At 39.1% G+C, this 225,194-nt stretch overlaps 2 protein-coding genes across 3 annotated transcripts; one reads left to right on the plus strand and one right to left on the minus strand.

The window, feature by feature from the left end:
* Positions 1-984: 984 nt before the first annotated feature.
* On the plus strand, positions 985-134,394 carry BANK1 (B cell scaffold protein with ankyrin repeats 1). Its single transcript, XM_058024285.1, has 17 exons — positions 985-997; positions 19,438-19,836; positions 27,333-27,398; positions 38,473-38,621; positions 39,695-39,833; positions 42,381-42,523; positions 48,806-48,926; positions 57,854-58,050; positions 110,026-110,125; positions 111,616-111,906; positions 114,694-114,981; positions 124,648-124,720; positions 125,787-125,976; positions 127,579-127,642; positions 129,109-129,179; positions 132,103-132,152; positions 134,040-134,394. The coding sequence occupies exons 1-17, from the start codon at positions 985-987 to the stop codon at positions 134,293-134,295; spliced, it is 2,610 nt and encodes an 869-aa protein (XP_057880268.1). The 3' UTR covers positions 134,296-134,394.
* Positions 134,395-166,540: 32,146 nt separating this feature from the next.
* Positions 166,541-190,582, minus strand: SLC39A8 (solute carrier family 39 member 8). Of its 2 annotated transcripts, XR_009114459.1 has the most exons (9): positions 190,374-190,582; positions 183,451-183,619; positions 179,269-179,438; positions 178,726-178,848; positions 177,505-177,672; positions 171,017-171,224; positions 170,325-170,509; positions 168,868-169,012; positions 167,564-167,646 (listed from the first exon to the last, which is right to left on the minus strand). XR_009114459.1 is itself a non-coding variant. In XM_058024429.1 (8 exons), exons 1-8 carry the CDS (start codon positions 190,557-190,559, stop codon positions 167,500-167,502), a joined length of 1,356 nt encoding a protein of 451 aa, XP_057880412.1. In that variant the 5' UTR covers positions 190,560-190,582; the 3' UTR covers positions 166,541-167,499. The 2 variants fall into 2 exon arrangements, 1 of the variants encoding a protein (XP_057880412.1); XM_058024429.1 differs by lacking the exon at positions 168,868-169,012 and having other exon boundaries at positions 166,541-167,646.
* Positions 190,583-225,194: the final 34,612 nt, after the last annotated feature.

Below are 225,194 nucleotides of genomic sequence, written 5' to 3' on the forward strand. Positions count from 1 at the left end.
GAGAAGGTGAACATGGGAGTTTGGGTGGGCAAGAGGCACACATTTGTGCACAAAGTGGTTTGAAAAGGTTTGCTTCCTTTGAAAACTTATTTCAGAAGGTTCTTTCAGTTTTTCTGTAATCCTGTTTTATGGGGAAACTCCAACTCCTTGTGGTGGGTCTGGCCTTTATTTTCAACTTTGAAGATGCCACCTTGATTGATATGTCCTAAATTTGGTAGCCAGTGCAGCAGTGAGCTGCAGTGTCTCTCATGGGCTGCTTGTTTTGACCTTTTTTCAGGTTTTGTTTTACTCTGCACCATTCCAAAAAATAAATACATGGCACAATATCATGGAGGGGCTAATCATACCACACCAGAACACTTGATTGCTGGTGGACACCTCCCAGGTGCCTTCCATCCCCGAGCGGCTTTTCTCCACCGGATGAGTGCGAGAGAAAACCAAACCCCAGCAGTCTGGCACAGCCAGAAAGACTCGACTCCCACCTCGTTTTCTGCCCACACCCCGAGCACTTCGACAGCAGAGGGCTCTTACCCCGGCTCCCAAGCGATGCCGGCTGAGGGTGTGTGTGGGTTCAGGGGAGGATATGGGTGGGGCCCGGGGGCAGCGGAGCCCCGCGGCCGCAGCAGCCGCGGAGGGGCCCGAGCTTCCGTCCCGGCGCCGGCGGCCGGGACAGAAACTTCGGGCCGGGACAGAAACTTCGGGCCGGGACAGCGCCCTCGGGCCGGGGCTTTGGTGGCCGGGACAGCGCCCTCGGGCCGGGACAGAACCCTCGGGCCGGGACAGCGCCCTCGGGCCGGGACAGCGCCCTCGGGCCGGGACAGCGCCCTAGGACTGGGACAGCGCCCTAGGACTGGGACAGCGCCCTCGGGCCGGGACAGCGCTCTCGGGCCGGGACAGATCCCTCGGGCCGGGACAGCGCCCTCGGGCCGGGACAGAACCCTCGGGGCGCGGCTTTGGTGGCCGGACAGCGCAGGCAGCGGAGCCATGAGCCCGGCAGGTCGGTGCGGGGCGGGTTGTGAGGGCGGGGAGGTCCCACAGGGTGTTGTGTCCCGGTGCGGTGCTGCGGATGGAGACCTTGCCCTTGAGAGTAGCCCTCAAGTGCAAGCTCTTGTCTTGTCTCTCTGGTGCATCTCTCATGGTGTCACAGTACCGACGTAGCTTTGCTGAAGAGGAGGAGATGTAGCGCCAAGAAGTTGGGAAATTAAAGAATAAAAGTTGTATGAGCAATGTTAATTCGATATATGTGTACCTCCTCTGAATTGGCTAGCCATGTGTTGTGTCATTAATTAAAATTGATCATCCTCTTGCAGTGTCTCAGCTCTCCATATGGGATCCAGCCTGGAGTGTTCAGCAAAACCGTGCTAGACTTTGCACTGGAATATTAATTCCTTGTTTATGCTTTTATTGGTGTTTATTGCAATATCTGGGTGCCTCGAAACTGTTAGTGTGTATTTTGTTACTTCCTTGGTAGTGTTGGAACACATTATCCTATTGACTGGTGGAAAAATGTGATGAAAAGTTAAAATTACTTCTGAAGTCCTCATGTAAATCAGAGGCAGCCCTTAATCTGAACCAGAAACCTGTGACTCCATGTCCCTGTGTCCCAGTCATGTGCCCTTATTCACAGAAATACCGTCTATTTATGGCTCCCATTTCCTTCATGTGTCTTTGCAAGGCTCAGCAACACGTAAATCAAGCCAGTGACTGCCAAGCTGGGCACTCAATAAAAAGGAAATGAAAGACATGTAGCAGGATACCAGAGGTTTGACTGACTTGCTTGCAGGGAGCTCAGGCTTATTTTCTTATTTTTGTGACTCTTTTATTAGATGGGACAATATTTTATCCTCATTTTCTGAATGAGGAATCAAGAAAGAGAAGTCTGAGAGCCTGAGTCTGCAAAGGTGACTCAATGCTTTGTTTTTCTGTTCTGGTTCATCGTTTTAAATTACTGCTTCCAATGTCAAGACAGGTTTTTTACCAAGTACTTTATATTTTGGATCATTTTATAACATCCGACTAACTGCATTAGTTATTAGTTATTAAATGCAGCTTTGTAATGACATTAGCTTTGCAAGCCATCTTTACCTGCTACTCTCATTATACAGATAAAAACGCCAGGGAAGAAAGGCAGAATGATTTTTCCAGCTGTTTTATAAGAAGTTAGTTGTAGATAAAATATCAGAGCTCAGTACTGTTTTGCTTTCTACCTAAGGCTGGTGGTGAAATGGGTATGGTTATTGTACTGGTTGTTTTCTGTCTAGATCCAACATCCAGTACTGCAAGATTCTTTAAAGAAGAAAGCTGCATATATGAGCAAAACTACACTTAATAGCCTTTCCAAATTTGCATATGCTATCCCAATTATTAGGCAAACTGATGTTTGAGGATGTGAGCAGTCAGCAGGGCAGAATTCTGATAATGACAGAAGTAGGCTCAGTGATCAGTCTGTATCAATGACAGGATACCACTGTGCATGACCTGGGGGCATGTAGTTTGGAGTCTGGATCTTGGTGAATAAAGGCAGTCAAATCCTGACTATGCATGTGAAATAGCTGGAGTAATTGCTGAGTAAATATGTAAAAACACCAAAGAGGGATGGCTGCTTTCCCAGCTGCTACTTGCAGCCAGTTCCACACATTGGCAGGGGAACAAGTAACAGTAGGCTCAGCCAGCAGAGAATGCACTGGCCTTCCACTCTGGCATCATTTGTCTCTGTCACTTTTTCAGGTATTGCTCTGCCTAAGCCTCATCCACCTATGACCTCCACACACAAACCTCTCTCCTGCAGGTTTGGCAAAGATTCAAACCTTTCTTTTACAGAAAGAGGTCTGTTGTCCATAATGGTGCATAGAAGCCTGTTTTCTCCTGATGGAACAGCATCTGTGAGGTACTGAGGTTGCTTCAGGTGGATTGCCCAAGGCATAGTCAAGCTCAAATCTAAAAGCTGTTTGGGATGCTTGGTAGGACAGACAGGCTTGTTACTTGTCAGGACTCTGTAAAATACCCTAACCTAGATGAATTTTATGCAAATTCCATTAAAGCTGCTGTAGCTGGTAGAGAGAAAACATCTGTAATGCATGATCTTTGATGATATCTGCCTTCCTTTGAGACAGGAGGCACTGACAGGATAACTTCATTGCTATGCCATGTTGGAGTCATCACTCCTCTCCACACTCAGGAATGTAATTATCTTCATTGAGGTCTTTTCTTGGGTGTCCTTTACTTACACACTGGACATTTTTTTCTCTTCAGCTGTTTCTGGGTCAATGTTTATGTAAGTGGTGTTCTGGGAGGGAATCTAGACAAGTAATACTTGATTTTTGTTTTTCTCAAGAATTAGGGAGTGCTTAAATTTTTAGTAGTAAATGATTTTCAGCTCCTTCACTTTTAGGGAAAAACAAGAGTTCTCAGACAATGATTTGATTCAAAATCCAGGAGATCTAGAGGTGGAGTTTTGAAGCAATTCAGTAATAGCATCATAATATTAATGTTAATATTCAATATTATTTATTAATTATTAATTAATGTTCATTATTAAGTAATATTAATATTATTAATAATGTATTTGTAATTTGAGTATATCAAAGAAGCCAGAACTGAAGTACCTCAAAGCAATAATTTGCCTTTGGAAGTGTTGGGATGCTAATTCAGATTCAAAAGTTTATCCTTACAAGCCTTGTTCCTTATGCTGATCCTCTCCCATTCTGTTGCAAGCAGCAGTTACTGAAGTTTGCATAGAAGCAATCGATCACCCACATTTGAAAAACTGTAGCACTGATACCACTGGTGTTGTGATAAAGGTGAAAGAAAGCACCAATTTCAGTTTCTTAAAAGAAGAACATTTGTGCCCAGGAACTCAAAAACCACAGTGTGACTCTTTCCCTGTCTGTGTATCTCTTGAAGCTGGTCTTTGAGGATTTGATTAGTTTATATACTCCTTTATTTGCTGGTAGTTAATAAAGAATGTTTTATATCCTCTAACAAGTTTGAGCACCCCAATGTAAACAGCAGCAATAGTTTCTGATTTAATTACGTCCCCCAGGGAGGTCCAGTGATTTCTGACTATTGTTAAAGAAATAAAGTTGTCCTGGCCTTTTTTATAAATCAAAGTCAGACTACAGCAATGTGAACTGTGATTAAAAAGAGCCCTATGTTTTATTAAATGTAAACAAAAATAATAATTTCAGAATGATATTGAAAATATTTTTTTGAAACCACTGTGAAGGAAGACAGGGAGGGAGTCATGAATACCAAGATTTAAACTGGAATCTATTTCATGTAATGATATTGATGTTCACTTAGTGTTTATTGGCTCCCTGCATTGTAAAAAAGCAAGGCTTTGTATGAAGCCACAGTGGATAATTTATCACAGGCCTGACAGTTAAAGCAAACTGGTTTTACCATCCCCATCATTACTTTGTGTTTCAACATTTCTGTGAGCTTTTGTGTACGTAAGCTTTCTGTGAGCTTTTGTGTGTTAGGTAAGAAGAGTTCCACACTTGTTTGACACTGAGGCTGTTCAAGCAGCGGTACAGCTGAGTTTGGAAAGCACACATTTACATTTGGACCACATGCTTAACAGATGGAAAGGACTTGAAACTTTACACAGGTGTTTATAAATAACTGCAGTCTGTGGCTAAGGCTCACTGCTGTTGCTTCTGTGTAAGAAATAAAGAATTCACGTAAGACCATGAAACTGCAATGCAGTGCCTTCCTCAAGTTTCATAGTTTTTTCTCTGTACCTACTGGTAAACTCACTTCAAGTGAGTTATGTAATCTTGCAGGTTTTCACAGCTGAAAAAAATGTATGACTGAAAACAAATGTATGGCTGTGTCTAGTCTTTCTGCTGGAGAGTACCACAACTTCTGTCCAGGCCTGCATCCTTGAGTTTCCTTTCTGGAGAAACCAACATGAGAAAGGAGTCTTTCTTGGTTGTCAGAGTTTTGCCCTGACACCAAGTTAAGGTGAATCTGAATGGAGCAGCTGGATCTAAGAGCTGACATCTGGTCCTAGATCCCCTACTCTAGAGATGCATAAAAGACTTTCCTTGCAAGAAATAATGTCCGACTAAAAGATAAACAACCCCCTGTCCCCAAACCTGACTGAGACCCTGTAACATACAGTTCAGTTTATGTCTAGATGTGCTTTATCCTCCACATTTCTCAGCACTGGGGACATGCATGTGTTGTGCCTCTCAAACAAAGCAAGGTATTTTCATGTAAAAATGTAATGAAGTATATTTTGTAATGTAATGAGGAATATTTGCACTCACTATTTATTGTTATACGTGCTTCCAATTAAAAAGAAAATACAAAACCCAAACCCAAAAAGAAATATTAAATTTTTTAGTTGTTCTCTCTACAGGGCAATTGTTAAATCATAAAGAATAAATAATTCAAGTTTGTTTACTGTAGTCAGTATAAAGTGGTGTTTGCCTGTTTGTTTTTAATATTAGAGGAACAATTGTAATAGCAAGTATTATTTATTTTCAAGTGGAAAATATAAAAAATTCTAGAAGCTTTGGGAAAAACAGAACAATGAATAGAATGACATTTATGAATTAAACTTTTAAGAAATAAGGTAATATATGCTAAACATATAATGTACTTTTCTGTTTTTCATAATTTTCATTTATTTGTGAAACATTTACAGTTTAAATAGATGAAAGAAAAAATTATAGTATGCCTGGAATGAATCGAACATGGACAATTTTTAGTCATTTGAAGATTGAAAAGAAAAGCCTTAATTTAGGCAGTGCGGTGTCCTCTGTAAAAATGAAAGGCTAAATACAGTACAGGCTTCAAAGGAGTTTATTGCTAATATGCTAGTGAGCATTAAATGAAAACAAGCAGTACTTTAATCAGAAGCCACAAGTGTGGTGTTCCTCTGCTTTATTAAAATTTGTGATTGAAAAGACGTGAGCACTTGCTTTTTGTTAAATTATAATATGCATGGCCACAGAAATAAATTGCTTAAATGAACAAAACCATATTAACAGCAGAAACCAGATATCTTCTGAGTTTGATTAGGTTGCCTTTAAAAATATGAAATACTGTGGGAAACTAGTAAATATGCAGTATTCAGTATAAAGCCCTTCAAGAAAAAATTATTTTCCTAAGGTAATTTATTAGTAAAATTCTTTTGCAATGTTTGCAGCAGCATTCCTTTAGTTCAGTTGTGATTGTGTGCTGCTGGCCAGGATTGTGTGCTTGGGCTGGTGTATAAAAACTCCCAAGAAGGTGGCCAGTGTATCTCACCTTGTACAAGCCTATAACAACTTGTTCCCATTGTAAACTCGGTTTAGAGAGGCATTTTAAGAGGGAAACAAAAAGTCCTCTGAAAAATGACTATTTTATCATTATTTTTGAACTGCCTTTTGTCTGAGAGAATTAAAATAAACAATTCATGTGAGTTATAGTCTCCATTCAAGTTTACTTCAAACTGAGGGAGGGTGAGAGCCCACCTGCAGCAGGGGCTGGAGAGGAGGCTGAGTGAGCCCTTCCAGGAGTTGGTTAGAAAGGCATCTCAGATGTATAAAAGATATGAAAGAAGGAATGAAGGAAAGGTAAAGGTACCAGCAAGGATAATGGCACAGTTTTTACAATCCCTGACGGGATAAAGTGCAGGGACCCCAGGACCAAAGGGATGGACACAGGAACTTCTCTGTCTAATATGAATTTCATGCCAAAGGGGGAACAATTTTTCAAATGTTCTTTTGGCAAGTGGGAAAGACAAACAGGTGTGTTTTATTCAACCACTATTGGTGAATGTGTGTGCTTTATTTTCATAGCTGCCTTTGCCCATTCCCTTCAAACACATTGTACAGGATTGGTAAAGGCCAGGAAGAATGAGATATAAACAGTAAGTTGGCTTGTGTCCACTGAGTTGTTTTGTAGGCAAACAGTTTGTGGTAATTGGGTGACTGAGCCTCATCCCCAATGGGCTGCAGCTGTGAGCAGCAGGTGAGCAGCACTGACAGCAATGAGCCATCACCAAAGGGAACAGAGGGCACACAGGTGCAATGCATGGACAATGAGGGTATAAAAGGCTGGGCTGAAGAGCAAGAAGGGTGGGGTAGGTGCTTGCGGCTTTCTTGAGTAATGTTACTCTGTATGGGCAGACGCTTGAGATCTTCTGATGGGGTATGGTGTTATTCTGTGTGGGTGAATACTTAAAGCCTTCTAAAATTGTATGGTGATACTCTGTGTATTGTGGCCATCTCAACTGTGATGTATGCTGTGACACTGTTTTTTACTTTTTCTTTGTGTAAAAATGTTTATTGCTTTTGGGTTTTTTTAACCCAGTTTAAGACTCTGTACTGACTGGGTGCAGCAAAACTGAACGGCTGCCATGAGCCAGATGAGTTTTTTGGCTTGCTCAGATTCTGCTGCTGAAGAAATTACTCTGTGAGAAGAGGATGAAGGGAGGGAAGCTGTGGGAGAGTCTGCTTTGTATCCCTGACTAGCTAGCCTGGTAATGATGTAGTGTGGGGTGCTGCAGGCTGCTCCTCACTAAGAGCTGAAGGGGCAGAACATCAGGGGTTGCTGGAGTTCACACAGGTTACTCGAGATCATTTGTCCTGACTTGAGGTCACTGGAGTCCCTGGTAGGGAACACTTGAGGTCATTTGGGCTGACTTTGACAGGAAGCCTCTTAGCACAGATGCTGCTGTTGGTCTTTGCTGTTTGTAGCATTCAACCAGGACAGCAGAGACCACAGTCAGGACAGCTGGACATGTGTGGACCTATCATACTCAGGTCAAGGTCTCTAATTCTCTGGAGGTTTGTACTTCTCAGCTGGAAGAAAAGGATGGCAGGCTTCAGTTCTCAGTAGCCATAGCAAGGAGCTCTAGTGATTCATGGACTAATATGAACTGTCATTGTCTACTTTATTCCCTTTATTTACTTGCCATTCCTGGTGCAGGGACCAGATGTGAAAAAGTCGGGAGGGGCTGTTTCAAGTGTTCCTGGTTGTTAGGAAGGGTTAAGTTAATGATAACTAGTGTTTGTAAAAAGGCAAATTGAGAAAGAAGAAGAGGAGGGATTGACAGGAAAGCTAATGCCTTTATAAACAATTTGATGGGTGAAGGTGTGTGTTACTGTCTTTGAAATGGGTCTTAATGTCTCCACTGACTTTGGGCTGCAGGTTGATTGCTGAGCCCAGGCAGCTTGGCTGCTCGAACAGACAGGGGTCTGCACAAGCCAGAGTTTCTGAACACTGAGGTAGAGTAGTAGGTTCAAGGCAAGGCCTTCAAGTAAGCCAGATAGACTTCCAACATCTTTATGAGACTCTAAATGATTCTAGCTCTGTCCAGAAAGTAAACTCTGGCAGCTTAATCTTACTTGAAGTACCTAAAGGTACTTTGCATTTCAAATTCATCTGAATCTTTTAAACAGTATTTTTTTAAGGTAGGCTTATATTATGAGAAAACTTTATAAAGATTTAATCAAATAATAGAAGTAGTCTTGCTTGGAAAGGATGTTCTGCAGTATCTGGAAAATCTAATAAAAATGCACAAAACTCAATATACCTTTTTTCCTCCACCCTCCTGAGATGTCTGTTTGTAGATATTTCACTGAGTCTCTGGTTGCTGTAGACTTCCTACCTCTAAACATGGAATGCTAATTCCCCAGCCTAGTGTGTCTCAGAATAACTCTATTTAATCAACAAAGCCTTGTTGCTGTGCACTATCAAAGGAAATTTTGCCAGTGTTTTAAATCAGAACTTTAAGGTTCTTATACATGCTTTCTAGTTTTGCAACATAGTAATCTTATTGAAACTTTGAAATGTGTTTCTCTCCCATATCAATTCCATTCCTTGTTCAAGACTAGCTATTTCAGAGGAGGCCAAATCTAATTTGGCCTCGAATGAAATAGTCTGTAATGATTGAATTGGGGGAAAATGTATTTTCAGTGGAAGTTTAGGCCAGATCCTACATTTAGCAGGTTGAAAGCAGAAGAATTTTATGCTTAAAGGGTACATTCAGGATAGTTTCATTTTAATTTTCTGCTAGTGTTCTTGCCAAGCTATTGTCAGCTGGTTTTCTAAGAGTTTAAAAACAGTTATGTTTCATTGGCAAGCTTACAGCCTGTATTTCAACACAGATACTTATAGAATTCATTGAAATGGCAAGCCATGTTTCTGTATCTTAGCTTGTAAATATGTAATGTATGCCATAGTTTTTGTACTCCCACATGCTGTTAAGTCCATGCTCATTTTGAATGGCATGTATAATAATAAGTAGCATTCATTTTGAACACAGCCATGCCTTAAATAATACAGTTAAAAGGCAGAGCTATCCTTTCAAACTGTGACACTCATTCATTGGCTGTAACATTTTGGAGACTTCTGTGAAAAGTTAGTCCTTTTTATCAGAAATCAAGGGCTGAACATTAACCTAAAATACTTAAAATATTACGAAAGTCAATTACACTATTTTATTTCTCACCACAATTATGCCACAGATGAGCATTGTAACATTTGAATTTCCAGGTATACATGCTCTCCACTAAACAATCTGTTTTGCTTAATAAGTGAAAAAGTTTTCACTTTTGTGTAACAAAAAACCAATCCAGTACTGGATAAATGATAGTTCAGGATCTAAGTCTTTATCAAAGTAGTAGAATTCTTTAGAGGAGTGTTTCCAAATGTAAGTTCCTCTGCTTTTATAGGTATTTATTTCTTACTGAAAGATCAGAAGGATGAGAGGAGGTGTAAGCACTGTCATTTTTTGAAATTGACTTTTGAGCGTGTTGTTTTGTTTGTGGATATTTCTCTTCTTGGTATATTGCTAAAATCTGGATCACTGAATTTTGATATCATAATGAGAATTTAATTTAAGAAATGTTTCATTTTTTTGTGGTCCTGATTAGCCAGGCTGGGTACCTGCAAGGGCATTAAACACTACAGGAGGGTATAGCTCTCCAGTCTGTCCCACCTATAGAGTCAGTAGAAGTTGCTGTGCTCAGGTGTCTCCTGAGACACCTGCTTTGGCACAAGTGTGCCCAAGAGAGTGGGAGCTCACCTTCATGCTCATGTTTGGTGTGCTCTAGCGCTGAGTGGGTGTGGGCAGGGAGCACTCCAAGAACTTTGTTTCCTAATGCTGCAAGGCTACTTCCACATTGGTAAGTGATGTTCCCTGCTAAACAGGATGTGCAGAGCACAGCAGTGAGGCCTGAGAGCTGTGCAAGGTACATTGTAGAGAGGTTGTTTTAGACTTGCTCTGGTCTGATCCTATGGCCTTTGCAGGCAGTGCACGTGAGGGGTGATTCGGAACATTTGAGATGTTTGTGCCGTTACCACGTTAATCTGCAGTAAATGGAAAGTGGAACAGGCACAATAAGCTCCAGAGGAGGAAAATGGAAACTGCACATTGTTTTTCATACCTTTACCAAATATGCAAGTGGTTATTGCTGAGCAGCTGGCACTTGGTAGTGTGTTAAACTGTGGGATCCTGAGGAGTCTTATATTAGACACTAATGAAATACAAGTACAATGACCATGGTGATAGACCTATGATGGCATCTGCCTGTTTAATTTTTATATGTTTCTTTTTTCTGAATACTCAAGAGGAAAGTCAAAATGTTGTTATACAGATTTTGTTGAACAACAAGGGACTTGATGATGTGAAAGGCAGGAAGCTTCATAATTCTTTGGTCCTGGCCTGGCTACCTCAAGCTTCTGAGTTTTACTGTATTTGAACTACACAGGTTCTCTGACTATAGTGGGATAAGGTTTATCTTGGTGTCAAAACCAGTTCAGGACAGATTTGTTTTCACTTTCTTTTCTGTACTTTTTGAACTAGAAATGGATGATAATGTGCTTGAAATGGTGGAAGCACCAGTGAGATACTTTTCTTCCAGTGTACCCAATTGTGTAGACCTACTTTTCCTGTTTCTACCCCACAGTGAGACTATACTGCAATGTAGGGTGGGTATGTATGTATTGTATAGTAAATCTGTTTGTAAGAACCTCAACATATAGAATGGGTTTATTTCCAGGAAACATCTTTGTGGTCTAAAGCAGTAGTAGTTATACAAAAATATTTCTGCAAGGTCTCTCACTGGAGGAGGACCCAAAATTGTTACCCAGGTAACTCTCCAATTTGTTCTTATTTTAGGACCAGTAATAATAATTTTGAGAATTTGTTTTGCAAGGTGGGGGGGGAAGGTAATTGTTTGTGTTAAACCTATACTGAGGATGTGTTCTTCTTGGAAAAATGTCTTTTGAATCTCATGAAATCTGCAGCATGCATTTGGGCATCACATTCAGTTTTGCAGATACATGGTTAAATTTGTGAAGGCAGGTTGGCATTTGTTTAACTAAGCTGCTTGCTTTACCCAATGGACAGAAATACAAGTAGTTTCTTATATGGCTGGTCTGTAGAATCTGTCTTAAGGCAGTGGAGAGGAAGCAAGGATGGGTGTAATATAGAGAAGTCAGCCTTCAAGTGAATTTGTTCCTGAGTTTTTTATTTAGCTTGGTTTTTAACTCATTGTTAGCTCTGTCATTTCTCATTTTTTGAAGGTGCATGTTTATGTAATTATTTTCTACTTCATTTACTTCCTTCTGTGTGCAACATTAGCATGAATGCTGTTAAAAAGTTCAAAACAAATAAGAAGTGGTTGTCCACCACTGATGGGATATTTGTCTTGGGTTGTTCTGTTGTTAGTGTTTGGGTGTTTTTAGTGACTGTCATTTATTTGTCAGAAAAGGAGGAAAGAAAAGAGCTCAAACTGGAGGACAACTATTTTTACAGCCTCAAAACTCAGACATGTTATACATCAAACAAAAACTGCTTATCACATTTACTTAAATTTCTGGATGAATGCTCAAGTAAATGAGTTGCATTAAAATATGGATTTATGATTGGATTGCAAAAGCAGGAAAAGATCAAACCATCTAATTTGTGGGATCTCAAAAGCCCTCCCTCAGTACTCTGACTTGTTTATAAAAACATGTTTATAAAACCATAGTTATACTATAAGGGAAATCTTCAAGTGGTGGTTACATCTGGTAGTGCAAACTTGATACAGCTTCCTTAGGTTTTCCTGTGACTTTAAAGACTTGTTCAGGTTTTTATGTGACCTTAAGGACTTGTTCCATGGCAATCATAAAAGAGTAGCATATTACTCCAGCTCTTCGTGCTGCCATTATGGTATATTTCTTTTCATTATTTGTTCATGTCTAAATCATTTTTGAATTACCTGATTGTTTTGTGCTAAAATCTACTGAAGGTGCAATTTGCTCTCCAAGAAGTGACTGTAATGACAGGAGATTTTACCTCTTTGCAATTTTGATAGAGGAGCAGGTCTACCTTGAATTAGAGAAATGGTTTCTGTCCTCCATATCCCATGTTTGTGTTTAGCCTTGTTCATTAGAAGCAAGAGCCTGTGTCCATCAGTAGATATTCAGCTGAAAGGATCCATAGGACAGATCAGAGAGAAAGGCCTAAACCAGGAAATAAGGCCATATTGCTTGATGACAAACAGCTTTTTGGGCATAAAATTAGCTTTGTCATGTTTGAGAGTCAGGAATCTTTCTGGTCTACCTGTGCCAGGTTGGTGCTGTGGAAGGACACCCCAGGAATTTTTTTGGTTCTGTTTTCCCATTGTTACCATAGGGAAGATAAATGGTTTTCTTTACAGGGAAAACCAACTAGGTCAAGGGAAAACTGATGCCATTTCTACAAACATTTTTTCTCTCTGTAGAACCTAATTTTGCCCACTCCAGACCTCGCTAAGCTTAGTAAGAAGGATGAAGTCATGAGGCTTGATTTCATAGAGATAGAGCAAGTATTTGTTTTCACATACAATTTAGCAATTACCAACAGAAGGTACATAAAGGATGAAAATGTTCTTGTTACATGCTAGTTAAATAGGCATTTGAGAGTAGAAGTGCAGCCACTGTTGGCTGATACAGTGAGGGCAACAATGTCCTTTGTTTTAGGATAATTGCTTTAATTGAAACAGGTGTACTGCAGCACTGCAGCAATTTTGCTACTTTGTGATCTCACTCTAAAGTTTACAAGTGGCTCTTATAATTTTCATTTCCTTTACTGGAACACCTCAGAGAAGCAACATGAACTGCTTTGAAAATGTTTTCCATTATCTGCAAGTAGTTCTAAAGTGCTTTCTGCTGTCCTTCCTGCAATGAATGCTTTTTGGCTTCCTTCAGGGGATTTGCCTTGCAGAATTCCAGAAACCAAGGGCTGGAGTTGCATTTTGAGACACATTTACTGGATGTGTGTGAGGTGTGCTGACTGGGAAAATCAATGCCTTCTGGATGAGTGAGGGGCAGTTTGTTATGCTAAGGCCACTCATTAGTGCTGAATTAAATGTTCTCATTCTATTTCCAAAGGTTAGATTCCAGGAGTTGTTTGAAGTGCTAGTGAAACTTTTTCCACTTTTTATCATACCACTGTTAGTGATCAGGGAAAGCAGTGTGAAGAGATGAATGGTTGAATCTTTGTCAAAAGATTGCAAAGGGGCCAAGAGACTAAAAATCTTTAGATTCTAAAGTCTTATTTGAACTAGTATGTATGCTTGTCATTCTCATCCCACATACAGCCCAGATAGAAATGAATCTTCTTGAGATTACTCAGATTTTCAAAACTTCTCTTCTAAAGAGGGGAGTCTGGGTTATTTTATGCTTCCTGATATTTCTCATGCTCCATTTTTTTTTCATTGTGTCATGACCCTCATGACTACATCCATAGTTTCATCCTACGGGGTGATGTAGGTGAGTGCAGTCAACTTGTAAAATCTTGAATAGCTCTATCCTGGCACTGCTTGCCTGGAAAAAAAATGCTGCTTCTTTTTGTGCGAGTTCTTATCATGAAAAGATGCTCACGATAATCTTTGAGAGTGTAGTCTGCTATTCACAAAAGAATTAAAGATGCAATGGATGTCATTCCATATCACTTATGTTGTCCAGATTTTTCATCAATATATTATGAGAAAGTGAGCAAGAGCTTCAGTGTCTTTCCACTTCTCCTTTGAGATATTTAACTGCTGTACTTATTTTAACAAATTTTTGCTGATGGATAGTAGTTCATTGCATACTGACAGAGTTCATACATTTCTTTCCTTTTAAGAGTCATATTGTTAAAAAATCAAACAACTTTCCATTCCCCAAGTGATGATGTCTGTGACAGGAAGAAATAAAAGGGACAAACTTTATGCATTGTCTAGCAGTTTATCCTGTCCTTTCTCAACCTAAGGGTGGAGAACAACTTGAGCGGGTGTTTTCTTCACACAGGTATCAAAGGCTGATGGGATTGAGGTGAGGATTGTGAACAGATTTGCATTACGTTTTTGTTGGGGCTGACTGTGGCAGGCTTGATATGTGGTTATAGGAGTTCATGGGCAGCTGAGTGAATAGCAGGGAATTCCATTGTTTGGTTCCAGTACCTAACTGGAAAAGGCTCTGGACAACCCTGAGAAATATGGTGATCCATCTTTCCATTAAAACTTGGATAAAAGCTGATGTTCAAACCTGCCATTTTTTCATCAAAATGTCTTAAGGTAGTGGGACTGTAGAGCCAATTTTTATATCCTATCCTAATTATAATCAGCCTTATTTAAATCAAACTCTGTTAGTGCTGAATTATGGAAACAACTGTAGTAAAATTGAGGTCAAAGATATCTAGAAGTAAAGCATTTCACCTACAAACCTTTACAAACTCCTACAAACCTAAAAGGCCTTTAAAAAGATAGGGAATGAATTGACACCTGTGCAGTGTCATTCTCAAAGATGAGCATTAACAAGTGCTTCTTGATTATTTCTAAACACACAGAAATGATCTTTTACAGACTGCAAGATACATAAACTGAGATATCTGTTAAAGAGCAGCTACTAGACCCCAATTTTCCATTTGTTTCTTTTGCCTTCCTGGTGTGTTTGGTGCATTGCAGAGTCCTTGAGGTTTCCTTTAACTCTCTAATATATTTGTGCTTTCTTCACTTGACTATATCTTATAATTCTTGCCACAAAAGACATGTTCTTTTGCCCTATATAACAAGTTATTGATTCCTTCTTGGTCACAGAAATCTCACAGTGTCTAGCAGGTTTTCTCAAAGAGCCCTTCAGATGACATGAAGGTGCTTTCTTGGGCAACCATGCACCAGTAACTAGAGAAGAGTTTTGCTTGTCAGAAGAACCCCTTTCAGGTTATGGATGACTGCAAAAATTGTCTTACTGTTTCTCATTGCTGAACTAATAATAAGTTTTATTTCTACTTTTGAGTCAGTTTGCAAGTAGGAGCAGATGAAGCACAACTTAATTTTGTCCGGATATGGTAGTTTCTATTACATTAACTTTCAAGGGAACAAAATAATTCTCTACTTAGATTATATTTCAAGTGCAGTAAATTCAAAGAATTATTCATTAAGCGATGAAAATAATGAAGGGGAAAAAACTGTGGCTGAAAAGTTGAGCATTGTTACTGTATATTCAGTAGTGGGGAGTGTTGCAGTAAAGCCAAACTTGATTGGTTTTTTGTTTCAGGAAAAATAATGCTGTTCCAAAGGCAGAGTTTGGGTGGGCTTTAATTTTCAAGTAAGGTACCTGCATATGCATCTGAGTAGAATCTATGAAGGTGAAAACAGTATCAGAGGAAAAAGCTACTAGTACATAGAGTGGATTTTTGATAGGGGACATTGTAGCTATTTGTAGGGTCAACTTTGACTCCGCATTTCTATTCAGGCAAGCATTTCAAAATATAATATTTCACCTTTTAATACAATTTGGGGCAAATAAGATGCAAGCCTTACATTCCTGCTTAATAATGAAGTTAACTCTTAATACAGGAGGGAGATCGATGTTGGAAAAAAAATTTGCAAGCTTATAATTCAAACCATACCCATGTTTGGTTTCCCAGAGGTGACTTAATAGCACTTGCTGCTTGCTTCAATAAACATTGCACCAAACTGCAGTATGAAAAACCTTGCTCAACAGCATGGCTCTTTCCTCTGTATATAGATAGAAAAGACAAATTAAATAGGGGGAGCATATTGCATTAGAGCTTTATGAGATGTGTGCTGCAGAGCTTTTATTCTATCATGTGTAGTGTTAGATATATTTCACTCTCCCTTTCTTATACAAATAAAGCTTTCTTTCTCATATATAAAAATCAATATAGTTGAGAAGAAATGCAGTTGAACCTTCAATAAACATCATAAAACCCCTTTCTCATTCCTGCTTAGCCAAGATCAAAGCTGCAGACTGCAGATATTCCATATGGAAGTGGAATTAGTTTATCTTCTTTTATCCTTTCGATGCATGTTTCTCACTTTCATCTTTAGAATTTTTTGAGTTCCTTTTTCAAGCCTTGTACTTTCCATTTGCACAGGGATGAATGAATGTGAATGAAATTCATTGTTTATGAGCTCATGTGCATGCCCAAGGTTATTTTTTTTCTTCTCATGCACTGTATGAAGGATCCCTTACCTTGTATGCGGTTCTGGTTTTCTCAGTATTTTGCAAGGTGGAAGGATTCACAAAAGTGCAGGACAAAAAATAGGGAGAGTTCTACAATGTCCCAGTTGTGGTGGGAAGAGTATTAATCCTAGTTTACAAACTGTAACAAAGGCAAGGCTAAGAGTTACTTCATGGGAATCTGAAGACCTTAGGGGATGAATTTCTGAGAGCAGAAGAAGAGATGCTCTTTTAGGATTGCAGAAATATGAAATTATATTATGGCTGGAAGTTAGAACCAAGTAAATTCAAAGTTTAAAGAATGAATTCTTAAATTTTCCTTATGGTGTAAGTATTGTCTTTATATCCACATTTTTAAGGAACTGCTACAATGCTTTTAGTTAATAGGGACTGTATGTAAATAGAAGGTATTGGAATAAGATTCCAATATTACCAGGTAGATTGTACCTGGGCTGGTCTGACCCTTGGTGCTGGGCCAAAGGCGGCAACTGTGGTGTTTCACCTCAGACACTTTTGGCTGGCTGGGTGTTGCAGCTGGGCACTGAAACAAACCCAGGCTTGTAGAAACTCAGTTTACCTCAGGTGGAAGGGCTTCAGGCTAGGGTGAGGAGGAAAAGGAGACGGATTCTGTCGGAGGGTTTACATCCAGAGTTTTATTCCATGGTCACAGACATCTGAATCTTGGTAACCGCTCCAACAGAATACTGAGCACATGGTCCTGGCTCATTTTAAGCCCAGGGACAGGTGAGGCACCAACCAGGTGGGAGGGGCAGGGTCTCAGGGGATGAGGGACACCTAGACAAGCCAATGACCCCAGGCCTGAAGGGCATCCTTTGAACTTGACCAACCACACGATGGCCTTGCTGGAATGTTAAGACTGATTGACAGCGAGGTGAGGGGGAAGGGGAAAAGGGGTATTTCCACACCTGGGAAGGGACGAAGATATCTAAAACAGGAAATTGCAACACACTGCAACAAGAAGGTATTTGCTTGTTTCATTTTCTGTGATATGAAACTGTGTGGTCAGACTGGAAGAGCTTTACAGCACTGTTAATACAGTTTCTTCTTTTGAAAGTGTGCAGCAATTCATAGCTTTTTGTTTCTACTTCGTGCATGTCTGAGTATTATGGAAGGTCAGATGAGATTCTGAAAACAACATTTTGGCAAGTAATTTTTTTTTTATCCCAGCATCATAAACCAAACTATTTTGCTCTGAGTTAAGTGAGAAATACCCTGCTTCTTTTCCTTATTATTAACATTCATAATTTCATCAGAAAGAGGTATTTTTCAGCTTGTTTTTACTGTGGGAAATCCAGTATTCATCTGTCAAAATACATTTTAACAAATATTACCCTGTTTTAGTGTGCTGGTAAGAGTTGGTTAACTTGAAATATCACCTGCTACAATGTTGAGCATGACCCTTTATGGTTTCCTGTGACAGAAAACTTTGTGGAAGGGTGAGTTTTCACAAATCTTAAAAAGATGGCAACAGTCCTTCAAGCAGTTTGTAGACATAGAATGAACTCAAGAGACTCAATTATAGAATCCCTTCTCTACAAGTTTCAATCAGCTTTTGCTAAGTAAGTTTTGTTTCAAATATCTCCAGAGGAAAGAATGGATGAACAAATTGTCAAAATAATAATAGAAATAATTTATTCTAAAAGAAAAGGAGGACAAATAATTTAAGCATTAATCCTGGACTGGAGATATTCGTTCAGTTTATCCTTTTATAAGTGGGCTGATGTGGGAACCTTGACAAGTTTTTTTATTTTCCTTAGCTACATCTGTACTGTTCTTCCAACAGTGCATCCCACTGCCCACGTTCTTTGTGTGCCCCAGAAACATTTTAGCTCTGTGTACCCTCTGTTTCCATATCTCCTGATCCTCACAGTGCAGCAGCTTAGGCACTCAAAGGAGCTGTGGTGCACTGCAGGCAAGTGTCAGTCAGGCTGCCTGACCCTGACCAGCAGGCAGACACTCTGAGGCACAGTGAAGCGAAGTGCAGAAGCTGTATCTATTCCTCAGCCTCAAATTGTTGCTCCATTGGGGGCTGTGATTGTCAACTACACTGGGGCTATTAAGCTCTCCTGGCTTAATGTGTATTATTATTGTGTTACTCATCAAATCGCAGTTTTTGATGATTTCACACGACCATCAAATGACTGAGGCTGGATGGGACATTTGGGAGCTCTCCTGTACACCTTGAGCCAGGACCATATCCAGGCACCTTTTGAGTAGCTCCAAGGAGACAGATTGCACACCCTCTCCAGGCAGCCTGTGCCAGTTCTCACACGAAGAAAAGCCATTTCCTGATGCTTAGAGCAGCCTCCTGTGTTTCAGCTTGTGCCTGTTGCCTCTGTCTCAAACTGTCACCCTACTAACTCTGCGGAAGGGTATTAGTTACCATGTTTTATATCTTAAAGGGAAAGAACTGAAAAAATACAGTTCTAGGTTTATTTTTGTCAGGTCTCAAGTAATTTTTGTAGAATAAGGACAGTAAAGAAAGATCATGAGTTTCCATCCTGACACCATGCTGACAAAATATCCTAAACATACCAATGAATTTTCTAATGAAGTTGGATCATGTTCATGTGTTCAAATACGTATTTTTTTACTTCTGTCATTAAAAGCTGTGTTCCATTTTTAATACTACTGCCTATTTGTCAAGGCTTTAGGAGGGAGCAGAATATGTCAATGTGCTCTGCTCCCTATACTGCAGTTTCAGTACTTATTCTGAAATATTAGTTATTCTAAACATAATATCCTGAGTTATTTTTCCTGTATTTCTGTGGGCAATCCTTCTGCCTTGGCCTTAGAAATAAGGAGATGTTGTAATTTCAAGGTGATGAGCTGATTTCTGCTAAAGATAATTTCTTTAGCACCTTAAGGTTTTATGGAGCGGGGGGGAGGATGGGGACGATGACAGTCCATCTGTCTTCTGATGTTTATAATGTATTTAAACCTCATTTGAAAATATTTTTAAATTTTTTTTCTCTTTAGAAAATACAAAGGATATCCTCGTGATATATGAGCAAGAAGCAGAAGAGTGGGCTCTGTATTTAAAATCTCTTTTTGGACTCATAGTGGACAAAGAAGGAATCTTACTCTATGATCTAGAAAATTCATCTTTCAAGCACCAAGAGCTACTCTGTTTACTGTCTTATAAATGTAAACTCCTGATACTCTCATGTGGACTTCTTAACTGCCTGAATCAAAGGACAAGTTATTTTCTGGAACAAGTTCTAAAACCTCTGGATAATGTGGTAATTCTGCTTTGTGGAGTGGAGAATTCAGAGATTCTTTATGAGATACTGACCTTAGCTGGTGGCAGCAAAGAGATTTCTACTGATCAGAAGCCTGAGGAATACATTTCTGTTGTTAAAGAAATTCTTCAACCAGGTAATATACTACTACTTGTTTGTAATCCTTAGGTGTCTTACCTCCTCTCAGCTCTTGCTATTTAGCAAAGATTTTGTCTGCCAAGCAGAATGTTGTGCTTCTTTTGCATGCAAGGTGCTATTTTATTGGCATGGGAGCTTGTGCTTGACAGACATCCTGCAGCTCAGGTTTTTCTCAGAGCTTAACCTAGTTCTGGATGTCCATGAACAACCAAGAATATTCTTTTGAGCACTGGGGTAGAGAGACCCCAGCTGAATGAATGACCTAGCTGGATGTCCCTGCTGCCTTGTGCTTAAGTAGGTGAGGTTAAGTATGCTATAGGGCTTTAAAACTGTCCCAAATGTCTGCACACAGTCTCCCTGTATGAGATGGGTGTTTTCAAAAATACATTTTAGACTCCTTCTCCCCAACCATCTTCAATATTGAATAACCTTTTCCTCAGTACATATCTCAGACTTGACTATTTGGGCTCATTTGGTTGTCTGTTTTGGTTTCAGAAGGCAGTGTTTGCAATTTCTGTCTGCATCCTATATGTAGCTTCAGACTGAAGCTTCTTGGCCATTTTTTAATGGGATGAAAACTGTGGGTCTGTACTCTGTGTGTATGTGTGTATATATAAGAAGTAACTGTGCTTTAGATGCTATCAGTTGACACATGCACAGGAAATTGCAAACCTTTCTGCAGCAATAAAGAGTTTCCTAGAAGACACAGGAGAGTTCTTTGGTTAGGTCAATGCATTCACAAGAATACTTATTACCTGTGCCCTTGGGACTTAAGTGTAATGCCAGATGTTTAGTTGGTGTTCAGATGATCACTTTGACAGTGACCAAAATCTGTGACTTCAGAGATTAGGAGAAAGCTGAATTAATGAATGGTAGTTGAAGGCCTCAGTCTCAGTGTGTACATCTTTACTGGGGATGCATGGACTGTGGCTGGGATCAGACCAGTTCAGTGGACTGAGCTAGATCCAGGGCTGGAGGTGGTGGTGATGCCTGGTGCTTCAGAGCTAAGCTGCCCTCCACTCTCTTAGCTTAGAATTGCTCTGGCCCTGGTTTTTCTGTGCACTCGTGTACCCTGGCCATCAGCCAGGCCAGCTTAGATCAGTGCTTGATGGGAGACCTCTGCTCTGCTCTCTGTTGCACAGTGAAAGTGTTCCAAGTAAGAGATTTGCTTTCATCTGAGTGATTTAAGCTCTGAGGAAAGAAGATGCCCATGGTGTGTCATTATTTACCTTTGCTTAAAGGTAATGGTGTCTGTGTATAGGATACTCTTTTGTAGAATCCTATTAAGCTCTTAGCCTTTGTGATACCTGTGACAGGGATTTGACAGACTGCACATCTGGGAAAGAAGATTTTTTCCCTTTTATTTAAAATTATTTGCTGAGGGGTTGTTGAGTATATACAAGGATTATTTTTCCCTTGGAGCACTTTTTTTTTGCCTTTCATTGGGACCAGAAACACAAGATTTCCCATTTCTCTTCATGTGGATCATTGTCTTCAATCCCTTTTGTTTTCAGTGCTCATCCCTAGGCCCTTATATTCTTGACCCTTTTAGAGGTAGTAATGAAAACACTTTTGTGTATATTCTTTGTGGCTTTCAGATCCTTTTTTTCCCACTAAACTCTTCATTACTCTTAACTTATTCTCCCAAGCATTTGTAGCTTCTTGTCTCCTCAGTATTGACAAGAGCTATCGCTCTGAAAGTGACATTGAGCCTGAGAACTCAATAATGTGCTTTAATTACAATGGCCATACCACATGCCTTGCACTGCAACTAAATCCTGTTAATCCCTTAGGACAGTGGGCCATCGTGATCCTAGGACTAATGGATGCCAGGGTTGAGGAGTGGCCTCTAGGCAGCTAGAACAGCTGAAGGTGGATGCTAAATCAGGTTGTTATCTCACAGTTTGACACTCTCCTGGAGAGCATAGTAGTCACCAGCATTCCACTACAGATTTCTGTACTTGGGAAAGCTAATGGGCAAGATAAGCTCTTAGCTGTCTCTTCTCTCCTAGGTGCTCTTCTCTTTGCACTCTCCCTACAGCCTGAGATGGAAGAAGTGCAAAATAAGTCTCATTTTATATGCCCCCACAATTATTTCACCTGCCAGATGGTGCTGGTTTCATCTTCTTGGAGCAGACAGGGCTTTGTCTGTTAAAACTTCCTTCTGGCTCTAAAGTAGTATATGTGCCAAATATACTAGGCAAAAATCAAAACTATTTAAAAAGTTGAGTAAAACTAAATGGAACAGAAGATACAGGGGGTTTTGTACTCAGCAGAGAGCTTGTTTGTAATGTGGTTCAAATACAAAATCTGAATGGTTTGTCATTCCTGTTTGAACATCTTGGAAGAGTAAAGGGAGAGTTAAGATATGGAGAGTGACCTTTCTGACATATATTTCCAGCATGCTGACAGACTTTATTATATTTGTCTTCTGCATGAAGAGGATCACAAATATTTTTATTGTTGTCAAACAATTCTTTTTACAGGATTTGTTTCACTGTTTGAAAATGCCACATTCAGATTGACTTGGTTTTGAATTTTGTAGATCCTGTAACTATTGCCATAAAAAGATAACCCCCAGAGAGGGAGGAGAACACTTAAAGTTTGATTTTTCTATGTTAACATCTAAGATGGTCCAGTGAGACTCTAGAATTGACTTTTCTTTATCAGCTTTTCCCAATATTGTTGAAAGTAGAATTAGGCAATATATTTTGCTTGTGTCTGTCTTTTCCTTCTTCTGTGTGTTTCTGCTACTTGTCCTTGGTCTGCTGAACTGTGTACCCTTTTTTAGATTAAATTGACATATTTTCAGTGTATTAATTCAGTGTCCTGGTTACTAAACGTAGCTGGGGTTTTTGTTTAATCCTGAATGACTTCAAATTCAGGCAAGCATGTGTTTATCTCAAGGATCTATTGATAGATATTTACATCTATAGGTAGTTAACTTAAATCCTTAAATGTCCTCAATTTCTCCTGAAGTTGCCATCAATAATAATGATGCAAAAAGAGAACAGGTCTTACTAAAACAAACAATTCTCTGTGACACTGTTTCCAAAATGCATTGACACTTTTATTAAACTTTTGGTGAGGCTTCTTGGTACAGCTCAGGGGTCATAAGTATCCATTAGTCTGCTGGTGGTTTTATTAGGTTTTGTTTTTAAAGTTCCACAAAAGCAGCTCTTGTCACTTCCACTTACAGATTTTTCCCCTATCAGTGGTATCCCTTTTTTCTTTTAATGCCAAAATATGGACAAGAATTTACTTCTACAAAATTTGATAGTTGAGAACAGCACATCAAATCTCTATGTATCCATTCATTAGTTGCTATTTTATTAAAAAGTGAGCAGTACATAAAGTAATATAACCCAACTAGAAAATGACACCCAGGGTCTTTGACAGCCCAGGAAAGATTCTCAGAACAAATTTGGAACTTTTACCTGAGGTGGCATTATGCCACTAATTTCTGATTGTTTACCTAAAAGATATTCCATGTATCTGCAAGCAATTTTAATGACCAAGAAGAGTAATGTTAATAAAACTACTTTTGCAACTAGTAGTATGGTAAATGTGCACAAATGAGATACTAGCATAGGGGGCTTTTCTCTCACAAGTAAATGTGGGAAAAGCAGGCTCAGAGTTAAAATAGGGCTTAACTCATGCAGCTATTCAGACCACTTCAGGTACTGAGGGGCTAATTTCCATTGTGCAGACCAAAGAAAAGAGGAAGAAATAATCATATTTTTATCATAACTTTTATGGTATCTGTTTCCTGTTTCATTTCTAGTGCAGTGGCATCGATTTTATTGTGATTTGATGTAACATTGAATACTGAAGTAATGTTTCACATTTTGACTCCACTGCTTTGCTTGTTCTCCTGTAAAATCCTCTTCACATTGGTACTCAAATACAAGTAATGAATGCCAATGGGTTTCCTTAGGCTATGAGTAAGATTTGTGCTCATTTGTGATGACCTAAACACCTGATTCAAGTGGGAACTTTACCATTGGCTTCAGTGGGAAAGTGCTTCACCTAAATTTTGATGCTGACTTGGAGTCTATGAGAAAATTAAGCTAAAGTGCTTAAGCTAAAAAACCCTGAAGTTGAACAAGAAAATGACTAGAATTTTTGGTCTTGTTTGTTTGTGAATACTAAATGCTACTAAGTGCTCTGTGTGTGTGTGACCTAAGTCTTGGTTGTGAAGATTTCTCTCCTGAACACACAAGACTGAATAAATAGAGAAAAGTTGGTGGGTGGTTCTGGCCTTGTTCACTGCCAGGAGAGGTTTCAATAAATGAGACCACATGGTTGTGCTTATATTTACTCCTTCCCCAACATATTTATGTTCAGACAGTGCATACCACTGTTGGAGTTTTAAGGTAGTGATGTTGTCTGCTTATTGTAGACCACCTCAAATGCCAATTACCTTTTTTTAATTAAAATTAAAATAGTCTGTGTGACTGTATCATAAGCACAAGAGCACAAGGGACATTTGTTAGTTGGTGTGTGCTGCAGTATAGCTCTCATTTCCATTTTGCCCTGACAATGAGTCTTTGAACTGCTCTGCAGGGACTGCTAAGATTACCAGAGTATTACATCTTCCTGAGATGCTTTGCTTCTCCATTCCACTCAGGAGGGATGCCAGTGCAGTGATGGGGGTTGGTAATGACTGCCAACAAAAAAACTGGTTTGTGTCACCAACTTCCTTCATCTGACGTGAAATCCTGGCTATTTCAAAGCAGAAGACAAACTCAAGTGATTGTCTGGAGGCGGCAACCCTGGATAAGATGTTGAGACAGTTATCCCCTGTCACTTAAACTGTTTGACTTCTTTCCTATTTCTTCTTTTTTTCTGCAAAATTCTGAGAAGACTTTACTTGTTAGGGTTTGTTGGTTAAATTACAACATGAGCTGCTAAGAAACCTATGTAGCTAGTCATGGTACCCTTGGATTCTGAAGTATGTGTCATGTATGTGATGGTTTTTCCTCTTATTTTTGCCAACAATTGGATGAAAAGTTATGATGCCCAGAAAAGTGAGTGCACTGACATCCTGAAGTTTTTTAGCGTGTCTTTTTAGGTTTTTTTAACATTTTTAGCAGCATTTAGGACACTCATTAAAATTTAACTTAATAATAAAAGTCAGATGACTAGAACATAAGCATTATTGCAACAGCATGTACTAAACATACTGCAATTTTCCTTGTTTATTTAGTTTGTAAATTTAAAAAAAAATTAATGACTTTATCATTTTTAGTCTGCTCTTTCAAGGTTTGAAATGGACATCAACCAAATTTGTATCGTTTATGGCCCAGTTATCAGTCAGTATTTAATTACAGTTGTGAGACTGTTTCTCAAGCTGACAAATAATTTAAGACTCCCTACAAGTATGTTTGCAGGTAATGCTGTAAAATGGCTGTGTGAATCTGTAGACTTATATGTCATTCATGTAATGTATCATTTAGTCTGACTGAGTATTGCACTGTGCTTACCAGTCACAATTGCTGAAAAGTTGTCATTGAAAGGCATCTGGAGAAGACCTCTGTAAAGGTACTCCTTGTATATTTTTTTGCACACAACTGTTGTTATAGCAAAATTGGTACTTGTAATTTCACAATAATGTTGCTTGTGTTAGATTAGTGCCATCTTCTTGGAAATGGGATAAAATAAGGGGTCCAAACTAAAATTGTCACTTATCCCTGAAAAAAATGCAGTATGACACCTATTTAAGTTTATAGTAGAAAAACAGAAACAGATTTTACTTTTGGGAGGGTCTCTGTGCACTTACTTAAAAGGCTGTGAGTCCAGAACTTGGTCCTGAAACAGGTTAATACAGTATCTTATGGGGCACAGACTGAGAGAGTTGGGCCTTGAGAAGAGACAACTGAGAAGGGCCTCCTTGATGTTTATCAGTACCTGAAGGGAGAGTGCCAAGGGGGATAGAGGCAGGCTTAGTGATGCCAAGCAATAGGATGAGAAAGAATGAGCGGAAACTGATGTTCCACCTAAATGTGAGAAAGAACAACTTCTCTACATGGGTGACTGAACACTGGAACAGATTGCCAGAGAAGTTGAGGAGTCTCCCTCACTGGAGATGTTCAAGAGCTGTCTGGATGCAATTCTTTGCCATGTGTTTCAGGATGACCCTGCTTGAGCAGGCAGGTTTGGACCAGGTGAGCCACAATGGTCCCTTCCAACCTGACCGATCCAGTGATTCTGTGCTGGATGCTGTCTGACCTCTTTTGTCATGGCATTGATGCACCCTTAGCACATTTGCTGCTGACACTAAGCTGTGTGGTGCAGTTGACGTACTGGAGGGGAAGGGATGCCATTTGGAGGACCTTGACAGGACCTTTTTGTGGGCTTGAAGTGAGCCCACACAAACCTTGTGAAGGCCAACAAGGCCAAGAGCAAGGTCTTGCATGTGTCAGGGCAATCCCAGCCACAAACACAGTCTGGGTGAAAAATGGGTTGAATGAAGCCTGGAGGGCTTACAGGAGTTGGTTGCTGAGATCAATATGTGCACTCACAGCCCAGAAAGCCAGCTGCATCCTGGGCTGCATCCAAAGCAGTATGGGCAGCAGGGTGAGGGAGGGGATTCTGCCCCTCTGCTGTGGTGAGACCCCACCTGCAGTGCTGCATCAGCTCTGGATTGAACACTTATGACCAATGTGGACCTGCTTGAGCAAGTCCAGAGGAGGCCATGAAGATGCTCAGAGTGCTGGAGCACCTCTCCTGCAGGCATGCTAGGAGAGCTGGGGCTGCTCAGCCCAGAGCATAGAAGGTTCTGGGGATAGGACAAGGGGGGGAATGGCTTTGAACTGGAGGAGGGTAGGCCTAAGCTTGATGTTAGGAAGAAATTCCTTACAATGTGAATGGTGAGGCACTGGAATGGATTGCTCAGAGAACCTGTGGATGCACCATCCCTGGAAGTGTTTGAGGCCAGATTGGATGCGGTTTGTGCAATCTGATCTCTTGGAAGGTGTTGCTGCCCATGGCTAAGGAGTTGGAGCTAAATGTTCTTGCGGGGCCTTTCCAACCCAACCCACTCTGCGACTGTGGTACTGTCTGTAACCAGATCTATTGTTTTATCAAACGGAGCACTGCCTTGTCTTTCAAACTGCAATGTCTGTATCCATTTAATGCACATGATTCTATTTTTATCTTATACCCAACTCCTCTCGCATTCTTTGCTATATTAACTTCTAGGGAAATGTCTTCCTCAAGAACACTTTTCTCACCAGCTCTGGTAAATTGAAAAAGAAAAATCAGTCAAAGGGATATTTACTGAAAAAGCATAAATACAGATCTCTCTAGAAAAAGAAATGTAAGAATAAATCCAGGGGCTAGTTCCTCTGTACTAGCCCTTGGATTTGTTCTAAGATTTCTTTTTCCATCTGCAGAATAATAGCTTTATCTTACATTTAAAATACATATAGATTTTAATTTTTAAAAAAATTGGAAATCAGTGTGATGATATCTATCCTTCCTTTTTCCTAGATAAACCATGGGATGAAAATCCTGGAGATTCTGTGTCTTACATCTATGAAGCAGTTCTTGCAGATGGTGAGTTGAATTCTCCTTGCCTTTCAGAGTATAAAGCCAGTACTTTTCAGAAAATTAAATTTGTTTTCTTACATCTTGTTAGACATGAAAGGCAATCATCCCTACCACAGTATGCAGTTGTGTAAAGGAATGTGCCTTGTTCTCAGACATCCACCGCAATATCAATGCCCACACAATCTTGTGGATTGTGAAAAGGGGAGGAGATACAACAGGGTTGGGTTTTTTTACTGTGATTTCAGTGTAGAAAAAAAAGACATGGAGAGCTTTCTTTTTTCCTGGCATGAGGAGTTTTGCTTGTAAGAAAGAGTTGATTTAAAATTTAATTTATGTCAGTCCTACTCACATCACATTTGCAGCATCATTCAACAGGGGCTGGGAGAAGATCTGCATCACAGCTTCAGCCCCTGTTGACATTTGCCATTTTAGTTTACTTGTAGCTGTGAAAGTTTATAAAGAGTTTTAGTAGGAATTACAGATTAATGAAAGCAAGGTAAGATTTTGCCAAAGAGCTATATAGCATGTTTCCTGTCCTCAGTTCTTACTTGGAGAGTTTTATTTCTGGGTTGACACTGATGCAAAGCAATTGGCTTAATAGCACCAGCATGCTTACCAATGCAAAGGGACAAGTAAGTTATTCTAGAATTCCTGGCATAGCAGTTCTGTGCTGCTGGACTCTGAGGTTAGTGGCTCTCTTTCCTATTCAACCCCCTTCCGTATTCTGATAAGGGTCTCTTTGTGAGTCTCTTGGCATCTTGGGTGTAATGGTGTGATCTCAAGCAGAAAGCTGCAGTAAAGGTGTGCTGGTTTATCCCTTGAGACCTATTGCCAAGGTTTCTGTGGAGGTCTCTTTTGGCTTTGGATTGAATGTGCCATGGGTCAGTGCACTCAAGTGTCTTGGTATGAAGAGGGCTTTCTGGCTCATCACCCAAGTGTGAAATATGTTGACCCCACCATTCCTCTGATTCATCACTGTTATGTTAAAAAAAATGAAACAGTAAAATAGGGAATGGTTAGAGAAAACAGAATCCCAGGAAAAGAAAGGACTGAGGAGATGAGTCCTCTGAGCTACTTCTGTTTTCTTATGGCTGCTTGAAGAGCAGCTTTAAGTCCAAGTTTGCTGTCAACTGAATGGTTGATATTGAAATAAAGTGATTTGGGCACTTTCCAGCAAAGAAAGTTGTGCATTAAAAGCAAAAGCTTCACTTGAAATCTTTGCAGAAGTTCCCTGAACAGTGGATCTCAGTCAGCTTTTGGTAGTCATCCTGAAAGCACTGATTGTCTGCAGCCTTTGCTGGTTAATGATGTCTAGTTATTGCTAAGAGGACCAAAGGGATGGTCCATTGTTGTGATAAGTGAAAGAGACAGTTAGAAATGAGGGATTCCCAGTAATAGCATCCTGTATGTGAGGTTATGGCTGACTCCCAGACAAGTATAAGAAAATGCATGGCAACATTCCGTCTGTAGGGATGCAACAGGGAACAGTTACCTGATACCACTGCAGAGCTTTGGAGGGAAAAGTAGCCCAAGAAGTGGAACGATTGGAATTTCTGACATTCAGTGCATCAGTCAAAGCCAAGAAAGATAAGATGGTAGCTGCAAATTAGCCAGTGTTTGTGCCTTCCAGAATGCAGGATAAACAGACAGGGTTTGACTTTGGAAGAATTGTGAAATGTTTCCAGGGACTGTCTCTTCTCTATGCTTCTGCCTAATAACAAAGTGTATGCAGTGCTAAATTGAATGAAACACACAAAACAGAAGTGTGAGCAGAAATTATAAGCCAAGAAAGAGTTTTTGCCAGAACCCTATAAATTCCCAAAAGAATGGTGCTTTGAGTGAGATCTGAAGTGGATCGTGGCTTGCTGAAAGCTGAAGTTTGTTTTGTAGAAACAAGCATCATACAAAAGAAAGGATAACCTGAAAGAAGGTGGAATTTTAGCTTGAACTGGAATGAAAGTTGAACAGAAGTATAAATCTAAATGAGGGATCTGAAGCAACAGGGATGGAAAGAACAGTGAGTAGATGACAGGACATATTAAAAACAAGATCACAAAAAAAATACTCCTATATTCATTAAAACCAAGATAGACAGGGAATGAGCAAGGCGCTAACAATCAGTAAGAAGTGATTGACTAAAGTGAATTGTGCAAGGCTTTGAGGATCAAGGTCAGACAGTACATTGGAAAATGGAAAAACAATATGATCACTGAAATCCTTTGGGGAAATATGAGCTACAAGCAGATGTGAAAACAATTTGATTTGCTGCTGAGTGAGGGAAAAGATCCAGTTGTGGAATACTAATGACCATAATGTGAATATACGAGGACTCGGTCCTGTCAGTGATAACAGAATAAATCAGCTCTTCAGCCACTCACAAATATTTTTGTGTTTTCTTTATTTTTGGTTTCTGTATAAGAAAAGAGCACTTGTTATAATTACTACAGAGACGTATTTTGAGACTATCCCTTGTGGTTCCTCAGGAAATTTTCTGTTCCCCAAAGAATCATTATTTATCATTTGTATTAAGGTAGAAAAATGAAGCAATTGTACTAGGATCTGGGTGTACAGCCTTGTCACCACAACATAAAATATGAATGCATTATTGTGGAACTACAAAATAGAGCTAAACTCAGATTTAGGTACCCATTAGGTGATGTTCATCTTCTGAAAAGACTCCTCCCCTTCTGTGAAACAGCTTTGTCGTCTTTAACATTTACCACTAAAGCTTTTATCCTAGGACTAATTAACTGTAGCAATTAGAGATGGGCAAGTGAAACACAAAAGGTAATTTTAAAGGGTGATAGCTGTCTGCCTATTAAGTTTAACAGCAGACATGTTTTGGTCCTGCTCAGAGTTCTCATCAAGGTAAGATGTATGTGCATACATTTGTGTCTGTATCCTTTACCAAACTAAGCTGACAACAGGCCAGCATTTTTTAACAAAACAAATGGCATCCCTTCTGCAGATAAAGAGCTCTAAGAGTACCTCTGCTATGCTATTCTTCTACTATGTTATCTAAAATCCTATTTTAATAAAATGTGTCTGTTCTGTTGGATTAAAGGACATTGTCTTAAAAAATGAAGACCTCAGATTACCTTCCAATTCATAGCTCTAACAAAAGGGAAATAATCAGGAGTTAGACATTTGAAAACCATGCTTGTTTTCTAAAAATATCACTCTTGTGTTCCTAGGAAAGTGGTGTACCTTTTAGTCCACTTTAAGGGTCAATAGCTATTTCAAACTAAAGATGAGAGTAAATTTCCAAGCAGCCTGTCCTCAGTGAGTCAGTCCTGCTGACAACTCTTTTTTCCCTTCTTTAGTACCAAACATGTCTGGAGTGAGTCTTTCTGCTGACAGCAGCTGTGGCAGCATGGCACAGGAGACATGTGGTCTCTTAGACAAATCCCATGTAATTTAGAGCTGTACAGATCAAGAACAGTATCATAAATTTAATCCAGACATTGGTAAGAGCCCTGTGCAGGTATTGAAGCTCTGCTGTCATTCTGACACTAAGACACCCTCTTTGGTAAATTACCTGCTGCAGTCCAAGCTAGCTTCTGTTACCAGATTGATTTAAGGGATGCTGTAACATGGAGTATATTGTTTTGTGTCAGTATACATTCTGATATTATTAACGACATGTCTGAGCAGGGTGAAGGCTGAGAATGCCTTCTACCAGTGCCTCTCCCTCCAGCCTCTCCCACTGCAGTTGTGAAAGGACTTTAGTTATGTTAAACTTCATTACTTTCCATCCACGTTCTTTTTTGAGGATTTTAAAGCATAGTCTTCATAAAGAGAAGAGCTTCAAACATGGTCAAAAGAAAGTTTGACTAATCAGTCCTTGAGAGTGATACCTGTAAAAACTTAAACCCCTTTTCAGGTTGAATGTTGTGCCTCCCTGAAGTATGTTTTGGTTCTCAGACCCTCCTCTTTGTACACAACAAATCCTTTTATATGTGTATATTTCTAAAGGTAGCAGTGTGCCACTTCTGTGTCCAAGCACAGAGTGCAGTTTGAGCCAGTTATGGAAGAATTGAATTGGAGTTTAGAGGTAAAGTTGGCAGCTGCAGCTGGCCCCTTTGCACTAGTAAGTAATTTGCAGGAGGATTTTATCAGACTAACTAGTTTTGGAGGTTTTACAACCCTGGATGTCTCTGCTATCAGTCCTTTTGTCTTCAGTGGTACTTTAAGTCAGTAGCAGGAGGATAGCCTGTCTCAGTTGCAGCAGTACATCTCATTTTGGGCAATGTTTAGTGCTGTATAATCCTTCACTGAAACAGAGGTGAGAGGTGTGTGTGTGCTGATAGCACAGAGAAATGGAACAAAAGCACCCAAGTGTTCTTATTGTGGTAGAACTCTAGTAATTCTGAAGTGGATGGAAAGAGAGGGACAGACTTCAGTTTACTTCTCTGTGGAGAAGTATGCAGACCCCAGAAACTGGAAATTAAAGGCTTGAGCTCCATCAACAGCTCTGCTCAGCACCCAAATGACCTCAGGCAGGTAGTTATTTCCAAACTAATCAGCATGCCTAATAAAAACTTTTTGGGACAGTCTTGCTATGTGTCAAACTCATCAGAGTAGTCATGTTCCTAGTGCTGCTGGTGAAGCTGAAAGTCATGGATTTCATTGCAGAAAACATAATAGAAGGAATTGATATGCAGTAAAAGAAAAAGTCAGACCCAAGGAGCATCTAAATATATCCATCCTAGCTAAAGCACTGACAAAATCAAACATGTCTTCCAAATCACAGGCCAGTTAGAACCAGTTAATTTTTGTAACTTTAGATTGCTTCTGAATACAGAGTCGCAATCATATGAAAGTATATACGAAAAGAAATGTCTACATTTTCATGCAAGTTATTTCTTAAAGATTATTGATAAACTTATGCCAAATTTCCTTTTGCAGTTTGGGGAATTATTTGAAGGCAGAATCTTTTGTTTTTACTATCAGATCCCAGAAGGCTACGCATAATAAGACGTTCATATTCTGTTTAGATGCATTCATGATGACTCCATTAGGCTACAGTTCTATCAGAGTGATAAATTGTTGTGTACAAAAACATACCTGATGATAAAATATTAGATGAACATGTACCTCCAAAGCAAATCAGTCTTTGCCTGCATGTGTATAGTAACTCAGATGTGGGGGTTTTCAGGGATTGCTGTTATGGGAGAGAAATAGATGTTAATGAAAACTACAGCACCATTGGTTGCTAAGATGACATAAACACCAACTTTATATATAATGTTCAGAAAAGGAAAAACTGTTCTTGATAGCTTTTAAAGGAGCTGTCAGTTTGATACTTATTTGCAAGAAAAGTTGTACACCATAGATACAGTAATAGAAATATTTTGGAGATGTGGGCAAAATAGGCCAACTTACAGAAAGCTACTGTTTTTGACAGAAGAACTCAGCCATGCAGGAGAAACTGGGCCTGAGAATGCATTTGAGTAAAACAAAAATAACTGTCAGTGAATTTGCAAAAGATAGTACTCTCAACATAGAAGCATTATTTATGTTCACTAATATTTATATTCACTAAGTTTGTTCACTAATAAATGTTTATCATGGTTTGGAATCTATTCATCACAGAAAACAAATGAAAGAAATTAAGAATGAGGTCAGATGTTTTTGTGTTGAAGTATGTATTAATAATTTTCTGTGATTTTTGGAAACCTTTTCATTCCTAAGCCTTCTCTCACCATTGTAAAAGAAAACTTCAGCAGAGCAGAAAAGGGGACTTGCTTTGAAATAATATCTTAGAGAGTGTTTATGGTAAAAATGAGTAAATCCCACATTTATGCAAGGAACACAGTCCCACTGAAAGAAGCCCAGCATGGTGTATGTTTTCTGCCTCCCTGTTTCTCACAGCCTTTCTCAGGTAATGTATACAACAATTTGTGCAGGTAGAGGCTCCCTTTGAATCCCACTCTGCTAAGCTCATACAGCATTTACAGATATCCACATTTTAACAGGCTTTTCTTTCATAAATGTCTATGATAAACTTGTGGCAAATTGCAAGAAGAATATGATGTGCATATGTCTTTTTTTCCTGTTTTTTTCCCCCACATTACAGATGGTTACTTCATTTTTTTCTGTATGGTTCTTCTTTAATCCATATTTCTGCTGGGCACTCACAGAACCATTTGCCTTCAGGCTTCTGAATTGCAGGGAAGTCACTTATACGTGGGAACCTTTTCAGTTATACCTCACAGAACCCAGTGGCACAACCTCTGCCTTTACCTCGTGTTGTGCTGGAGAGTGCACCTACCATACTACACAGGATGTGTCCTGCATCTAAAGCATCTGCTGTAATCCTCTTTTAAGTCTTTGACACTGGAACATGCTGACTTTTCTTTCAGGTGGCAAGGTGGCCACAAGTGCTAGATGAACTTCCCATTCCTTGTCATCTGCCTAACTTGATTTACCCACATTTCTCATTCTCTTGTATGATGTGTGATCTAGGGCTAATTGAAGACCTCTTTTGTATTGCAGTTTCAAGTTCCTCAGCTGGCATTGCTTTTGCAAAACTTGATGAAGAGCTAAAATTTGTGAAGTTAGCAGGCATTTTGCTTTTGTAAAACCGGCCTAATTTTGTCGGAGAGATTCATTTCATGGGTAGCCTTAGAAAGCACATAAATCTTTCATAAGTTTGTTTTCTGCTATTTTTAATGCCCTAAATCTGTCACATACATTGTTGACTCAAAACATGTAGCAACTATCCAGTAATCAAAGACAGAGAACGCTTGTAATTCTCATGTAGGCTGCAGTAAGGATAACTAAAGAGTGTATTTGAAAGGTTAGAACTTGTGGGTGAGGGAGAAGGTAGATGTGGTAGGAGAGTTGCTTAGAAGCTGTGGTAAAACATTAGTTGTTGAATATGCAGGAGACTTGAGATGCATTATGAGTATTTCTTCTCAGTTTATGTATGTAAAGGAATACTATTTGAAAGTCATTCATGAATCTAGTTCAAAATGTTCAATTGAAAGTAATAATGTGTTTCAAAGGATCTTATGTAAGAGATACCAAGTTGATGTATTGAAGTTACATGAATTAGGAAAGAACACTGAAGTGAAATTGAGAACATCTGTGCTGTCCCCAATTAAGTTACAGTAAATGTGTGTTATATTTTAGTATTTAAAGTTAATGTACATGTAAGATCAGTCCTTTCAATGTGGCCATCAGCAGCAGATATTTGTCAAAAGTAAGCAAACAAAAGTAATCTGATGAAAATTAAGGATTACCCTCTATAATTGATAATTCCCAGTAGTTCTGCCCTGTTTACTCAAGGGAAGATTGTAATCAATTTTTCCTTTCTTTTTAGCTTTTGGCTCATAGTGTTGTCTGTGCATCATTGGATATAGTTAATTTCTTATACTTTGATCCTACAAGAAAGGATCTGGTTTTATTTATCAATTATTTTAATTGTTACTGCTACATTTTAGAAACCTCACTAATAGGTCACCATTATATAAAACATTGAAAGAACGCGTTCACCAAGCAACAAATACCCTTTAACAAATCCTCTCTCTTACATAGTCCAGCATAATATTGATGAGCCTTCTATTTTTAAGATCATCTTCGCCCTCAGTTATAAATTCTGAATTTTTCTGAAAGCCTCAGAAATTAGTGAAGCTCCTTAGCCATTGCTTTCAGGCTAAAAACAGGAGCGTAATGAGGGAAAATAATGAAGATGTCCAGAATTTAAATGTTCAAAAACTTGAACATCTGGCAACACCTTCTGCCTGCATAAAACAAATATTGTCTGTCATTGCTCCGTTTGTCTTACTATAGTCTCATTATTGTTGTATTAATACCTTTATGAGCTGCTTTGTTTCAGTTAATGCCAACAAGCCAAGGCTTGCATCATCTCTGGTCTATTGCTTCTTCAGCATTGACAAACAACTTTTCATGTGGTTGTTTCATGTTCCACATATTGGGACAGATTGTGTGCAACTGCTTGTAGGAATTTGAGGGCTGGAGATGGTGGTTCCAAACTTTGGTGCTTGTATTGCAGTGATAGAGATCCCTGTGGTTCTTGGACTATTGTGTGTGGTTCATTGACTGTCAGGTGGACCTTACATGTAGTGGAAGAGGTCTTGCTTGACGGTTTTTAGCCAATAAATTGATAGCCACTTTCAAGTCAGCAAGAGAATCCTAATCCTCTTTAATATCCAAGTCTTTGATGTAAGAGCCACATTTATTAGTTGTCTATTATTGGGATAGCTGTGCTATCACAGTAGTGACTGGGTTGAGGTTCTAATATTGCATTTAGATTTTGCTAGGCATAATAAAAATATTAAAATGCAATCATTAACAGGAGAAAGAATGTTATAATGTTATCCTAATTTAAACCAACTTATTAGCAATAGGATTAATGTTCTCAGTAAATGAATTATTGGCATCAAAAGGTGAAAGTGACTGCTATTATCTTTGATAAGTAGAGTGCAGACTTTAGAAATAAAATTGTCATGAACTTTACATAGATTAGAATGCATCTATGTGATCCTTGAACAATCACTGGCAGATGGCTGACATCTGAGAATCCAGTGCCTTCCAGACTTGTTATTCATTCCTTTCATTTTGTCAATCTGATTGTGGAATGTTTCTTGTCTCTGTGAGACTCCTTTGCCTAAACTGGCAGAAAAAATTCAGAAGCGGCATGTACCTCATATGAGTTATCTTCTGAAGTGGATTCTGTGTATGTAAGATTTATGAGTAACTTAAAATGTGAATACATTCCCAAAATATGTGCTGTGGGCGTACATAATCACAGGATCATCATCAAAGGAAGGTTTGGGTTGGACAGGACCTTAAAGACCATCTAGTTCCAATCCTATGGCCATAAACCTTGACACCTTTTACCAGACCAGGTTGCTCAAAGCCCATCCAACCTGGCCTTGAACAATGCCTGGTGTGGGGCATCCACAACTGTAAGGCATTTCTTCCTAATACATCTACTCTAAGCCCACCCTCTTTGAGTTTGATGCTATTCCCCCTTGTTCTCCTACATGCCGTTGTAATAAGTCCCTCTCCATGTTTTTGTAGGCCCTGTTTAGGTACTGTAAGGCTGCTGCAAAATATCATAACTGTTTTCCTCAACAAGAGTTCAGGGCTTCATTTTTCTAAAGGGCACTGCTAAATTAAGTCTAGTTTTCACAGTGATAATCAGAAATTACTGCACTTGTATTCTAAGCTGGATTAGTTAAACTTCATTGAAATGTGTGTGGGTTCTCATTCAGAAACAGAATAGCCTTTGTTCAGTGTAGCCTATTTAATTTTTAAAGTAAATTGAAGTAAATGGAATTAATGCTATTTAGTAAAGTACATCTACATGTAGGTTCAGTGTAATTTTAACAATTTATGCTGAATTCATAGCTTAATTCAGAATTATTTTGCCTTAAAGGCATGAGAATATAAGCAGGAGTAGGATGGGCAGTTTTTACTAGCTAGTGATGGTCATTGAACCTGCTTAACTTAGATTAGATGTTGAAGGAAACTTCAGCTCCTTAAAGGAACTATGGACATTTGACTTCCCTCCTTCCCTCCCTCCTTCCTTCAACAATTAAAGCATATCCCTGGATAAAAATATTCTACAATAGGATGCCATGGCATAGTGCATGTAGCAGATGCATTTATTATAGAGGTACTTTGTTAAATCTAAGCCTTAAGGAAGGCAGTATTGGTAAGGCAAGGAAACATTCTATATCGGATGAACTGGTGCATATGGGGGAAGTAAATGCAAGCGAGAATTGAGAAAGTTAACTGTAGATTGCCAGTACTGTCACTGTCTGGAAAGATGTCTGTGCCACTTGGGAGCACTGTATGGTTTGTGTACCTCAGTCACTTGGGCACCTTTTCAAAGAAGTGCAAAATGGCTGTGGTACTTCATTGAGCAAAGCCAAATTGCTATTGTTCTGCATTCTGCCCATCACTAATTTATTTTAATATTCTGTATCCATTTAAGAGGAAAATAACTACCTCAAAAGTTCTTTGTATCCTTAAATGTAACTGTGTGTGAGTGTTTGATAATTTACAGTAATACAAGACAGTGTGGATGTCTCTCAGGATATTGTCTCACAAGCCAGTCTAGATTTTTTAACTCTGGACTGCATGCAATTATATCAATAACCTAATGAGATGACTGCAGTATACTGACTAATCCTCTATGATGAAGAGCTGCTGCAGGCCTTTGAGATGGGTGGCAGGATTGTTTCACACAGGGTAATAGAGTGTCTGGAAAGGAGGAGTAATGATACAGCTGAGACATAGTAGGTAAAGGATACCTTTGCTGAAACCCAGGCTTAGTCAGAGCTCTGCAGATGTGGTTAGTTGGCAGTTCTTTTTCATGATTAAAATTCTGCGATGTGGTGAAGGATTCACTATATTCACTAAAGGCTCTTGGGCCTTTTCTGATACAGCCAAACAGAAAAGAAACTGATTGTAAGCTACCTTTATAACTGGCATAGCATTTCCAAATACAGATTATCCTATGTAAAAAATATATGGCTTCCACCCATCGTTTTTTCTATTAAGGCAGGCAAAGGCCATGGATTCTCTGCCAAAGAAATCTGTGCCTACTGTCATAGTACCATGTTTCAGGTATCACTGCCCTCATGTAAATGATTCCTCTAGGCAAGTGGATTGATGTTGTAAACATATAGCATGTGCTTATTTACATATAAAGAAAAGGTGGTAAAAATCCTGTTTTATTCTAGTGTATGAGCATTCTGAGATGACAGAACTGGGTGATCTCCTGACTTTGCTGTTCACTACTATTTGTGAATAGACTATCAGTCTAAAGGCTATGTCCCTTTTTGTTTTAGGAAGGCAAAGCATATGTGCAGAGCCTGTTCATGTAAATTAAGGCTTCAGGATCAAAACTTCAGAGGCATGTTCTTTATCAAAGGAGCACATCTCATTACATTTACATTAAGGGAATTTTGCCAGGCTTCATGTGCTGTCCTTAATGTGACTCCAAGTCCCATATGAGTAACACATTGGAAACCACATCACTGCCATGTTTTGTTGGTTTAGGATTATTAACAACATTCTTGTTTCACATTCTTTATTTCAGATCACCAGACTATCTCTGATATTAACTTGTCAGATGCCAGGGGAGCATCAGAAGAAACAGACCTCACTTTTAAAACAGAGGTACTTTCTGAAACATCAGAAAGTGATGAGCAGTCAATATTGGTGCTTCCGAGAAGAATATCATGTGAGGTAAGGCTTCTGGATGCTACAGTCTTTGGGATAACAGTCACTGTTCTTCCCCTTCTCCTGCTGCAATCTCATTCATACTGTATCTGCTATTTTTCCAAAATTGTCAAGGGACCAAAATGAGAGTGCACCTAGATTGCAGTGGGATTTATGTTGCCTTTGTGTTGCATCCATGCTGCAGTCAAAAGATTTGGAAGTAAAGTCATTTGAAGACAGTTCTATTACAGTTATTTTGCAGCTTGAGTTGAAATATTACTGTCATGTGGGCCTTATACTTCAGAGGGAGCAAGTAATCAGGCACTTCTTGAGAGATGTGGGATTTGTCCTGGCAAGAATCCAGGATGGGTGTATGTATACATGCATATGTGCCCATACCATGAATTACACAGGGCTTGTGTCAGCACATACATAGTTTGAGTTAAATTAAATCAGAAATATTTATATGTCTGTGTGTCTGCATGCATATGCAGTGGACATAAATGTTCATATGTGCTTTTAATCAGAGTAGCTGTGAGGAACATGTGACAGCATAAACAGAGGAAGTAAAAAATCCAGCACTGCATTCCTTCATGTGAATGGACTTGGACTTGGCCAAGTATGGAGGTTGCAGTGTATGTAGAATGTCACAAATTTTGTGTCTCACATCACCTGCTCCTTCTATCTAATGTCACCTTACTGGAAGATGTTAAGTGGGTCTAAAGTATTTTAGATTCATCCTTTGTTTTTAAGATGGATATAATTCTTCTAGACTATAGAGGGGCCTTAGAAAATGTAACAATTCACCTACATATGCATTTAAAATACTGTTTTAAAATATTCTCATGTAAGCTGAATTTAAAATCCTACATTAAATTTAAATCCTACGTTCTTGTGTCTTTCATGTAAGAAAGGAAACACAAAAGGAAATGTCTTGAAATACTAACGGAAGCAGTGAGATACCATCATATTTTGGTAGTACGAATTTTTTGTATGAAGCTGTTGGTGAAGCAAAGTTCTTTTAATACACTTTCAATATAATGTTACACTTCCAATATCATTTTCTGTAGGACTAATGGGAACGTGTTTTAATTTTGTAGAACCCTGGTGAAATATTCATTCTGTTGAAAGAGGAAATAGATGAAGAAACTCTAGAAGTGGAATTCATAACAGATAATCAACAAATTAGAATGCAGACAGCCTCTTGGAACAAGAAGGTCAAATATGTGAAAGCCCTAGGTAAGAAAAATATTCTTTACCTTTAACAAAAACTAAAAAGTTTCAAATCCCTTCACTTTTTCTAATAAGTAGTTTTCTTTTCTGCTATTTAGTGGGTGTTTCCTGTAAATGAGTTTTGCACACATAACTTTTAATAATGCAGAGAAGCAAGGCTGTGATTTATGGGAACCTAGGTTCTATTAGGTTGGTTTTCTGTGGTTAAATGACAGGTGGCAGTCTTAAAATGTCATTGATTAGTTACAGATTAACATTCTCCAAAATTACTGCCATAAAATGCAAACCTAATATTCTTTTCTTATTACTCTGTTACTAAATGTGTCATTTTATATTTAATGCAGTAAATCTGGTGGTTCTCCTCTCCATAATTCTTAGTGATGCAGGAAATAGTTTCTTTTCTCTGTTCACATTCATGTAATTTCTCTGTATCACTCATCTTGGCTAGTTCCTAATGGTTTTTTTATTGCTCCATCCATAACTAGTTGATAACAGTTTCAACTATTTAACAGTTTCTTTTAGAAGATCACTGCAGATTTAAGGGGCACACTTATCCCCATTCTTGATGGGAGTTAAGAATTAAAACATTTCTCACCTATGTATTCTGAGTATAGTTTGCTATTGGGCTACATGCTGTGAATTGCCAGAGGAACTTACATAATATTTTGTTATAAAATTACTGCAATATAACCTTAGATAGGAGGAAATACTACAATAATAAGCTACAATTTTTCCACTGTGGCTTCTTGGAACCATATTTTGGTAATTCTGTGACCTGATGATTTCTGTGACTGAGCCCTGGTGAGACTGCACCAGTTGAGTGCTGTGTCCAGTTCTGGGCCCCACACTTTGAGAAAGACACTGAAGTGCTGGATTGTGTCCAGAGAAGGACAATGGAGCTGGGGAAGTGTCTAAAGATTAACTTGCACGAGCAGTGGCTGAAGGAGCTGGTGTTGTTCAGCCTGGAGAAAAGACTGATGACTCTCTAAAACCTACCTGAATGGAATCTGTGCCAGCTGGGATTTGACCTCTTCTCCCAGGCAGTCAGTGACAGGGCAAGAGGACATGGCCTGAAGCTGTGCCAGAGGAGGTTCAGGTTGGAGTCAGGAGGAATTTCTTCACAGAAACATTTGTTAAACATCGAAACAGGCTGCCCAAGGAGCTGGAGGAGTCACATCCCTGGGGATATTTGAGAAATGACAGCATTTGGCACATGTGCCATGGTCTTGTTGACAGGTTGGTGGTCCATCAGAAGTTTCACTCAATTACCTTGCAGGTGTTTTCCAACCTAATTGATTCTGAGATTTTCATCCTGAATGCTGTCCTGAGATGATGGCCACATAGGGGCTCAGAGTTCTTTATCATTGTGATGGTGCAGAGAGTTTGTTTTCAGAAACCTGACTGGAAAGTATGTAACAAACAGGGAACTTCCATCTGCAGCTGGATTTCAGAGAACAGAAGCTGCCATCTTCTTGCATGTATCTCAAAAAAGTCTTCCAAAAAATTTTTTTTTGTGAGGATACTGTTGATCACAAGAAGATTTCTGTAGTAGTTGAAGAAATAAAATGAGAAAAGTTAATGAAATATGAAGAAATTGTCAGAGAGCTGTAGCCGAGTTTAATTATGTTTCATATATCATTTGTGTTTGATGTTTAATCTGTTTTAAAACCTGGAAAAGTGGAAATTTGGAAATATCCTGGTTTAGGTCCATCTAATCTGATGTTATATGAGATATGCTGTGTTTTGTTGGTTTTGTTTTGTTTTTTTTTTAAAGCCCACATTTGGGCAGTTTCCATTTAAGTGATTTAATGTGATGCACTATTAGTCTAGCTTCTCTGGCCCTATTCCTCTTCTCCATTTTCAGAATTGCCCTTTTTTTCACTGTTTTGTGGGCAGAGTTAGTGTTTTAAGAAGACTGTGCTAGTATGGTCCAGCAGAATGCCTGGCACAACAAGTAATGGGTTGGGAAATGTGCTCATAAAGTAGGCTTGTGCTGCACACACAGAGCAAATCATGCCTAAGTAACTGACTACAAGTGCCTCTCTCCTTGGCTTTTGCAAGGTAAACAACTGGAATGGATTAATTATACTGCAATTTCTGCAGCCTAGCTCAAATACAATTTTGAGAACCTTGACTGCAATTAAGGAAAAATGTTTCATAAGATGAATAGCAATTGCTCTATTTGTGATAAATGCACTTTTCCTTAACATGTAGGCATAAGGGAGCTGATTATAGGTCATCAGTCTTTCAAAGGGCAGTTGGAAATTTTAAGCATTCTGTTTTCATCTCCTTTCTAATGTGAAGCAATATAATGGCTTTGCTTTATACAGATTTAAAGATAGGTATTTTCTTTTGTCAGCTTTCTGATGTTAGACTGCAAGACTTGAATAAAAAAACTGACTACACTGAATCACCTGTGAAATGCAAATCCAGACAGTTCATCAACTCTATGTTTTTCTGTGATATTCTCTGGTTTTTTACTCATTCCCTGAGATTTCTGGTCTGGGACTGTAAAATGTTTTCAGCTGCTGTTCTGATTTGTTCTTTTATAAGATTTTCCTGCTGGTCCTGTATATGTAAATGTCTACTGTGGGGGAGTCATTAAGAGGACAGCACAGATTGAATACTATACTGCACTAGAGGAAATTGAACCCATTTTGAAGAAAGTGGCTGACCCAATAGCTTTCACTTGTCAGGTAAGTTGACTTCTCAAATTTTAATTAAAGAAAAATAGACTGTAAGTGACTTAATGAACTAAGATATAGTATGCAATCATTTGATTGCACAGTCATTTGTAATGGCTCAGTAACAGGCTCAGGATTAAGAAGCCTCTGAGATGTCAGGTTGTAAGCAAGTCAGGCAAGAGAAAACAAATTTTACATGCTCTTTTTTTGTTTAGAGAGTGATGCAAACATCCTTTGTGCTGTATATGCCCAATGAGCAACACGCTGCACTGCAAAGGTTAAAAATAAGAATAAATATTAGTAAAGTCCCTTTCCATTTAAAGTGTTATTTTTTGTAAGTTCTGAAACCAATAGAAGCAAGTAATCTTAAACCACATTTGGACGGCTATTATTCATTCACCATCAAACCAAATTTTTCTGACAGCTTGTATGGGAAGCAGTAGGTTGCTGTTCGGGTACAGTCCATTTACAGCTGCTGAATTCTCATTTATGTGTTTTGCTGGTTGCCATGCAGATTCTTTGCATATATTCAGAAAAAATCAGGTTTTGATCTGTGTTTCAGATCAGCACAGCAGACTGCAGTGCTCTGCAGCATGTTCTTTCCCAGTGGCACATAAGAAATAACAGGAAAAGAAAGCATATATTAAGGAAGCACAGAATCTCAAGTGTCATTTGTTGAATGGTGGGTAGCCCAAGCAGACCTTGCACGATGTCTATATTATAATTGCAAAGCTAGAACAAAAATAATAGATTGTTTTTCCACTGCAGACAATCTCATTTTCCTGTGACAAATATACCTTATCCACCACCTAAGGCATTACACTCATAACAAAAGGATTAATAAAATATGATGTATTGCATTATTAGTGTTCTATTAAGGATAAGGCTAGGCTCCTTCCAAGTGCAAGTTACTTCTGTTCTATAAAAACAGGATGTTGCATAAGAAAAATAGTGCAACTCAAAGAACAAATGTGTTTGTAAATTCTTTATGGTATCCATCATTTTTTTAGCCTGTGTTTTGAAGTATGTCTAAGTAAGCCTCTAACGGGTTTCATTTAAACCTGTATGCATAAGGAGTATGCCATAATGATTTAAAATTTATCATTAACATGGTAACCTAGAAACCTGCAACACACAAGATATTTCCACAGTTATCTGTGTTATTCAGGAGTTTGACCCTTTGTTTAACCAGCATGACTGATATTTATTAAAGTACATGCAATTCAAATCATATTCAAATGCAAAAATAATTCTGTGCAGAGCAGTAGTGTACACTGGGAGATACAGTGGTAGAGTTATGAAGTATGTTTAACATTTCCTCACCTTTACTCCTCTGAATAATAAGCAAGGGTTTAAATGAGCTGACAATGCTATATGCTGTTATTTTTATTGTTTTAGTAACTGAAAAACTAATGTTGAAAGAATGTTTTGAATTGAGTAAGCTCTACAGTCAACACAATGTCATGTGTTGTGACATGTCAACACAATGTCTGTGGCAAAGTATTCTGATGGTAATTCCTCTGTAAGTACTCCTATGTGTCTCATTTAATGGTACCTGCTGGACCTCAGAGTGCAGTACAGTAACTACCTAGGTAGCTAAAATTTTTCTGCAAACTTCTAAAATGAGCTCCTGATTTAATGTCAACAAGCTACATCATAACGATGCAATTTACAGAGCATAATTTAACTTAATCTTTAAAATATGTTCACAAAAGGAAAACAAAACAGACTTGGTACTAATTAGAATTCCCATCAAGTAGCAGCAGTAGTAGTAACTTCTGTTTAACCAGGATAATTAAAACCTTTGAGACTATCAACTTGTTTGAAAAAGTATCCTGGGGCAGCAGTCATTTATCTATGCAAAGTAACAATCAAACACAATGGAAAACAAATCTGATATAAAATAGCAAAGCTTACAGCAATTATTGATCAAAGCAATATGACCCTGTGATCCAAGGGGAAGTTCAAGATTTTCACAAATACTTGCAATCTGAGAAGTATCTCTATTAAAATTCTGTGGTGAAAGCAAATGGCTGCATTAGTTCAACAGCTATTGGGTTACAGCTATCCATTCCTTTTAGTGATGGTCAGATGAATTTGTGGATCTTAGTGGGAGACTATGAAAATATGGTACTTCTGCATTTTTGGATCTGGTTTTTGCAAGAAATTAAAGATTTATGTTAGCTAAGGTTTAGATTAAACATAATCTAAGATTTTTACAAATCATGGTTTTGGATAAAATTCTTTGCTACATCTGATTGTCATTTTGAGTTCCAATTTTTTTCTGAATTTAAAAAGCATTTACCAACATCAGCCAGACATTTTAAACAACCAAATAAGTATTTAAAATGTAATTGAATAAATAATAAAATTAGTTTCTTTGCATGAGTTTTGAAAGAAAAAAAACTGAAATGTTAAAGTAGGAAAAGTTGGGATCCTAATAACTAAATCATAATGCTGAATTGATTTGCTATTTGAGAATGTAGGAGGGTCAAAGTTGGCTAAAGATCATGATTTTTGGTTCTCTCACTTTCACAATTCTGCATTCAAGAAACTCTCTTATGGAGTTTGTTCTTACAGTAACCTAATGTACAGAGTGATATTAAGGTTTTTATAATTCATAATTAAACTTTTTTGTGTTTCATGTTTTACTTTACATCAGCTAATCATTTCAGCATTCTGCTGGATTTATATGCTGTATTGATTTTTCTCTCAGACTTTCTACCAAATGGAAATATTGATTCAATTATTTAGTGTTGGGGTTTTCTGGCATAGATTTATTTGGTTTCAAAATTAAAAAAAAAAAAATTAAGCTCAGGTCATATCCTGATTACTCAAGTTGGTAAGTTCATGTTAGCTTGAGTGACTTAGAATATCTGGAGAGATTGAGGAAGTCTTTATGACAAGCTTTGGTTGAATAATATTCCTGTGGTTGAGAGATACTTGGTATCTTAAATGATGTTTTTATCATAGTCATAAGCAGGATTCCAGTTACAGTTGGAAAACAAGAATGAAAATAAACTACAGCCTCCTCTGTGAAAACTTGTAAATATCTATATGATTTATGTGGTGATATACTGCATGCATCTCTACCTGATCCCCAAAGATACTTCATTTGAAATCCTATTTAATATTTCAGTCTTCTCAGCTTACATCAACAGCTGTTATTTTGAAGTGTTTCTTTCTTTTCCTCTAGGTATGAAAGCTTTTCATATTCTATCACTGGCTAAAATTGTCAGAAATGCCTGACTGTTTTTAAACCTAGCCCGTTCTCATTGGCAGAAGCAATCCAGATATGGAAGTGCACATAAAGTAGTGTCTGATATGTAAGAACTAATGAAGAACTTCATCTTCATGTAAATGTAACCTTGTCAGTACTGCCTAAGCCAGTGGAATATGCTGATTTACTGGCTGTGGATGCTGTGTTTCAGTGGCACACATTTTCAGGTTAGCAGTTATTAAAGAGAGTAGGTAATCTCATTCACAAAAGTAGCAAAATATGTTCTTGGTGGTCTCCTTTGTCAAGGATGCTTTTGGAATCCCAGATGTGATGGTCAGCACTTGGGGCTTTTCGGATCACAGCTGTGTCCTGTTGCTCTGGAAAAGGGTGAGGGGATAGAGGCAGTGCCTACAGCTGGAGAGGGTGGTGCTGTGACAAGCAGGGAGGCTTGTGGAAGGATTTCCAGTACTGGAGCAGAGAAATGTGCTGTGCTTCAGAGAGTGTGGAAAGAATTGTCTACAAACTCACTAGCTTAGTTCTGGGGGGCTGCAAGGGCATAGAGGGAAACTAGCACTATTGTGTATTTTTCTCTAGTGTTGTAAATCTTTATTTGGACAAAAGGTGGGCTTTCTCAAACTCCTGAGTGGCTCAGAGTTCTTTTGCAGAGTGACTAACTTCAAGTTCAACTTTAAATACAGTTCTGCTTCTGTTGGCTTTGGTGAAGCTTCCCCAGGCACTTCAGGTTTGTGATGTTGTTGAGATTTCTTGGGAAGATTTCTTGGGCCTATAGAGATCTGTGTAGGGTATGTCAAAATACATAAACACAGCAGACTTGGAGTCTGTGAGTGCTCTGGGGCAGGAATGGGCAGTAAAATAAAAGTCTCTAAACTGAATTGTTTCTTGAGGAGATGCCCTTTATGATATGGAGCTGGATAGGGCAGAGTGGCCCTATTCCTACTTCTATTTTCCTGTTGTTTTAGCTGTTATCTTCATCTAAATGCTGGAACTGGCCCTTCTGTATGTGAGATAAAAGACATAGCTGCCTTTTTTTTTCTAAAATTAACTAATCTTTTTTTCCTGTTGTATCTTTGCTATAGAGGAGCACAATGAAGCTCACCATTACAGTTTAGTTAAGAGCATAGCCATGATTTAAGAGCATAGCTTGTTAAATCATTGCTTAAGCCCTCAGATTTTACATCCCAAGAATAAGAGGAAAAACAAAAAGTTGAGATGGAAAACTTGAAGCAATTCTCACTGATAACTTTGTATAATAAGTGCATTGTTCCTGACTTGTAATTCATAGAAATTGATAGGCTGGTCATTAGAGGAAAGGCCTGTTCATGTATGAGAAATTTTAAAATGCTAAAAATATTACTTCAAACTTAGTTTGTCTAGAAGCCCACTTAAATTCTTATTCTCTGCATAGTGGGGTATCTACTACACAGTTGCTTCAGCGAGTACCAATGGTTTTGAGCCTCTTTATTCATGACACAGGATCTGCCATATACACTCATCTGAGCAATTCCTGTGTTGTTACTTGGTTTTGTCCTACTCTAGATGGAACTCTGTTAAGGCAATGTAATGATTATGTATTGAAGACGTATTTGGAATGAGAGAGAATAGTATGGGTTCCTAATTGAATTTTTATATTTTTCCTCTTAATAGCATGTAAATGTAGTGTTGTTATTCATGTTAATAATTTGTATGTTTTATAGATATTTTGGGAGGTCTTGCATATGCTTTCTGAATTTGCACAGTAAGTCTTGTGCTCAGGATAAATTTTTATTCTTTTTTCCTAGGTGGAGTCTTTCCTTAATGCTTATTCCTTTCCTTATTGAACATTATTATATGTATTCACTATTATTGAATAAAAAATACTGAGTAATGCAGTGTGACATCACAGAAAGGGAGTGAATTATGAGGAGAAGAAATGCAGTGGTTTTTACGTATCTTAATATTGGAAGGGCCAGGGTTAATCATGGGAACAATAAACAATCATATTGTCAGTTTCCTGCATAAATGTCTTTCTAATTCTTGGTAGAGTTGGATGAAAATTATATCCTGCCTCTGCATTCCACATTCTCTGATCACGCCATACTTACTTTTCTCATTCCCTTTTAACAGCCCTGGGAATTAAACTTCATGGCTCATCAGTACACCCCCCTGTCATTTTCTCCTCAGCATGTCAGTCACAGACTTTCTTTTCAAATCCATATGCTAAGCATGTCTGAAGATGTTCCATTTTAGTCATCCCAGAATCATCTTGACCAGAGACAGTCTGGTTGTGGGAAGGCAAGCTTTAACACAGGGCTACTGACCCTGAGCAGAGTAAAGCAACTCTCCCTGAGCTGTTCTCTGCTGTGGCTGAGCTCCTTTTGGTGCCCAGTGCAGCACAGACTGGGGTACACAGCTGTAGTGCTTGGTGTAAAATGTCCTTACTCTTCAAATCTCTGTCGTCAGGCTGCTCTTGTCAGGCCAGGCAAAGAAATATTTAATTCTGGCTGCCTTGAAAGTTGTTAGGCATAGATCTTGACTTTCTGCCCAGAAAGAGGCGCTCAAAAATCTCCCAGCAGTCCATGCAGATTTCCCTTGTCTAAAGACTGTGTGTTTAGTAGGAAGCTGATCTATCTGGTTGATATCAGTTTCTTGTTCTGGCAACAATGTTTTGTTTTGGCTGATGAAACTGAAGCTGTTTCCTACCTAGACAAGTCCACAATTTTAATGTCTAAGTTTTGGGTAGCAGAGAGTTACTATAATCTTTAAACTGACCTTGAATTCCCGCTGTAGTACAGCATAGATCTTCCTGTCCTTACACTTCATCCAGGAGGCTTTAAATCGTGTCTGAACTTCATATGTTATAATGCATGTTTATGTACAGTGGGATCATGTTGTCATAATTTTTGTATTAAAATATCTCTTCTATAGTTTTCCAAAACTGTGCTTCTCTTACTGAAAGATTTTGCCATAATACTGTTTTGAGTAATTTGATTCACCAGCATTCTGAGGATAAAGTTAAAAATACATATGCAACAAATGCACAAGTTTTTATCTGTTTTTTTCTTTCTTTTAAACAGGCATTGAAATTTTCTTCTGTAGAGAAGGTAGACAATGTTCTGACTTCATTACTGAGAAACAAAATATCTACTTATGAATTCAGCCTACTCCAAAGTGAAGAAGAGCACCATCACCAAGCTAGTGAGTCACTTGTTCTATGTACTGATTTATATTATTGATGCTATGGTTGTTACATATAAATGTTAATAAGACAATCCTTAAGTATTGAAATCCTCTAGGGAAATGGAAGAATCCACAATAAAGACAACATAAGCAGAAAAAAAGGGAGAAATAATTTTGTAAATCATTACTTTGTGGCTCAGTACTTTGTATTTATACTTCTGTGGATTGTTGATCAGCTTTGGATTAACTGCACATTGACAGCTTTGCAGGTGAGCAAATTCATACTTACAGAGAAAATGGTCAGTAAGAGTCATGTGGAGATGCCTGTATATGGTACAGTTTATTTACTAATTGCTCTTCTGCAATGCAGTTTAAACTGCACTTTTTCCAGTTAGAGAAAACTTTCAGATTTCCCCTATATCTGAAAAGAATAGATGGCTTTTGATCTTACCACAGCACTAAACTTCTTCAGTCACTTTTAGTACCTATGCACTTAGTGGTTTTCATTACTTCTGGCAAAAAGATAATTTTGTTATTTTTAATTGTTAAAATAAGGTATCCAAGTGAGCTTAAAATAGGGTTTCTCTGTAAAGTAGATACATTATATAGACAATTCAGTTATGCATCAACAGAAGCTGCTGTTAGTACCAAATGGAGGGCCCTGGTTGAGTTCATTAGCCACTTATTAGGGATTCAAACTTGTTTACAATAAACCAAGAGTGTGTTTATTTAGCTTGTGTTTTGAAAGCATCATTATGATGTTATTTCAAATTAAAATGTATTAAACCTCAGCATTTTTAGGAAACTTCTGGGGAAAAAAAGTACTCAAGAAAATGTTTTCTTTCTAAAATACTTGAGAAAGATATGTTCAGGACACTGCTTGACTTCTGTTTTGTGTAGCTAGACTTGGGTTTTGAGAGAGAAAAGAGCTCTGTACAATCAGTGAACCTGCCACTTCTCATAACCAAACTCAAACAAGTTTTGTAGGTAGCACTATGGGGATTGCCATCATGTTTCCTTTCCTTTTCTTTGTTGATGCAATTCACTCCTGTGTATTAAATAAACATGATTCAACTTGTAATGTAAAAATGCGCTTAAACATCAAAATTAGTGGGAGCAAGTAAATGAGATGCCTGTCCTTGACATTTTCCTGTGCAAGACTGCAGGATAGGGGTGGATAACACAGACTCAAGAGTCTTTCCTTAAGTGACTAACAACTATTAGATCTGGTGGTGTGTTTGAATATTGAGAATAATGCTAACCAACCTCCTATGGCCCAAAAAGCCAGTGTGTTTCAAGAGCTAGTTGACTGCTTGAGGCAATAGTGACCTTAAAATGAACTGGTTTGATGCATGGCCCAAAAAGAAGGTGCAAAGTTGGATGCCCAGATTCTTCATGGAAAAATAGATGTGTTTGCAGTGCTGGAAGCACTCAGAATGTGGGAGGCTTAGACTCTCATCACTTTTCTGCCTGAAAGGTTTATGAACCTGTGTCTTTGACTCCCATAAAAGCATCCCAGACAGCCACTATACATGTCCAGTAGTGGATGAGAGGGGTGCAAGTTTTCAGCATGAAGTATAGGGAAGAGAAATTGTATTGTTCTACACGGGTGCTTTATTCAAACATTCTTGCACATCAGGGTGCAGCTGATAAATTGCTGCTCTTGGAAGATCTCAATATGACCTCAAAATGAACCAAGAATGAAGAACTTATGATTAATTTATTGGATAACTAATGAATCGCATGGTTTGACTTCTCACAAATTGTGATCTCTGTGATTAAAAACTTGGGAGTCTGAAAGTAAATCCAAGAGGCATACAATGTAATGAAATAAAAATGCAGTATGATACTTTCCTGTACAGACAGTGGTTTAGATCAAAATATGAGATGCAAGTTTGCTTACATAATTTTTAAGCTGCCAGTCCCATCTCCAAAATGGCTTTTCAACACTTTTTTAGTATGACAATGCAATATTTGTGAGCAGCCAATGTCTAGGCTTGTAGTGTCAAGATAGGTGGCAAAGGTGCAAGAGGTTAACTCTGAAACAGATGAGCAAGCTAAGTGCAGACTGGATAGAAACCACTGGAAAATGTTGTGTTTAACACACAGCTTTAACTGGAGACAGAGCCAAGACTTGTCTGGGATTTTTAGTGATGGTGTCACCTCTTGTGAAAGAATGTAACTAAAGGTGGAAATACTGTGAAATATTGTACGTTCCATACTGAATTGATTTCAGGTATATTGTGTGCACATTCCTTTATATTCTGGTAATAGAATCCAGTCAAAGCATACCAACAAATTCCCACTCAAATTTCAAAATATTTATTGAGAAATATGTTTCTTTTTGGAAAGCCCTGATTCTCAGAATCCTCAGATTTGGGAATTTTTGTTGCATTGTTTCCTGTCCAAGAAGTAACAATTTACTTGAGGAAAACCTGCTTCATTTTCCACTATTAATTATTTTTCCCTTTTTACAAGTTATCTATTGCTATTTCTCTAATTAAACTCAACTACTGGTGCTTATGAAAAATCTTTAACTTGCTTTATAGTAAACAGTGCTTTTTTTGTCACCTTAAACTGCTAGCAACATAGCAAATTCTGTCCTGATTTCTGTAATTATTTTTTCCAAGTTGAAACATCTATCCCAAAAGAAGAAATAGAGTCTGGGTTTTTAGCTTCTGGCAGAATAATGGGATGAGAGGGAAGGTACTGATATTGGCACTGTAGAAGTCATCTTAGGTGCTATTTAAATTGCTAAGAAAAACAACCGTGTCCTGTTTCAATAATTTGAGAAATAAAAGAAGGATGTCTTACAAGATGTGCAGAAATATCACTGTAGGCTGCTCTGTTTCCTTACTTCAATTTTATGAAAATTCCCACAGGCTAAGACAATGCTATGATAGAGTAATATTAGATTTTATGCTCTGTTTTATAGCTGAGGTTTTGCAGAATTCTCTGCAGAGAAGAGAAAGGACTATAACAGGACAAAACATACAAAAAATCCCCCAGCAATTCACTCTTAACCTTGTGTATTTCAAAAGGAAGTTTAATTAAAAGCAAGCACTGGCCTCAATGTAAGTTGAAAGTTGAAGAAGCCACCTCAAAGCACTTAATATTGTGACACTTGAGGACTTTCCCTTTAGCCTTTCCTTCCAGCTTGTGATCATCTGCTAACTAGGTCTTAGTGTAGGTGCCAAACAGCCACAGCTTTTCTCTGTTAACGTTCTCCATTAAAGCACTGATGATGAATAAAAGCTACTTTACCCCCACTACACCCTTACTGCTTTTGCTCAGTTCTGTATAGTTAGCTGAAATGAGTTGTTCCAGTTTCATCGCAAACAAAATCTCCAGCAATTTTCACCAATTCAGTGTGACAAACTTGCAAGTTCAAGAATGGTATTTTCTACCTGAAGCACATGGGCTTTCAAATAATTACAGCCTCTTCCTACTGTGTATAATGCAAAACTTTATTTGAAGTGGTTAAACATGGTATGATGGAATTTTCTTTACAGCAGAACATCTAGTTTGTCTTAAGAGCTCAGCTCAATTTTGAGAATTGGCAGTTTCAGAACAGTTATAATTTAAAAATAAACTCAAATACGTCTTGTAGTGGGCTTTTATTATCTGTCATTTTGACAGTGGTACCTATAGCTGTCAGTGATTTCTTCTGTAGAATCTGGTGGAAGGAGAGTTCTTCACATTTCCTACTGACTTGGGAGGGATTCAAACAATTAGTGATGTCTCCTTTCACAATGAGGGCAAAAAACAAAGACTAGAAAGCTTCAATCATCTCTTTTGAGGTCATTAACCTTACTGTATTTCATAATCATAAATGGATTTGGGGGAGGAATTTCTGAGAGGCCAAGTACAAGGACATCTTTTTCCCTTCACTGCAAAGCTATTAGGGTTATGTTATTATTACATAATAATGGGAGGCAAAGCTATTAGGTTATGTTATTATTAGCTAATTACTATTAGTAGAGAGTGGCTACTGGTACCACAGCATGCAGAAATGGTCACTGAAATGTTGCTGAGGTTGCTGGAAGAACAGGCACCATCTCCACTCTCAGTATGGCATTTACCAAGACAACGATTATACTGAGCCAGCCTCAAGTAGCTCAGGGCTTTGAGGGAGGGCTTCTCAGCAAGACTGGGAAAGTTTGGCCCTTGAAGATTGCATCCTACTTTGTGTAAGTGCAGCATGCTGCCAACTGAGTATATACAGGTTTCAATACTCTGCCTGAAAATCAGAGTATTGAAACCTGTCTGAAGTTAGTGAAGCTCAGTCGTCTGTGGCTGCTCACAATGACTTGTTGTTTTGTGTCACAACTCAATGCCACCAGGCTTCAGGTTCAGGAGCAGAAGAGACTAAAACTGTCCATTTGAACCACTCATTTCCTTTTGGAGTCTTATGTAGATCTCACTATACCACCAATGTTGCTTTTAAAGTTTTCCTGCCTTTGCAATTTATTTTCTAAGCAGTCAGAGTATCTCTTCTTCATGCTGTACACTTGGCTTGGAGATGATATCTAGCTTTCCTTCCATTATTTAGCGTTTTAAATACATGCTCAGCATTATGTCATTTACACTCAGTGGTGATAATTACAGACACATAAAGAGTAAACAACTTTATCCAATGTCACATTAGGAGTGTTGCTGTAAAGTAGGGCCAAGGAAAACTTAAGGCTCAGTGCTAAGTGAATGAACCCTGAATGTAATCCTATTAAAAAATTGATTACAAAAATCTGAAATGAAATTGCAAACAAGGCTCTCTGTATGGCATATCTCATCCCATCCAGGTTAAGAACTGGTTAAGCTGAATCCTACAACCAATTTAGAGAAAAGCAATTGCAAAACAAACAAGGAGCAATATAAAAAAAAAGTTTGTCTTAGGAAATTGGTTTATAAATTTCTTTCTTTTTACCATCCTCCATGACTGACTAAGGTATTTCATTGGTTAATGATGTAGTTTCCTGGAATGTTCCAAGTATGTAAGTGTAGGAGTCCTGCCTGAATATCAAACTCAACTAGGGAGGAGTTGAGTGGTGACCAGGCAAAACAGCTCAAGTGCAAGGAGCTGAAGGAGTTTTGCAATACCTCTGTTCTGTGTTACTTTAAGAGTGCAGCAATGCATTCTAGGCAGTTATATACCTGCCTAGAGCAGGCTTATGAATGTCACCTCCTCCTCTCTTTCTATTGATGAAGAAATCATACCATCCAGACCATTGGTAATATAGACTTGATTGCCTTTCAGATTTGTAACCAGTTGGGTTTTTTTAATTTCATTACTATCAGTGGAAATTCATTCAGACCATGTTATTAATACTGTGTTAAGGCTCTTTTTATTGACTATATTTGACCTTCTGGTGTTGTCTAATAGGGTGCAAACTATTGAGTACCTATTGCATTGCTGGACATCGAAAAAAACAAATAGCAGAACCCACAAGTACTAAGAAGAGCAGTTTGAGCATTTGTGGAAGCTCTTTTTTAAATATTAGCTCAGATTTGAACACTTTTTTTAAGAGAATCTTATTTTTTCTTACATTTAGAGAAATCTAGACAAAAATAACAAGTCAAATGCATATACTCTGGGCTAAAACTGATAGTTCTTCAAATGACTGAATCAAACCTAGTTTGTGGAACGTCAATTAAAATGTTGAGCAATATTGAGTAAAGAAGTTGTGTAGCATGTACTTGTCTCAAAAACCTTAGCTGTTACGCAGTTTTACAATTGTCTATTGTAGCCCAAAGGATTTTAAAGCACACTGCAAATACAAGGGAGTATAAACTACAACACATACGCTTGTTGATGGAAGTTCAACCTGCCAAGGCTTCTAAAACAAGTGGCTTGATTTACACAGTTGCTGTGTATTTACAGTTTCTCGATTATATTTTTCTTTGCCTGGTGGAAATAAAAGTCAGGCAACACTAAATTTGTTTTTAAATCAGTTTGGAGTTGTTAATGGTACTTTTGATTAAACTGTAGCCCACTCAAATATCACCAAAAATAATATTGGAATGGGAGAGTGTTGGAATATTTTGTCCAAAATGCAGTCAAAATTGTCCTAACCTTTTTTTTTTCTCAGTTAGTACTTAGCTATGCCTATTCTAACAACTGCTCTTGTTCATTTTATTGAATATTGGAGTGAGATTTTACTCTCTCCCATATTATGATTCTACTGGAACAAAAAGGCTGGGCAGGGGATGTACAAAAATGAGCCAAATTTCACTATGCAGAAGAATGTAAAAATTAGAAAGTTTGTTAAAGACTGGCAGCTAAGAGATTTCCATAAGTCATAACTTCTTCCAGCACACTATGGGCTGAAAATGTGCTGGCTAACCTGTAGACAACTGATGACAGGGTTATAAAATAAAACTCAATAAAGATAGAAAAAAACTGTGTCAACTCCCAAGCTGTAGTCCTGGATGGGAGACATATGGAAATAGACTGTCTGGAGTTGAAGGGAAGTTACTGCAAAAACAGGCAGGTTGAAGACAAAGAAATTACCAGGACTAACTGGCATTCTTTAAGAGCTCTGAAGAAATTTTAAAGTAGAATATCTGGGTTTCTAACAGTGCAATATTTCAGTTTTAGTACTAGGACGTGTGACCAACCAGGAGCTGATGCCCAAACCCAGCTTTTCAGGCAACCCTGTGACTTAGAAGCAGGTTAATGTATCATTTCTACTGGACAAACTAATGAAAGTGTTAATTTAAAAAGTCTTCTGTAATGTGAAGCCTGACCTAATGAATTTCTTGTAGGTTTTTTTTTGAGTCAGTAAACCTGGTTAAGTCAGTAACTGACTGGGTATGGTTGGATAACTGACCAAATTCAGGAGACAGGCAATTGGGAAAAAATCTGTTTTTGCTAGCAATGCAAAGTGTTCGGTGTAGCAAGGAAAAAGGCTAATGTGGGCAGGGAATTCGACATTTAGTCCCATTTAGACATTTACTGCATTTATGCAGTAAAATGTCAGATGATATTCATTACAGGTAAAACCAAAGTAGTGCAAGTGAAGAAAAGCAGTCCTATGGTATCATCCAAATTTAGAGGATTCCTCAGACTATTAGCGCTGAGGAATAAGACCACGCAGTTCCATGAGAACATCACCTTGTTGCTAGGCAGCAGATCAAAAAGCTAATGAAGTACTAGGAATTATTAGAAAAGGAATAGAGAACAAAACAGGACATAATTATGGCAATGCATGAATTTTATGGCGCATCCCAAAGTTGAGTTTCATGTGCAGCTCTTCTGTCATCTCAAAATAGTTACAGAAAAGCTGGAAAAGGTTGAGGGGAGAGCAGTGTGTTTGGTGGAGTTGGTTCTCTACAGGGCCCAATTAACTAGACTGGAGCCCTTCAAAAAAGAAATTATGAGAATAAGTAAATCATTGGAATTGCATAGAGGGCAGACAGTGATGGAGAATAAGATGACTAAGGGACTGGCAGTTGAGCCCTAGCAGGAGCCAGGCTCAAAGCAAACTACAGGGAGTGATGCCTTGTGAAGGCTAACTCAGAACAGAGACTAGATGGAGCAAAATAATAAAGTGTGTATTTATTAAGAGACCTCAATAGGTCCACCTTGGGCAGCACAACCCAAAATGACCACAAAATGGATGACTGGTCACGGGGTCTCACACTTCTGTAAGTTCTGGTCCACTTGCGTATTGGAGCTAATTGTACAGCTTTAGCCCATGAAGTCCCATCCTTCTTGTTTTCTCTCTTCAGTCCACCATTGTTTATGCCTGAAATTTAGATCATTTGTCCTTGGTCCCCTGCTAGAGAAGGAATTGTTTTGTCTACCTATCCTGTGAAGAGAGCTTACTATCCCCTAATGTGAAGCCTAGACTTACTCACTAAAGCAGATCAGAATCTGAAAAATATAAAAGCTACAACCTGAGGTATGAAGACCATTCCTTCATGCACTGGGTAGGAAAGACCCTCAGGGTGCAAAAAGTTGATAATGCCTGGGACAGGCTGGGTGCATGCTTGGAGAAGAGATACACTGCATGCTGACTTATGCATGCTTTTAATTAAAGTTCCTTTTGAAATACACAAGGTTAAGAGTGAATTGCTGGGGGGGTTTTGTATGTTTTGTCCTGTCATAGTCTTTTCTGTTCTCTGCAGAGAATTCTGCAAAATCTCAGCTATAAAACAGAGCATAAAATCTAATATTACTCTATCATAGCATTGTCTTAGCTTGTGGGAATTTTCATAAAGTGGGTACACAGCCAACCACAATTAATCAGGAAGTAGAGTATGAATGTAGAGAGAAGTATTTTCTATGCTTGAGCTCTTTTTCTTTGTTGTTACTTGTTTGGTGGTTGTTGTTGTATGTAACTTGTATTCATTCATAGAGTTAAAATACAGGAAGATGCTGAAATGATAAATGGAATGTCCCAGCTCTCCAATGTAAAAGTGGTTTTGATAGAAATTAATATAGGGTTATTTCTGATAAATCCTAAAATCTTTTATCTAATTCATCTTTAAATTCTCTGATTTTTCATTACAAGGATAAGCAAACTTTTCCAGGTGTCTGGTAGTCCTTTGATTTTTCAGAAATTATTTTTAATATCAAAACATAGCATCAAAAACCTGTAAAAATGTCCCCCTCAAAAATATTCTACCTGCCAAAGGCATGTCTTGACTGTTGAACTGTCTGCCCTTTGCAAGAAAGCTTATTTCTCAGTAGAACAGAAGTGCTTTAAAATCCCCCTGTCAGGATAAAAATGAGATTTCTCAGTTACACCAGAGGCTCCTTTATTGATATGTGTATAGGCACTGTAAAACTGCTAATTTGAGAAAATAATTCTTTGGCTGTTAGTTCAATACCAGGAGCTTGAAAACTGTGATTCCACAGCACTAATATTCAAAAGACATTTATAGAAAAAGGTGTTCTATAAAAGCAGAACTTTGTTTCTTGAGACTTTGTTTCCATTATACAGATAGCCCTTTGGAAGAATTTCCTACCCTGCTTCACTGTGCCGCCAGATTTGGCTTGAAGAAACTTGCAGCATTTCTACTCAGTTGTCCTGAGGCCACACGGGCTTGCAAAATTACCAATAAATATGGAGATGATCCAGAGAGTATTGCAACGAAGCATGGGCACAAGGAATTAAGAAAATTAATCCAAGAATTGTCAGTAAGTCCATGTGCTTTCCATATGTCATCTACAACCAGGGGGCTAAGATGTTGTACTACTGAGATCCCATAGCCTTCTTGTAAAGACTAATATGTTGTAGTCCTTCTGTCTGAAAATATTGTTGTACTCTTGTCTGAGAAAGAGGGGTCGAAATGGGGTACAGCCACTTTCTTTGTGCACTGATGGTGAAGATCAGAGGTTTTTCACTGCTCAAGTCTTAGGCATGTAATGGGAAGGAGAACAGTGAGCCAGAAGTACCTTATGTCTTATGTGGCCTGGTTAGATTGGTGCTTTCAGCACCCAAATAATGGTTATATTGTAAGTAGTCTAGACCAGCTGTCTATAGTAGGAACTAAAGACTTCTTTAAAGGTCACTTTAAAAGGGACTTTGAACTCTCTTAGCACTGCTGTTCTTCACCATTCAAAAATGAGTTGCTTCCCTGCCATGGTTGTTCGTGCCACTGTGACCGAAGGGTAAATTTTATCACCTTTAGATGGTGTCAATATTTCTTCAGCTGGGTATGCAGGAGGGGTTTGGGGCAATAGTTGCTCTTCCATGTGAAAGGTAATAGTGAAATGGGGGTCTTTCCATAGTTCTACCATGCAAATTATTGCAAATGAAACCTAACAGAATTGCAGTAAAAAAGCAATGTACTGTAGTGACATTTGAGAGCTTTAACCTACTTCAACTCTTTTTGCGCTAACTGCAAAATGTACAGATATGATAATTCTGCAGTTTTTGATACTGCAATTGAGCTCAAATTTAACTGAAGAAAATGTGTTCCTCTCTACCATCCAGCATAAAGCTGTACATAAAACCGTGCTGTCTTCCTGGATCACCATGTTAGTAATTTCACATTTAACAATTCTAGCTGCTGTAGGTGCCCCACAGTCATCCTTGCACTGGTCAGTCTGACGTGTAAGGTCAGGCTTTTCAGTTCTTGGCGTTTACCAGTTTGGCTTGAAGAGAATGGAACTGTATTCCCTAACCTCCTTACCTGTGTATTTGGCTAGGTGCTGTTTTTGTATGGTCAGATACTCCCAGTAAAGTTGTGTGTAAAGGATTGGTAAGAACAGGCAGAATATGAATAAGGTGATACTTAATTCTTGGTGAAATACCTTGATTTCTTTTCTAAGATGATCATATGAGCTGAAGGGTTGAAACATGGATGAAAAACAATTTTGGAAACATGGTATCCTTTGATAATTTTTCATGTTTAATGATAATGAATAATTCCATAGGACTTTTTTTTTTACACTAGTGTTGTAGAAATTCAAATTCTGATGTGTCTTTGTTGTGCATTCCACATGGAACTGGAAGTTTCAGAAAATGGGTAATTTTGGTTTTATCCTAATACACTCATACTCTGGTTTGGGGCTTCTTCAAGAGAAGACAAGCATGCATGGTACAGGCAGACTAAGGTGATACACAGAGAGTACATGGCAATTCTACAGTCTTTTCACTTTTTAATAGACCTTGTCAGTGATGGAAGGCAATGCTTGTGAGGGTGGTTTATTTCACTATGAAAAGCATGTGCATACCTCTGATTAGCTTTTCTTTATTAATAAGATTATTAATTGTCCTAGTAAATCTAAGTATAAATTTGTCAGTCTAAAACATGTATTTAAAATGGCAATTAATCTCTAAAATGTAATTTTTCTTTCAAACACTTCTCTGATGGTACATGCCTGCTATTGTTTGCGCATGAACAGTTAAAAACAACTGTTCTCTGCTTTCCCAAGGATGAAAACTTATGCCAGTATTGAAGTAAAAACTACTCTTTGGACACTGTAAAAGTGTGTAGACTGGATAGGACATTCAGTTGTACTACCTGTTTTCAGTTGATTCAAATGGCTTTGCTTACTAATGCAACACAAGTAAAAATCTGAGTGTGCTTCAAGTCTGCCAAATGTGTAATATGAAACCATAGAAACATTAGCTCCAACCACTGGAAGAAAAATGGCTTATTTGTGTCCACTGTAATAGTGCACTTAAGCAAAAACACTTACTGTACCTCTGTAATTGATGGGAATATGGAAAAGAAATATTTGCATGGCTCTGAGCCAAGAAGAATTTAGTTTAACCATGTTGCTGGAACTTCCCATTACAGCTGTAATGTTGACATTACTTATTATTAAAATACAAGTACTTTTGCATTTGGCATACCTCTCAATGTTTCAAAAGTGTTACTTGTGTTTGGTTATTCCTTTAAGGAATAGCCCCAAAATATAAATAGTAAATCATTGCTTCTGTCTTAAAGAGCAGAAGGTTTCCAGAAAAATGAGTGCATTAAAACATACATTTGATTTTTCCAAAATCCTGCAAAGTGTCTTTCATTTGTTGGAGAAAAACCAACAAAACCCAAAAGTGTGATTTTGAGCTGGAGAATTCTTAGGGGAGTAAGAATTCCCTGAGATGATTAGAGAGAGCGCATCAAAAGATGAAGTGGCAACAACTCAGCTACTATTTCTACCTTCAAGCCCAGCAGGCTGTACAGCCCTTTGTGGTGTCTGCTGAGCAGATCAGTGCTCAGGGCTTTTATTTGCTACTGCTTTGCTGCTAGGGCCCTCCAGCTTCCCTGTCAGCAGGCTTAATAGAAAGGTGCTCAGGGCTGTGTTGGCAAAGGTGAGCCATGGGAGCTGGCTTTCACAGGAGCCATCTGAATGGCGTAAGTGCCCTGTCTCTGTTTTAAAGGAAAACCTCTTTCTGCAGCTGGACACTGACAGTGTCGATGTGGGGAGTGTTACAGCCACAGAAAACAGATCTGGAGTGCCTGGTGGCTGTGCTGGGAGCTGATCTCCTGATGTGTCAGAGCAAAGCACAAGGGAAGGATTCCACATCATAGGGCATGCTCCTCAGCTGGATGAACACACCCAGAAGAGATTCTTCTGCTTTTAGTACCAGTGTTAAGTGCAGTGCAGGGTCATTAAATGCTAAAACCTCACACCCATTGTGATCATGTATATATCTGTGCTTCCACCATGGTAGCATCTGCCTTCTGTGTCAGAATTTCTGCATTTCAGATGCTCCTTGAAAATGTCTGCTCTGGTGAGGGAACACTACAATACTTGAATGATTTGCATTAAAGGTGCTAAATTGTTGAAACTGTGCTTGAAAGAGTCTTCAGTGAGGATTATAATGAAACTCAGTTTCAAATGTGCCAGCAGTTTATTAAGCAAATTGGGGGTTTTTTGCATTTTAGCACAATGGGCATTCATTACTAATTTCTACATGTTTCATTATAGTTCAGATAAAGTAATTCCCTCTTCTGTAGCATAAAAGAGGGACACACTTAACACTCTGCAATAACATGCTGACTTGTCAGTCTTTTGATTTTTATTCCTCTATACCTTCAAGTATTTGAATGTTTTCCACAATTGCCTATAGGCTGAATTGCTTGAATCAAGTGTGTCTATTTAAAACTACTAAGAGACATTTGGTAGGAATTCTGGCAGGAGTCCTTGTATTTGAGCCTTTGAGGCTTGGTTGATCCAGCTGATAGCTCAAATGCCAGTAGGAAATGCTTTCCATTAGCCACAGGTCAAAACATATCTGCAGTCAGCTGTTCCAGTACCTGTGACAGGTATTTGTAAAGTGACAGTAGGTCTCTGGCACATCAGGGCTTTATTTCAGATGTTTGCCTTCTGCATATGCTCTGTCTCTGAAAGCTGCTTTGACATGAGCTTGTTCTTCTTGCCACCAGCTGTGGCTTTCTAAATCTGTGTAAAAAAATCTACCTCCAGATTATAAAAAAAATCACTGAAATTATGTTCTTATCCAGCACACAAAGTAAGACTTTAAAAATAATGCTAGGAAATTGTCTCTCATATAGGTGAGTACGGAGGGGAGTATGTTCAGTTTGTGACCTGACCATTTAAAATTGGAGGTCAGACTGGTAGCCAGTTTAGGCGTTAGTGCTTTGGCATAGGAGTAATTCTTTGTTCCAGCACTTTGGGTTTCTAATTTCTTCTTTCTTTTAATGTGAGCTGTGTAGCTGAATGTGTCATAGCCAGGAAGATTACTGTGTACCACTGTGGTATACATCACAAAAAAACCCACAATTCAGAAAGTGTTTTATTGGTTGGTTAATGCAAATACTTTCTGATTGCTGGCTTCAGCCTTTAAAGCGGATTCCTAGGGGTGGCATAAAGGTTGTTTAAATATAAAAATTGAAGGGTTGTTTTTTATTGTCACCACACATTTGAGACAGCACAAATTAATTTTTATTTTTAAAATACCTTCTGACATTTCATAATTGGTTACCAGAAGCCAAAGACAGAAAAGGGAGGTCAATTGACCTTTTTATCACCTGCCCTGTCACCAGGTCTGTAACAATTTGCAGCAGAGCAGGAGACTGATAGAAGAATTTTCTTCCTCTGCCACTAGAAAAACTCTGTCTGGATTTCTTGTTTAACCTAATTTTCTGTCTGCCTGCTTGAAGCACCCCTTAGGCAGCTATTGAAAATATAATAGGTATTTAATTCTGTACCTATTGGTGGAAATTCCTTCAGAATGGCATAGATTGAGATTGCCCTGCATGGCTGTTCAGAAGAAGCTTGTTTTCTTTCCAGAAGGGAGAATTACAGCAATTCTAACTCATCTGAGCTACATCCTGCAAAGCCTAGACCCTGAGTTACTGGGTTCACTGCTCTTAGAAGTTCCCTCAGTAGCAGAGAGAAGCACAGTCTTACAGCTGGTCATAATTTTCACTCAGAGCCTATTCTATAGAAGATATATGGTTTGGATAGCAGGGGAGGGAGGAAAGACATTTTTCTTCCTGAAATGCAAAGCTGTATTTTTATAAATCATAGTAGGCTTAAAGGATGGGCAGAAATGTAGTTTGAGAAGTAACTCATCATTGTACACCTCTCCCCTTTCATCTCTTACTTTGAAGTGCATGGTTGAACCAGATTATAGAATCTCCTGAAGTATCTTCAGCTTGATGAAATAGAAAGCAGTCTACGGAAATAGGGTGTTTTGGAAATTGAGGGTACTTTTCATCTCAGTTGTTTTATGTGAAAAGAATCTTACTTGGCTTTGTAGCTACTATTGCCAAATGACAGGAAATCTTTAGACTGCAGGAATCCCTTCACCAAGGATTCTTGTAATTTGCTGGGGTGTTCTAGAAGCTCTTCAGAAATCAGCACTTTCTGAACACAGAAGTATTATTCTTCCATTTATTTTTAGCTTTGTATTTCTGTAAAAGGCTATGTAATGTGGCAGAGCTCCTCACCAAGAAACAGATTTTTACAAATGTTTGCAATATCTTCCTCAGCTATTAATTTTCTGCCTGGGAAGGATCATATGTAAAAAGATAAAGAATCTTAGATGAATCTGATTGCTGTCAATAGTTCTTTAATTACTTTAAATGCTATTCCAGTATTGCATGGGGCTGTAGCTCATTGCTATCAAATATCTGGTAGACTATGTGACAAAGAGGATTAGTCTGGCATCTGAAATTCCTTCTAATCCACCAGTGAGTCCTTGGTGCAGCCTGCTGGATTTAATTCTTGCCACAATATTTTAGTGCACAGAGATGTCAATTGCATGCATTCTTTGGTACACTGGAAATTACCTAGCTGAAATAAATAAGTGACTGTATTCTTTGATAGTCTTCAGTGAGTGAATATTCACAAATCAAATTCTTCAAGAGAGGCTTGCTATTATCCAGTCTTGGTGTGTTATGTTTAAGATTTGGTTTGGGTAATTTGTTTTGTTCATGTGTTCTCAGAGGGATGTGCTCCCTGTAATAAAAACTTGCTAGCATATAGTCTTTTGAGGTCAGGCAATTTAGTGAAGAGATAAGATACAGACTGAGCACAGAAAATTTTGGCTTCAAGAAGGAAAGACTAGATTTTTAATTTTGAAAAACCAGCCATTACACTACTACATACATTTTAAAAGTTTCTGTATTGACTTTTATTCAGGCTAGAATCTTGCACCTTAACTGTGATTACATCTCCTGTCAAGAGGTATGCAATTGAGTGCAGCCTTCTTGCAGAAAGAATGATAAGTGGAATTGCAGATTTGGAAACCTTACTCTTATATAAGATGCCTATTGAAATTTGTGTGTAATTTAGAATGAATGAGAATGTTTTTTCCAAAGAATTGTCTGGTATTTTGTCCCATCTTCTGATATTCCATAACTATAGCAGTGACACAGTGGAAGTCAGTTATTTGCAATTCACTGTTAGTAAAAGCTTTTACAGTTTTTAATGGGAACTTGAATACTAATGGAATTTCACACAAAATGCTTGTGAATTAGAAGTAGGAAAAATGCAAAAGGATTCCTTGATGATACCTCAGTTATTAAAGGTGTTTAGGATTGTAACAGTTAAAATGGATTTTCACAGGTGTTTCTGACTGTTTGTTGGTGTGATATGATACATGGCTAGAGGGAACCATTTGGGAAGGTGGGATGGGGAGTGTCCCATTTTTCAGAAGTACTCTGTAGGCTGAAAAGAACCCTTCTTATAATCTACCTGGATTATTATTCTTTGAATTTGCTTGAACATCTAAAAAACATTTGGCTAAGCTGTTTATGTTAATGAAAAATGCAAATGCAATACTTTATAAGAAAGAGAGAAAAGAAGTCACCATGTTATGTTGCTGTAGAAATCAGTGGCATGCCTATATCAAATCTGGCCTCTATGTCTACAAACACCTATGGATGTGAATAAATTGAAGTAGATAAAGACTGCACTAGATTGAGGATTTGTTAGCAAATGAGCTGTTTCTGCCTAACCTGTGTCATGGAAAGTGACCCAATTGGACATGAAATACTGTTGTGTATACAGGATCATTTTTCTATTCAGCTTCTTTAGAAACTGCTGAAGCTAGAAATATAGGAAGCTTGTAAGAGGTTAGAGACTTTTGTGGAGGTGGAGAACTTTCAGTCTCTGTGTAGGGTGTTTTCATCCTGAGGGCGTGAGTTCTCTATCCAAATTACAAACGAGTTGCATGAAGTTAAGCAAGGAATTTTCCCAAGGAGAGAATACCCCACAGTTTTCTGTTTTAACAGATGTTCCTTTCACCTTTCAATTAACCTTCCTGCACTGGTGATATCACTAAGTGTATTATTAGGTAGGGAGATCTTCTTCCTTAAATACAAACATCTCAGAAGCCCTTACAATGCAAAGAAAAAAAATTAAGTTGTATAAAATTATCTGCTAGCCCATTTACTGCAGAAGGAAGGATTGCTGAGGCATTTCAATGAAAAGTGTAGAAGTAAGTTTTAGGTCTTGCCTCTGCCAGTTGCAGCAATTTGAAGGTATATTTGCGGCTCTCATGAAGCAGGTTTATCTTTACATAGCATGTGCTGCCAGCCTGATTATCTGGAATATGCCCTTTGGCTGCCTCCCAGTGATCCATGAGGAATCAAACATTGTCATATCTTACAAGTTGCTGAGAACAAAGAAAGGTAGTGTATCAGCAGTGCCTTTCTCCAGCCCCTCAGAAGGAAAAAACCACCAGAATTTAGAAGAAATACAAATAAAAAAAGACCACCACAGAGAAAAAAACTGTAATAAGGCTCTTTGAATTTCGTGGGGGAAAATGAAGGAAGAGTAGGAGAGGTAAGGAGCTGTTAAAATTGTTGTGGTAATTATAATCTGCAAGCCAAAACCACCTACATTTTGAGTGACATTGCGAGGTCTGAGGGAAGTGTTTTGATCTCAGAGCCCTAAGAAAAACTAGGTGGAGAAGCAAGAATTAATGAGTAAAGTTAGGTAAGAGGCTTGCTGAGTCCATAGCAATCTGAAGTTTCAGTGCTCTGCACAGAACTAATCGTGAGTTACCCGGCTTTGCTTCAGCTGTAATTTATTGCTTAATTAGAAAAATTGTCTTTGGGCTCTACATCAATAGGATGACCATTAGGGAAAGGCATTTCTCAAAGCTACCAAGCCCTTTATATGGAAACTACCTAAGAAAATCCATTTCTGCTCTGCATAGTGTTAGTTCCTTTTAACACAGCCCTCCAAGGTCTCAATTTATAATTCTGTCTGAGGACCCTGTGCAGAAGGAACACTCTTTATTTTGCCTTTGATTTTTCCTGTCCCCTTATGTCTTACAATAAATTATTTAGTGTTTCATTGCCAGAACTATAGGGTGTCTAGTAATAATAGTTATTTCTTCTGTTTGATGAGAGCTTAAAAATGTTTTCTGAGTTTCCACACCCTACCAAACTCAAAAGAACCTGCAGCAGTTGTTGACATAAAGACGTCTCCTTTTGTGGGGAAAAAGCCAATGTAACTGCTAATAGATTGCTTTATAATACATGTTAAATAACCATCACAAGCACTGCAGTTGAAATTTATGGTGTGTATGTAGCAGACATGTGCAGACCTCCTCAACCCCACGAGCCCCATGCCAGAATCTTCATCTTCACGTGTTGGAGTTTTGGGAGCTGTTCTTGGGCAGTTGTTAAAGGCTCCCCAAAGCTCTCACTGTGTATGTGAGGCACATAACTGGATCTTAGCACTCTCTGATGATGCCAACCTTCAGAGCCATGTTGGTGTGATTTTACTTGCTCTTGAGATTTCTGATTATTTTGCTGCTCCTATGTAGCCTTGGGATGTGACTCGGAAGCCAATATTTTGAAATATTAAAGAACTGCTTAGGACCTGCAGTTAGGCACCGGTGGCCTTCTGAATTCCAGCTGAGTTCATCTGCTGTTAATAAATACAACTTTCTAAGAAGCCCAAGAATAAAAGGAGGCAGAGATGGCTCCTGCCATACGGAAGAGACTAGCAAGTCCTCCTTGGGCTACAGAGGAAAAAAGAAATGAGGTTCTGTGTCACCATGAAAATAATAGAGTAAGTCTGACTCCTAATTGCATCATTCAATCAAGCCTTCAAAGATCCTTTTTAATTAGATGTAATTTAAAAAATTTTGCCAGTTGGTAGTCTGTACTGTCTTACATAAATGGGTCAAAGGATTGGACAAAAGTTTCCATGGAGACTATATATGACTGCAAGGTGCTTTCCAAATTAATTAAAGTCTTGTGTTGCAAGGAAGAAGGTTAAAAGGTAACAAAATCTACTACAGGTATATAGATCTGCAGTTGTCTGGCCACTGGGGCACTTGTCATCACTGACAACTCAATCAGTTAAGTTTTAACTGTCAATCTAGTGAATAATATAGCATTCTTTCCTCTCTTCATAACAGTTAAACAGGACAGACCCAGGTGCAAGGCTGAGTTAATCATGCACATACAGAACAAGAAAAAAATCTTCTTCTGGAAAATCCAGAACACATAACTTCAGAATTTTGAAAGTAGTTATAACAAGTGAGAACTATTAATATATTTTTCTAGATTATTAATTAAAAGACTAGAGTTTTTATTTTTAACTTTTTTTCTTTTGTGCATATTAAATGCACCTGTGTAATGCAGAGAGAAAGATGATATTTCCTACTAGGTTTTTAGTAAATAAAACAACAAAGAAGCAGGTTTGCATATACAGTACATCTGAATTGCATTGTGTTCATAACAATTCAGTCAACACTGAAGTGTTGATTGGATACTGCTTATTTGTTTAGATAATAACTGTAGATTAATCCACACATTTTTCTGATTGCAGGAAGTTTTGTGCTAGATTGGTGCACAGATTGCTGTAATGGTCCTATCAGTGTTATTGCTTCTATTGGAACTCCACCACGCTCATAACATGACAGTATAGAGGATAGAAATGTAGTTTAGAATAGCCCCTGTGTGAGTAAATATTTCCATGGTTATTGATGTATTCAATTTTTGATCTCAGCATTGAGAGGAAATATATATGAACATACCTAAATTGGTGTCAACAGTGTGATTTAACAAAGTTATTCTAGCCTTTGGCTCATAAAATTTGCAATTATGTTTTTAGCAAAACATTTTGTAATTCTAAAGATGGTTCTTCATTTTATCCTTTGAATGTTGCTTTAGATGTAATATTCACATATCAGTGTAGCTTAAATGTAAAAGTACATGATGATCTTTTCTAGAGCTCAGATAAATGAAACTTTATGCATTAGAATGTGGTATTATCAATTAAAACTGGAATTATCTCACATTACACAGATCTGTCAGTATTTGTCATCCAGTAGATCAATGGTTAATTGCTGAACTGTATACTAAATTTTTATCCCAGCTCCTGTCTTTAAGAACTTCGTGCTCAGAGTATACTAATTTTTTTAAGATTAAAGTTGGAAGTTTTTTTGGTAAATATGCAAATTAGAGAGATTAGAGACCCTCTGTTCCTATCACCTTTAACGGTCTGCAGAAATGACTGGAAATCTAAGTTCAGAAATCCCAATAAAATTGTTGCCCCTGACCCATTCAGATCATATTTTATGTCTGGGTACAGAAGAAGAAGAATTCTTTGGATCACGGACTTAACGTGTGTTATTCCACAATTTTGCTGTCTGCAGCTGCTGAGAGGAATGAATGGCAGAGCAGTGCCTTTCCGTGTATTTACAAGCCTCTGAGTCTGGATCTGCCTCACTGTTACTCCCATCTCAGCTATTCTGAAACAGGGCAGAGCCATGAGGATCTAACATACCTGCCTCAATAAAATGTCATATTCTATTTGAGCTTTTTAATCTATTTCACATTATAATCACACTTTTTTATATGCTGTGAATTAGGAATGAGGTGCAGTTTCATTGTAGGTTTTTCCCATTAGCTCTAGGATAGTGTTTATTTTAGCATCATCCATAAAAACTTTATTCTATCCAAAAATACCCCTAATACCATCAACACTCAAAATAATAATAGTGATGTGCATCTTTTGAATAGCGTTTGCAGGAACACAAAATTCTGTGTCTCTTTTGTGATGGTGGATCCTCTTTTCCCTTTTCCATCTGTACATGATGATTAGACATTATGGCTGAGTGAGGTTGGTTAGTTTGAGATGGAAGAGGTCTAAATGTTGTCCAGGAAAAGTCTTTATGTTCTGGGAGAATCCTTTAATAGATATAATTCTGGTTAGCGTAATATTTTGTTGAGAACCCAATTATGTGAAAAAATTAAATTTTTCCTCAGAGTGGCTCCTAAAGACACATTTTAATTTTTGCCAGTCTCTTTCTTCTGTCTTTTTACAATTACTTTAACTTCATGCGCTGGAAGTTGGTAAAAAAATTGTTAATGTGTCAGGCATCTTTAACCCAGGTTCTGTTTCAGATTAGTCTTAGACTGTGCTTTGCACTCTGGTAGACTTATTCAGTCTTTCAGACTGCTCAGCAAATGGAGTATTAGACCTCTGAACTATCACAGGTTTAATCAATGCCACTAGGACTTTGGAATGGAGAAAATTTCCTACAGAGAAGTTCTTCGGTCCTTCAGAACAAAAAAGCTTATTTCCCTAACCCTTTTATATGAAAAGGGCTAGAGTAAGTAAAAAAAAAGAAAAAAAAAGAAAAAAATTTTAAAAATATGACAGTAAAGGAATGATTGGGTCAGAGTCCAAAAATTAATTGTAAAAGACAGGACAGTGCAGAGCAGAAGGCAAAATGCAGGTGTGACACTAATCCATGGGCTGTGCCAGGACCCACGGGAGGACAAGGAATCATTGCAGAAATCTAATCTGATTTCTATGCTACCAATCAATTCTATTTCACAGAAGTTATTTATGTAAAATTTAGGTTGGTAATTGACCATTTTGTTTATTTGAACAGTGATAGATTTGTGAGCATCTACCCAATTCTTTATAATTTTGGCAAGTGGCAGTGCTACCGTTTGCCTGTGAGTTTGTTCTTTGGGCTGAGCAAGTAGATGATTCTGTCCCAGGAGACTTGGTAGAGAGTCAAACCCCATCTGAAAGCTGAATACAAAGTTATCAAAGTAACTGAGTATTTTTTTTGTTACACCTGTTGCCATTTTCATTGTAGACCATTCTTTTGATTATTCAAAATATCTATTCCCTTTATCAGTTTATTCACAACTACTGCATTTTGCTTTGACTTTGTTCCATAGTTCCAAGCCCTCAATAATATTGTGGTAGTTTATGTGCTTTCACTGTCATTTCCTCTTTGTCACTTCTCTCATTCAAAATTATGTTCATCTTTCTCTTAATCAGGGTAGTGCAACACTTATTAAGAAAAGGATGAACACCTTTGGGGCTGTTAGATTTTATTTTCTGCACAGAAGTACTGGGAGGGTGTTTTCTAGGATTTGAGAAAAAGGGAGTATAAGTCTGGAACTTTTGTTGTATGTATGCATAGATTTTTTTTATGTATGTGAGTTTTTTGGTTATTGCTACTATCTAAATTCTGTATGCTAATAAAATGATGGTGTTTGTATAAGATCCTGCTGTATTAATTATGCATGATATGTGGATATGTTAAGAAGATGTAAGGCTACTTTAGTCTACTGTTAATTTTCTCTGACTTAGTAGCACTGACTGGTGGAATTGGAACACGACAGAGCTGTTGTTCAGCCTTAAATGTTCTTATTCCACATAGAGAAATGTTTTACTCCTTCATATCAGAGGAGTCTCTCTTAGTTTGAGATATGGGTCCTGACTTCTCTCTCTGTTCCCCTTTGTAACTCCTCTTAATGCCCTCAGTGGAGTTCACAGTACATCTAAATGACAATACCCTTGGAAGGTACCCCTGAAATAGCTTCTAGTTCTGGAAAAAAGGCAGCAAATCTGCCTTTTGAAATGATGGGTTACCCTGTCCAATACTGCTTGTACTGCTTATCAGCACACAAAAAGAGGAAAAGAAATGGCTGGAGCAGAGGTTGAAGCATAGCTTCATTTCACCTGATGTTTTCTGTGATAGCAAGCTGCAGTGATCTGCTCCAAGAGCAACTATATCTGTGTCTGTTTGCCACACTTGGAGGAGTATCAAGGCAGCCAGAGATTTGATGTTCAGATCACAGAGACCTGATAGTTTTTTGAACACAGGGCATTTGACCTAGGCAGTTACCTGATGGGAGGGTAATGCAAGTTAGAGCATTATTTCTGAAGAGAAGGAATCTGTTTGTATGACACGTGCCATGTCTCTCTGGCTGTAGAGAGGAAAGCAGACAATGCTTTGGGAAAACAATACAGCTATCCTAAAATAGGGGAGAGGGGAAAAAATGAGGGATTCTGTGGTTAATAGTAATGGACAAAGAGTGATATAAGCATTTTGGTCTGGTTTTGTGTGCTAGTGTGGATGTTGTCAAAAATTTTGCAACTGAACGCATTCTCTAAGTGAATCAATGTGTTTTTCAAGAAAATTATTGGAAAGGTTAACCAGCTTCATAGCAATGGAGACATGACTGGTAAATTAAGAATTAAAATTCTAGTCTTTCTTGTGAGTTTCTTGTGAGTATGGGGAAAATAGTCTTTTTTCCAGAAATTCTTGTTTCTTGTTGCAGACATGCTTTTTTGATCATACTGATCTGAGTGAAATACATTATTCTCTAGGTAAACAGCAGCTGTTCCACATACAGGTGTTATGATTAAACTTCTGTATCCTCACTTAGCTAAATAAACATAATACCCTCAAGAAATTCTCTCTCTTGTGTTGAAGCTAGCAGTGCAAGGTGTTTCTGTGTCTGTATGTGTGTACCCTGTACGTGTCCTTTAAAAAATACTTGGGCACTTACATGACAACACAGAAAATTAATTTTGTGCATTACAGGTAAATCTGCAGTGTTAAAAGCTGGCAGACAGGAAGACATTATTTGACAACCAGTATTTTTTAGGTGCTTCCAGATCTTAGTCCTGCTGTAAATGTAGCAGTAGATTGGAGATGGACAGCTTGAGATGAGTATAGCTAAAATTACTTATGTAAGCCTCTGTTTGCAGATCAAATATATTCAAAAAAGGATACCTGTGCAGTTGGGCTCAGATAAATTTCAAACTTCTAGGTGTGAAGCACTGAGGAAGTAAAAACTGTTTTTTGCAGAAGTAAAATTTATTTTGAAACTCATGAAGTCTAGATAGACTTTTGCATTTGTTTTGGTGTGTTTTGCCTGTTGCAGTTTCTCTTTGTGCTTTTGCCCTGCCACAAAATCTGTGAACATATAAGTGGTTTAAGACCTATAGAATTTTCATTCTATGAATTCTACTATGTGTTATAGTGATAGTTTGAAAAGATTTTTTAGATTAGTTATGTGAAGTGTACAGTCACAAAATTCACAACCTTATTACAGGAACAGAGTAACTTCAGTGACAACTGAGCTGTGTTATTAATTCACTTGCAAGTAGATTATTTGTTATATATTCTCTAATTTGCTGTGTCTTTATCTAAAAGCAACGAGTAGCTAGATCTAGATGATGAAAAACAGTGGCCATCTATATACAAAATATCAGAAGGAAGTACTTCTGAACAAAATTAGTCCTGGAATCTATATTTTGCATCTGATGGAAACAACATGACAGGGCTCCTCCTTGTTTTTTGTACGTCTGTGACCAATAAAACACAGTCAGTAGAGAAAGGTTTGTGCCTTTTTTGGCTTCTGAGTCATGTCCAAAATTGATTTGCACATGTCACCTCGCCTCTTGTTTTCATAAGAAACTGCAGGCTGTTCTTCACAAAACTGGAGGAAGTGGCTGGTGTGTTGTCAAGTATGCAGTGAGCAGGCAGGGGTTTTTGAGAGGTCGGACTGCATGTGAGGAGCTTGAGGAGAGGTTATCACTATCCAATCTCCATTCCACAACTGAGTTGTCTATGAGGGAAAAAGTAAGGCAAAGGAAAGGAATTTCTTTCCCTGTCATGTTTTTTACTTTTCCCTACCACTCTTCTTTCTCTGGATGATTTTGAAAGATCCAGAGAGCAGCAGATTGTGCAAATCTATTTCTGTGTTTGCAGTTCCCAGATCTTGTGGTATTATCAAGATGTTTTGATTGGGGCTTTCTGTGTGGTGTTTACTGTAGCTGATGGTTCAGTCACAGCTGTTTCAGTAACTGTTACTGTATCATTTATACATTTCATACTAAACAGACAAATTAAGTTTGGCAGGGATTCTTGCAGCAGGAGCTCAAGATTTGTAACTGGTACAGCTACAAATCCCTCTCTCTCTGCAGAAACGGCCGGATAAGGAAGGGGTTTTGACTTCAAGGAGCATTGTGGTTCTCATTTCTGAATTTCATTCTGAATTGTGGATCTGCCATGTCTCCTACCAAAGGAATGATGGAGGGAGGAGTCTCCCTGTCCTTTTCCTGCTTCAGTGGGAGGGGAGGAATGTTTTGCTATAGATGTGGGCACACCTGCCCAGACCAGGTTCCCTTATGTTGTAGTGTACACTCAGAAAATCCTTCTTGTCTGGGATCACAGGAAAAGGCCAGCATTCAGACATGGGGAGAAATTTAAGACTGACTGCAGGTAGGCCAGCAGAAATTTTACCATCGTCTTTTGATGCTGATAAATTGCATAACTGAATTTGTGATTTTTGTACTGTAGCAGTTTAGAAACTTAGACTAATACATGTTTACTGAGGATTTCAGAGTAACATCATGGCATTTGTTAATATCGGAGTATCGGAGCTGCTGGGGCTTGTTTAGAAGGTTCCTTCTGGCTCCATTTTTGCATGCTAGTATGTGTATTTTTAATCCAGTCTAGAGACCAGTGCCTATCTCAATTTGCCAATCTGATGTTTGCTAATCCATTTTTGGGGCTTGGGATTCCCCACTCTCTTCTGGGTTACTCATTTCACGTAGAGAGATGAGTCATACTCTTCTTGTGAGACTGTTAAGACACTTGGCACTAGAAATGGAACTAAATCACAGAGGAGGTTCTGCAGAATCTTGTGATGAGAAGAATGCATACCAGTTGTCACTGATTCAATTGCTTGGGGAAATAGCTACATCACTTAATGGTTCAGAATCGAGGAGGCTGAGAGAAAAAGGAGCTTGACAGATGTGAATTTAAATTCAAATTATGGCGTTTTAGCCTAATGGTAAGAATTACTGAGTTTTAGTTCTGAACCCACAATAATTTTAACTAATATAGCACCATATTATGGCCAATCATCAGTAATATGCTCTAACATTAGTGATGGTGCTAATGTATTATCCTTATGCTTTATTATTCATTAAGTTATTCCCTTGGATATTTCTTTTAATTTAGTTTCCCTTACTCCTGGACTTGGTCTGTCTTTAGCCTATTGTATGCAGGAGATCTGCCTACCATTAGCAAATTTAACCGATTTCTCAATCACAGAGAGTTAGTTTATGCTTTTCCAGAAAGGTCTATGTATTAGCAGAGAACTTCCTCTTTATAAGATACTTTTTAAGGAAGCTGAGAGGTTAGACATACAAACCTACCACAGATGTATTTCTGAAAATAACATTTAAAAAAACCACAGTTTTTAGGAAGAAAAAAATTTACTGTGGTTATTTATGAAGTGCTTAGTGTTTTCTCCTTTTTCAATTTTTATTTTCTCTGAGTGTAGCAGAAAATGCTGAAAAACTAGAAAGAGCTAGAACTTGATGCAAGCAGTATAAGACTTTCAGAGAGTGAAATATCCCATTATGGAGTCAGCAGCATTATTTGTTATGGCACTTTCATGGCAGATTTTAGTAGTGACTCTCATTTACACCCATATAAAAGATTACAACCAAGGCAAACAGGCTGGTAAGGAGTCTTCTCTGTAAAGCCCTATTATCTTTCTCTGCTGTATAACAATATTTAACAAAATGCCTTTCTCTGGGTATTTTAATAATTGCTATTTGAGCAACTTCACTCCTAGGTGTTGCATATTTGTTCATTGGAGCTTTTTTCCTATTTAATTATTCATCTTAAGCTGGGAGCAAAACAATGCAGAGCTTCAGTAAAGTCAATGCAAAGATGATAGTGAACTTGTAAGGAATAGGAGAGCTCTCAGAGAACATGAGTGCGTTCTAATTTTTAAGTTACTTGGCATTTTTTCAAATACTCTTACTGATTAGGGCCTGCTTCTTTATTGAAGATTCTCTGTGTACTTATACATTCTTAAAATGCAGTATTAGCTGTGATTTTTAAGATGGCTTCAGCTAAAAATATTTGATGCTGACTGTCAAAATACTGCTGGGGATTGTGTCTGATTTCAAATGACTTGATGATGTTTTCTAAGCAGGTGTTTCCAGATTTTACAATAGTGGTGATCTTAGCAGCACAGTCGGAACTGGTCCAAATACATTCAGATGGCTTATGTATGTGAGAAGTGGTTTTGTCAGAATGTCTCAAGCATGCTTGTTCGAGAGATGTGTATGACAGCAGCTTAGTATTCATAGCTGAAATATATTTTAGAGCGTAGAATTAATTTGATTTGATAAGTGGCAGAACAGATCTGTCTTTTATTATTATTATCAGCAAGGGTTTGTCTTCCCCTATCCCTATAGTTTTTAAATAATAAGAAAATAGGAGAAAAATTAATATTAAAACTTTTCTGACCAGAAAGTGTTGTCATTTTACCTTTTAGCCTTAGTGCTGATTTCACAGAACTTTGTTCAAGCCGTTTGTAATTATTTTCATTTTTATTTTGTTATCACTTATTGAAAAGAATTGTGCTTTTTGTGACTCAAGCATTGATTAATTTGATCCTAATTGTGGAACTAATGCCAGTAATACAGTTCTTCTCATTCCATCAGACAGGCTAAAAGATTGCCATTTTCTGCATTCTTCTTGTTTTAGTAAAGAAAAGCAGTTATTACATTTCTCCAATTATCAGAAGTAAAAGGATTTTGCAGAATCTTTGAATATTAGCTGGAGTTATTTCTCATTTGGAGATGAGGAAGTTCCTGACCTGAGTCTGAAGTTATCTGAATAATGAAACAGTTTCCTCTAACCTCTGCAGAAGTTGCAGTATGAAAAGACAACTTTCACAATTCTAATGCATATATAACAGAGTATTGGGGTGCAGCTAGAATCATGTGCTCTTTATTCATGTCTCATCTCATTAAACTGGACCTGTTCATACAGATATATCTTGGGTTTTAGCAGAAATATTCTATATGTAGGGCTGTGTGGGATGACTTGTGTCATGTTTGCTCTGTATTGGTTATAGTAGCCATGCCCAGAGCTGGAGAGAGACGAGCTGTACTCCACTTCGCTTCCTTTTGTTACAAGGATACCAAAAGATAAGACTAGAGAATCTGTTTCCTGAAAAAGCTTGCTTTGGGGGCATTAGACTCAGGAATATAAGGATGAGAAGTTAGATATTCTCCAGTGTTTGGGATCAGATACTGTGTCATTCAAAGCCGCCCATCCGGCCACATCGGCATGGTTCTCCTGAACCTCGGTGGAAACACTAAGGCAGGGGTTTGCATATGTGTCCTCTGGCCATGGACTTGTGGGCTATTTAGTTTGGATGATTCATTGAGGATCTTTAGGAGTGTGCAGGCAATCTTCCATTTTACAGATGATGTGTTTTTCTGGGAAACATATGCAATGTACCCCTAATGCAGAGGAGACCTCACCCCCTCACCCAGTGGTTGTAAATCACAGCCAACGTTCATGTAAGGCAGTAACTTAGTGGTAATATTATGGAGAGGTTTTTTTGGTAGGACTGTACAACCTGAGCTCATATTTGAAGTTCAGAAGAGGCAGAGTTCATTATATAAGTACCCTGCATTGTTTATTCATCTTGTACTGATGCTGCTGTGCTGACCTTTCAGCACTGGAACTGGTATGGCCCCCAGCATGAAGGCAATGTAGTTCCTCCAGTTTCAATTGTGTCTTACAGAAATACCTATGCTAGAACAGTGCTTCCCATATGGCCTGCAGGTAGAAGGAGAGGATTGAGGTGTTACATAGGGGTGATTTAAATTGCTGAAAGCATCACAGTCAGAGGTATTAGAAAAAGTGGTTTTAATGTGCTGTTGTAGGAGTGCAGCTCAATGGCAAAGTTCCCTTTCACTGCACAGCACAAGCATTTGAACTATGATTCAAGGCACAAATGAAAGTTACTACACTACAAGGTTATGTGTGATATTGTTCACTTACCACTCATCTGCCATGGATAGCAGGTCTCTGCCTATAGGACCAAACTCAGGAGGTACCCCAGTTTGAGAGGAGATCATGATCATCACCATGCAGCCATGGCTGCCTAGCAGAGAGAGCTCAAGGAAGACTCATTTGGGATAAACTCATTGCCTTGCAGTCAGATTACATGCAATGGGAAAGGTGTGTATGAGACTCCTTGTAACCCACAACTTCCTATGCTCCTTGATACATGAGTCTTGGAAAAGGCACCTGCTATTCTTGTGTTACATGCATGGTCAGTGTTCCAAGTTCCTGTGTATTGATGGTCACAGAGTCACTCTGCTCCTTTATGTGTTTTCAGAGAACAGAATGAAACTAGAGTTCTTTGCCTGGCTGCAGCTCAGGCCTTTACCAAAATGTTTTTGGTTTGGTTAAGGTTTCAATGGCATCTGTCACACAGGGTTTTATTCCCTTTCTCACCTCCAGAGTCCCAGAGAAGACTGGAAAACTCTCAGCTGTGGCAGAAAGAAAATTCTCAGAAGCTGGATGATACAGAAGACAAAAGGCAGGGCAGAAAGAAGGACCATAGCTGCTTTGGATATTTTCAGATTTCATTCCTCTGAAGTCTGAAAATGGATGCTGGCAGGGAGTTTCTTTCCTTCACTTTTCAGTTTGTAGGTGGAGAGGGAACAGATGATGGACAGCAGCAGCTCAAATCTCTGTTCTAGCTAAGCAGTACAGCACCACGCTGGGCACTCTTCATCAGTGTTGACAGCAGCAGAGATGGGGGTGGACAAATGATACTAGAATAACATGTACATCACCAGGAGGATGTAGTCCAGCAAATGTGGGAGCTATTTCTGCTTTTTGAGATGCTAACCAACTCCTTACTTTTAATTGAGATTGGTGTCCATTACCCAAGGGGTTAAGCTATTCTGTGTTCAAGCCATTCTTTTACACTACTGTAGGGGAGTAATTGTCTGCATTTCACAGTATTTAATTTCCTTGCCTAATTAAACTAGAAGGAAAAGGAGTGCTGTTGTACAAAGAGTAAATTCCTCAGTGATTTACTTCATGTTAAGTAGATTTATATAGAAATCCGTGGTATGAAGCTAAATGGTTTCTACCTGCAGTGCCATCTGTCTAGATTAGTTATTCAGGTCAGCAGAGATCAGCAGAAAGGTGGCAGCTAGAATTTATTTTAGCTTTTGTTCTTTGTAATATTTTGCAGAATGCTGTCACCAGTTCAGTTACTTGATGTCTTTGTTGAACATCTCAGTGAAAGGGCCAAAGCTTGTTCTTTTTGGTGATGGACTTCTGATCTGCAGTATATGGGCAGAACAGCAAGAAAAATCTGTAGTTTCTCTCTCACAGATAAACAAACAAATGAAACAACGTCAACTGATTATTTACTATCTCTATGAGACATGCACTGGATGTTTTTTAAATGTTAAAATAATGAAGTCTGCAACTCTTTCATCCGGTAAGCATGAAAACACTTGAAGAGATTACAAGCAATGCTATATTGGGATGATGTAATTAATTTTCATTAATATAAATTGTATATATAGAGCAGCTTTACAGAACATTATTTGCCTAGTAACTTGACTGAATGGAAAAATGCAGTCATATAGCAGAATTTTAGGGAAAGACAGGAGGCAGCAGTGAACTGAAGAAATCACCCTGTATGGACTCATGGATTCAAGAGCAGAAACCTGGCTTTAGTCTGTGACAGCATGTAGAGCTCTTGTCCATGATGAGGGATTTGCAGTAATATGTGTTAACATTATGGTTTATTTTCTACTCATTGAGAGTGAAATTTCATTTCACTTCACTGTTCAGCCTGATACGTGGCAGAAAAGGACTTTTCTCTTGTTTTAATTTTCTTGACAGTAAATCTCTGTACTTTTCTGAAATTTCTGAGCTCTAAGAGGCTTTGAGACCTTTGTTTACTTAGAGATGGTCCACATTTGCACACTCACTTCTGTTTACAAATGATTGGGGTAATTATTAAAGAAGTAGGGATAAATAGAAATACATGCAACTTAGCCTCTAATGGGCTTATGTTTACTAAACAAAAACAGAAAGTGGAAGGTTTCATGCAATTCATGGGTGGGGGGAAGCTACTGGGAAGAAGCTTTGATACATGCAGTATTTTAAACACATGCTAGAACAGTGTGATGCATCTGAGCACAGAATTTATTGCTAATTATAGTGATTTAAAAAAAATCAGTGGTGTCAAAATGTGGATGGACTACCATGCTCAGAGGAGTGTACTACTCCTCTAAGACTCTACTGAAAATACTTAGCTACAGAGTTGTTTGGACAGATGGTGCCCATGAATTATTCCAATAATGAATTGGTAAAAACTTCGTTACAAGGTTTCTTCACTGAAGAACTCCAAGTGAAGCTCAGCACCTGAAAGGCACTTGTGTGCTTGTCTGTTCCCATTCATGTCTGGATGGACGTGATTAGATTAAGACACTGATGGAGCTGCTGTTCAGTTTACTTGGTATTATAAAGCAATTGAATAAAGAGATTGACATTACCTCCACCTGGTACATTAAGAACAAAGAGCACTGAACTGCAGTCTGTCAAAGAGTAGTAGACTTAAGAGAATACAAAGCATCAGTTGATAAATTGGGTAAGAACAACATTTTAAGCATGGTAAAAAACTTTCGCATTTGGCCAAGGGAGTGAATGCAGCTTGCTAAAGTTATCTTTTCTCTTTCAGAATACCCAAAACTACTTTCTGCTTCACAAAATGATGATACGATGATTGCAGGATTTTATTGCATCTAGCAAAGCTTATATCAGTTATATGAGTGTGCTTTAACATATTGAAAATAATGTTCTTCAAATCAGAAGGTTGCGAGTCAGATTTCAGGGTGATACATTTCACTTAGGTACCATTAGAAATTAAATAGCAGGCTTGAGTTTAATTTTCTCTTCCATATATTTGGAAGGCTTATGGGCACTGATTTTTATGCACAAATACAGAACATTTTCTGGCTCACTGCCAGAAAACAATAATACCTCCAGCTTGTGTTCACTCATCACTGAACTCTCAATATGTCATAGTTTTATGTACAGGTTAAGGTTTGGTAGTGTTAATTTAATTTTTTCAGTGTCCCATTCTGTCTTTAGTTTTTGGGGTTTTTTTACATCAGCTGAAGTGGCAAACTGCTAACAATAAAAATATGAAGTTGACTGTAAACGACTCTAGCAAGCCCAGTGGATCCCAAACACTGGCACTTTACTGTTTTCTTAAAGGTAACATATGAAAAGAAGAAAAAGTTAAAAGAATACTTCACTGGTTTGTAGCAGAATACTTTCCTAACAACAGAGCTTCGTTTGCAGAAGAGCACAGATTTGGCTTTTGATCTTGGACCTTTGCTCTTACATCCCTTTTTCTTGTCTTGGATGAAAATTACTCATTTACTATATAAGAACAAGATATGTGGGGTAAAAATATAGAAAAAAAGTATGAATATGGATAATATGAGTTCACCAGTTGTCATTTGTCTGCTTTGTTCTTTTTTATGTTTCTTCTGTGAGCTTTGTTCAAAAACATAAAATGGGAAGCTTCTAGTCATAATTCAACAGATTAACCATAACTTTAGAATTTAACCATTCACAGAACACTACAGATCTTTTCTCATAATCTGTGTCAAGAACTGATTCAAGAACACTGCAGGGACCACACATCCATTTGGCTGGATTTCTTCATTTTTATAGATAATTCTTTTGGCCTGTATACATTGGGTAGCAGTGAGTGATCTGTGAATGCTAGGCAAACACTTCTTGGCAGTTTTATATTTTTAATATTGTGCTGTGGCTGTTACTCATCTTTGTAGTCTTTTGAAAGCTCAGTGTTCATGTGGCAGGTGAACATATTTGATGAGCACTGACTGTTCTACAGCTCTCTGATAGGACAAGTAGTGATAAATTTGAGGGATTTCTCCATTGATAAATGAACTCCATGATTTAGGGTTTTACCTTTGCATGTTATTTAGAAGTGATCTTCTAAGTTTTAAGATTGTAGAATTTTGTTGAAGACTGTGTGGAAAACAGCCTGTTGTGAAACCCCTGTGTGTGCTATGAACACAATCCTGCATTTGCTCCATTCAGTGTGAACTAGTAGGATCTTTTCTGGTGTTAGTTTATTTGAATTGTTACAAGCCATTAGGCTAGCAAAATATTTTAGGTGAATCTTATTTGAGAGGTATAACCAAGTTTAGGTATTCAACATTCTTCTTCCACATAAGCACCAAATACTTGCTTAGTTTTCAGTGGAGTTAGTTTCCTCTGTCAGATGCTTGCAGATTGCAGCTTTGTGGCTTAAGAAAGACAGAAGAATCTGAAAGACAGAAGAATAAAGTCTTGAGAGGTTCAAACAAATGTCTTAATGACATGTTCCAAAGATTATATGTATTGTACAAAAATAGCAAATATTTGAGTGGATTTTCCCAGAATTGTTTCTTATTATTATTATTGTGTAGAATGGCAAATGCTTCGATGGTGTTATATAATCTGGGAAAAAAATACTTTTAAAAAATTACACCTTACATGTTTTACACTTACTTTGCAAACAGTCCTATACAGTACAGTACTTAGAAGAAAGGCAACTCCATTTTGGATTGACACCAGAAAAACAGATTAAAAAGTAAAAGTCATCTTTAGATCTTGTGCAAAGAAGGTATACATTAGATAAACAATGATGACCTATACAAAAATATAATTGCATCTACCTTTTTAATACACATGAAGTGCCAGTGTTGTGAATTAATCTGTTCAGTGGCTGCTGAGTGATAGTTTTCCACATCAAAGTAAATCCTAAAAGCCAGGTCTGAAGAAGTTGTCACTGTTTTGACAAGCCCCTTTGTGCCTGGCTGCTGGGAGGAGTGCTGCAGCACTCCTAACCAGTTGTGACAGAGGAAAGCTCATGTGGCATGCCTTGTTTGCCTTGATGGTGTGTGTGAGAAGTGTTTTCTCCTTTTATAAAATGCAGAGCTGAAGAAACAGGGAAAATGACCTACCACTCTTAGCACTTTTACATGCAGAGAAGACTTACATCTCACATTGTTATTGCTTAATGCCACCACATTTAAGACATCAGTTTAGAAAAAGAAATTTGAACAGCTGAGCTGTACAATAGAGCGGGTATATGCAAAGGTAGCATAGCAAGAACACAGTGTAAGAAATTGGTTTTAGCCATGTTATTGTAATGTACTACCAGAGAATATGTATTTCTGGAATTTTATTGTGTTCAGCTGGAAATACATAATGGATGGTAGCCACTTTTATTGTTGTATTATGTGTATTTCCAAAGTGTCTTAAGGACGTCACTACAAAGGCTTTTTTCTGATCATTTCTAATAGTTTGCATAGATGATTTGGTAATCCTGAAAAATGCATAAGCATAATCTTTTCCATGCAAGTTTCACCACAGTTATAAAAGCAAACCTGGTCTTAGGATTAGCAGTCCATTTCCAACTGACTATGATGAAAGGTTTAGCATTTGGTGGAAGGGAATTTAACTTACCATTGCCTTGTAAAGGTGTTTGCTTTCTGCAGACTTTGTAAGAAGAAATGACAAGTGTGGAGCAGAGACCTTTGGGATTGTACTCCAGGGATGAATGCCCATGTGAGCTCATGCCCTAGTACTCAACACACAAGCTGTTCCATGTGAATGAGAAAAAAGCTTTGCTTGGAGTTTGACTATACCAGATAGCAGAAAGTTCATTCCTCGTTCCTGCTGTCTCTGTTTCCTGTTATTTGAGGCCAGTTCTGGGGAAGGTTATGTTGCAGATTTAGTGTTGGTGTAATTAACCCTACCTTTAGGAGCAGAGACCGCAGCTAAATCCATTTCCACTTAGTATGACTCATGTAGTCATGTACAATAAACAGGTTACATGCCTTACCCGTGACCAGAGTGCACTCATGCAAAAAAGAACAACTCTTGCTGCTTCCCTCACCACTGGTCAATATAATCTCATTGAGGAAAGTTAAAATCAAATGTATTTACTATACAATTTAACAGACAAAATATAGAATACATTTAAAGGAGGACCTGTGGGGAAAAGTACATTCTAGTTTATGTTCATTGCTACTGTTATTTCCTTAGAAATAATAAGACACTTGTTTATTTGTATGTGGTTTCTTATCTCAGTTTATTTCAAATTGACTCCTTTGATCTTCAGATATTTCATAAAATGGGAAATAGGTCTGTACAGTGTCTCCTCAGGATAACTCCAGTAGTATGAACTTTGAAAGTTTTCAGTGGAGCAAAATTTAGGCTCAAATGTTGAGTCTCTTCAGTGGTGATTCAAAATAGTATTTTGAGCTGTTTATTTGGTCTGACTTGGTCAAAACCAAATACAATAGAAGGATGGTGTGACTAGAACTGATTTTGCACTTAGCATGTGTGTGTGAAATAAGGATCTTAGGTGGGGGTCAACTCTTCTGCTTCTTCAAGCTCTGAAGTGAGCAGTGTTGTGTGTAAATGAGCAATGAAAACACAGTATTCATAAGTACAAATAAGGGCCAAAAAACTGCACAGGTGCAGCTCATTTCCTCTTCTACTTCCTTGCCCTCTGAATGTTAGATCAGCTCAAGACTGCTTATCTCACATCTATTTTCAACTCAGTTCCTGTCCGTATTCCCAGCAATACTTATTTAGCCCAATTATTTTCCTAAAAGTTGGTTTCACTGGGTCCTCAACTTTCAGCAAAGTGGCTCAAAAGAGGTGCAGCTTGAAAATCTAAGTCTTAAGTTACTGTGATTAAAAGCTAAGTTGATGTCAGAACAACTTTGCAATTGTAATGCTTCTGAAGCAGTCTCCCATGTGACCCATGAGACTAAAGGAAAAACTAGAGAAGAGTCAAATATTGACATTTCCAGGCCAAAGATTAATTCAGATGGCCAGATCTGTCAGGTGCTGTGATCACAGTGGCTGTGTATGTTGTCAGCCTGAAATGGCATTTCCATCCTTAGATTGTTAAGCCAATCAAAAAATTGTGAAACAATTGGAAAATTTTGAATAATCAGGTCCCAGTTCTTACACAGTAACTTTATAAATGTGCTATCTTGGGAAATAATGCAGTGGGAAAGGTTAAGAGATTATAATGTGTAATAATTTGGAATTAACATTCAGAATCATCACCATTTTCAAGCCATGCGATTAGAAGACTTTTTTTTTGTTACACCCTTTTGCTGAAAAAACACTCCAGCCTAATTAGTGGAAAGCCATACATTCATTTTTTCAGTTGCAAGGACAAAAGTAGTTGTCAAAGATTAATACAAACATGTATTAAGATGTCTGTTTTGAATGGGACTGGCTCTGAAAGCCCATTTATTCATTTCACTCCTCACAATACTCGTTCTTGCCTCTCTTATGGTGATTTCTGAGCTCACTGTATATCCCAGTGCTTCGCTTCATTGAAGCATGACAAAGACCCAGGATTCTGATTTTCTCCATGCAGGGAGCTCCTGGCTGTAAAATCCATTTGCTGATTGTTCTGCCCTCCAGGGCCAAACTGTAGTAAATGTATTCTCACTGGGTGTGATTTCACAACAAAATGCTAGACTAATGCAGTGCTCTATTCTAGTGGAATGATATTTAATATTGTTTGGGTACTTCAGCAGAAAATTGAGCTGGGGACACACTAGCACCAAACACAACTGCAGTGCTCACAGTGTTTTTTAATAATGAGCTCACTGGCATTGTCTCAGGGTCACAGCAGGTCTCACTGTGGCAGGTATTTGCTGGGGCTGATACCACAAAGTCTGGACAGTGCTATGAGAAAATGAAAACAGGACTGCCAGCTTCCACTGTGCTCATTTGCAACCTTTTGACTGGCAGGCATGTTTTGATGTCTCACTCTCAAAACCTGGATTTGATGCAGGAAGCAGTTGGGTGTGTTAATGTTTCATAGCTTTCAATGTTTTCTGGACCAAAATTAATGGTGTCCCTTTAAATGAAGTTATGGTACCTTGCTTAATGGCAGCTCCAAAAGTGTTTGTTCCTGCAAAATGAGGAGACCTGATTCAGCAAAAGTCTCTGTCCCAGATTCCTTGCAGTTCACTGCTGAAATTGAAAGCAAACCATGCAAAATTCATAGGCTCCTGTCTACCTGCATGCAGTGGGTTTGCAAAAGCATCTATGACTCTAAAAATTATAAGTGTTTTTGATGGGACATGAATATTTAAGTTCTTTGAATGAGAGTGATTTTTAAAAACTTTCCCTGATTTCATCCCTATCGCAGAAGTGTGACCTTTGTATTCTTTTTAACTGCTAGGCTGCCAATAAAAGTGAAATCGGAATCAATTAGATGTTTTACCTTAAAAGGACCTCCAGAGTGGAATTCAGTTATTCAGAGTGGAATTTATAGGAGAAGTCCATTGACCCTTACACACAATGATGGCAATTCTGGTAGAGATATTCCTGACTTAGTTCATTCAAATTTGTGGGGAAAATTGGGTGTAGAGAGTTGGCTGCATTTTCTGGATGTTGGAGGGTGAAGAAGCAGAAACTGATCCTGCCTGACAGCTCGGTGATGTGAATCGTTAAGGACTGGTGTTGATTTCATTTCAACTCTTTGCAGTGAAATTGCTGCTCTGTAAACCAGCTGAGAGTTAGGCTGAAACAATGAGGCAAGTTCAAGACACAAGCTTTTCTTGACAATAAAAGTGAGTGCAGACTAACACAATGTTCATAGAGAAACATTGAAATTATTATTTGCCCTATTCACTACTACTACAGAAATAGTGAGATATAGATTCCAGGTATGAGCTAAGAGGGCAAAGCAACCAAAATAATTCTGTGTTTTGTTCATATTATCCCACATCAATCTATTGAAATAAAAAGTAGGGTTTTCTAAGGAGTGTGTGGCATAACACAATAGATTTGCTGCTCTGTATGATGAGCAAGTTTTCAGTTAGGTGAATTTTATTGATGAAAGACTGTCATGCTGACAAAAGTTATTCCATAATTTTATGACCTAGAAGAAGTTGCTTTATAATCCAGGTCTCAGGAAAATAATTTATTACATCTTTTGAGCAGGAATTTTTAATGTGGATAGAACTGAAGAATGTTGTTTGCATTTTTTCTATTTTATAATTCAGAAAGAGCCAGAAGGCATTTTATTACTTTTTTTTTTGAAGTTCACATGAATAAAATACAGTTCTGTCAAGAGCTTGACAATACTGTTGAGAAGAGGTTTTACATAAAATAGTATTGTTACAGATCTTTTTATTGCTTGGTGCAATTTACTTAGGAAAGTCACATCTCTCAGGGCAGGATATTTGTGCCAGCTCAAGGGTTTATGTTTATTTCGGAAAAGGAGGTTGTGTTATATGAGCACTGAGCCAGATATTTTAACTGATTTTTAAACACAGTAAAAACAATGAGTATAGGTAAAACTAGGATTTCTTTAACAGTCTTGGGGCAATACTGAGGCAGTTTTGTCAGTATGCATGCTTTTGGAAGAACTTGCTTTGCATAAGTAGTGTTTTTCAGCAATGCGTCTGTAGATGGAGGATAGAGAGGCATGTTGAGGGGCAGGGAGAGGGCAGGTAGGCATCCTTCCATCAGCATCTCTCTGGTGCAGGAGCTAGGGAGCACTGGGTGAAACTGGCAAGAGCTGAGTTTAAAATGTTGCTTTTCACAGAGCAGGTATTGAACTCTGTAATTTATTCCCACAGGGTGCTGTGAATGCTCAGAGTTTAAAAGTGTGTCCCTTAGTTTGGTGGGAGGTTGGGTTAGTACTTGGAAGAGAAGGTCATGGTGGGTAGGTTAATAAGTGGAGGGAAACAGGAAATCTCTTGAGCTAAAAAGGGTTCATATAGATATTATCAGAGGTGTTTGTGTCCTGCTAGAACTGGTTTGAACCAGTCTGTTCATTTTTGTTTTCTAATGGAATTAAATGTTCTATGACAGTTTGTTTGCCCTGGGGTACCAGATGAGCTGGTGAGTGGTAGTAGTTGTGTAAAGGTGAGTAGTACACAGGGGTCTAACAGGGCACATGGGGGCTACTCCAGGCTGTCACAAAAAGGATTTGCAACTGGAGCTTGTGTTCAACCCCTTCTGACACTGACCCTTGACTGACTTGTTGGATGGAAAAGGAAAGTGGGTTCAGACTCACTAATATTCTTTGTTTCTGATGCTCTAACAGAAGAATTTTCCTGTATGGTTTTACCTTCATAAAGGTGATTACTTAATCCTCAAACTAAAAAGAAGCAAAGACACTTAACAGCATTTAAATTTCAAAGAGCAGAGCAGAATTATGCCTCCTGTGAGATACCAGTTCAGTCTTTACAGCAGTATTCTTTGACAGACATCCAGAAATGAGTGCTAGCTGTGGATTTTCTTAAAGTACTGTGTCTTTAACCACAGGTCTGCTGCTTTTTTCAGGTGTCCATGTAAATTCTCTAGCTGGGCCAGTTTGCTATGTAATTTGAGATCTGAGTCTTTTCTGATTTCCATATGTACAAGAACAAGCAGAAGATGATAACTTCATAGAGAATCATTTTTTTGATCCATAAATTTTGGTGCAACATTTCACTTGCAACATAATCTTTTGAAATACATGGTTTATTATACATTACCATTGTTGTGATTTTAACTTTGCCATTATTTCTTCTTGTCTGCTATTTTTATGGAACTGTCAGATCCCCAGATTAGAAGAGCCTATTGACTGAAATCCCCCTATTAATCATGTTTTGCTCTTTGTTTTATTGTTTCTGGTAGTTTATCATGGAATTTATTGGCTTAGATCAGAAAACTTAATTGAGCTCACATCTTGTAGCATATATCTTCCTTGTTTAGACTATATTGAAAATTATTCTCTCCTGAAGAAAATGTGTCCACAAAATTATAAACAATGAAAGCAATTAAAAGGGTTGGAAAAGTAGTCGTTATCAGTAGATGACACAAGCTCTTTGGTGCAGCATTACTTCTACAGGATTCCATTTTGAGCATGAAATGAGGGTCCCTTACCTGTTGGATTGCTATTTAGCAAAGGGGCTTTGTTCAGAGCCCAGAGGGTTTTGCTTTAAAGAGCTGGTGGTGAAATAGTGCAGGATAGGTCTACACATTGCTGCTGCAAAGTAGGAAAATAGGATGTGAGGGTGTGTGTGTGCTTCACACATACATGCACCTCTTAAGCTTTACAGTTTTCTTCAGCTGTTTGCTTTGACAAGGCTGAATTGGATTGAGCTTTGTTGAGTATAAATTGCTTCAATCCATGAGAGAAGTGGAAAATGCAGCTTCCCTTGCACATCAGAGTAGGCACAGAGGCAGCCAGAGTATTCCCTAGAAAGTCACCCTGGGAGCTACAGTTCCATCTCTCTTAACCTCAAAATGGGAGAGTGGCATTTAATTCCCACTTCTTCTTCTTTAACAATTACCAAAATGTTCCCTGTAGGATTCAGTGTTTCATGTCTATCTACCCTTACCTGGAGTTTACTACTCTTTAGGTTTGGTGGAGGGGGGTTTCTGTAGTGCTTTTAGGGAAATTAGGCAGTTTCATTTTGGGCAATTGAGACAAACCCCATGGTCTATTTGCAGGCTTTGGGAATACTGTGTCAATCTCCCATGTCCAGTCACCAGCTGGACAGGGAGAGCAGAATGGCTGTAGTTTGTACTGTGCTGCATGAGCCTACTGTGAGCTGGTTTAGATATTTTTGTGCAGGAGTGAAACTCCATGCACGTCTGTGGCTACTTAACATTGAGTTTGAAGATTTAAGTGGCCTTGATTGTAGACAAAGCAAGAGCTTAGTAGAGACAGCTTTATATCAGATAATATTTGCAGTTTCTTTGAATATTGAGAAAAAGAGAGACTAGCCAATCTCTTCCTTTAACTAGAATGTCACTTTTCTTCCCAGTACACTGAATTGATATTTTGGTAAGAGGGGACTCTGAGTGTGTGATAGAGCTCAAAATGTAGGCTGAATGCAAAGATAATCTGAGATCAGAAGGGAAAGTGAGCAGAGCTTTGAAGCAACTTCAGTTGATCAAAATCTGTGAAACTAAATGCAAGGTATGGGTTTGACTGCAGCTCTGAGACTAGTTGCCCCCAAGAAGATACATACACCAATCTTTGATGGAGTTGCTGCATTTGTTTCTCTTTGTTTTCTCCAAATATACAGTAATTCAGCATAAAAGTTCATTTTTCACTCAGAACAAAAAATCTTACTGGCAATGTGAATGTCATTTCACTGAGTCAGAATAAGCAGTCTGTGTGTGTGTGTGCATTAGGGACTTAAGGTAACCAGTCAAGAAAATAGGGATGCATTGGGACATTGGGTTATGCAACCACTTGTAAAAGTTGCATTATGTACCTCAGTTTCAAAACACTTAAAATAACCCTCTGAACAATACCAGTAGCCATCAATATAGTCCATTAAATCCCCTGAATAATAATTGCACTCCTAGTCAAGAGGTACAGAAGTAAGTGCACTGGTAATCTCAGTTTAATAAAAGTGTCAGACTCTCATAAGGCAGCTCCTCAGATGACATAAATTGGTTTCAGGACTCCAAATTGCTATCTGAGGATCTGCCCCACAGAATATAATACAGTCAAGGGTTGTGTGCACCGTCACAAACATTCAACATCTTTAAGCTATAATTGCTGCTTAGAGAGAGCTTTCTATTTTAGATTTGTGTAGTATCACTCCTTACTGTGTTAACTTCCAGCTTTCAGCAAAATAATTGATAGCAATAGTAAGGTCCCTTGTAGAACTTTTATCTCTTTTCAGTGAAAAGCCTGATGGTTTTTCTTTTTTATTTATTCTTTCTTCTTTTTTATGCTTTGTTGCAATTTCATTATTGTTTCTATGTGCTAACTGAGGTAGGATTTTGAGAGGTGGAAGCACAGGTAGAACAGAGACAATGTAATATGTTGAAAGCCACAATATAAATACAGAAAGGAATTTGTTTTCAGAAGGAGAGCAAACTTTACACTCAGTATAAGCTCATAAATCACACACACTTTGCTGTACCCTACTATCCTTTTTAATGTCATCACCTTGTTGGTAATCTTGAAGAATCCTAACACTAATAATAGGGAAAAGATCCTGGCCTTGACCTAAATTTCCACCTGGCAGACAGTTCCTGCTGATGGCAGTGGTGGTGGGCTTGGATGCACACGGTGCCTCATGGCCCTCAGCTTCTGGGTAATAAATGGTTTTCCAATCAACCTGCAGATCTCATTCCCTTCTGTGACTGTGGAGACATTACTGACAAATGCATGGCTTCCAGAATAAGAGTCTCCTGTGATACAGCATCTGAAAAATACATAAAGGCTGAATTTACAGGGCAGATACCCTGCAGGGTGGGTGTCAGTCTGGGCTTCCAGGCAGGGTCTCTGGAAGTGCTCTTGGTGGGAAATGCAAATGTACACGTGGGAAGGGAGCAATTGTGCTTGCTGGTCTGTGCCCTCTGTGGTCACTGGAAGTGGTCTAGACAGATGACAAAAACTGCTTTGCAGGCAAAATGGCCTCTGGAACAGCAATCTTGAAACAATCTCACATGCAAGTTCATTCTGTGGCCTTTCATCATTTTTAGCTCTTTTAGATTGCTTTTGTGTATTCCTGTCAGCCAGATTATTTTTAACACTCTTAATCCTGGTGAGAGCAGAGTTTTCATGTCTTTATTCATTGTCAATAGTCCTTTATCTTGCAAACACTCATTGTAAAATACAACAATATAATACTATCTGTTGAAAATGAGGCTGTGGGAAATAGTTTCTACAGTAAAAATAGTCATTTTTGAACCTTGCACTTAATATCATGGCTCAGCTTACTGCTCAAATAATTTTCTATTCCTTTTAAGTTGTCTTTTTTTTTTTAAGGGCCTGATAATATTTTCTCCTAAATTGTCCACTAAATTCATGTGCTGATGCTGTCGGTGTAACATCAAATTCCTGCTGAAGACAGTTGAAAAACCCCTATTAAATCATTTGGTAGACAGGGCAGAAGCAAGATTTTTGCTACAGATCTTTAACAAGCAGCCTTCGGTCTTTGTTTTATAAGTTATTCCATGTGATTAGTTGGGAAAAAAAAAAAAAAAAAGGTAGCAATTTCCATGTGGTTATGTGGAGAAAAGAAAGCAATGGCTTTGTGTGGAGCGCCTGTTGGGTGGCGTATCTGCAAGGTAAACTGGCAGCCAGTGTTCTTGCCATCCCAAGCAAGAAAAAAGAAAAGGAGGAATCCAAAATAAAAGCAGCACAGCACTTTGTGTCACAGTTGTAAAATTCACGGCTGGACATGGGGAGGAATTTGAAAAATGTTTTGCTGCAGTCTGGAAATACTGACAACCTCTCTAAGAGCAAGAGAGACATGAGTCTAGTACTCATCAAATCTCCTGTTGTAGATAGTTTTTGCCTGCAGGAATCAAGGAAGAGGAAAAAAATGGTCTCATTTGCTCTTAATTTCTCGATTCTCCACTCATGGATGCTCAGGGACTCTAAAATTATTCAGGGGAGGGAATTAGTGGGGCTTACAGCTAATAACTGGGAAATAAGAATTCGGCTGTAACTACAGATTTTGGGGTAAAAAAACCTGGGAACTTTGAAAGATGCTGTATAGGAAGGTCAAATTGCAATGGATTTGAGTTCTGATGGAAACAGCAGAACAAATCCCTCCATACAAGTCCATCCATTTGCTACAGCAAGGTACAGCTGGCTTGATTAGCTTCATGTAAAGCAGCAGTGCCTGCTCTGAGCATGTTCTCCAGGTTTGTCTCATGCTATTAAAATGGGAGGGAGAGGGTGGGCTCTGGGTTCACTTGTAGTGCAGCTTGGGACTTCTCTTCAGTGCTGGAAACAGAGTCTACACAAAGCCTGTGAACATGGAGTTTGGTTTGTTTCTTGGCAATCTTTTGTTCCTGTATTGTTATAAAATTTACCAGGGAGAAGAGGGAGAGTATCTGCAATGCCAGGGAGCAAAAATAACAGGTCATTTTAACTACAGTAAACACATATTTAGAGTGATATTTTACAAAAAGTTGGCTGTTGCCCCAGACAGATCATTTTTTGAGTCTGAAACACAGAGGAGTAGTAACTTAGCAACCGATCAGCTGGTGGGACTTGGCTGACCTAAGGAGGCTGATGGAAGAGTCCCCAGGTGAGGAGGAGTGGGTTATAAAACAAAAGTGGTTGAAGTATGAGATTTGGAGAGGAAAAGAAAGGGGAAAATTGCCTTTAACAAAGGAAACTGGTGCGCTTTTCTCTTGAAAAGCTGTGTGTTGAACCTCTGACCTAGCCCCAAGGAATGCTGAAATATGGCAAGGAATTTGGAGTGCAGTAGGGCATGTGAGCATCTGTTGTTTCACAGATATGTGTGATTTTTCTATGTCACTTCATGAGGTAAATAGTCTAAAAACCTTGAAAAATTTAGAGATTGTATGAGCTTTAAATTTTACCCTTATGCATAAGGCTGGAGCTTGTGACAAATTAATGCCTAAGGAATTTCAGAGTCTCCAGAGCCAGCCCTGCTCCTCCAGCCCTCACACTGCAGTCCTGGGAAAGGTGCAATAGCCACTCTCTACCAAGCAGGAGCACCAGAGAAAGAAACTGGAGGCTTTGTAGGGATCTAAGCGATTAAAGCAAGCAGCCTAAACATTGGGGAGCACCAAAGAAAAGATGTGGCTTTCTGGCACAGGATACAATTTATAGCACCTTGTATAAACAGCTAAGAACTCTAGTTTTCAGAAAAGGAGTAGAATTTGATTCTTCTTTTGTTTATAAAGTTGAGGGGCTTTTCAATGCCACACATTTCAGCTTCAGCTCCTTTTAAAATTCATCTTAAAATATGATCAGAGAAGGGGAAAAAAGCCATTTTCTCTCTGTATTTACCAGAGCTTGTTTTTATATATCTGTAATGATAAAAATGCAGGGAGATGGTGTCCATATTGTGAGTCTGAGTAGAAGATAGCATGGTTTTCTTACCACTGAAGCAATTTCCCAGTGATAATTCTTGGTTTTGGAACAGGAAGTTTAAGTGGTGATGTTTGTGGTTGACAGGAGATAAAAATGGCATCAGTGCTCTGTGCAAAACTTGTTTGCTTCAGTGGGTGTTGGGGCATGGTTTTAGTACTTCTCTCTGTTTGTAGGAAGTTGCCTCCTGGTGTTTATACCACTGCTCTTTTTGTTGGTCAAGGCAGGTCTGCTGCTACCTTTTATTTTATGTGCACAGGATTGTTCATCAAACTCAGCCAGTACATCAGGATGCTCCTCTGCTGCTCACTAGAGCTCCCACAGGATTTTCTCGTTTCTGGTCTTTCCAGCTCTTTCCCAAGGGTCACAGCAGCTATCTTCAGATATTCTCAATGTCCTTTTTCTTTTTGAACCACACAAAAGAAACAAAAATCTTGTCTTCAGCTTGTCTGCAAAGTGTAAAGGACTGGAGATGGCTGTGCTGTTCCACTGATGTTTAAGGAATTACTACATTTTCAAAGTACTGCTTGTATCACAGGGACCCTTTACCTTCAGCCACGGATGCCATAAGTGGTGTCATAAACATCCTGCGTGTGTACAAACAAAGCTCTCTTTTCATATGAAGAACATGAATTACAGAATTTGCCAGACTTGAGGGTTTTCTTCTCGTAAGACTGCCTGAAGGCATAAAATTCTGACTATGATGTTGAAAAGCAACATAGCTTGATTTGAAATTTGATTATTTTTTCTTTCTTTATAAATTGCTTTCTCTTTTTAATGGTTCTCATTTTGTGTCTCTGTTTCATTTTCTCTGGTTTTGGTGGCCATTTTATATTTTTCTGGTAAAACTTTCACTGGTTTGGGAATTCTTTTTTTTTCCCCTCATTTTCTTTTTTCCTTTTTATCCATTTTCCAGTTTTTCCTTCTTTTTTTTTTACTTTTTTGAAAATACAAATGTTCCATATTGACTTCTGTGCTTAAAATACTGCAACAGTTGATAACAGTGACAGCTTTACTACTGAATATAGAAGAGAATTAGGTTTATTGAAATATTTTAACCTTTTAATTCAGTGAAAGCCTGTTGATATACGCCTCACAGAGACTTTTCTGTGACTTGAGTAGTCCACAAGTTGTGGTGATACAGATGAAAACTTCTGTAGTTAAAGTGCATTAATGCATTCTGTATGTTGAGTTGGAGTATGCACAGTATTTTAGGTTGTGATATCTGTGTTCACATGGATTAATTTGACAGAAAACTACAGTGAAAAACACAATGTCTTTGAGAGACTGGCACCCTTGCTAGATGCTTTGTGGAACAAAAGGTTTACTCAAAGAATTTCTCTGGCCACTTTCTCTTCTGGCTCTATAGGACATTGCCCTAAAATCTACTGGACTGGTAAATGACATTCTGGTACATTGATTAGATAAGAGACCGTCAAGGCATTAAACATTAAACTGCTTGTTCCCTAAAATTTCTTTCTGGTGGTCTTAATAGGTTTCTCCTAGTTATTTGCCTCCATTTTAACTGAGTGCATAGCTTGGGTGTGAGTTTTGGGATAGACAATCCTGCACTGAGAACTGTGAGGACAAATTATTTGTTTCAGCTTCTCAAGGTGTTTGGAGGCAAAAGAGCCTCTCCCCAAGCTCTTTTTTGCCAATATTTAGAGTTCTGCAGAGCTCAAGTTTACTCTTCCTACATTATCAAAAGCAATGTGGATGTTGCATATTTTTTTAAATTCTGCATTTACATCTTGAACATTGACTGATAGTGTTTTATTATATGAGGCAATCAAAAAGTTAAACTGGTGAAGAAGAGAAATCTGAATGTCCTGACTAGTTCAACATCTGAACATGTAGAGCAAAATGAAGTTAAATACAAAAATGTAAATAAAAGCTGTTCCTAAACCTTCTAAATTGTGTATTTCACTGAATCAGGCTGAAGAGTCATAGTTGCTATTTTAGTGTGAAGACATGGGTTATGATGAAGAACACCATCATATTTCCTGAAATAATCTCTTGAGGCAACATTTACAGCTCAGATGAGTCTTTTGTGTTAACTTTGGCAATTTCCTTGATATACTACAATGTACAAGTAGTATCAAGTACTAAAACTTCCTCTCCCTAGAAACATCAATGCCTTGTCACAGAAACAGGGTTGTCATTCATCTATTAAGGTTTTAATTGAGTCAGTGAACAACCATCCTGAGTTTCTGCAATGGAGGACTGCTGAAGTACAGAAACCTCAGTTCGGTCTCTTATGTGGAATCATTTGTTGGTGGACACTGAGTTTGGTAGTGTGTGTTCATCTGTTCTCTCATCCTTCTCTTAAACATTTTATTGCCTCTCCTGTTTACTCACATCACAAACCTAAGTCACAGAGGACTCCATTGTTTCCAAAACTGTGCAGGAAAGAGGTTGGTTTTGGGCTTTTCTTCCAACTTTGCCTTTTCTAAAGGGAAGGGAAAATGATGTGAGGTGTGTATCCCTTGGGCTGTAGAGTCCTGTTTTTTCATTTGCTTTTTGCAGCATGCTGGCAGGTTATGAGTCATGTACAGATCTTGGGAAGAACTTCCCAAGCAAGAGAATCTGCCTGCATGTCAGTGCTTTTCTCCTTTCTTCCAGGTGTGCCAAATCACTGTCATCGTTAGTGAAATGGCTTTTAGCAAAATGTCAAAATTTAACTTATTCCTTTGCATCAGTCATACAAAGCACTTGTATGTCTGCAGAAGCTGCAGTTCTGAAGGGGAGACATCCCATTTGAATTGATAGCAAAGAAATTATTAAATCAGCTGGGGCAGGCTCAGTACTTGTGAGCTTGTGTTCCTTTATTAGTCTAAACTCTCCTAAAGTACAAGAAACATGAGTGCAATAGCTTCAACCACCCCAGGGTAAGAAGAGTGAACAAATTGCCCATGGAACAGTGAGCTGCAGGTGTGACTAAGGGTCAAAGCCCCAAATCTTCTGTATTGATCATCTCTCTTGCTGGGTGGGGTTTGCTGCTCACTAGGTCAGCATGAGCTAGCCAGGGCCTGCTGCTCCACAGTGCAGCAAGACACTGAATTTGACTCAGGCCCCAAAGTCCTTGTTTATGTCTCAATCTGGACCTCTCTCTTCTGTCAGTCTGTTCTGTCCTTGCTGCTGAAGTAGAGACAGCCTGGAAATTGCAAGTTTCATATTAATGTCTGATGTGACTTCCTGTTTTTTAGGAATGGTTAGGGTTTTTTTAACCAGTTTGTTAAAGAAAGACATTTGGTCTTTTGTATCTCTCTTGCCTCTTAGTCTCAAGACAAAGCAAAAAAATTACTTTTTTTTTGTTTTTTTATTCTTGGGTTCCTCAGCCCTCATCTATGCAACAATTCAGCCAGCACTCAGAAAATACAAACATTTCAAGCATTTTAGACAGGAATAGAAATCCCAATATGAAATACACTTGGCTCTTGCTTGTTTTCATATTCTTTAAGTTGTAACTCCCCTGAAATAGCATTGTCTCTTCTTTATGGTTTTACTAAAGATTTTGAATTTCAAAACATATTGGATTTTAAGGTTTCCTATTCACACTGCTCACTCATTCCTTCATAACCTGCAAAATTCTCTCAATGTTCTACAATTGCCTGCTGTGACAATAACCTCTCTTCAGCATTAGAGATTATTTTAAAATAATTCCACTATAAATCCAATTTCTAAACATCCTCAGCATCACACGCTGCTGCATGAAGTTACACATGCTGTGAGTTTGTTCAGAGAAATGTGAATATCCAAAATTTACCCATCACAGGAATTGCATGACAGAGTTTGGATGCCTTATTAAATTTCCATAAAAGGGAATTTGGGCTCTAGCATGGAAACAAAAAGATAAAGCAGGACAGTATGCAGTCAATTGAATAACAATGCCAGAGTGCCAAGGGCAACAGGTCATAAATATAGTGTGGTGGTTTTTTTTTTATTCCTGCTTGCCAGGGTAACCACATTTAATAGGAGATCAGTTGTGACAAGTGACCTTCAAGAGACACACTAGTCCATTTGTAACTTTTTTCTCCACAGACCCATATTTATAGGGGCATTGTATAGATCTTTAGATTCAGATGTGCTTCCTCCACTGTTAGACATATTTAGGAAAAAAAATAGGTGGCAGAGCTTCATGTAAAATGCCACAGTCCTTTTGAGGCTGACACACATTGTACTACACATGAAGATCTGGCCCAGGAGTGTTGCCCAGCATGCAGATGCAGCACAGCATGACTGGCAGAGGCCTCAGGGGAAAGAATAAAATGGGATTCCTTTTGTAACTGACTGCTACTTTTCTTCCATCCGCTGCTTGGGTCCTTTCACCTCCTGAGTTCTTGTAAAATTACACAATCTTTACACCCAATAGCTGCCTTCTGTGTGGTGCTGGGGGCAGAGAAGATGAAGGGGAATGAGCTAGCTAAAAATTGCTTTATGTCCTATTAGGAAAAAAACCATAAAATCTCTTTAAAAATGAAAGTGAAATGGTAGAATCCAACTGCTTAATAGTAACTCCAATACCTCAGCTTGCTTAAATTGCTTTTCTGTTATATAGTGTGGTATTATTGATAGTAGTGGCTGCGAGGTGTCTGAAAGAGAGAAGGGAGCAGGAGAAAAGCCCAGTCCACTAATTCATTACATCCCAGGTTCATCAGCATCTCGTTCTATACTAATGCAGCAGGTGTGTCTGCATAAAGCAAAGCTTGGCCCACTGCTGTAAATGATAAACCTCAGTAACTACACTTCTGGATCCTGACTGTGGATTAGAAACACACAATGGACTGAGCAGGCAATTGTAGGAGACTAACATTGCTGGTATTAAACAAGAACATGATGCAGTAAGAAACCCCACGCTGAGTGTCAGATGTAGGTTGCTTTGCCCTTTTTCTCTCTCATGTTTTAGTCTTTTTCCACCTTGGCTCTTTTTGTCATTTGCTCCTTCTTTCTTGTCTGGAGAACTGAAAGTGCTTACAGAAAAGGTAATATCGGAGATCTGTATTCATATCAAGTTATAAGCTTGCAGCAGCTGCCATTAAAATGGCTGTCAAATACAGTTCTAGTGAGCTGTGCTTGCTAAGCATTTCCCAATAGTGATGTTACTAGCATAGAAGCAGGCTGATTACTCCAGTTTGATTGGCTCCCCCCACCCTAAACTGAGAAGAAAAACTGTTACTTCTTGGGACAGAAATTACATAGATCAGAAATTACATAGTTATTTGTATGTCTCTCTTGAAGCAGAAGTAGTTCTCAATGCATATCATACCATCAAAAGTGATTTTTATGGCTTTTAGCAGGTACTCATTTACCTTCTGCAAGCAGCCACTAATTGTATTTGAGTCATCAGTCAGGGAATATATTTCTTTTGGATTTATGCAAAACACCTGTATTTGTTTAGCCTTTCCTTAGGTGAGACAGATTTTATGATATACAGCACACAATTCAGTGCATTTTGTTGTTTAACCTACATTTGTTTGTGTCAAATTCTGAGAGGATACAATGCTGAATATAATAATCTATCTGCTTTGGGGGATTATATGGAAAGCAGTTACAGGTGAAACCAGGCTGTGCTGAAGATGCAAGGAAGGAAACATCATAGGTCAAGTAGAATGGTCTTGTCTAGGGGAAGAGACCCCATACCACAGCAGGCTTCACAAGTGTGTGTGTTCTCAACAAATCCCATAGATGTACTCTCACAAAGACTCCAAAAGAACAGGTGACTGCTCACTGTTAGTTTGTTACTGTTCAGTAAGCGAACAAAGCTAAGAGAACTTGCTGCTTTCCTTAAGATATGGGAGCATTTCAGAGAGAAATACCACATATAATTAGAACAAATAAACCTCTATTTATTTCAGAAGCATCTTCTGTTAACTCACATCTCATGTTGTATAATTTTTTGCTCAAACATCAGGGGTCTCTCTTCATAGCCAACAAGATGGTGAGAGAAATGGAGCACCTCTCCTATGAGGAAAGACTTGAGAATTGGAAATGTTCAGTCTGGAAAAGAGAAGGCTTTGGGATGACCTAATTGTGGCCTTCCAGTGCCTGAAGGGAGCCTACAAGAAAGATACAGAGCCTTTTTACAAGAGCGTGTAGGGACAGGACAAGGGGGAATGGATTCAAACTGAAGTAGGATAGGATTAGATTAGGTATTAGGAACAAATTCATTACTGTGAGAGTGGTGAGACACTGGAACAGGCTGCCTAAAGAAGTTGTGGATGTGCCATCCTTGGAAGTGTTCAAGGCAGGTTGGATGGGGCTCTGAGCAACCTGATCTAGCAGAAGGGGTCCCTGCCCACAGCAAGGGGGGTGATCTCTAATGTCTCTTTAAACCTCATCCATTCTGTGATTCTACAATGGAAATATTCAGGTGAAACACAAGGTGACTTTATATACATAACAGATTATTGAAAATAATTTTATTTTGCTGAGTTGCAAGTACTTTTATTAGACTTTTTAAAAGAAGCTTGGCAATCTTTTTCTCTACTGCTACCTTCTTCCCTCTGCTTTGGGGTCTGGATTGTCAGAGGGTTTGTAGAAGCCAGGAAGATGAACTTCATATTACTTGTGTGCTGTATGAAAAATGGACCCAAATAAGATTGGATTTCTGTCTCTTTTAGCTGTTTTCTGTGAATGCAGGATGCATTTCTGAGACAATTGATACAGTTTGAATGTAGTAAATATAGAGATATAGAATAAAAACAGCTGTCACTGAAACATGTGAAATCAGCAAAGCACTTTAAAATGAAATGGTTTGTCTGAACACAGTAGTGTAGAGTCACTGACCAATGCATAAATTGTCTTGGGAGAGAGAGAAGAGCTTGCACTTGAATTGAGTTACACTTCTTAAAGAGTTCTCAAAGTAGTTTACTGGTTGTTACCAAGTCCTGAAACTTGCTTATAGAATGAAAAATTTATCATCTCTATTTTAGGAAAAAAAGAGGCAAACTCTCAGGTAGAACCTTTCGTCTCATATGCTTTCTTTTACTGTAACTACAGTATCACCATCCTTCAGTTCATAAAGGGCAAGATGTACCTGAACTAAAAGAATAATGCAGAATGGTCAGGGTACTCATGGCAAATTTATAATACTTGAATCTGAAAGCAAATCCTGCACTGTGTGTAGATCTATTTAGAGTCAAGCAAAAATAAGAGAATGATCTTACTTGGATTTCAAAACTAAATTTTGCAGAGGCTAATTATTTATCTGATTGATTAAGGGTGTAATTTACATGACACCTGCTTCAGAGTGGAAAAGGTTTACTGTTTTTTAGCGTTTCTTACATTTGCCTTTTATGTTTTTCCTGCTTTTGTTGATTATTAGGCGCCTGATATTACCACATGCTGTAGCAGTGTTTTCCCACAGAAGTGCTTCACTAGATAATTGTTGCTGGTTTTGTCTATGGTCTATGTTTTAGTAGACATAGTTGAATGCAGTACAGGTAATAACTGCTATTTCAACTGCTTTTCTCATTCTTTAGCTTTCCTATTGTTTAGGAATGCAAAGATTTTAAGAACCTGAATATTAACACCCATATCTGAAAACTCTGACTATTCTTAGCACATGTATGTAGAACATATTCTAGAAATACCATGGTATTTCACAGATTTAGACACTTTATCCTATTCCACATTAATGCAATATATTTTTAAAAGTTGCCTAGATAGAGCAAAGCTCCTGCTGGTTTCTGTAAAAGAAGAAAAATTTCTGAGTGTTTACCAAGATTCAGGGCAGAAGGGCAGAATCTCAGAAGTCACCACAGAATGCAGAAATTTCTGTTACTTGAGTTTGAATTACAATATTGTGACTCTTGGCATCTAAAGTGTAGCTCTCATGCAAAATACAGCAGCTGTTTAAATGTTAGGGTAGCACTCTACAGTGTGTATATGGAATACAGGGTAGAAAATGAGGAATGATGATGTGTTAGTGCTGGAGAGCCTGAGACCAGTGATAAATCATAAATGTTCTGCCAGGAGCATCTATGCAACTTAGAGTACAGTCCATGACATTCTTGTCAGTAATCTGGAGCACAGGGCTTTGAAACAAACAGTACTGAATGTTCTTTTCCTCAGCCAGACCACGTTTTCCTCATTACATGAAAAGGAGCTGAAAGTTGCCTGGGCTGTGACTACGTTCAATGCATTTCCTCAATGCCTTCTGCACCCTCTTGCTTTCTTTCTAGATAGTCATTGATTCTTTCAGGGGCCCAAAACCTTGCTAAGTGCCATTTTTTTTACTCTTCTTACTTAAGCATCAGCTGTTCTGTTGTGCTAATCTTCAGCCTTCCAGAAGTGTTGCTCTTCCACTTGCCCATTACACTTTCAGGTGTGTTTCTGTCTAGCTGCTACTCTGCAGTATTTGAAATACTTCACACTTGTGCATGATGTTGTGGTCATCCAAAGCATATTTATGCTTTACTAGGGCAAAATTCCTACCTGCTTATATAATTTGCTAAGAGAGTCTGGGATTTTCAGTGCTAATGACTTTTTCGTGTTTTAGATTTTAAAAAAAGAACCTTTAATATGTGCCATCTAGGTGAAACAAAAGCAGAAATAAACAGGTATGAGATGTAAAATTCTGTTGTATTTCCTGTCCGTCATTCAATCAATTAATCTTCAACGTCCTCTTCCACTTCCAGGGACCTGAGCATCTATGAACTCTCCTGCAGCTGAGAGTGTATCAGCACTACAGGCAATGCTCACCAGCAGAAAACTGCTGCTTGAAATTAGTATTTTAATGAACTGATCTCAGCAAATGTAAAGCAAAATCTCCCAGGCATTAAAGAAATAAGTGGAGGGAAAATTAATAACTGTGAATTTCAACAGGCAGGTGCTGGCTTGGCAAAGGAGTGCAGCTGGTTCAGGTTTTGGTCCCACAAGCTGCCACAGCTCTTAGGGGCAGGGCCTAGTGGGACTTAGCAGTGTTAGGTTTGTGGTTGGACTTGATGATCTTGGAGTTCTTTTCCAACCTAAATGATTCTGTGATTCTCTCTCTGCTACTGCTGGATCTGCTATGGGAGTGGTAATTTAGAAACTCCACTGAGAGTTCAAGCAGTGTAATCATAGTCATCAAGTGAAAGAGAAGCTCTCTGGAGAAGGCTTATTGTTTTGCCCAGGAAAAAAAAAATCAGAAAAGCAAGAAAAAATTCTAGATTGAAAAAATTAACCTGTGTGAGAGCTGGGAGTGCTTTTATGGAGTTTGCAATGATTACACAGCCTGTCAAACAGTAGTGGATATTTTTTTCAGCAGAATCAGTACTATACAAGATTTGAAAGTCTTTCAAAAAACTGTGTGGGTGTGTGAAAAGTGAAGTAACAAGAATTGTCATTAAAGGAGAAATGAGCTAAAATGAGTCTGAAGAGAAATTTTATTTTTGAATGTTCAGAAGAAAAATCCCTTGATACTCAATAGCTAGATTAGAGAACAGCATAAATGCACAGAAGAGGGAAAGTGAGCACAAATTCTTCAAATGGAGACTGCAGCAATTTGATTTTTAAGAACATATTTTTGTATATACCAGTAAATTTAGTTTGCTGTGATTTGATAGACAAGCATACAAAGTAAGTGTGAAATTGCACAAAATAATGTTGTGATTATTTAAGATCATTTCAGGGATGCTGGCTTATATGCAGTGCAGCAGATCTGCTTGTAATGAAGTTAAAGTAAACATACAAATGAAATGGCTTAATCAGGGAGCCCAGAAAAAATTATTTAAGATTACAATAGACAATTTCAAATGAAACAATTCCTTTTTGCTGTTATTAAAAATTCTGAGCCCAAAGTTAGGTATTCATTGATGCTTTAATTTGTTTAGTTTCTTAATATAGTACAAATACTTTGTTTCAGTCATACATTTGCTCCAGACTGATCACAAAATCATTAGATTTTGGCTGTAGAGCATTTTATTTCTCATTTGTTCTATGTAATCTCTTTTTTTGGTAGTTATGTACATTTTATGTACCTTTAGCATAATGGAATGGGAACTCTAGAATTTTATCTTTCGTTATTGCAGACAACATGATAGCAGTTGAGACTTGGGACAAATTTTATGCAGAGTGAATTTTACAAATTACTGTGAATGTCACAGTATTATTTTTACTGTCATTCTGTGTCCTTCTCGGTTTTGTACCTTATTTAGTATGTGGGTTTTGTGTTCTAATTTGTTAGGTTTAGTGCGATCAGCACATAAGCATGCTTGTCCACCAGATCATGTGATACTCCTGATTTGAATTAACATGAAGAAAAGGTAGAAAGTGTTGGGTTAAACTGAAACCCATACAGATAAACAAAGAAATTATGCACACACCTATGACCCCAAAAAAGAAATCTGGGAATGATAATGCTGCAGTTTTACACAGCAGGAACATGCCTTTGAAGGATTCCAAAATCTTGTGTCCTGCTCAGGTAGAATCAAAGGGGAATTTTAAAGATCATCTAGTCCACCCCACCTGCCATTTTCCACTAGATTATGTTGCTTAAAGCCCTCTTCATCCTGACCTTGAACACATAAAACAGTTAGAATTTAAAGGCCTAATGGATGTATGTCAAAGGCAAACGGGGATAGGGATAATATATATTTAAGATTCAACAACACGACTGTGTTTATTATGTCCAGACATCTAAGAAAAAGCCACATGGTGTAAACAGCTGTGTGAGGGGTTTGCAGTAAGTTATGTTTGCCTGCTACTCTGAGAAGTCATTCTGACTAACAGATCAGTCATTGCCTTTTGTTCCTAGAATGAGCAGCTTTATTCAAAAACAGTTACTGATGTGAAATACCTGTTCTTTTTGTGGTCTAACCTGTATGGCACACACAGTTTTAAGTCAGTTGCCTCTTGCCTAGCTGGATAATGGATGTCAGAGACACTGTGAGATCTGACATCTGGTGTTGATGCTGCGAGGCTTCCATAAGGCCCAGTAAACTGAAGGGAAATAATGGAAAACACAACCTTGAAAGGCATCAGTGAGAAAAGTCCCAGGGACTTCTAATGCCCTCAGACCTTTCCTGTAAACAAATAGAGCAGGGAATGGTGTTCTAATTCATTTCTGGGTGTTGGAAGCGCTGATCTCTGTGGCTCAGCAGCGCTGCATGTGCAGCTCCTGGGCACAGCCTGGGATGTGCAGGTGAGGTGTGGGGCTGAGGCTGTGCCTTCTCTGCTGTGGTGAAGCAGAGAACAGAGCTGAGGCCCAGCTGGGCAGCAGGGTGGAGCACACAGGGCCGGCTCAGCTGTGCTTGCTCAGAGGGCAGACTGCATTGCACATCAGCTGGCCCTGACACATGCGGAGCAAGCAGATGGCAGCAGCCCTTTTGGCTGGAAGGGTAATATATGCCACTCTTGGCTTTTTCCAAGACAAGTCTTGCTTGGGTCAGGAGAGTGAGTTCAAGTGTTTCAAGGGCTGGATTCAGCCCACACTGCTTTAAAGCCCTGTTTGTTTCAGTATTGCATGGCAGAACATGTGCAGGAAAGTTCTTTTCCACCACTGCTCTTCCCACCTGCCCAGCTTTACAACCACGTTGGTTTTTGTCTTGGATTGTAACACTGTATTGAATGATTCATTGCCCTTATGCTTTAGGGTCTTCTCATGGTTTTTTGCAAGCTTGAGTTATCAAGAAGCTAATAGGGTACTAAAGGTGTTTGATATTAATAAAGCTAATGAACAACAATGTTGGATCTGTCCTCATGCATGCAATCAACTTTATGAAGCTCACTTTCTCAGTCATTTCTCCAGGTGCTCATACAGGACCCTGGGAAAATGAGTCATAAATACTTAAACACTTCCAGTACTTTGATGAATATTTTACATTGTAGAATATGTGAATATTCGTAATTAATGCAGACTTGAGAGCTAGAAAAATTTTTATAACCAGAATAGCTGGTCACTAGGCTCAGGGATGCAGTTTGAACTAAATGAAATATAAGTGTTTGCCAAATTGCCTGCTTGCCGTTCATGAAGACCTGAGAGTGCAAATGGAAGGTATTTCCTATGGTACACTAGTTCTGACCTCTGCATTCTGGAAAGCTCTGACAGGACAGTGATAATGGGCATAGTGTAGGCTACACCACAGTGAGGGTGGGAGAAAAGGAGCAAAAACTGTGAAGGTAGATGGAAATATATCCCTTTTGCTTCAGTTGTTGCATTGAGAGTCTAAGCAGCCAGTGCTGGCAGGTCTGAGGAGTGGTACGAGCAAATAATCCGGGGCTGGGAGAAAAAAAATCCAACTGCTGTGTTTCAGTCCAGTTTGTCTGAAAGCAAGAACATTAGAAAGCAAATCTGGTACACCTATGACAAAGAAATGATGGAAACATCCAGCCAAGGAAAACAATTTCTTCTGTCTTGAGTTGCTGAAATTACTTACCCTATTTACATCCCGTTTTGCTCTGTGTTTAAATTCACTCCCGGGGGGAGGATGTTTTCAGTGTGTTTGTGTACCAGCACATAGGCTTTCACTGAGGTCCAGTCACCAGCTTCTGTCTGGAAAGGAATACAGCAAGAGACACTCTCCAACAAGTTTTTTAATTGCATTAATAAGGTTTTGATTTTTTAAGTCAAGGAAATGGCTAGAGGGCTCTTTTCTCTGTAAACAAAGAAGAGGAGATCATTTGAAGTTGTCCAGACTGGATAACCTTGGTGAGAGCAGTCTAAGATATGTTATTGTGTCTGGTTTCTATGACAGGAATGAAAAATAACAACATAATAGCAGCATTAAAAATAAAAAATTAAAAAGCATGTCTGAGTGCATGCTTGCCGCATTGTGAAGGAAAGGTTGAAAGAGTAGCAAGAGAACAACCCAAAGTAGGATTATGAAGTCCACAGGAAGTAGAAGCTGTATCAGGTTGCTAATGTCATGATAGAATTGTAGCATAGGCATTTAAGAATACTGTGAGAAGGACCGAAGCACAAAATGAAATTGAGCTAACGAGAAATCTGAAGTAATAAGAAATGGTTTTTTAAGGATATTTTGCAACAATTCATTGTGAAAATAGAAAGGCTTATTAATTAGTATATTCTTGGCTCTTGTACTATTCAGTACCCTTTTAGCAATTTAAATAATAGAAAGATTTTTCAAATTCCTTCCAAGTCCATGATCCAGTGTAGTGATTTATGAGTGGACACACTCTTAATACAGTTAGATGAAATTTTGAAGTGTTTGCAGTTCACATCAACTTCTTAGTTTTCAAAGCTGTCGATTTTACTGTTTAAAGAGGACTGTTTGCCTCATTGAGATGTGTACTGAAGAGAAAAAAAAACAAAAGGTGCTGAAATAAAAAGTGGAAATTAGACCATCTCCTCTTAGCTTTCTTCTCTAATGATATTTAGAGAAAATGCTTATTTTCTTTAGGATGCCCTGACTCCAAAGACATAGACATCCACATAACTGCTCAGTTGGTATGAGATACTTTTAAAAGCACCACTGTGCTTGGATCTTGGCTCTATTTGCTCTTGCAGCCTTTCTAGCATGCCCATATAGACTGTGGTAGCTTTAACCAGCATTTGACAACTTGTTTCTCAAAATCCCAGGAGGATCAGGGCTCCATATCAGCAGAAGGAGAGGGCAGCTGCTGGAATCTTTTGGACTGGTGCCTCTCAAGATAGTCACATGGTAGAAACTGGTGTTTCCTGGTGATCAACACAGGTTCAACTCTGGGTGACTGGTAGTGACTTGAATGTTATCTTGTTGCTTGATAGTCAGAAGAGGATGCCTAAAAAACTGTGCCTGTAAGACAGCTATGCTGTAGTTGTCCTCTGCTCTGAAATGCTGAGCTACAGAGCAGTGGGAGACAGACAAATGAGCAACACATTCTTGGCAGAACTGCAAACTTTGAATGTTGGGAGTGGGATAAGAAGGAATGCTGTGGTGACATGTTATAAACAAATCAGGCAACCAGATTTGTCTCAGCCTTGGAAGAACAGGCCTTAGTGTGACTGGAGGGTATTTTTGGGATGTCTCCTTGCAAGCCTGAATTCTATCCAACAGGCAGCTGGAAATGCCCTAGAATCCAGAAGAAGATTAAATTGCCCTACACAAATCAGAAGTTCTTACTTTGTTTCTAGAAATATATGATATGGATGTACTTTAGATATAGCAATTTATATTTTATACATAAAGGCTAATGTGAGCTGTGATTGCTATATTTACCTGTGAGTGAGTAACTGTTTATAATATGAAGTGCAGATGTCCAGATGCTTCTCACTCTTGCCATAACTTGATACAATATCACTGTTGGGTCAGATTCCTCTGAATTCTTTAATATTTCACTACTCACTGTACAAAAAGGTAAATGCTCCTAATTTCAATGGTGTCAACCCCTGCCAGCATGGATGACTGTATCAGTTTAACAAGGAGAAAATCTTTCAAACACATACCTCACAAAGATGGCTCTTCAGAAGAGCATTGTAAAAATTTTTGACAAGATGGTTACAATAATTTTCATAATGAATTTCCGAGTAAGGTACTGAGATAAGTCAGTTCAAGCTTTGTATAAGTGGAACAGTTTTGAAGCTGTTAAAAAACTTTACCTTTTTAAAAGTCAATAATAAAGATGGCTAAAATGCATAAAAGACAGAAAATTAGGTATCTACATTTTGCCTTTGAGAGGTGGCATTTAATCTTAGGACTTGAAGCAATTTCAGTCTCTCAAAAGACTCTCAATGCATGCCAGCATTTCTGTAGCATCCTGAAGTAACTGAATTATTTTGAATTATTTTGCTAACTCATAAACTAAATTATTTTGCTAACTCATAAACGAAATTATTTTGCTAACTCATAAACGAAATTATTTTGCTAACTCATAAACGAAATTATTTTGCTAACTCATAAACTTTCAAACATTCAGAGCCCTTTTCCATAATCTTTTGTAAGCAGTCTTGTGCTGAGAACAACTTTTTTTTTTTCCAGTTAAGCTAGTTCTTCCTTTGGAAGGTGGCTTGACATCCATAAGAAATCTCTAGAGTAAATCAAAGATCCATTTTCAGCCAAACAGGCTCAAACAACTTGGAAGTTCAACTATGCTACTACATTCAAGTTACAAGACCCAGCCCATATAAAAGACACTTCAAACTTAAACAGCAATGAGCATTCATTCAGGGCATCAGGGCAAGGTTTGCAAGCTGAGCCATGGCATTATTCCAATTTAGTTATGTCAATTTGCATTCTTAAATAAGGACACTTTCTACTGGTTTTGGAGAGACTGCACGATTTTCAGCTTCATGGTGTCAACATGCCCAGTGTCAGAGGAGACTTCTGTCAATAATTTATTCATTATACAGAATTTTTTCCTAGTGTAAACATATTTAGTTAAAGACTGTTTCCATCTGTTCAGCTTTTCTGTGTCTCACAGGTCCAGGAGACTTTTAGAAAGTGTAGTCAGGGGCTAAACTTCTGAATTGCATCTTGAATTCCCTACAACTCAGCATTATCAGCTGAGTTGGAGCAGCTATAATCTAGCAGGACAGCTGACCTTCAGTCTTCTGAAACATTCAAATTTCACCTTGAAAGAATTTCCTGGGTGTGGTACTCCAATGTTATAGCAGAAGAACTTAATATATCTAGATCTCTCCTTGCTTGATTTCTTCTACACACATCTTCTCTTCACAGGAAACATATTGAAGTCCCTTTTTACTCCTACAATATACACTTACATTTAGCACATGCAGGCCTAAATCTTTTGAAAATAAATATTCCGAAAAGCCCTAACTTTGAGGCTTTTGAGACGTATCCTGTTCCTGTGAAGCACAAAGGAACTACATAAGTAATAGGGAAGTTCAAGAAAAACAAAATTCTCTCTCTGGTGCACACATTATATGGGCACAGGAGGCAGAGATGAATCCTCTATTGTTGAAGGGGAATATAGATGTGTAAAGATCCAGGTGTTTTTGTAAAGCAACAAAGCAAGCCAGGGAGGCACTTGTTGCACAGTCTGGTGGCTGCAGTGTTTCAGACTGGCGTTCAGGAGATGGCTGCGTAAAACAGCAGCAGGGAAGAAGGTATTCTCAGTTCCCCAGAAAAACCTGCTATTTCTCAAAATATTTTCCTCTTTCATGCAGTGAGAACTCTGTCCCTGGGCAGTGGCTGTGGGTGCCACGAGGCAGCAGGATACTTGGAACAAACTTCTTCAGATTCCAGCATGAGCTCCTGACAATCACTTTCTGTGCTTTCCTCTTGACTTCACTGTCCACTATTCTACTTGTAATTAATCTTGCAGACTGGATGATATATGGACCATGCTGTTTCCCTGTCTTCTTTGGGGTTGCTGTATTCAAACCACTGGAGTTAAGATTTTGTGATTCAAAACTCCTGATTAATTATTGAGGGCTCCACTGTGTCAATAGAGTATAGTTTTGTATCCCACTTACATGAGAATCAAGGTCCTGCTGGGTTTCTTTAAAAAAGCTGACACTTTTTGAAATTCCAGTTGTTTCTGAAAATGAGTGATTAACAAATGTGTGTTCTATATTCTAAACAGCAGAACTTTCTGTAGTTGTGTTAGAGGCTTGCTTTTCAGAGGTGAGCAGAAGTTCACCTCTTCAGCTTGAGGAAATACACTGATGTTTTAGAGAACCCATTGTTCTGACCCTCCTTGGGCTGATTTTGCGCAGCACAGTGTGAACTAAGAGCTTTCTAGAGGAACAAAACACCACACTGCCACATTTGGTCACTGAGGTAGAACTCCAAACATGCTTTGCAGTCCCATTTCTGTTTTTTCAGCACACACATGGCTTTTGGTACAAACCACTGTTTGTAATGAGCTCCCCAGAGATTTCTTGCACCCTTGAGCTCTTCAGTCATGCCCTATGGACTTCATGTTTTTCTGTTGCTAATCTTTCTCTTAATCTTCGTGTGCTTCACAGCTGGGAGCAGAGTTGGGAACTGTCTGGACAGCCCAGCAGAGTGCTGAGGAGAGGAAAAGGCCAGTGAGCTTAAATCCTTGCTGTGCAAACTTGATGTTTTGTGTCAGAATATGGTGTTCTTTCACTGTATCCAGAGATACACAGGGATGTCCTTTTGCCTGCAGTGTGTAGATCCATACATAACTGCAAATGCATGATGTTTCTGTCTTCACTTTCCTCCTAGCAGAACATTGTATATTATATCAATGGCAAAATGTGAGGGCAGGAGATGATGCTACTAAAACAAATATTCTCCTTTGTTTTTCTTTCTAGAACAATGCAGCAAGTGATTTCACTAATTGCAAGGAGGAAGAGAGTGACACTTATGAGCTTATGTTAGGCTCAGAAGCTCCACCAGGCATGGGTAAGTCGTGTTGTTAGACAGCTTTGTTGGTACTGTTCAAATTAATCTATCATGTTGTGCATCAAATGAATGAATTCCTGGGCAGAGAGGGCAAGTTCCTCTGACATTTTCAATTTCCACATGTTACTGCAACTTCCAGGGAGAGCAGATGTCCTAAAAGGAAAAGGCAGCTGAGGGATTCAGTTGGGATAATAAAGTTCTTGCTCAGTAAGAGAGACCTCAGTGCAACCACCCCTCCTTTTAGACTCTGTAAATTTGTGGTCTCCACTCTGAATCTAGAAAACTGCTGAATTCTCCAAGCTCTCAGAGAAGAACCTGTAGGCATTTGCCTACAGGTGCAGTTGAGTCCTGTGTGGAGGTACAGATAGTTGACATTTGCAGCTTGATGTTCCTACTTCCAAGCATAGATTGGTGACAAGCCTGTTGATGATCTGTGTGGTCATATGCATTCTCCTTGAAAACTGCAAAGTTGCTTGTTTGCATTTACCAACGGCATATATTTTTGCATATATCTTACAGTATCATGGATCTAGGAGACTAAATTTAATCCTCTTTTAATCTTGTTGACAATTTTATTTTTTCAACTGTCTCATACATATGAAAAGGATGTTTCTTAGTTGCTAAGTTCAAACTGGTTGCTTTAGCACATAGAGGTAGATGATAGACACTGTGAAAAAAAGGTTTGCTCTGATAAAATTTTCACTGTCTCTGTCTCTGTATATGGGAACACCTCAGGGTGAACACCTGGAGAAAGAGCATTAATTGTACCACGTTAGCCAGGCAAATGCCCTAACCTCCCATTTGAATCAGTGGTGAAAGGCAGGCTTCACCAAAGGATAACTCAAGGTGGAAACCTACCTCAAGGGCTCAGTAAGGTCTGCTGACAGATCATGTCGTTTACTCTGTTACATTACCGGGGTTGACTACTAAAATTTTGATGCTGTAATAGTGATTAAAATGTACACGTTAATGTCCCTTCACTTTGTTCTTGGTCTGTGGACCAAGAGACTAAGACAGAAGAGCTCTATTTCCACAAGTCTGCAGTCATGTCTCCCATGGACCATGTCTATTTCAGTTTAGAGAGATTCAAATCAGCACCCAAATCCCACTGTACAAAAAGCAGTAACACAGACATGTGAGTTACAGCTGTATTTTGCAAAGTGCTGCACTGTGCTGCCTTGAAAGTCAGGTAATAGAAATTCTGGAGGCAGGGAAAAGGTGTGTGATTTCATTCTGACAGCAACTCTAAAAAAGTTTAACATTGCACACACAAAGATCGTTTGTATCAGAGTAGCAAGATACAGCGAAAACTTCCACTGTTGATTTAGTAAATATTTAAAAAGCTCTTCACTGATGGTATGAATTTGACAGCTTTCCTGCTGTATCAGTTCATAAAAGTTTTATTAGCCATTGTGTTGCTTCTGTAAGAATCTTTGAAACAAGAAATGCTTCTAGATGGCAATTTTTAAATGAAATAATGCTTTCTTTAATATTAAAAGCCAAGCAGAACTCAAGAGATCAATATGCAGTTGGATTGAGATGCCAACAAGAATTTGAGGTGGATGAGGAAAAGAAGGATGACCTAAAAGACAGCAGAGAGGAGACAGAAGATGAAGATGAAGAGGATTCATACAGCCCTCACAACAGTCCTGGCAGTTTGTATGTCAATGTAAGGGATGAGCTCAAAGAGAGCAGGAGAGATTGCTTTTTCTGCAAGAGGCCACCCCCTCCTCCCCCTCGAAATCTGCCTGGCATCCAAAGACAGGACAATCTGAAGAATTCATCACAAGGTACGATCTTGGGAGGAAAATAACCCTGGGAGGAAAATACATGCAGGGGCAGACAATGTACTGCTGCAGAGATTGGTTTAATTGCTTGTGGAAGTAGCTGGGCAGGATGGCCCTAGTGCTACAAGGCAAGCTTGTGCATATGAGACCCTATCTCTGCAAAACAAACATCTGCAAGGGATCTTTGCTGTATAAAAATACTCATGACCAGGTTTGTCATGTAATGCTGTGTATGGGCTCCTGGGTTCAGCTTTCCCTCATTCCACCCATCTCAAAGAGCTGCCAAATAGTGCATGGTGCACTGGATTTGCAAGAGAGGCTTGAAACAAAGATGAAGCCTGTATTTTTGTCAAGTTGACTTCATTGTTTGCCATTTTAAAACATTAAATGCTATTATGAATTTATATACAAATATTTAATTATATTTAATATACAGCTTGAAGTATCACAGATAGAATTAATAGAAAGTGGCTACACAGAGAGAAGTAACAGTATCTTACTACATTAGGGCCAATGTTGTAGTTATATAGATGTAAAAAGTTATATTGCAGATTAAAAAGAAAGGCAGAAATTCTGACAAATGCTTTTCCTTTTTTCCTTTTTTTAATACATCTGTCCCAGAATAAAAATCTAAAATTTTGTGTTCTCATTTGATTAAAGTGATGAGAAACTCAAAGTTCTATTGCATCTGTTTCTGAAGGGATGATCATCGATTTTTCTTATTGCAAAAAACAACTATGCAAAGTAATTCAAGCTTAAATAGCAGTTTTAAATAGTTGCATAAGGGGGAAAAAACCCCTTCTTATTTGTTATAGACACTGCTGATACGTGTGCACACAAATTGCTTTTCAGCTTCTCCACAGCTTATTACTGTTAACTATGTTTTCAAACGTGGTGTAACCTATTAGAGTCTTAAATTACCATCACCAAGCACTCTGATGTTCACATAATTAGGCAGAAATAGCTTGCTATAGGTAGGGTTTTATCCTGTGTTCTGCTGTGCAGGAAAGGTATAGCTACAGGTAGAAAGTCGTAAGTGAATTCTATGGGAGTGAGGGGCAGCATAAAGTTAACATTAAAGTGCATCTATATGTGTGTATAAATGAGGGATCAGTTTTGGCACACAGGATTTGTTGGTGTAGCTTTGTTATAAATGCCTGTTTTGGAATAGTTCTTATATGGCTACATCACTGCAGTAATGTTACACTCTCTGCCAAATGCTCTCTGTCTGCATGTGGGTACCAGAAGAGAAAGTTTCCTGGTGTCCTGTGCCAGCTCCTGTGCTGGTAAAGCAGAGTTCATCTAAAAATGCTCCTGTGGGACTAGTTCATTTAAAACAGGCTCTGAATTTTTCTGTGTTTTGCTGTGGTTTCATCACTGGAAAATGGGGTAGATTAGAATTCCTCCAGATCAGGATGATGTTTCCTTTCAAAGAGGAGCTGTAATGAGTTACTTATACATATTTTCAGCCAGCTGCTTGCCTTAGGAGTTGCTGTGCAGTACCTCCAAGGCCCCTCTTCAAGTCTGTGTTTTGGCAGTGGCCTGAGAGTGCCCCCTGTGGGAGTTGAAAGAAAGAATGTCCTACAGAGAAAGAAACAGAACTTATATAGTGACCTGGAAATAAAATATTATTCATATTATACACGGCAGGTGTATTAACACCACTTGTGGTTTTAAAACATATCTCTTAGCCAGAATGCATGTTAATGGTACATACATATTAATACATCCCATAACAAATAGATCCCACGTACAAAGGTTGTTTAGCCCCTCTGAACCAAATAAACAGGTAATTCTTTAAATAGCAGCTAAAGGATTGAAAACACCAGTAGTGGCCACAGCCAAATTTAGCAAATACACATATGTGCAGGCAGTAAATTATAGCACGAGGAAAACATGAGTAAGTCCAGGGATTCCAGGTCTACTGTTTTTGCAGGAAAGATGGGTAATCATGCCAAGGAAGTTATAAACATTTATGGAAACACCAGCCTCAGTGACAGCTTCTAACTCAGCAGTTTGTGGGTGTTTTAAGGCAAATCAAAACAAACCCAGGTGTGGGGGAAACCAGCTATGCCTTTTAATGCTGTAAAAGGCAGCAACTAGAGCAAAGCAAGTTCTGAGTAGTTCTACTATGAAATATATGAAGTATAGGGAATACAGAGAGACGTGGAAGTTTTTGGAGGGGAGAGGGTTTGGTAGCCTTAGCATAGATTGTAAGAGGTCATACATTTTACCTACATTGTAGAGGACTTTTCAATTTCTTTTTCACCTTGGCCCACAGTAGATTTGTAAAGTCCTCAAAACCCTGTGGGAAGAGGTAGGAAACACAAAATCCAACATTTCCTAAATTAAGTTTCAATTCTTAAGTCATTTTTGCAACAGGTAACAAACAGCTTGACTTTCCAGAATGCCAAGGGCCACAGGTACCTCTTACTTGGCTTAACCATGAGTTACGTGTTAGTTACATGTTGGTGTAACTCTCTTGAGAGCAACTTGGCCACTCAGTGTTTCTGCAAATAAATCCCTTTTTTTTTTTTTTGTGGCTAATAGCTATGCATCTACATTTGATAATCAGGTGTGAAATCATGAAGAGGCCCTGAAGTTGGAATTATTCCTTTGGGACATCCTCTCTACTGAGTTAGATGATCAGAATGCTCTGAAAATGAGCATGCTTTAGTGTAGAAGTGAAATGAGGTCTCTGCACTACTTTAGGAAACACTGAAGTTTTAAAATAAGTCATCATCTCCTCTCTTTACCCTGTATATGCAATACAATTCCTTCCTTTTTCAGAGAGGACTTTTGTGATGGACAGGAGTAAAAGAGAGCAGAGTGATGGACTCCCAACCACATGCTGTGGAGAAGACCAGGGTTCCTGTGAGGAGGACAGCGAGGAGGAGCACCCCTACACTTGTGTGGCACAGGATGAAGGAGTGTACGACCTCATCCTGGGGCAGGAGGAGCAGGAGGAGGAGAAAAGGAGGCACTGCAGGTCCTTCATCATGAACAGACCGCCAGCCCCTGCGCCCCGGCCCGCATGCTCGCTGGTCAGGGAGGAGAACACTCCCTACATTGTACAAGGTTGGTGCTGCTGCCATGTAAATATTTTCTGGGGGAATGTAGACTCTTCTCTTGGTCTCTTCTTTTTGAGCAGTAGCGTTTTCTAAAAGACTAAGATCCCTGTTCAGCTGCCTTCAAACCAACACGTTGCTTGTTTCAGTCAACCTATTCTCACCCTTCAAATGAGCTGACATCTCTGAATAATTTTCAGTTTGCAGCAGAGTAAATATCACAGTTTTTTATTTAGCTTTTAAAAAATTATGACAATATGATAGAAAATGAAGAATTGCTAGGCTAGCTGTGAGTGTGTATGTTACAGCAATGCAATGTAGAATGTGCTATTTGAATTGCCTTTCTTTCCAGTTTCTTTATCAAAATGGTTTCACTTAAGGCTGAAATCTCTGTCTTTGATTTATTTTTTTTTTCTTCTGATGAGAAGAATTCTCTTTTCTGAGATAAATGCCTGTGCGAGGATTCCTCTTTCAAATACCTTTTCCTTTCAAATACCTTTTCTCCAATTTGAGATGCTAGGAATGGGCGTTTCTAGATAGGATCACTGTATTTCTTGAAGGAAAAATTATGTCTTTTTACCACTTCTATGAAAACTGGGAAACTCTTTTGAGCTATTTAATGGAAATACAAGACCAGAAGGGATTTCAGATATCTTTGTAATCCAATTCAGACTGAAACCAAATTTGAAAGTAACAAAAGGAATTCAGTGGATACACTGCAGAGATCTCTTTGTAAGTCCCAAAATCATCCTACCTGCATCCCCAGCCTCTTCTACAAAAGCCTGCCAATGCATAAGAATAGATGGTAAAAAAATAGGCTGTCAAAGGACACCACTAGGTTACTTACTAACTTCATGCTGTGCATGTTTTACACTAGAACAGAATTAATACTGCCCAAGACATCCTACTAAATACAGAATAGCACCTCCTCTTTCATGCCTATCTTAGTTGTGGTTTCTTTTATTCTTCCTAGCTAGCTGTTTTCCTCCAGACTGTAACTCCAGGTTAGGGCCAGAATGCATGGGCTAATTCATTCATCATTAAGTTTCTCTTTCTTCAGCATATTCAGGAGGTACAAGTATGAATCATTACAGTGTAATCCAAGAATGGATGGGCATAGGGAGCCTGTTACAGCTCCACAAGTCATGAAATGGCTGTTTTTACTGAGGTTGCTAGAGCAGGGTCTCAAATCTCGGTCCACTGTCATCATAAACAGTCCTGTAACTTGGAAACCCTTAGTGGAGATGCTTTATTGGGGAAATTGTTTTTACTGTCTTTCATTGTACTGGAGTGCTTCTACTTTGTTTATTGGCTAAGGCAGATGCTATCAGAGGAGCTGCTCTGATGGGGCTGTGGTTCCCCGTGTGTATATACATATATTCATATGTTCACACACACAGGTTTTTTACCTTAGCTTTCATGAGCATGTAGTGGTAGACAGATTGTTTTCCAGTAGTTCTACGTAATCAGCCTCTGACTTATGTTCATTTGCTTACACAATTCATGAGGAAAAATGGAAACACTTCAAGAAAGCTTCAGCTGCCCACTCAGGTGTCTGTTATCCTACCTATCCTGCTGGTTCCAGACCTAGAATATCTCATTTTTGTCCAGGAATTCCTGAGTTGGGTAGTGAAATTTTAGACAGAAGGGATATATCTTAAGCTGAATAATTGTTTTCTTGCTACTTGGATTGGCAACGTTTTTCCTCCACATGGGTTAAAAAATTCTCTCTCTAGTCCAGCAACATTCCAGTTTCCAATTTATTATTTTAGGACTGTTTATATTTGATTTTTAAAAAACTGTTTCATATGTATGAACCAGGAAACTTCATTCCAGTTCGTCATTAAAACCTGCATGTGTCTTCAGACCTTCCTTTATAATTTTAACAGTGTAAAATACTCTAGTTATGCATATACACATTTTTCATCCAGCAAATAAATTGATGGTGGTTTGGGGGTTTGTTTTCATCTATTATATTAGAAAGAGCGCCACAGATATTGCAAAGTCAAATAATCAAAAAGTTAGAATTGAGGTAGTTTTCCCCTTTCTCCCTGCCAGGAACATTTCAATACAGCAATAAGTAGGTAGCCATATGCAGCTATTTATCTCAGATATTTTCTTTCATTTCATCTAGAGTTTAAAGTGGGTGAGCGTAAAAAAATTTCATTGTTTTTTACTCACATTTTGTTTAAAATATAATTCATGCCTGATACTAGGCCCCACATGTTATTTCAGACCCTCCTGTTGCAAACCCTTTGATTCTGCATCCGCTGAGTTTTGGGATGCCCAGTATGAAGTAACTAAGATTCTTGAGGTGAACAAAATTACATAACACTTTACTCATTAAAAGCAGAGACACCATTGATTTCAGTGGCCACTGAGTTCTCAGAACTTCAAATTAAATCCTCAGTGTGTCTGGTCAGTACTCTGACATCAGACAGTATAAGTTGGATTGCTGCCTTAAATGACTTGTCTGAGCTTTGGGTAGGGCTTTGTGGGAAAGAGAAGAACTGTCCTGCAGAGCAACTTCTAGTTACTTAACTGAGCCATCCTTCCCTCCTCTGCATTCACTTTCTATATGCTAAATACCTTTTAATCTCTAAAACAAATTATTTCATATCCCTGTAAGAAACAGATTGTCTTCACTGCACAGTTCTGGTTGGTCTTCAGAGCTGTGCATTCAGTAAGACCCAGATCCTGTGGAAAAACAGAATGGAGTATGATGCACAGAGAGGGGCTGTGTTAGGGCTACACATTTGCTCACAAATGGATGCCCATGTACTTTGGGAGTTCATGAAAAGTTTCATGCCCCAAGGATGGCAGAGACTGGTGTGATTGTGCCATGCAGATATGCAAGAGGAGCATTTTTTTCCTTGTACTTTATGTACCCATAGATGGGCCCATTTATTTGGTGGAGGGAAGTAAGCATTGCATAGCAGAAATGCCTTTTGCCTCCTTGATTGCATGCAAGTGACTCTTAAATTTATTTTTTTATCCATCTGGAGAAATTAAATGGCTACATTTCCATGAGTGCTTTCACCACACATTGAATGAAGGCCATGACATCACAAAAGAGTGATGTCTCCTTTAAACAAAAGTGGTGGTGCTTCCATGAGAATAGCAACAAAGAAGAAAGCAAGCAAATAGCTTTCTTTGTAATTAGCAGCTTTCAAATACATGGAATATCAAGTTTGCACTGGGCAGAAAGCCTGCTCCCTGTAGTTTACCCCACTTGGTGTTCTGCAGAACAGGATAGGGAAACTGTTGATCTATAGAAAGCAAACATGGGACTTGACAAGAGTCAATTTCAGAGCAAGATCTACACTTCAAAACCTAGGCAATAAACCGTCTGTGATGAAAGTTGTCACAACTGAACTACCACAATTCACAGTTTGAGCATCTACCTTGAATTTGCTGACACATAAATTCTGGGAAACATGGAGGAGTTGAAAGATTTAAAATATAAATGTTCTAATCGCTTTTACTCAGTTTCATTTATTATACTTTCAAATTTTAATGAACATTCAAACTGCTGTATTGAACACTGGTAAACAGACTGCATTATTAACAGAGAGTAGATTTGTTCTTTAATTTAGTCCACTGCAAGAATTTTATCTTGTGTGTAAAAGGCTCATCAGCCAATGGAGCTGCAAATTGGTGCCAAGTAGCTCATTGTCCAGATGGTGTGCACTTTTACTGTGCTCCCTTACCATTCCTTAGGTGCTTAGTACTCCTCTGAAGGTTATTTCAGTGTTTTGTTCAATTGTCTGCTGCCAAAAGAACTGTTAAATAAACATCTGAAGGTGTTGTGGTTTCAGTTTAGAGTGCAATTTTTAATGTTCCCTATTGATACCAAGTTTGAGTGAGCTGGAAAGCAAAGTCCTCTGTGTAGTTGTAGGAGAGATGCATGAGTTTCTGCAATGTCCCTGCCATTTCTGAAGCCTGACCTACTAGGAATCCCTCAGGGTTAAGGATTACATTACTGTCCTGGTTTAATAATTTACCTGTCATCAGACCACTAGTATGAAAGGGTTTCTCTGCAGCAAGAATACCTGCCCTACAACAGCATAAATTTCCTATGCTATAGCCTTTATTTCTTTGCAAACTTCTCACAAATCCCTGAAGGAATGTATTTTCTCTTCTGTGCACTGAAAACATTTTGCTATTCAAAGATAGCTGTCTGTGGGAACTCACCGTAGGTTTAAAAATTAGAAGTGAAAAATATATTTTCTAGTTACTGTTCCATTGGAGAATAACATTCTCATTGCTCATCAAAATCACAGGGTATGCAGAAGAAGTAGCATTCAGTGGATATTTTTAGGGAAGAAGAATATCTCACCTACAGAACAGACAGCATAAACCCACTGAAGTGAATAAATAAAATCCAGAACAGCACTGTTAGTGTCCTGGAAACTTATCAGGCTGATTACTGGGAAATACAGTGATCTCATTCTGAGTCAGTAATTCTTATTAAGCCAATTGTTTAAATGCTCTATAGCAGGGGTTTCCAAAGTGAAGCCTCAGAGACCATGCAAATTGCAAAACATATATGTCCCACAGAGGGATTTTGTAGTGCTCTCCTACAGTGAGTGTAAAGTACTGCACTGCAGATGAATTTCATTATATATTCCTAACTTAAGGGTGTTTTTCCATGAATTAAATACTAGGAAGCACCGTTTGGCTGACACTTAGACTGGTTTTACAGTCCTGGTTGGGAGTGATATACCAGCTTCACCCACTGTCTTCATTCAGTCAGATTTTTTGCTATCTGAGCTTTAGTAGATTGAAACAAGTACTGAATAAGGTGCAGAGAGAAAAAAATATTTATGGGATGCTGTCTGGCTGCAAACCAAACTGTCCCAAACACCATATTTCTAGTAAAAACATGTAAAGAGTTCTTCCCTTTTTTGCTTTTCTCTACTCAAGAAAAATGGGACTAAAGAAGTATATTCAGGTTTTACACCCAGAGCAAATACTCCTTGAGTATGTCGCTAAAGTCCTTCCAGCTTCCATGATGCACTAAGTTCAAATTCTGACAAGAGCAGAGATGTGAAGGCTGTTTTCATTGTGTATGGTACTGGGGTGCATAGTACATTGACACCACCCTCTGAGCAGCTCCTTAAACTAACTGGTGCCTTCACTCACTCACTCACTCACTCACTCACTCACTCACTCACTCACTCACTCACTCACTCACTCACTCACTCACTCTTTACCTCTTCTGTAAGGAGGGGTTTCTGGTAATATTTTTATTATCTTGCTTAAGTGTAGGGGAGTCATCTCTGTAGAGTCTCCCGAGGTCCCTCTGTGACTAAAGTTGCTGAGATTTTAACAGATTTGAGCTCATATTTGTCAGACTCAGAATCTCACTGCAAATTGTGAAGGGAATTGCTGGTGAGTATATGTTTATTTTTGGATTAAGATTTTCACATCATCATTACACTGTAATTCCTTTTAAAATCATTTTGCTTTTGGTCTGAAAAAATGTAGTGGTTCATTCTCAGCCAACTAAACAACTGTGGAAGGTAGAGGCTGGCAGTAACCTGGGGCATTAGGATGAGTGGATGTGATGCTGTCACTGAAAAGCCCCAGAAATGTAAGGGAGCAATGTGGTAGGTTGGTATTTCTGCAGGGGCACTTGGCATCACCTAGTCTTTATTCTAATGAAATGGCTGTTGTGTGTTCTCAAAAACCTCTTGAGTGTCAGGCTGCCCATTTAGGCCTGTTCAGAACTCCTGTACCAGTGTAGATGTGGTCACTTGTTTTCCTGCACTGATGCTCTTAAAACTGCTCAGTCTTTTTCCCTTTGCCTCGTCATGGTGTAGGTGTACCCAGACACCAGTGCTGCCCTCAGAGGACAGCTTCTGGAACTTGAGCCTTTGTTACTTTGCACTATACAGCCAACCCTTCTCCACAATGCCTGGACCTACCTAGATCAGATTCATAAGATTCATATCATCATTCATGATGTTATGCTTTTAATCCATGCCCAGCTGCCTCGCCTTGTGAAAAGAAAAAAGTCTGTTTACACGATCCCATTTCCTTAGTTGATTTCATGTTATGAGTCACTGGAATTTTTGGTTTTCATTTTGAATATGTGAAATATTTTGTATAAGTTTTGGGAGTGGTCATTAATCATCTCTTACAAAACTTACTGGTTAGCATTGCATTGGTGACCTCTCTTGAGTCCTCATGCTGAGTGATGTTCGGTGTGTTAGCAAACAAAACAGACAAAAGGAAAATATATCTAAAAAGATGTGAAAGAACATCTGCAGAGTTCTCCTCTCCTGAATAATAAGCATCATTCTACTATATTCCTTCCTTAGTATTCTCTGTGTATTTGTCATCTCTTGCTGTGCTACATCTAATTTACAATCCAATCCCTACCAGAAAAAAAGAACTTAGAGGTTTTATTTGCCTAGGTGCTATGCATACACAGTTTAAATGCTAAAATATTTAAATAATGTGGAAAAAAATTGAATGGACAAAGGCAGGAGTCTCTCCCTGCAAAATATCCTGAACAATAATTCACTCCTCCTTCTCCATTCTTCCATTAATCATGAATTAATTACATGATAATTCTAAAATGAATGAAGCAAAAACCTACAAAGAACAAGAAGGCAGCTTGCAAACCCACTGTAATTTGCAACTGAGTTGTGTTCCTAAGTTCAAACCTAGTGTACTAATTATTTGAATTATCACTTAGCCATGTGTTCATATAAAGATTTTGTTTTCCTGTATTTAAATTTTGAATGTTTCCTAAAGAAAACAGTAATAGATAATTTTGTTTGGAACATCAGCTCAATGAAGCTGATGAATAAATGCATCTTGAATTTCCTAAGCAAGCTGAATTCAAAATAGTGATATTTATTGATAGATTGTTTTAATCACTGTCTTTTCTCCTTTGTGTTTGTGCTACTGAAAGTGCCAAGTAAGTATGTATAAGGTATGATTAGCTCATATGTTCTTTCAGAGAGTAGGTTCATCAGTCTAGCTGTGATTGAATCACTAGTGCATAGTGGAAACTCTTGTTTCATTTTTAGAGGTAATGTTGCCAATTCAACAAATCAGGCAACATCCCTCATAGTTTAGGTGAGTAAAGTAAAATATAAATTAGAAACCATATCTTAGTTGATCATTGCCTCTTAGCTGATATGAGTTCTTCTCCCCCTTCATCTAACTCTTCCTGTGTTTTGATTTCCTGTGTTTCCTAATTATGTCACTAACCAATTTTTGAAATGTCATAGTGCATCTGTGACTCGTTAACATTACAGCTTTGTGTTAGAAATTCAATTAATTCTGAAAATCAAATTCCTGTCCCTTTTGTCAACCTGCAGCTACTGTAAAAACTTTCATTCTCTTTTTCTAGACCCTTTATACTCACCACAGTTTCTTGCAGTTTGTTACTATAAAATCTTCTTAGTTCAGAATTATACACAAAAGACTTGGATTTCAAATTTTTCTAACCCTTTTGTGGTGCTAACCATGAAAATATTAACCAAATTTCAAGCCTCATAGCATTATTTACCTGCATGTGCAGACAGCCTGAAACAACATCTTTAGTTAGTCTGAGATAAAACAGGCAATTCAGAATTCCTTGGATCCCACTCACTTTCCAAGACTTACATTAGGGATTTTCCCAGAGTTTTGCATATTTGCCACAAAATTTATATTTTGTCCCTTTTAAAATGTCATTTTCTGCTTTCATGTCCTATTAGAAAATATTGCAGTAGTTTCATTCTCTCTGAGTTTGCTTTGCTGGAAGAATATTGAGGTTACATTACATTCCTAAAGAGAGGTCTTACTGCCTGAGACATAAAAATGTATTTAGGGCTTGCAAAGAACTTCATCTGTATCATGTAGCAGCTGAAGAGAGGAGAGGGAATGACGTGGAATTACTTGTTAGCTCCCTCAGCCTCCTTTAATTCTGAGAAATTGCAACAGAAGTTTGTTGTAGACAAAAATTAAATGGCATGTATAGGGTTAGGATATTTAATAAGTATATTTTGACTGGTAGTTTAGCCAGTCATAACATGAGTAAAAATCCAAAAGGATTCTCCTTCTGATCATACAGATGTTACTGAAGGGTGCACAGTAAGTGTGATAGAAGTACTGAAACACTTTAATCAGATTATCTGTGCCAGACAGGCCCAGAAAATAAAAAGTATATATCCTTACTTGAAGGACTGTGACATTCTGACACTTTAAAAAATTGCTATATTAATATTGTTTTACTGAAGGAATACTTGCTTTATCTTCCATTTAAAAAATAATGGAATATATCAGTGTGCAAGATTACCTGTATCTTTTATTTCCCTGCTGTGTTCAAGTAGCTCATAAGTAATTGGAGTGTGGGAATGAAAGGGTGAATTGCCAGAGTTCTCCCTAAACTTATGGCAATTGTACAGTGGAGTGTTCCTGCCTTTCCAGGCATTCCAGAAGCAGGCGTTTGTTTTCACTGACCTCACCCACACTGAAGACTTGCTGCCAACTAAAATAATTTCAGCAAGATGCAGCACATAAAGTGGTTTTAACAATTTTACTTTTCACTGGAAGAGTAATTCCATTTCTGATTACTCCAACACTGCAAAACTCAGCAGAAATTTCAAAGCCTATCAATTAAAGTGCTTTCCAATCAGGCACATTGTTGAGTATGTCCCTTCTCCTCCTTATGCAGTAAAATTCAGGCTGCCTGCATTACCTCTGTGCTCCCATTACTTTAATTTCATCTTTAAAAGGAGAATATTATTTCAAGTAGAGAAGAAAACACTGCAAACATACTTAGTAGGATTCTTTGATAATTACAGAGAGAAATATTTAAAAAGTTGAAATCTATCAGTGTTTGGCTGAGCTAGGGGCATAAGTGAGAGCATGCCTGCTCTGCTGCTTCAGCAGAGCTCCCTTGGCCTGGGCCTTGGTCCCCAGGAAAATATTTGCTCCATTGAACTGGCACATTTGCTGCATTGCGGTGATGACAGAGGATTACTTAATTGACAGGAATTATTCTAGGTTCCAGAATGTCAGTTTGTTTAGCAAAAATCAGAATTGAGACTTGAGAGAAAGCAACTGCCACATAGGCTATGTCAGAAACTGAGCAATTCCCACCTTCTGGGTGTTACATATGCTGCCAGCAAAAGTTGGAGTGCTGCATTTCAGGGTGTATCCACTCTGGGCACCTCACAGGAGTGGGAATGATGGGCTGCTCTAACAGAGGGGCTGTGCTTTGCTGTTTCTAATGCTTGAATAAAGTACACACAAATATACACACACCTTTTTTTCAGCAGTGTCACCATTCTCACCTGGTACTATTGGGGCTTTTTCTGCTTTAGTTTTCCCCATAAAATAAGGAACAGGCTAAAGTGTCTGTACCATCTGCAGAACTCTGAGATCCTGCTGTTTCTTCTAGACACGTAATATGCTAGTGTGATAAATCCTTTTAATTTTCTTCAAAGTGTCTTGTAATGGTTTCTGTAACATCAGTAATCCTGCCATTCTGTGCAACAGAACAATTTTTCAAGTAATTAACATTAGACTAACAAGTGGGTTGAAAAATACTCTTAGACTAGAACAATAAAATGTATTCCAGCCTGCTTTTATGAGTCTCCTTCCTTCATTGAGAATGAGATGGTTTTTATTGCCATTTTTCAACTTCCTTATGTTCCTGATTTTGTTGCAGTGTTCCAGCAGAAGGCCTGTCGAGTGACCAGTGACAACAGCAGGACATACTGCGAGGCCAGGAGCCCTGGTACAGAGTTTATTTTAGCTCTTTAACTGCCATGATGTTTTTCAGTGGAGCTAGCAGAGTTTTGCTGTGACTTGATTTTAGGTGATTTAGCATCTGTTTTGCCTCCTACAATTTATATCCTTAATGGTATTGCAGCATTAAGAGATCAGATTAAAGAAAGAAGACTAAAAGTTATAGTCTTGTAGGAAAGATTTGTAGAGTCAGAATTACTTTACACTTTTCTATTTCCCTTCATGATTGTGATTAAAGCCAAGACAAGGAAGGACAGGAGGGCTCAGCTGTGCAGTAATTCCAGCCATGGAAAGACAAAAGTGGGGAGAGCAACAGTTCTCTCCTGGGTACCCCAAGATGCATGTAAAGTTGATTACTTGCGGCAGTCCAGTTGTTATTTGAGTTGTAGCACATTACAATGTTGCTGCTATAAATTCCAATTGTGACACCCCTTTGAACAATCCTTAATGGTACCTTCCTTGCTTGAAATGAAGATAGTGGTGCATGGTGGAACAGAAAACTGACCCAAATCCCATTGAGGGACTAAATTTTTATCCTGGCCACTCCCCATGCAGTGAAACGGGTGCAAAAGCCTCACAGAGGGCTCAGAGCCCCTGTTCCTTTGCTGCTCATGTGTTCTGCATCAGCCATTCCAGTATCAGTATCCTGGGGAGAAGCAGTGCTACACCTCCCTGGAGCAAGCTGTGAACCTGATAATGCCCATCTCCCTTCAGCTGTGTTTGTACCATAATCTCCAGGAACTCTGGGCTGCAGTGTTTTCTTGTTGCTGCAATGCATTTAATAATATATTTCCTTCCTTGGAGGAAGGCAATCTTTTGAAATTTCAAGATCCTTCCTGACCAAATTTTATCCACAACTTTTGAGATATGTAATGTATGATGTTGACGAAGAAAGGATAAAAAGTACTGTGGATATTTTATATAGCAACCATTTCCTTTAAAATGTCAGTAATGTAACTGTAGTGCTAGAAGGAAATTATTTCATGAACCAACATGCTGCCAGAGAGTAATGGTAGAATCCTCACTGATTTATTGCATTTCTCACTTTGTACATTTTGTTGTAGAAGCACACAGAGGTCGCACTGAGACAGTAACTTACAGCACTGTGGTACACAAGATGCCTTCTGAGCAGGAAGAACTCATCCACTTACAGAAACAGGTGAAAAATGGGGCAATTTCTGTGGATGAAGCCCTTGACAGGTTTAAACAGTGGCAGAACAAAAAGCAGAGACTACCATCCACTCAACAGGTATGAGTTTGAAATTTTTTCCTTGATAGAAATCTTGTTCGGATGTTCTAAAAGCAAGTTCCTGTGTTTTGGCTCCTGCATATGAGGTCAAAAGCAATAATCATTATTTCTATGCAAATCAGCTCCCAAGAAGCTTGCTGGTTATAGTTCTGAATCTTATAGATACCTGTTCCCACTGTTGTTTGAGAGGTTTTCTGAGTTTGGTTTAAGTGCAGAGTTAAATATGCTGTTCTCCAAAGACTTGTGTTTTAAACTGTTGGCTGATGTGCATCTTTCATGAAATCACAAACCTTATGTCACCAAACAAACCAAATGTGCTACTGAGCAGTGTCAGCTAACAAAACCTGACTATATCAAGCATACATTTATTCTAGCAATTATAATATATTAACTTATACCAGGCTTTATGCCTGTCTGAAAGGGTTGAATATACTTAGTGAAATCCACAATTGTTGGCAATGCTCTACAGGTCCTTTGTATTGAATGTATGGAGTAAATTGAGGGGCACACAATAATCAGGATTTACAAAAACCTACACACTGAGTCACTGAAAGAACTGCATCAAAGCTGCAAGTCATGGAGAGGAGATTTGTTAATTACTTCTAAAAAGACACATGGAGGAAGAAGTTATGCCCTCATTTTATAGGAGGTCATGCATTAACAAAAATAATTTCTTGTTGTCCTTTATGCCATTTAGTAGAAAGAGGAAAAGCAAAGCTAGTCTGCTGCTTTTCAGAGTGAAAGAGCTATCAGATGCTGCCAGCAAGGAGAGTGCTCTTTGTGTTTGCATCTGCTTGAAAATCTGAGCTTTGTCATCATAGTGGAGCACTTAACAGCCAAAGTGCAAGGGCCGGGAACAGTCTGGGGCCCTTTCCCAAGCTGGGCACCAGCAGCACAGCACTAGGATGCCACCTTCCAAATCCATCTGCAGCCAAGCATGCAGATTAATTGCTGGTGTTGCTCTCAGTCAGGGGCATTTCTTGTGGAGGAAGATCATATCTAATCTGTACCATGATAGCAGCACCAAGTTATGTCTTTTTTTTTTCCTTGGTGAACTATAAGATATCCATATTTCAAGGAAGATTTGCTTGGCCTTTTTTCAGTGCTTCAGTTTTCAGTGCTTCAGGAAAAAAGCTGCTTTGTAGTGGTGGTTTTTACCCTGCATAGCATGTGTGACTTTTCTTTGGTTTTGCTCCATAGAAAAGTGCTTTCTTCTTAGTCCTCTATAAACATGATGAACTGACTTCATGCTGTCACTGCAGTTTTTTGTCCTTCACTTGGATTTTTGAGGAAAAATTGCTTTTCCAAAAAAACCAAAACAACCCCAAACAAACAGCAAAGAACACCCAAGACTCTGTAATCTAATGCCAGAATTATTTTAACTTACTGCTGGCAGGGATAACTCCACAAGAGTCTTAGGTAAAAATGCTAAAATTAACATCATAAACATTTTTCAATCTTTTAAAATTATTTTCCAGGAGAGAGATGCTTGGTGTTCAGAATGCTAAAGAATTCAGCTCTTTATAGTGTCTTACTATTTCTACAGTAAACTTCCATTACTGATTTCTGCTGCAGGTTTTTTGCTTGTTTTTTTATTTACAGGAAAAAGTTCATCACCTGAGAGACACCACTATCAGAAACAGACAAGAAAATGAAAACCTCAATGGTAAGTTGTGCTTTTTCTGCCTTTAAGGACTCTGAAGCCTTGAACTGTAAGTGTAGTGCAGAGGTCTGATCCAAACCCTTTTGGATCAGGCATTGAATTTGTAATGAACATCTTCTGTATCTGATCACATTTATTTTAGCATAATCAGGCCTTCAGCAGTGTCAAGATTTCATCCCAAAGATGAACTCACTGTGAGTTAATGGGGCAGAAAATTTACCAAGTCTCTGTGGCTCAGCTTTTCTGTAGCCTATTTCCTACTGCATCATCAGAATTTGGATAGATGGCCTCTTTAGAACAATTTGCTTGATGACTTCAATATTTTATTTGTAAATCAGCCATCAATTTGCAAATTCTTGATGAACTTTCTACTGTTACAGCAGTTTTTATGAGTATTGTGGTCATTATTTAAAACTGTACCACAGGTGATTTAAGATGCTTTTTTCCCTTTTGGGAGAAAAAAAGGGACTTTGTGGGGTGCCCTGTGCAGGGCCAGGAGCCAGACTTTATGATGATTGTAGGTGCCTTCCAACTCAGAATATTCTATGACTCTTTGTGATTGAATATCATCTACAGTAGTATGAAACATCAGCTTTTTCTGCAAGTGGTTTTCTCTTGCTGTTGCAAAAAGAATCTGTTAGAGGGTATTGGTTTTAGGCCTTTGATTTCTGTAAACTTCAGTACATATGCTGAAAGGAGAATTGGGGGGTTTTTTCACATTGGAATTAGGACCATTTGTATATATCTGTTAAAAAGTATGACCTAAATGCATTATTTCCTTACTGCAAGAGAAAAAGTACTGCTCTCATTATTCTCTTAGCGTTGGATTTATGTGAACTTGTGAGGTACTGTAATTAATTAAGGGAAATTCCTACTCTTCCATCCAGATATTTCAGCTTTAATATCCTCTGTGGCTGGTAGGGAAGCAGTGTCCTGAGTAAAAGCCTTCAGAAGGTGCTCAGAGCCTGAGGGCTTGGGATCACTGCAGCTCATGAGAAGACCAGGGTGACTCTTGAGAAGTATTTGTCTGTAGGGTTTCATTTTAAGGCCACAGCAGCAGTCCTGCCTCTGTAGCTGTCCTGCTTCTCCAGAGTTCCTTGTTGAATCATACCAGCAAAAATGTAGTATCACCACCAGAATTGTTAATTTTGTGAAATTATCCAGTAACTCAGATAATGATCACTATATTCCCTTCTGCTCCTGACCTCACTGCCCTCTCTTACACTGTCATAGAGCCTGGGATGCATATAAATCAGCAGCTTTGCACTGCAGAAATACAGGCGTAAAAATCATTATGCTCTGTGTCCAACAACAGAAATCAAATATTTCAATGCTTGAAAAAAAAACGACTTCCTCTAGAACTGAAGACATATCAGTGGCAAGAGTAAACAAGGATTGCAGAGGAAGGATATCTACGTCCATAAATTCTCTGAAACAAAATGACAGTCGCCTTCTCTTTTTCTTTGAAGTTTCTAAGGAAAGCAGAGTAGAGAGCATTCATTTGAGAGACATTTTGTTTCACGTGTCATTTAGTAAAGTGGTATGTGTGAATGTCAGCTGTCCTCAGATTTATTCTAAGAATGCTAGTTTTTACATATAGATACAGTCTCTCCCTGCTCTACCTTTAAAAACATGTGCCTCCTTCTCTGGATTCCATGTTTGAAATCGGGATTTGGATAGTCTTTTTCATAGACAGTTTTTGAAGTCTTGATTGAGGATTTAAAGAGATCCCATCTGAAGTCTGTTAGAAAAGGAATTTTATTTTAATGAGAAAGGAAAATATCTCCTAGAAATTAGTATGGAATATAATTTTTACTTTCTTGATAAGTTTGATCTTGCTTCCACTGTAATGAAGTTATTAATGAGAGTGGCACTCATTTCAGTCTTCCATTATAACATTTGATTCTATCTCAAAGTTCATGTCTCATTTTGTAACAATTTAGTATAGGACTGAATAATGCCCTAAAAAAAAATCAACTGCAAAGCAAAAGGTTCTGCCACTCTTGGAGTGAAATATCTATAAAACACTGTTTTAAGAACAACTAAATAAGGCCTAGGGCAGGAACAATGCTTTAGCTCAATACTGTATAATAAATATCTTGTCTGACACATAGACGTTGATAACTTTTTTTTTCAAGTTGTTAGCCCACAGACCAAAACCAACAAAAACAAATACCTTAAATTAAAACTCAGGGAAATATATAGATGATTTGTGGACAAATGCTCCACTTTTAAATCTGAGTAGCCCAGATTTTTCAGGGTGTACCACCAAAGTACTGAACCAGAAGGAGCCTATTGCCCATGGGAAACTTTATCTTTGAGCAAGGCTCCTTAAGCTTAGGTAAGGCTGGAGAGTCTTGGGTTTGTGCATGCCCACCAATAGAACAAATGGCAGCAGCTGAGACAATATTTATTCAAGGATAACTAGACAAGTTTCCTATGAAGTCTTAAAAAAACAACACAGCTTTCATGTGCATCCCACATCCTTACTTCCTAGCAATGGGAATATTTCAAAACCTGTGTGATGCCTACCTACAGCACTGGGCATTTGAATTACCTATGTGAATCTCAGCCCTTTCTGAACATGGAATTTCAAAATCTGCCTACTATTACAGTTACATTATGGCACCTTGTGTGTCACATCCCACAGATTTAGTCATCCAGCCCCTAAAAATATGCACAAGCTTGCAGAAACTACATAAAATGCTTTGAGTTGTTTGTAGTTAGCTATCCCCTCACAGCTAATCTCTGTAGAACCTTGAACTTGTTTGTTAGGGAAGTGCCAGGTTCCTCACCAAAACTGGGAATGCCTGATGTTCTATCTCCTGGCTTGGCATAGCAACAAGAACTGAGTATTAGGTGTCCCTGCTTCATTGCTAGGTAATGAGCAAGACAGAGGTCACAGAGGACAATCTATAACTCAGCTGGACTTGAGCAGACAAATACTGCATTAAGCAAATGTTAAGCTTGATTTATTATTACTGGTGGTGGTGTTGCTACAACTGTTATTTTTTAATGCCAGCAACTTCTATAATGATTGAAGGTAGGTCTTGGAAAAAAAGTTAGATGTTTTAGTAGTCCTCCAATGACAAATATACCCATGGGACAAATGAGCAATACAGTCTTTGTTTCATCTGTTCAGTCTTGGCCTCCCTGGCAAGACTGGAAAGGTAAGTGGCCTGCTGTGGAGAGGTCAAAGCTTTTTCCACAGGCTACTCAACTGCAAGCATTTATTTCTGAACTGTTAAAAGCAGTAGGTACATACACTGGAAATGGCCTTCCTATCAAGAAGGGCAACTTTACTAGCTGTTACTGTAGACATTTTAATACTGACCAGCTCCTGCAAGGTCCTGTAAGTAGCCAGGTAATCCACTGCAGTAAAGGCATCCTCCACAGAATTTCATCTGCCACATTTTGATTTCCAAATTTGTAGATGCCCAACTTGCTGCCAAAGACCAAATCTCTTTCCCATCTTGATCCAAAAAACACCCAGAAGAGCACTATACACATTCTACAAACTAGCAGGTTATTGATTACATTTGCTATCCAAAATGTCTGGCTTCATTCCCCAGCCCTCATCAGTGCCTTGTTTTTAGTCCAAGTTGCTGACAGATTGCTTATTCATCAGTTGATGCCTCTCCAGCTTGCAGGTTGTGTCTGAGTTCCCTGAAAACTAGAAAAACACCCCTTATTTTTGAGGACAACCACCAATTTATGTTTTCTCTGCTAGGTCAACAGGAAGATGAACAAAGACAGACCCTAATTTTGGCATTTGGATTCACAGGCACTAAAACTTCTTTAATCAACTTAGCAAAGTTGAAATAACATGGGATCCTGAAGCACATACAAGCTTTTGTATGTTTGGAGAGTAAGGGAGTCATAGAAAAGCTGCTTTTTCCTTCACGGCTTCAACAGTATTTCAGTCAGGACTTCAAGACATGTAGTCTCGAAAATACTTACTTGTTGGTAGTTCACAATACTGCCCACTGGACTGGTGAAGGAACATCTTTAGCCTGGCTTATTTCCAATTTCTTGAGCTTCACATGATGCTCAAAGTTTAAATCTAGAAAATAACAAAAACTCAGTTTCCTGCCTATTTGTCACCAAGTCAGGTCTTCATGATGCAAGCTCACAGTCCCACTGCTGACAGGAGTTCTCCAAGACAATGAATATCTGTGTATCTCTTACCTCTCCTAATTGTCACCAGGAGAGACCAGCCTTGCTGTTGGGAGTAAGATTTGTACAAAATCCATCTCCTGTCATTCTCCCACACGACAACTGCTTATTTCTGTGAGTGTCTCTTGCTCCCCTGCTCCCAGGGACATTTGCTGTCTTCATGTTTGCAGTAAAGCACATAAAAAGTGTAGGAATGTGTTTTCTGAATTATTCAACTTCAGAAGATATTTTGCACAAGCCTAACTTATTGATTTCAGTGATTACTGATTGCATATTTTTCTTTTTAGTCTACAACTAGGAGCCCCACAGACCAGGAACAGATGCCTAATTACCCAAGGTAAGAGCAAGTATATGGGTGCACACACACACACAAATGTATTTTGTCATGGAAACAAACACTTGTAGAGGTTCTTTCCATCAGAGTGCATTTGTGTAGCAGGAGGGTGGAACTACATCTCAGACAGAGGCTCTGATTTCACAAGATAAACCATTGTCATCACACAGTCTGGTTTGTACTAGAGCTTCTTTTTTATCAGCTATCAACCTATTCTTATTTAGTGCAGGGCAGATTAACAAGCAGTGAGGCACTGAGCTCACCTGTGGGTGCAGCTGAAGACAGTTCCTGCCAGTTGTTGCCACTAAGGCAGGGTATGCACCTAAAAACTGTCTCAAAATCAAGTCCTACATCCTGACTTCACAAGCATTATCAAACATACTGAATAAAGCTGAAAACCATAGATACAACGTGTTCAGGCTAAACACAAGACCAATGTCATTTCGATGCTGGGAAGCTTAGAGGTGATGATACTGTCTCCATAAACAGCAGAATTTTCCAATGGTTGTGCTAATGAGTTTCTTGGGTTTGGGGCATCTAATGACCTCTGTAATGGTTGGGGGGTTTAATTATTACTATCTGCTACCTATGTGCTTCCATTTATATCTCATTATATTACTATTATATTAAGATATTGTTATAGCATTAATATTTTTGTTGTTATTATGTAATATTAATACTATGAAGTAATATTAGTTCACAGTAGCAAACTGATCCAATTTATTCCTGAAGACAGCTGTAATTTTAAAGGCTTTGTTAGCTAAGTTACTGTGATTCAGTTTGCCTTTCCCAAGTGAGAGGAGTGCAGTGTGGTACTGTTGTTATTTTTTTGAATTGGAACATGGATTCTCTTCAGTGGGGTCTCTTCTACCACCCTACACTCATGTGAAGGAGAGGGAAGTTGCTTCTTGCAAGAACTGTGTGTCCATGTCTCATTTCTGGAGCCAACTGCTCACTGGAGTGCTGTGTCCACACCATAAAACAATAGCTACCTCCTCTGCTGCTGCTTGTCCTCTGAATCACTTCTTCACATTCCCCCTCTTCAAAAGTTCTCATAAGAACAAAAAAAAAATAATAATCTTATGACCTGAGCTGAAAATGAAAAACTATTGCTCCTTCTTCAGGAGGCAGCTTAACTCCTACATGGGCATTCCTAAAGGAGCTGTTTCCTTGAGTGGAGATAAAGTCACCGAACTTAATGAGTAAAAAAGGTTTGGATTTTACAGGCTCTGAGGCTGGAGAAAACTATTACAAAAACCTGGGTAATATCAGAGATGCTTATAAATTCCAGATTGCTGAAGTGAGATGAATCATGCAAGGGGAGAGGGGAAATTACCCATGGGATGAGAGTAGGTGATTTCTGTCACTTTGAGAAAATAATGATGAAGTAGATGTGGGAGAACTTGCAAATACAATTTATCCAGAACATTCAATAAATTCTGTTTGTGAATTATCCACATCAAACTGCAAGGTCCTCCTCCTCTACAAACTATGGCCTCTCCATAGTTTTCTTGCTGTTTTCTGTCTTCAGATTGGTTCAAAGAAACCACTTCTTTTTTAAAGACTAATTTCAGGGAGATTCTTGAGTGTTTGACTGTTACAAAAAATAGCAGATACACATTCAAGACCTACCTTTCTGTTGCTCATGTTTTAACTCTCCAGACAGTTGAGTTTTCAACTCCAGTGCAAATTTCTTAGCTAACTTAGCTAAGAATCATGTTTTCCTTACATAAGGTGGGAGGAGGATAAGGAAATTGATATTCAGCTGGGGGACCTGAAGGAACAGAATGGTTTTGATTCTCTCATACTCATTTCAACAAATACAGTTTGATCTTGTTCCAAACCAACCTGACCAATTGAGTAACAGGCATTTTTCATCATTACCTGCAGTGTGACTCTCCAGCCAGCTGCACACCAGTTTCCTCTGCTTGGCATCCCACACATGTTCCAGCTGTGCCCTGACAGCCTCAGGCTCCATCCTACTGTGACACCTCCATGGGATCATTGCTGCACTTCCTTGGATCCTCTTGCCAGGGCCAGCTCTGGAAGAAGACCAGTATCACTAAAGGAAATGAATAAGGTTTCTTGTAAAGTCATCACTGAATTTTACACCTTTTTCTGTGCTTTTTTTTTTTTTCCAAGATGACAGCTGACAATTTATATAAAGATGTATTGGATGCTTTGGTTAATAATTTTTGAACTCATTTCAGTTTTTCCATTGTGCTTGATAAGTTGTTTAAAAGTAGATTTTATCCACAAAAGAGGGAGATTGTGAAAGGCCATAAGATTATTAAGTGAAAGTAAATAAAATTTAGCTTTTGCTTTTTGTTGAAAAAATTTTATATTAACTCTGTATAAAAATTTGTCTTTCCTAGGAATGAGGGTATTTCATCATCAGTTTAAATAATTGTACTCACATTAAAGCTAATTTCTTAAGCCAAATTATGTAAACCAGTACTAATTACCTAGTAATGCATTAAAGTGATTTCAAGAATTTGGTTTACAAGGAAATTGTGTTTTGTTTAGTAAGTTGACTAAATTGTACCCAGAACAAAACCAAATTATTTTCTACTGCATTACCACAGCAACAGTAAAGGAATAAATCTGGTTAATGGGTATAATGGCCTGCATTCCCATAGTATTATTCTACAAAATTTATGTGAGCATGTGATGATACAAGAGTGTGCAAGATGACTTGCCCTATTTCATGCACAAAAACAAGAAAAAAAGTCTCCTTAATATAAATACGTTTTCCTCCTGAACTACATGTTAAAGTGACACCCAAATTTGGAAGAGGGGAGTGGATTTGAAGTTCAAGCCCTCAAGGCTCCTATTATTTTTCCAATTCCAATACATTATTGTGCCAAGTGAACTATTAGGAATAAGAATAAGCCAAAAAGCCAATGTTCAAATTTTTAAATGATGACAGAATCTCAAAAGCATGTAGATTTAGACTAATTAAAAATCTCTTTTCTATTTTAAATGGGTTGATTAAACATTTTCAGCAAATTATTAGTTCCCTGGGGAAAACCTGCATTTCTGTTAGAAACACTCTCAACAAATACTGCAGATGTATTGCTATGAAGTCGTAAATATTCACTCACTGCTGGATTAGTCTGGCAATATAGCTTGTGTGCCATACACAAAAAAAAGCCCTGAAATGTGCAATGTATTCCAGAGCTGGAAATACAGTCAGTGTCTGTGAACTGAGGGCCATGAGGCTGTCAGGCTTTATAGAGGGGAAGCTGGGATGTTTTCAGACTTACCTGGCAACATGGAAATGGGAGTGGGGAGAATTATTTGGAAATCTAAATGAATATAAGCTGTTATTTCCCCCTTAAGAGGGCCTTCTGTCTCCCCTCAATAATATTTATATTATATATAAAATATATAATATTTGTATCTTACAAACCTAGCTAGTCAGTGTATCCCTGGCAAGCATTCCTGAGTTGACAACATACAGATGGAGAAGTAAATACAAAGAATTAAAAGGGTTGTCATGTTGGTACCTGCTGTCTTTTCTGCCATTTGTTTCTTGTTTCTATAGCAGAGGAGATAAAGGGACCTTTCCTGGGAAGGCGTCAGTTCTCCCAAACTTCCAGGCAGGATCTGGATGCTCTCTGTGCAGCCAAGGCAGAGGCTGTGGCCCAGTGGCTCCTGTGCTCCAGTGAGAGGGCACCTGGACAATGCAGACAGTTGTGGTCAATGGTAACAAACTACAAAACTGGAAACTTGCAAAAATAAAGCACAGACAGTTACATCAAGGGAACAGGATGGTTTTTCCTGGGCAAAAATAGAGTGTCACAATCCAGCAACACTGCCAAACACACAAAGCAGAAGCCTGAGTGTTGCTCCCCTCAGGAAATAGAGGTTCCCTCTGTGTGCATACATGTATTTGCATCTCTAATGTGACGCTCCACGGTTTCCAGCCCAGGAGAATTTAGGATTACCCATAACAAAGCAGCTCCTGCTTCTGCTTCTTCATCCAAGCCCTGCTCTAGGCATCCCAAGTAGGGCTGGAAACCAGCATTACAGCTCTGGGCAGCCCTGTTTTACAAAAAGCAAGAGTATTTTCAGCTCTATACAGAGTGCAGTGCAGTCTCACAAGGATGCAAGACAGCAACAGGGAAGACTTGCAGTTGTCACTTTAATGAAGAACTACTTCTGCTACACCACACATTTGCTTGGTTCATCACTCTGTCTCCTCTGACTCCTGATATTATAATGTAGAACATCAAACCAAACAAAATACACCCCACGAAAACGCAGATCAACTCTTGCCAGTCTACAAAATCTTCCTGAAAAACTGTGTGTCATCCATAAAAATGCAATTTCTATGGTATTAAATTCTACAATGGCTAAGCAACAAGTTGGAAACAGGGCTTTTGTTCATTTGGGTTTTGTTTATACACACAGAATTCCCACCCACCCATACTTTGAGGCAGCCAGCCAAGACCCAGAGGAGGAATGAAGGGATGGATTCCTTTTTTTTTTCCTTCCCAAAGGGAATTTCTTCATCTCAGCGTAGTTAATGATGTTCAAGCTACAAAATCATTATACTTCTGCAAAAAGAACAGCATCTGTTCCTCACCCCTCTCCTATTCAGTATTCACAGTCTGTTTGCTGCTGCAGGATTTCCATATCTTTCCTCAGGGTGTGCCACTGAGCTTCAGACTCGTTTCTAAACAGACATTCCAACACAAAGGAAGTCCTGAAGTTTTCTAACCCATGTGCTTCACTAACAGGGAACATCAGCAATTGCCTGTTAATCAAGTAAATCACAGGAGCCTGAGAGCCTAAGTGGGGCAAGATCCCCGTGGTGGGTGCTCTAAAATATTAGCTAAAACAGCTAAAATATTAGTTTCATTTATAAAATATTAATTTCATTTCATTAGTATGCTAGGGCCAAGCTTCAGTAAGCCAACCCATCAGCAATAACTCCACTCCACACTTCCAGCTGGCAACATGTATCCTATTAAACTTGAACCAATAACTCAGTGAAAAATAAATACTTTTAACACAGTGACATCCAAGGGAAAGGAAAACAATGCAGAGAGATCCACAGTGACTGCAGTTATCAGCAAGTCTGATCTGCCAGGAGCCCATTAGAGGAGAGGTTTCAGTGAGGCAGCAGTGCTCAGGGACTGCCCACTTTTGCTGGGGTAACTCACCACCTGGATGTGGCCTGTCATCCATGAAGGGGAGGCATGGCCTTGCTGGATGTTCACCCTATAAAAAAATTACCCATAGCATTTCAACACCAGTGTAACATGCAGCAGACTGAGAACAAATATCAAGTCCTACCTTCATTTTACTAAAGAAGCTGCAGTCCGAGCAGGAATGTAAATGGTGCTGAAGATTGAAATCTATCTTCACAGGAAACATCTACTGTGAGAAAAGCAAGAGCAAAATGACAAGAGTTGTCCTGACAGTGCTCCAGGGGGTGTGAATAACAAAGAGGAGGCAGAGCCATGCAGACAGACTGACTGCTCATCCCCTTCATTTACTGTAACCAGCTTTCTTCCTGACAAACTTCAGAGTCACAATTCAGTAATTGTGGAGTGAGTCATTGCAGAAATAGGCCCCAAGACAAGCCATCAACAAGCAAGGTGGAGGGGCATACTCAGCCACTCTAGACACACTGGGATGCAGGAGCTGAAATTAAGAATTGCATCAAGAGAGCAGGAGAGAGTTTAATGGAGGCAGAAAGTGGTCCCAGGGAAGCAGCAGTCAGTTTGTGCCAGCTCCTAGCACAAGAAATCAGAATACCTATACCAGCAGCACTGTCAATTCTCAACAGTAATTTCAAAGGCTTGGATCAGCCTCTTCTTACAGGAAAAAAATAAAAACAAACCAGGAATAAAGCATTCAGGTCTCAAGTCACTTCTGCAAGGACCTTCCATACACACAAAGAGCAGGGGTCCCCCAGAGGTGAAGAATCCATTGGGACTGCCCAACACTTCAAAAAATACACATAAGTTGCAATTGTTTTTAGATGCAAGTGACATACCGTAATAATATGTTCACCAGAAAAAGCTTACTGTTACCATCTATACAGAGAATGCACCTCGTCTGGTTTAAAACAAAAATACAAAAAGCAGCATTTTTGATCAGTCAGCATTAAAGTTCATCAGTTGTAAAGCTAAAATACCTCATTATGAATCAGTGTTTTCAGTCCTGGCAGAGGACAGGCCAAAAGATTTCACCCCAGGGCACTAACCTGTGAGGCTTGGTTGGGTTACAGCAACTCTTCACAAAGTAACTCTGGATCCAGTGTGCTTCAAGGCAAGACACACAGGTCTAACAATTATCTGAAGGACTTTTTCCTAGCATGGATTTGGTTAATTCAGTCACCTTCTCTGGAGCTTGCAATAGATTCCTTTGCTAGATTAAGTGCTGTTATCAGAAGTCTTTTCGTACAAAGATATTTATAGATAAAGAAAAAAACCCCAAACTTAAATGGAGATCACAAAGCAGACTTGTTAAACTTTGCTGTAGTTTTTGAGGTTATCATAAGCAGCTCTACCTGCAAGGTATGGGCTGGCACAGGCCTTTGCTGTTTATTACACCACAGGAACACCCACGTGGCCTCAGGCTGGAGAAGAGGATCCCACAGACATAATATAAATTATATACAGCTTAGGTTTCAGTCACACTCAGAAAATGAGAGTCAGGCACCACAAGGTAGCAGTAACTAACTGAACATACAGCTTATGGCAAATGACCTCAAACTTCTCATTTTTCCATATTAGTAGGTTCATCTGTGCTTTTCCACCCAAATCTGATTCTGACTAGGCATCAAAATCTAGACAAAAACCTAGACATCAAATCCTAGACAAGCAAATGGCAGCAGCTGCCAGCCACCAAACAGAGCCCCCATCAGCTGCCATTCTCCCAAGTCATAGTTCTGGCTCACAGCACACAAGCGTGGAGAGACACAAAGGAGATGGAGAGTGGGGAAGGATTAGGCAAGGGGTAAATTGCACCATTACCACAAGAGGGAAGCTTTCATTTAAGTTAAAAACTCCATCATAGACAATACACTCAAGTACTTACATTAGTTTTCTATTTCAGGGTGGGTTCAGTGAATCTGTGACCACAGGAAGCAACAAACAAACTTCCTGGTGCTGTCTCTACTGATCAATTACCTTTGGTGACAAGCAAGCTTCCTCTCTAAAAAAAAAAAAAAGGAAGAGTATAAAATATTCTAAAAATCACTTTTTCCAGCCCTAACACTAAAAACCTTGGGATTGATGTTACTACACAATGGCACACAGGTACCTAAAATTGCAGTGCAGATTTTATCTTGCACAATTGCCACTGCCTTCCTGTACAGGAGTTTCAGTCTCACTTAATGGATCAGGCCCAACAGAATACAAGTGCTCTGGTAAGGAAGAGTGACCAAAAAGTGATGAGACCAAAACAAGTGAGAAAATTCTACTCAGCTCTACAGAGGATTCTTCTCCCATTAATCCATTTAATGAGTTTTAAGTTGCCTTTATGCCATACCTGACTCCCCTTAGTTTGTTGAGAAGAGGCTAAAATCTGCCAAACTCCTGTTGGAAAACCCTGAAGTATTTTTATTTCTCAGTATCAGACACCTGTGGTCATTCCAGAAACAAGAGAAAGAATGATAATTTCATTGCCTTTTGAGCATTGTCACATCATTTCTTATTTTCTCCTGCCCACCTAAAACAGAGCTTTACAAGATGTGAGCACACTGTAAAAGGAGTCTCAGGAAAAGACACATTACAACAGGATTATTTATTTTATTATTATTTATTATATAGGATTATTTATTTTCTGGATACTTATTGACAATATTTCCTGCTACGTGAGCTTGAGCACTGAACTCAATTGCCATCATTCAGTTATTTGTTTCCTCAATTTTTATGGGTTTGTTTGTTTGTTTTGCTCAAGTGTCATTAACTAGATCTTGCATTCTATTTCTGACTGGTGATCTGAACACAGTTCTTATTTATTTCACTAGCTTTATATATTAGATGTCAGATTTGTGCCTAATTGTATGCCTTGCAAAATAAACAGAATTGCACACTGGAGGCATTTCAGAATAAAAACGCTAACTGCTTTCAAAATTAAGCTGAGATCAGGATACTAACAAAATCAGCTCCCCAGAGCATGGCTCAGCTTCCCAAAAGAGTCTTTGAGAAAGTTACACTTCTGCTGGTGCTTGAAACAGAATTACTTCCTACAGTCCAGTGCTGTAAAACACAATTTTGCCTTGGAAAACTCATAATTTAGATTTTTTTTATTATTATTATTATGCTGCTGAATAAAAGCAGAAAATTAACCTGCACAGCCTCTCTGATCACTGTTCAACTGAAGCCAAAGCAAAGTTCTAACAAATTCTGCATTATTACAGCAAGTTCCACTTCTCCAAGCTAATTTCAACAGCCCCTTTATGTTACAGCAAAATACTGGAAAAAAATGGTAGCGGAGTTCCTGAGGAAGCACATGGCTTGAATTGCATGGGTGAGAATGTGGGCATATTCTGGGACACCAACAGCAGGGTGAAAATAAACTGTTCTGCCTCGGGGCAGACTGGTTTAGCTCATTTACAGAATAACCCCAATGAAGAGCTCAAGACACCTGTATTAAAAGGCAGCTGACAGAAGGTATTTGAAATATCACTCCATTTTCCACAGAATACCAAATTAACATAAACCAAAATCAAAGTGAACGAGATTAGATAGGGCTGGAACAAGTTATGCACTACAGGAAGGCATCTAAGTCCCCTAGTTCAAAGGAAGTCACACAACAATGATGTTTGTTTCTCTCCTGCCCAACCTTGCTGGAGCACTCACTGTGTCTGTGGGAGCAGCTGAGCCCCTTCCTCCATCCCCTCCTCCCTCCGTCCCCTCCCATCTCAGCCTGCTACAAGTCCTGAGGGAGAAAAGCTGAGATATCCACCCACACTCTTCTTACGTCTCCCTTCTGCTTGGTTTCCTTCCCAGGAGGCCAAAAAGGACATGCTTTTTCCCCATGGCATGCCAGCCAACCCTTCTGCAACCACACAGAAATTTCCTTTTTTGTTCTTCCTTAAACTTCTGCAAGCCAGCTACAGCCAAACAACAACATAGCCCAGAGAGAAACCTGCTCAATGGTGGGAAACACACTTTTTTTTCCCTCCCCATGAATAAGTCACAGATAGCACCAAACTGAAGAGACTAATGAAACATCCTCATGTCTGTTTTGCTTCACTGACCTAATCTATTTGCTAAACACTTTGAGTTTTAGGATATCAGAAAATCCCATAGTCAGTTGCTTGCCCAGTCTCACACAGCCAAGCTCTCCTTATCTAACAGCTTTCCATGGAGCATTAAGTTAAGCAAGACTCCCTGTACTCACCACAGAAGCTGCAGTTTATTTATTCAGAAAATTTAAGTACATTTTTAATAACACTGGCAACCAGGGCATTTTTCCAATTCCTAAAGGGAGCATAGAAGCAAGAATTTGTCCAAGACAAAACCACATTGTAATCCAACAGCTGGGGGAGTAAAGACCCCTCCATTCTCTTCTCACTTGTATACCTCATTGTAAAGAACACATTAAAGTGGTGGGTGAGCTGATTCCAAGCCTTCTCTTTCCACCCACAGCTTTTATTGCATTTGCCTCTGCTCAGTCATTCATTCATGCTCCCTCAGCCACTTGCCCACATCTATTCCTTGCTGACAGCCCAGCTGCACACACACATTCCCAGTTACAGGAATGGCTTCTGTGTTCCAGTGCTGACAGAACAAGAGGAGCAGTGGGGAGAGAAGGCTCTGAAAGGCCTCAGGATGGACCGTGCCAGGTCTGCAGCACACACACAAGCAATGTGCCAGTGCTCAAGCTCACTCTTGCACAGCCACTGAAGCAGCCCCCAGGGGACTTTTGCAAGATCAAATTGTTGCTGATTTTAGATGCAGAGGCAGCACTGCTAACCATCAATCATGGAAAGGGGTGTTTTCAAAGGAACTGAAGGCAGGAGAGATTGAAGAGCTTGAACTTGAAGAGCTCATCCTTAACAGCCACAGAAAAGGCAGAAAATCTCCCTGTTACAGTCCCTTCACTCAGCCTTTCCTCATAAGAGATGCTCCAGTCATGTGATGCTTCAAATTCTTATCAGTCATGTGAGGCCTCACCTCCTAACAAAGAGTCATTACTGAAGAAATTCAATACAACAAAAATTTAGGAGAGAAAGCATTCATTTTCTACAGACACCATTAGAACTGTGACACCCAGGCACATCAGGCCCACTCTTTTCTGTCTCATTTTTTTTAGCAGCCTTTTTCCCCTTTTCCCTCAGGGTTCAAGACAAGCCTCAAGACAGTACAGCTGTGCCTCACACAGCAAAGAATCCAGCCCACCCAGCACAGAGCCACACAAACAGGCCTGCTAGGAGTATTTCAGGTTCTCAGAGACCCTCCTGGTGAACCTGAGCATTACCAGCACAACATGATGGATGCAACAGCAAAGGAAAGACACGATGGGGCACAGACAAGGAGCATAATAGCAGGAATGGCATAATTCCCATACTTTATCTTCATTATTTGACAGTTCACAACCTCTTCAGGATGAAACCCACAATCTTATCAGCTGATGTGCTCAGCTGATTGCAGTGACACACACTACATTAAATTCTCCAGCAACCAGAGTGTAATAGCCCTCACTTCTGCGACAGATTGAAAGTGCCATTTTAAATCTATTTGATTTTCTCAGTAGATATGGGTTTCTGATTAATCATTATGGCTCAGTGTAGCAGAGGGGATGGATTCCAACCCAGCTAGATAACCAGCAGTGAAAACAAAAGATTGTGTAGCAATATGATGTGCAAAGCATGGAAGAAAAATGATCAAATGAAGGCTTTCAACCCTGAATGAATGAAACCAAGTTCTAAATTATACAGAGCATTAAATAAGTATGCCAATTTCAAATGTGGTGACTACCTGCTAGGACTATATAGCAACACTTACTTTCACTTTTAAAGAAATGAGGAGGAAATTGAAGGATGCTGCTGCAGCTGTTCAAGCCCCAGCTGAGATTTGGGCAGCAAGGTGTGCTATCTGAGCACAGCAGCTACTGCATGGAGCTTAAGTCTGTTCTGGGATTGCAAGATGCCACCTGGATGTTTTTCAGGGGGGCCACAGCCAGTATGTGGTGGCTGTCACCACCCTGCCACAGGTGCTTTGTCCCTGGGAGTGGCCCTCTCACAAGGACTGAGGCTCAGAGACTCACCCCAAATCCCAGCACTGCATGTGGAGCCACCTCTACCCTCCAACTTGAGTGCTTTGGCATCACAGCAGCAATTCCAGCCCTCTGAGGCATTGAACTCCAGCTGTATTGCTGGGAGGAAGGACTAAACGCCCACTTGTATGGAATTAGGGATGCAACACCCACAAGCTCACATCTCAGAAGCTGACCATCATCAGGCCTACAGTCATTTGGAAATTTGGCCCTCCCAGGTCTCTTCAGTAAGCAGCTGTTTCAAACTTCTAAAAAGCATAAAGCTGCTCAGATAGAGAGCCTGTATCTGCAAGGTTGCAGCATATGCTAGATGTCTTGCCAAGGACAGAGAACACCAGGAAGCTTGAACCAAAAGTTAAAAGCTTCATTTTAGGATTATTCTACCTTTAATTGTTTACTAGTTGCTGAAATGTGTGGCACCTTTTCAGCTCAACAGCTGGCTGTGTTGCAAGGATCACAGAATAAGCTGACTTGGAAGGGACCCACAAGGATCAAGTCCAGCTCCTGGCCCAGCACAGCACCATCCCCAAGAATCACACCCTGTGCCTGAGAGCATTGTCCAAACACTTCTTGAACTCTGTCAGGTCGGTGCTGTGACCATTTCCTTGGGGAGCTGTTCCAGTGCCCAAACACCATCTGGGTGAAGAACCTTTTCCTGATACCCAACCTAAACCTCCCCTGACAGAACTCTCATGTGTCCTGTCACTGAGGACCACAGAGAACAGATCAGTGTCTGCCTCTCCATTTCCCCTCATGAGGATGTTGAAGACCACAAGGAAGTCTCCCCTCAGTCTTCTGCAGGCTGAGGAGACCAAATGACCTCAGCCACTCCTCATATGGCTTCCCCTCCAGAAGCTGCACCGTGCCCACGGCCCTTCTTTGGATGCTCTCTAATAGTTTAATATCTTTTTTATATTGTGACACCCAAAACTGCCCTCAATATTTGAACTGAGGCTGCTCCAGTGCAGAGCAGGGTGGGACAATCCCATCTCTCACCCAGCTGGTGATGCTGTGCCTGATCCCACCCAGGACAATGGTGGTCTCCTGGCTGGATGGCTGAATGAATTCATATTACCTACATCCACTGCAAGCCTCCTGGAGTTTAATTTCTCACTGTGAAAGGCATCTAGCAAATATAAGGTATTTCTGAGAAGCAGCAGGGGAAGCTAGTCATGGGGAGAGCACTCTTCAGATGGTTTAAGATATTTAAATAAATGAGGCTTAAAAGCTATTCATTTTGAAACTACCCTTGCCAGTGATTAACATGTTGTAACAACTCAGCCTGGTGTTAATCTCTATGGGCAGACAAAAAAACATTAGCTTAGACTGTTTGTTCATCATTTTAAACTGAAATTTCATAAGATACTTTGGGATGCAGTAACCTCTAGAGGACCCCTGTAAATTAATTTTTTTCCAAATATCCACAACCTAAGGAGAGAGGGCTTTAAATTAGTACCTTGCATTAGATGAAACAGCTTCTCATTGTGTTCACTGCAAAATGTGAATTAACAGAGGAACATCAGCAGCTGTGCTGGGAAATTATTTTATAAAAAATCATTTTGTTAGAGGCACCCTTTGCTTTCTCTTTCCTACATTCACACAACTGGATTTTAGTAAAACCAGCAGAGCCTTGCCCCACCTGAGGAGCCTGAGCTTTTGAAGGCCATGCTGTATCAGGATAACTCAGACATATGCAAGATTCAGGAAGGAGCTTGGGAGGAGAGGAGGGAGGAAGGAGTTTGAAAGTTTGGGGGTTTTAAAGCACCAACTTTTCCAAGCATGAGGAAGTGGAGTACTTCAGCAGTGGGAGCAAGCAATGGATGACTCAAGAAGTTCTCCCTGTCTTAAGGGCAGTAAACTAAATCTCCAAAAATACTTAAATTATAGAGAAATGGAGAGGGCTTAACTCAGCAGATATAACTGCACTTGTCAGTCCCAACACTAGATGTGAAAGCATAATTTATGATTAACATTTCAGCTGATACATTCCTTGTTAGTCCCAGTACTCATCCAGATAATATATCTGCTCAACATTCTTTAGTAATTTTGGCAAATTGGTTCTGATCAATGGCATTCTTGCTGACAGCCCACTTCTTAATTGGCATTGCAGCATAGCTTCAGCTTCCTGTCAGGCTGGGGATGGAGAGCCCCCTCAGCTGCAGCTCCTGTGCAAAGTGCTCACAAAGGCTGCCTCCAATGCTAAATGAAGAATCACCTGCTTGTCCAGGTCCCACCTGCAGAGTGTGGCTGACACACATTGAACTCACCACCCCATGAACAGGGGCAGAGCTTCTAGGCTGCGTGGGGCAGCCTGGGAGTGCTGATTCCAGAGACCCAACAAGCTCATCTAACTCCTGACCAGCACTGGGCTGTGGTGTGTTGCTAAACCAAGTCACACAGATCCTGACAAGCCCCAGGGCTGAAGTGACAAGGCAACAAAATGCCAGGCTGAGTTCACATTCTGAAATCAGGTGCATTTTTGTTTCTATTATGAGTGAACCATACATTCTCCAGGAGCTAGGATGAGTAACCTGGAAGAAATACTTTGCAATCACCTTAAGTAGATCAATTCAGAGACAGTCTGCTGAATCTGCAATTCTTGCTAAAACACCAACAAAAACCTTACACTGAAGTAAGAAAATGATGGAGGATAAAGATAAAAACACATTGTTATTAATAGGAAAAAAAAAATTGCTTCCTCTTTGGACAACATGGTTGAAAATCCACATACAGAGTCTTAAAAATCTGTTGTTCTTTTCCATGTCTTTCATGTGCAAGTGACTTCCATGATGGGCAGTTGGGAAAGACTGGGAAGGGTTTGCTACTCTTAAAATCAGAAAGTCAAGTAAGAAAGAATAACACCAGAATAAATCTAAAGATACAGAAAGTATTAACTTGACATGCCTATCACCTATAACTTCAAAATACAGAAGAGTGAACCCAAAAGGCAGACTTGATGGAAAGCAAATACATATAAATTAGTCACTGCAAGTGTTGCTAAAAATACAGCTGATTCCAGGAATCCATCAATTTGAAAGCATATTTGACATGCAAACATAGTGGGAATTACACATTCATAAACATACCTCAGGACATGCCTCAGCCACTGGACTTGGGGAAAAAGAAATTCATCTCTAATGAATGTTTATACCTATCTGCATCACAGTTCTTATGTTCCTGTCTATTCTTCAGAGTGAGCATGGGATCGGCCTATGGTTATTCACCCCACCTCACAGAATGCTCATCCCCAGCTATCAGAAGGAAAAAGAGGAAAAAGCCACTTATCTCAGTAACAGGGGCTGCTCTGCTCTGCTCTCATTTTAGTCTGGAAGCAGATGTACACAAAAACAACCATAAGGAAGGAATTCCAAATCTTGTTTAAATTCAACCACAGGATTCTTTATGATGTACATGATTTTTCAGCCTGATTTCTTGAAGAGAGGGGAAACAGCATTTGTAGACTAAAATAAAATTAGAAAGAAAGGAAGAAAGAATGAAAGAAGAAAGGAACAAATGAATGCTAAAGCCCTGGTACCAAATGCAAACATCCAGGTGCTGTTTTGAAACTCACTGGAAGGTCAGGAGTAGCAAGTGGCTTTGTTACCAGGTGTCAGTGCTGGGAGAGGCACCTTGAAAAGAGCAGGAGCTTGAGCTCTGCTCCTGCCCCTGCTGAATCAGCCAAAGGAAACCAGCGCTGCCTGGCAGTGATTCACAGAGGGAGCCAGGATGCCCTGCTCCACCCTTGGGAAAGAATGGATCAGCTACTCATGTCCCAACAATAATCAAAGCAACTCCAGGGAAGGCAAAGGAAAGGCTTAGCACAACAGCACCAGCAGATCCCATTGAAAGTAAGTGCAGATTTGCAATGCTACCTCCCATCGCACTGGATGCTTTATTGGTCAGAATATGCCTACGTTGGAATTCCTTCGCCATTTAATTTTATGGGTCATGGCCCAGAAGAAAACAGAATCAGAAAATTATTGCAGTGAAGTAAATTAATTAACTACAAGTTACAAGGAGTACCAGTTAAGCATTAAGGCTTTTGTTTCTTCTGACTTCATGCATTTGTTGAGCAATGCACTCACACTCAGCCCTTCCTACCTGTTCCTCAGCATTATAGGACCTCAAGAGGCTGTACTCATGCCACCTCTCCCTTAGAGCTACACAAGTTTGGAAAAGGAATTTTTACTGTAGGGTAAAAAACCCGTAGCTGTGGTTGTCAGATGTTCTTTTTGTTTTGATGTACTTCATCTAAATCCCTCTTCCTCCACTGAAAAAAAATGAAACATTGTATTGTTTTCAACTCAAGAATAAAAGACAGCTCCAAATATTTGTCCTTTATGAAAAAAACCCTGTCATTTTCCTCCCTTACCACTGCTATTAGAGCTTTACTATCATTTGGGGTATTTCATGATCATGCTTAAAGATAACATACCCAAGAAGTTGACTCACCTTCCAAATAATCCATTATGCATTTGGTTTGTGTAATTTGTTGCAATAGGGAGGCATTGAAGAAATCCACTGTCTTTGTCTACATTTCTAAATCGTGCCTGCTTTGCCAAGAGGACAACAAAATCCCCAGTAGGACTTTGGACAGATTAGTAAAACTTACCCTCTTTACAACAGAGAATCTGGGTACCTGTGCACAAAAATGCTGCACTGCTTGTGTAAAAGTGCTTTCAGTCAGAGTTGATGTGATTCATACCCATATCAGCATCCTTTGACAAAAGGGTTTTTTTTTAATTATGCAATATGTATTTGCACAAAAGTACCTTTTTTCATGTACAAATATTGAACTATCTCACCCAAAACTCTTTTTTGTTGTTGTTGTTTTTTATTGAGCTTTTCCAGCTAGATTAGTCTTGGCATACCTGCAAGCTCTGCTTTTTCATTTCAAACCTGATGATACATTTGTCATTCCTGTGTTACAGCAATGGAGTATTGCAAACATGCTTTTTCTTTTGAAAGAGTCTGCCAAGCACCAGCCAGTGCACACATGGAAGTGTTTACCTGGAGCCTTAATACCAATTGTCCCCATCTTACACCTGGAATATTCATTTGTAGTTGTGCAGACAGGCATAAAGATGTGGGTATTTAATTGTACTGCTGTATACAAACAGGAAGGTATTGCTCTCTTTTATTTTTTTAAATGAAGATGACATGTTAGAGGCATCTGCCTAATTACACTGGCAATTATGCATTTCAGCATAGGGACAAGCTCATAAGGGCATGGTCCTACCTGATTTTATCTGGTTTAGAGGTGGCTTTTTTACCTAAGCAAGTGACAGAAGTCTCAGCGTCATCCTGCAAGTGACGTAAGTGCTGGATAAACGCAGTCATTTACAGCAGGCAAGGGTTACTGCTGGGATCAGCTCCACTGGACAGAGCTGTGCTTCCAGATGGAGACTGCCAGTGCCCAAAGCAGTGTACAAGGGAGAAGGGAGGTGTTATCTCTGTATTCACACAGCTGCCTTCAGGAAAAGGTAACATGAGAGCACTGCATTTATTTACATTAACCAGAACACTGGCTATGTCTGCAAACGTAGGTGCAAACTCTCAAAATATCTTACAAGTTTCATTAGTTAGAGGCTTAAGTCCATTTTCAATATGTGTTTAGTTTTACTAGTAGTTGTCTTATTTTCTTTCACCTCATAGCAAGAAGATCACAGCAGGTTTAAAATCAAGCATACCTTATGTCCCATTAGGAGCAATGTCAAACTCTCCATGTTGGAAAAATAACTGATTACAAATTTTATTCAAAATTTGTCTGGAAAACAGAAAAATGCCTGTATTGCATGAATATGCTTGAATATTGTTCGAGATTACAGCCTGCAGACCAGAGTGCAAGCTCTTTTTCTTTTAGATTCACAGCCCCTCAGCCAAAACCATGGCACTTGATCTGTGCCAGCTCTTACCCAGCAGCAGCTGAGGAACAAGTGATCTTTCATTTGCCAAGCAGTAAAACCCACACAGAATAATTACTGAGCAACAGCCAACGTGCTGTAAATCAAAAGTTGTTGCAGAGCCACCCTCTCAGAGTCAGGGAATTTTCTGGTTGTGTTTCAGAGGTCTAGACTAGTCTGAATTTGGAGGAGACCACATGATGGTACAAGCACAGGTCTCACAGACTGTGTCTTCTGCCCTCTTGGTGGGCACATTGGATTGAATGGCCTTTAATCATGTTAAATCCCACTGCTCTTAGTAGCTCCCAGGTATTAAGAACAATGTTGAGTTCTCGAGCAAACAAATTTTCCCCTCTCCCCTTATGGTTTTCAAAGCTTGTGCTAGTGACAGCAGAAGCTACTGGAAAAGAATAGGAAACAGCTGGGAGAAATAATAGTAGGCACAGTGGGAAGGGGACAGGACAGGGCAGCTCCCAGGCAATTTTCTTTTCCAGGATCTCCACTTCCATGTGAACTTATTGCACTAAGGCCACAGAAAAGAGAACTATTCCACTAGACTGCAGACCAGGACCCTGCTATCTGCACAGCTCTGCTGCAAGATTGTCACAGAATAAGCCTTATTCCACAATCTACTCCAAGCAACATGAGCCACAGCATTTAGTATCCTCTCAAAAAGTATGGCCATCCAGTAGAAGACAGTGCTTCTTTTGAAACAACAGTTTGTAACTAAACTCCCATGGGCGGCCCCAGGACTGTGAGAAAATAGCTAATTCCCCAATGGCATGTCACCTGGAAGGGGCTCAGCAGGTTTGCTCATTGCTGTCCACATCCATCCCAGGGCCTGTCTGGGGTGACTCTCCTCCCCAGCCTTCCCCACACAGCCAAGCACAAGTTATGGGATGCCTCAAGTTATATCTGGCTTTTAACAAGGACTTGTTAAGACAGAGTCCCCATGCCAAACTTTCTTATCAAGAAAGATGCTCTGCCTGATAAATTATTGTGCTCAGACCACTTAGAAATTGGAGAGGTGGATTGAGAGGTACTTCATAGTTACAGTTTAAAGAGATTCTGTCACCACAGGGTCTAAGCCATGCCAGGCCCAGGCAGGCATAGTGAGGCAGCCACTGAATCCATTCCTGTGGTGGTCAAAAGGTCTAAATGTCTCTGATAGGAGCCACACAGAGGCCACTGCTGCCATAAAAAACATATTAGTTTGTTTAACAGCCTTCTTGTAAAGCTTCCATAAAAGATGGAAGACAATTGCCTGCCAGAAGTTGTCCATCACCTCTTCACTCTGATCTGTACAACAGAACTTCTCCATCTAATAGCTGTAAAGGAAGTAAATCCATAGCTGGTAGTGAACTAGTCTTCAACAACTCAAAATATTTTTCCAGAGTATGGCTTCACTTTGGTGTTTAAAAACCACCTGTGACTGAAAATGCCACTAATGAAGCTGAATTCACTGACACTGCTCTTCAGTGAGCCAAATTATTCCAAAAATTCATCTGTCTGTAACAAGCACTGACTAACGCCCTCTCAGTACAAAACACAAGCTAACTTGCAACAGATGATACCTTAAAATCTCTTCTAATTGTGACCAGCTCAAGAATATTGAGATCAATGCACAGCATGTGCAGGCTCAGAGTGCTGATACTCTCAGCCTCTCCAGTTTCAGCTTGGTACTGCACACACACACACACGGCACACATTCATCCTGGAGTTTTTATCCACTAAAATCATAAAGAGCATTCCTCCTTGCATTTATTATTTAGTGGGCCAAATTTCTGCAAGCATATGAAAAAAGCTTGTATACCACACCAGATTTAAATGCAATTAATTAAGATGGTTTGGGGTCACTTAATCAGGACATGCAACTATTTGCACAGTTATCATTGCTTTTAAGAGCAATTGTTCCATATTTCTCTTAAGAGTAATAAATTACAAGGTTCTTTCCTTGCCTTTGTAATCCAATTTCTTATTTTATCTCTTGACTTTTATTCTCTCTCCCACGTGTTCCTCCCCTAATTACAACTTCAAACATTAGAGAAAAAAACTGTCACAATGAATCAGATGGTTAGTCCATGAGGTGTGATATTCTATTTAATTCTGATGTCAGACTGGCAGATCCCTTGGAAACAACACTGCACTGCAAGTCAGCTGAGGAGAAATTCTCATAAGCTTTTTCAATAGTCAGTTCCTTTAGTTGATTCCATAGTGGATTTCACCAAGGCAAACCACAGGAAAGCCAAAGAGACAGCCTGCAGCTGTTGCAACACTTGGGTTTAAAATAGGTGTTATTTCCTATAGAAAAGGCACAGCAACTGGGTCTGCATGTTTATACACAAAATTCGGCTTTCTACCAAGGCAAGGTACTTCCCCTATAGCATACTATTCTGTATGCTCAGGAAGACATGAGAAATCCAATTAAATTTATGCACTGTCCTACCAGAAAGGTGTTAATCCCCTGAGAATCACATTTACACTATCTTTTCAACTATCTGCTTTTCAAGCAACAATGTCTCCTAATTTCAGGGGTGTGAGAAGCTAAGCAGCAACGACTTGAGGTAACCTAAAGGTCAGCAAGTTCTGCCTGAAGTCACAAATAGTGCCAGGTTGGATTTACTCCAAGGCTGACAAAGCTTCCCAATTCCAAGTTTGCAAGCTTCGAGTTGGAGTAACTCTGGCCAGAAATTTCAGTTTAAATCTATTTGAGTGTTATCCAGTTTCAATAGCTTCCCCAAAAGATTCCCAGAGCTGGAGTTTTTAGCTTGCTCCCTGGTGTGTTCCGGGGAGGAGTAAGGGTAATGGCAGTGTGGAACCACAGCCTGTAAAACTGGTTCTGCAGTAACTCTCCCTTCAGTTTCTGACTTCGTGCAAACTGGGTATTCCACATGGTTTCTTGGAAGGTAAATGCACATGTGAGAAACCTGAAGTGAATAAGAGAACAAAGACAGAGATAAGAACTCCCATGGAGATGCAGTAAAGACAAATATTGGGTCCCACAGTTCATAATTTGGCAGTCTCTTCTCAATATCCTGTTGGGTATTCAGTGTGATCTCTCGAGAAGGTTTTAGATAAATTAGGCTTAGTGCAGCATCAGGGAAAGCACCTGCAATCAGCAAGGTGTTTCCACTCACCTCCATGAGTGCAAAACGAATTTTGAATAAGCTTTCTTGTTTTTCATACAGATACAGGCTGTTTACTTATTTAAAAGGCAGTTCTCTCCTTCCTGCCTCGGTGGGTGCTCAGCAATTGCTGCACTCCTTTAATACAGCTGGAATATTTGAAGCATGAATCAGAAGGTAATACTGCATATAGTGTTTTGCTAGGTATTTTATGATAGATTACACTCATTAAACCTGTGATTACTGTTTGTATTTATTGTGTTCCAAGGAAGGATTACAAAACCAGTCCTACAGATCTGCTAGAATGCACATTTGCTGTATTTGCACCAGAAATTAAAAAGCAGAAAGTTATATTCTTTAGACAAAATTAAAGTTTGCCCACACATACATAATTTCTTTTTTCTAGTTGCTGGATTTCCCCATACTTTATTGTAGAGCCCTGACATATAAAAGCCTCTATTTCTATACTGTACATGATGATTCAGGGATTAGAAAAGGAGAAATAAATGCAGTTGCACAAAAACTTAAAATTATTCACAGCAGTAATAGTCACTGCTAGTAAGATCTTTACATTTTTGAGCTGGCTTTTTTCATTTATTGATAGACTTGAGCTCAAAGTCCAATTCGGTATTTCTCCTAAATTTTCAAAGTGTTGCACGAAATTATTTGGCTCCAATTAAGCACAAAAAATAAAAACTGCTTGTTATCATGAAAAACAGCTCATGGCAGGATGGGGGTTGGAGAAAAGGATGAGAGAAGAAATACATTATAAAAAAATCCCACCAAACCCAAACTTTTCTCCAGTAGCTAAAAATGTGTCTTTTACAGGTCAGTAAGATTCAGGCATTGTCAGATTTCATCCTTTGCTGCTGTTTATTCATCACTTCAAAGGGATGTGACTTTGTTTCAGCCTCCAACTGTGACCTCTCATTTAACTGTAAGAAAACCACTTCAGATTTGCAGCAGATTTTAAGCTTTTCTCCCCAGCACAGAGATCTTTTTATGTCATATGACAAGAATGGAATTAACCAACACAAGACAGGTAGGGACCTATAAGACTCCACTGAAGGTAGATCTTTAGCAAAAACACTTTTAACACCATCATTTTTCCCTCATCAACTAATACAGCCCTAAAGCCAAGCTCCAAGGAAGTGACACAGCGGGGATTCCAGGGAACATGAGCAACACCAGACTCAGGTTCTTCATAACAAACTGTGCAGTATGCATGCAACTAAACATCTGCAGTCTACCAAGTACAAAAGTATTTTCCATAAAACATGTCTAGCCATGGTTTGAATTGCTGGCAAATTCCCTGTCAAAACTCTGTAAGGTGGGTGCAAATTTTAACAGCTAATCCATTTTCAGTGATTTCCAAAGGGTATTTTTCAAGAAGGTATTAACAGGAACTCATCACACATGGGAAGATAATGAATGTCTTTTTCTGTTTGTGACTTCACCAAGAATTGGGGTGATGCAATTGAGAGTGTTAGTCTTCTGCAACACAGGCAGTATTTATAGGAGGGATCCTGCACAAAACCTCAGAGCTGCTTTGAGCTCAAGGTGGATTTAAGCCAGGTGAGGACCTCTCTCTCCCCTCAGCCCATATTATGCAGTTTCATAACCAATGTTACTTTTCTGTGAGAAAAAACACCTCATACAGAATCCAAGATGCACAAACATTACAGATGTGAACCAGGTATTTCATGGCAATTCTCCCACGGAATCATTAACTGAGTTGCCAGCAGCACTAAAGGCAATAAAAACACTACAGCTATTACAAAAGCAGCAACTGATCTGTAACAGAGACAAGCATTATTCTTTGTTCTCAACAAAGATGAGAAAATTGCAAAGAAAATGGAATTTGAGGCTAGGAAACAAGTTTCTCCAGCTGCTGTATCAGTCACCCAGATCAGAAAGGCTTCACTCACAGTTGATAATAGATCTTTTCCTCTTGACATTCCTTGGAAACTACAACTTAATGGCCAACTGTGGGAGGAAAAATAAATTCCCTATATTGTTCATTATTTCCTACATTACTGAGCTAAAGGATCTCTCATGAGCAAGGAATTTTTGCCTGTATAGAATCCATCCAAGTTTTTCAAAACCATACTGAAAGTCCTATTTCTGAGTTTGCCATTATAAATAAAATTTACATTTCCTTTCTTTTCTTCTTATTACTAGGTCAAAGGGAACAATAAGTCAGGACTTGTCTTAAAAAAAAAAAAAACACCTTGATTTTTGTGAAGAATGTGTGTGTGATCCTGTCCAGAAGCAGCTTTAGGAAAGACACCTCAAATAGAAGAAATCTTCAAGATGCTCCAGTAGTTTCTCTTCCCATACTACAAACAAGAACTTTGACAGCTTCAGATGGCACAAAGAACTCACAGCACTTGCAGTATTATTTCCTGACACAAATGTTCCTATGATGGATGAAGTTTTTTTATCTTAATTTCAGGCTAAAAGTATGTCATCTAATTTTAAGAGTAAACAGGGTAAGAATGGTGATTTAACCAAACTTTGGCACTGGTGATTTAACCAAAACTTTTTTCACCAACACTGAGATCAAGCAGTTCCCTCTAAGGGAACAGGCTAATAAATAGTCAAAACCCCCAATTTGTTTTACCAAAGGGGCAAGTGACATCAGACACACAAGGATATCTACATGGGAAGTTACAGTACATATGTCTTCAACAAGAGACTTGCCATTCCATTTTCCTTTTCTCCTATTTATTTTGCAAATGTTCAGTACAGCTCTGGAAGACTTTGTAATACAAAAAAGAAAGGGAGGTTGCAGTATTTATTTTTTCAGGCTTAAGTACAACATTTATGTAATAGTGCTGAGTTTGAACATATCCTCAGCCCCTTCTGTAGGAAATCACAGTTGCACCCTGTTGCTAAGACAGGGCAGAGGAGTTTTGTCATTTCTTACCCAGAAAACAACCTAAGCAAGCACCAGCAAACTGGCAATCAAATCCAGCTCTGCTTTAAGCTTCCAGACTCCAAACTCCAGCTTGCTGTCCCCAAAATCACCTGCTGTAGGCTTTAAACAGCTCAGAGCTCTCAGCTGGGAGCAGTATGGTGCAATGACATCTGCTTTATTTCAGTCCAGACTGCCTGTTCACGTCCTTCATCACAAATATCCCAGTGCACACATCTTTGCTGGGATCTGAGCTTTCTGGTTTATTCCACAGCTCAGCCATTCCTGCCTGTCCACTGCCGTGTGACTCAGCACTCGTTTCCCCACACCTGCAATCCCCCTCTAGCCCTTGGAAGCTGCTCTGACCCGCAGCCCACGCAGGCAGGTTGTGCTGCCAGGGCCTGGCCAGTCTCGTTATCCCAGTCTGCAGGCACCAAGAGCTGCTCTTGGAGTGCCTTCCAACCTTCTTAACTAGAAAGGGCACAACCAAGGTCTCATCTACTCAATGGAAAGTGTTCAAGGAAGCAAACAAAGTGCCATAAAGGATATACCCTATGTAATCTTAAAAGTCTTATAGGAATGATATTGATCCCAGCCTTCAAGTTAAGTCTGTGTATTTTTGATGAAAGGACATTTTTACTTGGCTGTATTCAGCTGTGAAAGATATGGTCTTACTAAAAAGGAACATTAGCTCATTTACCTTGACCATGATATGAACCAAATCATCAATCTGTACTTGGACCTAGATATACAGGACATCCTTCCAGATTTGCAAAGCCAGTTAGGACTCCTGCATTTGTCTATCCAGGTTAAGAGAGGTTCTGTGTTCTTTATCTCTTCTTTGAAAGAATAAAAATAGTTTAAAAATTCAGCCTACACTACCCCTAAGCAGTTTACTTTCATGACTAGATAGATGCCACCTTGTCATCTTGGATCTCAGTGTCTGGAATAGAGAAGACCCTTTCATGAGTTTGCCAGACAAATAAATGTTAATAGCAGCAGTTGGCCATGCTAAATCCTACTCCTGGGTAAAAGACCCAGGATCTGGCTGCAACTACTCACCAAAGAAACAAACATGAGGTTCTGACTTTCAGAACTCTGCTGTATCTGTGTGGGGCAATTCCTGCCTGAGGGAGAGCCATAAGAGGTCAGGTTTAAGACAGGGTTTTGATACTATCCTGTAGAAACACAGAAGGGCAGAACTATGAGAGTACTCCATACCCTTTATATTACCTCTTCTTCCTGTTGGCTTCCAGCATAACACACATTGTTTTGCCATTCTCATGTCTGTACACAGAGGGCTAAAAATTTTGTCTCTTTTTTAATAACCGTAGCAGCTTCCCTGAAACTTGCCTGCCAAGGAGACAGAAGCAAAGCAGTGTTTGCCTCCAAGGTTTGAAGCACTTTGGCCTGATTTGTGTGCTTTTTGGAGAACAGATAGCAAGTAGGTCTCCTGCCACTCTTATGACTGTGAAATTGCCATCCCAGGAACTGACCTCAGCATTGTCAAAAGGGTCAAAAGCAGCTCTGAGGCAAGTTGACACTGACATGCTTCTATTTCTGTGGCAATAGCAGAGTGGCAGCTTGATCTCACCCAAGATGACTATCCATTTTCTAAGTGTTTTATAAATATTAACAGCTTGCAATGCTCTAAACTGATACACAGGATGGACCATTATTCCATCATTCCCATTTCAGGGAGGCAGAGAAAATTAAGGGAGACAACAGACTTAAGTGTTCTACACAAAACCACAGCAGCGCCTAAACTCAGACCCAACTTGTAAACCTTTGTCTGAAAGTCAGCAAATGTGCAGTGGGATCACATGCCAAGGAGTCACCAGTGTGATTTGGGGACTATTGTAGCCAAGTTTTTATTGACTTATACCCCATTTAACCACATAGTGGTTGCATTACCATATGAATACAGTCAGCCTTGTTAAAGGCACATGCTGCTGCAGACCCAGGAAACTTGGGCACCTCTGTACCATGTTCCCCAGGCTTTCACTAAAGAATCACTGCAAACCAAGCTGAATGCTTCTTTATCCACAGTGTCAGCAAGTCCCAGTCTTACTTCTCTTTGATGTCTTGTCTTCCAGAAGTGAAAACAGAAAACATTTGAAATCACTAAGTTTAAACATTACATGTTATTTTCTGCATTATAGCCACCATAACATACCTATTTAGGAATTTTGCTCATACCATTCCTTAAGTGGCAGGAGATTTTCAGCTAACAGACCAAAAACATAAGCAGAGAGCTATCAAGAGTCCTTGCTTCTCCCATCTTAAATACAGTATCTTCTTTGCTATTCATTCTTTTTGTTAATTACTTTTCAGTAATTTCCTGCTTCCCCCCTCCCAGCCAACAGTGAGGAAGTGATAAAAGTTTTTCCCTAAACCTTTCTCCAGGAAATTACATTCATATCCATTAAAGTTAAGCAAACACACTAACCTTTAAAAGGGTTTCAACTGCTTAAGCTAGCAGGCACCCTTGAATGTCCCTTGACTCCAGTGGTTTCATTCCCCATAGTAAAATCTCAGCAACTCTAAGGTTATCACCCTCATGAGAGAACCACAGAAACCTTCAGGTGGAAAAGACCTACCAAGATCAAGTCCAACTCTTGACCAATCACCACCATGTCACCTACACCATAGCAGTAAGTGCCACATCCAGTCATTTCATCAACATCTCCACCATCTTCCTGGCCGTCCATTCCAATGTTTCACAACCCTTTCTGTGAAGGAATTCCTTCTGATGTCCAGCCTGAGCCTCCTCTAGCATAGCTTGAGACTATGTCCTTTCTGTCACTGGCAGCTGATCAGCCTGTCTAGATCCTTCTGCAGCATTGGAAAAAAAAAATTAAAAAAAAAACCCCACACCCACAAAAAAAACCCCACACCAAAAACTCATTAACTGTTCTCAGAAATCACAGTTCACACACTCCTAAAAATAACAAGCCCAAAAAAGAACAAAGATAGCAAATTACAAGCTGTAAAACACACTGCTTTTAATTAGCCCAGACAGAGGAGCATATCAAGCCCACTATTTCACTTACCCCATTCCTGATGCAGCTGCAGTGGCAGGCATGTTGTGTTACACCGTGCCCATCCTGCTGAGCAACCCTCTGCCATCAGCACAACCGTGCCAAGCAGGGCAAGACGTTTGGACTCAGGTACCCAGCCTCATCTTGGACTCAGCTGGACACTGATACTCAGCTGAAGACGTGGACATGGAGAAACACAGATGACCTGCAGCTACTTTCTCAGTCATCATTTTTATGGTGTTCACAAATTATACCCCACAGAAATCATCTAACTTCCAGCTCTTTGTGCAACAGCTCAGAGCAATGTTGTATAAGGCTTTGTTTCAGGATTCCCTTGGAAGCACCAGGTGCAGCAGCTACTACTCTAATTTACTTGCTCCTGGAGTCCCTTTGCCTTGTGCTTCCCTTGGGTTTTCCACATGCTGGGCTGGAGCACAGCTCTCCAGCCAGCATTCTCAGCATTTCAGAAAAGCAGCAGCACCCAATACAGGTTCAAAAAGGCAAACAAGAACAACACAGCTCCACACCAACCACAGTGGCAGAGGCTCTCCATGTTTCCTACCTCATGGTTTCCAGCAATACTATCTTCTTATCTCCTCCTCAGCTCAAATCTACACAGAAGTCCAAGGCAGTTCAACCTCCTCTCCAAGGTCTTCTATTGTGATGCAGATTCCAGTCACTTTCTTTTCAAAGCCAGGTGTTCTGCTTTCTCAAAAGCCTTCAGGTAGCAAAGTCTCTCTTTGGCTCAAATTTAATCCCAACAGAAGCATGAGCAGCAGTAAGATGCCAGTAAAACCCAGGAGGAACCATCTGTTCTATTTCAAACATCCTTAAGAGTCCTTCTTTAATCCATTTGTGGTGCATCTTCATCAACCTTTTTTAAGTTTTACAGCAGGTTGTTTCCTGGCCCTGCAAAAAGCCTCACTCAACCCTGCTAGAGAAGTTGTGAAGTCAATTACCACAGCTAATGGCTTCATGCACCACCTGGGCTGGGGCATGGCCTGGCCTGTGCTGCCTTCCACAGCACTGGGAGCCTCCTCTGTCAGCGTGCTGGCCCCATCTGCAGCCCACACCACAGCACAGATGCAGGGACTCTCCTCACCTTGCTGATAATATATTACCACCTGGTAAGTCTTTCATGTGCCCAACCCAAGTATTTCCCACACAATAGGGGATCTTTTGTGCTACTGTCTTTCAATTCTGTATAGCATGTGCTTCAAATGCATGTGGGGCTACCAGAAATCAGAGGGTAGGCATGACAAGCTGTAGTCACCTGCATATTCTGCTTGCCCTTTTCCAGTTTATATAAAGCACCAGCAGTTTTCCCATGACATAATTCCCAAGCCCTGCCTTCTCAGTATTCCTGCCCCCAAATCCTCCAGCTGACTTTTCCTAAGGAGTACTTCCCTCCTCTCAGAAGCACACTGCCAGACCCAAGCTTTTCCTTCTCTTCATTATTTGGTTTCTCAAGAGCTGGCAGCCTCGTTTTCAGACATAGGATCATTTAGCATGGAAAAGACCTCACATGGAAAAGACCTCTAAGGTTTTCAAGTCCAACCATTCACCTCACACTGCCAGGTCCACCATTGAACCATGTCCCTAAGTACCTCCTCCTCAACTCCCCTCACAGCAGCAGCAGTAGTAGGTGCTGTGCCATTCCCTTCCCATATTGACATTTCATCTTCTTCCCATCCTTGCACCCAGCGCTGGGGACTTCACCTTTCAGACTCTGGCTTGAGCCTGTTATTGCCAGGAGCCACATTATAATTCCTGTATATACAGGGATTCTCAGATGATCAGCTGAGCAGACTACTCCCTCCTTTGCCCTCAGTGAAGACTGAACAGTGCACAGAGGAGCTAGTGCCTTCCATATGTTCCCATCCTTTACAGAGTTTTTTTAAAAAACCTGATTATTCTTGTTTAAAGTATAAAACTACAACATTTTATAACTTTAAAAAGGAAGTTACTGTTCACCACACAAGGGGAAAGCTCTCTTTGAACCATCTTTCACTTCACAAGCTGGAAATCACAGTGTGTCCATGACACTAATTGCAGCATTAAGTGTAGAATTCAATTAATGTAAATAAAAGTAATTACAATAATTATTGCTACTGTGGTGCAATTATACTACTAATTGTGTCCTCTCAAATTATGATCACCCTGACTTGCATTTCTGGTATCAGCTATGTCATTATATACTCCCTGCCTCCCTTCTCCTTCAAAGGGAGAAAGACCAAGAAATTTCCTTCCTCACACACACCATTCCATCCCTTACCAGCAATCTAACCAAGCTCTCCTGCTCTCACCTGCTGGTACAGATATACTAATCTTAGGTTTAGTTGTTCAGGAGACCAATAGAGTAGATACAGCTGGGGACAAAGCAGAAATTGTGGCTCACAGAGTGCCTTCTACCATGTAGTTATAGATCAATTTTTTCTACCAATACCAGTATTTTCAAGTTTCTTGTAAACCACAAACTGGGATGTAGTTTCACTTTGAAAATACAGAAGAATAATGTTTCCTGAGCCCTCTAGGTTGGAACTCTGCAGGTATTTCACACCCACACAGCACAAGTAATTACCAGTCAAATGTGGTTACAGCTCCAATTATTGCTCTATAACTATGTTTGTACCTATGTTTGTGTCTAAATCACAAGGCAAATACACTCCGGAGAGGAAATCACAGTCCCTGGTACACCAGTTGCCTGAAGCAAGCAGTTACACATCTACCCTTGCTAGGAAGCCACTTTCTTTCCAGAGGAAATAAGAGTGGAGACACAGAAGATCGGAGGGTGGAGAAAGGATGTTACTGACGAGGGTGACATCCCAACACAGCATCATGACGTATCTGGACACCACTGAGTTGACAGCTAAGAAGTACTCTGAAGGTGCACTGCTGAGATCTGCCTTATAAATAGACTGAACCTCTCTGTTGTGTCCTAGTCTATGGGCTTTCTCTACAGCATGGCTAATTAGACAAGGAAACAGGATGTTAGTCAAGAAGTGAGGCTGCAACCCAGCAGCAAGTGATCAAAAAGTCTTAAAGAACTGATGACATGTAAAGTGTTGCAGAGAGCACATGGAACCAGAATAACATTATGGTGTTCCAAGTGACAATGATGCCTAGAGAGGCTACCTGGAGCCCAGGCTAGACAGAGTGAAAGAAAAAAAGTAGGTGCTTATTAAAAGGCCTTTAAATTATCCACCTCAGGCAGTACAAGAGCCCGGCCATGGCTCTACCCAAGATGGACACAAGATGGATGACCAGTCATGATTTTCACACGTTTATACATTTTGGGCCATTTACATATAGGGGTTAATTGTCCAATTACAGGTCATGAAGTCCCATCCTCCCAGATTGTTCTCCTTAACTTGCCCTTGTGTACACTTCTGGGCCCAAAGCTGCAACAGTGTCCTTGGTTCTCAGGCTGGAAAAGGATTGTTTTGTCTAACTAAACTTGAAAAGAACTCACTAACCCTTTATATGAAAGTTCAGAGTTACACACCAAGGCAGAATCTGAAAAATATGAAAGCTAAAACTTAAGGTATCACCAAGGGTTATCATTTTTCACATGAAATGCAAAATGCAAGTTCTGCTTGCTGTGACCATTGTTAGCTTTTCAAAAGTCACAAACTTTACTTTCAGTGCAGCAAAAGATCCTTACATCATCCATTTTTACTCTTTTGTGGAATTGTTTTATGTGGCATTCACATTTTCTGGAAAAATCCCTTCGCCCAGGATTTTTCTCCTAGGAAACTGAGAAGCCTCAGAGAAAAAGGAAAACAATAATTATCTGATTTGCTTCTCCTCTGTTTTGCTCCTTTGGAATGTGTTTGGAAATTGTTTACCAACAGGTGGTTGTTTCATTGGTTTCAGCTGTGAGTTGTTTTGAGTCAATGGCCAATTGGGGCCAAGCTGTGTTGGGACTCTGAAGAGAGTCACGAGCTTCCATTATTATCTTTTTAACCTTCTGTAAGTATCCTTCCTGTGTTCTTTAGTATATATAGTTTAGTATTATATAATATAATATAATATAATATAATATAATATAATATAATATAATATAATATAATATAATATAATATAATATAATATAATATAATATAATATAATATAATATAATATAATATAATATAATATAATATAATATAATATAATATAACATAACATAACATAACATAATGTAATATCATAAAATAATAAATTAGCCTTCTGAGAACATGGAGTCAGAGTCATCATTCCTTCCTGTCATGGGGCACCCTGCAAAGACAATAGTTTCATACTACCTTGTAGCTGCATTCTATTATTAGAAATAAAAAAATGTGAACATGCAAAACTGAAGAGTGAGGATGTTGGTCTGTGGCAGTTTTTATCCCAAAGGTGTTAGAACATAGTCATAAGAGAACAAGTTTTTAGTTGTAAATATACATTTAAGACAGAAAATCCTGTGCCTAGAATTCACCATGCAAATATATACTTTTACCACTTCATGGAAATACACCATCACTGTGTCACCAACAGCTGCTGTAATTTCATGACAGAGTAGAGCTTTCTTATTAGGACTGACCGCCTTATCAGCATGGCTGTCCTTCTTCCTGCACACACTGTGAAAATGAGCACACACTGCTGGGTTTACCCAAGCTTGTACAGATCTCTCCCAACACAGCCCTTCATGCTGTGGCATGGACAGCCCATTCCGCCCCTCAAGGAAGAAGTCACACACTGCAAGCCCAACTGCACCATGTAGGTTCCTAAGCTCACAAAAACATCTTGGCAGAAGGCAGTTCAAACATAAAATATTGTGTGTGTGATCATATAGAGGAATCACTCTATGCTGCCGCCATACCCAAAATTCTCCCTGAAGTATAGAAGAAATCTTTTACAAATACTTCAGTGAACAAGGCCCTTTGTTGTTATCAAAGGAAGTCATTCATTTAGGCTGCCATGTGATTTTTCTTTATGGTAATACAAGGAATCATAGGATTTGCTATGACTGGAAGAGCAATAAAAATAATAATTAGAAAAGGAGTAATTTCTATGGATTTATTTTTTGAAAAATAAAAAAAAAGTCAGGGAACCTCGTCTATTTCCTTGCCAATTCATAAAAGCTGTATCTTTGATTTCTCTAATATACCTAAAGTTAATAAAACTCTACTGAAAGAAGACAATTCCTCTGCTGCCACAGAGAAATACGTTCTTTAATACATCACCATTCATCATGACTGAAGAGTTTTTTTGCACTTGGGTCCGCTGTTTGTAAAAGGAGTTTTAAAATCACATCATAACTTACTTCTAATGAACACATACCTCTTTGAAATCATTACTAAGATTTTCTCGAGCAAAAGGGCATCTACATTATTTTACTAATAGCTTATTAAAATGGTCAAGAGCTTCCTGTAGAATAGAAGTTATTAAAAATAAGTGAGGTAAAGAGAGACTGTGATAAACCTTACTAGACCTAACCAATTTCAGTACATGAAAACCTGAGAAATAATTTCAAATTCTTCTTAACATCACATACAAATAGGAGTCTCTCAAACAAAAATGTTCTAAAATAAGTTTTCATTTGCAAGTCATTGCAAGAACATAAAAAATTACAAATCGGTGACACAGCAATAGTTTTTTTTTTTGTCTTGTAGAAACAGCTTGGAAATTATTTACCTTTCTCCAGTCAGTTTTTTATTGTTGTATTTACTGTTAGACAAGCACTTTATTAGCTTTTACCCATGAACTGGAAAAGTGCATTTTAGTGCAGTTTATATATCCTTTAGGCCAATGCCATCAAAGCCATTTTGTATTCTCTAGCTAACTAAATCTGCTTGACTCATATAATCTTGTTTCATGTTTCTTCTAATTAGATTGTTTTTTTCACTCTTCAGCACTAGAGGAATGCCTGCTGCACATCATCTTCTCAAGAACCAGCCCAGCCAGAGACAACTGCTGCTGTTTCTCCAAGTGACTAAGGCTAGCTGGATACAGTTGGACTCGAGGATCTTAAAGGTCTCTTCCAACCTAGAATTTCTGTGATTCTGTGATAAATACATTTTCTTCTTCTCTTTGATTGTCTATATCACTACTGTTCTACATAAGAAAATATCTGGTATAATAGCTAATAAATGCTTTTATTGAACAGGATTACTACTTATTAACTTTTTCATCTTAATAACTCAGGGATTTCCAAGAAAAACTCCACAAAACACCACGAGGCTAATTTTGGCAACTTTATGGGTCTGATTGTGATTTAAAGGACCAAAGAAAGCCAGAAAGCCAGTAGGAAATGAACAACTATCCATGGAGGTGGTCAAGGGAGAATGTTTACAGTTTTTGTCCTCAGACTCAGGAACTATTATTTCTCTAAAGGAAATCAAATTTGAATCCTATGAATCCTTTACAGTGCTTTCACCCAGAGCAGCTGTATTATGGAGAATTGCATTACTGCATAAATTCAAGCTACATCTTCCTTGCAGTTCACTTCCTGTGACATTCTGTATCTCCTATTTGTACTTCAATCCTTACTGTAGAACTTAAATTTTTAAATGGAAGAAGATGCAGGAACTGTGGAGGGTATTTAAATTAGAACAAAGCATTATGATCATAATATAAACCACAACACATGTAATTACATTATCTTCTTCAAAAGTACTGTAATAAGGTGGAAAAAAAAAAAGGAAACCATATATTGGGTACAAAACAAGTATAGTATGGATTAAACCCCCAAAACAGAATGCAACCTTGCCTTTGACAGGTACATTACATCTACTGCCGGTAGATTTATGGGTTTCTCTCTAGTCTTCATTCCAGCAACATCTGTCAGCTTGACACACCTGTATATTTTGAGTTGAACTGCAAAATAAGGAGATGAGTCTCTTCTCAGATTGTAGAGAGATAACTTGTGCACCAAGTGTAAGAGCTGTTAAGGTACCTACAGCATTCCTGCAAAGGATGGGGTGATACAGTAAAATAAAAGTCAAGAACTACAATAGGCATTTGGTATGTATGCATATATGAAATTATTTGCTGGCACCTACCAATCCATAGAGTAACAGCCTGCAGAAGGAAATCCAAGCCAGTGTCCTGCTCTGCAAATCCTGGAAAGCATTGGGAGTCCTAGAATTGGAATAGATGTGTTTTATATGTACTGGACGAGGATCATAGTAAAAATGTACAGACAAACAGGTCCATACAGAAATCAAAAAGCTTTCTTATGTGCTGAATATCCCACTAGCAGAAAAGGCAATCTGGTTTGTGACTAAAGCATTATGCTCAAAATCAGACTTTGCTCCATCTCTAGTCTGCTCTGTGATCTAAAAGTAGGTTATTCCAATCATTTGCTTGTCTCAGTTTTTCCTCCTTAGGGAATAAGCAAAAATCAAGTCTCCTTTGCAAATATTTGGATATAAAGGTGAAAAGTACAATTCAGGCATATTGTTTAAATAATCTGATGAACTAGGAATGGTCACATTATTTTAGGAAGTCTATGAACATTCATAGTTACTATAACACATCATTGTCACACACAAGAAATGTCATTTGTCATTTACAAACAGCTTATATCCAAGAAATCAACAAAGAAAGAATTAAAGGAAAGACACGGTGGACTCTTCTTCACAAAAACTTAGCACAAAATCAATAATGAATGTTTTTTCCATACAGCAAGTATCATTGGCTACTATATTTACATTTTAATACTTACAAGATATTTTAAAGTAAAGTATTACTTACAACTCCTGTGCAGTTTGCCTTAAAGCTTTTATCAACCAGACACTTAGAGAAGTTATTTTTTCCTAAGGCAATTACAGATGAGATTCTAATAAAGTACTAAAGTAAATACTTTGCCTGGTAGAAAAAAAGTATGCTAATAAAGGATTAAAAATAAAATAGTTGTACCTTTCTACAGCAAGGAAATACATCAAAAACAGTATGTCCTTTGAAGCTGTAAAACTTGCTTAAAAATCAATGAAAAAAGTAACTTACTGGAGAATAACAACAATTCCTTCAAAGCAAAGTGGTGATTGAAATGAAATGTATTTTTAAATGAATTTCCTTCTGCTCATCTTACAACAGATTAGTAATGAGTAGATGAATTGTTTATTTCAGAAGAACGCATATATATATGTATATATGTAAGCATGATTTTAGAAAATCCACACGCAACAGATTGTGGTAAGAATTTGTATATTTTATTATCATTTCATTCCATCCAACTGCACACAAAGAAATCATTCAAATTATGAAGAAAGCATACTGGAATGTTGATTTTAGCAGGTTTTTTTCCTAAATTCTCCTTTGTAAGACTAAAGAACTGATTTTAAAGGGGTTATATGGGAAACTTAAGTATAAAAATTTATTATTTTCATAGAATACACAAAACTTGAACATTTTTAAAGTACTCAATGTTTCTAAAATATTATGGAGTTGATAAACAGTCATAAATTTAACACATGTTCCCTCTAATTAAAAAAAAAAAGTGGTTCTCAAAATAAATCAACAATTCCCTAGTGCATTTATAAAGAGAAAAGATCAAAAGCAGGAACTGGTATCTCTCCTTCCAGTGTTAATTAGTAATTAAAAATCTTAGCTTCATTAGTACCTACTCTGAAATGGTTTGATTTTTTTTTTCTTTTTTTTTGGTGGGGAATGAAGATGTTACACAGACAAATCCTGCAACAAAAGTCATAAAAATTAACCAGTTTTGAAACTGCTTGCCTTCATCACAGTTAAAAAACTATATGAAACTGTATTATTTTCTTTTAAATATATATCTTCCTTGTAGACCTCAGCTTTCAGTTGGTCTGGAGTTGCATGTAGCAGCATGTATTGCATAATTCTACTGGCCAAGTAACACCCTTCCTCTATGACAGTTCAGATATGTCTGATAATTTTAAGTAGAAATAAAAATATTAGCATAATTTTTTTGGCATCACACAGAAGCTGACAGCTCCTACTATTTGGTTCAACTGCAAGTCCTAAAGAAGAATTTCCTGTATTTGGGGCAAGAGGGACAGGATGGGCCTTGCCACTGTTTCAAAACCAAGTAGATGAAATGAATGTCCCTGTATGGATTTCAAGTGTCTTCCATTTGCAATTTGCTTGATGTCTCCACTCCTGATACCGTCCTCACAGCTCGATATTTTCTGCATACAAGGTGATCAGCAGGATAGCAGTAAACCCGGTGAGCAAACCAGCATTCTGAATGAGGAAGAACGTCAGATCCGTCTTTCGTCCCGTCACTTTCTCCCGCAGCATATCGTTCATCTCTGGGAACTGAAAAAATAGGATATTTTTAGCTAAGTATTGCCATCTCGTGGTAGCATGCTTAATTTAAGGCATTAAGAGGTGAACCACATTGCTACTTTAGACTGAATATTAGAACTGACAGGGGGTGAAGGCAGTCACAGGAAAACATCACCCTCATTACCCTGAAAAACCACTCCACCAAGGATGGTAAGATGAAACGGTGTTTTGTTCCTCTCTAGTGTGGCTTCATCTGGCTGTGTCTCATGCAAATTTTCCCTTTTTGATTCTAGCAGCCTCCTAGGTTCCAATTGCTGGTCTCCATGTGTTGCTAAGAGCAGCTGCCCTTGTATTGCTAAATGTTTTGTTTCTTCCTTCACTGCTATAAAGAGAAATCCTTGTTTGGGAAACAGAAGATTAGGATCCTTCTGCTTCATCTAAAGGAAAATGAAGTGAAGATGAAAACACAGGCAACCCCTCAGAAATCGGAAACCTTTCACATGTGGAAGGTCTGATGGGCTTGCCAGGTCAAGCAAGGAAGAAGAGGAAGACTACTGGTGTGAAACTGGTGGTAACAGATGCAATAAGACATTACAGTGCCATGAAGGGATTCTTCATTCCATAATATACTTCTTAATGCTTAACACAAGAGCAAAGGGTGACTGATCCGCTGCTAACTGCAGAAACAAAGATACTGCCTCTGGAGCCAGTGGAGGTGTTGGCAGAAGAGCGCCGCAATGAAGTTCCCTGCATGGGATTACTCAGGATATGTGTTAGCTGCAGGTAAAGTCAGCTACAGTGGCTTTGAGAAATAAGCCTAAAGTATTGTCCTGTTCTGCTGAGAATAGTATAACCAGAATACAATGAAGAGAGTTTATTTCAGCCCTAGTCAGGAAGCCTTCAGGCTGGGTAACTTCAAAACTGTATCTTTATTTGATGTCACAATACAAAAACAGCCATTGTAGGTACTGCAATTCTTGAAGAACAGACTAAGGTTAGTGGGAAGAGCCCAAAGTTTCCCAGAAATGGCTCCAGAGCTGCGTCACACTCTTGCACAACAGGGCAAAACCAGACTAACTTCATGCCATACAGCAAGGCTCATTTGTGCACACACCTCAGCATACATTCCCACCTGCCCACAGCCTCCCCACTCAGAGATCCTATTGGCAGAGGTTGGACTATGCCAATACTGGCAGAAAAAAGAACAGCAAAAAGAAAAGGAGGAAGGCATGACATTCCAGTTAATCCTACCTGCTTCTGGACAAGCAAACCAGAAGGGTGTGAAAATCGTAAGAAAGTAGAAAGCCAGATCTCTGTACAGAGCACTTCAATACCCTATTTCAGACTTTTCAGGGGGAAGAAAAATTCAGATAGGTAACTGATACAATCCAAAAACCTATAAAAAGAAAGAGAGGAGGGTACAGGAGAGAGACAGAAAGAGAGGAACAGAAAGAACAGAACAACAGATACAAAGAAAAGAATGTTACCTACTTTGATGGATTTAATGACAAACTTGAATCACTATAAATTTATGCCACAAATTTTACACATCAGAGTTCAGTGCATTACTATTCATGATATGAGTGAAGCTAAACAAAAAGCATTAGCAATTAAGGTACTGCAAGCTTATGAAATAAACTACTTACATTGTTTATAACTCTAACAACATATTAAATCCTATACTATTACCTAAACTATAACAGTATTTAATGAAATAGTCACTATAAATATATGACAGTTCCTAAATGCACATGGAACCAAACTGGGGTCTCAAATCTTTTCAGATTTGGGCCTCACCCTTCCAGTTCTGCACTCAAATGGATTCTCACGTGGCAGATGTAAACACCTTTGCATCTGTTGCATCTGTTCTTACAACACTGACTTAAACATAATAAAACTTAAAACTCTTGAAAGATCTCTCTCATTTTGAGACAAAACATCATTGTAAGAGGAAATTATGGAATATTGCTAAGTGCCTGTGAATCCAATGTCTAAATATGATCTGGATTTTAGCACAATTTCTTTTCCTTAAATCTTCTAGCACACTCTGAAAAATAAATGGTAGACAGACTATTTGAATAGAGCTCAGCAAAATTTTTTGTCTGAACCAGGAAAATGAGGCTGGCACTCTTTAGTTTAAATCAGGACAGAATTTAAATCAAGTTTTTCATTATCACTGTGGTTACACAACACCTTTCATTCAACTCAAAACTTAATATTTAACTTTATTCTGTTTACTTTTCTTGCTTTTCCTTCACAACATGGTTTAAATAGATAAACAAACCTTTTAAAAGAATGAGGTGAAATAATGTGACTCTTTAAAATGCTGAAACAAAGTCTTTATACCCTTTTCACTCTGATTAAATCAGGCCAAATTCATGAAAGGCTTGTCTCTGTCTAAAACCCCTTTTCAATAATCATATGATGAAGTGAAAGGCTTTAGTGTTTCATGAATAAACATAACTTGTTATGGATAGGTGAGGCGTTATGAAGCCTTACCTATCAGTAACAATAATTATCTATGCACCTCCATTAAGGGTTTAAGTGATTTTATTCTATTATTATTATTATTATTATTATTATTATTATTATTATTATTAGTCACTGGCATGAGAAGGAGAAAATACTGAATTCTGCTGGGGAGACTTAGTGGATTACATGTTTTTTTTGCAGAGAAATAAATAACTGAAAATGAAATTATATCTTACCATATCTGCCAGAGAGATGTACAGGAACATTCCACCAGCTATAGCAAAGATGATGTTAGGAGCAAAGTTGTTTCCTACTAATATTCCAAAGGCCAACCCAATGTAACAAGAACATGCAGATAGGAAATTGAAAAACAGAGCCTGCCGAGTACTCATTCCTGCATTAAGCAAGATGACAAAATCCCCTAAAAGAATAAAAAAAGAGAAAATCATATTCAGAAAATGACATTGTGGTTATTCTGATGTCAAAAGAAGTCTGAAGACATTATTTGTATACACATTATAACCCTTGTTGTTTTTCTCCATTCAAATAGGTGATGAGGATTTCCCTTCAATACTAAGAAAATTGAAATATTCTAAATAAATAGTGATGCAAGACTGAGCTAAGAGCATAGGAACACACCACTACCTATGATGACTTTTGGGTTTTAAATTAATTAACACAACACTGTATGCACCATATATAAACAGGATAATTAGTACCTGTCCAATATATGCTCCCAGCTTCCACCCACCTGCACTTGGGAACTTCCTATGCCAGATGTGTGTTTTGGTGCTTGGTAACTTTTTGATGAATATTTTTTCTATTAATTTGTCTAAACTTTCTTTCAACCACTGCCAACTTTACACCAACACAACCACCTACAACAGGGATTTCCACAGCAAACAACATGTGCAATGAAGTTTCTTACCCAGTTCATGAGGAAACTCTTCACACAAGATGGCTATGGAGGTACTGAGCCCCTGAAGCAGAGACAAAGTGAAAGAAGCCCCAATAGCCAAGCCATCTATGAAATTATGTACGGCATCACTCAGTGTCACCATCCAAGCAATGGTCCCAATCTTTGACAGTGGACGCCCCTTGAGACACTTGCATAAGCCACTTTGGGTGGCTCCTTCCTGAAAAAAAAATAGAATAAAACAATTACACAAATCACTGAATAAAGAAGTCAATGAATCACACTTCTCTCTTTAAAGGAATGCCAAGTATAAACTCAAGCACAGCTGCATATAGAGACCAAACTGCTTTGTCCAAGAAGCAAATGGCACAGCAGAAGCACCAAATGTTTTCTGTTTCAACAAGGTGATGTACAGGACTCAATCTCCCTTCTGACTGTGAAGTGTCACCTGGATGCCCCTCAGCTGAGACAGGTCACAGTGGTCTGAATGTCTCTCTGGAGTCTCTGTCAGATAAAGATGGCCCCAAGTCTCCTCTGCCACCTCTACATAAGTGTGTACAGTCAGAAGGATCTGATCTCAGTGGCTGGTAACATCTGTATTTAAAACAACTGGCACCACATCATCTTCTCAGAGACATACTCAGCTACCACAATAACAGGATTCTATCTACATGATATATATGATGTGTCTATACTGTAGAATGTGTCTACAGTATAGACATATTCAGACATTACATAAAGTTTATTTCTAGTTTTGGGCAATGGTAGTCAAGTCCAGCTACTCAAATTAATTTCTACAAAGTGAATGTTTAATAAAAACAATGGTGGCTAATTTTGACTGCACAATTAAAGGCTCAGAGCATGAAATCAACAGGCTAATATAAAACTGCAGTGCACATACCCTCCAGGGATCTCACTAATTCTCCCCAGAAGTGGAAGTAATATATACATGTGGTGCCATGAAATAATGAAAAACTTGAACACACGTAGAAGGAACTGCCATTTTAACTGCAAGCACAAACTAAGCTCCCCTAAAAATTCTTGGTCACCCATTTGATGAATTTCTATACACACAGAGAATATTTGAAAGCATTATAGTATTTCCCCCATTAAAAAAATTTGCTTATATAGCATTAACTAGTGCTTACTTACTGGAATATATCAGCAGTAATATATACGTATGTGTGCTTACAGACACACAGAGGACAGAATCACAGATTAGTTAAGGTTGCAAGAGACCACAGTGGCTCATCTGGTCCAACAACCCTCCTCAAGCACACGGCACAGGATTGCAACCAAGCAGTTCTTGGATGTCTCTAATGAGAAGGACTCCACAGCCTCTCTGAGCAATCTGTTCCAGTGCTCAGTCACCTGCACAGTAAAGAAGTTCTTCCTCATGTTCAGTGGAACTTTCTGTGCATCAGTTTCTGCCTGTTGTCTCTTGTCCTATTACTGGGCATCACTGAGCAGAGCCTGGCTGCACCCCCTTCACACCCTCCCTTCAGATACTCACAGACATTGATGGATTGCCTTCTCTGTCTCTTCTCGAGGCTGAACAGACCCAGCTCCCTCAGCCTTTCCTTCTGAGAGATGCTCCAGCCCCCTCATTGCCCTTGTGGCCTCTGCTGGACCCACTCCAGGAGCTCCATGTCCCTCCTGTGCTGAGGAGCCCAGAACTGGACACAGCACTGCAGATGTGCCTCACCAGGGCTGGGCAGAGGGGCAGGATCACATCCCTCAACCAGCTGGCAATGCTCTTCCCAATGCACCCCAGGATGCCATTGGCCTTCTTGGCCACAAGGACACCACCAGGCTCATGGACACACCAGGACACCCAGGTCTTTCTCTGCAGAGCTGCTTCCAGCAGGTCAGCCCCCAGCCTGTGCTGGTACCTGGGGTTATTCCTTCCCAGGTGCAGGATCCTGCATTTGCCTTTTGCTGGATTTCAGGACGTTCTTCTCGGCCCATCTCTCCAACCTGTTGAGGCCTTTCTGAAGGGGTATTGACCAGTCCTCACAGATTTGTGTCAGCAGTGAACTGCTCAGGAGGCAAGTTCACCGAGTACATGATGAACAGGTTAAACAATAAAGGGCTCAGTACTGAGCCCTGGGGGACGCCACCAGTGACAGGCCTCCAATGACACCCTGACCCACTGAGATCTGCCAGTTCTCAATAAACCCCATTGTTCACTCATCCATTCCACACTTCCTGAATTTGCCTGTGAGGATGTTGTGAGAGACACTGTCTAAAGCATTGTTTAAGTTAAGGCAGGCAATTTCTACTGCTCTCCCCTGAACCATACACATCTCTATTTCTTGAAGTAGAAGGATAGAGAGGACCATCTCCTTCTCCTTAGGAAAAGACCAAAGAGTATTCCAATAAATTTTCTTCAGTTATTAAAAACAACATTGCAAACTGGTTTAGTTTTGCCATATGCAAATGCTACCAGGCAAACTGATTTTTTAACTCCAAGGAAATAAAATGATCAATAAGTCCTTGCAAAATCAGGTCCACCACTTGATTTGCTCACAGGCCTCTTATCGGATTACATTCTTGTATTTAAGAGCTGCCCTGGGACAGGACAAAAGTTCAGGTCAGGAATTTCTGAGTCAGGTGCCTATTGCACTGCCTGGAACTCATAGATAATAAAGCCTTGGTTGAGTAGTGCCAAAACGACCACAAAGCAGCCCCTATTCAGTCTACAGGAAGTTCTGAAATTACACTTTTATGATGCAAAAATGAGCAATGGTATCAGAAAGTCTGGAGTTTCCCTGCTATTCCAACACATAGGGTTTAGATTTGTATTACACACTTACCTTTAGTTTTTTCCTCTCAACATTTCCTCTAACACAAGCAGAGCCAATAATTTTTTTGAGATTATTAATTTGTACTTGTACTATTTCTGTTTGAGATAGGATCACTTACAAGTAATAGATCTCTCTCTTAATCCATGAAGACAAGCTGAACATCACTTTAAGTAAGAAGTATAACAAAGCAAGCCAACCAAAATACATGAGTATAAGAAAACCCAAATACAATTAGCAAAGCTCTTCCACCAATTCATCCAACTTCCTGAGGTAAAGATCTGTTCTCTAATTTTTTTGTTCCCTGGTGATCATCCTTCAAGTAGACTACAAACTGGAGGAAGCATTGTTTTGTAGATCATCCTGATTTCTGCCTAAAGCACATCATCTTTCTTGCACATGTTTCTAGCTTCACTGAAGAAAGGGAGTTTGAACTAATGCACAAATTTTCTTTTTAAATAATTCACCCATTTTTTCCACCAAAAAGAAAATTTAAAGTAATTGCAATTAATGTAGGGTACCAGTATTGATTTACTTCTAAAAATTACTTTATTGATTCAAACTTCCAAAATGCAGATACAACTGTAGTTATATATATATATATATATGGTTATCTGGCTATCTGCCATTTATATTATTTACATTTACTGTGTTACTCTGAAGTATTGTAATTACTTCATGTAATCCATTTCAAATAATGTCTTGACAACTTCTCTAATTTATATAAAGTACAGTGAAATTGCCTTTCTGGAATTACATTCTGAAGTCTTCTGGATCATGTATCCAGCAGAAGTAGATGAACAAGTAATACTTCATGTTTTAAGATAAAGCAGGCTACTGACAAAATACCCTACAAACACAGAGGATTCCAAAGCAAAAAATTAGCAATGTCTGTCTCTTCTGGACTATTTCCATTTTGTCATGGTAGTTTAGCATACATTAAAAGTGATGCCAGCTAAGGACCTCTGTAATACCCAGCTGGACTGTCAATCAGGTTTAATTTTTATTAATTACTAGTGCAGTTCTACATCATTCTTATCTCCACAGTTTATGGTAAACCAAAGACATTCTTGGTATTTATAGTCTTCTAAACACAGGGGGCTTTTTAAAAAGTAATGGCCTCTCCTTCATTCCCAAACTTAAGAAATTATACAGAGACATTCTTATTTCATCTTACGATATCTCAGATTACTGTTTTACGATATCTCAGATCACTATTGCTATTTCCAATGCATGTCTGAGTCCCTCAGACAGGAACCGGACAGGTCCTCTGGAAGAGCCCACAGGACCAAGAAGGAATCCTGCCACCAGGCAATAAATAAAGGCACTGTAAAGTTTTGTTACACAACTCTAACCATGCGCACTCAGAACACAGATGTTTCAGCAATTTGTCTCTGAAATAACTTTCTTTCAAAGTTTCTGTTGTCAAGCCATATTTCAACGCATAGTAGATACAAACTTTGAGAAGAGCACAAAGGTTTCCAAGGTTGTACTTACTGCTGCAAGTGAAAACAGAAAGTAGGTGACTAATTAAACATTTACTCTGACAGTCAATTTCTTCTGGCATCAAAGGAGAGAATATAGGTGGATCCCCATGGCCGAAAACAGTTACCACACCTTAGCACAATCAGGCTTCAAATTCCCTCTTTAAAGCCTTCATTTTTATTTCTGACTACTCTGTATTTGCCCTCTTTAACAAGCTGTTGATTATGAGGACATATTAAAATTCTCTTGGGTCCACATTAGCTTATGCCAAACGGTTTTGCCTTAAATAGTACATTCTTGTAAAATTGAATGCATCCCTACCCTCCTGTCATTACCCTAACTGCCCTAAAGCACCTTGGCCACATTGGCCCTCCCCTGACCTGGCCCTTTGAACCTCACTGGAGGACAGGAGCAATGACGGCTTTTTTGTTGCTACACAATATCACAGAACCATTAGGTTGTATCTCTAAGGCCATCGAGTCCAACCATTACCCTAATTAACCAAGTCCACCACTAATCCATATCCCTAAGGAACACCTCTAAGCACCTTTTAAACACCTCCAGAGATGCCAATTCCACCACTTCCCCGGGCAATGGCAATCTGTTCCTGGGCTTCACAATCTTTTCCATGAAGAACATTTTCCTAATATCCAGTCTAAACCTCCCCTGGCACAACCTGAGGCTGTTTCCTCTTGTTCTGTCACTTAATATTGGAAAGAAGACACCAACCCCCAAGTGGCACAATCTCCTTTCAGACAATTGTAGAGAGTGATAAGGTCTCCCCCAAGCCCCTTTACTCCAGGCTAAACAATCCCAGCTCCCTCAGCTGCTCCTCTTAGGGCTCATGCTCCAACTCTTTCACCAGCTTTGTTGCTCTACTTTGGAGACACTCCTGCACCTCAAGGTCTTTCTTGTAGTGAGAGATTTGAAACTGAACACAGGATTCAAGGTGCAGCCTCAGCAGTGCCACCGGGGAATCATCACTTCCCCAGTCCTGCTGGCTGCACTGTTTCTGTTTCTGCAGAGAGTGGAGGCTTCTTTTACTTGTTTTATAAATCTACGAAATAAAACTTAGGGACACTCATAATACTAATTCCCTCATGGTGCCCATGTAATTTTAATAATTAAGCATGTTTCTTCTAGTTTTTAAGATGCTCAGAATCCACCACACTTTACGACATTTCTAGGGTAAGGACAAGTATAATTTTGGTGTTTTAAACCATGTGCATCAAATGCTCTGTGAGCCTGCAGTGTCAATGCAGAACTCCCAGATTTTCTCCTGGTTGTTAAGACTGCTTCTGGCTTACTCTCCTGCTTGCTCCTCTCTGTTCTCCACAACTTACTTAACTGGCTAATAAAAATACTTATTAAAAATGCTTAACTTGCAAACCAAAAATCTCTTCTGTGGAAAAAGTCTGCCTTAAGACATCTAAAATTTTTTTACTATGTTTTTTTCTTTGCTTTTTTTTTAATAAGGCACAGTACCGGTCCTCCTTGCACAATACTGCTCCTCTCTACACATGGAAAAAGACTAAAGAAGCACAAAACTTCTGCTTCCTACTTCCATATTCTTCTCAGACAGAAGGAAGTTGCCTTTGCAGTATGAAAACAAACACAAAGAAACACAGAGAACAAATCTGAAAGACAATAATACTTAAACCAGGAGGAGTGGCTTCTCTCTCAACATATCACCTCTGTGATTCCCACAGTATCCAAATACACTGTGTTACCACAAGCAGTGCTCACAATATACAGCCAGAAAGTTACTGTACTAGTTTTTCTCTATAATCATTGATTGGTAGAGCCAGGCTCTCACACTTAATAGCTTTATGTATTCAGGAACAAAATACAGATCATTTTGTATGATCAACGTTATCACAACAGTAAAACACACCACTGTTCTTTAAGCAAAACAGTAACAACAAAACTAAAATTAGCCAGATTAAATTCAAGTTCAAATCTGATTAGATACATCTCTCTGTCCAGCCCATTGCAGCACTGATATATCATAGCCCTTTCTGTTGGATACAAATTGAGTGTGTCATTCAGCTTTTTCAATCTTGCCCCAAAGCTTGCCCTTGTATTTTTTTCCATATTATAGGCTTGACAAAACTTGACAAAAGTAAAAAAAAAAATCTTATTAACTCTTCCCTTAGACATGCTTATATAATTGGCAGGGAAAAAATAAATAAATAGACACAATTTTCATACCTGTGCTGAGATCACACTGATGCTGTCAAAACCAAGATTTCCATTGCTCTCTATGACAGCTGAATTTGCATAACATGTGCCCCCATTGCTAGATGATGGTGGTTTGGGTGAGTTAGGCTTATCCTGAGAATGATTCTCTTCTCCATTTTCAAAGTAGTTGTGGCCAGTCTAGGTGAAAAATAAACAAGTAGGTAGCTAATTAAAACAAAAGTAAAATAGCAATGTAAGAAAACAAAGACAAAAAGGAAAAGGTGGGAGATCAGGGGATATTCATGCTGTCTTGCTTTCCACACCAAGTGTTTGCTGAAATGTGCAGCAGTGAACATTTAATTTTTTTAATTAACTCCAAACATATCTAAGTTCCTAACTTATCTCTTACTGTTAGCTAATCAGACAACATGGGAGACTCCTCATTTCTATTCCTTTATGTAGAACCTCCCAAGCCAACCTGACCAAAAGTGATCACCTTTTGCTGGTTATTCATGGTTGCTTGTCAAATAGAGCTCATTAGCCTTTGTCTGTTTACATAATTAAAGAAAAACAAATTCATTTTTTCTATTTCTAGCTATTGCAAACAAGGGACAGTTGATCATCATAATTTTCAGTATCAGCAACACTTTTCAGCACCAGCACCACTCAAGTCAGCACACAGAAGACAAGTACTGTGACACAGGGGTAGAAAGCAGAGCCCTGGGCAAGAGGAGACAACTGCACTGCTCACTGAGCCGGTCTGTGTACCAGGGCTTGGGGAAACACAGAGCTGAGGTTACTGAACACCAGAGTCAGGCCCTATCAGTGCAGATGCACTTTGCAGATGACCAAGAAGGTGTATTTGTCACACTGATTTCCCCTGCCCAAGGAGGAGATCCATGGGCAGACTTCATTCTCTCCACCTCTTATATATTTCCATGTTTTTCTGATGCATTCAGCTACCACAGCACCAACCTGGCTGCGGAGAGCAACTGGAGTATATACCAAAGAGAGCAGACCACACTCACATCTGGATTCCATTCCCAGAGCTGCCTGTAACTCCCTCAAAAAAGTGAGATTTCTTGCCCTATTCATATGGGTTTTAAACAGATATATCAGAACACACATTAAGGCTGAATTCCTCAGATAAAATAGGAAAAAACCCACATTTTCTCCATCTAGCAAGTATCTCACAAAGTATGACAGGTACTTTAAGGCAAGGCTCATTCACTTAGTGATAGGTTTCATTACCTTGTTATAGAGCTTTAGTATCACTTTAAGAATTCTTTCCACAAAGAAGAGAATGTAGAATCCACCAAACACAGCAACAGCTTTCTCAACATAGTTATCTACTTTTGGGTCAAACCCAAATGCCTAATAGGGAATAAAAAAGCAACGCAAATTAGTCTGTAATCTTAGTCTTTTTCCAGAAAAACAAACAAACATCACACTACACAGATACCCCTCTATTACAAAAACTGTCTCTACACCAACCATCGGTTTCCATGAGCAGAAATTTTAAAAGATTCTGATATCATTACATTTTTTAAATTTGGACAATATGTTAACAGTGTAGCCTATTAAAGTTCACTACAAGTTTATCCAGTGTATTTCTCTTTTTGTTTAGAGGCAGAATAGCCCTTGGTCCTTCCCAATGAACAACAAGACATAGATCTTTAGAAACTAGTATGCAAACCTGTAATGATTTGTATCATTATATTATCAAATAATATAATAATATATAATAATTATATATATCATTATTATTATCAAATAATTATTCCCCTTGCTTACCTCTGGAATGAGCTGGAAAATTGCATTAGAAAAGAGAGTACCAATGGCCAAGCCCACAAAGTAAGTTAAAACCTTGGGAAAATATGACTTCTTTAAGAAAGGAGTTAAAATCAATCCCAGAAGTGATGCCAAGTTAATGATAGACACAGCCAGGAGCCCAAATCCCCAAACTGTGGATAAAAAAAGAGAAATACAAAATATTTTAGTATAACACCCACTTCAGTCTGCTTGTGATTTCTCTAATTGCTAAATTGGCACAGAACTAGTAAAAGAGTCATTCCTTAGTTGAAATTAAAACTCACAAATATGAAATTCTTAAAATGCATAGGTAGTTAAGATGCATACCTGCAGATAGGAAATATCTGAAAACATTTTCTGGGACAACCATATTAAAAATGGAAACCATGCTAGTAGAATATATGGGCTGGCCTAACTGCTGGTACTGTAAATGAGGTCTCTCTACAGTCAATGAAGAATAAAAGTTAAGGTTTAGTCCAATAGTTGAAGCAGCTATAGCACAGAGAAAAGACAAAACTTCTTACTAGTCCCTGAGTCAGATCCAATTGACATTTACTTCTAAGAAACTCCATGACAACTCCAGTTGTCTTGGCTGTACTAGATATAAAAATCCTTCCTGATAAAGGATGACTCCTTCAAATCACCCTGAGGTGATATCTCAGTTCATAACCCTCCTCCCTCCTCCTGTCATTCAAAGAAATTTTGCTGGCTGAAAATGCTGCCCATCACTGTTTTTCAACAGGTGAGGTGAGAGATATCTGATAGTTCAGATAATTATAACAGAGAAATGAAAGTACATTAAAAAAGAGGTTCTATGTTTAAAAACAAGCATATGTGATTTAGGTATGCAATGGCAAAAACCTTTCCTAAGAATCAGTAAATGCAGCAGGGTTCAGCATAATTTTGTTTCCCTCAACATAAGCATAATCTCAGATATTTAGTGTTCAGGCACCAGGACTTGCATAAATCCACACCATAATTATTCTGGAGCCTGAATTATAGGTTGGAGAGGTGTGGTGGGGTTGTTGCTGCTCGTAGGCACTCACAAAGTTGTGCCTCTATAAGGAACTTTTTTTCCCTAGTGACATCTCAAACCCCTATGAGCAAAGAGAAAAACTTTAAAAGTTGTGCTGAAGAGGTCTACAAGGTTGGCCCAAGTAATGCCACAGAATTACAAAGTAATCCAAACAGACATAGAGTTTGTCTTTAAAAATTAACCACAAAAAATAATCAATGCCAACACAATGTTGCGTAGATGAGAACAGTTTCATATAATCCAGAAATTTGCATCATTACAAACTTGTATGTATGTAGGAAAGTCACCACAAATTCCTCTCTGCATAGCAGAAACCAACAGATCAGACTATGGTCTGATATTATTTCCTGGAACACAACTGGCAAACACTAAGCTAAATTCCTCACCTGCAACTGGGATGCTCTACTCCGTACAGTGTCACAATGCTTTTATAAAATGAATTTCAGATCATGTCAAGAACAGAAAGCATTACAAACATTCAAAGCATTTGCAGATGTATCAATGCCAATTACAACATTCATTTGCCAATTTTAAGAGAGCCACACAGAGAGAGGAAAAAACAACTAGATATGGGTAGATTCATAAGCTACATAGATTAATTTTTATTAAACTAATTTACAATTAAGATTGTAACTATATTTTTGAAATCAAATTTATAATAAATGGGTTTCCAGTGTTATCATGAGTCAGAAAACACTGTATAATTTTGGGATTAATACAGATGTACAAGAGTATTTTAGTTTTGTGCATGCACATCTACCCATATTGTGTACAAAAATGTACATTTTTAACTGAGCTGAAGAAATTCCAAGACAACCACTGTTGGCAAAGTTCTTGCATTAAGGACTGTATTTCACAATATTATGTGCCTTAAAATGGTTTTATTCACTAGGACTCCATCCACACTAGTCTTTTCATGAGTCCACACATCTCAGAAAGCTGGGTAGTCTGACTTTATGTACCAGAGCAGGGCACTCAGATGCAGTGCTAATTCTTTCCCTGAGATGGATGGCTCAGCCAGTTTTTGCTAACTGCTATTATTCTTTCTGTCTTTAAACTGTAGCTCCAATAAAGAGACAACCAAGATACCCAAAGGCACAAGAAATCCAAAAAATAAAACTGCAGGAGTGCAAGTACGATCCCCTCCTTAGAACACTGCTGCCCAGCACTGTTCCTTGGAAGAACAGGCAGCTCAGGCTCTTCATTAACCTTGTCTGGGGATGAAGAGGAAGTAAGTGCATGAATACCTTTCTGAAGAAGTCAGGCAGAGGACACAGAGGGTGTTTGTCTTGGACATGAGGAATGCCACTGGGCAGTTTCAGCTTTTTGATACTTCTCTATACACCTCCCTATTATCTTTCAAAGAAGCAAGCAAGGGGAGGAGCTGAGTGTGCCCAAAGATCAGATAGTTTTACAAATCCTAGGACAAAAGACATTAAAATCTGTTGCCTTCCAACTTCTACTCTGCTTTGACATCACTTATTTTTTATTCAGAGTAGCTGCTCCTAAAGCTCATTGGACTGGTTTCTTCTGCATGTCTTGTCCATTAGTATTTTGGAATACTCTTTATTATCAAGAGAGTGGTGGTCCCTGGGGGGAAAATTCACATAGGCACAGCTGGAAGCGGGCATGAAGGATTTTGTTCCATGGGCAGTAGTTGAAATCATCTGGGCTCAATGCTACTGACAGATTCACTTTGTGATGGGGTGGGGGTGTATAAATCAACAGCTGCATTGGGCACTGGGCCTTTCTAGGAATCTCTGTTCAAACAGGGACCACCATGTGTCACAGTGGTTTAAAATGCCCTAACCATGGGCCTGCAGATTTCTTGTGCTGCAGCCAAGGGAGGGGCAGGGAGAAGGCTGCCTTGCTTATCTGGCTATTGGACATTGCTTCTGAGTTGGCCAGATAAAAGAAAAGCAAGAGGGATGGTTTAAGTAGCTTAGGAGGTTAACTGTAGGTCAAGGATTCCATGTTCAACCTATTTAACCAGCACCCCCTCCCAAACAAAAAGAAAAAGAGGAAAGAGAACAGATCCTACTCTCCAATACAGATCTAATGGTCTTCTTGGTAATACGTGTCTGCATATGATACAAGCAATCTAGAGCAGTCATGCTAAACTGGTGCCATGGTTTCAGTGATTGCTCAATCAGAATTCCAATCTTTCATTGACACAACAAAGCACAGCTATGTTTTATAATCACCTATATTAATCAGAATGTTATTAATACTAGTACTTCAAAAGTTACAAAAAGCACTTCTGTATCTCTTCTTATGAATAATGACATTAGGCACTATTAATCCAACATCCTTACTTTTAACATTAATTCCGTTGATTCCCTTGGAACAGTAAGTTCATTTGGAATACTGACTCGAATTATATCTGATCCTTTTAAGTGCAATAAGTGATTTCTTTAATCAGATAAATATTCCCTGTCCAATGCTTTTTACTGCACTGTACAGTTCTGTGCACAATAAATACAGAAATAAGAGTGAGAAAAAGAGGAAGGGAGAAGATTAGGGCTACTTAACCATGTAACAATCTTCCTCCTGAGGGGTCATCACAGAAGATGACATGAAAGCAGGAGTCAGAATTTGGAAAGAATATGAGTATTTTCCCTCAGTAAACCAGTCACTGGCTTACCTGACAGTCCCCCTGCAAATAACTCCACTCAAATGTAGCACAAGTAATTCTAATTCTACCTGTCTCCATACAGGCAGATTCCACCAAGTTCAATTTCCCATTGCAAACCACCTGCACAAACTTCCCTTCTGTACACTCATCTTTTCTTCTATTAACCAGCTATAAGCACAAGTCCTTATGTTTCAAGGCACAAACCCTGATCCAAACAAAACAAGTCAGAAAGACTCTTCCTTATGTGAGCAAAATATTCCATAACTTTCTAGTCAGTTCTTTCACCTTTCTTACAGCATTTTAAATAGATCACTGTCAACAGATACCAATTTTGTTTGGATAGTCTACTGACCTAAACCAGCAGTTTATGTTCCCACTTTGGAACCATATCTTCCCAAACAAGACACTCCTGTTATTTATAGATAAATGCTTACTGTTCCTCTAAGAAAACCCCATTCCAGTCCCAGCATTAATGCAAGTAATAGTAACCAACCTTGCAAAGAATGTGGTTTAGATGTGTCCACAAAGCTTTCCTGATGGTCACATGGGTGAAAAATTAGCTGTTGCAAAACTGCAGGACATATTGTAGAGAAGCTGGAATTTGATATGTAACTGTTGTTCGGTATCCCATGCAAAGAAAAGATTTCTTCACTAGTCAAGCACTGAAATTAAAAGGGATTTTGACAACTTAACACATTAATACAAACCATAAAAAAAAGACATACAGTGAGAAATCCAAGAATTACAACATGGAAGTACTGTAATGCATTTTCAGGAAAGTCTACACAATGTACATTGTGCATGAAAATACTGTGATTGCTTGATGTGAAGCAGAAATGATTCAAAGTACTTTAAGTTAGATAAATCACAAATCAATAAACCCCTTATTTAGGAGACAACTGGAGATCTCTGCTCTGAGAACTCAGACAGTTAAACCTCATAATATTTGGAAAAAAAGCTTCAAAGTACTTAAAAGCCAATGTAATTACAAAACAATTAAATTTAAGAGCAGACTAGATACAGTTAAAATCTCAGTAACAGAGTATGCCAGAAAAGGACTGGTAATTCAGTGACAGTAAGTGACCACTTGTACTTTACAACAACACTTATCTCCCCAAATTAACTCCTTAAAAATGGTCTAAAGCCAAACATTTTTCATTCCTCTTACAGCAGTAACTCTTGAGGGCAAACATTGTCTTGTAAAACCACGAGATAAACTCCTGCTTGGGATCTTCACTTTGCCTTTAGCAGAGGACATAACAGTGTCTAATAGGTCAACAATAAATGTACTCGGCAGTGCTAAACCAGGCCAGGGGCAAGGCAAGGCTGGTTCCTCCGTTTGTCATTTTCAACCAAAAAGATAAAATACAAACCACAAAGTATCATAAAAGATACATCTACAGAAAAAAATTGGTTTTATGTGAAATGTTCCAAACTGCTGAAATCTTTCATCTAACGCTTTCTGTTCATTTACATTCTTTACTTCCTACAATGATAAGGGAAAGCATTCTTTTTCTGGGTGTAAACAATAGTTTTGTTACTGCTGCACAACAAACACATAACAGGGTTGTCCCAAGACCAAAGAAATCAAATGTTTTCTTCTATTTGAGACATGAATTCCAGCATAACTCTCCCTGTAGCAAATCTCAGTATGACTGCAAGCAGAGAGCACTGGAAGCCTTAGCAAAATAAACACAAATGGTCACTCCCTGCTCTTCTCAGTTTTTGCAACCTTCAGATTACACAGCACGTCTCCAATAATCCAACATTATTATTTATAAGGCAATTAACTCCTAGAGATAAGCCAGAGAGATTGCAAGTCATTTATTTCATCAGAACTGCTTCCGCTCCTGTTAATAAATATTTTTGTCACTTTTGTCCAAAAGGTGAAAGGCATGCACTCATCACCAGAATGTGACTCTCTTTGATTTGCTTGGATGAAGAGAACATGCAGGCCAATTCAAATGATTTCAGCTGAATTACATCCAGGATATTTCTGTCCTTCCTCTTTAACTCTGCCAGTCTAGCAGAGTACTCAGGCACATGCTTCAACTTAAACCTAAGTGCAAATTTTGTTAAGGCCATGAGACCCTAAAGACTCAAATATACAGAAGCAAAGTGCATATAATTTCATCTTTCAATGTCAATGCTAATGTCAAAGAAATATCACACAAAAAATAAATACAGCTTATAAAAGAAGATGGATTTTTGCTTTAAAATCTGTTGCTCCTTTTAAGCTACATGAAAGTGAATAAAGCAAATAAAGAAATCATCACTGAAGATACAGTCTTTAACAGCCAATGCACAAACCACTGGAGCTTTCTAAACTGGCTATGTGTCTAATCATTTTACTGATAACTCTGCATTTTGGAATAATACAAAATATATGGCTAATATGCCCACAGCAAAACAAAGGGAGGATAGTTGTGGTCTATAGAATAGTTCCTGTACGGTGCTTATTTAACAGCTCACGGAGCCATTTCTGGACATCTGTGGTTAGAAAACTGAGCCAGTAAGAGCTGAGAATTTGCACCATAACTATCTCTGAAAGAAATCACCTTTAACTATGTCATTCCTAAGATACAGAATAGACTATTAGCATTTTAAAATACCAATACATTGGTATTAACATTAATTCACAAAAATCCAAGCGTTGTTGTGGGTAGGAAAACAGATAATGGCGAGAAACTAAATGAGACACAGCATAAATTAATGCATCTGACAATTGAAACCTTGCCTACACACAAACATGGAGGTGAGAAATACCATCATAGAAGAGCTCTTCCATGTGAAATTGAGAAACAGCATTGTATTTAATTACTATTATTATTTTGATCAGGGACAAACCCAGAGGATAATGATTCCTATAAATGATTCATTGTTATAAGTCACCTCATACTCTCGGTAAACTCCTACATACATCCAAGAGCTAAAAAGCAAGCTTGCATGAGTTCACCAACACAATTAAAGAATTAATTAAAAGAATGAATCTTTTGGAAGCCTTGGACTGGAGCAAGGCATGTTTTGCACACTGCAAAACTCTGCATTTATCTTTTCAGGATAAGTAAACATATTACCACAGCCACATTGCTGTAAAAACATAAGATATTTACTTTGTAAGACTGATGGACCATCTCATCAGAGAGAAAATTTAGCCTCATGGACCAGGGGACTGAAAATGATGTCCTGACTCACCAAACCTGCTGTTGTGTCTGTCCCCTGCTGTGCAGCAAGACCTTATCACGGTGATAAGGTGAGAGGATTTCCTGTAATGCGACTGTCACCGAGTATTTAGTAAACAATTGCAAAAAATACATAACAAAACTGATCATCCCTGAACTGTTAAAAAGTAACTTTAAAAATGCTTTCATGAAAACTGGGGAGGAGCTTAATCATAGATTTCACACAGTTACAGAATACTGAGACTTAGAAAAAATTAATCAACTAGGTTGTTCAAACAGATGTTTACTTTTACCCTAGTAAGCCTCTCCCAAAAAATGATCAAACAATATGGGATTCCTCTAACTGGAGAAATTAACAAAAAAATGCTACAGTAGTAACTACCTTTTAAAGGCATCAGTCTCTTCTGTGATCTTCTGCTGTGTTCTTATCATTGCTCTACCTCATTTATCTGTAGCATTCCACATGTGAAGCACTAAAATACTGAGCAGCATCCTACTCTGTAATTTCTAGGTGTTGCCAGATTAAATGGCAGCCCAGCCCACCCTAGGGCTTAGCAGTGGGTCCCACAGTAGGAAAGCAAACAATAAATGCAGTGAATGCCTATTTAACAGGCTTATTTTCCCTGCCTATTTTTTTTAACTTAGTCTGAGCATGCGTAAGGCAAAATAGGTACATACAGCTCTGCCTTCCTCAACTTACTTGCAAGAAATTAAAGCATCTACTGCTGATGTGGTAACACCTTTGTGTCACTTAGGACAGCTAAAAACTGGATGATGGCCATGATCAATAAGCAGCACTCCACGAGACAGAGTCAGATGGAGCTGCTCAAATGCACTCGTGAGCTTTAGGGATTTCACACACCCTACAACATGGGCAAGGCTGGGAGCTGAGAACTGAAATTTACTGAAAGTATTGTAGAAATACTGAATACTGAAATGTACCGAAAATATTGTAGAAATAAGAGACTTAATGGGTACAATAGCTAAGCCTATTTAGCATCTCACTGGCCAGGCAACATCAGGTCATGGTGTTTGATGAAGACCCTAACTCTGTCACTCTTGTCTCCATTCTTTCAAAAGGACAAGTTGTAACTAGTGAAAAACTATCCCAAAAAATCCTCAAATCAAAGAACATACTAGCCTGGTTCTAGTCTAGCTACAAAACTTACTTGATTTTAACGCATCCTGAGATAAAAGTAATTATATCTGATTACAAATATTAATTTTAAAAATAAATTAAATTTTGTCAAAATGTTTTGTTTAAAAAATAAAATGCACTACATTAAAACACAGTACTCAGGTATGCCATCTAGACTGGCATAAATACAGATTTATGAAAGGCAAAGAAGGAAATAGGAGCATGATTTTAGTACCTACCAATTACATCAAAGCATTAAAAAAGTTGACATTAACAAGCCTTCTTTCCAATATACCCATTTACCTTTCAGGCATTTTTTGACCAAAAATTTTGAGCATGTCATTTAGTCCTTTGGCACACACGTGTATGGCTGCCATACTACAATGAATTCAGTGATAGAAGATCAAGTATGGTTTAATGGTTTTTACATCTTGCTAATAATGTAAAATACAGAGCAAATAACAAACCATCTATTAGACTGCAATTGCTAATTTAACCCCTATTAGTATGACTAAAATGTGTGGCAATTCCACAGTAAAAAGTGAAAAAAAACCAGCACTGCTCAGTATTTGTGCTTGCTCAATTACCACTTATTTGTCTGACAAGGAGTCTTAGCTTACATATTAAGAAAAGGTGATAACAGTAAAATTGAAGAGCAAAGAAAATATTAACACAAAATAAAAATAATTATAAAAGTGCATGATGAGACCAAAAGCAGAAGAAATTGGTGACAGTTAAATCCAAAATTCAAAAAGGATGCTCAAAAAATCCAGATTTTTTTCTTCTACATTAAAAAATTAGCATCTTTACAGACATCATAGGACACAAGTTACCACAAATACCTACACAAGTATGCACACAAACACTATCACCAAGAAATTAAATAATTTTTTTAATTGTCCCTTTTCTTTTCAAGTCAACCTGGTATCAAAAGAAAACAGAAATCAATCAAGCAAGCAAGCAATCAATCTTCTTTTGGCTTACACACCCAGACTCTCAATCTTTAAGAAAATGGATGAGCTTCTTGTGGATCTTTTCATGAGATTAACAGGCTTACCAAGACAGTTGTGAATGAGACATTAAAACTAAACACTAATACTGGGATAAAATTACAGAGACTGCTCCTTCCTGCCAAGTGCTGTATCACCTGTCCCTTACAAACCAGCTCTCCACCAAAAATTCCTTTAGGCTTGGGATGAGGGACTCTCTGAAGAGCAGGGGCATGTTATCTTGATTCGAAGAAAAGCCTGGGAGTCATCCCACTAGGTCTGGACACAGAAGTTAAGAACTGGAAGCCTAAGATAAACCTTCTGCCCTCCTACAGTCGGGCACTTATGCAGCCTGAATGGATTCAGATGCCTCGAGGAAGACCAGGATCACTCTCCATTTCCTCTGTTGAGAATCAGTAGAGCTTAGGCCTCTGATGCCTTCCAACACCCAAACTTGTATTAGGCCACTTCATGTCTTCTGTCATAACCAGCAGATCCTGAATTATCAACTTGTAAGCACAAAGACTCATGGTGTCTAAAAACAGGATTTAAGTGGTGGGAGTCTGCATTTGCATATGCCACCTGCCCAAAGTCATGGACATACCTGACATCCATGAGGGATCAAAATGCATTTGCTTTATGGCTCAAGCTGATGGAGCAGCCATAAGGCTGATTTTAAGAAAGAATGCAAGGAACTCAGCAAAAAAGTGGTTTTTATTCCAAAAATCATTTCACTATGATACCCTAGATATAATTCAACATGAACATAATTAGGACATGCCTGTAAAAAGAATTGTTTCAGTTAAACTTCAAGTTACTTATGAGGGACATGCATTCATAGCAATAAGAAAGAGCATTACTTTTTTTTCCCTTCTGTAGCCTGTGTACGAGAGCTACGTGCTTTTGCAGACCGAAAACCTGAAGGACTGAAGAATCTACTCATTTCTATGGACTTTTAAAGAAAGCTGCTTTTCATAGCCATACTCAACACTGCTAACTTGTACTTAGCATGTGTGGCTGAGAATGTTTATATTTGTAACACACTGAGTTGGAACAGTGACCAGGTTGTGAGATTTGAAAGCAGCGACTCCTGCGAACATTGCTATGCTTATACTGAATACTACATTGACTTCAGGGCAATTAAGTCCCAATTAAACCTTTCTAAAACAAAGAGAGCTTATTCGAGGTTTGTCTCCTTCACAGAAAAAGCAGAAGAGCTTTTAACTCCACGTTAAAAAACAATTCTCAAGGTCTCTAGAGCCATCCCTCATCTGTTTCTTAAGGAATGGAATCAAACCAGAGAAAACAGTCATTTGGCTTTCCTTTCATTTTTGTGACTTTGTGCCTCTGATTTCTGAGCATATGGAAAACTCAAAAATTCCTTTCAAGGAAACAAATTCAGTCCAGGATGGTCCAGGTAAGTGAAATTACACAGATTTTAAAGTACCAGACAGATCTGAGTTTCTGATGGTGACATTAAACAGAGCACAAATATTTTAAAGAGAAGTAATATTCCAGTGATATCCAGACAGTAAATTAAATATCTGTTTAAAAAGCTTTTGGTAGATTAATCGACAGGTACACTTGGCACTCAACTTAGATAAAAGATGCGAAAATGTCTGAAAAAGTTTCTTTACACAAGCAGACCTGTTTGTATAATCGAGTTTTTGCTGCCTCATGACAACCGTATTTCAACAGCTCCTGAAGATTTGCTTATTCAGCTCTCGGAGGGAAACACTAGCTGTTCTCACACACTCCGTGCTGTTGGACAGATGCTATTTAACCGCGAAAAGAGAAAGTCTGAGAGCCCAGCTACGAGGAGGGAGCGGCAGTCCCGGGGCAGCCCGGGCGGCAGCAGCTCCCTGAGGCACGGCAGCTTCTCCCGCTACCCTCGCCGGCGCGCCGGCACCTCTGCCCGCAACCGAGCCCAGAACCCAGCAGACATCTCTGCTCCTTCCCGCCTTCCCTCCCTCCTTCCCTCCCGGCTTCACCGTGAGGAAACACGAGGGCGGCGAGACTTAGACACTACGGAGCTGCCCAGCCGGCCCGGCGCGCTGGCTCCGGGACGTTTCCAGCCCGGCCGCGGCCGCGGTGGCGGTGCCGGTACCTGGTTGTGGTGCAGGTGGGCGAGCGGCAGCGCCGAGCCCAGGGAGGGCGCGGCGCCCAGGCGCTGCAGCAGCGCCGAGAGCTGCCCCGCCGACAGGCTGTGGTTGGCCCCGAAGACGCGCAGCACATCGTCGGCGAAGCTCGTCGAGCTGTCCGGCCCCGGGCCAATTCCGGGCTGCCCGTCCATCCCGGCGGGACGCGGCGACTGTGGCGGATGGCGCAGCCCCGCCGCGCCGCCCTGGCCCCTGCCCACGGGCTCGGCGGGGCGGGAGCGGGGCCCGCCCGCTCGGCCCCTCCCCGGGGGGCGTACTGGGGACGCGGGGCGGGCGGCGGCGCCGCGGAGCTCCCGGCCGGGCGCGGGGCCGTCGCTCGGTGCTCGCCGCGCCGTCGGGCCAGGCCGCTGACCGAGCGCTCGCTGAGCCCCGCCGCCCGGGGGCTGAGGGCAGCCGCGGGCCCCCCGCCACCCTGTGTCACCACAGAAGGTGGCGCGGGGCCCTCCGAGATCGGCCCACGCGCGGGCAGCTGCGGAGGATGCAAAACACCCGGTTGCCAGCGGCCTCGGCCCAGGGGCCAAGAGTCACGCAAGCAGCAGGGTCATGCCCCCCGCTGCCGTTCCCAGCCCCAGCCCCAGCTTGCCCGTCTGCCCCTCACCCAGCCGCCCTGACCCTGCACGGCAGAAGGGATAACGCAGGCCAAGGTCCAGGCCCAGGCAGGCACACAGGTGCTGGACACACCTCACCGGCACTATCTCCTGAGCCCAGGCTCCTGGACCTTGGAATGAGTCCTTCGGCTGGCAGCCAGTTAGGAAACCTGCTTCTCACAGGCCCCCTCCCTCACACAGGCTGAGACATAGATTTGTGTCTAGTCTACTTTTCTAGGTGGGATTAATGCACAAAAAAGCATGTGATTTCATGCACGCCTTTTAACAAACAGAGAAAATTGTGACTGGTCACAGGTGTATTCCTGGGGGCTGTTGCTCAAGGGGTTTAGTTAAAAATGCTAATGCTACCGGACAGCAGCCCCAGCTCAGCAAAGATATGTTCTGTTAATTTATCCTGTAACTGCATTTTACAAAATTTCTTACATATCCACAAAGTGGACAGAGACAGCCTGTTTTCAAAGAGTTTGGGTTTGTTTTTTTTTAATATTCTCCTTTAGATCACTGTAGAGCTATGCTGAATTACATGAGCTGATGCACAGTTGCAGATTCCAAATTTTCTGAAACCAGAATTTTGTACTGTGTGTGCCAAGTAGTCCAGGTAACAGCACCATGAAGGAGGCATGGTTAAAAAAGATACTTCATGAGCAGCAGAACTGATTTAGATAAATCCTTCATTAAAAACTGCCATGTCACAATGCACAAAGCATCTAGCTGGGAAAAAAAATGCCAGCAGCATTTTCCTCCCTACAACTGAGCAGGGGGGAAGAAAATCTAGAGAGCTACAATAATATTAATTCTAATACTGAAAAACATGTCACTGTTTCTGAATTTAGGCCTGAATCGCTGATATACTTTCCCACTTCCATCTCACTTGGTTGGTGGCAGCTGAAACAGCCCTGGCACAACTCAGCTAGGTGTTGTTCCAAATGTCCCTATCTGTACTGGTTCTACCACCAGCCGAGGCTGAAGATGCTCCACCCTACCCACTTCTCTATTTGTATGTGCATTTTGGCTCTCTTCCAGAGAAATCAACACAACATTCTCCTGCTGCTAGGGGAAGTACAACATTCATTGGGCAGCAGCTATGTTATTAGCAAAACTGGCACTTCCTATAGTTTCTTCTTCAGTGTCTCCCTAAACAGCTGTTACAGTTCTAGTAACAGTTGATTATTGCATTCATTCCGAAATTTTAAAATTCTAGATTTCAAAAGTGACTTATGATCAGCAGATAAAATGGAAGTAACTGCAACCTGGCTGTAAGAGGTAAATCAAAACAGGTTGCATCAAGATTTTTCAGTGCTCTGTTGTGCAAAGCCAAAGAGTTTATCTCAAAATTTATTGTTTTAGGACTTTTTCAGCAGAAATATAAAAGATCATTTAAATTAGTATAATTAAACTCATATTAGCATTCATTCTAAGGCCTATATTGGCATAATGCTGAAAAGTTCAAGGAATTCCTGGATAATTCCATTAAGATTTCTTCTCTGTTGGCAATCCGTGTCAGAATGAAAATTCTGCTTTATTTCTGAGACACAGCCAATTTTTTTCCTCGAGGAGTGATGCATTCATACAGCTCTAGTTTAAAATAAATATGAAGTTTCTAAACCGTCTGTCACTGAGAAAGTCTGCAAGAACTAGAAGGGCACACTAACAGTAAGACAAGAGGTCATGTACCTTTCAAACTGTATGCACAGCACTTGAAGAATAACTCCAGCTTTTGTGTACATTTTTGTGATGTACAGACCTAATCAGAAAGTCAGATCTTTGTTGTGTCAAGTCTGATAAATCTTAGGTAAACACTAACAGAGCCAAATTCTCCTTCTAAAACTGAAGGAACAATGTGTTTGTGCAACTGCAAGCCAGGTATTGCCCAGCAGTACTTCACGGTCCTGATTCACTATTGTTTGGTTCCTGCTTTTCTTTGCACCTGTGGGCTGTTGCTGTTTCATTTAAACCACCACAAAGTGCCAGTGCAACAGATGGTGACTGGCAGTAGCAAGATGACAAATTAATCAGCTTCCCCAATCTTATACAGGGCCAAAACCTCTCTGAGGTGGGTTTCTTGTAAGAAATTCACTGAAGCTGTAGCTAATTACATCAAAGCTAGCATGATTTGTAATCATACTTGTTATTTACTTACCACAAAGTTAGAAAAACCCTGTTTGTTGTCATTCAAACTACTGAAAAAATCTATTTGAAAATAGAAATCATATTATTTACCTGCTGTCAGGTGGCAGGTAAAATAGACACACTCATCCTTTGTACATTTTCACCTTTTTTCATTCAACTCTTGAATTAAATATTTAAATAGGATTTGAAACTTACATCCTGTAACTAAATACCCTTGAATGAAATGGCATATAGCAATGGATATTTTGGGGGAAGTACCCAGGCAGATAAGACTGAAATCCTTTTTCACATATTTTCTCAAAATAATTCTCTTCACCAGGGTGAGTAAATTCCCAGAAGTTCCATTTGTTCATTTTTAACTTGATCAGAGAGACTCAAGCTCTCACAGCCACTAAACTTTAACTTTCAAACACTCCCAGTCATGAATTACAGATGAACAGTATGCTAAGATAGATATTCCAATATTGCCAGCTCAGGAATCTTGCAGTTCTCCTCAGTTATTTGCTCTTCTAAACTCCAGAAGGAAATTCTGAGATCAGAGCTCTAGAAACAGTCCAAGTGTACTGTGAATACTCAAAACCACCAAAGCCAAATGCAAAACACTATTTGGCTTAAAATTCTTAACCTATAAAAGCCTGAATCTCATTGATCTGCAGGTCTTGACTCATTTTTGAAAGCTTGGGTACATGGACTGGCACTAGAAAGGCATTCTTGTAGATCATAGTAGAAAAGTTTCTGAAGCTAGAGAATTAGAAGGGATCTTCACTTTGAGGCACAAAATACCTCGTACTGTACCACTTTCAAAGGAAAAAGTGGGATCTCAACTTCCACAAAATAGTTTGACTCTGTAATTCAAATCATTAATTAGTCAATTACAAGTGTGTGAGGCACTATATGGACCTTGAGGTATGAGAGGTCATGTACCTTGGCATTGCTTTGGTAAATCAATCATAACCTGCTTCCTTTCTTAGGCTGCACTATGGGTATCATTTTGGTGCTGTTCACTACCATGGCAAGCTTGGCTCCCACAAGAGGTTAACATTATGCAAGATTTCAGCTAGCAAGAGATGTTACTTGTTCTACAACCTACACTAGCCAGTTCATTAGCTCTCTCTGTAAAACTGTAAAATACACTGTTTCTGATAAGAAATATGATACATTTGCTCCTTAAGACTAATTATTGTTTTTTAAAAATCTTTAAAAACAAAACCTCTGTAATAACTACCTTAAATTCTTCACTGTTTATATTTTCACTTTTAGAGATATTTAAGGATCTTCAACCACAAGGATAAGAATTGTCTTTAATAGAGATATGCGGATGAAACTATCTTCAGTTCATAGCTGCTCATTAGAAAACTAAGCTTGTAAAATTCCACTGACACTTTGAAAATATTATCTGTACTCATCTTGTTAGCATAGGGTCAAGATTGTTTAGACCCTGTTGCTACAGTCAAAGCCTTAAAGATGTTTGGAGTCTGAAGTTTTAGCCTAGGGCCATCTCTAATTTTCATCTGGTAAACAGGCATCTCACTCCCAAAGCCAGAAGCTGTTGGGCTACAGCTTTGGATGGTATGAAGTGAGATAGTGCCTGGAGAGCTGAACCAGCCTATAGCAGCTGTGGGTCATGACTCAAAGCCCCCTAGATAGGTGTGCAGAGAGCTAGGAAGTAATAAACTGTCTTTAAAATATAGCAGTATTCACCATGAAGATGAATACTGCTCATTTTGCCTCGCATTGCTCAGATAATCTTTACCAAAGAGTCATCTTTTGGGAAAAAATACAGATCTTCTGAGATTATGAGAGTGAAAAAAAGCAAAAAGACACTACGCATTTTTATCAGTTAAACTTCATCTTGGAGGAAAAGGGAAGTTCAACAGCTTGGAGTTCTTTTTCAAACCTTATTTTAACCCATACCATAATAGAAAAGAATTTTTACATTTACTAATTCAAAGTGAAACCTTTCAGCCTAGTGTCCCCAAGTCTTGCAAACAACACTTTTAAATGTAAATTTTCTATTGTTCTAAAATTAGCTTTAACAACTTGAAAGCCTCAAAACCACTGATGAAACAATACATGTTTTGTAGGAACATGCCTAGAAGTGACTTCTTACCTGCTGATGACCTTTAAATCCACCAGAGGACCCCAGGGGACGGTCGATACATGACAGGAAGCTACAAGCTCAGGTTCTTTTGACATATCTGCACTGAATTGTATGTATCTGAAGAGCAAGGGTTGCCCCAGAATAAAGGAGAAGCAGCCATTTGTCAATATTAGTTGGATGAGATAAGCACAGTGGTGGCAGCAGGACGCCTGAGACACAACATGCCAGTGTTGGCTTTCACAGGCTGCGCTCTGCAGGGATCAAGGTGACCCCTGTGAGACAGCAAACCAGCTGCAGGACTCCTCTAGGCTTTTCCCTCATAATCCAGTAGGATGAAAGAGTAAGTAGAATTTCTGGGGAGGGGCCAGAGCAGCCTTTCCAGCTCCCATCACAGGATCCAGGCAGAAAACAATTGTTCGAGACACTTTTCTAGATAAGTGGCCTTCAATACCTCAGTCCCTCCCTTTGTTTCTTCGAAATATAGCTGCTAAACATGCTTGGGATAGCAAATTCTTACTGAAAACATGAACACAGAGCTCTGAGTTCATGTCTGTACGCTTAGCACATCTACAAAATAGGTGCTATACCAGTCCCTGGGATTGGCAACTGTGCATTGAACCCAACTTAAGTTTTCAATAAACACTAAAAGGAGAGGGCAGAAAAGGGGCTACAAGGTACAAGATATTTTACTCCAGAGGAAAACCACAATTGCAGCTCAAACCTTCCTATTTTGGGATGCAGTGGTTGGCATAGAGCATCAGGCTCTTCAGTCACTTCTCTTCTACACAATTAACACTGACATTTTAAAAGTTGTAATTAGCAGATACTGCTCCAAGCCTGCATGAATTCTTAAGTACTGTCACCATGCCAACTTTCAATTCAGGATATACCTAAACTGTTGTGCTTTAACCTATACAAATAATCTCCCACAAATGGCAAAGTACCTAAATTTGAGACAGGGCTTTTAATCAAGTAGTAGTTCAGTCATTTTGGAGCTATTACTTGAACACAGAAAACATTTCCATTTTAACTCCATCCTGAGTGTACTTTTTTACCTAACTGCAGGTATCTACAAATAATCAAAGTTAACTTGACTTCAAAGATATATAATTCTGCTGCAAGACCAGCAACATCGTCACAATGGAGCACCATTTCACAAAACATGACCATGCATAAATAAACACAACTAAGAGAGGTGTTTAGCATATTCTACTACTAAGCAATTTATAGGAAATTCTTTAACATATGCAGACAGAGGTACAAGGACACCTGTAGGCTACACTCAGCACTTAAACCCTAGGTTCTGATGGGTCTAGTAAAGAAAGAAGAAAATAAGATTATATTCAGTATTATCATCTGCAAATGCATCTGCAAATGTTCCAGAAGTTATCTTAGGAATATGAAAGCTATTAATAACTTATGTATGTCAAGGATTTTCAGAGTGCTTGTCCCTTAAAGTAAAATATACACAATTCAGTAAAACAGAAAGCTGTTATTGTTTTGATGTTCTGTACACTTTCACAAAGGTCATGGATACATCCAACTTCAGGAATTTATTTGAGACAATGCTTATGTGCTAAAAATCATGGAGTGAAACAAGCCCTGCCAGAAGGGTAACCCTGACACTAGGTCTTCCTTCAGCAATTAGAGCTGAAGTACCAGAAAAATATTTATTTTGGTTACATTGTAAATCAATAAATAAATTCTACTTAGGTAGCAGCATATTCTACAGGTCAGTAGAATTTATGGGGACAAGACCCCCTCTGTGAGGCTTCCTCACCTGCAGAAGGAAGCAATACTTCTAGCAATCAGCTGTTCATCAATGCTCATTCTCTGGTTTTTCCTTTCTGTCCCCAACAAATTCCATAGCAAGTAGAATATTTCAGCCATTTCATCTTCCCATAGTGCCCTGTTTTCCAAGATATGTCACACAGAGCAAAGTATGAGAGGATATGCAAAATTCATATATTCCCTGGGCATTCTCACTTAGCAGTAAAGTTGTGTATATGCACAGTGGCATTTCAGTGTTATTCAACTGATTTGTCTGCAACAGCATGAGCAAAATGAAGTATAAATGCCTGAACCTTCTCTCACTGGTACACAAAGTTACAAAATGTTAATGGAATAGTTATGCCTGAGAAGCAGGTGTTTAATGAATGTCTTGCTAGACAATTTTCAGATTTGAGTTCTTGCTGTTTATGTAAATTTCTAATGCCATTCGTAATTGGCATGGCACTCACATTTCCGTTTTATTTAGTGATGGAGTTGTATTTTACAGTGTGAGTGTGTGTATGCTTTCAGGTATTTTTGGGAGTGGGATTTGTTGAGGAAAACCATTTGTAAGTGACAGCAGATTAGATTATCATATTCAACTGTTTTGGCTTTAAAAGCTTGTATTCTCTTTTAGGCCTAACATGATTAAAACCTGCTGAGGCAGGAGTACAGCCAGCTCTGCTGAGTAGTCTTTTTACACAATGTGTACACAGAAGGCCAAGGTTGGAGTCATGAATACAGCAGAGCACTGATATTAGAGGAGTTGTGAGTTTACAGAAACAAAAAGTTTCTATGGTTAAAAAGATATGGTAAAAAAAAGTTTTGGAAGTGGTACCTTAACATGTCATCAGGTCAGAGTACTAAAAACAACCTCTAAACCATCTTTGTTTACCACAACTCAAACTTAGAAGTATGTGACTGAAACCTCAGAAAGTAATTTAAAAAGTGAGGAAGAAACTCTAAATAAACAAAAGACCACCCCAACCTTCCAATGTTTATTTACTACCAATTGTGGAAAGGTGTGGAAAGTGTTAAATTGTCTAAAGGATAACACAGTACAAACATTTGACAAAGAATACCCCCTGAATAAGTTACAGATTTAAAAAGTTACAGATTCACAACTGCAGATCCCATGAAAAAGATCACCAAAACAAAAAAAATCCGAGTACTAGTTCAATACCATTAAGTAAGGAAGCTGCTTGTAGAAGTGTTCAATTACTTTACAGCTCAATTCTCACATTGGATTCTAAACATCCTAACCTTTTAATGCTGTAGAGGATTTACACAATTAACACTTTATAAGGTCTTTCAAGAGTAAATACGCTACAATTAAGTCATTTGTGTCCATTTGTGCTCTTCGAGTATAAATCAGAGTAGAATCTCTCTGGCAAAGGACAACAGAGGATGAAGTAGAATCACAATTTATGTCAAAAATTAAGACTCTCAGTCTCTATTTGCTTGGCCAACAAAAGGAGTTCCCTCAAGCAAACCTTCAAAGGAGAAAAGATACATAAAGGAGTTCAGGTCACCTCATTCCCGTTTTTTTGTGAGCTTGTGAAGCTATTCTGTGGACCCTATTTTCTAACCTCAGCTGTATAAACAGATAATATAAAACAATTAAAATAATTATAAAATATTAAAATAATATTAAATAATTGCTACAGATGAAGAAGTGACCTGTCTATATCCATTTGTATAGCTGTCAGAATATACCAACATGAATAGATTATAATGTTATTCAAAAGTAATTCTTATTTTTAGCAGAACTAAAAAGCTTTGTGAGAAAATGCTTATAATTGTAAGGGAACCAATTGAAAAAGTGGCCTTGAGCAACTGCCCTAGAAATGGTTCATTTTGGGGGTGAGGGCAGACCACCACAGAACAGAAGAGCACACCACAACCTGTGAGAAAGCTTCATAAGTAAGCAATTATCAGTCTAGTGCTCAACACCATGAGTTGTTGAGATTCCTAGCATAGTTTCTGGTGGTTAATTATGATCCCTTAGGAAAGAAAGATTCACCATCTAATCCCTGTAAATAGTCACAGTTCAGTCCTTCCTAAAGAGCAAGAAAGCAATAGTTTAATAGCACTAAGCACCTCAAGTGTGATATCCATTTAAGAATCTCAAGAACATTGAATTTGACAAGCTCATCTTCCCAAAACCTCTGAGTGAAGGAAACTCTGCATGAGTTCGTCCTCACTGGCAAATTTACAAATACTGTAGTTCAGTGACTTAAATGCAAACAAGTGCATGGAATCCACTTTTTTAACTCCTAATGTACATCACCCCCTGATGCTCTACAGAGCAATTCTACTGCAAACATTTCAATAAGAGCAAGGCTGTGTATAAGCGTAGGATTAAATGCCTAAACAAGAGAAGCAGAAGGTGTTAGCTCCAAATTTGACCGACATGTTAAGCATTTTACCAACATTTGTTTTATTTTTTCAAAGTAAATACACTTCAGGACACAGAAAATAACAGTATTTAAGGAAATGCTGTAATTGTACTGTTTGGGAGTGAAGAAGCAAAGTTAAACATTGGCTCAAAACAACATGGGAGAAGCGTTTCTATTTCCAGCAACACGTTACTGAACTGTGGAAAGAGATGATCCTCCCTAAAGGATCCAAACTCTTAGCTGATCTCTTCAGTAAGAAAAGCATTAATCACTAACACCTATAAGATAAAGGATAGGCAAATTATTTTATGTGTGGCAAAGATGCAATGCCACTGAAATATCTGTCATCAGTGAAATATCTGCCATCAGGTCAAGTGGCAACTGCCAGGAGATCAGACAAGTTTGCTTCCAAAGATCAGATGAGGTAGTGCATTTAAACATGATCTTTTTGTAGTACAGTCCAGAAGGAATAGGAAGGGGAGTAACTATTGGGGGAGGGAGGGGCCAGGAAGGGAGTGCTGAATCCGTAAATATATTGGCAGAAGAATCCACCATTATATAAAGGATAGCAAATGTGCTCCTACACTTTAATATTTTCATGCTTTAGACATTGCCAACATACATATGACAGTAAGAAACATAACGATCCCAAGTCCTGGCTTAACCACCTACACAGTGTTTGAGAAATCTGAAGCCATCTCACACAGACTGATAACATCAGAAGCTGTCAGAAACTGAAGTGTTTAAGAGAGAAGAACCAGCCAATTTATTCTTGCAGTGCCCAGTGCAGGTTATTACAGCTCAGGCCTAGTAAGCTCAGCAGCAGGTACTACATTACTCTGCTCTGATGCCTAGAGAACATTATTATGAACAAATTAATTTCTGTGTACTGCTATATCTTCCAGCACTTTGAACAGCATTGCTAAAATATCCCATACTACAGCACTCAAGACCCAACAACACACACAGTTTTTCACAGCAACACTTTAGAAAGTGTGACATTTTAGGAATTTCTAAGACCTAAACCTTTGAAGTGCCATGCAACATCACACATGCTGCATCCTGTGAGTATTTTATGGCATTCTAGGGGTTGATTTTACAGAAATGTTTAAAATTTTTGTTGTGATGAATACTAATGCTTGCTTTATATTTTAGTTATGAAATGCACAGCATAAATTCAAAATGGATTTTCCTACAGCCATATGGTTTACTGAAAATAACACCAATAAAATAAGTAATTCAGTGTTGAGTATACATACCTTTATTTATGGAGAAGAGGTTCTGTCACAGTGTCAGCCAATACATATTGTGACTATGTACTCAAACATTTCTCAATGCTTCTATCTTCTCAGACACGCTATTTTCTTACTGTTTATAAAGCAAACCTCTCCCCTCTGTGTCCTTCACTTGACTTGGTAATATGAGAGTGTTTGAAATTTGAACAAAACCTCCTTGTCCTGGGAGTGCAAGGGGCGGAGGAAGATGCAGTTGGAGCAATAGGTGGTTCTGAGAGCCTTACACCACCCCCTTTGATAAAAGCCAAAGGACAGGACATTAAAGAGGCTATTCTAGGGCAACTGTTCCTGAGTCACTTGTTTCCAGCTCCTTCTCCATACTTTAGCATGGAGTTTTCTGGCAAGTGGACTCTAAACTGAAAGTTGCTTTCCTGTTTTTATTCTTTTTCAAAATAACGGAAAAATTAAATGACTGACACCTGCCCTAATCCACATTAAACAGTGACTTATGTTGCCAGAAAAAGGCTGTACATATACACAAGTTCCCTTCTGGTCTTTTATTGAAGCAATAGGATTTGATTTATGAAATACCTGGCAAGCATAACATCCTATTACAGCAACTGGAAGCAGATAGGGGGTGATCATAATGCCACACTGAAGGAGAAATATCTTCATCTCCTGCTGCAAGATTCAAGGAATAAATAACTTAATGTTTCCTGTGAAGTCATTCCCATACTCCAGTATGTGAAAACAACTGTCAACACTCAAGAAAGATTGTGTTAAACAGCTGAAACACTCTCAAATGATTTTTCCAAAATAAACTTCCATCAGAAAGCTACCACAAATACTTAGTCATCTTAACTCTTAAAAATGAACAATTGCTCTGGTTTAAAGCCATTTCATATTCTTGAATTGAAACTTCAAAATTCACATTATTTTAATTTAATATGACTAACTACTACTATGTTTAATACTGAACAGAACTAAGGCCTTGCATTACTAAAACAAAAAAAAACCCTCCTCTTCCTATTTTATGAAGAGCCTATCCTACCTTATGAAGAGGATTTTGTAGCTTATCTCGCAGGGAAAGGACTGGACAAGGATAGGGTACTCACTCTCTCCTTTGAAGTTTGTAAAGGGAAATAAAATTGTTTAGATAACAAAGCAACAGAGCTGCTGTGTAAGTCCTAAATCAGTTCCATCATTTCTCACAGATGCCCAAACACAGCAAGCAGGCATGGATCTGGAGAGCAGAGCAGTCACGGAGGGCTGCTAGAAGACAAAAGGATGGAGAGGAACCTCAAAGACAAATCTCAGCAGGAGATGGGATAATCAAGAGTGCTGCTGAGCAGGGAACTGAGGTTATCCTGAGAAAGTCAGCGTGGTGTTACCTTAAAAAAAATACTTGCTTCCTATAACATTGTACAAATTCCTTTCATGCAGTAAAAGCTCATGACTACACTGCATTTTTATTTTCATCTATATGATTAAAGCATTGACTTGCTTCTTTAGGACATTTACCTTTTAGTCCTGTTTCAGCAAACCCAGAGCATACATGGCTCAGCTCCTGCCAAGAGGAGGAGATCCACAGCTGTCCTCTTGGCCTGCCCCCTCCCCTGAATCCCAGCACCCTGTGGATCAACAGCGGGGGTCGTGTCCCTGCAGTGTGTCCTGCTCTGACAGGTGCTGGCATTTGGCAGCATGCCCAGCAAGCAGGCAGTTATCACACAGGAAGACTTGGCTGCAAATCAGAAAGCCAAGCTCATGGAAAGCATGGAAAGATACAGAGGATACAAAGGTGTTAAATCCCTTCTGTCCTTGAACAGCCAAAGACTGCTCTAAACTGTGCTGAATGCCAGCAGTTGCAGGCAATTTTTCAGATACTAGAACACCAACAAGAAAAAATACTTTGTAATAAGGCATAGACAAATATTTACCAGAAAATTTAGAGGCTGTCCCTTAGCTCTTCATCATCTTCCAGCTCATGACACACTAAATTATTCGAGGTGCTCAAATCATGCTGTCAGCTTTAGCTGCAGCTTCAGATCTGGTTTGAAGCAGTACACCTACTGTTTTTCTTCCTAATGAAGTCTAGCTTCTCCATTCTCCAACATCAGGTACCATCCCCTCCACTTTCTTCTGGAATTGCAAGGGCTGTTCTCCTTCCACTGTTTAATAACTGTGACCCTTTAGTGCTGTACCAACAGGTAGGACTCCCTTTAATCTGCTAAAGACCTTCTACTTGCACAGAGCTTGTTTTCAGATCATTGGGTTTAAATGCCAAGAATTCCTCTGCAAGCAGCACACAGAGCAGAAGGGCAAGTTACTTTCCCTTTTCCCTCCCTCTCCCTGATCACACATTTCCAAAACATCAGCACAAGAGCAGCCTTCAATTAGTAAGTCTCAGGTAAACTTTAGAAAGAAAGGATTGTTGTCAATTAAAATTCCTTTGTACCTCAGCTTACTAAACTAATGTTCTTAATTACACATTAGCAGTGATGCTCAAAGCATGGTTACCATAATCAGGGAAAGAGGTAATCAGAAATTACTTCATGTCATCTCAGCCAAGTTCATCTACTTTTAGCACACCACCTTCCCCTGGAATTATACTATTCCTGCTTATTTACCTTACACTAAACAGTTACATTGCCAGGAGACCTATGCATGTAACCTACCAAACCAGAGATTGATAATCCATAAAAGTGTATTTAAAAATTTGCTTTAAAAATATCATGAACCTATCATCCTACCTCAAGCTGCAGTTTAGTCTTTTTGGGTGGGGTTTTACCATAGAAAATGGGTGTTGTAATGACATGGCACACTGCTGCCAAGAAAAGCATTTTATACCTCTTAGGCTGGAACCACACTAGATTATTTGCACTTACTTGAAAACTCTAAGGTTTATCAAAGCAGAACAATTTGGTCCTTCTAATTTGTATAGATCAACATAGCTACATTTCTTCCAAAATTGTATATGTAGTTTGCACAAATGTTAAAACAACATGAGGTTTAGAACATTATAAACATGGGACTTCTTGACTTGTACAACCTGGGTATGTCACTCCTCAGTTACTTAAAAGGCACAGAACTACATACAAGACAGAACCGTAAAAGAAATCAGGGTAAACACAGACAATTTGGTAGGATTTGAAATATTTGTCCTTAGCTACACAAATTAAAGTCACAACTTGTAACAATCACTGATGCCTTTTACCAATGTATATTTGATGTATTTTCAAGACAGTTTGTCAAACACTGATGGGATCATTCATAAAACTTAAAATTTGTTATGGAAATTAATGAAGTCTGTCCTCACAATGAAAAGATGAAGTACATTCTGGCAAAGTTGTTCTTTTTTTTTTTTTACAGTATAGATACCAAATAGATATGGATGGGGGGGGTTTAAATACACTGAAAAGTGTTACTCAGCACTTGCTGGGCAAAGAGCTAATACATCTCATTCAGACGCAGCACACTTTCTAACCCACAGAAGCTATCCTTAATTAGACTGTAACCATACTACAAAGTTACATTAGAATCCAGGATCTGAAAGCCTTCAAATGTGAGTGGAACATTAGTTTATTTTTAGTGCAGTCTACAGGACTCACGTTAAGAAGTTCATCCCAACCCAGACTCTAAAAGCATATGGACACCATGCAAAAGAATTACTCATGCCAATGTGTTAATGAAAAAATATGTACGTCTAAAACCCTTTGGGAAGGGACTGGCAGGGTAGACAAGGCCTTTGCATTGCCATTTTATCCCATATCAAATGCAGTTAAGGACACACATGAATGCTAGCATTAAAGTAGAGGCACAAAGGCAATCATATTTGCTAAGAAACCAAGGACCTAATGAAAGAATTCTGCTGCAAACCCAGATCTGAGTTTCTGCCACACCAACAATGTGTCTTTCAGTCACTTACAGGGAACACCCAGTACATCAGCCTTTCACCAAGTACTTATTAAGGAGCCATTAATTACCATGTCTCCAAGTGCTAGAGTATTTTGGTTCCCTCTGCTCCAAAACAAGAACTGTTGTTCTTGATAAACCAGACTGTAACTGATCCTCTGGCTTTATGCCTGACTGTATATTTGTTTTAGTGATATAATCTGACTGTGCTGGATGTTTTATAAGAAACATGCTGTTAAAAGGACAATTTGAAACTTTTTTATTTATTTGCACAACTGAAAACAGGCCTTGTCCCTGTTGTGGCCTTCTCTGCATGAGCAGCAGCTCTGGGGGAGAAGAAAATTATTTCCACATTATAAATCAGGCTTTTCAGTTTTGTTGTGAGGATTTCCTTGAGAAATTAGACAGCTTGATGTGGTTCCTCGAGTCTAGTTCCCAGCACCCTTTTTTTTCAGCCCATCTCCTCCTAGCACCTCTTCTGCAACCTTTCCAAACTTAAACAGGGTTTCTAATTCATACCCTCATCAGCTCCTCTCTCCTGCTGCTGTTTCAGTCCTCCAGCTCCTGCTGAGGGCACTGACACCAAACTGACAAGCCAAGCTGACTCAGTCTACAATTTCTCAGGTGTCCTTAAACTATGCTCCTCATTCCAGAAGCCAGTAAAGATATGCCAGGACTTGTGCGTGCGGGCTCCAAGTCACAACCGCCTCACCTATGACACAATTATGTCTCAATCACTCGGAGATACTTTAAAGAGTGCGTAAATATAAAAACTTTCAGACACATTTTAGGAATACTTAAGCTTAGAAATCATTCCTTCTAGGTTAAAGTAACTGGACCTGAGTTTTGGCTTCTGGATTTTCAAGTAGAGATACCTACTGTGGTATATAGCATTGCAGGCTTATATAAGAATTTAGCAGTTCATTCTTATTCTGTCATCAGCCATTCTGTCACTACAGAACTGCACTCAAATTAAACATTGGTGGAAATTTAGCTGCAGAGCACTGCCATTCTTGTGGGGGGGATGTTTTCAGGCTTTTTTGTAAGTGACTATGACAATTAGCTAGAACAACATATTATATAGACAAACAGAACAGTACTTTTCTGTATGTCATGCTGTTGACAGAGTAGGCAACTAACTTCAAAATCCGTAGGAAAGCAGGCAGCAGGGACCAAATCACCAAGTTGGGTTTCAGCTCTTTCTTCTCTATATTTACAGCAAGAGAGAGAAATCCATATACTTCATACCTCAGCACTCTCTCCCTACCCTGAAGGGTCAGCCTGTGCTGCTGAGTTTATATCATAGGGTCACAATGGACTTGTCTGCAAACACAATCAAACTTTTTTTTTCCCTCTTCCCAATATCTAGATATTGCAAGCAATATTGCCCTTAACTACAGAATGGCTACTTAAAAGTAAATATTATCAGATCAACTGCTAATTACCAGTAAAGACTCAAGAGAACAGACAGAACTAACCAGTTCTTTTGTGCAGTCAACAAAAAAGCTGCAATTACTGGTAAGAGGCTTTCCAAACAATTTCACTGCTTCACTGAAGAAGGTCACCATTCCCAGACAGCTTAGAGGCCTGGCATCTTTATTACCTGTCTCTCCCAGTTCAAGGATTGGTCCTTAAATCATCCTGCTAAAGCCATTGCCCTAGATTCAAAATACTGGATCCCAATGTCTGATTTTCCTTTAGTCCTGCTATAAAGGACCAGAAAGCTTCCCAGTCTTTAAACTGGGGAAGGAAAGAAATGCATGTTCTTAAACCTAGAAAGCAGCATCGGTGAAGTAGCAGCCGAAGTAAGAGAGGTCTTGACCAGTATCTCTCTTTTTCTGCTACCACCAATACTCTCCCTCAAGCCTTTTAAAAACTTCTAGTTTCAGATGCATCTAAGCTGACCTAGTTTTGGAAATGAACAGGAAATTCAGTAACAAAGCCACCTAATGTGCTGTAAGGCACACAGCTGTCTCCTTTAACAACTGAAACAGTAAACAGCAAAATTATTTTCTCAACTAACTGGACTATTTTGTTGTGTCATCCCAGCTGGGAAATGCAATCAAATAGCTGTGAGATAGTTCAGAAGTTTAGATTGAGAATCCACTAAGAATTTAGAGTTTGTTGATTGACATGCAAACAAATAATGTTTTTAGTAAAAGACCCTTAAGAAAAATGAACCCTCACAATCCAATAAATTAGCAGAGATGAGAACACAAGAGGTCATGGGGAAAGATTTTGTGCTACTATATTATATAATTTTTACCTGGGCATGCATTTGAATGACCAGTGTCTCTTCATTCCCATTTTCTTTCTGAATGCTCTGAAAGGTACAAGCAGCACTAAATTATGCCTGCTTGTGAAACTAATGGTTTGACTAGGAAGAATCAGAAAAACACCTTCCCCCACTAGAGTTCTTCAACCTGTTCAAATGAGAGTCTGTTCGATGACTGAAGTAGTTGTCTTGTCCAACAATGGCCTTCAACAGAAGTTTTCTGAAATGTGAATTGGGAAGACACTTCTTGGCAAGCAGGGGTCTCTCTTGTTCACCTTGAACTTAAAGAAAGACTGAAAGTGAATGCACAACATAAGTAATAAAAAATGCAATAAATTCATTTATAAGATTATTTTGATGTGATTGTAGTAGAAGCATAACAAAGCATGCAATTTTTAAGACCTATTGAAAACTGGACCATAAGACCTCTGCCCTTAATAGCAAAAATATGCACACCTGTATTTAGCAACTTCTGAAGTTTCACTCATGTTTACAAACATAATTGGGAGCAAATCCAACTCTACGCAATCTACTCTGAAAATATCACTGCTATGAGCAATACTATTTCTGTTGTTGTTTATTCATCACACCTTTTCCACCCCTCTGGGAATTTTGGCAATTTTTTAATACCAGCAGTGTTACTTTCTGCTTCCTACAAAGCACAATACAATTGAATCAAATCAGCCATAGATATCTAATTTCTTCTTCTTTCTGTAAGTGAAATAGTTTGCTTTTTGTTTGCAAGCCAGTTTTCAATAAACTGCTTTATCTAAAAACATGGAAGATCTTCACTTCAGCTAAGCCAGTCTCTATGTTAGCAAATTTTAATTTTCTTTAATCTTCCTACTTTATTAACCAATTAAGCAAAGACATCTGTAGAACATATGCTGCATCTAGACAGACTAGATTTTAAAATTCAGTTGTTACAAAAAAAAACTCACCAACCTTTGATGGTCATCACTGTGGTTCAGAGTTTATTACTTGGGATTCTTGAATAGATATTCAATAGATATTGCAGAGAAAGTATTATTCAAGTAACTAACACTGAGAATTCAGAATCAAATATCTTGATTGTCCTTAAAGTTAGATGTAATGCTTTAAAAACAAGGTTGAAGATTAATGTTTTAATTGTGGTAATGCCATGTGTTCCAAGATGTGTTAGGTGTTGCAGACACCACTCAAAAACATGTTTACCTCTCCCTTACAGTAACCCTAGCAACATCCTCAATTGTTTTTACCACACTGGTGCAAGTGCTTTTACCTCATTGTGCTTTTACCACATTGAGGCACTCAGCTGGCTCCTCTAACAGCTGAAACAGTAAACAGCAAAGTTTTTTGGGGAATTTTAACAAATTTCAGGTGAAAGACACTTTTTTATACTTGCTGGAAATAAGGAAAATACTTAGGAGATAGGAAATACTTTGGATAATTATCATTTCTGCTGAGGGTGTACTTAGGCTATTTTTGTTTTACCATTGTTTTACTGACTGAAAGTGTTTTACCTTCCACATCTCATGGCAGCATGCCCATGTCTTTTTCTTTTTACCAACTATGAGAGATTCATCATAGAAGCATGTAATGGTATGGGTTGGGAGGGTCCTTAAAGCTTATCTTGCTCCAACCCCTCTGCCATGGGTGGAGACACCTTCAACTAGACCAGGTTGCTCAAAGCTGTCCTCTGATAGCAAAATATAAACCCCAGACTACAACGCCACTGTGCTAAAAGCTGGACAGAGCAAGGCCAGCCCCTACCCCAAAAATCACATTTGAGTCACAGCTGCACTTGCAATGTAAAAATACCCCCTGACATCAGCACACTCTTGCCTGAGTCATCCCATACAGACTCCAGATTCTGGTCTCAGTGTTTAGAGCCACCGACAGCAATCGTGAGCAGGCACAGAGGGCTCTGACTGATAAGGAGGCACAATGAGATAACAGCAGCAGTCCCTGGCCCAGCTCTTTATCTTGCCCCCAAACACCCTACCCTTATGCAGAGTGCTGAGCTGCTCACAAAACAGCAACGTGAGCTACTGCAGTTTACAGAGAGCCTGTGAAAATAAATCAGCACCACTTTTGGCTTACTTTACTTGTGTCCAGCTCTAACTTCCAAGAAGTCCTGTATCACTCCACAATACCAGAGGAACACTTACAAAATGTCTTTTTTATCCATTATACACACAATCCTAAGAAATACAATCACTTGCAGCCATTCAGTTAGGAGACATTCAGATGACTGCAGTTCAGAGAGGAGTCCTGTATCCAAGCACTGTGCTAACACTCCTTTGCAAAGAGAGAACACCACTAACAACTTAGTGACACTACTTGCTCACTTCCCAGTATCCACTTGGAACTGTGACATTACTGAAGTGTTTGCAGGTAATACTTACTACTGTGAAAGCCTGAAGAGGGTGAGTGGATGCCTCAAGTGTTTGGCTTTCACTCACCCAGGAAATAAAACAAATCGGATATGAGCTGAAGTCCTGCTGTGAATTTCTACTTTTGTCATAATGTTTGACCTTTTTTTTTTAAATCACCCTCCCAATATGGAAAGATTTGTTTTATGTGTCATGTGTTTTTTGAACATACAAGAAAACTTTTGTGAAAGAAAAGCCCGTGGACTACAATGAGTCTCCTAAATGAATGCAAGGTCCCTTCTGGAAGATTCCTATTTATGGTAAAAGTTCAACATTTCTGGAGTTTCTTTAAGAAGTACAAAGCTCCTGTTGTATCAAACTTATAGTAATTATATGCTGTTATTTATCTCCTAAAAATGAACATGAAGAAAATCAAGGAAGCCCTCAATGTAAGCCCACAGCCCTGCCCTGGTTTAAGCGCTCTGGCCCATTGGTGCATGAAATGGTCATCAAGGATCTGACATTAGCCCAGGTGTCTACATAAAACTTTGCCACTGAGAGAAGACTCTGTATGACTTCTGTAGCTGATCTAAGTCAATGTGACTAATCATGGTGAAGCTACAACAGTTTCACTGGTTTACAGCAAATTCAGGTTTTGAAGCACACTAAAAGAGGGGAAATACCTCATACTTTCTTTCCTAAGTAACTCATCTGGGCTGAAGGAGTAAAATTTCTTTTTAGTAGAATCCTCTTTTATGACGTAGATCTGGGAATGGCATTAGTGCATATTCCTCTGCAAAAGGTTGCTAGCCTGTAACCTATTATCACAGAATCATTAAAGTTGGAAAAAACCCTCACAATCATGGAGTCCAACATTTGACCAATCCCCACCCTGCCAACCAGACCACAGCACAAAGTGCCATGTCTAGTGACTTCTAGCACACCTCCAGGGACAGGGATTCCACCACCTCCCTGGGCATGCCTGCTCCAATGCCTGACCACCTTTTCAGTGGAAATATTTCTTCCTGATGTCCAACTTGAACCTCCTCCGGCACAGTGGGAGGCCATTTCCTCTCATCCTGTCACTGGTTGCCTGGGAGAAGAGGCTACAACCTCCTTTCAGAAAGTTGTAAAGTGATAAGGTCTCTCCTGAGCCTCCTTTTCTTCATTACAATTATAATACATTAAAATTAAAGACAATGGAGTCTGAGTGTGAAATATTTGCTGTATCAGTAACAGGGAAGGTGTGGCAGGTGCCATTTCCAGGCGTCTAACAGTTCTACCTGAAATGTCTAATGAAGATATATGTCTAATGAAGAGTATAAAATGCAGTGCTATTGAAAGTCTGATTCTGTTTGATTCTTCTCAAATGTCAAAATATGAAGTCATTAAATCACACTGTATTTGTCAATTTTGGCAGGAGCTACTGCCACTCAAAGGACACGGTGATGATCTACAGAGGAAAGGGAACAATGTGGCATTGCCATGCGCAGGTCTCAGTGATGCAGGGTCTGAGAGAGTGCTACAGGAACAAGTCACACTCTGCCTTGCCAACAATCACAGAAGCTTTCTAGCACTGAAGACAGCATTAAAAATAAGCAGGGCTTTAATGGTTGTTTAAAAAAAAAACTTAACCAAGATTTAAGCTTTCTGTAAGAGCCATTTGACTTTTCACTCAGCAGAGAAAACAAAGTGATATGGCAAGGGCAAGACTTTTTTTTTTAGATACAACTGATGCAATAAAGTGTACTGTGCACTGACTTATGCACAGTATGAAACACCAAAATCCAGCCTCCTAAAACTATTTTTCATTCATTTGGCATCATAAGGATTCAAAAAGCATTCCTGGCTTCATTGTCTTCTAGAAATCATTTGTCAATTGATAGAAACACAAGAGATCTTAAACACTTAAGACACCATCAAAAGCTGTAACAGGTTTTTAACAGTAATGCCTTCCTTTCCAAGAAAAGCATGTCAGTCTCATTCCCCCTTCACTCCTTGTCAGTGAAATAAATATGTTCAAGCAGAGAACAGAAAGCTCTTAACTCTCTACAGTGTCTGGGTGTGGTTACTATCACTACTCCTACAGATTGTTCTGCATTATCTTACTGTCCATTCAGATGGGACTACTACTGGTCTCTTCACATATTAGTGAAAAACAGTTCTAAATGAAAAGATCACACAATTAAAAAAGGCAATTCTGCAGCATGGGAGAGAAATACCAACTTTATCTCAGGTTATATAATTGGACATAGATTAAAGAAGAAATCTGCAATGAAATTCAAGTGTCTCATACTCCTTAAACTCTACCAGGAACCATGTCTAAGCCCTTTTTTTGGCCTTGGGCTGTATACTCCAGGTCACACAGACTGCCCCAGAGGAAGGAACTGAACTATCCAAATCCTTCTGTAGCACATTAGCCTCAAAGAATCATCCTTGTGTTTCTCTATGTAACCATAACAATTATTTCATTACCATAAAAGGAGGATAGACACATGGGTTGGACCCATTCCTGCACCACCCCAAAACTAATACAACACTTTCTAAGTTTCTGACTTCCTAACAAATCCAGAGCCACAAGACATTCAGCCTCACTTGTTACTACCAGTATTGCTCATGGCTTTAATTTCTTCCATCCACAAACCTACAGTCACAAACCTGCAGCATATGTTTCTAGATGAAGGCCACAGTAGTGCTGCCAACGTTGTCCTGTTGATTTACTTTTGATTTCCAATGTGTATGCTCAGATTATGTGTAAGGCTTTCTTCATTTTGCAAAGAATATATATATACAAGTAGTCATTGACCAAACCCAGTGACAAATTCAAACCTGAAAGACCAATTAGGCCGATGTGAGTTGGATTTGATTGATTGCTATCTTTAAGACACTGAAATGAAAGCTATAGTGTGACAATAAACTTATAAAAAAGGTGAAGCTGGAGTTTCTATAATTAATAAAAATCTAGCCTATACTTTTAATATGTTGCTATTAAATGGAATTAAGCATCCCACTAGTGTACCCTAAAGCCTGAAAAAAACCCTCTCAGACTGTTAAATACATGTTTAATAAAAAGGTTTTGCAAGAAGCTACATTTGGTATCAGATTGCCAATGAAACATAAGTCAAAGACCACGTGTTACTTCCAGTACAGGGTGATGCAAACACCTGAATACATCTGCACCTCCTTGGCTGGTTAAAGATGAGGGTGAGGGGGAAAATAAAAAATGTAGCTGGTCTGAGTGGTTTTCAGTGTCTTCTTCTCCATAAAGATGAGTGAGTTTCCCAAAAGATATGCTACTTTCTGCCCTTTTTAAAGAGTAAATAAGTCCTTTGAAATCTAGCTGTCATCCTCTGTAAGATAACAGAGCAGGGGGAGAAGAAAAAACCCTGTCTTTTACTGACAGCAAGAGGGCACTTGAACAAAGAGCACACCTTTGAATTCCCACTCTTAGCAAGTTTTCTTTCATGATCTATTAGGAGTACTTCTGGTTCGTCTCTTGCTTCAACCTTTTGCTCCCCCAGAGTCAGGAAGATCAGGGACAGCTACTGCAGAGCTGATCATGATCCCTTTTCAAGCTTTTTGGCGCCCTCATGCTATTTTTCCTGAAGCCATTTTTCAGAAAGACTGTAGGTGGCAGTAGCTATACAGTTATTTATTTTCCTGGTTTTCCCCTCCACCCCGCAAACATTTCTGGCTGCTAAAAAAAACCTTTCTTCCTTTTTTGTGAAACAGGTCGTGGGAGGACTGTCAGAATCAAAACCAAAAGAAAAAAATTTAAAAAAAAACCAATAAACACCACCACATCGTTCCCCCTTCCCCCTCTGATTGTCAAAATTCTAGGGGGTGCAAAATGTGCTCATTTCCAAAGATTCCTCTTCCCCCTCCCAAATTAAATCAGGTTCCTGGTCTAAGAGGGCATGTTGGAGGGAACATGTGTTATAATCTTTTCAGGACATAACTTATGGTTGTATTTTTGATAGTTATACAAAATTTCATTATTTTGATGTCTAAAAGCTATTGCTTTTAGACATCAAAATAATGAATGCAGTTTAAAGGAAAACTGTACAGTTTTCCTTTAAATCATCTGACTGTAATTTTTTTTTAAATATTTGCCAAGTAGCAAGGGATAAAATAGGCTTTTTTTACCCAAAAAATTGCTTAAAACCTCTGAAGTCACTTTTATGGATTGTGATTCCACATTCAGGATAAAAACAGTGAGAAGTCCAGATTAGTGATAAGGACACTAGAAATAGGAGGTTGAGTCTCTGCTGAGTTACCCAGGTTTACACTGGCTGCCACAAGGTTGGAGCTAGTAAGAACTAACTAAATTTATATCAAATCCTTTATATTTCACTTAATGAGTTTAACATAGGTAAAGTGCACTTTTTTACATGTAGTTCTATAAAGAACATTGTGGTTGTGGTATCAGGAGCAGCCACAAGGATGTCAGTATTTGGGTAGTGTGCATATCCTTATTTTATGTACCAACCCTTGTACTTTATCCAAATACACTGTAACTACCTTTTTCTATATGATACCATCATTTTTATTGCCCCCACTCCAAGCCACTGTTCACTGAATGAGCAATCATACATTGTTCTATTTTCCTTGCTCTACCTCTATGTATTCCCATGCCTTTTTCAGTGAAATGTATTAGAATTTGGGCTGAAGGAAGTATTGATTGTCCATAGCTCTCTCTCTTTTTTTTTTTTTCTTCTGATTTATGTTCCTCAACTCTACAATAAATAAAAAAACCCAAATACTAACATTATTAGATATAACCTTGCAATCACCTTCTGAGTTGGTTCTTCCCTGCCAAACAGAGTATGAGGTCAAGGCACAGAAATGTTGAAAGCTGCGGCCCAGCTACATGAACCTCTAATCCTACACCAGTGAACTGCTTCCCTTTCTCCCACACATACACACTGTGCTCTTGTCTAAATATTTGAAGATGCTTTTTAAGTGTTAGTTAGGCTTGGTATTAGTGTCTGTTATGAAGACACCATTGATTTATTAAGAATTGGAACTAATCCTGAGGGAAGTGTTTTGGGGACTATTTTGCAGTTAAAACTAGTTTTATATTAAAACACAAGAAAAAGCAATGCAGTAAATAAAAACAACCTGCCCTTGCCATAAATCAAGCAACAATGGTGTATCCATACTGGCAGAGTTTATATGGTTTGCATCAAATTGTAATGAATCCTCTAGAAACTGTAGAAACTTCACAACAAATGACACACAAATCAAATCAGTGAACTGCAGCTCTCATAAGCCTATAGAATTTCATGTTCTGTAAAAAGTAACTAAAGTTATGGAGTAATTTTAGGTCTCAACAATATTATGTCCATTTGAAAAGAATACACAGATTTTTTTACATATCAGTGAAGAGGTGAATTTAGTTGTAAGAGTTTTAAAGGAATAGCTCTGTTGCCTTCATCTTCCCAAAGTAAGGCTTTAGGAGTATAAGCTTCATAAAGAAGCACAATGGTACAACTGTGATGCACTGCCCAATTTGTGGATGATGGATCACATCCTATGGTGTCCTGACCCCACGCCAACTGAAGGAACAAAATCTGTCAGCTTCTGTTTCTGTGGGAAGGAAGAGTTTGGGCAGGTCCTCTATTGAAGCAACTGAAGGACAAGGATCTTTATGCATTGTAGGGTATGTACTTGCTATAACACTACATTTTCACATGACCAAAGCCTTTCAAACTTTCCTCCTGACGTTGTTGTCTCAGCTGGATATGGAAGGTGGCTCTGCAAATCTGATCAGCACTACATATAGTACCAGGCACACTTCAGAAAATCCCATATGGAAGTTCTGCTTTCTGGTTTTCTACATCAGAGTCTAAATTTGATGCCCTGTGTCACTGTGACCCATTTTACCACAAGAATCAGTTCCTCTTAGAATTTTTCAAAAGTCTGTCCATATAGCTGGAAACAAGACCCCCTGCCTTTGATCCTAGAAACAACTCATAACACAGTCTTTTCCAGACTCTCAGAGTCTGACAAGCAGACTATCACCTCAGTCTGCCTCACATTGCTCCTGCTATCACTAAATGTCCTTCAGGCTCACTTAGTTCAACTGCTCTGCTCATTTTCTGTGCAGAGGATTTCCTTGGACACAAGCTGGCTGTGCTTGTCATTCTTTCTTGTGGTGAATCCCATTGAGACACAACCTAAAACCCCTCACAGGGTACAGATGTTGTCTTCTAGGAGCCAGGCTCACAATTTAGTGTTCTCTCCACAGCACATAGCCCTAAATCCCTCAGGAGCTTAAACACATTCCTTCCCACAGAATCACAAAGTACACGAGTTCTTCAGAAACAGAACAGCTCTGAAAAAGATTTCTCATCACAGCACACTTTTTCTCGGAAAAGAAAAAGGCATTTATTAGTTCTCCAGGAAAAAAAAAGACAGGAAGGAAAAAAAGAAAAAAGTTGCACAGCCCATAAACCAAAGAACCTTTATCCAGTCTCACCCCATTGTTAATCTTGTGAGACATTCCACATATAATGAGAAAAAAAACCCAGATATTTTCTATTATTACTGTCCTCCTCATACACCACACAGTGTAACTGCTGGAGAACACAAATTTTTGAGTCCTGTTACAGCTCTTCAGGCTTTCTGTCATATGACTGAAGTAGCCTCCTACCAGGTGATGAGATGGATCTTCACCAGGTGATTTGAGTGCCCGTATGCCTTTACTGATATCCCCAGTCTGCTTACTCCTAATCTACTAAATATTTACAAAAGTATTAGTTTAATAGTAATTTCCTTAGCTTGATGACCTTCTGCTGGTACTAGGATTCTTTGACATGCAGTTCTTCCATGGAAAACCTTCATGCAGTGACAGGCATAGTACGGCACCCAGATGTCTGTTTAACGCCATGGATTAGGTGGAAATCCAGTGGGGATTTTTTTTATTTGTTCTGTGTCAAGTTTGTCTCCTTTTTTGTATGGCCAAGACAGACACTGATGAATACTGACTCCACTTACTCAGAATTTCCCTCTCTATTTTTTCCCTCTGGTCTCTGTTAAACAAGTTTAGATGTAGGAAGTCTGACATGCTGCCTAGGTTTTTTCAGATCTACTTCAGCAAGTCTGGAGATTCCAGAGCTGCTGTTCACAGCTCAGAAATACTTACCTAACAAATTAATGTCTGATGTGACTTACCAAATTTGGAAATTTTGGAAATTGTTCAAATTGCTGAATGCCTTTAAAGGTTGATCTTAAAAGCATAGTATGTCTGCTTCTTCTACAGATTTCAGGGCAGGACTACATTTTGGGTGGTCTCTGCTAATGAGATGTTACTTTTATGTATTGTGCCACTCATTTTATTTCCATTGTGTCGGTTCTCTAATGCATCTTTCAAGCATTTCCATGCAAATCAAAGTAAAAAAGATTAAAACTCAAAATCAATGCAGGCTTTCCTTTCTAGAAATGGCCTATGATAATCTGGCAAAGTATTCTGTTGATGACACACTTTCTACACAGAGTCTAGTTCAGGCCCTTATAACAGTCCTGGCACAGAAGTACATGCAGGAGTTAAAAGGAGTCAGAACTTATTTTTTAGTGTTGTTTTCATGTTGATAAGGCTTTGATATACACATGGAAAAAGAGGCACTTTGCATAGCTATTAGATGAACTCAACAACAAGCTAATAAAATGCAATAGCTGTTTTTTCTGTTAAGGGGTCAGGTGATGAAACAGAAACACTTGTGGTTGGTTTTGGCCCCTGGTTAAAGAACTGTAACAGGTTTGGGCATGCACTGCATGGCTTCTCTACTGGAATCTCTGACCTGTTCAGTTAAAGACATGAATCACAGTCTGAGAAACACAGCAGGAATCCTCAGAAAACCAGGAGGCTCCTGAGAGTTCGAGATAACAGCATCCTCATTTGCAGTGCTGCTTGACTATTTCATGATTTTACGGTTCTTTATGACAAGTAAGGAAACGTGAGTATACCTCATATTGTGGGTAGAGATCATCAATGACTTCCGAAATATTTCTGTTCTAAAAGGGGTGAGGAGGAGGAGAATTCTTCAATTTCAGTAACATCAAAGACCTAATAAATGCCTGAGATGCAATGGTGTCTGACAGTTTCAGGTCATATTGTAATTTTTTACAGTTCATTGTGATAAAAGGCATCAGGAGTTTATAGCTTGGTAGTCCAGTTTTCAGATTTACCTTCCTGCTAAACAGTTTTGCTTCAACTTGTGCTGTTCTTAAGCACAGCATGTTCTAGAAAGGAAATCGATAGTTCAGTTTTCAGGGACACTGGTTTTTTTTCAGCTAGAGATGCTGCTGATGTGACTTTGTCACAGAAAACATTGATAAAGTTTGAAAGATGAGTCATACATACTTTGATTAAAACTGGCCCTGTCTCTTCCACTTTCAAGTTTAGGTAAGACTGGTTTCAAGGTTTTAAAGCTGCTCTTCTTAAAGGCACAGCTTAGTGAAACTATTGGCAGATCAGGAGCCTGACCTGAGGCAGCTACTCACCATGAGTGTTTCATACAACCAGAAAAATCACACTACTGCATGCCAGTGGGGAATCAAAATAAGGCTCTGCTCTCCAAGTGAGCAAAATCAGGATCTGGAGATTTGTTTGCAAAATGGAAATATTTTCAGGGTTGCATGCAATACTAAATAGGAATTGGTCACTGGCTATTACCTTTATTTTAGCTCTTCCCTCTCCCTCCAGCCTTTAGCATAAGTGGTCACATTGCTCTTCCCTGAAGTTACACCCAAAGATAACGTAGAGAGCCCCATTCTGAGACTTCTTCTCTAACCACAAGTTTGTCTTCATATTATGAATTGGGCTGATTATTCTTCTAGCCCCACTAAACCATCGATGGGAACTTCTTATTAAGAGGAGATTCTTTTCCCTTTATAAATTTAGAAAAACTGCTTTCCTCTGTGTGAAAGTTGCTACTCCAGGGCACCTGTATCAAGCTGAATTGTTAGGATAGGGCTGCTCTAGAGAAGAACTGCACTTTAAAAAGACTGCTTTCTACAGGGCCTTCGTTAATTTCCTGGCAAAAGCTGGGAGGATTATAACAAACAAAGAGGTAAGTGCTAGAAGAGACAGCATCAGATCCTTAATCCTGACCAAGGGAGCTGTAAGGTCTCTTCTTCTGTGCTAGAGTTCCTTGTCACATCACACAATCCAAACTATTTACAGGTAGTCAGTGTTCCTTGTTTTCTAGGTGCTTAAGACACTGAAGCCTGATTACAGAAGTACTAAAACCACTCACATCTGCAAATGAAGTCAACAGGGGTAATTGTTTGGAAAAGAGCAAGTACTTTACTAGTGTAACTGCTTTACCTTTCTAGTCAGGCAGGTCCTGTAGTATCATGCAGTGACAAATTACTTTCTTCTAATGGCACAACCACTGCCTCCAAGCATTCTCATGGGATGGGACAGCACACAGTGAGCCTCAGAGCCAAGTGAACTGTCTGAGGGTGGCACACAGAAATCAAGATAGGGTGGACATATTACCCTATGTAGTGATAAAATCTGTGAGGAAAATGAATCTCTGTGTTTCAAATTCATCCTACCATTCATCTTTTCAATCTTCACTTCTTTGGGCTTTTGTTCCCTATCCTTTGAGCAAGAACAGCATTTTGTTACAAGAACATCATTCTAACCCGCCTAGAGCACTGTCAGAATTCCAGCAGACCCAGCTGGACCTACCCAGAAGCACTCATAAAGTCACCATGACACACACCTTTACTTTCTTGCAGAGCAACACACACCTTGCAAAGCTAAATGCTGCTCCAAGAAAACACTACGGTTTTGCAGCTGCCTTACTCCTTGCAGCCAGGTGAGCCCACTGTCTGAACGCTTTCCAAGTCTGTAGAGAAGGCAGGGATCCTCCCTCAGCCGCCAGCCCTACACCCAGGTAGGTCAACAAGAGTGTGCTGTTGATCTGAACACAAGCAGCACAGTTCTCACTATGCTATCAAAGGGAGTGTCTTGGGTGCAGCCAATTGTTGGCAGCACAATGCTAAAAGCTGGGAAGAGCTGTTGTAAATATACCCAAGGGCTTAAACCGTAGTCTCATATTCTTATTTGGACGTCTAGGTAAACAGCAACATTTGAAGACTTTGCAATTCCATTTCCCTGCCCTCAGGTGAGGAAAGTCACATGCACTTTCAGGTCAGGTCTCAGCAGGGCAGAGACCCTGAGCCCATACAAGTTCACGTGCTGAATGTTTGAAGCATTGTGTTTGCTTCCTTAGCCCTGAAAGCAAGGCAGGCCATGGAAGCATGGCAACATCCGAGACAATGGGCTTGGGAACAAGAGCAGGATCACATGGTCAGACCACTCCTAGCTTTGGTGCTGGGATCTTTATCTGTGGCTTACAAGCTTCTGTACCGTGCTCTTTCACCAGGGAAGGAATCAAAGACTGACCCGCTATCAGCCAGGCTTCCGCTTCCAAACAGCAAATCACAAAGGGAACTGAGAAAGAAACTAGAATAAGGAGAACACCCTGCTTCCTCCACCTACTTCTTGTGTAGAGTAAAAAACAGATTGAGGTCCCTCTCCACTCCTGACACCCTGCTCTATCTCAGGGCTCTTTCTGTCATTACACTGCATACTGTCTTGCTTTTCATCAGCCTCTTGCATCTTATCACATCCGTAGGTAGTGCCTGTATTGTTTTGAGTGTTGCAGCTTTAAGTCTAGAATACTTTGCTAAAAAAAAATTTCAAACACTCATGGTTTTGGAACAAAGGTTAAAAAAACATGAACTTTTGAGAAATCAGATCTATTTGACAGAGATTGTCTAGGATACAATATTTTTTTTAGTGCCCTCCAAATAATCCTTTTATAATCTTGTACTTTTTGGAAGGCTTGATCCATTACACTAGTGATTTGTCTCAGTTCACCACTCACTGTAGCTAATCCCCCATCATTACAAAATTATAAAGTTCTCTAAGCCCACAGGATTTGCCTAAAGAGAATCACATCAGTTTTAAAAATACCTTTTGAACGTTGACACTTTCAACTTTCTTAAACATAAGGTTTAAGTTTTCATCAAAACCTGAGAAAAAAACTAGCCATATCCAGATATTCTAGGACTGCACTTTCAAGAAGAATATCATTAGTTGCTGTAAAAGCTTAAAACTTGAAACAGAAACAGTTTGGGAAATCAGAACTTAGTTATACCAACAATTGAGTAGAGGACTTAAATTAATCACTGCATGAGTTCAAACTGTAGTGAATGTCACTTTCAGTTTTCATAATCTGTTTCCCATTATATATTTAGATGTTGAAATTTCTGTGGCAGAAGAAATCCCTTCCCTATATATTTGTACAGTGCTTAGCTATCTGGAATTTTCCTGGAGCTGCAGCAATAAAACAGCAGCAACATAAATCAAGTGAGCTAAATTCCACTTCCTATACTGTATTAACATTGGTCCTCCTCAGTTCACCTGACCCAAAATGACCTCATAAATTGAACTGAGCACGTATTTAATGAAAGTGACAAAAGAAAGTGACAAAGACGACAAGCAGCTGCTTTTGTTGGCATTAGCTAACTGGGTGAAACATTGGTGAGGATCTAAAGCCACAGTTGTGTAATGGGAAGAACATATGTCCCTTGGGAAAACAACTGGGTCCCTGAACTGGTTTCTGATGGAGGTAATCAGATAGAAGTTAAAAGTATGTATCATTCAGATATGCAAAATACTATGAAGAGGACCGAATCATCTGATATATTAAATACTGACTAGAGCACAGGATATTAATCATAACATATGGAGGTGGGAAGAGAAGGGAGTGCATGCAGTGGACTGGTAAGAACCTGCTGCCACTGAACTCAAATGGCAAAATCCCATCCCTCTAGCTTCAGTGGCTGGCCAAGGTGTCAGATGAGTGAATCACTCACAACCTGAATTAGCCCAAATTCTGGAGAACTGACTGGCAGTTCATTAGATTTATTACCAGACAGCTCACTCTTGGCTATAACAGCACTTGCTGGAGCAGTTTGCTTTGGGCTCTAAGCTGCATGAACTCCACATTGCTACAGTGCTACTCTAATGGCTCTCTGAATGGTTTCTACAAACACAACCATTTCTATTCTGTCAGTACATGTCCTGACTGTTGTACAGTGTTATCCTGCTCAGCCACTAAACCTGGGCTGCTAAGTAGGACCAGCCTAGGCCACACTTTAGGAACAGAATGTTCTGGGTGAAGCAGCTCCAAGGCTCTGATGAGCTGGTCAGCTCACAACTTCTCACAGTGGTCTGGGTCGCCCCATTGAGAGCAGCAAGTTCACAAAGGATCTATAAACCACCACTTTTGGTGTAATTGAGAGGATTGGGGTGAAACGCTCCTTACTATCTGCCAGAGTAAAAGAAAAGAAGGAAGAAGGCCTAGCATTACACAGACAAACTGAGGGAAGGCTAGGCTAACCATTCCAAAATTTATATACATCAAATTTCCTTCTCTGTTTGGTTCTTTCAATGTCTTTTAGGAAGTGATACCCTATACTGCATAACAGCTATAAGTAAATGTTGAGCAGTGTTCCTTTTCTTGTTTACTTTTAGCTCTCTCCAAAGGTTCCCTTTTCTCTGTTAATTATACCCATCAGCCCTGTCAACAGCTTCATGGTTCTCTTATTTAAGTCTAGTAAGTTAACTCCCCTGCACCTGCCCCCCAACAGTTATTTGCTACTGAAAACTCCTGGTTCAGCTCTAGCAGTCTTACCCAAAACCCCAGAAATTTAGTCTTTCAGCAAAGTTACACACCTGAACCACAGTAGGGGTAACATGAGATCCCATGTCTGGTTTGTGGCTCTGGAGAAAGCAAGCAAGGGGTGCATTTGAGATGTGGCCTGTGTAATTACAGGAGTCACCACACTGTTCAGAGCCTTGCAGGGTGTTGCTGTTTCCATCTAAATCTGATGAAATATGTGATGAATTGAGCCCAGTTCATCATCCACAAAAAATGACTGAGATGATAGAAAGTACTTCTCATGAATGCTGCAACCTGGGGATTCAGCAGCGCCATTGAACTCTGCATGCTGCTAGCTGCAGCTCAAATGGTTGGCTTTGCACATATACTTTGGCTATTTAGAATGTTTTTTAAAAAATAGTTTCTATTGTCAACTTCATTACGGCTTCATATACATTTTCAGAATGATGACACCATCTTAAAAATACAACTTTTTTATTTTTTAAACATATTATCTTCCTGTGATAGTGGTGGATTCAAGCTATAGGAGACAATGGCAATGCCAACAGCAAATATTGGCTAAACAATGACAACCTCTAGGAGACTGGAGTGTGCTAAGATGATCATTGGCCACTACGTAAAGCAAATCAGTTTTTTATTTAGAACTTCTGGATTATCTGGATGAGAAAGAAATAATGGATTGACCAGAAATAGATTTGGCAATGAAGATGGGCAGTTGAAACCTTTAAAAGGAAGTGTCTCTCAGTAGCTATTTTAGACTTTCCCTTATCTTTTCCTGTTTTAGCCTCAAACCTGCTACGTCAAAGGGAATGAAAAGAGCCTATCCTGATTTCAATACATACGTCAGAAACAGAAGACAAATTATGTAAGAAACTTTCATGAATTTTTCCAACCCAGGCATATCAATTAAAGTAAAGATTGATTATTTTAAAAATCTCTGTTTGTCTTAGATGTTTATCTATCATTAGTTACAGGATTAAAAAATACTGAGGGCAAAGATTTCTGACTGTGGAAAGAGAACTGTATATCTGTATTTCCAGAGCAAACCTAGCAGAGAAGAGACTCAGCTTCTAAATTGCATCTGCATATCAGGAAACTTACATGCACCCCACCTGACTGAGGTGAAACAGCCTGGTTAAGTGTACAGCTGGAAAGCCTTTCCCTCAGAGCACCTGCCCAGCCACCAGAGACACAGCTACAACCATTTCACACAGCTCCCCTCAGCTCAAGAGCAGGCATTTGCTCCTTTGGGTTCAGGTGTGATCACCTGCTCTTCATCTCTGGGCTGGCATTGTCCAGGCACTGCAGTAATGTGAAGGCAATAGTGGAAACCAGTGTTATTCAGGAAATAGGCAGCACTCCATCACTGCAAACCACTGAGCCTGTATTATCTGCCCGATTTCCTTAGTGGTTGGAATGGAATTTTTTGGCTCTTCAAGTGGAAATCCTGTGCTAAAAAGCAGTACATTTATCTAGAGTGTCCTGTGAAGATAATTTTACCGAAGTGTGGGCTTGCAGCCTGGCACTACTGTGGGTGTCAGTAGAAATGACATTTAAGTTACAGTATTAGGCTCTAAAAAAGGCAAATTTATGCTTTAAACGTAATTGAGAAGAGGATTTTATTGTAAAACCTAGATCTTTGTGGAAGCTGCTTAAGATTTCACAGGGAAAGCTGAGCCTGAGTACTTGAATACATGTCCTTTTAAAATAAATCCACCAGGTAAGTCTCCTTAAGTTTTGGAACTTATCCACCTTGTCAGATTTCCTGGTACTTGTTCATACAGGTTTTGCCCTATGAGCACACCTTTGATTAGCTATGACATGGCACCTTTCCTTTCAAATGAATCTTATTTTGAAACTTCTTTGTACTTAAAATCCATCTAGACTTCCTCCTTCATGGGCTTTGGGACACAATTCTTTTCTCACTTGTCCTATTAATTCAGTGTCTTTTCTTCCATTAAAAAAAATTAATATTGGGTCTTAAATGTTCAGGAATATCCCCATAAAATAAGGACAACACGTTTTACTAGGAAATGCTGAGTCATTCTCAACTCCCAGTTTATACTGGGAAGAGAATGGGGGAGTGCATTTTTAGAATTGCATCACAGAGCATGAGTGGCAATCCAAAAGAAGGAAATTACTCTCTCTTCATACACATTTATGTGTAACATGTAGGAAATGTCATTTCTCAAGAAAGCAGAGAAAATCCTGAGCTCTCTTTTGCACTCTCAGCACTCATTTTAAATAGTGTCTCTGTGCTCCAACCCAGAGATGTGGCACAAAATGTAACATCTGAACCTACTCCCTTCATGGTAAAAGGGAGTAGGTTCATTTCATTTTGTTCCAGTCAACAGGTGGCTTATGATTTTACTCTATTGCTTTTGAGCATATTTATGCTCTAGATTACAATTCCTTGCTTCAACACAAAAAAACAAAACCAAAAAAAAGTAGCAATAGTCATATTCCTTGGTTCCTTTATATGGTTGGGGGGTTTTAAATCCTTCTTTTAAATTATGATTTTTCTTTGTCTCATTCATGAAGCCACATGTCATGTGGCCTTAGCATAACAAAACTCCCCAGAGGTGTGCAGCTGACTTTCTGTGCAAACACGCATTCGGCGAGCTATGCTGGATGCTCATCTGAGACACCCTTAGCAAACCAGACGTTTAGGATTCAGCATAAAGATATTTTAACTTGTTTTACATAGCATTTAAGTGTGGCACTAGCTGACTTGCTTCAGCCTTGGTTAAATGTGTCCGAGAGACTTGATTACTATGCTGCAAACCTGGATTCTGGTATTAAAAATCATATTATTGATGGCTGGCACTGTTCAACAGATGTCAAGTTACCCGTGAGCCTGCTCTGTCAGAAACTGTGTAAATCTACACAAAAATGGGGCTGTGCATCCTGGACCCCTTGCCCAGTGATGTTGTCAGGCATCGGGCGGTAAGAATTGGTAAATTTCCTTTAATGAAGTGCCTGTGAAAGTGCCAGGCACTGCATCAGGTGGGTTAAATTCACTCTATGCAGAGTCTCTCCCTCCCCTTCCAAACTTTATTTTTAGAGGTCAAGCAAACTCTGGCAGCCACCGGGTCGGGCCCGTCTCCACAGAGGTGTAGCGAATGCCGCCGTGGGCCAAGGAACGTGGGCAAGGACGGGATTATCCCTGCGGCGGCGGTGCCTGCCCTGGGATGAAAGGACCCGCGTGTTTACGCGGTTTCCCCGGGCGGGAGGGCCTGTCCCCGGCTCAGGGATTCCGTGGCCAGCGGCTGCCTTGG

Source organism: Melospiza georgiana, chromosome 5, assembly GCF_028018845.1.
Source record: "Melospiza georgiana isolate bMelGeo1 chromosome 5, bMelGeo1.pri, whole genome shotgun sequence".
NCBI lineage: Eukaryota > Metazoa > Chordata > Aves > Passeriformes > Passerellidae > Melospiza > Melospiza georgiana.

Coding starts and splice junctions, on each gene's coding strand:
- BANK1 (XM_058024285.1), top strand. Junction 27,399..38,472: donor TGAAGCAGTTCTTGCAGATG/GTGAGTTGAATT, acceptor TCTTTATTTCAG/ATCACCAGACTATCTCTGAT. Junction 127,643..129,108: donor AGAAAATGAAAACCTCAATG/GTAAGTTGTGCT, acceptor TTTTCTTTGAAG/TTTCTAAGGAAAGCAGAGTA.
- SLC39A8 (XM_058024429.1), bottom strand. CDS start 190,559: ATGGACGGGCAGCCCGGAATTGGCCCGGGGCCGGACAGCTCGACGAGC. Junction 183,620..190,373: donor CCCACCTGCACCACAACCAG/GTACCGGCACCG, acceptor TTTTAATTTCAG/TGCTTGACTAGTGAAGAAAT. Junction 179,439..183,450: donor TAAACCACATTCTTTGCAAG/GTTGGTTACTAT, acceptor TTTTATCCACAG/TTTGGGGATTTGGGCTCCTG.